The following is a 207,594-nucleotide window of genomic DNA, read 5'->3' on the forward strand; positions in this document are numbered from 1 at the left end:
TTCCATACACACTATGTATACAGTTTATAAAACAAACAGTTCTTGTCTTTTCTTTCCATACACACTATGTATACAGTTTATAAAACAAACAGTTCTTGTCTTTTCTTTCCATACACACTATGTATACAGTTTATAAAACAAACAGTTCTTGTCTTTTCTTTCCATACACACTATGTATACAGTTTATAAAACAAACAGTTCTTGTCTTTTCTTTCCATACACACTATGTATACAGTTTATAAAACAAACAGTTCTTGTCTTTTCTTTCCATACACACTATGTATACAGTTTATAAAACAAACAGTTCTTGTCTTTTCTTTCCATACACACTATGTATACAGTTTATAAAACAAACAGTTCTTGTCTTTTCTTTCCATACACACTATGTATACAGTTTATAAAACAAACAGTTCTTGTCTTTTCTTTCCATACACACTATGTATACAGTTTATAAAACAAACAGTTCTTGTCTTTTCTTTCCATACACACTATGTATACAGTTTATAAAACAAACAGTTCTTGTCTTTTCTTTCCATACACACTATGTATACAGTTTATAAAACAAACAGTTCTTGTCTTTTCTCTCCATACACACTATGTATACAGTTTATAAAACAAACAGTTCTTGTCTTTTCTTTCCATACACACTATGTATACAGTTTATAAAACAAACAGTTCTTGTCTTTTCTTTCCATACACACTATGTATACAGTTTATAAAACAAACAGTTCTTGTCTTTTCTTTCCATACACACTATGTATACAGTTTATAAAACAAACAGTTCTTGTCTTTTCTTTCCATACACACTATGTATACAGTTTATAAAACAAACAGTTCTTGTCTTTTCTTTCCATACACACTATGTATACAGTTTATAAAACAAACAGTTCTTGTCTTTTCTTTCCATACACACTATGTATACAGTTTATAAAACAAACAGTTCTTGTCTTTTCTTTCCATACACACTATGTATACAGTTTATAAAACAAACAGTTCTTGTCTTTTCTTTCCATACACACTATGTATACAGTTTATAAAACAAACAGTTCTTGTCTTTTCTCTCCATACACACTATGTATACAGTTTATAAAACAAACAGTTCTTGTCTTTTCTTTCCATACACACTATGTATACAGTTTATAAAACAAACAGTTCTTGTCTTTTCTTTCCATACACACTATGTATACAGTTTATAAAACAAACAGTTCTTGTCTTTTCTTTCCATACACACTATGTATACAGTTTATAAAACAAACAGTTCTTGTCTTTTCTTTCCATACACACTATGTATACAGTTTATAAAACAAACAGTTCTTGTCTTTTCTTTCCATACACACTATGTATACAGTTTATAAAACAAACAGTTCTTGTCTTTTCTTTCCATACACACTATGTATACAGTTTATAAAACAAACAGTTCTTGTCTTTTCTTTCCATACACACTATGTATACAGTTTATAAAACAAACAGATCTTGTCTTTTCTTTCCATACACACTATGTATACAGTTTATAAAACAAACAGTTCTTGTCTTTTCTTTCCATACACACTATGTATACAGTTTATAAAACAAACAGTTCTTGTCTTTTCTTTCCATACACACTATGTATACAGTTTATAAAACAAACAGTTCTTGTCTTTTCTTTCCATACACACTATGTATACAGTTTATAAAACAAACAGATCTTGTCTTTTCTTTCCATACACACTATGTATACAGTTTATAAAACAAACAGTTCTTGTCTTTTCTTTCCATACACACTATGTATACAGTTTATAAAACAAACAGTTCTTGTCTTTTCTTTCCATACACACTATGTATACAGTTTATAAAACAAACAGTTCTTGTCTTTTCTTTCCATACACACTATGTATACAGTTTATAAAACAAACAGTTCTTGTCTTTTCTTTCCATACACACTATGTATACAGTTTATAAAACAAACAGTTCTTGTCTTTTCTTTCCATACACACTATGTATACAGTTTATAAAACAAACAGTTCTTGTCTTTTCTTTCCATACACACTATGTATACAGTTTATAAAACAAACAGTTCTTGTCTTTTCTTTCCATACACACTATGTATACAGTTTATAAAACAAACAGTTCTTGTCTTTTCTTTCCATACACACTATGTATACAGTTTATAAAACAAACAGTTCTTGTCTTTTCTTTCCATACACACTATGTATACAGTTTATAAAACAAACAGATCTTGTCTTTTCTTTCCATACACACTATGTATACAGTTTATAAAACAAACAGATCTTGTCTTTTCTTTCCATACACACTATGTAAACAGTTTATAAAACATATCTTGTCTTTTCTTTACATGCACACTATGTATACAGTTTATAAAACAAACAGTTCTTGTCTTTTCTTTCCATACACACTATGTATACAGTTTATAAAACAAACAGTTCTTGTCTTTTCTTTCCATACACACTATGTATACAGTTTATAAAACAAACAGTTCTTGTCTTTTCTTTCCATACACACTATGTATACAGTTTATAAAACAAACAGTTCTTGTCTTTTCTTTCCATACACACTATGTATACAGTTTATAAAACAAACAGTTCTTGTCTTTTCTTTCCATACACACTATGTATACAGTTTATAAAACAAACAGTTCTTGTCTTTTCTTTCCATACACACTATGTATACAGTTTATAAAACAAACAGTTCTTGTCTTTTCTTTCCATACACACTATGTATACAGTTTATAAAACAAACAGTTCTTGTCTTTTCTCTCCATACACACTATGTATACAGTTTATAAAACAAACAGTTCTTGTCTTTTCTTTCCATACACACTATGTATACAGTTTATAAAACAAACAGTTCTTGTCTTTTCTTTCCATACACACTATGTATACAGTTTATAAAACAAACAGTTCTTGTCTTTTCTTTCCATACACACTATGTATACAGTTTATAAAACAAACAGTTCTTGTCTTTTCTTTCCATACACACTATGTATACAGTTTATAAAACAAACAGTTCTTGTCTTTTCTTTCCATACACACTATGTATACAGTTTATAAAACAAACAGTTCTTGTCTTTTCTTTCCATACACACTATGTATACAGTTTATAAAACAAACAGTTCTTGTCTTTTCTTTCCATACACACTATGTATACAGTTTATAAAACAAACAGTTCTTGTCTTTTCTTTCCATACACACTATGTATACAGTTTATAAAACAAACAGTTCTTGTCTTTTCTCTCCATACACACTATGTATACAGTTTATAAAACAAACAGTTCTTGTCTTTTCTTTCCATACACACTATGTATACAGTTTATAAAACAAACAGTTCTTGTCTTTTCTTTCCATACACACTATGTATACAGTTTATAAAACAAACAGTTCTTGTCTTTTCTTTCCATACACACTATGTATACAGTTTATAAAACAAACAGTTCTTGTCTTTTCTTCCATACACACTATGTATACAGTTTATAAAACAAACAGTTCTTGTCTTTTCTTTCCATACACACTATGTATACAGTTTATAAAACAAACAGTTCTTGTCTTTTCTTTCCATACACACTATGTATACAGTTTATAAAACAAACAGTTCTTGTCTTTTCTTTCCATACACACTATGTATACAGTTTATAAAACAAACAGTTCTTGTCTTTTCTTTCCATACACACTATGTATACAGTTTATAAAACAAACAGTTCTTGTCTTTTCTTTCCATACACACTATGTATACAGTTTATAAAACAAACAGTTCTTGTCTTTTCTTTCCATACACACTATGTATACAGTTTATAAAACAAACAGTTCTTGTCTTTTCTTTCCATACACACTATGTATACAGTTTATAAAACAAACAGTTCTTGTCTTTTCTTTCCATACACACTATGTATACAGTTTATAAAACAAACAGTTCTTGTCTTTTCTTTCCATACACACTATGTATACAGTTTATAAAACAAACAGTTCTTGTCTTTTCTTTCCATACACACTATGTATACAGTTTATAAAACAAACAGTTCTTGTCTTTTCTTTCCATACACACTATGTATACAGTTTATAAAACAAACAGTTCTTGTCTTTTCTTTCCATACACACTATGTATACAGTTTATAAAACAAACAGTTCTTGTCTTTTCTTTCCATACACACTATGTATACAGTTTATAAAACAAACAGTTCTTGTCTTTTCTTTCCATACACACTATGTATACAGTTTATAAAACAAACAGTTCTTGTCTTTTCTTTCCATACACACAGTTTATGTATACAGTTTATAAAACAAACAGTTCTTGTCTTTTCTTTCCATACACACTATGTATACAGTTTATAAAACAAACAGTTCTTGTCTTTTCTTTCCATACACACTATGTATACAGTTTATAAAACAAACAGTTCTTGTCTTTTCTTTCCATACACACTATGTATACAGTTTATAAAACAAACAGTTCTTGTCTTTTCTTTCCATACACACTATGTATACAGTTTATAAAACAAACAGTTCTTGTCTTTTCTTTCCATACACACTATGTATACAGTTTATAAAACAAACAGTTCTTGTCTTTTCTTTCCATACACACTATGTATACAGTTTATAAAACAAACAGTTCTTGTCTTTTCTTTCCATACACACTATGTATACAGTTTATAAAACAAACAGATCTTGTCTTTTCTTTCCATACACACTATGTATACAGTTTATAAAACAAACAGTTCTTGTCTTTTCTTTCCATACACACTATGTATACAGTTTATAAAACAAACAGTTCTTGTCTTTTCTTTCCATACACACTATGTATACAGTTTATAAAACAAACAGTTCTTGTCTTTTCTTTCCATACACACTATGTATACAGTTTATAAAACAAACAGTTCTTGTCTTTTCTTTCCATACACACTATGTATACAGTTTATAAAACAAACAGTTCTTGTCTTTTCTTTCCATACACACTATGTATACAGTTTATAAAACAAACAGTTCTTGTCTTTTCTTTCCATACACACTATGTATACAGTTTATAAAACAAACAGTTCTTGTCTTTTCTTTCTTTACATACACACTATGTATACAGTTTATAAAACAAACAGTTCTTGTCTTTTCTTTCCATACACACTATGTATACAGTTTATAAAACAAACAGTTCTTGTCTTTTCAGTTTATAAAACCATACACACACTATGTATACAGTTTATAAAACAAACAGTTCTTGTCTTTTCTTTCCATACACACTATGTATACAGTTTATAAAACAAACATATCTTGTCTTTTCTTTCCATACACACTATGTATACAGTTTATAAAACAAACAGTTCTTGTCTTTTCTTTCCATACACACTATGTATACAGTTTATAAAACAAACAGTTCTTGTCTTTTCTTTCCATACACACTATGTATACAGTTTATAAAACAAACAGTTCTTGTCTTTTCTTTCCATACACACTATGTATACAGTTTATAAAACAAACAGTTCTTGTCTTTTCTTTCCATACACACTATGTATACAGTTTATAAAACAAACAGTTCTTGTCTTTTCTTTCCATACACACTATGTATACAGTTTATAAAACAAACAGTTCTTGTCTTTTCTTTCCATACACACTATGTATACAGTTTATAAAACAAACAGTTCTTGTCTTTTCTTTCCATACACACTATGTATACAGTTTATAAAACAAACAGTTCTTGTCTTTTCTTTCCATACACACTATGTATACAGTTTATAAAACAAACAGTTCTTGTCTTTTCTTTCCATACACACTATGTATACAGTTTATAAAACAAACAGTTCTTGTCTTTTCTTTCCATACACACTATGTATACAGTTTATAAAACAAACAGTTCTTGTCTTTTCTTTCCATACACACTATGTATACAGTTTATAAAACAAACAGTTCTTGTCTTTTCTTTCCATACACACTATGTATACAGTTTATAAAACAAACAGTTCTTGTCTTTTCTTTCCATACACACTATGTATACAGTTTATAAAACAAACAGTTCTTGTCTTTTCTTTCCATACACACTATGTATACAGTTTATAAAACAAACAGTTCTTGTCTTTTCTTTCCATACACACTATGTATACAGTTTATAAAACAAACAGTTCTTGTCTTTTCTTTCCATACACACTATGTATACAGTTTATAAAACAAACAGTTCTTGTCTTTTCTTTCCATACACACTATGTATACAGTTTATAAAACAAACAGTTCTTGTCTTTTCTTTCCATACACACTATGTATACAGTTTATAAAACAAACAGTTCTTGTCTTTTCTTTCCATACACACTATGTATACAGTTTATAAAACAAACAGTTCTTGTCTTTTCTTTCCATACACACTATGTATACAGTTTATAAAACAAACAGTTCTTGTCTTTTCTTTCCATACACACTATGTATACAGTTTATAAAACAAACAGTTCTTGTCTTTTCTTTCCATACACACTATGTATACAGTTTATAAAACAAACAGTTCTTGTCTTTTCTTTCCATACACACTATGTATACAGTTTATAAAACAAACAGTTCTTGTCTTTTCTTTCCATACACACTATGTATACAGTTTATAAAACAAACAGTTCTTGTCTTTTCTTTCCATACACACTATGTATACAGTTTATAAAACAAACAGTTCTTGTCTTTTCTTTCCATACACACTATGTATACAGTTTATAAAACAAACAGTTCTTGTCTTTTCTTTCCATACACACTATGTATACAGTTTATAAAACAAACAGTTCTTGTCTTTTCTTTCCATACACACTATGTATACAGTTTATAAAACAAACAGTTCTTGTCTTTTCTTTCCATACACACTATGTATACAGTTTATAAAACAAACAGTTCTTGTCTTTTCTTTCCATACACACTATGTATACAGTTTATAAAACAAACAGTTCTTGTCTTTTCTTTCCATACACACTATGTATACAGTTTATAAAACAAACAGTTCTTGTCTTTTCTTTCCATACACACTATGTATACAGTTTATAAAACAAACAGTTCTTGTCTTTTCTTTCCATACACACTATGTATACAGTTTATAAAACAAACAGTTCTTGTCTTTTCTTTCCATACACACTATGTATACAGTTTATAAAACAAACAGTTCTTGTCTTTTCTTTCCATACACACTATGTATACAGTTTATAAAACAAACAGTTCTTGTCTTTTCTTTCCATACACACTATGTATACAGTTTATAAAACAAACAGTTCTTGTCTTTTCTTTCCATACACACTATGTATACAGTTTATAAAACAAACAGTTCTTGTCTTTTCTTTCCATACACACTATGTATACAGTTTATAAAACAAACAGTTCTTGTCTTTTCTTTCCATACACACTATGTATACAGTTTATAAAACAAACAGTTCTTGTCTTTTCTTTCCATACACACTATGTATACAGTTTATAAAACAAACAGTTCTTGTCTTTTCTTTCCATACACACTATGTATACAGTTTATAAAACAAACAGTTCTTGTCTTTTCTTTCCATACACACTATGTATACAGTTTATAAAACAAACAGTTCTTGTCTTTTCTTTCCATACACACTATGTATACAGTTTATAAAACAAACAGTTCTTGTCTTTTCTTTCCATACACACTATGTATACAGTTTATAAAACAAACAGTTCTTGTCTTTTCTTTCCATACACACTATGTATACAGTTTATAAAACAAACAGTTCTTGTCTTTTCTTTCCATACACACTATGTATACAGTTTATAAAACAAACAGTTCTTGTCTTTTCTTTCCATACACACTATGTATACAGTTTATAAAACAAACAGTTCTTGTCTTTTCTTTCCATACACACTATGTATACAGTTTATAAAACAAACAGTTCTTGTCTTTTCTTTCCATACACACTATGTATACAGTTTATAAAACAAACAGTTCTTGTCTTTTCTTTCCATACACACTATGTATACAGTTTATAAAACAAACAGTTCTTGTCTTTTCTTTCCATACACACTATGTATACAGTTTATAAAACAAACAGTTCTTGTCTTTTCTTTCCATACACACTATGTATACAGTTTATAAAACAAACAGTTCTTGTCTTTTCTTTCCATACACACTATGTATACAGTTTATAAAACAAACAGTTCTTGTCTTTTCTTTCCATACACACTATGTATACAGTTTATAAAACAAACAGTTCTTGTCTTTTCTTTCCATACACACTATGTATACAGTTTATAAAACAAACAGTTCTTGTCTTTTCTTTCCATACACACTATGTATACAGTTTATAAAACAAACAGTTCTTGTCTTTTCTTTCCATACACACTATGTATACAGTTTATAAAACAAACAGTTCTTGTCTTTTCTTTCCATACACACTATGTATACAGTTTATAAAACAAACAGTTCTTGTCTTTTCTTTCCATACACACTATGTATACAGTTTATAAAACAAACAGTTCTTGTCTTTTCTTTCCATACACACTATGTATACAGTTTATAAAACAAACAGTTCTTGTCTTTTCTTTCCATACACACTATGTATACAGTTTATAAAACAAACAGTTCTTGTCTTTTCTTTCCATACACACTATGTATACAGTTTATAAAACAAACAGTTCTTGTCTTTTCTTTCCATACACACTATGTATACAGTTTATAAAACAAACAGTTCTTGTCTTTTCTTTCCATACACACTATGTATACAGTTTATAAAACAAACAGTTCTTGTCTTTTCTTTCCATACACACTATGTATACAGTTTATAAAACAAACAGATCTTGTCTTTTCTTTCCATACACACTATGTATACAGTTTATAAAACAAACAGATCTTGTCTTTTCTTTCCATACACACTATGTATACAGTTTATAAAACAAACAGTTCTTGTCTTTTCTTTCCATACACACTATGTATACAGTTTATAAAACAAACAGTTCTTGTCTTTTCTTTCCATACACACTATGTATACAGTTTATAAAACAAACAGTTCTTGTCTTTTCTTTCCATACACACTATGTATACAGTTTATAAAACAAACAGTTCTTGTCTTTTCTTTCCATACACACTATGTATACAGTTTATAAAACAAACAGTTCTTGTCTTTTCTTTCCATACACACTATGTATACAGTTTATAAAACAAACAGTTCTTGTCTTTTCTTTCCATACACACTATGTATACAGTTTATAAAACAAACAGTTCTTGTCTTTTCTTTCCATACACACTATGTATACCATACACACTATGTATACAGTTTATAAAACAAACAGTTCTTGTCTTTTCTTTCCATACACACTATGTATACAGTTTATAAAACAAACAGTTCTTGTCTTTTCTTTCCATACACACTATGTATACAGTTTATAAAACAAACAGTTCTTGTCTTTTCTTTCCATACACACTATGTATACAGTTTATAAAACAAACAGTTCTTGTCTTTTCTTTCCATACACACTATGTATACAGTTTATAAAACAAACAGTTCTTGTCTTTTCTTTCCATACACACTATGTATACAGTTTATAAAACAAACAGTTCTTGTCTTTTCTTTCCATACACACTATGTATACAGTTTATAAAACAAACAGTTCTTGTCTTTTCTTTCCATACACACTATGTATACAGTTTATAAAACAAACAGTTCTTGTCTTTTCTCTCCATACACACTATGTATACAGTTTATAAAACAAACAGTTCTTGTCTTTTCTTTCCATACACACTATGTATACAGTTTATAAAACAAACAGTTCTTGTCTTTTCTTTCCATACACACTATGTATACAGTTTATAAAACAAACAGATCTTGTCTTTTCTTTCCATACACACTATGTATACAGTTTATAAAACAAACAGTTCTTGTCTTTTCTTTCCATACACACTATGTATACAGTTTATAAAACAAACAGTTCTTGTCTTTTCTTTCCATACACACTATGTATACAGTTTATAAAACAAACAGATCTTGTCTTTTCTTTCCATACACACTATGTATACAGTTTATAAAACAAACAGTTCTTGTCTTTTCTTTCCATACACACTATGTATACAGTTTATAAAACAAACAGTTCTTGTCTTTTCTTTCCATACACACTATGTATACAGTTTATAAAACAAACAGTTCTTGTCTTTTCTTTCCATACACACTATGTATACAGTTTATAAAACAAACAGTTCTTGTCTTTTCTTTCCATACACACTATGTATACAGTTTATAAAACAAACAGTTCTTGTCTTTTCTTTCCATACACACTATGTATACAGTTTATAAAACAAACAGTTCTTGTCTTTTCTTTCCATACACACTATGTATACAGTTTATAAAACAAACAGTTCTTGTCTTTTCTTTCCATACACACTATGTATACAGTTTATAAAACAAACAGTTCTTGTCTTTTCTTTCCATACACACTATGTATACAGTTTATAAAACAAACAGTTCTTGTCTTTTCTTTCCATACACACTATGTATACAGTTTATAAAACAAACAGTTCTTGTCTTTTCTTTCCATACACACTATGTATACAGTTTATAAAACAAACAGTTCTTGTCTTTTCTTTCCATACACACTATGTATACAGTTTATAAAACAAACAGTTCTTGTCTTTTCTTTCCATACACACTATGTATACAGTTTATAAAACAAACAGTTCTTGTCTTTTCTTTCCATACACACTATGTATACAGTTTATAAAACAAACAGTTCTTGTCTTTTCTTTCCATACACACTATGTATACAGTTTATAAAACAAACAGTTCTTGTCTTTTCTTTCCATACACACTATGTATACAGTTTATAAAACAAACAGTTCTTGTCTTTTCTTTCCATACACACTATGTATACAGTTTATAAAACAAACAGTTCTTGTCTTTTCTTTCCATACACACTATGTATACAGTTTATAAAACAAACAGTTCTTGTCTTTTCTTTCCATACACACTATGTATACAGTTTATAAAACAAACAGTTCTTGTCTTTTCTTGTCCATACACACTATGTATACAGTTTATAAAACAAACAGTTCTTGTCTTTTCTTTCCATACACACTATGTATACAGTTTATAAAACAAACAGTTCTTGTCTTTTCTTTCCATACACACTATGTATACAGTTTATAAAACAAACAGTTCTTGTCTTTTCTTTCCATACACACTATGTATACAGTTTATAAAACAAACAGTTCTTGTCTTTTCTTTCCATACACACTATGTATACAGTTTATAAAACAAACAGTTCTTGTCTTTTCTTTCCATACACACTATGTATACAGTTTATAAAACAAACAGTTCTTGTCTTTTCTTTCCATACACACTATGTATACAGTTTATAAAACAAACAGTTCTTGTCTTTTCTTTCCATACACACTATGTATACAGTTTATAAAACAAACAGTTCTTGTCTTTTCTTTCCATACACACTATGTATACAGTTTATAAAACAAACAGTTCTTGTCTTTTCTTTCCATACACACTATGTATACAGTTTATAAAACAAACAGTTCTTGTCTTTTCTTTCCATACACACTATGTATACAGTTTATAAAACAAACAGTTCTTGTCTTTTCTTTCCATACACACTATGTATACAGTTTATAAAACAAACAGTTCTTGTCTTTTCTTTCCATACACACTATGTATACAGTTTATAAAACAAACAGTTCTTGTCTTTTCTTTCCATACACACTATGTATACAGTTTATAAAACAAACAGTTCTTGTCTTTTCTTTCCATACACACTATGTATACAGTTTATAAAACAAACAGTTCTTGTCTTTTCTTTCCATACACACTATGTATACAGTTTATAAAACAAACAGTTCTTGTCTTTTCTTTCCATACACACTATGTATACAGTTTATAAAACAAACAGTTCTTGTCTTTTCTTTCCATACACACTATGTATACAGTTTATAAAACAAACAGTTCTTGTCTTTTCTTTCCATACACACTATGTATACAGTTTATAAAACAAACAGTTCTTGTCTTTTCTTTCCATACACACTATGTATACAGTTTATAAAACAAACAGTTCTTGTCTTTTCTTTCCATACACACTATGTATACAGTTTATAAAACAAACAGTTCTTGTCTTTTCTTTCCATACACACTATGTATACAGTTTATAAAACAAACAGTTCTTGTCTTTTCTTTCCATACACACTATGTATACAGTTTATAAAACAAACAGTTCTTGTCTTTTCTCTCCATACACACTATGTATACAGTTTATAAAACAAACAGTTCTTGTCTTTTCTTTCCATACACACTATGTATACAGTTTATAAAACAAACAGTTCTTGTCTTTTCTTTCCATACACACTATGTATACAGTTTATAAAACAAACAGTTCTTGTCTTTTCTTTCCATACACACTATGTATACAGTTTATAAAACAAACAGTTCTTGTCTTTTCTTTCCATACACACTATGTATACAGTTTATAAAACAAACAGTTCTTGTCTTTTCTTTCCATACACACTATGTATACAGTTTATAAAACAAACAGATCTTGTCTTTTCTTTCCATACACACTATGTATACAGTTTATAAAACAAACAGTTCTTGTCTTTTCTTTCCATACACACTATGTATACAGTTTATAAAACAAACAGTTCTTGTCTTTTCTTTCCATACACACTATGTATACAGTTTATAAAACAAACAGATCTTGTCTTTTCTTTCCATACACACTATGTATACAGTTTATAAAACAAACAGATCTTGTCTTTTCTTTCCATACACACTATGTATACAGTTTATAAAACAAACAGTTCTTGTCTTTTCTTTCCATACACACTATGTATACAGTTTATAAAACAAACAGATCTTGTCTTTTCTTTCCATACACACTATGTATACAGTTTATAAAACAAACAGTTCTTGTCTTTTCTTTCCATACACACTATGTATACAGTTTATAAAACAAACAGTTCTTGTCTTTTCTTTCCATACACACTATGTATACAGTTTATAAAACAAACAGTTCTTGTCTTTTCTTTCCATACACACTATGTATACAGTTTATAAAACAAACAGTTCTTGTCTTTTCTTTCCATACACACTATGTATACAGTTTATAAAACAAACAGTTCTTGTCTTTTCTTTCCATACACACTATGTATACAGTTTATAAAACAAACAGTTCTTGTCTTTTCTTTCCATACACACTATGTATACAGTTTATAAAACAAACAGTTCTTGTCTTTTCTTTCCATACACACTATGTATACAGTTTATAAAACAAACAGTTTGTCTTTTCTCTTACACACTTGTATACAGTTTATAAAACAAACAGTCCATACACACTATGTATACAGTTTATAAAACAAACATATCTTGTCTTTTCTTTCCATACACACTATGTATACAGTTTATAAAACAAACAGTTCTTGTCTTTTCTTTCCATACACACTATGTATACAGTTTATAAAACAAACAGTTCTTGTCTTTTCTTTCCATACACACTATGTATACAGTTTATAAAACAAACAGTTCTTGTCTTTTCTTTCCATACACACTATGTATACAGTTTATAAAACAAACAGTCTTGTCTTTTGTTCTTTCTTTTCTTTCCATACACACTATGTATACAGTTTATAAAACAAACAGTTCTTGTCTTTTCTTTCCATACACACTATGTATACAGTTTATAAAACAAACAGTTCTTGTCTTTTCTTTCCATACACACTATGTATACAGTTTATAAAACAAACAGTTCTTGTCTTTTCTTTCCATACACACTATGTATACAGTTTATAAAACAAACAGTTCTTGTCTTTTCTTTCCATACACACTATGTATACAGTTTATAAAACAAACAGTTCTTGTCTTTTCTTTCCATACACACTATGTATACAGTTTATAAAACAAACAGTTCTTGTCTTTTCTTTCCATACACACTATGTATACAGTTTATAAAACAAACAGTTCTTGTCTTTTCTTTCCATACACACTATGTATACAGTTTATAAAACAAACAGTTCTTGTCTTTTCTTTCCATACACACTATGTATACAGTTTATAAAACAAACAGTCTTGTCTTTTCTTTCCATACACACTATGTATACAGTTTATAAAACAAACAGTTCTTGTCTTTTCTCTCCATACACACTATGTATACAGTTTATAAAACAAACAGTTCTTGTCTTTTCTTTCCATACACACTATGTATACAGTTTATAAAACAAACAGTTCTTGTCTTTTCTTTCCATACACACTATGTATACAGTTTATAAAACAAACAGTTCTTGTCTTTTCTTTCCATACACACTATGTATACAGTTTATAAAACAAACAGTTCTTGTCTTTTCTCTCCATACACACTATGTATACAGTTTATAAAACAAACAGTTCTTGTCTTTTCTTTCCATACACACTATGTATACAGTTTATAAAACAAACAGTTCTTGTCTTTTCTTTCCATACACACTATGTATACAGTTTATAAAACAAACAGTTCTTGTCTTTTCTTTCCATACACACTATGTATACAGTTTATAAAACAAACAGTTCTTGTCTTTTCTTTCCATACACACTATGTATACAGTTTATAAAACAAACAGATCTTGTCTTTTCTTTCCATACACACTATGTATACAGTTTATAAAACAAACAGTTCTTGTCTTTTCTTTCCATACACACTATGTATACAGTTTATAAAACAAACAGTTCTTGTCTTTTCTTTCCATACACACTATGTATACAGTTTATAAAACAAACAGTTCTTGTCTTTTCTTTCCATACACACTATGTATACAGTTTATAAAACAAACAGTTCTTGTCTTTTCTTTCCATACACACTATGTATACAGTTTATAAAACAAACAGTTCTTGTCTTTTCTTTCCATACACACTATGTATACAGTTTATAAAACAAACAGTTCTTGTCTTTTCTTTCCATACACACTATGTATACAGTTTATAAAACAAACAGTTCTTGTCTTTTCTCTCCATACACACTATGTATACAGTTTATAAAACAAACAGTTCTTGTCTTTTCTTTCCATACACACTATGTATACAGTTTATAAAACAAACAGATCTTGTCTTTTCTTTCCATACACACTATGTATACAGTTTATAAAACAAACAGTTTTGTCTTTTCTTTCCATACACACATGTAACAGTTTATAAAACAAACAGATTGTCTTTTCTTTCCATACACACTATGTATACAGTTTATAAAACAAACAGTTCTTGTCTTTTCTTTCCATACACACTATGTATACAGTTTATAAAACAAACAGTTCTTGTCTTTTCTTTCCATACACACTATGTATACAGTTTATAAAACAAACAGTTCTTGTCTTTTCTTTCCATACACACTATGTATACAGTTTATAAAACAAACAGTTCTTGTCTTTTCTTTCCATACACACTATGTATACAGTTTATAAAACAAACAGTTCTTGTCTTTTCTTTCCATACACACTATGTATACAGTTTATAAAACAAACAGTTCTTGTCTTTTCTTTCCATACACACTATGTATACAGTTTATAAAACAAACAGTTCTTGTCTTTTCTTTCCATACACACTATGTATACAGTTTATAAAACAAACAGTTCTTGTCTTTTCTTTCCATACACACTATGTATACAGTTTATAAAACAAACAGTTCTTGTCTTTTCTTTCCATACACACTATGTATACAGTTTATAAAACAAACAGTTCTTGTCTTTTCTTTCCATACACACTATGTATACAGTTTATAAAACAAACAGTTCTTGTCTTTTCTTTCCATACACACTATGTATACAGTTTATAAAACAAACAGATCTTGTCTTTTCTCTCCATACACACTATGTATACAGTTTATAAAACAAACAGTTCAGTTCTTGTTTATAAAACAAACAGTTCTTGTCTTTTCTTACACACACTATGTATACAGTTTATAAAACAAACAGTTCTTGTCTTTTCTTTCCATACACACTATGTATACAGTTTATAAAACAAACAGTTCTTGTCTTTTCTTTCCATACACACTATGTATACAGTTTATAAAACAAACAGTTCTTGTCTTTTCTTTCCATACACACTATGTATACAGTTTATAAAACAAACAGTTCTTGTCTTTTCTTTCCATACACACTATGTATACAGTTTATAAAACAAACAGTTCTTGTCTTTTCTTTCCATACACACTATGTATACAGTTTATAAAACAAACAGTTCTTGTCTTTTCTTTCCATACACACTATGTATACAGTTTATAAAACAAACAGTTCTTGTCTTTTCTTTCCATACACACTATGTATACAGTTTATAAAACAAACAGTTCTTGTCTTTTCTTTCCATACACACGATGTATACAGTTTATAAAACAAACAGATCTTGTCTTTTCTTTCCATACACACTATGTATACAGTTTATAAAACAAACAGATCTTGTCTTTTCTTTCCATACACACTATGTATACAGTTTATAAAACAAACAGATCTTGTCTTTTCTTTCCATACACACTATGTATACAGTTTATAAAACAAACAGATCTTGTCTTTTCTTTCCATACACACTATGTATACAGTTTATAAAACAAACAGATCTTGTCTTTTCTTTCCATACACACTATGTATACAGTTTATAAAACAAACAGATCTTGTCTTTTCTTTCCATACACACTATGTATACAGTTTATAAAACAAACAGTTCTTGTCTTTTCTCTCCATACACACTATGTATACAGTTTATAAAACAAACAGTTCTTGTCTTTTCTTTCCATACACACTATGTATACAGTTTATAAAACAAACAGTTCTTGTCTTTTCTTTCCATACACACTATGTATACAGTTTATAAAACAAACAGTTCTTGTCTTTTCTTTCCATACACACTATGTATACAGTTTATAAAACAAACAGTTCTTGTCTTTTCTTTCCATACACACTATGTATACAGTTTATAAAACAAACAGTTCTTGTCTTTTCTTTCCATACACACTATGTATACAGTTTATAAAACAAACAGTTCTTGTCTTTTCTTTCCATACACACTATGTATACAGTTTATAAAACAAACAGTTCTTGTCTTTTCTTTCCATACACACTATGTATACAGTTTATAAAACAAACAGTTCTTGTCTTTTCTTTCCATACACACTATGTATACAGTTTATAAAACAAACAGTTCTTGTCTTTTCTTTCCATACACACTATGTATACAGTTTATAAAACAAACAGTTCTTGTCTTTTCTTTCCATACACACTATGTATACAGTTTATAAAACAAACAGTTCTTGTCTTTTCTTTCCATACACACTATGTATACAGTTTATAAAACAAACAGTTCTTGTCTTTTCTTTCCATACACACTATGTATACAGTTTATAAAACAAACAGTTCTTGTCTTTTCTTTCCATACACACTATGTATACAGTTTATAAAACAAACAGTTCTTGTCTTTTCTTTCCATACACACTATGTATACAGTTTATAAAACAAACAGTTCTTGTCTTTTCTTTCCATACACACTATGTATACAGTTTATAAAACAAACAGTTCTTGTCTTTTCTTTCCATACACACTATGTATACAGTTTATAAAACAAACAGTTCTTGTCTTTTCTTTCCATACACACTATGTATACAGTTTATAAAACAAACAGTTCTTGTCTTTTCTTTCCATACACACTATGTATACAGTTTATAAAACAAACAGTTCTTGTCTTTTCTTTCCATACACACTATGTATACAGTTTATAAAACAAACAGTTCTTGTCTTTTCTTTCCATACACACTATGTATACAGTTTATAAAACAAACAGTTCTTGTCTTTTCTTTCCATACACACTATGTATACAGTTTATAAAACAAACAGATCTTGTCTTTTCTTTCCATACACACTATGTATACAGTTTATAAAACAAACAGTTCTTGTCTTTTCTTTCCATACACACTATGTATACAGTTTATAAAACAAACAGATCTTGTCTTTTCTTTCCATACACACTATGTATACAGTTTATAAAACAAACAGTTCTTGTCTTTTCTTTCCATACACACTATGTATACAGTTTATAAAACAAACAGTTCTTGTCTTTTCTTTCCATACACACTATGTATACAGTTTATAAAACAAACAGTTCTTGTCTTTTCTTTCCATACACACTATGTATACAGTTTATAAAACAAACAGTTCTTGTCTTTTCTTTCCATACACACTATGTATACAGTTTATAAAACAAACAGTTCTTGTCTTTTCTTTCCATACACACTATGTATACAGTTTATAAAACAAACAGTTCTTGTCTTTTCTTTCCATACACACTATGTATACAGTTTATAAAACAAACAGTTCTTGTCTTTTCTTTCCATACACACTATGTATACAGTTTATAAAACAAACAGATATTGTCTTTCTCTTTCTCATACACACCATGTATACAGTTTATAAAACAAACAGTTCTTGTCTTTTCTCTCCATACACACTATGTATACAGTTTATAAAACAAACAGTTCTTGTCTTTTCTCTCCATACACACAGTTTATAAAACAAACAGTATGTATACAGTTTATAAAACAAACAGTTCTTGTCTTTTCTTTCCATACACACTATGTATACAGTTTATAAAACAAACAGTTCTTGTCTTTTCTTTCCATACACACTATGTATACAGTTTATAAAACAAACAGATCTTGTCTTTTCTTTCCATACACACTATGTATACAGTTTATAAAACAAACAGTTCTTGTCTTTTCTTTCCATACACACTATGTATACAGTTTATAAAACAAACAGTTCTTGTCTTTTCTTTCCATACACACTATGTATACAGTTTATAAAACAAACAGTTCTTGTCTTTTCTTTCCATACACACTATGTATACAGTTTATAAAACAAACAGTTCTTGTCTTTTCTTTCCATACACACTATGTATACAGTTTATAAAACAAACAGATCTTGTCTTTTCTTTCCATACACACTATGTATACAGTTTATAAAACAAACAGTTCTTGTCTTTTCTTTCCATACACACTATGTATACAGTTTATAAAACAAACAGATCTTGTCTTTTCTTTCCATACACACTATGTATACAGTTTATAAAACAAACAGTTCTTGTCTTTTCTTTCCATACACACTATGTATACAGTTTATAAAACAAACAGTTCTTGTCTTTTCTTTCCATACACACTATGTATACAGTTTATAAAACAAACAGTTCTTGTCTTTTCTTTCCATACACACTATGTATACAGTTTATAAAACAAACAGTTCTTGTCTTTTCTTTCCATACACACTATGTATACAGTTTATAAAACAAACAGTTCTTGTCTTTTCTTTCCATACACACTATGTATACAGTTTATAAAACAAACAGTTCTTGTCTTTTCTTTCCATACACACTATGTATACAGTTTATAAAACAAACAGTTCTTGTCTTTTCTTTCCATACACACTATGTATACAGTTTATAAAACAAACAGATCTTGTCTTTTCTTTCCATACACACTATGTATACAGTTTATAAAACAAACAGTTCTTGTCTTTTCTTTCCATACACACTATGTATACAGTTTATAAAACAAACAGTTCTTGTCTTTTCTTTCCATACACACTATGTATACAGTTTATAAAACAAACAGTTCTTGTCTTTTCTTTCCATACACACTATATACAGTTTATAAAACAAACAGTTCTTGTCTTTTCTTTCCATACACACTATGTATACAGTTTATAAAACAAACAGTTCTTGTCTTTTCTTTCCATACACACTATGTATACAGTTTATAAAACAAACAGTTCTTGTCTTTTCTTTCCATACACACTATGTATACAGTTTATAAAACAAACAGTTCTTGTCTTTTCTTTCCATACACACTATGTATACAGTTTATAAAACAAACAGTTCTTGTCTTTTCTTTCCATACACACTATGTATACAGTTTATAAAACAAACAGTTCTTGTCTTTTCTTTCCATACACACTATGTATACAGTTTATAAAACAAACAGTTCTTGTCTTTTCTTTCCATACACACTATGTATACAGTTTATAAAACAAACAGATCTTGTCTTTTCTTTCCATACACACTATGTATACAGTTTATAAAACAAACAGTTCTTGTCTTTTCTTTCCATACACACTATGTATACAGTTTATAAAACAAACAGTTCTTGTCTTTTCTTTCCATACACACTATGTATACAGTTTATAAAACAAACAGTTCTTGTCTTTTCTTTCCATACACACTATGTATACAGTTTATAAAACAAACAGTTCTTGTCTTTTCTTTCCATACACACTATGTATACAGTTTATAAAACAAACAGTTCTTGTCTTTTCTTTCCATACACACTATGTATACAGTTTATAAAACAAACAGTTCTTGTCTTTTCTTTCCATACACACTATGTATACAGTTTATAAAACAAACAGTTCTTGTCTTTTCTTTCCATACACACTATGTATACAGTTTATAAAACAAACAGTTCTTGTCTTTTCTCTCCATACACACTATGTATACAGTTTATAAAACAAACAGTTCTTGTCTTTTCTTTCCATACACACTATGTATACAGTTTATAAAACAAACAGTTCTTGTCTTTTCTTTCCATACACACTATGTATACAGTTTATAAAACAAACAGTTCTTGTCTTTTCTTTCCATACACACTATGTATACAGTTTATAAAACAAACAGTTCTTGTCTTTTCTTTCCATACACAGTTTATAAAACAAACAGATCTTGTCTTTTTTTTCCATACACTATGTATACAGTTTATAAAACAAACAGATCTTGTCTTTTCTTTCCATACACACTATGTATACAGTTTATAAAACAAACAGTTCTTGTCTTTTCTTTCCATACACACTATGTATACAGTTTATAAAACAAACAGTTCTTGTCTTTTCTTTCCATACACACTATGTATACAGTTTATAAAACAAACAGTTCTTGTCTTTTCTTTCCATACACACTATGTATACAGTTTATAAAACAAACAGTTCTTGTCTTTTCTTTCCATACACACTATGTATACAGTTTATAAAACAAACAGTTCTTGTCTTTTCTTTCCATACACACTATGTATACAGTTTATAAAACAAACAGTTCTTGTCTTTTCTTTCCATACACACTATGTATACAGTTTATAAAACAAACAGTTCTTGTCTTTTCTTTCCATACACACTATGTATACAGTTTATAAAACAAACAGATCTTGTCTTTTCTTTCCATACACACTATGTATACAGTTTATAAAACAAACAGATCTTGTCTTTTCTTTCCATACACACTATGTATACAGTTTATAAAACAAACAGATCTTGTCTTTTCTTTGTATACCATACACACTATGTATACAGTTTATAAAACAAACAGATCTTGTCTTTTCTTTCCATACACACTATGTATACAGTTTATAAAACAAACAGTTCTTGTCTTTTCTTTCCATACACACTATGTATACAGTTTATAAAACAAACAGTTCTTGTCTTTTCTTTCCATACACACTATGTATACAGTTTATAAAACAAACAGTTCTTGTCTTTTCTTTCCATACACACTATGTATACAGTTTATAAAACAAACAGTTCTTGTCTTTTCTTTCCATACACACTATGTATACAGTTTATAAAACAAACAGATCTTGTCTTTTCTTTCCATACACACTATGTATACAGTTTATAAAACAAACAGTTCTTGTCTTTTCTTTCCATACACACTATGTATACAGTTTATAAAACAAACAGATCTTGTCTTTTCTTTCCATACACACTATGTATACAGTTTATAAAACAAACAGTTCTTGTCTTTTCTTTCCATACACACTATGTATACAGTTTATAAAACAAACAGTTCTTGTCTTTTCTTTCCATACACACTATGTATACAGTTTATAAAACAAACAGTTCTTGTCTTTTCTTTCCATACACACTATGTATACAGTTTATAAAACAAACAGTTCTTGTCTTTTCTTTCCATACACACTATGTATACAGTTTATAAAACAAACAGTTCTTGTCTTTTCTTTCCATACACACTATGTATACAGTTTATAAAACAAACAGTTCTTGTCTTTTCTCTCCATACACACTATGTATACAGTTTATAAAACAAACAGTTCTTGTCTTTTCTTTCCATACACACTATGTATACAGTTTATAAAACAAACAGTTCTTGTCTTTTCTTTCCATACACACTATGTATACAGTTTATAAAACAAACAGTTCTTGTCTTTTCTTTCCATACACACTATGTATACAGTTTATAAAACAAACAGTCTTGTCTTTTCTTTCCATACACACTATGTATACTTTTAAAACAAACAGTTCCATACACACTATGTATACAGTTTATAAAACAAACAGTTCTTGTCTTTTCTTTCCATACACACTATGTATACAGTTTATAAAACAAACAGTTCTTGTCTTTTCTTTCCATACACACTATGTATACAGTTTATAAAACAAACAGATCTTGTCTTTTCTTTCCATACACACTATGTATACAGTTTATAAAACAAACAGTTCTTGTCTTTTCTTTCCATACACACTATGTATACAGTTTATAAAACAAACAGTTCTTGTCTTTTCTTTCCATACACACTATGTATACAGTTTATAAAACAAACAGTTCTTGTCTTTTCTTTCCATACACACTATGTATACAGTTTATAAAACAAACAGTTCTTGTCTTTTCTTTCCATACACACTATGTATACAGTTTATAAAACAAACAGTTCTTGTCTTTTCTTTCCATACACACTATGTATACAGTTTATAAAACAAACAGATCTTGTCTTTTCTCTCCATACACACTATGTATACAGTTTATAAAACAAACAGTTCTTGTCTTTTCTTTCCATACACACTATGTATACAGTTTATAAAACAAACAGATCTTGTCTTTTCTTTCCATACACACTATGTATACAGTTTATAAAACAAACAGTTCTTGTCTTTTCTTTCCATACACACTATGTATACAGTTTATAAAACAAACAGTTCTTGTCTTTTCTTTCCATACACACTATGTATACAGTTTATAAAACAAACAGTTCTTGTCTTTTCTTTCCATACACACTATGTATACAGTTTATAAAACAAACAGTTCTTGTCTTTTCTTTCCATACACACTATGTATACAGTTTATAAAACAAACAGTTCTTGTCTTTTCTTTCCATACACACTATGTATACAGTTTATAAAACAAACAGTTCTTGTCTTTTCTTTCCATACACACTATGTATACAGTTTATAAAACAAACAGTTCAGTTCTTGTCTTTTCTTTCCATACACACTATGTATACAGTTTATAAAACAAACAGTTCTTGTCTTTTCTTTCCATACACACTATGTATACAGTTTATAAAACAAACAGATCTTGTCTTTTCTTTCCATACACACTATGTATACAGTTTATAAAACAAACAGATCTTGTCTTTTCTTTCCATACACACTATGTATACAGTTTATAAAACAAACAGTTCTTGTCTTTTCTTTCCATACACACTATGTATACAGTTTATAAAACAAACAGATCTTGTCTTTTCTTTCCATACACACTATGTATACAGTTTATAAAACAAACAGATCTTGTCTTTTCTTTCCATACACACTATGTATACAGTTTATAAAACAAACAGTTCTTGTCTTTTCTTTCCATACACACTATGTATACAGTTTATAAAACAAACAGTTCTTGTCTTTTCTTTCCATACACACTATGTATACAGTTTATAAAACAAACAGTTCTTGTCTTTTCTTTCCATACACAACATGTATACAGTTTATAAAACAAACAGTTCTTGTCTTTTCTTTCCATACACACTATGTATACAGTTTATAAAACAAACAGTTCTTGTCTTTTCTTTCCATACACACTATGTATACAGTTTATAAAACAAACAGTTCTTGTCTTTTCTTTCCATACACACTATGTATACAGTTTATAAAACAAACAGTTCTTGTCTTTTCTTTCCATACACACTATGTATACAGTTTATAAAACAAACAGTTCTTGTCTTTTCTTTCCATACACACTATGTATACAGTTTATAAAACAAACAGTTTGTGTCTTTTCTTTCCATACACACTATGTATACAGTTTATAAAACAAACAGTTCTTGTCTTTTCTTTCCATACACACTATGTATACAGTTTATAAAACAAACAGATCTTGTCTTTTCTCTCCATACACACTATGTATACAGTTTATAAAACAAACAGATCTTGTCTTTTCTTTCCATACACACTGTGTAAACAGTTTATAAAACAAACAGATCTTGTCTTTTCTTTCCATACACACTATGTATACAGTTTATAAAACAAACAGATCTTGTCTTTTCTTTCCATACACACAAACAGATATGTAAACAGTTTATAAAACAAACACATCTTGTCTTTTCTTTCCATACACACTATGTATACAGTTTATAAAACAAACAGTTCTTGTCTTTTCTTTCCATACACACTATGTATACAGTTTATAAAACAAACAGTTCTTGTCTTTTCTTTCCATACACACTATGTATACAGTTTATAAAACAAACAGTTCTTGTCTTTTCTTTCCATACACACTATGTATACAGTTTATAAAACAAACAGTTCTTGTCTTTTCTTTCCATACACACTATGTATACAGTTTATAAAACAAACAGTTCTTGTCTTTTCTTTCCATACACACTATGTATACAGTTTATAAAACAAACAGTTCTTGTCTTTTCTCTCCATACACACTATGTATACAGTTTATAAAACAAACAGTTCTTGTCTTTTCTTTCCATACACACTATGTATACAGTTTATAAAACAAACAGTTCTTGTCTTTTCTTTCCATACACACTATGTATACAGTTTATAAAACAAACAGTTCTTGTCTTTTCTTTCCATACACACTATGTATACAGTTTATAAAACAAACAGTTCTTGTCTTTTCTCTCCATACACACTATGTATACAGTTTATAAAACAAACAGTTCTTGTCTTTTCTTTCCATACACACTATGTATACAGTTTATAAAACAAACAGTTCTTGTCTTTTCTCCATTCCATACACACTATGTATACAGTTTATAAAACAAACAGTTCTTGTCTTTTCTTTCCATACACACTATGTATACAGTTTATAAAACAAACAGTTCTTGTCTTTTCTTTCCATACACACTATGTATACAGTTTATAAAACAAACAGTTCTTGTCTTTTCTTTCCATACACACTATGTATACAGTTTATAAAACAAACAGTTCTTGTCTTTTCTTTCCATACACACTATGTATACAGTTTATAAAACAAACAGTTCTTGTCTTTTCTTTCCATACACACTATGTATACAGTTTATAAAACAAACAGTTCTTGTCTTTTCTTTCCATACACACTATGTATACAGTTTATAAAACAAACAGTTCTTGTCTTTTCTTTCCATACACACTATGTATACAGTTTATAAAACAAACAGTTCTTGTCTTTTCTTTCCATACACACTATGTATACAGTTTATAAAACAAACAGTTCTTGTCTTTTCTTTCCATACACACTATGTATACAGTTTATAAAACAAACAGTTCTTGTCTTTTCTTTCCATACACACTATGTATACAGTTTATAAAACAAACAGATCTTGTCTTTTCTTTCCATACACACTATGTATACAGTTTATAAAACAAACAGATCTTGTCTTTTCTTTCCATACACACTATGTATACAGTTTATAAAACAAACAGATCTTGTCTTTTCTTTCCATACACACTATGTATACAGTTTATAAAACAAACAGATCTTGTCTTTTCTTTCCATACACACTATGTATACAGTTTATAAAACAAACAGTTTCTTGTCTTTTCTTTCCATACACACTATGTATACAGTTTATAAAACAAACAGTTCTTGTCTTTTCTTTCCATACACACTATGTATACAGTTTATAAAACAAACAGTTCTTGTCTTTTCTTTCCATACACACTATGTATACAGTTTATAAAACAAACAGATCTTGTCTTTTCTTTCCATACACACTATGTATACAGTTTATAAAACAAACAGTTCTTGTCTTTTCTTTCCATACACACTATGTATACAGTTTATAAAACAAACAGATCTTGTCTTTTCTTTCCATACACACTATGTATACAGTTTATAAAACAAACAGTTCTTGTCTTTTCTTTCCATACACACTATGTATACAGTTTATAAAACAAACAGTTCTTGTCTTTTCTTTCCATACACACTATGTATACAGTTTATAAAACAAACAGTTCTTGTCTTTTCTCTCCATACACACTATGTATACAGTTTATAAAACAAACAGTTTGTCTTTTCTTTCCATACACACTATGTATACAGTTTATAAAACAAACAGTTCTTGTCTTTTCTTTCCATACACACTATGTATACAGTTTATAAAACAAACAGTTCTTGTCTTTTCTCTCCATACAGTTTATAAAACAAACAGTTCTTGTCTTTTCTTTCCATACACACTATGTATACAGTTTATAAAACAAACAGTTCTTGTCTTTTCTTTCCATACACACTATGTATACAGTTTATAAAACAAACAGTTCTTGTCTTTTCTTTCCATACACACTATGTATACAGTTTATAAAACAAACAGTTCTTGTCTTTTCTTTCCATACACACTATGTATACAGTTTATAAAACAAACAGTTCTTGTCTTTTCTTTCCATACACACTATGTATACAGTTTATAAAACAAACAGTTCTTGTCTTTTCTTTCCATACACACTATGTATACAGTTTATAAAACAAACAGTTCTTGTCTTTTCTTTCCATACACACTATGTATACAGTTTATAAAACAAACAGATCTTGTCTTTTCTTTCCATACACACTATGTATACAGTTTATAAAACAAACAGTTCTTGTCTTTTCTTTCCATACACACCATGTATACAGTTTATAAAACAAACAGATCTTGTCTTTTCTTTCCATACACACTATGTATACAGTTTATAAAACAAACAGATCTTGTCTTTTCTTTCCATACACACTATGTATACAGTTTATAAAACAAACAGATCTTGTCTTTTCTTTCCATACACACTATGTATACAGTTTATAAAACAAACAGTTCTTGTCTTTTCTTTCCATACACACTATGTATACAGTTTATAAAACAAACAGTTCTTGTCTTTTCTTTCCATACACACTATGTATACAGTTTATAAAACAAACAGTTCTTGTCTTTTCTTTCCATACACACTATGTATACACAAAACAAACAGTGTTGTCTTTTCTTTCCATACACACTATGTTTTTATAAAACAAACAGTTCTTGTCTTTTCTTTCCATACACACTATGTATACAGTTTATAAAACAAACAGTTCTTGTCTTTTCTTTCCATACACACTATGTATACAGTTTATAAAACAAACAGATCTTGTCTTTTTTCTTTCCATACACACTATGTATACAGTTTATAAAACAAACAGTTCTTGTCTTTTCTTTCCATACACACTATGTATACAGTTTATAAAACAAACAGATCTTGTCTTTTCTCTCCATACACACTATGTATACAGTTTATAAAACAAACAGTTCTTGTCTTTTCTTTCCATACACACTATGTATACAGTTTATAAAACAAACAGATCTTGTCTTTTCTTTCCATACACACTATGTATACAGTTTATAAAACAAACAGATCTTGTCTTTTCTTTCCATACACACTATGTATACAGTTTATAAAACAAACAGATCTTGTCTTTTCTTTCCATACACACTATGTATACAGTTTATAAAACAAACAGTTCTTGTCTTTTCTTTCCATACACACTATGTATACAGTTTATAAAACAAACAGTTCTTGTCTTTTCTTTCCATACACACTATGTATACAGTTTATAAAACAAACAGTTCTTGTCTTTTCTTTCCATACACACTATGTATACAGTTTATAAAACAAACAGTTCTTGTCTTTTCTTTCCATACACACTATGTATACAGTTTATAAAACAAACAGTTCTTGTCTTTTCTTTCCATACACACTATGTATACAGTTTATAAAACAAACAGTTCTTGTCTTTTCTTTCCATACACACTATGTATACAGTTTATAAAACAAACAGTTCTTGTCTTTTCTCTCCATACACACTATACAGTTTATAAAACAGTTTATAAAACAAACAGTTTATAAAACAAACATATCTTGTCTTTTCTTTCCATACACACTATGTATACAGTTTATAAAACAAACAGTTCTTGTCTTTTCTTTCCATACACACTATGTATACAGTTTATAAAACAAACAGTTCTTGTCTTTTCTTTCCATACACACTATGTATACAGTTTATAAAACAAACAGTTCTTGTCTTTTCTTTCCATACACACTATGTATACAGTTTATAAAACAAACAGTTCTTGTCTTTTCTTTCCATACACACTATGTATACAGTTTATAAAACAAACAGTTCTTGTCTTTTCTTTCCATACACACTATGTATACAGTTTATAAAACAAACAGTTCTTGTCTTTTCTTTCCATACACACTATGTATACAGTTTATAAAACAAACAGTTCTTGTCTTTTCTTTCCATACACACTATGTATACAGTTTATAAAACAAACAGTTCTTGTCTTTTCTTTCCATACACACTATGTATACAGTTTATAAAACAAACAGTTCTTGTCTTTTCTTTCCATACACACCATGTATACAGTTTATAAAACAAACAGATCTTGTCTTTTCTTTCCATACACACTATGTATACAGTTTATAAAACAAACAGTTCTTGTCTTTTCTTTCCATACACACTATGTATACAGTTTATAAAACAAACAGATCTTGTCTTTTCTCTCCATACACACTATGTATACAGTTTATAAAACAAACAGTTCTTGTCTTTTCTTTCCATACACACTATGTATACAGTTTATAAAACAAACAGTTCTTGTCTTTTCTTTCCATACACACTATGTATACAGTTTACATACAGTATGTATACACACTATGTATACAGTTTATAAAACAAACAGATCTTGTCTTTTCTTTCCATACACACTATGTATACAGTTTATAAAACAAACAGATCTTGTCTTTTCTTTCCATACACACTATGTATACAGTTTATAAAACAAACAGTTCTTGTCTTTTCTTTCCATAACACTACAAACAGTTCTTGTCTTTTCTTTCCATACACACTATGTATACAGTTTATAAAACAAACAGTTCTTGTCTTTTCTTTCCATACACACTATGTATACAGTTTATAAAACAAACAGTTCTTGTCTTTTCTTTCCATACACACTATGTATACAGTTTATAAAACAAACAGTTCTTGTCTTTTCTTTCCATACACACTATGTATACAGTTTATAAAACAAACAGTTCTTGTCTTTTCTTTCCATACACACTATGTATACAGTTTATAAAACAAACAGTTCTTGTCTTTTCTTTCCATACACACTATGTATACAGTTTATAAAACAAACAGATCTTGTCTTTTCTTTCCATACACACTATGTATACAGTTTATAAAACAAACAGATCTTGTCTTTTCTTTCCATACACACTATGTATACAGTTTATAAAACAAACAGTTCTTGTCTTTTCTTTCCATACACACTATGTATACAGTTTATAAAACAAACAGATCTTGTCTTTTCTTTCCATACACACTATGTATACAGTTTATAAAACAAACAGTTCTTGTCTTTTCTTTCCATACACACTATGTATACAGTTTATAAAACAAACAGATCTTGTCTTTTCTTTCCATACACACAAATGTATACAGTTTATAAAACAAACAGTTCTTGTCTTTTCTTTCCATACACACTATGTATACAGTTTATAAAACAAACAGTTCTTGTCTTTTCTTTCCATACACACTATGTATACAGTTTATAAAACAAACAGTTCTTGTCTTTTCTTTCCATACACACTATGTATACAGTTTATAAAACAAACAGTTCTTGTCTTTTCTTTCCATACACACTATGTATACAGTTTATAAAACAAACAGTTCTTGTCTTTTCTTTCCATACACACTATGTATACAGTTTATAAAACAAACAGTTCTTGTCTTTTCTTTCCATACACACTATGTATACAGTTTATAAAACAAACAGTTCTTGTCTTTTCTTTCCATACACACTATGTATACAGTTTATAAAACAAACAGTTCTTGTCTTTTCTTTCCATACACACTATGTATACAGTTTATAAAACAAACAGTTCTTGTCTTTTCTCTCCATACACACTATGTATACAGTTTATAAAACAAACAGTTCTTGTCTTTTCTTTCCATACACACTATGTATACAGTTTATAAAACAAACAGTTCTTGTCTTTTTTTCTTTCCATACACACTATGTATACAGTTTATAAAACAAACAGTTCTTGTCTTTTCTTTCCATACACACTATGTATACAGTTTATAAAACAAACAGTTCTTGTCTTTTCTTTCCATACACACTATGTATACAGTTTATAAAACAAACAGTTCTTGTCTTTTCTTTCCATACACACTATGTATACAGTTTATAAAACAAACATATCTTGTCTTTTCTCTCCATACACACTATGTATACAGTTTATAAAACAAACAGTTCTTGTCTTTTCTTTCCATACACACTATGTATACAGTTTATAAAACAAACAGTTCTTGTCTTTTCTTTCCATACACACTATGTATACAGTTTATAAAACAAACAGTTCTTGTCTTTTCTTTCCATACACACTATGTATACAGTTTATAAAACAAACAGATCTTGTCTTTTCTTTCCATACACACTATGTATACAGTTTATAAAACAAACAGATCTTGTCTTTTCTTTCCATACACACTATGTATACAGTTTATAAAACAAACAGATCTTGTCTTTTCTTTCCATACACACTATGTATACAGTTTATAAAACAAACAGTTCTTGTCTTTTCTTTCCATACACACTATGTATACAGTTTATAAAACAAACAGTTCTTGTCTTTTCTTTCCATACACACTATGTATACAGTTTATAAAACAAACAGTTCTTGTCTTTTCTTTCCATACACACTATGTATACAGTTTATAAAACAAACAGTTCTTGTCTTTTCTTTCCATACACACTATGTATACAGTTTATAAAACAAACAGTTCTTGTCTTTTCTTTCCATACACACTATGTATACAGTTTATAAAACAAACAGTTCTTGTCTTTTCTTTCCATACACACTATGTATACAGTTTATAAAACAAACAGTTCTTGTCTTTTCTTTCCATACACACTATGTATACAGTTTATAAAACAAACAGTTCTTGTCTTTTCTTTCCATACACACTATGTATACAGTTTATAAAACAAACAGATCTTGTCTTTTCTCTCCATACACACTATGTATACAGTTTATAAAACAAACAGTTCTTGTCTTTTCTTTCCATACACACTATGTATACAGTTTATAAAACAAACAGTTCTTGTCTTTTCTTTCCATACACACTATGTATACAGTTTATAAAACAAACAGTTCTTGTCTTTTCTTTCCATACACACTATGTATACAGTTTATAAAACAAACAGTTCTTGTCTTTTCTTTCCATACACACTATGTATACAGTTTATAAAACAAACAGTTCTTGTCTTTTCTTTCCATACACACTATGTATACAGTTTATAAAACAAACAGTTCTTGTCTTTTCTTTCCATACACACTATGTATACAGTTTATAAAACAAACAGTTCTTGTCTTTTCTTTCCATACACACTATGTATACAGTTTATAAAACAAACAGTTCTTGTCTTTTCTTTCCATACACACTATGTATACAGTTTATAAAACAAACAGTTCTTGTCTTTTCTTTCCATACACACTATGTATACAGTTTATAAAACAAACAGTTCTTGTCTTTTCTTTCCATACACACTATGTATACAGTTTATAAAACAAACAGTTCTTGTCTTTTCTTTCCATACACACTATGTATACAGTTTATAAAACAAACAGTTCTTGTCTTTTCTTTCCATACACACTATGTATACAGTTTATAAAACAAACAGTTCTTGTCTTTTCTTTCCATACACACTATGTATACAGTTTATAAAACAAACAGTTCTTGTCTTTTCTCCATACACACTATGTATACAGTTTATAAAACAAACAGTTCTTGTGTATACAGTTTATAAAACAAACAGTTCTTGTCTTTTCTTTCCATACACACTATGTATACAGTTTATAAAACAAACAGTTCTTGTCTTTTCTTTCCATACACACTATGTATACAGTTTATAAAACAAACAGATCTTGTCTTTTCTTTCCATACACACTATGTATACAGTTTATAAAACAAACAGTTCTTGTCTTTTCTCTCCATACACACTATGTATACAGTTTATAAAACAAACAGTTCTTGTCTTTTCTTTCCATACACACTATGTATACAGTTTATAAAACAAACAGTTCTTGTCTTTTCTTTCCATACACACTATGTATACAGTTTATAAAACAAACAGTTCTTGTCTTTTCTTTCCATACACACTATGTATACAGTTTATAAAACAAACAGATCTTGTCTTTTCTTTCCATACACACTATGTATACAGTTTATAAAACAAACAGTTCTTGTCTTTTCTTTCCATACACACTATGTATACAGTTTATAAAACAAACAGTCTTTCTTTTCTTTCCATACACACTATGTATACAGTTTATAAAACAAACAGTTCTTGTCTTTTCTTTCCATACACACTATGTATACAGTTTATAAAACAAACAGTTCTTGTCTTTTCTTTCCATACACACTATGTATACAGTTTATAAAACAAACAGATCTTGTCTTTTCTTTCCATACACACCATGTATACAGTTTATAAAACAAACAGATCTTGTCTTTTCTTTCCATACACACTATGTATACAGTTTATAAAACAAACAGTTCTTGTCTTTTCTTTCCATACACACTATGTATACAGTTTATAAAACAAACAGTTCTTGTCTTTTCTTTCCATACACACCATTTAAACAGTTTATAAAACATATCTTGTCTTTTCTTTACATGCACTTATAAAACAAACAGTTCTTGTCTTTTCTTTCCATACACACTATGTATACAGTTTATAAAACAAACAGTTCTTGTCTTTTCTTTCCATACACACTATGTATACAGTTTATAAAACAAACAGTTCTTGTCTTTTCTTTCCATACACACTATGTATACAGTTTATAAAACAAACAGTTCTTGTCTTTTCTCCATCCATACACACTATGTATACAGTTTATAAAACAAACAGTTCTTGTCTTTTCTTTCCATACACACTATGTATACAGTTTATAAAACAAACAGTTCTTGTCTTTTCTTTCCATACACACTATGTATACAGTTTATAAAACAAACAGTTCTTGTCTTTTCTTTCCATACACACTATGTATACAGTTTATAAAACAAACAGATCTTGTCTTTTCTTTCAATACACATACTCCTAACACTGAGGTGTCCCACTTGTAACATTAACCCAGTTTGACTGTATTACATCATCAAAAAGAGCACTAGTCCTAACACTGAGGTGCCCCACTTGTAACATTAGCCCAGTTTGACTGAATTACATTTATAACAACTTTCTGCTTTCTTCCATCGAGCTACTCTTCTCTCCAGTTACTTAACTTATCCCTCACAACTATAAAGATAAGTTTATTTACATCTTTTCTGTGCCAACTTTTCAAATAATTTCTAAAAATCCAGATACACCAAATCTACACCCTTACCGTCATCTACATAAACAATAACATTTTCAAAGTACACCAAATATTTGTAAGGTAAGATTTTCCTTCAGTGAAACCACGTTGACTCTCCAATAAAAATTCTAAACTTTGTTAAATGACCTTGCAAAATATCTTTTTTATCAGAGTTACCAAAACTTTTCCCACAACTGATGTATGATTAATAAGTCTATAATTATTGGGACAACTTTTATTACCTTGAAGTTAGGTTTGACATTAGCTACTTTCCAATCGATTGGTACTTGTCCACTATTTAAGGGTTTACACAAAATTGTGGCAAGTGGCTCACATATCCAGTTCTTGACCTCCTTTAAAACCCTTAGGGAAATATTATTGTGAGCCTTATCGTTCTTTAAACTTTTCATCCAGCAATTGTTTAAGATGATGAATACTGTTTAAGTCTTCATTAGTAAAAACTGAAGATAAAATAGAATTTTTACTAAACTAACCATTTCATAATCATCAGATACAAGTCTTCCTTCATCATCTGTAAAGGATCATATCTCCATCTTTACATTTTGTTTACCCTTAATGTTTTAAAAATTCCTTACTGTTAATTATTATGCTTTCAACCAAATTCTCCATACGTCCTTTTGGATGTCCTAATTTCCTGTTTCTTGATCTTCCAGTCTTCCATGATACCAATCAATTAAAATTTATTTTATATCATATACCCTTTGTGAACAAACCTGTTTTTTTAATTACAGCTACCCTCTACTCGCTATAAGGAATATATCTGTTTAGAATACTGAAAAAAATGTATTTAGAAATTTCCACATTTGCTCACTGTCTCCAAATAACTCAATTCACAACAGATAACTCTTGTTCCATCTCTTACAAATTTCCACATTTGCTCACAGTAACTCAATTCACAACAGATAACTCTTGTTCCATCTCTTCAATATTTGCTTTTTTGAAACTTGGATATAAATCTTTATTACATCAAACCTAATACAGAAATTGTACCAAGGTGGTTCCCAGTTTCCACCTTCTCAACCATTTTGATAGTAATAGTCAACAATAAATCTTAAATATTATTATTTCTAGTTGGTTCCTTGACCAGTTAGTGAGGAAAACTATCTTTACCAGTTTCTGGAAACATTTCTCCCCCATAATTTGACTCTAGAATTTCACAATCAATGTCTGAAATTAAAATCACCCATAATGATGACTTCATTAACAGTTGAAATATTAATTTCACACTCAAGTTTTTCACTAATTTCATCAGCTCAATCTAGAGATCTGTAACAAATTACTACCAAATTTTTTTCTCTAGATATTCACTAACAGAACCTCAAATGGATTCAGTCTCCTTGCTATTTTCCTTAATGTTCCCAACTTCAACACAATGTAACTCACACTTTAACTCTCTTTACTACCCTGCCTCTATTAAATAACCTACAACCATGTATTTCAAAGAAGTTTTTGTCATCAAAATCATTTATTTAAACTTGTTTCAGTTACTTCCATCATATCAAACCCTCCATTCCTATCAGTGCTCTAAAGTCATCTGTTTCTTATACCTCTAGCATTATAATACTATCATTTAAGCCTGTCCTTATATCTACTTTAATATTAATTTCCTATTATAAATTTTCCTCTACATCTTAATTGTTTCATTTAGTTTATCTTTGCCCTCACCCCTACCCTAGTCCTAGTTTAAATCTCCCCTTACAGCTGATTTAATTAATAGTTCTTGAAAACATGTCAGGCCTTTTCCTACCTAAGTGGAAACCATCCATTCCAAAAGTTCCCTTCTCTAAACTGATTCCACAAGGCGAACCAGCTAACCTATTTATTGTTACATATTAACTTCAGTCTCGTATTTAGACCTAGTGATCTACTCACAATTTCATCTCCACAATAACTTCTTGACACAATTAATTTATCTTTAAATGTTTTATTCAACCCCATACAATATTAATTAGTTCCTCTGATTTTCTCTACCCTGTATTGTTAGTCCCACATGTACAACAAAACCTACTTAGTTACCAGTTCCCTTCATTTTATCTCTTGCTCTGTTAGTTATGTCTTCCAGCTGTGACCTACAATAGCATACTTTTAATATTTTAACACTATTTAATCCACAGATTATTCTAACCACATGCCGTGTCAAGGAATCATCTATAACTATAATCTTCATTAAGTTCATAATCCATATTCAACCTTTTGCTTTCCCTCACTCCAATAGTTTCTTGTCTGCATAAGCCTAGGGCTGAAATCTGTTGTTCAATCAAATACGATGTTTACAATTATGTTCACTACAATTAACCCTAATACTACCCTAACATTCTGAATGTCATTGTTAAACTTGCCTGATTCCTACCTTACATGTAAAGACTTAAGCTCTTCTTAAAGTCCTGATGTCATCTCCCACAGTTTATAATTCTCTATAACTAGTTACTCAACTTCAGTTACGATAGTCTACAGGTTTTCCTCCAACCTGCAAACTACATATAAGTTGAACATCCTCACTACAAGTTCCTTAAAAGGACACAGTAGTCCAGAGTTCCCAAATAAAACACATTCATTGCGCCTAACGCACCCAACAAACTGCAAATGTTTAACCTCGAACTAGTTTTAACTATAGCATTATTTGTCGAATTAAAATAAACACTCGCTGCTATCATTAAATATCAATAGTCTGTTGTTAACACTGTTAAGCTTAGGGTTTTAAACTATATTTATTAAATAAAACAATGTATTTAATTTGTCTTACAATATCGCTACTAGTTGAATTATAACCAAGCCTAATGAACCGTTACACGTATCTAAGCCTAATCGAACGTTATACTACCCGTTACACTATTAAAATCTAAGTTTATACCTAGTATTTTAGTACAGCGGTATGTCTCCGGATTTACAACGCTAAAATCAGAGGTTCGATTCCCCTAGGTGGGCTGAGCAGATAGCTCTTTGTGGCTTTGCTATATGAAAAACACACACACACAGTATTTTAGCCCCCAATCTTACTAAATGTAGTTATTTTCTTGTGCAACTCTAATTTCTAAAGATAAAAAAGATATAACCAAATAACATTCAAAAGTTCGCAATATTATAAAAAACTTGGCTTTCTAACATCTCTTTACAAATAGATCGAGTTTTTTTTCTTTCCATACAGATTATGAATGCAGTTTAGATTTTTAAAAAATCAGTCTGACATACAGACCATGTACGAGCATACAGCTTAGAAAAACCAATAGAACTTATCTTTTCTTGTCATATAGACGATGCACACTGTTTGGAAAACAAAACAACAACAAATAGAACTTGTCTTTCCTTGCCATACAGACCATGTACACAGTTTAGAAAACAGTTTAATCCATTTAGTGTAAAATGTGTAGTTCAGTTTTAAAAAGTATCAAACACCTACGTATAACGTTCAGTACTAATAGGTGTGTAAATTAGGCTTATTTGTATTAACTACACAACTACAAATTTCACGTATAAGTACATGATTTCTACAAAAGACACCAATGTCTCAACAGCATTTTATTATTTGTTTTTATTCAACTTTCTATTTGTTTTGTATTTGAATATGTTACTTACTAAGTGTTTCGTTTCCTACTTAACGACATGGCACTTCTATCTCATAGTGTAAAAACAGTGCTTTGTAAAAAAAAAAAGAACTTCTTTCCGTGTTCTTATTTTAACGTTTATACAAGAAAGTCTCCGGTGTAGGTTTCTCTGCATTTCTTGTTGACACAGTGCTTTACTGGTCATTTCGAGGTATGAAGCACACCCCAACCACTCTGTACACTGAACAACGTATTAACGTACTTTAATATAAATGCTACAAGTTTAAACTTTCCGCTTTCAGCATACAACACATCACACGTTTCTGATTGAACGCGTTACTTTCATTATTCATAACTATGAAATATAGTATTTATTTGTCGTGAAACAGGACTGACTTCTGGTTTACTTTCTGTGGCTCGTTTATGACTGTCACGACCTTTAACACAACCGTAGATCTACTATTGTTATTTGGTATCTAGAAGGTATAGTTGTCAGACACTTGTGCTTCTGTCAACTGTTTACCCCCTATTGATCACTTCTTTGCAGTGTGGTTGGTCTGTTGGGCCTTAGTTATAATCGCATCATCAGCTTCGTGTGATCGACATTTTTTTAAAAACATATTTAAATAATAATGGAGAACAAATATCACTATGACAACATTACTTAAACTCTGCAAGTCTGTTAAAAACACAATAAACATTTTTCTTTTCAGTATACGTTCCAAGTTAAATACTAAAACAAAAGGTCGAAACGTCACATACCCGACAGTTAAATACTGAAACAAAAGGTGAAAGTCATATATAATGAGTGTTAAATACTGAAACAAAAGGTCACACGTATACTAACTTCTATATTAAGTGTTAAATACTGAAACAAAAGGTCACACACATACTAACTTCTATATTAAGTGTTAAATACTGGAACAAAAGGTCACACATATACTAACTTCTATATTAAGTGTTAAATACTGAAACAAAAGGTCACACATATACTAACTTCTATATTAAGTGTTAAATACTGGAACAAAAGGTCACACATATACTAACTTCTATATTAAGCGTTAAATACTGAAACAAAAGGTCACACATATACTAACTTCTATATTGAAAACAATAGTAACCAACATGTTTCATATGTAACATCAGCAGTAAACAAATTATCAAATAATTAACGAATCATGAAAACACAGATTAGAACAGATTTACAGCTACTTAACATAAAGAAGAAATTAGCAAACAGATCAAAACGTATCGATATCTTCATATTTTCTTTGTCTACAGATCACTACTTTCGATAATATGATTAACTGGTTTGGGAACTGACCGTCAAAAATAACATTTTTATGTTTCCCATCCAAACACCAACAGTAAGTACCTCGTTATTCAAACACACAACAATAACCTGAGTACCCATTACAGACTTTAACAAAATCTACTAGAGGCTAACAATATGAAAATAAACCATGCTTTCCGTGCTTAAGATAGCTCCTCAGATACCATGATGATTTCATGGCAAATTTATGTATAATGTTGAAGATTTCATAAAAGGCTTCTGGTTTACAGTGACAGTTTTATAACAAATATATCTATTACAGTTACTGTTTTATAAGAAAGATTTGTATTACATGATGGTTTTATAAGAAATTTTTGAATTACAGTGATACTTTTAAAAGATATTTTTGTATTATATGGTGGTTTTCTAACAACTTTGTTGTATTACAGTAATGGTTTTACATTTTTGTATTACATGATGGTTTCATAAGAAATTTTGGTATAACGCAAATGGTTATTTTAGACATTTTTGTATTACATGATGGTTTTATCACAAATTTTGCTACTGCAGCGATGTTTTATCAGAAAATTTTCTTTTACAGTGACAGTTTTATAAAAACTTATTGTACTTATAATGTTTTATAAGGAATTCTTATATTATGGTAATGATTTTATAAGCAATTTTTGTATTACATGATGGTTTTATAAGAAACTTTAAAATTACGGTAATGGCTTTGTTCAAAATTTTGATATTACAGTGATGGTTTTATAACTTTTTTTTTTACAGTCCCCAGTTTTCAAAAAAAATATTTTGTATTACACCACGGTTTTAAAATAAATTTTTGTATTTATTGATAGTTTTATAAAAACATTTTGTATTACATGATGGTTATTTTAGACATTTTTGTATTGCAGTGATGGTATTATAAGACATTTTTATAATACAGTGATGATTTTATCAGAAATTTTAGTTTTACGATGACAGTTTTATAACAAAATATGGTTTTATAAGAAATTATTTAATTATAGTGATGGTTTTATCAAATTGTTTGCTTTTACAATGACAGTTTTAGAAGAAATTATTGTACTTGGGATAGTTTTATAAGAAATTTGTTTTTAGGGTGATGGTTTTATAAGAAATTCTTGTATTACATGATGGTTTTATAGGAAATTTTGGTATTATATGATGGTTTTTAACTAATTTTTGTGTTATATGATGGTTTCATAAGAAATGTTTGTATTCCATGATGGTTTTATAAGAAATTTTGGTATTATGATTATGGTTTTATAAAAAACATTGTCATACAGTGATGGTTTTGTAAGAAACTCTTGTATTGCATGATGGTTTTGTAAGAAACTCTTGTATCACATGATGGTTTTGTAAGAAACTCTTGTATCACATGATGGTTTTGTAAGAAACTCTTGTATTACCTTGATGGTTTATAAAAACATTTTGTATTACATGATGGTTTTATAAAAACATTTTGTATTACATGATGGTTTATAAAAACATTTTGTATTGCATGATGGTTTTATAAAAACATTTTGTATTACATGATGGTTTTATAAAAACATTTTGTATTACCTTGATGGTTTTATAAAAACATTTTGTATTACATGATGGTTTTATAAAAACATTTTTTATTGCATGATGGTTTATAAAAACATTTTGTATTACATGATGGCTTTATAAAAAAATTTGTATTACATGATGGTTTTATAAAAACATTTTGTATTGCATGATGGTTTTATAAAAACATTTTGTATTACCTTGATGGTTTTATAAAAACATTTTGTATTACATGATGGTTTTATAAAAACATTTTGTATTACAGTGATGATATTTTAAAAACAATGTTTATATTACATGATGGTTGTATGAGAAATATCTGTATTACATCATGGTTTTATAACAATTTTTTGTATTATAGTGATGGTTTTGTAAGAAGTTTTTGCATCACATTATAGTTTTATAAAATATTTGCTGCATTACAGTGAGTGTTTTGTAACAATTTTTCGTAAAATATGATGGTTTTCCTTGATATTTTTTGATTGCTTGTTTGTTTGCTTGTTTTGGAATTTCGCACAAAGCTACGAGGTCTATCTGCGCTAGCCGTCCCTAATTTAGCAGTGTAAGACTAGAGGGAAGGCAGCTAGTCATCACCACCTACCGCCAACTCTTGGGCTAGTCTTTTATCAATGAATAGTGGGATTGACCGTCACATTATAACGCCCTCACGGCTGAAAGAGCGAGCATGTTTAGCGCGACGGGGATGCGAACCCGCGACCCTCAGATTACGAGTCGCACGCCTTAAAACGCTTGGCCATGCCGGGCCATATTTTTTGATAACATGATAGTTTGATAACAATTTTTTGTAGAACATGACGATTTTATGAAAAAATTTTATCATACGTGATGCTCATATAAGAATTCTTGTATCACATCGTTGTTTCACATACATTTTTTGTATTACTCTGATAAATTTATAACAATTTTTATATTACATGACGATTTTATAAAACAATTTGTAATTAAATGATATTTTTATAAGAATTTTTTGTATGACATCATGGTTTTATAAGAATTTTTTGTATTAAATTATGTTTTTTTCATAATTTTTTCTATATTCATGTGATGGTTATATAAAATATGTTTATATTACATCATCCTTTTATATGAAATGTTTGTGCTACATGATGGTTTTATTCAATTTTCTGTATTACGGTGTGTGTGGGTTATATAAAAAAAAATTATATTGCATGATGGTTTTATAAGAAATTTTTGTATAACCTCATTGTTTTGCAACAATTTTTGTATTACCCTAATGCAGTGGTTCACAACCAGGGATGCGAGATAACATTTCAGTTTGTTTTGTTTATATTAAAGGTACTGTCCTATATAGTGTTTATGTTTATATTAAGGGTACTGTCCTATATAGTGTTTATATTTTTATTAAGGGTACTGTCCTATATAGTGTTTATATTTTTATTAAGGGTACTGTCCTATATTGTGTTTATGTTTATATTAAGGGTACTGTCCTATATAGTGTTTATGTTTATATTAAAGGTACTGTCCTATATAGTGTTTATGTTTATATTAAGGGTACTGTCCTATATAGTGTTTATGTTTATATTAAGGGTACTGTCCTATATAGTGTTTATGTTTATATTAAGGGTTCTGTCCTATATATTCAAAAATTATGTTCGATTTTTATTTCTTATTTTCTTGTTACAGACGTAGCTTTTCACCTTGTTACGATAAACTATCGTTTCTACCGTCACCGGCGCAGACCGAAATCTTAATGTACAACTGTAAACAAAGAACAGACGAAACGTAAACGTGACCTCAATACTCGGCACAACTAATTAGGTTACGTTCGTGAACGCCGTCTTAAAGTGTCTATTGTTTATTTATGTTGCGTATTCACGTGATCGTGACTCCAGAAACTTCCAGAATTAATCCATGACGTAATGTGACGTATATTCGTGAATGTTCTAGAAAGTTTCGCAGAGTATATAAATCCATGCGTGATGCTATGGTAGTCAGTGCATTGTTGATTCTGTTTTCGTGCAAAAAACTTCATCATGTCAAAGAAAAGGAAATGGAATGATGATTATGTGAAGTTTGGTTTCACTTGCATCGGAACAACTGAGGATCTGCAAAAACCCCAGTGCATGTTTCGTGACGCTGTCCTTTTAAACGTAAATTTGAAGCCATCTAAGCTGCAGGAACACTTCAACAACCAACATGGTGGAGCAGCTGTTGCAGACCATGATGTTGAATCGTTCAAAGGTAGAAGAGCACGCTTTGATTCTCGAGCAACCCTTCCAAAATTAGGTTTTATATTTGCTGACAAACCACTGCTGATGGCTTCATACCATGTGGCGTGTAAAGCAGCCAAATCAAAGAAGCCCCATACAATTGCAAAAGAGGTGATAAAACCGTGTGCATTAGAAATTACAACAATTGTTTTGGGAAAAAGAAGCCTCAAACAAGCTTAAATTAATGCCATTATCAAATAACGTTATTCAAAACCGAATTGGTGATTTGAGTTCGGACATTTTGGACAAAGTTATCGCAGATATCAGAGCTAGTCCCTTGAAAATCTCTCTGCAATTGGACGAAACAACTGATGTTGCAGTCAACTCGTCACACTAGTGAGGTATGTCCATGATGGTGCCATAATGGAAGATTTCCTGTTCTGTGAAGATCTGAAAACAAAGATGTCTTCCAGTGTGTGAAGGACGTCTTTGTGAAATATGGTTTAGATATCCAAATTATTGGTTCTGTGTGTACTGACGGTGCCCCTGCTGTGCTAGGAAATAAATCAGGATTTTTTTTTCACTGATGAAACAAGAGATTCCGCACATGCAAGGTACTCACTGTTTTCTTCATCGACATGCTTTGGCATCAAAAACGTTGCCTCCAAAGTTAAAATAGGTCCTTGACACTTCTGTGAAGACCATCAACTGGATTAGGGGCGCGCTCTGAACCACCGCTTCTTCAAGTCGCTTTGTGAAGCTTTTGAAAGTGAGCATTCAGTTTTGCTTTTCCGCACAGAAGTCTGCTGGCTGTCACGTGGAAGAGCTTTAACGCGCTTCTTTGAACTGCGAGAAGAAGTCAAAACTTTTCTTAAGGAACGTGATCTGCCCGAAGAAATAGAATCACAAGAATTCAACCAAATACAACCTATTTGAGTGATATTTTCACTCGTGTGAATGACCTGAGTGTATCTTTTCAAGAGTAAAACATAAACATATTGAAATGCTGCGAAAAGTTAAATACTTTCAAAGAAAAGTTACATATTTGCTGTCGACGAGTTAAAAGAGGGAATCTTTAAAACATTCCATCACTTAAAGAAATGGTAGGTGAGGATGAGTCGATGTGTGTGTGAAGAAACTGTGGATCATTTGGAATCAAAGTCATTTGAACTGGAAACTTCTGAAGAATGGATTATGAATCCATACTCCTTCAATTTGGATAATATGTCGGATGATGAAGAACTGAAGGAAGATCTTATTGAACTGTGCACAAATCGAATTCTTGAAATGCAGTTTAAAAGCAAAACTTTGAAACAATATTGGTGTTCGACAATGGACATGTTTCCAAGACTTTGTGAAAAATCACTAAATGTGCTCATACCATTCGTGACGACATACTTATGAGAGTTTGGATTTACTGCCCTTTTGTCAATCAAGACAAAATCTATAAATCACTTGGGTGCACAGGTAGACTTGCAGATAGCTATCAGCAACAAAGTGCCACGCTTTGAAAAAACTCGTAAGAAATAAACAGGAACAAAAAAGTCATTAAATTTAAATTGACTTATGAACATTTCAAATTGAAAGAAATTTCATTTCATGCATGGATGAAAATGTATTTTTTGTAGACCATGTAGGGTTTATGCAACTTTTTTTTGTTGTAATATTTTTTTTCTTCAAGTGTTTCGTTTTTGTTTATATATTATTAAAAACTAATTATAAAAATTTGTTTTGGCCACCTTCACCTTTATTCTTAAATAAATAATTACTGTGAGGGGTGCGAGAATATATTAAAATTTGTTTAGGAGTGCGGAGCATAAAAAAGGTTGGGAACCACTACCCTAATGGTTTTATAACAATTTTTCGTATTACAATGTTAGTTTTATAAGCAGTTTTTGCAAGATATTATGGTTTCATAAAATATTTTTTATATTACATAATGGTTTTATAACAATTTTTTGTATTACGTAACGGTTTTTTTTTTAAATTTGTATCACATTCGTGGTTTTATTAGAAATGTTTATATTACAGAAATGGTCTTATAAAAAATTTTATATTACATGATGTAAGAATTATCTGTATTACATCATTGTTTTTTAACAATTTTTCTGTATTATAGTGATGGCCAAGCACGTAAGGCGTGTGATTCGTAATTCGCGGGTTCGCGCCCGCGTCGCGCTAAACATGCTCGCCCTCCCAGCCGTGGGGGCGTATATTGTGACGGTCAATCCCACTATTCGTTGGTAAAAGAGTAGCCCAAGAGTTAACGGTGGGTGGTGATGACTAGCTGCTTTCCCTCTAGTCTTACACTGCTAAATTAGAGACGGCTAGCACAGATAGCCCTCGAGTAGCTTTGTGCAAAATTCCAAAACAAGCAAACTGTATTATAGCGAGGTTTTGTAACAATTTTTGTATAATATGATGGTTTTATTAGAAGTTTTTTATATTACATAACGATTTTACGAAACAATTTTTGTATTACAGGGTTGGTTTTATAAGAAATTTTTAGTTTTACAGTGATGTTTGATAACATTTTTGTGTTACATCACAGTTTTATAACAAAAAAAATTTATATTACATAACGGTTTTATGAAACAATTTTCGTATTACAGGGTTGGTTTTGTAAGAAATTTTTAGTTTTACAGTGATGTTTGATAACATTTTTGTGTTACATCACAGCTTTATAACAAAAAAATTTATATTACATTATGGTTTTATAAAACATTTTTTGCTTTACAAGTTTTTGCATTACAGTGACAGTTTTATAAGAAATGATTGTATTACATCATGGTTTTAGTTTTAAAAAATTATATTACATCATGGTTTTATAACAATTTTTTTCTATTATCCTGATGGCTCTATAACAATTTCTTTTATTACAGTGATGATTTTATCAGAAATGTTTGGATTTTTGTATTAACGTCTAGGTTTTATAACAATTTTATCTATACATAACGGTTTTACAAAAAAAAATGTGTATTATAGTGATGGTTTTATAACAATTTTTTTTATATTACATGATGGTTTTATAACAATTTTTTTTTATATTACATGATGGTTTTATACGAAATTTTTGTACTACCTTTATGGTTTTATAAGAAATTTGTGCATTACAATAATGGTTCTATAACAATTTTTTTATATTATATTTGTTTTTGAATTTCGCGCAAAGCTACTCAAGGGCTATCTTCGCTAGCCGTCTCTAAGTTAGCAGTGTAAGACTAGAGGGAAGGCAGCTAGTCATCACCACCCACCGCCAACTCTTGGGCTACTCTTTTACCAACGAATAGTGGGATTGACCGTCACATTACAATGCCCCCACGACTGGGAGGGCGAGCATGTTTGGTGCGACCGGGATTCGAACCCGCGACTCTCGGTTTAGAAGTCGAACGCATTAACACGGTTGGCCATGCCGGGCCTTATATTATATGACGATTATATAAATTCTTTTATTACGTGATGATCTTAGAAAAACATTTCGTATTAGCTGTTTTATAACAATTTTTTTACTACATGATAGATTTATAAGGAATTTTGCTGTTGCAGCGATGGTTTTATCATAAATTTTGGTGTCACAATGATTGTTTTGTAACAATTTTCTGTATTACATGACGGTTCTATAAAAAATTTGTAATACAGTAATGCTTTTATAACAATTTTTGTATTTCCCTGATGGTTTTTAAGAATTTTTTGTAATATATGATGGTTTTATAAAAAAAAAATGTATTACAGTAGTGGTTTTACATCAAACTTCGGTATTACAACGATGATGTTATAAATATTTTTTGTATTACATGACGGTTTTATAAAAAAAATATATTGTATGATAGTTTTATAGCAAAATTTTGTTATAAAACCATCACTGTAAAATAATTTTTATATTACATCATGGTTTTATGACAATTTTTTGTATTACACGACGGTTTTATAAAAAATGTTTGTAAAACAGTGATGGTTCTGATAAAAAATTTCTGTATTACACTATGGTTTTACAATTATTTTTCGTATTACCCTGATAGTTTTGTAACAATTCTTTGTATTAAATAGTGGTTTTATAAGAAATTTGAATATTGCGATGATGGTTTTATAAGAAATATTTGTGTTACATAATTGTTTTATAACAAGTTTTCGAATTAAAGTTATGGCTTTTTAATACGGTTCTATTTTACGGTAATAGTTGTGTAACAAATATCTCTATCATAGTGATCGTTTTCGTGAATATTTCCTAAGAATAATGAAAACTATTGAAATCGCTTGTGTTTTGACCACTGTTAGCAAATGCAACTGAAACTAAAACAGTTATTTTCCTAATAACTAATTAACTAGAAAGATCAGTGACATCTACTTATGTAAAGATTCTGTGTCATAAACACTATAATCATACGTAATATATATAGTTAACTCTTATAACCAGTGTCGCTTACTCTCACCTTAATGTATAATTACACATCATTTGTCTTCTCACAATGTTGAATACGTTTCACTAAAATTATTTTGAATAAGTCAGTCTTGTGACGATCACAGCTAATTTTAAGGCGCGATAAAACGGGATGTATCAAAACTAAATTTATGTATAGATTATGCGATGTTACCTAAAATTAATCCCTTTCGAGATGACTATAAATCGATTCTTTACAAGATGTAATATTGATACCATCATGTCATGAAAATGCATTTACGTCGGGGATTTAGATCTTTTGAGAACAGGATATCCCTCATTATTAATGGCGTTGTGAAAAAGGTAAATGAATATGAATCAACTTTGGAAGCCAGGACCACTGAGAAAGAGACCTTAAGAATGCATTGCCCCAGGTGGTAAGAATGTTGCATGTTGTAACAGACGCAAACTCACAAATATAAATACCAGTAACCAAAGCCACCTACGTGCCCAACTTAAAGGGTTTGTTTTGTTTTGAATTTCCCACAAAGCTGCATGAGGGTTATCTGTACTAGCTATCAAAATTTAACAGTGTAAGACTAGAATTAAGTCATCACCGCACACTGCTCATTCTTGAGCTACTCTTTTACCAACGAATAATGGGACTGGCAGTCACATTATAACGCCCCCACGACTGAAAGTGCGAGCATGTTTGTTGTGACGGCGAACTTCAAGAGAAAGCAACATAGTTCACGTTTAAACAAGTTGCTTGCACTGTATATCCACTTAACAATCACATACCTCAAGCAGCTTGAAATTGAAATTGATAGTCATGCTTGCAATTCAATATAAAGGTATACCAGTCAAGACACCTATGGATTTCTGCACAATTGGACTGTTGAAGTGGGTATTGAGAAAACTGTCATTCTCGCATACTTTGTGGATTTAAAATAACTTGCAAGGAGTGGTGGTATGGTTTGACCATGACATCCTTTATACAGACCCTTTTGCAATAGAAAGTATGCTGCTAGGTTATTGTCAAAATGCACATTTGTCAGACAGAACATGACCGGACGTGGCTACAGGGATTGTAATAACATGCTGCATCTCCAAACTCGTTTTAGCATAACGTACTCATGTTAAGCCTTACCAAGTGACGTATAAATTGTGTGCTTGTTAAAGTTTTGTAAACTCACAATTATATAGTCCTCAGTTGACATTTCCACAACAAAGAAGTGATCAAATAGAATTTTCAATGACTGATTGATCAATATGTTACTTGGTCGTGAATGTTTAGTACTTTCACACACATACACACACACACCACTGTCCTATTTACCATCCATATGCTCGTTATACAAAGAAAGGCCTTCTAATTCTGCCACTAGGGGTTAAAAAGATAGAAGAACTGTCCTGTCCAAAGGAAAACACCAATATCTTATCTCGGAACTGTCCCTTGAGGCTGACAAAAACCTCTGATGAAACACCTCTTGTGAGTACGACTCGAGCATTTTGAATAGTAGCTTAACGTCTGGCGCCGACTGGAGTCATTAAACGAGGCTGTCACAAACATACGATAAGCTGAAGCGAGGGCTGTGTTTACTCAAAAAAAGTGCTGTTAAGAAAAAACTAATTTCATCGTTGCACATTCCACCATATTCAACTCCCAATGTAAAGCGGGTTCAAATAATTACGAATTGAATCTCCTAAGTCTATGTTTCAAAATAGTTGATTTTCGTATAAACGCTTTTTAGATCCTAAAACCCTTAGTTGTTTCATCTTCCCATCTCTTTTTCGTTTTTAAATTAAAGAAAAAACCCATCAATAAATAATTTTTTGAAAAAAAATAAAGTCTAAAGGTAATTGATGTTCTAATTGTGATGTAAATATTTTCACCTCGAATTTCGTTGTTTTCCATACATCCATTTGACTAACGAATAACGAACGGTTTAGGCGTCGAAAGTTGACAATATAAACAAAAAGCCAGTAGGCATAAGGAACGTCATGAAATATATTGTTAATCTAGAAATCAGACAAGTGTAATAAGTAGCATTTCGGATTTTGTTTCCCACAAGTCACTGCTTTAATAAACATTTCATTCGACATCAATGTCGATGAGGCAAGATGTTCTATGAAACGCTATTGAAACGTGTAGCATAACACATTATATATATATTTTAAAACATCTATAATTTGTTGTTCTAACATTTCTTAAGCCTAGAGGTTCCTAATATTTCGCTGGCTTTCGGTGACTAAACCTATTAAGTATTATACTGCATGCATATAATAATGAATGTTCATAGTTTGTTTTTTTCTTATTGTCCATCCCAACTGATTAATTCTAGTATCGAATAAAACCCTTATTAAATCAGTGACTTATGGAAAGCAAAATATAAAATGTTCTTTATTAAAATTACTTTCATATCGAACTGCAATGTATAAATTACGAATAATGTATAAGGGGAATCCACAGTTAACTAGCCGTTATAAAATATAATAAATAGTTTTTATTGTCTAGTCACATTTATGTTATCAACATATTCTAATATTTTTTTCAACGTACATTTACATATTTCGCACTCTCTACAAAGAAAAGCGTATAAATATATCTTAGAGACTTAGATAAAGGCCAGATACGGTAACCATGATTATAGCATTATAAGTCTGTGAATCAACCGTTAACTCTCCGAGGAACAAACCAAACTAAATAAGATTTATAAAAAGTGAGTTGTAGAGAAAGTATGTAACATAACGCTAAAAACGAGCAAACTCATTTGGGCAAACATATGAGCAACGATTAACGTACTGTTAGTTGCAAGAAAAATCCTAAATTTTGTCAACTAATTCTGAAATTTAAATTTAGAACAAAAAAAAAGGATAAATTACATGCGAAACAACAGGTCTTAAAACTCAGAATACATTTTTTTAGTTAAAATACAGAGGAATGTTATTTACATACATTACAATCAGACCAAATTTGACGATTATAACAGCTATCTTAACATACTTACAAATTACGAGGCACTACGACTGTGTTCTTTCGTTTCATATATATTTTTACAATTTATGTAAACTTTAACTTCCAAAAGTTTTAGTTTTTATATTTTTATAACATTATCGAAACAGTCTTCATCAAACGGAAGTGACGTTTTCATGTTTACTTTTCGTTTTTTTCGGTCTTTCAAACTCAATCAACTGTTTCTCTTGATCCAAAATGAAATGATAACAAGGTGATGTCTGTTTTTTATTGCCAGTCCTAAACCGTCTCCAGGCCTTCTTCCATATGTGCTTGGGCATCTTGCTCGACCATATCCACAGTCCAGTTGTGATGCCTACTACAAGAGACATGAAAATCTTTAAAGTAAATATCTCCACGTTTGGTCGTGAAGTGAACTCTGAGGACATCCACCTATTTCGATAGGCGTATTCGTAAAAATTGGCCGCAAGAACGCATGTCGCTGGCACGGTAAAAAGAAGAGCGAATATCCCCACCCGGACAGTCAAAAGTTCCAGTTTTTCATTTTTGTTCGAAATATGCAATGATGATTCCTGATGACTCCTGAAGTAAAACATGGCGGCTAGACCAAGTACGAGAAAAAAAATTCCGAGCAATAGGTAAATTAAAGCCGGAATAATGACGAATCCTAGCAAAGTCTTTTCACTTTGGTTACCCACATAGCATGTGCCAGTTAATTCGTCGGCATCCACAACGCGCAGTATCAGGATGGCGATGGTCTGAAATGATGGTAAGGCCCAAGCTGCCATGTGAAAATATGTGCACCGTCTCATGATGGCGTCGTGAGTCCACTGTAGTCCCGCAGCTAGAAACCAAGTAAAGGTTAAAACAAGCCACCAGACGGCACTGGCCATGCTGGAAAAGTACAACAACGTGAAGACGATGGTACAATTAATGTTATCCAGCCCTTCTTGGATGAGAATAGAAACCTCATGTTGACTGTCCATGTAACAGGACACTTCTGTCCGGCCAGCAATAAGCCGTATAAAGTATGCGATGCTATAGACGTTGTAACTAGCACTCAAAAACAGTATGGCTCTCTCGGGGTAGCGGGATTTGTTGGTGTCGGCCAAGAAGGTTAAGACAGAGAACAGAGTAGAAGCAAAACACCCACTAGCCCATACAGTTACCCAATTTTCTGCAAACTTCTTGTTGTCTGTGCTGAAGAGAACATCAGAGGAGCATCTGTGGGCGCAGCGACGAGTTTGATTGATAAAGAAAAAGTGTTGGGAATGTTTATATCTCTCGCATAATCCAAAATGGTGGCTATTTTGAGGGAAGGGAGGTCTTGGTGGTAATGTTATCCTCGTAATTAGCTCGCTTCTCCGGTCGTATTTGTGATGGTAGCCACTTTGCTCGTATTCCTTAGGCTTAGGACCATCCATACACATGTGGTGTTGGTTATTTTGTGGAGGAAACTTGGAACAGTTGAGAGCGACCGGCCAATGGAACCCAAAGTTTTCTAAAACCTTAAGGCAACGTGATTTAACACTCTCACACAGAGGTTGACAGGGTCCGATGGGCTGAGGCACTTTGTCCGTGCACATTGGTACATATACGGAGCACAAGAAGAAAGTTAGCTGAGATGAGCAGTTGTATTGGATAAGAGGGAAGAAGGTCTGAAGTTGCATCTCTGCTTCCTGTTGGAGTTCGTTCCCTACTAGGTTCGGCATCCCTGTAACATTGTAACCCTGACCACGACAACGGTCAATGCGGATAGGTTCGCACGAGCGAAGAGGCTCAGACGATTTCACTAAATGAAACAAATCCAGATACACTGCAAGGTGAAAAAACCAAAATGACAGATGTAAGAACCAGAGGAGCATGGTGATAGGCCTCTACTGTCGAGTGCTCGCAAAACGATGTGAACACAAATAATGCTATCAATACGAGAATATTTTGTCACATTTACCCGTATTTTAAGACAATTGTGGTAATGTTGGAAAACAATCTTTTAAAACATAATTATTTAACTTAATCTTCTGGCTAATAAACTCACTTTCATTCACCATCAAACTTCTTAAACAAACTCGCTACGTCTGCAGAATTACTTATCTCCAGTTCACTCACCACGCGTATTCGCGTGACTCAGGCGTCTACTACGTGCCCTTCTACCTCGTGCAATAGACGTGATTGTCTTCAGCCAATCAGTGGAGTCAAAACATTTGTATTACTACGCCCTCTGACGTACAAAAACCAGTTCCATTGGTGAAGTTGAATAGGCTTTCATATTACAGATAGGAAGTGTTGCAGCTGAAGTACCTTATATATTTACACTGTGCCTACATTTCATTCAACTCATTTTCTTTCGCAGTTCATAGTTTGCGATAACTACTATACATTGAAAATAGTTAATATGCGATTTCAAACTATATAGAAATTAATTCACTGTTATTTCAGAAATACGACACACACACACACAAAACATGACATAAAACTAACATTGTGGAAATGCAAAAAGAAACCCTAAAATATTCGAATATTTTGTATAGGTGGATTCTTTATCGTATGAAAGGTGTGACTTACCAGAAAAAATAATCATTGAACTATTTCAGATTTCACAGATCTTGTTGTTTTGTTTTAATTTCGTACAAAGATACACGAGGGCTATCTGTGATAGCAATCCCTAATTTAGCAGTGTAAGACTAGAGGGAAGGCAGCTAGTCATCACCACCCACCGCCAACTCTTGGGATACTCTTTTACCAACGAATAGTGGGATTGACCGTTACATTATAACGCCCCCACGGCTGAAAGGGCGAGCATGTTTAGCGCGACGGGGATGCGAACCCGCGACCCTCATATTACGAGTCGCACGCTTGGCCATGCCGGACCATTTCCACAGATCTAAACACGTCGCTGAACACGCTTGGCCTTATTATTCAAGAAGCCATTATTCTTTCTCTTTTTTTATTGATAAAGAGATGGTGTTGACGATCTACCTTCACTCTAGTCTGTCATTTGTAGATCAGAGCCAACTATTATGAAATTCAATAAACAAACAAGTTAACCAACATTCTTTAATAAACACTGGGAGATAAACAGTGTGTGTGTGTGTTTTCTTTTATTAAGCCACTTCGGGGTATCTGCTGAGTCCACCGAGGGGAATCGAACCTCATGAGTTTAAAGTTGTAAATCAGTAGGCTTACCGCTGTACCAGCGAAAGTCGGAAGACAAACTAAAAATTAATATAGAAAATATTTGATTAAATATACTTATAGAAATCAAACTAAATCAGGAATTTGTTAACAGAAATTACTATACGGGCCCTGTCTCCAGTGTTTCTAATTACAACAAAACAACCGAAAACTTGAAATACTCTATCGGAGTTAAACTTCCGTTTTATTTATTCCAAAGTATGTGCACTCATGTTCCTGCCAGAATTACGTACTTTTAAAAAGGTACATTTTAATTTCACGCGAAATTCCTCGAGAACTATCGTCGACTTTAATTTTCGAGTCAACACAGTCAAATCTTTTCCTACTCTCGACCAACGAACAATGGGATTATATTCTGGAACAGGATTCGATCCCGAAAGTTAAATGCCGCAACCACCAGATTGTGTCCAACCTCCTAAGACAAGACCTGCTTCTTTGAATTTAAGCACAAACCTCCACAAAGCGCTATCTATGATTTTTCCACCACTAGTATCGAAACCCGATCTCTAGCGCTGTGCCACTAGGGGCGCTATGGTAATAGAAACAATTTTGCTTGTTTGTTTTTAAATTTCGCGTAAAGCTACACGAGGGTTATCTGCGCTAGCCGTCCCTAATTTAGCAGTGTAAGACTAGAGGGAAGGCAGCTAGTCATCACCACCCACCGCCAACTCTTGGGCTACTCTTTTACCAACGAATGGTAGGGTTGATCATCACATTATAACGCCTCCACGGCTAAACGAACGAGCATGTTTGGTGTGACCCTCAGATTACAAGTCAAGTGCCTTAACCACTTGGCCATGCCTGGCCAATAGAAATAAAGTAAAAACAGGTTCATTTTACTATTTGAGATGTTCATCAAAATTGTGGTCTTGAATGAGACAGTCAGTTTTGAGCTTAAAAGAAAGGATAATAAACTTTAGTTTTGCTTATAGTTTTATATGAACATTAGAGATGTTTATTGGTACTGATATCGTTAAATAGTGATTGGTTTTATCTTGTCTAACAGTTTATTATCAACTGACACATTACACGATGTAATACAATTTTTACTTTTTCTTGTTCCTGGTCAGAAAGTGTTATTTCTCAATTGTTTATGCCTAAAGTAAATGGAAAAGACCCATTTTTCTCTTCAAACTTTGCTTTTGTGACCAAAGAGCGTATAACGAAAACATGACGGGAGACTATATTTGGGGGTTTGATACGTGAAAGTGATTTACATTACAGTCGCAAATCTCGAAAAACTACTCACTTCTAAACATTTTTGTATAACTTTAGTACAAATAGATGTAGATCTTGATTCATATGTTGTTTTACTCAGACCTTATGTAAATGAAAATGTGCAAATTTGCTCGTTTTTACATAAAAAATATGTTAATTGCTAAATTTCATTATCCAGGTCACAAAAGCAGAGTTTGAAGGGAATAATGGTCATTTTCTGTACTTTTACAACATAAGCAATTAAGAAATAACACATACTATCCAGGAACAAAACTTGTGTTACTTAGTGTTATTATTAAAATATAGACTTTAGCACCGTACGTCTAACTTACAACGAGTTAAATTATTTGTGGATAAATGTTAAAAGTTTGAAATATTGTCGTTAACAGATAACGTGTAAATTATATAAACTTTATCAGTTGCTCACGTGTCATTTTATCACAGCCTTAAGACTTGTTTATTAGTGATGTAATATAGTGAGTTATAAGACAACAATTATGTTAAAATATAAGCTATAACACACACACACACACACACACTGTTCAATGCACGTGTGACAGGTTTTAACCACGGACATCTTTTGTTGCTGCCCATGGTAAGCAGACAGGTCAACAATGTTATTAAACATTTCTTTACTCTGTAATTACGCATCGCAGTCCATAATCATCAACTTTTCTCCAGCTAGGATCTTGTCATACAAGACACATACTTCCACGTTCCTTTCACTCTCGAGCTCCTAAAACCAGACCCGGTAGTTCACACGTACTGGGTACTTGTTTATCTGGCTGATCATCAATAGAAACTAGCTCTGAGCTGCCATCTATCGTCCAAATGTAAAACAAGACTATGAAATAATTTTCATCTGCTCAATTAGGGTACACCTGACGCTTTCAACGTGATATCTATGGATCAATAGCAACAAAGTTTCAAGACGTAGCATGGGCTGGTGGTTAGTACACTAGATTCGCAATCTCAAAGTCTCTAGTATCCTGGTGTCCTGGCGATATCGTTCTCTGTCGCTTAAGGGTAAATCTATCGTGGTGAATGCCTTGGTGGCGTCAGTTTTGTGGTATCAATGGATATTGCACATCCTCCCATTGCCACAGCAGTTTGAAGCTCGGTTTCGTCAATGTGTATTAGATTTCGTGTAACGGGGTGGTATTCACAAGGTTGCGTATTGGATCTTTACAAGAAGTTTGCGAGTGAGGGTATCAATTCGGTAGATATACACGTTCGTAAACTTGCTTTTCGCTTGAAATTGCTGCAGAGATGTTTGGATGGTTCTTGTCCGTCGTATTTGTGGCAACTTCTTTTTGGATTTTTCTCTTGTTATGGTGAACTCGCATTGGGATTTCGGGCTCTTCAACGCCGGATTTTGCCGAGGAATGTGAAGGTCTTACCAATGTTTATTCAGGATATGTTTCATGCATGGAAGGTACTACTTGGGGATAAAGGGTTTGTCCCTGTTCCTCTTTCATCACATGTTTCCGACGAACCATTGTTTCTAAATCTTGTTCTTGTTGATGCTCGGTCACACACGTTTTATTTTCCTGAATTTATTAAAGCAGGATTGGTTCTTGTGCGACACGTATTGTATGAAGTGCTCCCAGGATTTCTCCCTGTGGAGACAGTTGTTGAAATGTGTATTGATGTCGATATGTCGTAGAATGTCAATATCATTGTTTCACATCTCACTTCCTTGACGGTTGCATTGCCTGAAGATTGGCTGGCACTCATGTCTACTCACCCAGCTCCACTGTCCTCGACACAGCATGAAATAGACTTGTACTTTGTGGACTCTTCTGATCAACGGGTCTACTTTAGGGGATTAACTCTGAAGCAGTTGTTTTGTTATTTGAATTGTTCACTTGCTCATCATGTCTCTGCTCCATCTTTTTGGGGGAATATTGTTCCTCCACACGATTGGAAACTCATTCGCAAATCTACCTTTTCATCATTTGTGGGTTTTGATGTATGTACCGTGGAGTATTTGTTATGGTTGCGAGCGGTGACTACTAGTGTTAAGTTGGTACATATGGATAGGCATCCCACGTTTTGTGCACTAACGCGGGAAACCATTGACCATCTGTTTTTCATGTGTGCTTCTGTCCAGCCCTTGTGGTCCTATGTGATATGCTTTACTGGAATTTTAGTTTGGATGTCCTATCTCCAACTGGGTTTGGAGAAGATGCCAGTTAGTGGGATCTCATCCTCTCTTACCTGGTCGGTGTTTAAATATTTTTCGCTTATTAACTAGTTTTGCACGGCTTGTTATCCAATCTGCGAGGTCTGTTCAGTTAGCACGCAATCGCAAACTTCATTTAATTTCGTTCTATAAAGTGCGTTTACGCAAACATATACATTTACATTATCATAGATGTGTGTTACATGACTCATTAAGTGTCTTTTATTCATTGTATCACTATAACGGTAGGTTGGTTACAAAGGGAGTACACGGATACCTGTCATGTGCTTTGTTAAGATAAGATGTGTTCTTTTCTACAATTGAGTTTTATTTTTTTTATCACAGGGTTCCATTCTTTTCTTTGTTTTATTAATGTTTTTGGTGTATTAATACTTACTGGTAATTATCACTTCTTTTATATTTTTTAACACATTTTACACCTTTCGTTGTAATTTTTTAGCAAGGTATCTTGCAATGTTTTTTTTTCTTTTCCATATTCTAATTACTTAACTAGTGTTTCATTTATTGTATCACTATAATGGTAGTAACAAAGATACCTGTTATGTACTTTGTTAAGATGAAGTGTATTCTTTTCTACAGGTTTTCTTTTTTTATCACAAGTGTTAGCTTTGTTTTATTAATGTTTTTGGTGTATTTTGAAAGAGATACTTACCGCTAACTATTACTTCTTTTATATTTTCCAACACATTTTATACCTCTTGTTGTAATTTTTAACAAGGTGGTATCTTGTAATGTTTTCTTTCCATATGCTAATTATTTAACTAGTGTTTTATTTCATGTATTTTTGTTTATACCCCCTCTTTGAGGTGGGATGAATAGAGAAAAAAAAAACAACTAGATTCGCAATCTGTAATTTCAAGTTTGAATCCCGTTACTCAGTGTGCTTGCCATTTTAGCAGTTAAAATATTACGTGAGTACGAAATTCAACAAACAAACCCACATGTATGTTCACTACGGATCTTTATATCCGCACCATACAATTCAGTTGCTTTCATACTCTATATTTCTAACAATTCGAGAATTTTGCAGTGGAGAAAGAAGAACCTTTGGTTATTTTGTCTTATTAAGTAGCTTTATTTTTATCTATATATAAATTTTAGTGAAAATGAATACATTTTAATGAAGTTAAGTAAACAAAAATCGCAAAGAAGGGCTGCATTAAAAACAGTAAATCCAAACCTCTAATTATTATATTAGTTATAACTTAAAAAACAAACCGAAACAAGAATAAATTAAACAAAAAACGCTGCACTAATTGAATACAAATTATAATGTGGGATTATATAATGTACCCTAGGTTTTGGAGATGACTGTGGAGGTAAGATCCACATTACGGTGGGGATACACGTATATCAGTCCTAAGCTCCATTCGCCAATCTCACATATGAAATAAAAGAGTAGCAACAGATACAAAAATATAAATTAGGAGAGCGAGATTGGGTGCTCAGGCCCACAACGTCCCACATCTATATCACCCTTCACTGCCTGCAAACAGTTGTGAGAAGGTGACTGATTTCCCAAATAAAGAAGAACAAATTAATTGAAATAAAAATAAGAAAAAGAAAACAAGCAACCATTTGGGGGTACGTAAGTTGAAAACTTATCTACTGAAGTTAACATTCCAGCCCACAATATGGTATAAAAACACTAACTGATAACACAGAAAACTAACTACTCTCATAATTATTGCATTTTGAGCAAATATTAATAGATGCTGTAAATTTTTTTAAAAATTTGAAACAGTTTAGCAGTGTATAAGAGCAGAACTTTCAGGTTTTAATTTGTTTGTTTGTTTTTTAATTTCGCACAAAGCTACTCGAGGGCTATCTGTGCTAGCCGTCCCTAATTTAGCAGTGTAAGACTAGAGGGAAGGAAATTAGTCATCACCACCCACCGCCAACTCTTGGGCTACTCTTTTAGCAATGAATAGTGGGATTGATCGTCACATTATAACGCCTCCACGACTTAAAGGGCGAACATGTTTGGCGCGAAGGGGATGCGAACCACTCGACTCTCAGGTTACGAGTGGCACGCCTCAGCACGCTTGACCATGCCTGGCCTCAGGTTTTAATATAAGACAAAATAATGTTTCTTTTGGTCTAGTAATATCATTCTGAGTTGCCATAAACGGGGATTTAAGACGGAATCTGATAATTACCTTAAAAATAAAGAGTGGATTCAATTTTTTTTACTTTTCTCAAGGTTAATAGTGTGCAAGCTAGTGCAGTCTAGTATCATTTCACGATTCTCACTGTTAGCCAATCAACACTACCCAACTGCCAACTCTTGGACTGTATTTTACCAACGAATAATAGGATTGAAAGTCACATTATAATGCACCTACGGCTGAAAGGGCAAACATGTTTGGTAATGAAATTCGAATCACCTACCAGCAGGTTACGAGTGGAGCACTCAAACCGTTGGGTGATGTCAGGCTGTATCGGGTGATTATAATAAACGTACATAGTATACATTTGAAAGTAATCTTTCTTTCATCTTCATTACCAATCAAAAATATTTATAACACGCGTAGGAACATTTTGGGTTAAAATTTTCAATAAGTCCATATGGCCTATGGCAGCAGACAATAATAGTAGTAATCATCTAAGAAATATGAACATCTGTTGTGGTTAAAATTATGCATGATAACTATAATTATACATTATGTATGATAAATATAATTATACATTATGTATGATAACTATAATTACACATTATACATGTTAACTATAATTATACATTATACATGATAACTATAATTATACATTATGTATGATAAATATAATTATACATTATGTATGATAAATATAATTATACATTATGTATGATAAATATAATTATACATTATGTATGATAAATATAATTATACATTATACATGATAACTATAATTATACATTATACATGTTAACTATAATTATACATTATACATGATAACTATAATTATACATTATACATGTTAACTATAATTATACATTATACATGATAACTATAATTATACATTATACATGATAACTATAATTATACATTATACATGATAACTATAATTATACATGATAACTATAATTATACATTATACATGATAACTATAATTAGACATTATACATGATAATTATAATTATACATTATGTATGATAAATATAATTATACATTATACATGATAACTATAATTATACATTATACATGATAACTATAATTATACATTATACATGATAACTATAATTACACATTATACATGATAAATATAATTATACATTATACATGATAAATATAATTATACATTATACATGATAAGTATAATTATACATTATACATGATAACCATAATTATACATTATACATGATAACTATAATTATACATTATACATGATAAGTATAATTATACATTATGCATGATAACTATAATTATACATTATACACGATAATTATAATTATACATTATGTATGATAAATATAATTACACATTATACATGATAACTATAATTACACATTATACATGATAACTATAATTATACATTATGTATGATAACTATAATTACACATTATACATGATAACTATAATTACACATTATACATGATAACTATAATTATACATTATACATGATAACTATAATTACACATTATACATGATAACTATAATTATACATTATACATGATAACTATAATTACACATTATGCATGATAACTATAATTATACATTATGCATGATAACTATAATTACACATTATACATGATAACTATAATTACACATTATACATGATAAATATAATTATACATTATACATGATAAATATAATTATACATTACACATGATAACTATAATTATACATTATACATGATAAGTATAATTATACATTATACATGATAACCATAATTATACATTATGCATGATAAATATAATTATACATTATACATGATAAATATAATTATACATTATACATGATAACTATAATTATACATTATACATGATAACTATAATTATACATTATACACGATAACTATAATTATACATGATAAGTATAATTATACATTATGCATGATAACTATAATTATACATTATACACGATAATTATAATTATACATTATGTATGATAAATATAATTACACATTATACATGATAACTATAATTACACATTATACATGATAACTATAATTATACATTATGTATGATAACTATAATTATACATTATACATGATAACTATAATTACACATTATACATGATAACTATAATTATACATTATACATGATAACTATAATTACACATTATACACGATAATTATAATTATACATTATGTATGATAAATATAATTACACATTATACATGATAACTATAATTACACATTATACATGATAACTATAATTATACATTATGTATGATAAATATAATTACACATTATACATGATAACTATAATTACACATTATACATGATAACTATAATTATACATTATGCATGATAACTATAATTATACATTATACACGATAATTATAATTACACATTATACATAATAACTATAATTACACATTATACATGATAACTATAATTATACATTATGCATGATAACTATAATTATACATTATACATGATAACTATAATTACACATTATACATGGTAACTATAATTATACATTATACATGATAACTATAATTACACATTATACATGATAACTATAATTATACATTATACATGATAACTATAAATAATTATCGAGTAAACACTTTATTTCTTACATAGCTCAGTTTCGCACCATGGTTGAGCTTTGGAACTAGGAAGCCAGATTCAAGTCCGTTTACTACCATAAAATATTATCCGCATTTTAAACTGGGAGTGTATTATATCAGTGAGAGTCGGTTCTATAACATAAGAGTCCTCCGCTTGTACAGCGATAAGTCTACGGACTTACAACGCTAAAATCAGGGGCTCAATTCCCATCAGTGGACTCAGCAGATAGCCCAATGTGGCTTTGCTGTAAGTGATGAGTAGCAGAGTGTTGCTTACTAGCTCTTTTCCCTCTGGTCAGTAGTTCCAAGATAGATACAACGACAGATAGCATTAGTATCTTTGCCATAAATGTTATACAAAATACAGTTTGAAAACATGTTACTGAATATCTGAATAGAGTATCAATTGTGAAAAAAAGGTGTCAAAATTTCATATTTCCTGCTCAAAATTCGGCTCTTCAATCAGGTTTAACATCTTATAATTTGCTAAAGTGCTTTAAACAAAAAAGAATAAAAATCCATTGCCCAAGTTTAGCGCTATGGCATTTGTTTGGTAAGGCCCGGCATGACCAGGTGGGTTAAGGCGTTCGACTCGTAATCTAAAGATCGCGGGTTCGAATCCCCGTCGCACCAAACATGCTCGACTTTTCAGCCAATGTTGGCGGTGGGTGGTGATGACTAGCTGCCTTCCCTCTAGTCTTACACTGCTAAATTAGGGACGGCTAGCGCAGATAGCCCTCGAGTAGCTTTGCGCGAAATTCAAAAAAACAAACACGCTTTCGTTTGGTTAATTGATTTTAAAATGACCTGGTTAATAATAACATAATAATCTGTAAATTATAATCATATGATTTATGAAGATACTTCTATTGTCTTATGGATTAACTCATTTTTATCGCACTCCAGTTTTTATTCTTATTTTTCACAAGCGTTGTTTGTTTTAATTTTAAAGGAAGCTTTCGTAATGGAGTGTCTGTGCTGTGTCCACCAATGGGTCAAAGTCCTGTTGCTAAAGTTTAGGGAAATAAATAGCTACAGTTATGCAAAAGTTCCACATCTGAAATATTTTATTTAAACACAAACACTTTTTTTATTCTATAACTGGTTTAAATTTTTTTCTTCGTAAAATGACGTTTTGTATTTGTATAATTGTATTTTCAATGAATTTTTCCTTTTTACAAACATTATTTGATGTAGAACATTTCGGCCATATTGGTCTCTTTAATATTAAAAGTTTAAAGAACAAGTAAGTTATTAACGTATTATTAACCAATCATAAGGGTAAAAAATTGTACTGATAATTAAATAAAATTGGATATAAGTCACATTTTCTTTCTTTCTATATGTCAATAATTACCCACAAATCATTGAAGATTTGGCGCGAGATGCTTGCGCATGTTCCATGTTGAAATTCGCTTGGCTTTGTTACGATAAGCCGGTGAAGTAATATTGTTTAGTGTTAAGTTACATTGGTAATAACTAAGTTTTGAAAGTTAAACAAAACAAAATTATCAGTTTTAATCTTTTATTTAAAGGCTAGCCAGCATGACGGATAAAGATGCAGGTAAGAGAGAAACATTTACATTCATTATTCACAACTTAAAAAGATAAACTGTGAATCATTTTTAGGCCTACTTGTTTCTGTCTTCCGAGTTTTTAAGAAGCAGAGGGTTTGTAATAAGCGGGCTTGTAATATCAGTATTAGTAGCAACATTGCTAGGCCTAATAATGTATGTATGATGGATATACCAAATTTCAATCTGTGGACGTACTTGTATTTTACGGCCCTAGACGCTGTTAAGTTTCTTAGATTTATTCATGATGTAGTATTTATAATATAGTAATCTAATCTCATTAAAACTTTCGGTGATGTAGATCAAACCATGTAATTTTTAAGAGTATTTAGAAAATAAATTAATTTTGATTATTATTCTTACTGTTAGTGTTAAATTTGATAAAGTTGTATTGAATAATGAAGATGTATATTGGCTTATATTTTATAGTTTGTTTTAAATAGTTAAAATTCACACAACACTGGATTCCACATTTTAGTAGATTTACACTGAAATTTAAATTGTATATATAGTAATTAATGAGAAACAATAATTGTACCTGTACATTTATCATTCTTGTAATGCAACCATATTATTGGATCAATGCTAATAAATGTGAGTGTTATCACGTTATTGCTTTGCCTTCTAACCTGAGAGATATTGCATGAAACTTGTGGCAAGACAAGATAAAATGTAATCCTAATAAACATCATGTTAAAATTGTACATATATTGATAAATGTAATGAAACTGTCAACTATTGCATGCACTTCACATCTTTACCACTTAAAGAAAAGATTTCATATTAATGATTGACAGATGTTATGACAAAGCAAACTGTTGCCAAAGTGATTTATCATTTAGTATTTCCAGTTCATTTTTTGACATGATGTTTGGATTTGGACATACATATGTGTGTGTATATAGAAATTTATATATGTATTGATTGATGAAATATGGACCACACAGTTGATTGTATGGCTTTGTTTTTCAAATTTAATAAATAAAAATATTTATTGACAGTGTTCATGTTTTGTGTGTGATTACAAATGAAAAATGCTTCAGGATGGCCAAATAACCAAAACAACTTGGGCTAACATAGAACATGGAAAAAGCTATTGGTCAAACCTCAACTTGCCGACACCATGTTTTTGTTCTAATGTTTGGCTATTCCTTTCTGCAAAATGGCAAAGTTAAGTTTTAACTAATGGGGATTTGGTTTCCTTGAAATAAACTGATTGTAATAGTTCTACAGACACTTTATTTGTTGTTTTGTGTACGATAAATTTTGTAATAAGTGAATTATTTGGACTATCACCATATTTAGTGTTTTTAATGTGCAAGTATTGTGTTTATGAGTGATTTGAATATTCACAACTGCAATTTTGTGTTCACCGGGGACTACACTTTTCAAAGACATTTTACTATTTATACTTAATCGTACTTTGAATCTCAAATTGTTGGCTTTAAATGTTTTGTATGGATTTTACTAGCTTAGTATTATAAAGTATAATAACAGTTGTTTTAAATTTTTATTTAGATTTATTGGTCTTGCAGTCAGTAATTCATAGAGCAGTGTTGATACTAATTTTTAATATATGCTAAAGTTTAATCCTAACTAAACTGATGTGAAAAAAGAACAAAACTTATTGTTAATTTATCTATTGAATAGAAGCCATAATTAATAAAGGCTCAACTAATGTTATGCCTAAGACAAATAGACTCAAAGATTTTGGTATCTGTAATTGTAATTCTTGAGTATTGTTTTAGAAATCCTATATTTAAAATGCTGTTGAAAAAAGATACTGACTTTAATGCTGGTCTCTGATAGGGTAAATAAAATGCCAATACAGTTATAATTGCTGTACTTTATTTGCTCTTGGTTTTGACATAAGTTTAATAATTTTGATTAGTAATAATCTGTATACATATGTATAATGTGCCTGTATGTTACAAAATACTAGTCTACTAAAATACAACCAGGGCAAGGTCGCCTTGTAAAGACTGAAGGTCAATTTTATATTATTGAATATGTTAACATCAGCCCACATGTACTGCACCATTGTAACTTGTGTATTGTTTTCCAGGAATGACTGAATGGACAGTATAATAAAATAAATATTTGTATAACTATATTATTTTGAGATTTAAGTTATTTACTCTAAACATTTGTTTTTGTTTTATACTCTAGTCATTCTATAACAAAAAGTCATAATTTATATTTAATTTTATATGGTTGTAAGATTATTCAAATTAACTGAATTTATAACAGAAATTTGTCTGTGAAAATAATTTTCCTTAAATGTTGTTAAAATTATCTGGATATTATAAGGATTTTGTACGTGAAATTTGAAATTTTTCTGGTGCATAAAAGTATTTTTAATCTTAAAATGAAAATTACTTTGCATGTTGTGAATAGGCAATGTACAAAAAGAAAAAAATACATTGGGAAACATTGGTCAATAAACCATAAGACAGACAAAAGTAACTGTCATACTTTGTATTTACTTGAGTAAACTTTCAAATTGTAATTCAGGATGGCTGTTATGGATAGTAACACTAATAAAGCAGGGAAACGTTAACCTGAAGATGACCTGAGAAGGTTGAAACATTCTCTGCTTTATTAATAAATGTTAATATCCATACCATCTGTCTTCAGATACATTTTTACAACAAATTGTAATGTGTTTTTGTAAATAAACATACCATTCTTCATTAGTAAATAAATATGCTTTATTTGAAATATTCCTGTATGTTGATCTAAATATGTAGCAATTTTGTAAAATAATTTAAACAGATATAGAGAAGGTTTGATGTATCATGATGCAAATTATAGCTGGTGTATTACATCATAAACTTCATGTCACTTCTACTTGCATGCATGTAATATACTGTTGGGATGTGTATGTGGGAATTTCTGAGCCTGTTAGGAAAGCACACACACACTTATTTTATTAGGATACCTTATTGGAATGTATGAGAGCATATATATTTTCCTTTACACTTACAACATTCATTTGGTAAAAAATCAAACATTCCTATCTCAAGATACAGTATGTGATGTATTGACAGATATTATATTAGATACATGGTGTAGTTGTGTTGTTACAAATTAGTTTTTTCGTTGTTCTGACTAACTTTTAAAGTATTTGATTCATTAAATGTTTTTATTCTGAAATGCAAAATATCAGGTTTCAAGTTTTGACATTAATTTCCATCTTCAAAACTAATAATAAAAAAACAACAAAATCCTGAACATCAGATAATGTTTTTTTCCAAACCTGATTTGTAAGTGAGTGAAATAAAATAATTACAGTTCTGTTGTTTAATTGTGTTCATGCTGTATTGTTCATTGAAAGTTCGTGGTACATATAGGTTGAGACAGCTGCTGTGTCACATCAGTTATTTAGTTTTGTTCATGCTTTAATGTTCGTTGAAAGTTCATGGTACGTATAGACTGAGACAGCTGCTGTGTCACGTCACAGTTTAATTTTGTTTGTGCTTTAATGTTTGTGGTACATATAGGTTGAGACAGCTGCTGTGTCACGTCACAGTTTAATTTTCTTTGTGCTTTAATGTTTGTGGTACATATAGGCTGAAACAGCTGCTGTGTACATCACAGTTGGATATGATTGATCTAGTATGTATGAGATATGACATCATATTTTCCCTTTCTTTGAATTATTGGTTCATGTAATTATTAATTTAGTTTTTCTCACTGATTTGATTGCCTGACTTGCTCTGGGAACAAGATTAGCTTGCTGGTTTATCAGTTCTTGTAATTGACAGTAAAATTATTTTAAATAGATAACAAATAATCAGTTATGAAATACAAAGAAATAGGGTCATGTTGGTCCCTGTAAATGACTTACTGATATTTATACAGTGCCAAGACTACTATGTTGTATTCTAGCTGGTGTGATAAACCTTGGTACGGTGAGAATAATTCATAGGCACTGTATATGGCAGGTGCAGTGTGGTTGACAGATTATAATCTTTTGTTTCACTGTTAGGCTATTGAAATTAATACAATTTGAATGTTCAATAAATTTTATCTCATACTTTTGTTCAGCAATGACTCAAAATGACCTTACATTATAGCTGCTACAGTTTATAACACTTGATGAAGAGAAACCAACTTGAAATAAAGATATATCTCGGAACAGCTGAAGTGAGTATTAACTTTTACTGATAAAACAGAGAACAACGTTTTGACCTGAAGATGACCTAAGAAGGTCGAAACGTTATTTTCTGCTTTATTAGTAAAAATATTAATACCCATACCAGCTATTCTGAAACACACAGTTTGTAACACAGGGACTTGTAGGATGAATGTGTGTTGTATTACATCTAATCAGTGTTTATTGTTACGTGGGCTAAGGTGATATTCACATTTTAATTAGAAAAGACGAAAATATCATTCTAACAGGTCATGTAAGTGTACAAAGCTTTTGGTAAGTGCACCTCTTAACATAGCAGACAATTACCAAAACTGTGCAAGGATGTGTATAAAAACGAACATTGATGTATGTTTAGGGCTGTTTTGTCTTTAAGATTTTGTTACATTTGAACTGGTAATCTGGTTTGTTATTATTTTCTGTTTATGTTTCATTTCTCTCATGAATAGTAAGTATGCTTCTTAAGTGTATTGCCATATATTAGTGTTTTAGAATGAAGGTGGATCTGACAGATTTAGGTATATCTTTGTGTTTTGTGTTATTGCAGTGGTTAAAATTTGATTTCTTCCTTCACATTAAGACCATTGTGTGGTCACTTGTTAGATGTTTGGTTGGGCAGGGCTGTTTTGATCCATTTAGGTTAGTATTTTTTATATTTGTAATGCAGTATAACTAGTATTTTCTGATATGTCTTTGGTCTCCACTATACTACACAAGTCTAAACAATTTGTAATTTATGTTTCTCTATTTATTTATTTTTTGTGTGTTAAATATTTCTCTGTTTCTATATGTAAAGTTGCAATCTCAATACTTATGGTAATTTCAGCCAGTCTAGTATTCTCCATAAGCCATCTTGTGGTCAGTATAGGCCTACTTTTGTATACAAATATAAAACTTTAAAATTGTTATAAACCAAACTGAACTTCTTTTCTGAAACACATTTGTGGTTACAACATGGTTTATAGAATTAACAAAAGGAACTGGGTGATAAAATCTCAATGTTGTAGTTTCTTTAAACCTTCATATGAAATAATCTATTTCCATCTGACCCTAAAGAAGCTGGTCTAATAACATTAACCTTTTTATTGTATTAATCACTTTCTACGAAATTCTTCATTTCAGTTTATAGTTCTCTATAGATATGAAAGTGTGCATGAATACTATGTGCTTGTTTCTAAACTGTAAACTTGTGGCTTATGCATAAAACTAGTTTTATAGAATAACTTGCTAATACATTGTTGGGGTCATTAATAAACTACATTCAGCTGACCAATTATTCCTCTTAAATGTGTAGAAGAAACATTATTTTCATGTAATATAATTAATCATCCAATTCTTGTGTAAGATGATTTTTAGTAACTTAAGATAAATGTTTGAGATCTAGTATTATAAAAACATTTTAGCATAAGTGGTCTGAATGCCACTGTTCTTTTAAAATTAACAGAACAGAATCAGGTATTTATTACACGTATGATTTATTCAAAAGAAAATTATGATTTCATTGAAGTTAGAAAGTTCCTGTACAAATGTAATTACACATTTTCACTTATCATACAAGATCAGGACATGCATTGTTACGAATATCCAGAACTTTTTATGAAGTAGCTTGATATAGGCCTAATGCTATTTGATGGAGTAAAATCATGCATACTGCTGTATTTGTAAGAACATTCCACAGACAGTCTCACTAACTCTCTTTGAACTAGCAAACATTACTTGTTAACAAAAGTTTTCACCTTGAAAAATACTTTTCAACAAACTTACTTGCTTCTTTGAGTTTTCAAAGTTTGTATAAAACTGACAGGTGTGTTCAAAATGCAATACTCATCATACTAAATTCAACCATTGCTAAATACAAAGTATACTACACTACCAAATTTTCAGTAATATTGTGCAAAGCAAACTTTTGGTTAGTAGTGCAAATTTTTATCAACAACTATTATGCTACTGTTAATTTTCATGTTTGTTGGAATGGCACAATAAGCTGCTTTTTTCATTGTTATACTTAAGTAGCTGTCTAATACTGACGTGGAGATAGACAATCTGATTTATTATAGTGGTGTATACATGTACAACTGGTAATCTTCTTGTGGCTATTTAGATTTTCAGGCTACAAACTGTTAACTTTTAAATGGTGATTGTAGAATATGGAATCCAGGATAAAGAGGTATTTAACACATTTCTTGATAGTTTTGCTAGTGTATGTATTTTGAAAAAGGTATCAGGCTTCACTCTGGTTATTAGGTTTATATTCTACCAATTGTGTGAAATTTATAAGGAAAAATATTGATTCAATTTTACAATTAAACCATTTCTGAATAAAGCTATATTCTGTGATATCACCAATCCTTTTAATAAGAAAACAAACCTCTTTAGTCAACAGAAACTAAATTAAGAAATTGACAAATATTATTCCAATTTTGGTTTTTATACTTTCAATGCACAGACTAACAACAAATTAAGTTTACTATTGTTGCTAAGCAACATGATGTAAAAGTCATTGTTGGGATGCATTGTTACCAAATTGCCACAGCTTTTCTGTATGTTAGAAGTTGTTAATCTAACTGATACAGGGGTAGAAATATCCTACATTTTCAGCAGGACACATGTCCTGCTGGACAGTGAAACTTGCCAGACATTTGAAATTTTAGCAGGACACCTCAAAATTGTCACAGGACATTACCGAAAACAAGAAATCATGTAGAGACAATTATTATATAAAACAATCATTTTATTTATGGCACTGAAACATTATTTCAAAGCAAGTGGCAACAAGCCTTGTATCCATTAAAAATGACACATCAATCAACCTGGTAGATTTAGTCATCCAGCACTAAGACATCAGCTGATGTAGACTCAGTATCTCTATTGTCTCTACGTGTGCGAGTTCCATGTGGACTCACAAATCGTCTGGTTTTTTTTTTTACTGTCCTTTCACCAGTATTCTACAGGCTTGCAAGATCACAGGTCTCATTCGTAGCTAATTTTATTGTCATCAAGTCATTAAGAGAATCATTTATTAGTTTGGACTGCCAGTCATCTTTAATAACTGCCATCTGGGAAAATCCATGTTCTGGTTCAGCAGATGACTCAGAAATCACCTGCATGAGGCATACCAAGGCCAACACTGTTGATTTAGGGAAATGTTTATCATCCTCAACAGTAATTTGACTTAACATGTGGGCACATAATCCACTTGCACTACTAGCCAGGGACTCATCTGATTTGGTAAATCTTGTGGCTTTGAGCAGTGTCTCGTGTAAGTCAACTTGGCAAATGTCAGCTGCAATGTTGAAACCCTTAGCTTCTAGCAGAGCACCAAAGTGGTCCAATAGTGTCTGGAGTTCATTATGGCCATAAAATGACAATGCTTCCTTGCTTTTAGCTTGGTTCAAAAATTTGAAAGGCACCAATAAAATCCTTATCAGCTTCTTCAAATCTCTCATTCAGATATGTGACAATTTTATCTATGAAGATGGTAGTTTCTTCAGCCACGGATTGAGCAGCTGTCTCTTTTGTGGCACGTTTGAGCCTCTGGCCCTTGTCTGACCACTAATAGCAATCACGTTTCCTCTTAAGTAACCACTTGCCAGTTTGTTCATATGTTGTGAGCTCTTTTTAACAATTTTCTGGGATCTCTCAACATGATTCAAATTGCCCAGCTTCTCTTTGCAAACAGCAAGTTTGTTGGAAAAATGTTCACAATAGCAGAATTGTCTTGCATTTTGAGACAAAGAGATGTCAAAACAGGCAGAACTACCAAGAGTATGTCCATGTACAGGATGAATTTAAGGCTTGTCAAAGTACTCTATAATCCTGCAGCTTTCTCTCCATGTTCCCCTTTGTTATGCAGCTTTACTTGATACAAATGCTTCACTAAAGCTGGCCAGTTATGAGAAACTGACTCCAGTGTGCTCTTTGTAGGCCACTCAATGGGTTCCTGTCCCTTTTGTTGGCTTTCTAACAACAATGTTGTTGGCTTTATCAGCTTCTTTGAGGCCAGCCCAATTCTGTGGCAAATTGTCATAGAACTTCTATAGGTTTTCTAAAAAGGTTTGAATACTATCAAGGTAAGGAATGTCCTCAATGCTCTTCTAATTCCAAGTTCCAATCTGTGACTTACACAGTGGATCCCTATCAAATAAGGTTTATGTGCCTTCAATCCATTGACAAGTCCTTCATTTGTGCCAAAATTGACAGCTGCCCCATCAGCTGTCAGACACAGTTGATTCAAGCCAGTCGGGAAACTTGCCATATATGGACAATGCTGCAAGTACAAAAAATTAGTACCCAATATTAGTTACTTTCTATATTAAAAAAAAAAAAATGTAAATTTGTACTTTGGAAAATTCAGTTGCTCAGTTATCTATTACTCTAGTTGTGCTTGGTTAAGCTTCAATTCTGTCAGTGGTAAATACATGGTTCTTCTTGGTTTAAATCAATTGAAAAATCCTCGAGTTTTCACTGATATATATATTAATAATGGAATGACTATGTAAACCTGAATTAAAAGACAAATGTACATGAAATATTGGCCATTTTAATTTTTCTTAATTAGGAATTCGGGATAAATCCAGAAAATTCTCATCCCAGGTAATTAAGAAACCTTTACCTGAACTAAGTGCCTGTAGCAAGTGTTCAGAATCAGCCTTCTCAACTGACTGCAGATACAGGAAGTGGGTTACTGGTTAACAGTCACTGTCTAAGTATCTTACATAGACTATCTCCTGCTCAATGTTGGCAGTGTCTGTTGAGCCATCAGTCATAATGCCAAAGAATAATGAGGTGTGCAGACGAGATCTGACATTAATTTTAATTGTTTCTGCAATATACTTCGTAAAGATAACTGCTTGTTTGTCATTGGCATAATGTTCTGTTAAGTTCATACCAAAGTTGTGCTCCTGCAGCAACAGAAGCTCTTGAAAATCGCTGAATGGTTGGGCATTCAAAGCCATATAAAGGGCAGTCCTGAACAGCACAAGCAAACGATCTTTCTCAGTCTGGTTAAGTTTGCTCAATTCTTTCATTATGGGAGTTAAATCAGGTGTTTCTTTTGCTGTCTTAGCTTGACAACTTAGACTGTGGGCACAACTGTTTTCATGCTCCTTAACAGCACTTGTTCTCAGGTTGGAAGATCCTATTATGAAGGCGTTCTTCTGCCTTCCACTACTTTGGTCATATTCCTGACAAATTGAGGAAAACATCAGTCTGGTAGCGTTATTATGCTTAGCCATGGTCAGCCTCTATTCCATTCATCCTGGAAACAACGAGTAGGCTTAGTGCCAGTACTAGCAGTAAGTTTTTGCTTTAACATTTGGGCTTGGGTCAACAAGCTCAGGTTTTTTCACTTGGGGTTCCATAGTGTTGTCTTCTGATTCATTAGTCTTACTCGTGAAGCCAAACTGAAATAGATCATGAGACTTTCTCATTTTTTTACTATCAGATGCCATGGTCAGATCGTCATGAATGTTTGGCAGTCACGTGACTATCCTGGATGGCATAGATAAGATGACCTAAAATGTGCATTTTGTCAGCGTTCACAACTGTTTTTTTTAATTTGCTTTTTTTTTGTCTCAAATTAAATCTTAAAATTTGCAAGTTATTTTCCACTCATTATAGAATGTACTTTTAAGCAAAATCTTTAGGCTTTGCATACACAGCTTTTGCCTCACTTATTTTTGAGGTGACAATGTATTTGTGTCCAATATGTTAGGAATATGACCACTGGTCACGATGTCTGGTGATAGATGGGAAAGTGCCAGTCAAACTTGATTTTTAACAGACATGTCCAGCTTTAAATAGAAAATTTCTAACCCTGCTGATAAACTACAGGGTATATTATGGGGTGGTCGTACTTGCGTCATCATTTTTGACAGGTTATACATTATTAACAATAAATGTATGTCTGTTTGATTTCTATATGTAATACAAGGAACTACTTTCTATGTGACATTTTGCTTGTTTGCCTTAGATATATATGCATGTATGTGGGTAAGTAATAATACCCATGTGCACACCCTCAGGGTTCACTTATTATAGGTGCAAAATTTCAAGTTTGTGAGTTCTTTTCTATTGGAACTATGTTGGTCATACACATGCAGACGCATCCTTTTATTGTTGCAGATTATCAGTTTTATGCAGAGTGCTTTGTGTCTTTATCATCCATCTTCATACTACATTCCTGTTAAACAGGATTACTGGCAGAAATAGCAAAAGCATTTTAATTGTTTTATCAAGTTGCTAAATTAAACCCAGTATATCATTTCTTTCTATACCTCTCTTTGTTCGTGTTGTTTAGTAAATAAAAGCTGTAGTTTAACCTGGCTTACGTTTTTAATGAGAGATGGTTTTAAATTTCAAACAAACTTATTCTATCAATTATTTATGGTTTTTGCCTATACTCTCAGAATTACCAGTAATATTTTACATTCCTGAGAGAGAAGCTCATTTATGTAGAAATTTAACAATCCAGAAACTCTGTTTTTATTCCAAAAAAGTTTCTTAATGGGGAGTTCCATACCAGGGTGACATGACACCTTAAAAATAAATTTCATGACAGCTTAAAACAAATGGGTGATCTTGACAGAGAAGATTCTGAAGGCTATTCAAATGAAAGTTATAACACTAAACAACAAAGTATTTGCTTCTGGAGAAAACTCAAGGGATATGTGGTTATTTGGTGGTGTTGATTAAAAACATATTTAACATTTCTCACTTCTAGATTCTGAGATATTGTAATATCTGTGTTTTATCAGCACTATGTGAAATACTATGCAGTCAATATGGTAGATTTATGTTTTGAAGTTAGGGTTACTTAGTTTAATGGATGAAAGGCATGTACTTCAGTAAATTTAAACATTCATTGAATTATGTTGGAATCGGTCACAATGAGAACAAAATATTGTCTTCCTTTGTCATACCCTCACTAACAGTGAGAACAAAATATTGTCTTCCTTTAGTCATACCCTCACTAACAGTGAGAACAAAATATTGTCTTCCTTTAGTCATACCCTCACTAACAGTGAGAACAAAATATTGTCTTCCTTTAGTCATACCCTCACTAACAGTGAGAACAAAATATTGTCTTCCTTTAGTCATACCCTCACTAACAGTGAGAACAAAATATTGTCTTCCTTTAGTCATACCCTCACTAACAGTGAGAACAAAATATTGTCTTCCTTTAGTCATACCCTCACTAACAGTGAGAACAAAATATTGTCTTCCTTTAGTCATACCCTCACTAACAGTGAGAACAAAATATTGTCTTCCTTTAGTCATACCCTCACTAACAGTGAGAACAAAATATTGTCTTCCTTTAGTCATACCCTCACTAACAGTGAGAACAAAATATTGTCTTCCTTTAGTCATACCCTCACTAACAGTGAGAACAAAATATTGTCTTCCTTTAGTCATACCCTCACTAACAGTGAGAACAAAATATTGTCTTCCTTTAGTCATACCCTCACTAACAGTGAGAACAAAATATTGTCTTCCTTTAGTCATACCCTCACTAACAGTGAGAACAAAATATTGTCTTCCTTTAGTCATACCCTCACTAACAGTGAGAACAAAATATTGTCTTCCTTTAGTCATACCCTCACTAACAGTGAGAACAAAATATTGTCTTCCTTTAGTCATACCCTCACTAACAGTGAGAACAAAATATTGTCTTCCTTTAGTCATACCCTCACTAACAGTGAGAACAAAATATTGTCTTCCTTTAGTCATACCCTCACTAACAGTGAGAACAAAATATTGTCTTCCTTTAGTCATACCCTCACTAACAGTGAGAACAAAATATTGTCTTCCTTTAGTCATACCCTCACTAACAGTGAGAACAAAATATTGTCTTCCTTTAGTCATACCCTCACTAACAGTGAGAACAAAATATTGTCTTCCTTTAGTCATACCCTCACTAACAGTGAGAACAAAATATTGTCTTCCTTTAGTCATACCCTCACTAACAGTGAGAACAAAATATTGTCTTCCTTTAGTCATACCCTCACTAACAGTGAGAACAAAATATTGTCTTCCTTTAGTCATACCCTCACTAACAGTGAGAACAAAAGTCTTCCTTTAGTCATACCCTCACTAACAGTGAGAACAAGTCTTCCTTTAGTCATACCCTCACTAACAGTGAGAACAAAATATTGTCTTCCTTTAGTCATACCCTCACTAACAGTGAGAACAAAATATTGTCTTCCTTTAGTCATACCCTCACTAACAGTGAGAACAAAAGTCTTCCTTTAGTCATACCCTCACTAACAGGTGAGAACAAAAGTCTTCCTTTAGTCATACCCTCACTAACGGTGAGAACAAAAGTCTTCCTTTAGTCATACCCTCACTAACAGTGAGAACAAAAGTCTTCCTTTAGTCATACCCTCACTAACAGTGAGAACAAAAGTCTTCCTTTAGTCATACCCTCACTAACAGTGAGAACAAAAGTCTTCCTTTAGTCATACCCTCACTAACAGTGAGAACAAAAGTCTTCCTTTAGTCATACCCTCACTAACAGTGAGAACAAAAGTCTTCCTTCTGTCATACCCTCACTAACAGTGAGAACAAGTCTTCCTTTTGTCATACCCTCACTAACAGTGAGAACAAGTCTTCCTTTAGTCATACCCTCACTAACAGTGAGAACAAAATATTGTCTTCCTTTAGTCATACCCTCACTAACAGTGAGAACAAAATATTGTCTTCCTTTAGTCATACCCTCACTAACAGTGAGAACAAAAGTCTTCCTTTAGTCATACCCTCACTAACAGTGAGAACAAAATATTGTCTTCCTTTTGTCATACCCTCACTTTAATTAAATTGCACAAAAACATTTTATTTTATGTAAACCTTTTCAACTTTAGTTCTGTAAACAAGCATCCTTTTATTTCCAGGAAATTATTTAATGCTGGCTGTTTCCAGCTCAATGAAGTCCAAAAATGTAAAAATTGGACAGTTTTCACTACATTTTTGTCAAATAAGTACAATTTCAAAAGGAAAAGTGTTTCACGTGTGTGTTATACAGTTCTCACATCTGACTTGACACTGGCTTGGTAATAAGAGAGCAAGTATGCCATTTACAGTTGCCATAATAACTAACTTATTTTGGAACTCATAGAAGTCAAACAGATATTTTGTAACACAAGATAATACCATGATGAAAGATTTGAACATAGTCTGAATGTATTTCCAGTGTCCAGTCTTGTAATATTCTGTGCTTTCTTAAACTGATATCGCTATATGTTGTTCTTGAACATTCTCAAGTGGAATTTTTGATAAACAGTTTATTGAAGAACAAGTAATTTTCACACTGTACAAGAATATAGTGAATAAGTCTATCATAACTAGAGGTAATCGCGAACGTTTATAGAACCAACGTTGTCAAAACACTGAAACAGTAGCAGGGAAAACATGTTTTCTTATTGCCTGATATAATCAGCCACTAGATATCTTCAAGTATTAAAGTGCATTCTTGGTGATAATACTTTACATTAAATGGAAACTATAAATTTGTTTCTCACTTCAGTGGAGGACAAAACACTTTAACATTTTGTTCTCTAATTGATTATAGAATGGAAAACTTGCTGTTTTTGTTTTTAATGAACTCAACTGTTGTATTCCATACATGGCTTGCTGTAGATGCACAATGAATTGATAATTGTGTGTGTTCTTATAGCAAAGCCATATTTGGGTTATTTGCTGAGTCCACTAAGAATTGAGTTAGCTTTGTTTGAAATGATTTTATTCAACGTTAGTGACTGCTTAGTGTAAACTTAAGTTACTATTAATTCATTTTTCTAGTAAATATTGTTTGTTAATATAGGAGCATCATTATTTATAAATCTGAGAATAACATATTTATGGTTGCTACAGATCTTTTTGTATGTGTAACATGTTATCAAGCTTTGTTCGTTTATTAGTTTTGTGCGACATATCAACACGCTGAAACCAATTTCAAGATCAAAACATAATAATTTATTTTATAATATAGTACAGTGGTTTTTTAACTGTTTGATGGATTCATCAGGAACTTTTGTTTCTTATTAGTGGAGGAAAGAGTTATTAATGAAGAATATAAAATCTGGAAGAAGAATACACCATTTCTTTATGATCTAGTAATGACCCATGCTTTAGAATGGCCAAGTCTGACTGCCCAGTGGCTTCCAGATGTTACCAGGTAATTTGATAAAATCGCTAAATATTCATTGTGGTCTTAGAATATTGTTAAGTTTTGTATTTGTATGTATGGTAAAGTTCAGTCATTCAGTGTGTGGAATGAAAACATTGTTCATATTGGCCTACTTTCAGAAGCATATTAACTGAATTTGTAATAGGCAATTAATATGTATTTTTAATGTTTTTACTTTACCTTTATGAATGATACAAAACGAATAAATAAAAGGTAAGGAAGAAATCGTATGTATTAAATATTTTTATGTTGTAGTGGTTCCATTATAAATGTCTTTTGTAGAAAGGTATTATTTAAATACTTGAAATGACCTGTTTTAAAACTGTTCAGATGTGTAAGTTCTCCTTTCACTTGTTAATTTGATAATTCTTTATAACTAGGCCAGAAGGAAAAGATTACTCAATTCATAGGCTTATCCTTGGAACACATACGTAAGTGTGAAGTGTTTAAGTTAAAATTTGATTTCATAAATATTTTAAAATAACTAACATTGAGATTTTAAGTAAACAAATCAAGTAAAAAAACAGTTAATTATTACACAAGTGACTTTCTTTTTTTTGCAAAATAAATCTTGCCTTTTTCTGAGATTTTTACTGTGTGTTTAATTACATTATTTAAAAATATCTATCAGATTATAAGTAAAATAAAACATTATAAATGGAAAAACTTAGTTTTACATTTTTTATATCACATTTTATAATAGAAATTTATTAATAACTTTTTCTTGAGTCTGTTTAGTAATTGGTGTCAAAATAGTATGTTTTTAACATGTAATTAAAATGTGTAAATACACAGCTCTATTTTAGCTCTTATGCATGTTATTATTAGTCAGCAATGTTAAGTCTCACCATTAGTCTGTTACTAAATATCACCATGTTAAAATGAACAGTATATTTATTTTGTGATTTATTTTTGGAGTATTGTATAAAACAAAATTCGTCCCAGACATTTTTTAAATGATTGTTACTACTGAAGGTATTTCAGTCAAATTTTGAGAGTTCTTTCTTTTTTTTAATTTGATTATACTAATTAAATTAACATTTGAGTTACCATGGTGTTTGTTTTATGTACATAGCTCTCAAAGGAAATATTACAGTTGTTTCAAAAGACCAGTTGCTGTCTGTAAATATCATCCTGTAATAAATAAAGGTGCTTTTAATCATTTTAATGATGTGTATTTGATGTTCTATTAACAGATCAGATGAACAAAACCACCTGCTGATAGCTAGTGTACAACTACCAAGCGAAGATGCTCAATTTGATGCTTCCCACTATGACAGTGAAAAGGGAGGTATGTTAGTGTAATTGACAAAGATGGAAAAAATGGATATGGGGAGCAAGGTATTTGTCAAACCTGGTTTTCAGAGCTTGTGGCTCTGTGAATATGATGGAAAGAAATTTCTATTATAATATTGTACATAGACATTGGTTCAAGTAAAATAGATTTTATATACAGACAATCTGAATTACTTTGACCCATATTGAATGAAGAAAAGCATGTTAACTCAAAAGAAATATTTCTTGAAAATGTTGTAGTATTGTAAGTGAAACCAGTCTCATCCACAAATTCCAGTGGATTGATAAAATTTAGGGAAAGGAACCACTCAGTGACAGAACATACTAAACAAAATCTAAAACAATGCAGTTTACTCTCTAGTGATTATCTTCCTCTTATACAGATATCTCCAGTACAGATAAAGAATGTCTTAAACTTTTACATCACTACAGCATTTCTTAAATACTTGTTTTTACTTTATCACAGAATAAGCATGTTTAAAAAAAAAATTTTTTTGGAAGTGTGGGCCAGTTGTCAATTACAGATTTGGGTTTTTCATTATCACATTTGTCTTGCATTTAAAAAAAAATGTGCAGATATTTAGTTTTGATTAGATTTGCTTATAAATTGAAAAAATCTTTCAAAACTATTTAATGTGAGTGTTATAATTTTAAGTTCAAAATAAATTTTTGATATTAAACTATATTGATGGTTCAGTCCAACCTTACTGCAAATTCAAAGTTATAGTAGGGTTGGTTAGATCAGTATTTTAAGTTCAAACTGAACACTAATTTGTTGATGTTATATTTTACTAATATTCACTCTTAACCATTTAATGTAACCAGCTAATACAAGAACCATTTAACCCTATCCACCCAGGTAATTTTTACTGTGCCTGACAGTTTTAGTATCTCACATTCAAAATGTAATTAAACTACTGTTTTGTTAAGTTGTACCAATTAGAATAGTATAATATCTCAGCTAATAATTCACATTTTAATTGTATATAATTTTTGAGCTATTAATTCTGCAAGGCAGTGTTTTCTAAATTTTCCAGAGTGAGACCACAACATGTTCTCCTAGTGTGTCATCATCTGTATTTTAATCCGTATTTTATCCACCACCCATTGGAAAAGTTAAACTAAATTATTTTCTATAAAATCATCATTGTTCAGATAAATCACATTTATCATAGTATTCAACTGTGTTTGGTTACACAGAAAATCACCTCCCCACACAGACTCATCTGTCACATCCTATCTTTTATAATTTCTTGATAGTTCTCTATATATTACCTATAACCAGTAGAAACTCAAGATATTCATCTGTCAAATGACATGTTATGTTATGAACAGTTAAATATGTTTCACTGATTTCCAACATATTTCCTGTGAGAATGTTAACGATTAGCTTGTAACAGACCTTGTCACAGAGTCAGAAAGCCAGAAAAGTTTTGAGAAGTAAGAGAGTTTATCTGCTTTTTGCATGTTATTAGTCTGTATTGTTTAGAGCATTATTTAAATAACAATTGATCTCAATACTATGAGCAGTGTTAAAAAAAAAAAATTAGGGTTAATTATCCTTAACAACTGAGAGGAAGAAAAATATTTTGTATGTATTTTATTTCATGTTATTAATACTTTAAATGTAAAAATAAGGACATTTAGGTTAAGATTAGATTATATTAAATAAATAATAAAAATACTTCACATTAACTGCTTGTACCGGTTGTAGTTGCTCTTGGGTAATGTACTTTTGTTGCATATTGTGAGTTGCATGCTTCTCCAAGTGATTTACAATAGTTAATCATGGTTCAGATGGATGAAACAATAGAATTTAATAATAAATAAATGTATACTCTCATGACCTTATAGCTAATTAGGGTAAACTAATGTGGTTTCATATTAGGATATGAAGTCATTATATAAATTTAAAAGGTAATATTTTTGTGGTTATGGGGTGGGTTAGATTAACTGATCTCAAGTTAGGTTAAAACAAACTATTTTTACTGGATAAACATTTGAAATGTATTTTAGAGGTCCTATGGATAACACAAAGAAAGTTTGAGATAAGGCAACATTTTTATTTTTAACAAAAATTACTTTGCACATGGACTATTTGAAATAAATAATACATTGATGGACAAATCTTTATTTTATTTGATTAGAAACACTTCACTAAGATTATGATTTTTTGTATGTTAATGACTTGTAATATTAAGTGAAATGCAAAACTTTGTGAAGACACTATATTGAAAGTATGAAATCTAAAATGTTTGAGTACAAAGAGGTTACGTGGTCAGTCATATTGACCAATCTCATATTGAGAGTTAAAAACAGTATTATATAAAAAAATGCCAACATACAACCAATTTTAGGTGGAAACTATTATTAATCCTCTCCTAACAAGCATCCTTTTGAGTGCTTGTTAAAATATTTTAGTGAGTTGCATTCAAAATTTGATGTAACTAATTATGATGGTCTATAAATAAATATTTCTTAATGTATCTTATGAGTTAGGTAATTCAAGAGGACAAAATGAGCTCTACATTTGTCAAATGATTTACAGTTTCTGTTGTGAGAATATTAGACAGTAAAATATAAGTAGAAACAGAGGCATACTGTTGCAAGTTTAAAACTATTTAGGATAAACAAATGTAGTTTTATATTACAATTTAAAGTCATTCCAGAAGGACAAAACAGTAATTTAGATTTATCTCATATTTTTATGGTGGTTATGAGGTTGGTCAATTTGACTTCATATAGAGTTAGAGCAGAGAAGATAACAGGGTAGTTTTACTGGGGAAAAAAATATTTGACATTTATTTAGGAGGTTCTAGAAATTATGGAAAAGGAAATTTGAATATACAGATAAAGAAAAATATTTTTAATCTGAACAAGACAGTTTTGCACTGTAAGCAAAAAATATTGTGATTCCATTTGTGGGGAAATATTTAGTGAACATACTTCATTAAATGTATTTTTTGTCTACAACTTTTAGTAATTACTAAAAGTTTGCAAAATTTTATGAAGATATGCAAAATGTATTAGACGTTATGGAAACTAAAGTTCAATTTTTAATTGAATTTACCAAGCTTATAGCAAGAGAATCAATGTTTTACAGTTCACCAAAGCTCTGTCATATACAAAAGCCTCATTCATTTTTAAAATTTAGTATGTATGTATACTAGCAGATTACTTGTTTGAAGGCCTCTGTAGATAATTTGAACTTTATCAGCAGTGAAGTAAAAAAAAACAGCTATCTCTTAGTTGTAACCACATCTTTGTTATTTTTAGAGTCAATGTTTTTCTGAAATGAACTTGTAGACATTTTTCTTTCATCAGTAACTTTTAGACTTAACTGATTTTTAAAAAGACAAAACCTTGTTGACAAAAATACATTTATACATTTCAACATAACTGGATTGAAACGGTTGAATGCAACAAATGAATGAAAACTTTTAAGTGTCTTCATGGCTGGTGTATTTGATCATGGTAAAAAGTTCACAGATCAAATAAAAGATGATTTAGATATAACTTAAACACCCATTGTATGATTAATGTGATTGAAAATATTCCTGTTTTACACATTGATATCCTAGAAACTACAATGATTACTGAGTTTCTTGTTCGTTGAAGGAAGCTCAAATATGTTCAACTAAACATTTCATAGGTTATTTTTTGCAGTTTTACACAGTTTAGTTTCTTTTTTAAATTCAAAATCTTAATAAATTTTATGTATAATTTGTTTGTTTGTTTTTAGAGTTTGGAGGTTTTGGCTCTGTGAGTGGAAAAATTGAGATCGAAATTAAAATAAATCATGAAGGTGAAGTCAATAGAGCACGTTTCATGCCCCAAAACCCCTGCATCATTGCCACTAAAACGCCATCTAGTGATGTTCTGGTATTTGATTATACAAAACATCCTTCAAAACCAGGTAATTTTACATAATTCAAGCATGTGTTTTGTAAAAACTAAATATTCTTATTCAAAACCAGGTAATTTTACATAATTCAAGCATGTGTTTTGTAAAAACTAAATATTCTTATTCAAAACCAGGTAATTTTACATAATTCAAGCATGTGTTTTGTAAAAACTAAATATTCTTATTCAAAACCAGGTAATTTTACATAATTCAAGCATGTGTTTTGTAGAAACCTAAATATTCTTACACATATGGATGTACACGTAGAACCCAGAAAGTGTGGATAAAACTTGGCTCTTGTAATTTTGTACTTTAAGTTTTTACTATAGAATGTTTAAAAAGTAAAATAGTTTCAACAATTTATTGTGAGCTTGTAAATTTGGTCTCTTGAACTTTTATAAGTTAGCACTTGTTGTTAACAGTAAAATAGTTCAAAAACTGTCCTTAACTGTATGTAAGTAAACATATATTGATTCAATTTACGTACTGAATCCAAAAAGAGGTAAGTAAAAGGTTTATTATATCTTTGTTTCTTACCAGAGTAATACAAAACCTACACCCTACTTGTAGGTTGAATAATCCTTTGACCTATAAACAGACATGTTTAGTTTTTACAGATTATGTACTTGATGTATATTGTTTATGCTTGTAAGACTTTAGTTAAAATGAGTGTTTGTTGTTTTTGCAGATCCAAATGGTAAATGTAATCCAGACCTACGTCTCAGAGGTCATCAGAAAGAAGGGTAATATATGTATAATAGTGAACTTGAAATATTGTTTGTGTTTTACGCAAACCTCTCAATTTTTCAAAATAAATGCCACATTCTTCTCTGACAGATGGTGTTATAACATAACTAAATAATTGTAAAGGGAATCTAAACTTAGAAAGGAATTTAGTTTAACAGAAAAAATAGTTAAATTCAAGCAACCAGAACTTTCATTAAATGAAACAAATAGTCTGACTAATAATCAAATAGTCTGACAAATTACAAAGAATAAAATGTATGATTTTCTTCAGTTGATCTCAAACAAGACATCCTATATGTCAGCAGTTGGCAAATTTTAAATCACTAGTCAACTTTCTTTTTGAGAAAGTTAGTATTGTGTTTGGTCAGTGATATTCCTATAATCCTTAATACTAGAACATGTATTAAAATGTTTGCTTACATACAACAAACAAAATGAACAGTTTGACCAGCTTCAATATTTTTCACTAGAAATTTGTCTTAAAATTCTCTCTATCCACAATTCCCTCCTTCGTTATCCTTCTCTTTTTGGACAGCCAAGAAGTTTCAAATGAATAATGATTGTGCTGTTGGAATGGTGAAGTCAAGTTTTGGGGGGTTAACCAAGTCATTACCATGAGTCACTTGCTGACCTGTGGGTCAGAGGTTGCCAGCCACTGTTGTATGCAAAACTAAATAGTAATTGTTATATGAAGTAATTAGAAATGAAACAAAGCTGTAAGTGATGTTACTTTGTTGTATAGAACATGTTTGAAATAAGGTGAACCACATTTAAAAATTTGATACTGTTATATTAATATTAGCAAATTAAATATTACAAAAAACAATTTGTCATAAATCTTAGTATTCTTAGTTGTAAATTTTAATATTTCCAAAGTAGGTTTACCGATGTGATTTCTAAATCTTGCAATAAACTGAAACTGATAATTCCAGAGCTGGTACAATTTTGGTAATGGTAGGATTTCAGGTGTTCATCTCATTTTTAAAATTATTCATCATAATATTTTCTGTACTATAACAAAACTCCTTTTATTTAATGGTTGACATTTTTAAGGTGCAGAGTTTTTATGATGAATAAATATTTTCTCGTACAAAAATTGTGTTCAGTTGGTTGTACTTTCCAATGGTATGTTAAAGGATATCTAGCAATATTTTAGAGATTGCTAAATAATTCATAACTTGAATGTTTAAGGTATTGTTACTTCTAATTTAAGGTGGACCTTTTTTCACATTTTTCTGAACTGAAAATTAGTGATTGTCTTTAAATTCAAGGCTTTATTTTGTTACCTTTCACTCTTTGAAAGTCTTTGAAACATTATTTTCCTTGTACAAAAAAGGTTTTAAAATATCCTGCATTAACAAACAGATTGGACTACATTTTAAAATGAACTTAGCTTTGAAAGACTTAAACTTGTACAAAACTTCAAATTTGACAATGTCAGCAACTTTAGTGGTGTAGTTGGATACCACTGTAGTCAGTCTGTTGTTCACATGCTATTTGTTGGATATCACTGTACTCAGTCTTTGTCTGTTGTTCACATGCTATTTGTTGGATATCACTGTACTCAGTCTTTGTCTGTTGTTCACGTGTTATTTGTTGGATATCACTGTACTCAGTCTTTGTCTGTTGTTCACGTGCTATTTGTTGGATATCACTGTACTCAGTCTTTGTCTGTTGTTCACGTGCTATTTGTTGGATATCACTGTACTCAGTCTTTGTCTGTTGTTCACGTTGGATATCACTGTACTCATTTTGTTGGATATCACTGTACTCAGTCTTTGTCTGTTGTTCTGTTGTACTCAGTCTTTGTCTGTTGTTCACGTGCTATTTGTTGGATATCACTGTACTCAGTCTTTGTCTGTTGTTCACGTGCTATTTGTTGGATATCACTGTACTCAGTCTTTGTCTGTTGTTCACGCGTGCTATTTGTTGGATATCACTGTACTCAGTCTTTGTCTGTTGTTCACGCGTGCTATTTGTTGGATATCACTGTACTCAGTCTTTGTCTGTTGTTCACGTGCTATTTGTTGGATATCACTGTACTCAGTCTTTGTCTGTTGTTCACGTGCTATTTGTTGGATATCACTGTACTCAGTCTTTGTCTGTTGTTCACGTGCTATTTGTTGGATATCACTGTACTCAGTCTTTGTCTGTTGTTCACGTGCTATTTGTTGGATATCACTGTACTCAGTCTTTGTTACATACAATGCTGACTTTAAAAGAAAAGTTCTTTTGTGCATCAAACAGACTGGAAATCATGTAAAAATTATACAGTGAGTGAAGCAAATGTATGTTGTTAGTGTTGTATGAAAACCAAGTTGTTTTCTAGTAAGAAAACTAGTCATTTTCTGGCCCAATAAAAGGAAGACATCTTGAAAGTGATGCTGCTGTTTTAACGTATTACTGAATAAAGGACTGTCTGTAACAAGAGAAGTCTTAATGTTCATGAAATAGTGGTGTTCCCTCAAGCCTAGTCGTGGCTGGTATTTAAGAAAAGAGAAGGTTTATCATTATGGCAAAGGACAACAATTAGTCAAAAATTGTCATCACATTTTGAAGGTGTCATTCTTTGGTACAATAGTGAAACAAGTGATAATGTTTCAACTTCAAAATGTGAGAGTGAGTCAGAAGAAACATTGGAATAACGTTCTGATTAAATAAAGTAACATTACTGTAATGAAACTCTTTAGTTTCCTATATATTTTGTATATATTTATTACACTTTATTTTAAATACATTAACATTTTCTGATTCATTAATAAACTCTTAAAACATATTTACTCCTTTCTAATTATCAGAATTTTCTGAAAATCCCTTTCTAAACGTGGGGTGTCTTAAACTGAAAGTAATACGGTATTTAGGAAATTTTAAAAATAGAGAAAATTGTTTGAGTCATTTGAAATTAATTACTTTGATTCATGTATTTTTTAACCAAAATTATTTATACTTGAAGTATTTATCATAACATTAACCTGTTGAACATACATTATTTTAGAGTTTGTAGGTTATTCACAACAATCTACATCTAAGTGTATGTTGTAGAAGTAAAGATAAAGCTTTGGTTTTTACACCATACGTATCTTTATGCAATTAATAAAAGAGAAGCTATTATCACAGTTAGATATCTTAATAGCCCTTACTTTAATGTTTTTTTTAAAAATGTTCTGCTAAATTAGTTGTCTTTTTAAACCAAAATTACGTTGTAGTTAGCAATGAATCTCATTAACTACACAAGTTTTACAAGTAAATCTATTTACATAGCTATGGACTTTCGTGGAATGCTAATCTGAATGGTCATCTACTTAGTGCATCAGATGATCATGTAAGTATTTAGTGTTTTTATACAGGTTATTTCAGTTTTGTACCTGCTTCTATGAGTTACAGAAACATATCTGTTTGTCCACACTTTCATGATTTACTTTTGAAAGTTGTTTAACTTTTGTTAAATGACATTAGAACTTGACCTAAGACATTGTTTTTTATGAAATGAAAATAAAGAAATGTTATTGACAGATGTTAATATGTGGCAATGAAACAAATATTCAGGAATAAGAAAAGCTATCTTTGTAATAAACTATTTGATTTTGAAATTTGAAACAGTTTTGTGACATCATTGGCAAAATAAGTGGTTATTTTAACTTCTAAATATTAACTAAAAATCTCTATGTTCTATGAGAATCATTTGTACAACACTGAAAGAAAAATATACCTTTTGAAGGACAATATCAGTCTTGATAATGAATTCTTTGTTAACCTGACTACCTATTTTGTTACTATTAAATGTTTAATACAGTATTTCTCTGTTAACCTGACCACCTGTTTTGTTACTATTAAATGTTTAATACAGTATTTCTCTGTTAACCTGACCACCTGTTTTGTTACTATTAAATGTTTAATACAGTATTTCTCTGATACCACCTCATTAAATGTTTAATACAAACCTGACTACCTGTTTTGTTACTAAAATGTTTAATACAGTATTTCTCTTCTTTACTTGTTTATTTGAAGACTATCTGTTTGTGGGATATCAATTCAACTCCAAAAGAAAACATAGTTGATGCAAAAACTATATTCACGGGACACACGGCTGTCGTTGAGGTGAGTTAACACTTTCCTTTTCAGAATTTGTGAAGCTTCCCCTCCCCTTCATTTTTATTTTGTCATATTGGTCATTATTTTCAATCATAAAGTATTTTGTGTAAAGTCACAACTTGCTTTTTATTTTTATCATATTTCTGTTGCTATGCAAACTTGCCTATACAAGAAGAATACTGTGTGTTTGGTTGGTTAATTATCTTTGAGTCTGTATGTCGCTTTAAGTGTAAATCCAGTTGACAATATTGCATTGTGTGTGAAAACAAATATTTAAATAAAATCATGTCCTCTCACCTATGTTTTCCATTAACTCTTTTGCATCAGGTAAGTCATAGTTCATGTCACAACCTTTTTACATAATTGCATTCTAAGTTAAATTACTTTCTTATCAATGTATATGAATAAACTTGGCTTTAAAGCATATATAATAAATTGTATTTTTATATTAAGTTTCATTCTAACAAAGAACTGTTTAAGAAATAATACCTTCGTCTCCCTAATATAACAACCATGATATTTGCTATCATCATATTTGTTCTGTAATTTATTTACTGCCTCTCTGAGAAATTTATATTTTAATATACATTACTCATTATAATATTATCATTGCTTAGGAAAGCATAATTTTTACAGCCTTCAATATTATTTGGTTTCAGAGCCATAAATTATAAAAAAATTATAAAATTGGACCCCACCTGCTACGTCCTTTTTTTTCACAAACTATCAGTATTTATCTAATGTTTAATACCATAGTATTGATAAAAAGCCAAAGTTTACTTTATCATGGATGGCAGAGCACATATAGCCCATTGTGTAGCTTTGCACTTAACTGTAAACAGTTTTTGTACAGAGAATTGTCTATTTTACTTCCAAGCTTTATTTCTATGGAAGGCATATGAGTGAGTTTAGCTGAATTTTTAATGGCTCTTAGTGCGTAGTTAGAAAGCCTGAAAAATTAACGTAGTAATAAGACAGTGTTTGGTTGTTGTATGTTATTCTAAGGTATATTGTTCAACTAAATTAAAAAATATATTGATTGTAGTGGTACCATTAAGTATTAAAGTAAACAGGGTTATGTTTCATCAAAAGTAAAAACAAACCTAGGAACATATTTCATGTGTGTGTATTCTGTATTTGTTGGTATAAAAGTAACTTGTATAAATTAGAAACTTGTTTAGCTAGAAAAGATTTAATTACATAAAATATATTTAAACAATTGTAGAACCTTTTCACGAGTTATATTTGCAAGTAGCATGTGCATTTTATGTAATTCAATATGATAATGTGAGCCTCACATTTGACAAGTGATTTATGATGTTTGGTGGGATTATTAGTTAAAAACAGTCAAGGTACAATAAAATTTACATACAAATAGATTTATACTGTTACTAACTTTAAGCTGTGTATAAGTGTGGTTTTCTGTTACAACTTGGAGTCATTATGGAACAAAGTTATGGAAATTTTGTTTATGGTTGGTACAAGAGTGGTAAAAAATGATATAAAATATGAATCTTTTGTGAAAAAAAATTTAATATTAGGAGATTTTAGGAATTATACAGATGAAAGTTTTGAGGTTAAATAATTATAACACGAAACTACATTTGTTTGTCCTCAGTAGCTGTAAGTTCATAACATTATACACCTATTTGTAATTATATTATATTGTTTGATTGCCCTCTGAACTGTGACTAACTACTGTCTTTTCCATTATTAGTTGCGAGTCACTTGGGGAACACGTATCTCATTATGTTATCAAACTACATTACCCCAAGCTGCTTGTGGAACATTCTGATTATATTATTATTAATTTTACCTAGACTAATCATAACTAACCTAGAAAAATCCATACTTATACACTGTGGTTGCTTTTATAATTATAAAACAAACTACCTCATTCTTTTCTCTTGCTGTCTGTGACACTTAGTGTAACATTTTCTAAGCTAATGATCATAATGAAATAAATTTTAAATAAAGAACAGAATGATAGTATGCAGAATTACACAAATTCCCCAAGTTCAATTTTTCTAGATTCCTAATTATGCAACAAGAACTGTTCCAAACCAGTCATTATCTTTCCTTTGGGAATGAAACTTGAACTCTGAGTGAAATTGACAATTATGTACTCTGAACACAATGGTCATTTGATAGGTGAAAATGTTGACTTTCTATTGGTTATAGGTAATATATAATTAAATGCAAGAGAGAACTGTTGAATCCAGAAAGAGAGACAGAAGGGCATGGCATGAGAGGTCTGATTTTCTATTTGATAGATTTGTGACCAAACAAAATTGAAGGCTATAAAAATTATAGTTTGTCTGACCAATGATGATATTTTTTAGCAAGTAATGTTTAATTTCATACTTTTTGGAGGGGTGGTGAATGTCATATAGGTAATGTTACACTTAGGGACATTTGGGTTTTCTTTTTAAATATTACACAATAAAAAATACATTTTGTATACTATTAATATATGGATTATTCGCTAACCTTTTATATTATAGTAATTGGTACAACATAAGTGGTTTAATAAATTTTTGAATGTAAAACACTAAAGCCTTATTTCACAGTAAAGAGTACCTGTGGCAAGAGGGTTGATAAGTGGTTGTTGGCACATTGTATTGTTCAACTTATTCTTGTTACCACATAATTCTTTAACTCAAAATACAAGTTATGTTTATTTTCTGTCTTCTAGGATGTTGCTTGGCACTTACTACATGAAAGTTTATTTGGTTCTGTAGCTGATGACCAGAAATTAATGATGTAAGTACTATAGTATATTTATAGAATAGTTGTTTTGTGAAAAGCTTTCACTTCAGATGGAAAACCTTTAATTAATACTAACTAAAAGAAAGGTGATAACTGTTTTATTCAGTGATGTGAGTGAAGGAAATTGTAAAATAGAAAATGAAATTGTGTTAGTTGACAGTTCCTAAAAAAGAGATTTCATGTATCCTAGTACATTTCTAAGTGTATTTGTTTATTTAGACAGTACAAATCGTGTATAAACAATACTGTGTGGTTGATATGTTAAAAATTTGGATCAGACTGACAACATTATTAAACCTTACCTTTGTTTGTAGCATTATAACTTATGACGACTTTCTGTAGGAGGCCAGGTATGGCCAGGTGGTTAAGGCCCCTTTCAGCTGTGGGGGCATCATAATGTGATTGTCAATCCCACTATTTGTTAGTAAAAGAGTAGCCCAAGAATTTGCAGTGGGTGGTGATGACTAGCTACCTTCCCTGTAGTCTTACACTGCTAAAGTAGAGACTGGTAGTGCAGATAGCCCTTGTGCAAAATTCAAAACCAAACCAAACTTTCTATTGGGGTTGTTGTTGAAGCTTGTAAGAAGGTCTTCTCTTCCTTTAATGAAAACTTTGTCTCCCAGTGTAACACAAACATGCTTTAGTCAGTTATCACATTTCTAAATAGTATTTTGCCTGCCTCGCTTCTCCAGTCAGTTCCTCTGCCTTAGATTTTTAATACTTTAAACATTTTGTTGTAACATTGTCCATAATAACCTCTGTTGTATCCAACAGTTTGAGTGGATAACCCAGTTGATGATAGTAACTTATTCATCTTATTCCAACTGAAATAGGTTAATTTGTGGGACAATAAAGAAATTATTTTATATTGGAAATTTTAAGAAAAAAAATATATAGTAGGCTCAAATTCATAAATGTAAAATGCTTTTTCCATGGTTTTACAAATGTTTCATGTCCTGCTTTGTATTGAAATTTATATTCAGCAGTAAGTACTAATGTGATAACATTCACTTGTTTTCAATAACTTCTTAAGAATGTATCTCGGAACAGCTCATATGGGTATTAACAGGTTAACAAAGATGTTAATCCAGTTAACAAACGTTAACCTGAAGATGACAGATGAAGGTCGAAATGTTGTTTTCTGCTTATCAGTAGTGTTAATACCCATACAAACTGTGCTTATCAGTAGTGTTAATACCTATACAAACTGTTCCGAGATACAGTTTTATTTCAAATGAGTTTCTCATCATCAAGAACTTAAGAAATTTATTTTATCTTTCATTATTCAGTTTATGATTTTGAGAGGCTAGGGGTATATGAAATACTTTATAAGTATGTTAATATCACATACTCTAATGTTAATTATAGTTTACTAGTTAACAGAAATATGATATTATTGGATAGGCTAAATAAACATTCACCTACCTTGAGTGGCAAAATGGAGGAAGGTGTAATAGAAAGTAGTTTGAAGATATTCTGATTGGATTAGTTCAACTGCTGCTAAAACAAGTGAAAAAACAGTGCTACGGTTTCCTTGTACACTTTCACCTTAACTGAGGAAGTCGTGTCTTCTTGTGACAAAGACGCGAAAGTACAAATACCCATGTATTTATGTGATCCAGCTAGATGGTCAATAATATCGCGTTTGTTATGGGCACAATACAGCAAGATAATTACATTTCTATAATTGATGAGGAAGTAAAGGTCACATGGTTTATGAAAAGATAGAATAAAGATAGTGGTTCATATTCACATAAACATGATTCAGTTTTTTTGTAAATACTGTTGGATATTTTTAACACAGCTTGCTCTTCATTGTTGAACAGAACAGAGAAATGGAAGTAGTTACAAGTTAGCGTGAAAAGTTTTTACAGATTTACATTTTATTGGTAGTGAACCTAATCGCTATTGTAATTTTGAAACAAAACATTGCTGAGAGACTTGTATCCTATGAAAGTGTTTTGAAGATTTGATAATGTAAAACATATTTTACATTAATATTGCTGTATTTGTTTCAAACAGACTAAGTAATGTTGTTTGCATAACTATTCTATAGTTGGGACACTCGTTCGAATACCACTAATAAACCCAGCCACACTGTCGATGCCCACACAGCTGAAGTAAACTGTTTGTCTTTCAACCCCTACAGTGAATTTATATTAGCCACAGGTTCTGCAGACAAGGTAAGATGTTTGAGAAGTGATGTCACACAAAGGTTTCACCATACAATTATGTACAATGTTTCTAAGTGGTTCCTAGTGTGCTTTATTCAGCATTGTAAACAAAATTGATATTCTTATTATGACAAACTGTTCTGTCTGTTGTAGTTACTTTTATTAAAATCATTTTCTCTACACATGGTTTTCATTATTTGCTTTTCTTTATATTTATCATAAACTACAAGTGTCCTTAAAGTCTGGTCACTTAGGGTAGTTTTTGTCAGTGCCATATTTACCCCTTTAGATTTCTATCTGTAATAAATATACAAATTTTGGTAATTTCCTACATCTCTAAGCTTTATGTATTTAAACTACAAGTGATAGACATGATATAGAAACAGACATGATAGAGTACTTTTTTAACCCAAAAAATGTTTAGGGAAATTGGTATGTGTACATAGTCATTGTTTTTGTCAGTAAGTTGTGTTGTTATGTGTGGGAAATTTAGTAAGAATTTGGTTTATCAACTGATCTAAATCTCTCAACTAATATTCATTTAACATGATTGTTTTTGTATCTTTAAATATTTGTTCATTTTTAAATTATTTTAAGTCGTTGATATAACAAGTTGTCATGTCATTCTTAATTTACTTGAACAATATTTCCAGTTACAAAATGGGTACAGAACTTGTTTTACTAGCCAGTACATTTTTTGAACTAATTATATAAATTTCTTCAAGTTTTGCAATCCCAAACTTAATATTTAAAAAATATTCAGTTATTTTTAATTGTTATAAAACTGACAGATTACTTTTTTTGAGAGAGGTGTATGTAGTTCAGTATTTTACAAATACTGTATAACAGCAGTAAGTTTGTCATTTACCAGACTGTAGCACTGTGGGATTTGCGAAACCTCAAACTAAAGTTACATTCTTTCGAGTCTCACAAGGATGAGATCTTTCAAGTTCAGTGGTCTCCACATAATGAGACTATCTTAGCGTCCAGTGGCACTGACCGAAGACTACATGTTTGGGATCTCAGTAAGATCGGAGAAGAGCAGTCTGCCGAGGATGCTGAGGATGGTCCTCCAGAACTTCTGGTTAGAACTCATAATTGTTGTTGTCTTACATTTTGTCACAACTGATAAACTTGCTCCAGAATTTATATTTTTAGACATTAGTATTCCATATATATTTAGTGCATCATAAATGTAACATATATTTCTGTTAAAATAATCTTGGGTTATAACAGCATATAGTTCAGGTATAGTTTTGTTTACAAAAACAACCCATTGAGGTTTACACAATAAGAGAATAACCCTGCCTTGTCCAGTAAGCACTTTTTAGATTTTGAGTGAATTGAAGAATTTTTTAAGGTTCTGTGCAGCTTAAGGTTTATGCTTATGAACAACAATTACATATTTTAAAAATTTCTGACCTTCCCAAAGTGTAAGAGAAACTGTCTTTCCTTAATAATTCAGTTATCCAGATTTCTGTACATTTTATTGTTACAACCTCTGGCTTGCAACATTTGTTACTGATAAAGGTAAGTTTTTATACCTCAGTTGGGAATGAATAAAACAGCTTGAGTAGTAATTTATTGTGTTATGGAAAACTCAAGTCTAGCTCCTGTAGAGATGAACAGTTTAATTTGAAACCAAATTTAGAAGACTTTAGGAACAAACAAAAGACATAGAAACTTAATTGTTTCATTAGATATTTTCTTTCCTGAAAATGTCTGAATATTAAACCATATTTATTTGAAAGATACAGAAATTTTCTCCAATAAGAAGACATCAGGTTAGGTTCAGAGAATATAGTGAGAGCCAGTGAAATATTTAATTCCATATTTATTGAGCATTTTTAAGTTTATTGTATTCAAACAGTGCACACAAATGAAATGAATTATTACTCATGGATAGGAAACTATAAGATATAAATTAATCTCAACCAAGAATATTCTCAGCAAAATCAGTATCTAATCTAACTTGATGCTGTTTTGAAAAGTCAGGGCACTTGACATGTATGTGATGTCTTGTTTCATATAACTGGCAATGTGGATTGGCAGAATAAAGTACCAAAATAAATGTTAATGAAAGGATATTCAAATTGAAAGAAATCCTTACATGAAATATTTTTGTTTAAAAAAACATTTTGGAAATTTCTTGTCACACAAATCAAATGTGCATGTGTAGCTTGCGGTATGTCTTTGCTCTTAACAGCAAACAAACAAAAGCTTTGATTTTTCAAAACCAATATTTCTAATAGGTTTATTGTTCATAAAAAAAGTGTAATGAAGATTACAAAAATAAAACTTGATACTTTTACCACTTGTATGTAGCACAGATTCCAAAGGGTTGAGTCCTTCAAGAGAATGACCTTTACTTGGAGATAATTAACCTTTGGAAAAGAAAAGTCTCGGACATATTCTGTTGAAATGTGTGATTCTTGAACCTTTTCAGTTATTTCTGAGATGACAGACTTGAGTTTCTCCATCAATTCATCCAGTACCAGTTTAACTATAGTTATAGGCCTCCCAACCAAGTTTTAAAGCCTATTATGTATAGTTGTTTAAAACTTATATAACAGTCTATTTTTCAATACTTCCATTTATGAAAAGTATGTATTTATAGGAATATATTTTTCTCTTTGAATTAAGAACAAAATTTTACCCAAGGTCTTCCTCCACATTGCAAGTGTCACTAGCTGCAGTTGGCTAAAATTTTATTTTAAGATAAGTGCATTATAAGAAATACGTATATGTATATATGGCCATATCACAGTTTTCCATAGGAGCTCAAAGAGTGAAGTCTGAAACATATTCTCCATGACAAGATATTGGTTATTGGTATGAAGAAACACAAAGTCTTTGCCTTGTAATATACACCTGTGTTCGATTCTATAATGTTAATTGTTTATAAAGTAACACACAACAGAAATGTCATTCAAAATATTGTACATATTTTGTCAGTTTCAGGCTGTAATTTGTCAAATTTAGTCTTAACTTTCAGTAGAAGTTCTCAGTTATTGGAATGCAAATAAAAGATTGAAGATATTAAAGCAAATTAGAACATTTTATTCATGATTTTACAGTTAGAAATGTTAGTATATTTTAAAGTGTGCAGGCTTTGTTATGTATTACAATAAATTTGATTTGTGTATGAACATAATTTTTTATTTTTAAAGCTAAGATAACAGAAATTCAGACATTCATGAGATTGAGAACCCATAATTATATTGACACGAATAAATTTCATTTTTTTTCTTTCCAATCTAAGTTCATTCACGGAGGTCACACAGCAAAAATATCTGACTTCTCTTGGAATCCCAATGAACCATGGGTGATCTGCTCAGTATCTGAAGATAACATCATGCAGGTTTGGCAAATGGTAAGTTAGAAAACTAAAATAATTAGTAGTAGACTAAGATAATAACATGAAGTTTTGTACATGATAAGTTAATAATTCAGTGGAACTTCAGGGAGAGTAGACATATAAATCTTGAGATTTTTAATGCAATCACCTGTTGAATGAAAATCAGATTAAAAAAACTATTCTTCAACCCAAAACTCTCAAATATTATTTGTGTAGTGTCTAAAACCTCCTAAATACATTTCAAATGTATGGTTTTAGTAAAACTATATTATCTCTACTGTAATTGTAACGGGTCTGTTGATTTGACCAACCTTGTAACCACCATAAAAGTTAGAAAATATAAATTATGCTTTTTTTCCTTCTAGAATGACTACAAAATACAACACAGATATTTAATCTAAATATCTTAAGTCTCATAACAATATACATTTATTTTTTTATTTTACTTGCCTTTTATTATGCTTGGCTAACATGACAGAAGTTGCATTAATATGGTGCATGTGCAATCATGTTACTGTACCCATCAATATAAAACTGACCTTTATGAAGCAGTCCTGTCTTGTTTTAGTGGAAAATAGTCACATTTAATTTATTACACATTACATGTATACATACATTATTACTGTTTACAACTAAGTTCTTAAAGGTATTTTTTAAAACATAGAACAGTAAATAAAAAAATAAAGCAAACAGTTCTAGTTATGAACTATATACTTGTTTGCTGCTTGCTAAGCCTAGCAAACTTCATGTGTAAATGATGTGAAATATTTTGTTGTTGTTGTTTTATATATACATTTGTAATAACCAAAACCAAATTACCACACCAGTATTACTGAATATCATACTTAGTAGCTAAGCTGTATTTGGGTGTACTAAAGAAAAAAAAAACCATAAAGTATGATTTCATGTTGACTGAATGTTTAACATACTAGTTCAAAAACTCGAAATAATGTTCCAAAAATGGCTGAGCAAGACACCAGAGGGACACTGAGCTTTCAATTATTCACCTGACATGGGCAGAGGTACATGTACGTAAGGTGTTTCCAAACATGGAAATAAGTGGGTGGGGCCACTGTATACATTTCAGAATAGTGATGTGTCAGCATGTAGAATAGATACAAGGTTCTTGTTTTATATACTATTATGCCAGTATTGGTTATTTAAGTTCCCAACTCATGCAGAACTATAGACTCAGTATTTGGACATCATAAACATTGAATTTGAACCAAAGCTACATTGAACATACTATGTGAAACACAAAAATTAATATTTACCTTTAAATATTAAAATTTGAGTTATTTCATAATTTGATACCAAACTTGTTTACATTATTTCATTAAATAATAGTTCAATAACATATTAAATGTAAGTGAACAAATGTGATGACATGACCTTTGATCTGTGACTTAAGACAGGATTGAGGTGACTGTTATGAACCAGCTATGATTGTTGATGTGGTTTGTGCAATTTCTTACCAAATTTATAATTTTACTTGCATTTTCGCCCTCAACAATAGTTTTTTCTTTTTCACGTTTTTTAATCATTTATGAAAAATAATTTCAGACTTAAAAGTACTGATATGTGATGCTACATTTGTACAGTACTATATTTGGGATCCTGTTAAAATATGACAAAATAAGTGTAATATAGAAACTTGAAAAAAATTCATGTCTAAAGTAACTAGTATTAGCAGACTGAACCAAAGGTTGTTTATGTTCACACCTGTGCTAAGCTAGAATTGATATGATTTCAGCTGGCCAGTTGATGGATAACTGACCAATAACAAAATGTCTTAAACCTAGAAGTATCTGAATACCTTAAAAATACAAGTTCCTTACAATAATTAAATGTTTGACAAGGGTTAGTACAGAAGTGGGTTTTAGATCTTTCTACATTTGCCATAATGGTGTATGCTGTTCCACGATTTGTTTGGAATTACCTGGTGTAGAAATTTTTCTTTTATTGAAGATTATTTTTGCATGTGAAATCAGGTAGAGTGATTCAGAAGTGGACAAAGAAAATATTGATCCAATAAAGCCTAGATCATGCAACTAAGGACAGTCTTTGGAATTGTTTTCTTTAGTATGCTAGGGGCTTTTCATCAGAGGTGAAATATATTAAATTTTAAGTTGTGCATGGGAGGCCAGAATATGAAAACAGGGAACTGCCAATGTTCTAAATCAGTTGAAAGCCCATGTAGGTTTATCTGCATGTTATTTTTAGGAAAGCTAACGAAGTATCTATAGGATCATTTTATACTTAACTGGTCTAATCATTACAGTTATCATTTGAAAACAGCGTATGTCCAAGTACTTGGTGAAATGATTGTTAGGTGGTATATAGTTTTGATAACTATAGTTCTTGAAATTAAATTTCAACACATTTGTAGTCAGTAACATTCAACTTATAGATTATTCTTGTGAGAATTGAATTATGAGAAACACTAATTTCAAATAGATGATTAGTGACAATGTTTGATGTAGTTTTTCATTTACGAATCTCTTGTATGACACAAACCAATGTTACCAATTCTAATTAGAACATTAGTTGAATGGGTAAAAGTTTAGTATTTACTGATCATTGTAGCAGTAAATAATGTTTTATATTTCGTGCCTCAGAATTGCCTAGAATGTGCCAGGAAGATTATAATCTAATCATTTTCAGGAACTATTATGGCTGTCATTCTTGATTATTTGGAAATATATTCTTTAAAACATCAGTGAACTGTACAGTTTGTTTTGTTCTTGAAGTGTAGACATTGAGCATGAGTGATGAACTGTCATGCTACATTTATCTTATCTACTATACAGGTAGACCATGTGTAGCAGTGATAAACTACGGTATCATGTTTATCTTATGTAGTGTACAGGTAGATCATGTGTAGCAGTAATAAAGTACAGTATCATGTTTATCCTATCTACTATACAGATAGACCATGTGTAGCAGTAATAAAGTACAGTATCATGTTTATCCTATCTACTATACAGATAGACCATGTGTAGCAGTAATAAAGTACAGTATCATGTTTATCCTATCTACTATACAGATAGACCATGTGTAGCAGTAGTAAACTACAGTATCATGTTTATCCTATCTACTATACAGATAGACCATGTGTAGCAGTAGTAAACTACAGTATCATGTTTATCCTATCTACTATACAGATAGACCATGTGTAGCAGTAGTAAACTACAGTATCATGTTTATCCTATCTACTATACAGATAGACCATGTGTAGCAGTAGTAAACTACAGTATCATGTTTATCCTATCTACTATACAGATAGACCATGTGTAGCAGTAGTAAACTACAGTATCATGTTTATCTTATGTAGTGTACAGGTAGACCATGTGTAGCAGTGATAAACTACAGTATCATGTTTATCTTATGTAGTGTACAGGTAGACCATGTGTAGCAGTAATAAACTATAGTATCATGTTTATCTTATGTAGTGTACAGGTAGACCATGTGTAGCAGTAATAAACTATAGTATCATGTTTAAAAGTGAAAATTGCTTTTCATTCATCCTTGTCAACAGAATTTTAATGGTTACTAGTGAATCTGAAATGTTTGTTGGTTCCTGGGTATAACCAAAAGTTAAGATGCATTGTGAATAGTAGAAGCTAAGGTTCTTAACTCTAAACATTGATAATGGAAGGTTGAATATCACGTTTTGTAGAATGAGGTCTTGAAAATTCACTGTTGAGTGTTGAATATAATTATCTTAAATATACAACTTTGAACTTTGATTCTCATGAATTTCATTTTGTTGCTTGCGTATTTTGAAAGCTAAAGATATATTTCTTTTGTCTAAGATCTTCAAAAGCATAGTGGTGTCAAGTGTTTCACATAATGGAGACCAACATTCTTATTCTTGATATGGGAACATAACTGTTACAATGGTAACAAAAATCAGAAACATAAATTTGTTAATGAACAAAAAATAAGTTAACAGTGGTTGAATATGTAAAACTTCTAGTTTTACTTTTCTTTTACAGATAACAGTAAAATTAATATATAAATTTTAAAATATTTTCATAAATATTGACTTGTGTGAGACGAAATGTTACAAAGAGAACAGTTACTTACTGAATTCCATATGTAGAGTGAAATACTTTTTTCGGCCTCTGTCTTGTTCTATACAGTATAGGTACAGTGACATATAGTAAAAAATATTAAGTTTTCTTTTAAAGTACCAGTTGAGATAGTTTTTAAAAGACAAATCTTTGTAGTTACTGATGAATAGTTTTATAGTTTCAACTGTATGGTTACCCACGAACATGTTTCTGTAGTTACGGTTGTGTAGTTACTTGAACGGTCTTATAGTTTCAAGTCTGTGTGATGACACATGAACAGTTTTATGGTTTCAATGTTAATTTCATTTTTGAACTTGTTCTGTGTAAAGTACATTTGTCAATAGTCCTGTGACAGCAGGTAAAGATGGACTACTCATTGTTTCTGATAATTTATATCTTTACTCTTTTTACATATTACACTTTATTTCAGTTTTAAGAAGGTACCTTGCAGGAAGATACGGTAACTAATTTTTATGAGTGTTTTTTTAAAACCTCTTTTCACTTAGGCCGAGAACATATACAATGACGAAGAGCCGGAAACCCCAGCATCCGAGCTAGAAGCATCCACTTCTTGAATACCTGATGTTCAACTGAGAGGGTTCTATAACTGACATATCCAAAGGTTTTGGTTAAAGATGTCTTTCCTCTCAATCAACTAGGCAAGATATCACCAGTAACTTACACTTTCAGCTGTCATTTGATCTGTTCAAACAATATTTGGAAATTATGTTCACCTTATGTATTTTATTTGATTATCAAATATATTAATGTTTCTCAAATTTTGTTTTGTTAATGTTCTGATGATCTGATTTTAAAGATGCTTAAGTGAAGTGGTAAAGTTATTTATTTTCTGTTTCAAAAGAAAAAATCCCAAGTGTTTAAGGTAGGTATAAGCATAGCTTCTGTTCTTGAAGTCTCAGCTAAGACCATGTTCCATTATTTTAAAACTATTATAAGGAAGTATACAAATTGTTAGATGTAAGAAAAAAATTTTTTATTAAAATATCAATTAATGTGAAACAAGATGTCAGACTTACAAGATAAAACTGTACCTTTAACAAATAACACTAAGAAAGTTCAAAACTGTTCACAGTACTGTGTAGGAATGGTTTGCAAAGTTACTAACAGAAGAGAGCTCTGAACAGTTTCCAAAATGGACAACAGTATATAGCACTGAAGAAACGTGTTAAAGTTAACAACAGTACACAATTCTGAAATAACACTATCAGATTTGTAATCTGAAGAGTTTCACTTAACCATATCGATTGTTTAGGTTCTTGTAAAATTGTAACATGTTTTAGGTTTTCAAATCAGTGTTATTTCAAGTTACAGGTTTGTTTTATTTTTCCTGTTTGAAGAAATATTAATAAATTGCTTCAGATTTTTACGTCAGGTTTAAAATAGTAATATTTTTTAAACAAAACGTCAAGTAACAACAAGTTTTGGCTCTATTCACAACTTTTAATGTTGATTTTATCTTCATTAGAACCAATGAGGTAGTTAGCGTTTGCCACTTACAAGATACGATGTAATGTTTTATTGAATGAAATGGTAGAAGGTACAGTGACAATAGAATTAAGAGATGGACTGAAAGAAATTTTTACAGTTGTCTCTAAGATTTAAAATATGAAATTAAAACTACTGTACTATTTAAATTACATGTAAGTGTTTTGACTCTTTCAATTTATTTTAATTTTTTTAAAACAAAAACTCGGAACTTGGCTGCATGTGACACTACAACATAATTCAGTTATTCTGTGAAACAGTGCATAGTTTCCATGAATGAATCTTGTTACAGAAAATACCATCTAATCCTGAATTTTGCACATGTCTGCAAACTTGCTTCTTGAATTTTGTGGTAAAACTATTTGAAAATTGTCTATTAACCCATTCTTAATATTCAAGTGAAAGACTACAAGGAAAGCAGCTAATTGACACTACTGTGTTGTCAGTTCATAGGCTACTGTTTATCAAGAAATAATGGGATTGACTATTACATAATAATGCCCCTTATAGTGCAAAATACAAGCATGTTTGGTGACAGGGATTTGATCCTCAAAGTTATGAATTATATGGGAAACATGACAAAGTTTCTCACCTCCCCTTTTTTGTGTGATGAAAGGTTTATCTAAAGCATACATTACTCATAAAAAGACATGATGAATTTGTACAGTTTATTTAGTCCAGAATATGCAAATGAAGCAACAACCATAACCGATATAAAGTTGTAGTGGAACACAATGTATCAGAACTACATAATTTGGTATTATGTATGTAGTTTGATGCCAACAGTTATGGAATGTATATGTAATAGCCTTTCTTAATACAAATATTCACATGCTGAGATCCTAAAGATGTCTTTAGATTCTGGATTTATAGTTTCTAATACAGGGATATCCATTCATTGTATGTAACATTGGAAAATGGAGGAATAGTTATCAACTTGGTACAGTCTGATATGGACCCACTAGGATAAGACAATAACTTCATCTCAAGCAAGAGAATAAAATAGCCACATGAAGAAACTGGTTAAGTCACTAGATGGAGATTTGTGTAATCACTGTTTTCAAGTGGATCCTGTGGAATTGTCATCATTGTACAGAAAATCGATCATAGAAAACTTGCAAAATTCAATGTGTTGTGAACATGGCAAGCTTTAGAATTTTTTTAAACAAAAACTACTCTACATACCACTTTATATTAATATACATCATGATCACCAAGGAAGATTAACAACAAACTGTACCAGTTTACAACAGTACACATCGTGATCACCAAGGAAGATTAACAACAAACTGTACCACTTTACAACAGTACACATCATGATCACCAAGGAAGATTAACAACAAACCACCAGTTTACAACAGTACACATCGTGATCACCAAGGAAGATTAACAACAAACTGTACCACTTTACAACAGTACACATCATGATCACCAAGGAGGATTAATTTAGCATTGTAAGACTAGAAGGAAGGCAGCTAGACATCACCACTCACCGCCAACTCTTGGGCTACTCTTTTTACCAACGAATAGAGGGATTGACCGCACGTTATAACGCCTCCACGGCTGAGAGCGCGAACATGTTTGGTCTGACCGGGATTCATTTATAAGTATTTGTAATCATTGTTTTCTAGTTTACCTATGACCAGTATTACATTGTTCTAAATAACTTACTATTATTATATTCCTATAGAAATATTTTATTCGTTTCGTATATGTGTTTATATTATACATTCACAGTTTACAAGACTCATCTCTCACAGTCTAAATATTAAACTTTTGTTCGTAACATTCTTTCCCATGGGAATAAAAACATATCGTGATTTCTATGGATAGTTGTATACAAAGAAACCTGACAGAGTTCAGTAGTAACATTATTACATAAATGCAACCCCAAAACATTCGACATTAACACGTGAAAATTACATACCTAAATGTTACTTATATCTGACGGACTTCACACTCGCCTGAAGCGACATCTTTAGTGCAAGTGATAATTTAAAAACGTGCAAACCTTTTTTTAAAAATCGCACGAGGATTCTTTAACCTGTAGCTTAAGTTTTTGGTGGGAATTTTATCTGTCAGAGCCATGTTCATACCAGTAGGTCTTTTATGGCTACTCGCCTGTAGGTCTTCGGTGGCCAGCGTTCAGACTTAGAGATAGTATATTAGTTGCTTTGAGAAAGCATGCAATGTGCAGGGTTAAAACACACTACTATTAGAAGGCATTCAACGTGAATGGTTTAGGTAAGATAAAATACACTGCCTTGAGAAGTACGGTGCTGAAATAGAGTACTTTGAAAACACAACACAATGTGCAGTGTTGGAAAGTCTAAAATATAGTTAATGATGAAACAATAATGTAAGACGTAAAGTATAAGACTATAGTAAACTTCATGTCTTGATTCGTCAAGTTAATTATATATTTCGACTTCCTTATTGTCGTTTAAAGAACAAACAGGTGCAGACAGCAAGTTCATGGGCTCCAAAACCCTGAAATATTGGGTTCTATACCCCGCAGTGTAGATAACTCAGGTTGCCCATAGCATGGCTTTGAACTAAACAATAAACAGATCTTTGAAATCATGCAACAGCTTTCAAAGTTTGTGTTTTTTTTCAGTAATCTGGGAAAATTCAACTAATCGTCCTATGTCAGTTTCTATTTACTCGGTACAGTACCTAAATTTGAACCAACTGAACCCGTTTTAAAGTTTCTAAACTCTTAAAGTAACCGATTGTCACAAGAAAACCGAGCTTGGTTTCTTATTAAGGAAGTCTAAACTTGAAACATTGACAACAGAGAAGTCTGGCATGCCATGGTTGTCGATGTCTGCCGCAGATTTGACACATGAAGAAGAAGAAGAAACTTGAAACCTAAGGGTCACTTGGCTATTTAGCTACAATATGTCATCCAAGCCAAATATTCCAATTATTTTGAACAGCTATATAATTTAAAGTTCATTAACAATGTTAAACCTAATATTAAACTGAACCTTAAGTTTTCCTTTTTTAGAAGGCTAAAAGACTGGAGTTTTTGTCTGCCATATTTGAATAATAAAATTTTGATTTAAACTATTTTCTGATATTACTTAGTGACTTACATTCTGATATTACTTAGTGACTTACATTCTGATATTACTTAGTGACTTACATTCTGATATTACTTAGTGACTTACATTCTGATATTACTCAGTGACTTACATTCTGATATTACTTAGTGACTTACATTCTGATATTACTTAGTGACTTACATTCTGATATTACTTAGTGACTTACATTCTGATATTACTTAGTGACTTACATTCCCATATAAACGTTTTTGTTTTTTGGAGCCAAATCACACTGGGCTATCTGCAGCGTTTTGCAGGTAATCAAACACTAGATTTTAGGGTGTGTTATCACGATTCCAACAGGAGTTTGTTTGTTTGTTTTTGGAATTTCGCACAAAGCTACTCGAGGGTTATCTGTGCTAGCCGTCCCTAATTTAGCAGTGTAAGACTAGAGGGAAGACAGCTAGTCATCACCACCCACCGCCAACTCTTGGGCTACTCTTTTACCAACGAATAGTGGGATTGACCGTCACATTATACACCCCCACGGCTGAGAGGGCGAGCATATTTAGCGCGACGCGGGCGCGAACCCGCGACCTTCGGATTACGAGTCACACGCCTGGCCATGCCAGGCCTCCAACAGGAGACCCCACATATAAGAATAAATTACACAAGAATGAAACAAGAGGAGTTACTTGTGTCATTCAAGACAAACTAATGACATTGGCTATACCAGGAACTGTCATCGTAAATGTGAGCCAAAAAATGTCGAAGGAAAAATATAATTACATCTATATTAATGTCGTTAGAAAGTATGGAAATAGCTTTGATGTGTTACTTGTAATTCGTCTCGGACGAGTCTCCGATTTATTATGTGATGTATTACGATTTCAAACGGTGTGAAACATGAAGTTGAATATTGATATGTAATCAAATTTAAGATATTTTGCCAACAAGACTGATACACGCAATTTTCTTTCTTAACACAAATATATTTTGATATACAAACAATACGATTTATAATAACAGTTATTACAAATGATGGTTTACATACAAATGTTTTACAAATATAAAAAAAAATAAATACTGATGCTCTAGCTGATCTGGAATTGAATATTTTATCAATGGTTTACGATGTGAAAGTTTCCAGCTGATATCAGTACAATTTACTTAACAGGTAGCTAGCCAGCTCTATTCTTCGCTGGCTTCACGCAATTTACAAGCTGACTTTTCACCACCAGAAATAACTAATGTCCTCGTAAAAATAATAACATCTAAAGATAACTCTCTGAAGATAAACAGAATATGATGTTCAAAATCTATAAACGTTTCTGGTCAAATAACCACAATTTTCCAATTAATAAGTCTTTATCACAGTTATAGTTCCCGAGGTTTGTAATGTACTGAATAAATGTAGCAAACCAACAATATATACTGTGTCCTAGCACGTCGATTTATAAACGTTTAGGGTGAACGAAGTTCTCGAAAGTTCATTTGGCAATAACATTCGAAGATATGCTTGTGCTTTTTTAAAACATATTGTTGATTCATACAATAGAAAATAGGCGGGACGTTTGCAATAGACATTTAAAAATGTAAGTTACATGTATTTCTAAATATATATTAAAACGAAACAAACATAGGTATTAAAATAAATATATAATAGTAAATCTGTTACACCACCCTCCATAGAGAATTGTTCCCCACTGGTACAACGGTAAGTCTATGGATTTACAACACCAAAATTAAGACTTCGATTTCTCTCGGTGGACTCAGCAAATAGCCTGATGTGGCTCTGCTATAAGGAAACATACACACACACCACAGAGAATTAAAAATTAGCGTAATTCAATTTTTAACTCAGAATTATATATATATGTGTGTGTGTGTGTATACCTAGGGGACATTTTATATCTTGTACCTTGGAAATCCCTTCAGTTAGTGCACCATTTTATATTTTTGTTTGGGCTTGCTTTTGTTTATAACAAATTATTATTAGTCAGAGATTTTGATTTGCTGTTTTTAACACAGTTCTAGCCAAATCATTTCTCAACAATAACGATATGACAGTAATTGGTAGAGTAGGTCTCACTCCAACCACAACTGGTCCAGTAACTAAATTTGGTGTTAAATGTTGTAAAAAGGAACATTAACAAAGTTATCCTGTATACCTTAAGCAATAACAGAGTCACCAGTGGCAGAACTTGAATCTAAAGCTAATACACCTTCTAAAAACAGTTATTGAGTCGCCCCAGTATCACGTAAAATACGTATGGGTATTGGATTAGCAGTGTCAGTTGACAAAGACATATAATCAACAGACAGATAAGGTCTAAATTGCTTCCTAACTACATCATCCATTTATTAGTGGTCAAATAAACAACATTCGGTAATATTGTGAAACTATGTCCATATGCAGACACGAAAGAACTGGGTGTTGCCTTTCTTTCTTTTCAAACACCAATAATCGGACGTAACATAGCCAGGTTATTTATAAAAACGCAGACAGGTTTTGATTATTTTAAAGATTTATCCTAACTCAAAACATTTCAAACTAGAGAAGCTGGATTTTTTAGAGAACCTCTCATCTTTAATGGATTGAACAAGTACACTACATGGCCAAAAGTATGTGGACACCCCTTCTAATTAGTGGGTTCAGATATTTCAGCCACACCCATTGTTAACAGGTGCATGAAATCAAGCATACAGCCATGCAATCTCCATAGACAAACACTGGCAGTAGAATGGGTCGTACTGAAGAGCTCAGTGACTTTCAACGTGGTGCTGTCACAAGATGCCACCTTTTCAACAAGTAAGTTCGTTAAATTTCTGCCCTGCTAGAGCTGCCTCGGTCAACTGTAAGCTGTTATTGTGAAGTGGAAACGTCTAGGAGCAACAACAGCTTAGCCACGAAGCGGTAGGCCACACAAGCTCACAGAACGAAACCGTCGAGTGCTGAAGAGCGTTAAAATCTTCTGTCTACAGTTGCAACACTCACTCCGAGTTCCAAACTGCCTCTGGAAGCAACGTCAGCACAAGAACTGTTCGTCGGAAAATTCATGAAATAAGTTTCCATGGCCGAGCAGCCGCAAACAAGCCTAAGATCACCATGCACAATGCCAAGCGTTGGCTAGAGTGGTGTAAAACACACAGCCATTGGACTCTGAAGCATTGAAAATGCGTACACTGGAGTGATGAATCACGCTTAACTATCTGAAAGTCTGACGGACAAATCTGGGTTTGACGGATCCCAGAAGAACTTTATCTGTCTGAATGCACAGTGTCAACTGTAAAGTTTTACGGAGGAGAAATAATGGTTTGGGGCTGTTTCTCATGGTTTGGGTTAGACTCTTTAGTTTCAGTGAACTTAATACTACAACATATTACAACGCTAAACACCGGGTTTCGATATCCCTGGTGGGCAGAGCACAGATAGCCCATTGTGTAACTTAGTACTTAATTCAAAACAACAAAAACAAAAATGCTGCAACATAAATGACATTCTAAATAATTGTGTGCTTCTAGGTTTGTGGCAACAATTTGGGGAAGGCCCTTTTTTATTTCAGCATGACAATGCCCCCGTGCACGAAGCGAGGTCCAGAAAGACATGGTTTGCCGAGGTTGGTGTGGAAGAACCTGACTGACCTGCACAAAGCCCTGACCTCAACCCCATCGAACACCTTTGAGATGAATTGGAACGCCGAGTGCGAACCTAGCCTTCCCGCCCAACATCAGTGCCAGATCTCACTAATGCTCTTGTGGCTGAATAGGAGCGAATCTCCGCACCCATGTTCCAAAATCTGGTAAAAAACCTTCCCAGAAGAATGAAGGCTGTTATAGCAGTAAAGGGTGGACCAACTCCATATTAATGCCCATGGTTTTGGAATGAGATGTTCATGAAGCACATATGGGTGTGATGGTCAGATGTCCACTACTTTTGGCCATGTGATGTAGATGTTTTTCCTGATGTGTCAGGAATTTATTTCTTGGAAAATAGTTTTAAGTGTTAAAGTGTCATCATTGGAAAGAGCACGTGCTTCCTGTGGGATTTCAACTTTCTTTTCATCCAAGAAAGTTTTGATGCATGTTGTCACTTGCACAAATTCATCAGTCAGACATAATTGTCTAAGTTTGTTAAAACTCTTGTCGACATGAAATAGAATTACATCGTCAGTCAAAATAAATATCTTTATTCGTGGACATCTTGCTTGTGATAACCTCGAAACTTTGGGCGTCTTTTATGGAAAAACGTGGTTGGAGTGCCGAGACGGGTTACGTAGTTTAAACAGTTTTGGATTGTTACTTTTGGAAAATTATTTTAAAACCTTCTAGGATATTCTTGTCTGAATGATTCATCGATTCTATGGCTGTGTTTTATTAGCCTCTGGTACTAACTCGTATGCTTTGAGAATAGCTGCTTTTAACTTATCATAATATGTACAATCTTCTACAGAGAGAGCGGCATAAGCTTCTTATGTTTTACTAATTCAAACACCCTGTAAACAGGGTTCCACTCAGATGTCATAATATAACTTAACCCACTTCAAATATTATAATATAACTTGACTCATTGCAAGTATTATAATATAGCTTGACCCACTTCAGATAGCATAACTTGATCCACTTCAGATATTATAACTTGACCCACTTCATACATTATCATATAAATTGACCCACTTCTGCTATTATAGTATAACTTGACCCACTTCATACATTATAATACAACTTGACCCACTTCAGACACTATAACTTGACCCGCTTCATACATTGTAATACAACTTGACCCACTTCAGACACTATAACTTGACCCACTTCATACATTATAATACAACTTGACCAGCTTCTGCTATTATAGTATAACTTGACCCACTTCAGACACTATAACTTGACCCACTTCATACATTATAATACAACTTGACCCACTTCATACATTATAATACAACTTGACCCACTTCAGATACTATAACTTGACCCGCTTCATACATTATAATACAACTTGACCCACTTCAGACACTATAACTTGACCCACTTCATACATTATAATACAACTTGACCAGCTTCTGCTACTATACTATAACTTGACCCACTTCATACATTATAATACAACTTGACCCGCTTCTGCTATTATAGTATAACTTGACCCGCTTCATACATTGTAATACAATTTGACCCGCTTCAGGTACTATAACTTGACCCGCTTCATACATTATAATACAACTTGACCCACTTCAGATACTATAACTTGACCCACTTCAGACACTATAACTTGACCCACTTCATACATTATGATACAACTTGACCTGTTTCAGATACTATAACTTGACCCGCTTCAGATAGCATAACTTGATCGACTTCAGATACTATAACTTGACCCACTTCTGCTATTATAGTATAACTTTACCCACTTCAGATATCATATCTTATGAGTATAGAATCGATGGTGTTGTTCAGTGTCAATAGAACCACTTGGTAAACCATCAGTTACTATTAAATCACTCAACACCTTCCACGAACATATTCGGATTTATGTAAATTTGTTGCAAAATAAATTCACAATTATTAACAAATACATTAACAATAAACTTGTGCAGATTAACTCTTTGTCCGTGGTTAAAATTCATAACAAAACACAGCAGTTTCCTGGTTAAGAACTCTAAAAAGGTTTCATTGTTAAATAAATCATACAGTGTGAAACAGTTCAACCCCTTAACATGTTTCTTGACTTTGTTACTCAGAGCTAAATAAATGTTCTGTATAAATGTCCGATCTACAACTTGCGATTTATTTGACCAAATCACGCACGTTCAAAAAATAGAAATCACTCCCAAAACTAAGTTTCCATAGTTTATTGAAACAGGTTATAGAAACATTATTTGTTTTATTTTCACCTTATGTGTGACCAATTTTTAATATTATGAGAGTGAGTAATAGAAACGCTTTCTTTAGTACTAAAAATGTGTTGGCTTTAAGTCCAATCAAACGATCACGTGAACACAAACGGAACCAGTTAATTGGATAAGATCACTACGTCTAGCGGCCAAGAGAAGCAGCGAATACTGTAGCCGCTATATTAACGGATGTCTGGCGCTCGTGCCACGTGAAACATGTATTTTATTACGGCTCGTACAACAAGATAATCATCCGGCAACGATGGTGGGTTTTTATGGAAAGACGTGGTTGGAGTGCCGAGACGGGTTACGTAGTTTAAACAGTTTCGGATTGTTACTTTTGGAAAATTATTTTAAAACCGTCTAGGATATTCCCGTCTGAATGATTCATCTATTCTATGGCTTTATCGTTTCAGTGCGAGCTTTGGGGATACCTTGACAACGGTGTTTTAGTGTGGATATCTTTCGAATTAAAATATTAGACGGTAAGATATTTCTTTAGCGTATCTAACAGTATTTTCATATGTTTAAATCAGTAAGGGTTAAAAGAGAGGTATTTTACAGAAACCTAAAATATATTTGTATTTTTAGCGTGAGAAATAACAATCATCATTACTTGGTTTATTAAATTTTAAGATATGACCAATTCCTCAAGTGAAAATTGAAACAATGATTTTATTTGCCAAGAGGTGATTCCTCATTTTACAGATGAATTATTTAACACGTTTTAATTCTGTATATACCAACATGTAACAGTTGGCACGTTTTACCGCATACGATCATAAGTATACTTTACACGTTACTGTTGAAGGTAATGTAGTACTGTTCAAGCAGTGAAACAAGACATGACAATGATGAACATGGGAAGAGGGTTCATGCTATGTAACATCGGCTGTCTATAAGCCTTTTACCACCAACTTACTCCGTTTGACCTGTTCTGGGAGTGGGAGAATATTACTGGTCTCTTGTCGCCCCTGAAAAGAAGGACAGTAAGAAGTGTACAGTTTTATTGTCCCACTGATCGTGGAATATTTTAAAAATAAGAGCAGGTGTCATATTTACTAATTAAGGATTAGGCCTATGATGAAATAACTGCAACTTGATGTTAAATATTTGTCCAAGTGATGGTACATCGTATGTTTTACAGTCTATGATTAGCTAATTCTGTTTCTCAAGTTTCTGTGTACACTAAACGTAGTTCCAAGAGTTCAGGTGTTTCGTCATTACGTTCTTCCATAATGACAGGTTTTCCAGTCACAAACGAAAAGTAATAAACGTCACGAAGACGGTTTGTACGTTACAACAAAGTATAACAACCAGCTGTCTACGATGTGTCTACCACGGTATCGAAACCAGATTTTAGCGTCACAAGTCCACAAAATTACTGTTGAGTCACAAGGAAAGTTATTACTTGGACGTTATTTTAACACAATAAAACAATGTAGCTCGTTGAAACTTCAGTACGTGCTGTTACTATGGCCACTGTAGCTTGTAAAAACTTCAGCACGTGCTGTTACTGTGGCCACTGTAGCTCGTTGAAACTTCAGTACGTGCTGTTACTATGGCCACTGTAGCTCGTTGAAACTTCAGTACGTGCTGTTACTATGACCACTGTAGCTCGTTAAAACTTCAGTACGTGCTGTTACTGTGGCCACTGTAGCTCGTTGAAACTTCAGTACGTGCTGTTACTATGGCCACTGTAGCTTGTAAAAACTTCAGCACGTGCTGTTACTGTGGCCACTGTAGCTCGTTGAAACTTCAGTACGTGCTGTTACTATGGCCACTGTAGCTCGTTGAAACTTCAGTACGTGCTGTTACTATGACCACTGTAGCTCGTTAAAACTTCAGTACGTGCTGTTACTGTGGCCACTGTAGCTCGTTGAAACTTCAGTACGTGCTGTTACTATGGCCACTGTAGCTCGTTGAAACTTCAGCACGTGCTGTTACTGTGGCCACTGTAGCTCGTTGAAACTTCAGTACGTGCTGTTACTATGGCCACTGTAGCTCGTTGAAACTTCAGTACGTGCTGTTACTATGGCCACTGTAGCTCGTTGAAACTTCAGTATGTGCTGTCACTATGACCACTGTAGCTCGTTTAAACTTCAGTATGTGCTGTCACTATGACCACTGTAGCTCGTTGAAACTTCAGCACGTGCTGTTACTGTGGCCACTGTAGCTCGTTTAAACTTCGGTATGTGCTGTTACTGTGGCCACTGTAGCTCGTTGAAACTTCAGTACGTGCTGTTACTATGACCACTGTAGCTCGTTGAAACTTCAGTATGTGCTGTCACTATGACCACTGTAGCTCGTTTAAACTTCAGTATGTGCTGTTACTATGACCACTGTAGCTCGTTGAAACTTCAGTATGTGCTGTCACTATGACCACTGTAGCTCGTTTAAACTTCAGTATGTGCTGTTACTATGGCCACTGTAGCTCGTTAAAACGTTTGAATCATACAAGGACGACAAATTTTGAAAACTATGTTCAGTGAGGTGTGTTCCACATAAACTGTTAAAACGTTCTTATTTAGTTTCTGTGTGGTTTATTTTGGGTTAGAGCTCACTTCGCTAAGTACCATGCCCTAGTTTTCTAGTCAAACTGGTTATTTAAAAACGAAGAAAAACAGTTTGTAATTCTGAGAATAGATAGTTGTGTATCCTGTTGTAAAGAATTTAGCTCGATTTGCGTTCGAACTGTGGTGCTTCGTGGTAGCTCGCACGAGCTATTTTCGGGCTCACATAAACTACTGATTTATCCCCCCCCCACACACACACACTACTCCTTGATGACTCAATGGTAAGCTTGAGAGCGTATATTACTAATAATATGGTTTCGATATCTGCGACTGGCAAAGTGCAGATAGCCCACTGTGTAGTTCTGGGCCTTAAAATAAGCAAACTATTCATTGGTTAATTTTACTCTAAAACCACTGAAGTGAAAAAAAACCTTTCGATAAATGTGAATCATGTCATAAATCTTCAATACTTAATTTCAGAGTTACCACAAAAACCAGGTCAAGTAGCAACGCGACACATGGTGTGTTTGTTTCTCTGTTCGCAGTTAAACACAGATGTAATTGACTATTCGTCTTTTGCCAACTCCAACTCCGAATTTTGGCTTAATAAGTCCTCGTGCTTACTCATGAGGGGGGAGGTTATTTACCCCTATATTTGAAAGTAAGTTATAAGTCGTTAAATAATTAGGACTTGCATATGAGACACTGAGCGAGAAATAGGATTTTTAAAAAATATCTTAATTACAGCAGTTAGAAATGTGTTAAAAGAACAGTAGTAACAACCATTAGAAAGAAGGTAGCAAAAAGCTAGTATATTGTACTATATAGAAAGAAGGTAGCAAGAAGCTAGTATATTGTACTATATAGAAAGAAGGTAGCGAGGAGCTAGTATATCGTACTATATAGAAAGAGGGTAGCGAGGAGCTAGTATATTGTACTATATAGAAAGAAGGTAGCGAGGAGCTAGTATATTGTACTATATAGAAAGAAGGTAGCGAGGAGCTAGTATATTGTACTATATAGAAAGAAGGTAGCGAGGAGCTAGTATATTGTACTATATAGAAAGAAGGTAGCGAGGAGCTAGTATATTGTACTATATAGAAAGAAGGTAGCGAGGAGCTAGTATATTGTACTATACAGGAAGAAGGTAGCGAGGAGCTAGTATATTGTACTATACAGGAAGAAGATAGCAAGGAGCTAGTATATTGTACTATATAGAAAGAAGATAGAAGGAGCTAGTATATTGAGAAGAGCCAGTATATTGTATTATACAGGAAGAAGGTAGCGAGGAGCTAGTATATTGTACTATACAGGAAGAAGGTAGCAAGGAGCTAGTATATTGTACTATACAGGAAGAAGGTAGCGAGGAGCTAGTATATTGTACTATATAGAAAGAAGGTATCAAGGAACTAGTATATTGTACTATACAGGAAGAAGGTAGCGAGGAGCTAGTATATTGTACTATACAGGAAGAAGATAGCAAGGAGCTAGTATATTGTACTATATAGAAAGAAGGTAGCGAGGAGCTAGTATATTGTACTATACAGGAAGAAGGTAGCGAGGAGCTAGTATATTGTACTATATAGAAAGAAGAAGGTATCAAGGAACTAGTATATTGTACTATACAGGAAGAAGGTAGCGAGGAGCTAGTATATTGTACTATACAGGAAGAAGATAGCAAGCTAGATATTGTATTATATATAGAAGAAGTTGGCAAGGAGCTAGTATATTGTACTATATAGAAAGAAGGTAGCGAGGAGCTAGTATATTGTACTATATAGGAAGAAGATAGCAAAGGAGCTAGTATATTGTATATATAGAAAGAAGTTGGCAAGGAGCTAGTATATTGTACTATACAGGAAGAGAAGGTAGCGAGGAGCTAGTATATTGTACTATATAGAAAAGAAGATAGCAAGGAGCTAGTATATTGTACTATATAGAAAGAAAGAAGTTAGCAAGGAGCTAGTATATTGTACTATATAGAAATAAGGTAGCAGGAGGAGCTAGTATATTGTACTATATAGAAAGAAGGTAGCGAGGAGCTAGTATATTATAACTATATAGAAAGAAGGAAGCAGCAAGGAGCTCGTATATCATAACTATATAGAAAGAAGGTAGCAAAGGAGCTAGTATATTGTACTATATAGAAAGAAGGTAGCAAGGAGCTAGTATATTGTACTATATAGAAAGAAGATAGCAAAGAGCTCGTATATTGTACTATATAGAAAGAAGGCAGCAAGGAGCTAGCAGAATGTACTATACAGGAAGAAGATAGCAAAGAGCTAGTATATTGTACTATATAGAAAGAAGGTAGCAAGGAGCTAGTATATTGTACTATATAGAAAGAAGGTAGCGAGGAGCTAGTATATTGTACTATACAGAAAGAAGGTAGCAAGGAGCTAGTATATTGTACTATATAGAAAGAAGGTAGCGAGGAGCTAGTATATTGTACTATACAGAAAGAAGGTAGCAAGGAGCTAGTATATTGTACTATACAGGAAGGAGGTAGCAAGGAGCTAGTATATTGTACTATACAGGAAGAAGGTAGCGAGGAGCTAGTATATTGTACTATATAGAAAGAAGGTATCAAGGAACTAGTATATTGTACTATACAGGAAGAAGGTAGCGAGGAGCTAGTATATTGTAAATCATACAGGAAGAAGATAGCAAGGAGTTAGTATATTGTACTATATAGAAAGAAGGTAGCGAGGAGCTAGTATATTGTACTATACAGGAAGAAGGTAGCGAGGAGCTAGTATATTGTACTATATAGAAAGAAGGTATCAAGGAACTAGTATATTGTACTATACAGGAAGAAGGTAGCGAGGAGCTAGTATATTGTACTATACAGGAAGAAGATAGCAAGGAGCTAGTATATTGTACTATATAGAAAGAAGGTAGCGAGGAGCTAGTATATTGTACTATACAGGAAGAAGGTAGCGAGGAGCTAGTATATTGTACTATACAGGAAGAAGATAGCAAAGAGCTAGTATATTGTACTATATAGAAAGAAGGTATCAAGGAACTAGTATATTGTACTATATAGAAAGAAGGTAGCGAGGAGCTAGTATATTGTACTATATAGAAAGAAGGTATCAAGGAACTAGTATATTGTACTATATAGAAAGAAGGTAGCGAGGAGCTAGTATATTGTACTATATAGGAAGAAGATAGCAAGGAGCTAGTATATTGTACTATATAGAAAGAAGTTGGCAAGGAGCTAGTGTATTGTACTATACAGGAAAAAGGTAGCGAGGAGCTAGTATATTGTACTATATAGAAAGAAGGTAGCGAGGAGCTAGTATATTGTACTATATAGAAAGAAGGTAGCAAGGAGCTAGTATATTGTACTATATAGAAAGAAGGTAGCAAGGAGCTAGTATATTGTACTATATAGAAAGAAGGTAGCGAGGAGCTAGTATATTGTACTATATAGAAAGAAGGTAGCAAGGAGCTAGTATATTGTACTATATAGAAAGAAGATAGCAAAGAGCTCGTATATTGTACTATATAGAAAGAAGGTAGCAAGGAGCTAGCAGAATGTACTATACAGGAAGAAGATAGCAAAGAGCTAGTATATTGTACTATATAGAAAGAAGGTAGCAGAGCTAGTATATTATATATATGGGAAGAAGATGTAAGGAGCTAGTATATTGTACTATATAGGAAGAAGGTAGCAAGGAGCTAGCAGAATGTACTATACAGGAAGAAGATAGCAAAGAGCTAGTATATTGTACTATATAGAAAGAAGGTAGCAAGGAGCTAGTATATTGTACTATATAGAAAGAAGGTAGCGAGGAGCTAGTATATTATAAACTATACAGAAAGAAGGTAGCAAGGAGCTAGTATATTGTACTATATAGAAAGAAGGTAGCGAGGAGCTAGTATATTGTTCTATATAGAAAGAAGTTGGCAAGGAGCTAGTATATTGCTATACAGAAAGAAGGTATTGGAGCTAGTATATTGTACTATATAGAAAGAAGGCAGCAATATTGTACTATACAGGAGCTAGCATATCATATATTGTACTTTATAGAAAGAAGGTAGCGAGGAGCTCAGTATATTGTACCATACAGAAAGAAAGGAGACTAGCAGAATGTACTAACAGAAGAAGATAGCAAAAGAGCTATATATTGTACTATATAGAAAGAAGGTAGCAAGGAGCTAGTATATTGTACTATATGAAAAGATAGAAATATTAACTAATATAGAAAGAAGGCAAGGAGCTAGCAGAACGTACCATACAGGAAGAAGATAGCAAAGAGCTAGTATATTGTACTATATAGAAAAGAAGGCAGCTAAGGATATTGTATATATAGAAAGAAGATAATAAAGAGCTCGTATATTGCTATATAGAAGAAGGTAGCAAGGAGCTAGTATATTGTACTATATAGAAAGAAGATAGCAAGGAGCTCAGTATATTGTACTATATAGAAAGAAGAAGCAAGGAGCTAAGTATATTGTACTATATAGAAAGAAGGTGGCGAGGAGCTAGTATATTGTACTATATAGAAAGAAGGTAGCGAGGAGCTAGTATATTATTACTATATAGAAGAAGAAGGTAAGCAAGGAGCTAGTATATTGTACTATATAGAAAGAAGGTAGCAAGGAGCTAGTATATTGTACTATATAGAAAGAAGGTAGCAAGGAGCTAGTATATTGTACTATATAGAAATAAGGTAGCGAGGAGCTAGTATATTGTACTATACAGGAAGAAGGTAGCGAGGAGCTAGTATATTGTATTATATAGAAAGAAGTTGGCAAGGAGCTAGTATATTGTACTATACAGAAAGAAGGTAGCGAGGAGCTAGTATATTGTACTATATAGAAAGAAGATAGCAAGGAGCTAGTATATTGTACTATAGAGAAAGAAGTTGGCAAGGAGCTAGTATATTGTACTATACAGGAAGAAGGTAGCGAGGAGCTAGTATATTGTACTATACAGGAAGAAGGTAGCGAGGAGCTAGTATATTGTACTATATAGAAAGAAGGTTGCGAGGAGCTAGTATATTGTACTATACAGAAAGAAGGTAGCGAGGAGCTAGTATATTGTACTATATAGAAAGAAGGTAGCGAGGAGCTAGTATATTGTACTATATAGAAAGAAGGTAGCAAGGAGCTAGTATATTGTACTATATAGAAAGAAGGTAGCGAGGAGCTAGTATATTGTACTATATAGAAAGAAGGTAGCAAGGAGCTAGTATATTGTACTATACAGGAAGAAGGTATCAAGGAACTAGTATATTGTACTATATAGAAAGAAGGTAGCGAGGAGCTAGTATATTGTATTATATAGAAAGAAGGTAGCGAGGAGCTAGTATATTGTACTATATAGGAAGAAGGTAGCGAGGAGCTAGTATATTGTACTATATAGAAAGAAGGTATCGAGGAGCTAGTATATTGTACTATACAGGAAGAAGGTAGCGAGGAGCTAGTATATTGTTGTGGTATATGTCAGATAAAATCAGTTTAATAGCACTTCACAAATAAATCTCTATGAAAAGTGTTGAACACTATATATTTTTTTGTCATTAAATGACCCAATAAGCTTAGAGAATTTAAGTATGGCAGAGAGTTTGAATAAAAGCTTTACATGATTCTGGTTGGACTCTAAGATAAATAGCTACATACTTGAAATGTTCCCTAAACACTGTCAAGTAAACCCTAGATCGTGAGACCGAGACAGGTAACTTTTAAACTCAGAAAGGAAGAGACAGAGAACATGAACTCAGACAGATGGAAGACTGCTACTGATCTCAAGCATGAGATAAACAACCATGTACCAAATGATAGAAAAGTGTCCACATCTACAGTATTAAGAAGACTTAATGATAATGGAATATTTGGTTGTGTGTCAGTTAGGAAAACCTTGACTTAGATCTACAAATATTGTTAATAGAATAAAATATGTTAAAAAGTACATAAACTGGACTGTTAATGATATGAAAAGTGTGTTACGGATGGATGAGTCGTAGTTTGAAATATTTGATTTAAAACTTAAGAAAGGTGAAAGCTACTTACCTGAGTACATAGCACCTACCATGAAGCATGGGGGAGACAATATGATGGTTTGGGGTGCTTTTCTGCTGAGTCGACAAGAGATATTTGGAAAATAGATGAAATAATGGCCCAGCACAAGTACCATCAGATAATGTTCCTTCATGATATACCAATGTTTTGTGTATTATCAGTAAATGATTCTATTATCAAGAAAATAATGACCCTAAACACTTATCCAATCTATGTAAAAATTACTTAGCCAAGAAAGAAGCTACTGGAGATGTTCAAATGATGTAATGGCCCCACAGAGCCCCAATCTCAATTCAATTGAGCAAATCTGGGTTTTGATAGATAAAAAAATTGACAAATCAAAAGCTACGTTAAAAGAAACATGATGGGAGTGTATTACAGAAATTTGGAGTAAAATCCCAAAGGATATTTTGATTAAATATCTTACATGACTGCGTGAAAGACTGCCTACAGTTGTTAAAACAAAAAGGGAGACACAAATATATTAACTGTTTGATGAACTCAATAACTTCCACCGAGTTTCTGTTGTACTAAGTATAAAGATTAATAATAACTTGTTATTTCACCTGTGATTTACATCCCATAGTTCTTTGAAAGTAGCCTGGGATTTAATGTTTGATTTTGTTCTAACACTTTTAAACAGTATTGTATATTAAAAGTAAAATAGGATGAAATATTAGATGGGAGTATTCAGTGGTAAATAATGGAATTAAAACAGTAAACTGTGAGGATGTACAGGGACATGTGTTAAACCAATATGAACTGTTGGATGAGAGTGTACAGAGACATGTGTTAAAATAATATGAACTGTTGGATGTGAGGATGTACAGGGACATGTGTTAAAATAATATGAACTGTTGGATGTGAGGATGTACAGGGACATATATTAAAACAGTATGAACTGTTAGATATATAAGATAAGATAAGATAATATAACATAACATAACACTTATACAGGGATCTATATGTCCCCTAGTAACACTTGAGTGCTGGACAAGGGTTACATGTGTTAATCGTCCCCTAGTAACACTTGAGTGCTGGACAAGGGTTACATGTGTTAACCGTCCCCTAGTAACACTTGAGTGCTGGACAAGGGTTGCATGTGTTAACCGTCCCCTAGTAACACTTGAGTGCTGGACAAGGGTTACATGTGTTAACCGTCCCCTAGTAACACTTGAGTGCTGGACAAGGGTTACATGTGTTAACCGTCCCCTAGTAACACTTGAATGCTATACAAGAGCTACATGTATTAACTGTCTGTTGGCAACACTTGGATACTGTACAAAGGTTTTCTGATGCACCTACGGCCACCACGTGCAAGGTTTTAGGCCATTTCCAGCCCTAGAATAAAATGTGGCATGATCACTGGTTCGAGTTTAACACTGAAATTGCAGAATAGATACGCATGTTCCAAACTTTACTAAACGAGGGGAACTATTCCCTCAAACTATCAGCAGATGTCTCACAAGTGGCCCGTGCTTCGAACCTCCAGTTGGTGTCTTGGAAAATCAGAAGAGATAACCAGACTGAAAAGGCGAATATTCCAATACTTTTGGCCCGGAGCTGCGAGTGCTGATGTCGCCACTGACATCCAGCCGTATCTGACATATCGATCATTAGTAAATAAGACAACTTAAGTTAATTTAAGTTATACGTAGCTTTCCATTAATCTCGGAATCCCTGTTGCAACGTTGTTTTTTAAATTAGGTGTACAACTTGGATGTACCTTACAGAAACAGGTCTGTTTCATAATGACCCGGCAAAACCAGGTGGTTTAGACACTCAACTCCCTGTCACATTAAACATGCTCACCCTTTCAGCCGTGGGGGCGTTATAATGAGATGGTCGATCCCATTATTCATTGATAAAAGAATGGTGATGATTAGCTGCTTTCCCTCTAGTCTTACACTGCTAAATTAGGGACGGCCAGCGCAGATAGCTCACGTGTAGCTTGGCGCGAAATAAAAAACAAACAAACCAACCTGTAGAAACGTTATGGAAGAAATAAACTAACTGGTTATCGTTACGTGAACTGATGTTGTCAACAATACAAGACATTACAACATTGTTTCTGTTAAAATCTGGTTTTGTTTCTTAGTCAGTTAAAGGTTTGCAGTTAAAGGTAGAAAAACAATCCCGCAATTGTGAAAAAAGAAACAAAAATGGGCAGAATTGTTAACACTCATATACTGTACTTGTCATTGTATGATATAATTAACACTTGTTACTCTTAGAATAATGTCTAATTTTACCTCTTGTCTTAAACACAGGTTCAGGTATAATCTATGTAAGAACTCTCCAGTTAATAATAAACCTGACCACAACTACGATGTTCACTTAAACACAGGTTCAGGTATAATCTATGTAAGAACTCTCCAGTTAATAATAAACCTGACCACAACTACGATGTTCACTCTACTTTAGTTTGCTTTTGTGTCACAGGTTCAGGTATAATCTATGTAAGAACTCTCTAGTTAATAATAAACCTGACCACAACTACGATGTTCACTCTACTTTAGTTTGCTTTTGTGTCACAGGTTCAGGTATAATCTATGTAAGAACTCTCCAGTTAATAATAAACCTGACCACAACTACGATGTTCACTTAAACACAGGTTCAGGTATAATCTATGTAAGAACTCTCCAGTTAATAATAAACCTGACCACAACTACGATGTTCACTCTACTTTAGTTTGCTTTTGTGTCACAGGTTCAGGTATAATCTATGTAAGAACTCTCCAGTTAATAATAAACCTGACCACAACTACGATGTTCACTCTACTTTATAAACCTGACCACAACTACGATGTTCACTCTACTTTATAAACCTGACCACAACTACGATGCTCACTCTACTTTATAAACCTGACCACAACTACGATGTTCACTCTACTTTAGTTTGCTTTTGTGTTTTCATCGCGCCACCTGCTGAGTTACAATAAAGTATTTATAATTGTATCACTCGTCTCGATTCTTCGTAACTATAAGTTATTTATCTGACGTCATAATTACAGTTAATGAAGAAACGTTTTATTTGAAATGTACTGATTTCGTCCGTCTCACAACAATATTTCTAACATTATATCAATATAAGTTAGTTTCTGTAACTTACCCTAATTTTACAAACATTTTTATTGTAGATTAATATATCTTAAGGTTCAGTATTTTTTGTACTGTGATGAAAACTTTGTAAAGTTGTTTTATTTTGTAACTTAAGTTACGCCGCATCCAGCTCTCTGTAACATTTGAAGAACAATCACTCTTATGGTTGTATTGATTATCTCAGAGCTCAGGTAAGCAGAGTTTAAAAATAATTTCTATGGATTTCTTTACGAAAGCAATATCCAAGACTCCTTAACAACAGAGGTCGTTCCATATACTGAACCTCAAACAAATACACTTTATTTACTCAAAAAATCCAGGGTCGTCTTATACACGAGATTGTCTTATACGCCGGTAAATATGGTAATATATCAAATGATAACAATAATCAACACCTTTAATGTTTGTAAACAGTAATCTTTAAATAATACTATGTGTGGATCGGAAGAGAAGTCCCTCGGTGGGACAGCGGTAAGTCTGCGGATTTACAACGCTAAAATAAGTGGTTCGATTTCCCTCGGTGGACACAGCACAGTGTGGCCTTGCTATAAGAAAAACAACAGAGACAATAATCATAAGAGTATATAAATTAGCGCCTCTCAGTGGCACAGCAGCATGTTTATGGACTCTGCTAAAAACCGGGTTTCGATTCCCGTGCTGGGCAGAGCACAGATAGTCCACTGTGTAGCTTTGTGCTTAATTCATACATATATCATATAAATTAGGCTTAACGTTATCTCTGGAATACTGGTCTTGAAACCTTTAATAAAAGGGTGGTAGTTAAAATCAGTGCCCTTGGATATATACTTTAAAATAAACTTTATTTTTATTCTTGGAAGGGCGTGAGAATCTTATTTGATGCATACAAATACACTGTTTAAATCTCTCTTATTACAATCAGATTTGTGCTTAGCTATAACATGTCTCAAGGAACATAGTTAATTTATAGACTCATCAATCGAACAGCGAGATAATGTGATAACTTCAAGTGTAAAACTTTCACATGTCCTTAAAAGTTAGTTAATATTCTGTTCAACGTCCCACCACAAATAACATATATTCGATATTTTCCATGACAATCTATTCACGATAGCAGCGCATGATACAAGTCATGTTTGTCACGTCACCTAAAAGACATTTTCTAAAACTCTGAAGTTTCTAAATATTCTGTTATTTATCTAACTATCCATATATATATATATAACAACCAAATGCTTATCTGTCTGTTACGATATCTCGTGAACCATTAATCATACAGAGATATATCTCAAAATGCTTATTTTCAAGAATTTATTACAGGAAAAATATTCATTTTTTGATACCGTGTTTCTCCGATAAAAAGACCTACCCATAAAATAAGACCTAGTGTGATTTTTGGGGATAGTTTTAATATAAGCCCTAGTTAAGAGTGGCAGGAAGAGGAAATAAATAAGAAAAATTATTAATTAGTTTAATAGTTAGTTAATTAGTTTGTTTAAGTATTAATCAGTTAGTTTAATAGTTTAATAGTTTTACTTCATTTTTTTAATATATCAAAATAAGACATCCCCCGAAAATAAGCCCTAGTGTCATATTTTGGAGTGAAAATTAATATAAGCCCTGTCTTATTTTCGGAGAAACACGGTATTTCTAAAATTCCATATCGATAATCGTATACACTGAACGGTCAAGTTGAGAAAAGAAAACTTATTAAGAATAAAAAAGGTTTGTTTTTTATGAGATAATTTTATGTCGACTGATTGAAATAAATAGTTCGAAGATAAGGAAGTTGTTGGAGCATGTATTTGTTGTTCTGTTTATGATACATTTATTTATTTATTTCATGTCGATATATATGGATGATTTTATTGTACCATACCGAATAAATTAATTTGAGTTAAAATTAATATTTCCTCTTTGACACCTTCTTATAGAAATTAGAACTGTCAAAAAGCGACCACTTTTGTAACAGTTTCTTCTTGCGCTCAGTAAAACGAAAAGGAACGTAGGCATCCCAGTGGCTACTGAGAGAAGCTATTGTATTGGATGCACCAGTTGCATCGAAAAACAATTTTTTTTTTGCCAACAGTGCATTGCAGTCAATCTCTTTTGCTTAAGAAAATCACGGTGTTATTTTTGTTATCGAATAACATCTGAAATGAAAAAGACGGTTGTAAACAGCCCACTAGCCAATCATATTACGTACACCCTTTGATCCAAGGTTGAGTGTACATTTCGTATTTTTTATCACGAGAATTACTGTTGTATTATTTCAGTGAGCTTCTGTCAATGTTTTTTTTTTTATTTTCGTTTGCAAATCATAGACGTTCGATATTTCTCTGGTTCATCTTTTCACGCGAGTTTCTCTTAATACAAATCTAACATTCAAAAAAGCGCTTCTCGCGTCACGCGACCGATATTGTTTAAGCCATTGTTGGGCTTACATATTTTCAAGAATTTAACTTCAGAAGTGATAGGGTGATACTAAAACAGGCTAGTTATTAAAAATTAAACTTAAAAACAACATTTTATAATATTATGACTTATGACACTGCCATTTTTATGTGCTTAGGCCTTTCACACAAAGAGCACGCATCCAAAGCCCTTTGTAATTATAATACTAATAATAATTAAGTCACTTGACCACAACGTGCAAGTTTGATTTTGGACGTGAATTTTTTATGTTCTGAACACAGTAATTTTCAGAACTCCATTTACAAACGTTTTGGAAAGTATCTTTAAAAGGTGGTTACATTTTAACTAATACATATGTGTAGGATGTATGTTGATTCCAGTGCTCTTACTATAGGTCTCTCATAATAAAATATTGAATAGGCCTAAACTTTGTAAATATCACTGTCATCAAACGTGACCATGTACACTGCGCATCACTACGTTATTAAAATTCAAAATAAATGAGCTACCTACTTATATTAAGCGTAACCAGTTCTAGCTGTGAATCGAAATCAAACTCTGTTAAGTTAGGCCTACTTCCTTCCCGTCTGTATTATGCAACACGTAATATTAGTAACAAGCTTTGTAAAGCCGCTTAACTAACTGACTGACAAGTTATTGATGTCTCATTCTCGGCTTGAGAGGGTGGGTGGGAAGGTAAGAAGAACAGTAAATTAATTTGATATATTTTGTAACAGAGCTTAGAAATGACTGAGTTGGTTTGTTTGTGTAGACCAATGGTTCTCAGGCTTGTGTATCTCTTTATGTTTAAATTTTTCTTCTTCGTTTAAGTACAAATCGGACCTAATTAAAACAAACCCAAAGATTCGGTAATAATAATTTATACTTTTAGCACTTGTTAAAGGGAATATATATGTGGCTGTTTTTTTCTGAAAATACCTGGTGTGATTTTCATCGAATTGAAGGGAGGAACACACAGGCAAGTCTACACGTGCGAGGGGTGAATGCAGATGTAAAGAGAATACTGTTTGTATCTACTAGAAAACTCAAATCGAGCTTATTACACATTCTGTAATTTTTTTTGGAAAATACTGACGATATTAGCTCCACCTACCACCAAAGGGAAGCGTAATACACTTTGAGAATCCATAGTTTAGACGTTTCATACAAAGTTACATAAGGGCCATCTGCGCCTAGCCGTCTGTAATTTTCAACTGATGAACTAGAGAGAGGGCAGCTAGTCAACAGCGCCCGCCGTCAACTCTGGGGCTACGCTTGTTTCAGCGAATAATATAATTTGACTGCCACTTTTATTGCGCAGGTACCTAAGTGCGGGTCTCGAACTATTAACATTTCATATTCAGTCTAACTTAATAAATATGGGGAGACGTTCGACTCGTTAACGAAACCTAGGATCACATTACTAAGTAATCGGTTGAAACAAGACTGAGGCTACATCAACAATATGAACATCTTCACCACAGCTTACAAGAGGTCAGAACGTAATTCTGCTTGCTGGTACACATTCTTGAAAGTTGTGTTATACTGTGAAAACGTAAACACTATACTATCTGCGACGCTCTGTCCACCACAAGGAATAAAGCGTTGTAGATCCGTAAACTATCGTTACAACTAGCGAGTTGTTGCTGTTGTTTTACTTGTTTTACATTTTATTTGTTTACATATAAACCCACACAATATACTGCCTGAGCTCTGCCCACCTTGGAGAATCAAACCCCAGATTGTAAGACCCCAAAGTTTCCGTTACAGACTCTGAAAATTTTAGCCGCGGCATAATGGCTCATAGAATGGCTCTGAGTTGTTTTTCAAGTTGAAACTTTTATTCAACATCTCCGTAACCTTGACCGATTTGAAATATTCTTACCGTTTTGGAGATCAAACCCTTTTGATTGATATGGTTGACCACGCCCAAGGGCTCACGGATTTACTGACTCCAATCATTTCCAAGAGATTTACATTTGAGGGAGGGTGACAAAGAGATCGAAGAGCAATAAATTCGAATACATGCGCTCCATACTCGGTATTGCTGGTGCACAAAAGTACAACTAATAAAATAAAGTTTCCTGGTTTGATTAACGTTACTTACACTAATCAAAGAATTTCAACAGCTGCTGAAGATTCCCTCTTGTTTCTTAATATTTTTACAAACTTACGTACATCACTTTACAGAAACTCATTTCAGACTCTGTAAAACTTTCTTTACAGAAACTCATTTCAAACTCTGTAAAACTTCCTTTACAGAAACTCATTTCAGACTCTGTAAAACTTCCTTTACAGAAACTCATTTCAGACTCTGTAAAACTTTCTTTACAGAAACTCATTTCAGACCCTGTAAAACTTTTTTTTTTACAGAAACTCATTTCAGACTTTGTAAAACTTTCTTTATAGAAACTCATTTCAGACCCTGTAAAACTTTGTAAGAAACTTTCGCATTGCTGTTTCAGATGTATTTTGTTCAGTCGTTATAGATGTCGCTTTTTACACTGTGAAGGTTATTTATTGATGTTTTGAATAAAGAAAAGATCTTAACGCTTCTCAATATATTATCAACATTAACGGTATTGGTTAGAACGTCTAATATACCTGGTTTTACTACTTTTGTATTCTGAAGACGGCTGTTATGGGCTTATCAAACTTAAGATGACCAAAGATGGTCGAAACTTTTAGGCTTTTACTAAGCCTATTTCCTTTAAGTTTTCATCATTATAAAATTACCATAGAGATTGGTTTGAATTCAAATTGAGTGTCCTGATTGTGAGTCAAAATCAAATCCTGGTCAGTTAAGCCTATTTCCTTTCTACCTGTATTATGTCGCACGTGAGAGTGCTTATTTGTATATTTAGAAATTTTGTACCAACTACACAAGAGCTATCTGCTGATAGCTATCCCTAGTTTTAGTTGATACACTAGAGGGAAGGTATTCACCGTGAGATAAGCCTATACTTCGGATATGTGAAGTGAAAAGTATCATTGGCCAGTATTCAGTTATTCCACTATATAGCCACACAATAGCAGGTATAGTAAAGACACTTACTATTTCGTTGATCAAAGTGTAGATGGAATTGAACCTCTTTTGAACTTAGACTTCGTGATTAAACAATTTTCGGAATACTAAGTTTATTTACTACATGGAACGTAGTTAGTCAACAGCGCCCTCTGCCAACCCTGGATTTATACTTCCGATACCCTTGAGCGTAAACATTAATTAAGAATACGTACTTAGGACTAAAGTAAATATCCCAATCTGACCGAAACTCGTGAGATGTTATTGGGTTTATGGCCGAAAATGTACCTCTAAGAGCAAGGTTACCCGAAGGTGGAAACTGCCTTTCAGTCTTATAAAATAATAACCTGAGAAGAGTATATTTAATTAGATATTCTTATTAACACATTAATTGTTGGGTAGCTTGTTCTGATCTTAAACTAATATATATATAATACTACTAACTATTTTAAAATAAATATAAAACCATTCAAAATTCAATAACAGACACGATTAAACAGAAGTTACTGCTGATTTGTATTAATATAAATATAAAAAACGTCCATCATATTTATATAAACAAAATGTTTATATATTTATGATTATTGTGTTTCAGTCAAAGGTTTTTAACTTTAGACATTTATATATTATTTAGTTACTGCGATAATATTTAATTAATAGCGTATTGATTATTGATTTTATTGGTCGGGCACGACCACGTGATTAAGGCACTCGACTCGTAATCCGAGGGTCGTGGGTTCGAATCCCCATCACACCAAACATGCTCGCTCTTTCAGCCATGGGGGCGTTATTATGTGACACTCATTCCCACTATTCATTGGTAAAAGAGTAGCCCAAGAGTTGGCGGTGTGTGGTGATGACTGGCTGCCTTTCCTTCAGTCTTACATTGCTAAGTTAAGGACTGCTAGCGAATATATTCAAAAAAACCAAACAAAGAAACAAAACTACTGATTTTAATGCAAGCGTTTATATTTTTATCAGATGGCCCAGTTCAACCAGTAGACTTACATTTACACATGTGGTTTGTCACTGAACGTTACGTTAATAACACGTTTTATATATGTTAGAGACCTCAGTTTGGCCGTCGTTGAAGAAAACCTACTCGAATTATTTAAATGGTTCAAACTTGACCGACTGCTCAATCCGCTTCGTAACAGCTGACGTCAGCATTGCTCATATTAGCATCAGTGAATCTAGAAAAAAATGTAGTTACCCCGGATACGTTAAAAAGAGATTCGTCTAATGTGTCGACAGCTTTTGATCGGCTTCTTTCCGGTTGGAAAGCGGTAAGTCTACGGATATACAATTCCAAACTAGAGGGCTCATCGTTGGACAGTCCGATGTGGTTTTGCTATAAAAGACACAAATATCGTTACACGTTTATCTATAAATCTCTTCAGTAACGCGCCCGGCATGGCCTAGCGCGTTAAGGCGTGCGCTTCGTAATCTGAGGGTGGCGGGTTCGCGCCCGAGTCGCGCCAAACATGCTCGCCTTCCCAGCCGTGGGGGCGTTATAATGTGACGGTCAATCCCACTATTCGTTGGTAAAAGAGTAGCCCAAGAGTTGGCGGTGGGTGGTGATTACAAGCTGCCTTCCCTCTAGTCTCACACTGCTAAATTAGGAACAGCTATCACAGATAGCCCTCGAGTAGCTTTGTGCGAAATTCCAAAACAAACAAACTCTTCAGGAATTATAACTACCAACAACATGTTTTTAATTACACATTGATCCGGAGAAATAGGGCGCGGTTTAAAATAGTCCGTTTGAAAAACTTACGTAAATCATTGGTGATGATAAAATAATAATTACTAATGTTACTACCTCAGTGTAAAGTTATTCAGTTAACACCTGTTCTTTAAAACATAACTTCAGAAAGTGCTAGCGGGTTTTATCGTTGTAAGCATTAAGACTTACTGATGAACCACGTTGGAGCTAGTGTTAACATCTGTATTACTTTACACTAAGTTTAATTAATTAGTGAGTACCCATTAGGCCTAAAATACCACGTTGTTGAATCACAAGGACACAATATGATAACGAGATTATATTGTAAGTAAAAAACGAACCGTTTTGCAGATTTTAACACCTCTCTATCAGAATCAGATTGTAATACCTCTCTATCAGAATCAAATTTTAATACCTCTCTATCAGAATCAAATTTTAATGCCTCTCTATCACAATCAGATTTTAATACCTCTCTATCACAATCAGATTTTAATACCTCTCTATCACAATCAGATCTTAATACCTCTCTATCAGAATCAGATTGTAATACCTCTCTATCAGAATCAGATTGTAATACCTCTCTATCAGAATCAGATTTTAATACCTCTCTATCAGAATCAGATTTTAATATCTCTCTGTCAGAATCAGATTGTAATACCTCTCTATCAGAATCAGATTTTAATACCTCTCTATCACAATCAGATTTTGATACCTCTCTATCAGAATCAGATTTTGATACCTCTATCAGAATCAGATTTTAATACCTCTCTATCAGAATCAGATTTTAATACCTCTTTATCAGAATCAGATTTTAATATCTCTCTGTCAGAATCAGATTGTAATACCTCTCTATCAGAATCAGATTTTAATACCTCTCTATCAGAATCAGATTGTAATACCTCTCTATCAGAATCAGATTGTAATACCTCTCTATCAGAATCAGATTTTAATACCTCTCTATCAGAATCAGATTTTAATACCTCTCTATCAGAATCAGATTTTAATATCTCTCTGTCAGAATCAGATTGTAATACCTCTCTATCAGAATCAGATTTTAATACCTCTCTATCAGAATCAGATTTTAATACCTCTCTATCTCAATCAGATTTTATTACCTCTCTATCAGAATCAGATTGTAATACCTCTCTATCAAAATCAGATTGTAATACCTCTCTATCACAATCAGATTGTAATACCTCTCTATCACAATCAGATTGTAATACCTCTCTATCACAATCAGGTTTTGATACCCCTCTATCACAATCAGATTTTAATACCACTCTATTTCAATCAGATTTTATTACCTCTCTATCTCAATCAGATTTTAATACCTCTCTATCACAATCAGATTGTAATACCTCTCTATCAGAATCAGATTGTAATGCCTCTCTATCAAAATCAGATTGTAATACCTCTCTATCACAATCAGATTGTAATACCTCTCTATCACAATCAGATTGTAATACCTCTCTATCACAATCAGATTGTAATACCTCTCTATCACAATCAGATTTTGATACCTCTCTATCAGAATCAGATTGTAATACCTCTATCAGAATCAGATTTTAATACCTCTCTATCAGAATCAGATTTTAATACCTCTCTATCAGAATCAGATTTTAATACCTCTCTATCAGAATCAGATTTTAATATCTCTCTGTCAGAATCAGATTGTAATACCTCTCTATCAGAATCAGATTTTAATACCTCTCTATCAGAATCAGATTGTAATACCTCTCTATCAGAATCAGATTGTAATACCTCTCTATCAGAATCAGATTTTAATACCTCTCTATCACAATCAGATTTTAATACCTCTCTATCAGAATCAGATTGTAATACCTTTCTATCAGAATCAGATTTTAATACCTCTCTATCAGAATCAGATTTTAATACCTCTCTATCAGAATCAGATTTTAATATCTCTCTGTCAGAATCAGATTTTAATACCTCTCTATCAGAATCAGATTTTATTACCTCTCTATCTCAATCAGATTGTAATACCTCTCTATCACAATCAGATTTTGATACCTCTCTATCAGAATCAGATTGTAATACCTCTTTCAGAATCAGATTTTAATACTTCTCTATCAGAATCAGATTTTAATACCTCTCTATCAGAATCAGATTTTAATACCTCTCTATCAGAATCAGATTTTAATATCTCTCTGTCAGAATCAGATTGTAATACCTCTCTATCAGAATCAGATTTTAATACCTCTCTATCAGAATCAGATTGTAATACCTCTCTATCAGAATCAGGTTGTAATACCTCTCTATCAGAATCAGATTTTAATACCTCTCTATCAGAATCAGATTTTAATACCTCTCTATCTCAATCAGATTTTATTACCTCTCTATCAGAATCAGATTGTAATACCTCTCTATCAAAATCAGATTGTAATACCTCTCTATCACAATCAGATTGTAATACCTCTCTATCACAATCAGATTGTAATACCTCTCTATCACAATCAGATTTTGATACCTCTCTATCACAATCAGATTTTATTACCTCTCTATCTCAATCAGATTTTAATACCTCTCTATCTCAATCAGATTTTAATACCTCTCTATCACAATCAGATTGTAATACCTCTCTATCAGAATCAGATTGTAATGCCTCTCTATCAGAATCAGATTGTAATGCCTCTCTATCAGAATCAGATTTTAATGCCTCTCTATCAGAATCAGATTTTAATGCCTCTCTATCAGAATCAGATTGTAATACCTCTCTGTCAGAATCAGATTGTAATACCTCTCTATCAGAATCAGATTTTAATACCTCTCTATCACAATCAGATTTTAATACCTCTCTATCAGAATCAGATTTTAATACCTCTCCATCAGAATATTTAGTTTTATTAACGGATACCTCTGAGAAGTTAAGAATAGCTTTGACTTCGTCTAATTTTGTTAAAGTACTAATACTACAACGTAGCAGATATTAATAGAAAATCAAATGTAAACGTGCTGGAGTCATTTAACAAATCTGCAGTTGTGTTAATATGTGATGTTATAGGTGTCGCGCACGTCGTGGTTAAGGGTTAATCTTGTAGCTGTGTTTATTTACCGACCGGTGCATCAAAATGATAAGAGTTATACATGTTTGAAGTAAAGCACAAAGCTGCACAATGGGCTGTTTGTGCTCTGCTCACCACAAGTATTGAAACCCGGTTTCTAGCGTAGTAAGTACAGACATACCGCTATGACACTTGAGAGCGTGAATAAAACCTATATATATAAGTATGTGGGGGGTATCTTAATATGTCTAGAATTCAGGACTCGATCACTGTTTTGAACACAGCTCAAACAGCCCATGGTATGGCTTTGCGCTGACAAACAAGTTGTCCTAGTGGTCAGTACAATTTGAAACGGAGTTACATGTACCGCGTTTTTCCATTCAATGTTAGTAATTTTCTTTTCCGAAACTACCACTCCAACATCATGAAGTATAGATTTAAGAATTTTTTCAGATGTTAAAACCGTGTCCTTAAACTTTAAATAAACTATATGATGAGAGTACAGGGAAAACACACTAAGAATAAATTTCCTGTTTATTCGTAATTAACTTCACATTTTTGTACATGTTGTGTTAGCTAAAATTCAATTTCAGCCTATTCATTTTGGCTTGGTTTGTTTGTTTTGTATTTCGGCAAAGCTACACGAGGGTTATCTGCGCTAGCTATCCCTAATTTAGCAGTGTGAGACTAGAGGGAAGGCAGCTTGTAATCACCACTTTCCGCCATCTATTGGGCTACTCTTTTACCAACGAATAATGGGATTGACCGTCAAATAATAACACTCTCAGTGCTGAAAGGGTGATCATGTTTGGTTTGACGGGTATTCGAACCCGCGCTTCTCAGATTACGAGTCGAACGCCCTAACCACCTGGCCATGCCGGGTCAATGGTGTGGTGAAAAATTTGTCAGAGCATTATGGAAATGTACGAGACGTGTGACGTCATCATTAGCGTAAGAATCTCGTATTAAAACCCTAATTTTCATTTCTGTGAATCCATTTCTAATATAGAAAATATTTGCAGCGCTAATTACTTGAGATATTTCAGAGTTGAATAATATACACATATATTACTAAGATAAAACACAAACTCAACATCCTTTAATTTTATGATAGGAAAAATAATTGGGTACTACGTAAGTTACTACTGACATTAAATAAAGTATTGGAAACATATGTTTTATTAATTTGCCACATTTCTAACTGTACTTCAGTATTAACGATTTGCTCTACCCGAATAAATAAAGAAAAGAAACCTTCATCGTGTATTACATGATTGTAACTGTATTGTATTAAGTATTTTAATATTATATTTATGTGTATTAATAACCATATGAAATATTATGAAAACGTTTCCCCGTTTTAACGCTCTGGTGCATACGGTGCCTGACGCCAGCTCTTGAGGGAGAGTGACAGAGTGTTTTCTGAGTGATCTCAGAAAACTCTATTATTATACACGGGTTATTAAAAACAAACAGAGCGTTCTTTGACAGTTTTGAAGTTGGTTATGAAAGACACTTAAGCGCAGGCTTAAACCAATAACCTATTTGTATTTACATTTTTATTTTTGAATTGCCGGAAATTAGCACCAATTTTAGGTGCCCGAGAAACGCTGCTTTGGCACTACACACCGAGTAAGACAATCTCTGAAACTTGTACTCTTTTTTTAATAAAGTCAAAATGTCATGTTGTTCATAATTGTCATAATAAATTATGCTTATTTCAATTTATGTGCAACTGAAAACAAAGATTGGCCAAACTTTACTGCCCTTCCTACAAAAATTGGAAAAACAACATTCTCGTTATCAGTAGGTTTTGAGGAACTAGACCTGAATTAGTTTGAGATCTATAATAAGCGAAGCCAACCTGACTAGTATATCTGTAAGTGACTGCTGCTTCGTAAAACTGCGCGTGTGTTGCTCTGCCTGTAGGTGCAAGTAGGTGATAGGGAAATATAATTTATTACGTAAGTGTGGAACTGAGCATGCCCAGTTAGCTACTAAGACAAGCAAATTAATGAAGCCATAAAATTACTTCAAAACAACAACAATTGACCCTTTAATTTCTTCTGTTCGACTTGTAATATTGTAGATTACACAGCGGCTCTTTAAAATAAATATTTCTATTGTAGATTACACAGCGTCTGTTTAAAATAAATATTTCTATTGTAGATTACACAGCGATTCTTTAAAATAAATATTTCTATTGTAGATTACACAGCGACTCTTTAAAATAAATATTTCTATTGTAGATTCCACAGCGACTCTTTAAAATAAATATTTCTATTGTAGATTACACAGCGACTCTTTAAAATAAATATTTCTATTGTAGATTACACAGCGACTCTTTAAAATAAATATTTCTATTGTAGATTACGCAGCGTTTGTTTAAAATAAATATTTCTATTGTAGATTACACAGCGTCTGTTTAAAATAAATATTTCTATTGTAGATTACAAGCGACTCTTTAAAATAAATATTTCTATTGTAGATTACACAGCGACTCTTTAAAATAAATATTTCTATTGTAGATTACACAGCGTCTGTTTAAAATAAATATTTCTATTGTAGATTACACAGCGATTCTTTAAAATAAATATTTCTATTGTAGATTACACAGCGACTCTTTAAAATAAATATTTCTATTGTAGATTCCACAGCGACTCTTTAAAATAAATATTTCTATTGTAGATTACACAGCGACTCTTTAAAATAAATATTTCTATTGTAGATTACACAGCGACTCTTTAAAATAAATATTTCTATTGTAGATTACGCAGCGTTTGTTTAAAATAAATATTTCTATTGTAGATTACACAGCGTCTGTTTAAAATAAATATTTCTATTGTAGATTACAAGCGACTCTTTAAAATAAATATTTCTATTGTAGATTACACAGCGACTCTTTAAAATAAATATTTCTATTGTAGATTACACAGCGTTTGTTTAAAATAAATATTTCTATTGTAGATTAAACAGCGTCTGTTTAAAATAAATATTTCTATTGTAGATTAAACAGCGTCTGTTTAAAATAAATATTTCTATTGTAGATTACACAGCGTTTGTTTAAAATAAATATTTCTATTGTAGATTAAACAGCGTCTGTTTAAAATAAATATTTCTATTGTAGATTACACAGCGTCTGTTTAAAATAAATATTTCCATTTTCACCAGTATGTCAGTTGCAAAAACGTAACTGAAAACGGTTAAATAACTAATAATGACTGATTGATGTCAGTGTCAGTTTAAAATGGATGAAACTGTAGTTAAGATAATTCATTGATTTATTGAGAAACTTGTAATTTTTTTCCCCACGAGGTATGTGTGTGTTTTACAAAATGGGACTGTCTGCCGAGCCGCTAGGTACATTTTTATAATAATTGTAAACAAACAACTCTGTACAAATTCTAGCATAAAAAAAACTCTCAACTGATGTATATGTCTAGGGTCTATAGTGACTAGCCAGTGTTGTTTTTATTTAGAAAGATAAAAATATTATATTCCAAAGTGACACAATGGTATGTCTGCCAACTTATACTGCTGGATTGTTTGTTTGTTTGAAATAAACCATGAAGCTACACAATGGACTAACTGTGCTTTGTCCACCACGGGTATCGAAACCCGGTTTCTAGAGGTGTGAATCCACACATATACTGCTATACCACTGGAGGATTGACCGCTAAAAACTGGGTTTCGACAGCTGTAAAAAAGCGTGTGTGTGTTTTTTTCATATAGCAAAGCCACAAAGGGCTATCTGCTCAGCCCACCGAGGGGAATCGAACCCCTGATTTTAGCGTTGTAAATCCGGAGACATACCGCTGTACTAAAGGGGGGCTGTGAAAAGCAAATGAGTCATTTTACCAAATCAATCATTAAACATTCGTAAGGTTTTAAGAAATTTGATATTTTTTTATTGTCATTAAACCTGCTCATTGCATCACAAGTACGTTTATCAAACATGTACCCACGACTCCAGTACGTCTTTCATGAAACTGACACTGGAAGTTTGAATCATCATGTTCACCGTAATACTTTCATGAGTTTCTCACTGGGTTTCAGAGGGAATTACAGAAGTAAATACAGAGATAATTACAAAGTCAAAGACAGAGGTAGTTACAATTACAGAGGTAATGCTATTAAAAATCTCTTACAGCAATTCGTTTCTCTCCAGAATATATTAATCCCCTGTTAGCTCGACTGTAACTTGTCCCCAGAATATATTGATACCCTGTTAGCTCGACTGTAACTTGTCCCCAGAATATATTGATCCCCTGTTAGCTCGACTGTAACTTGTCCCCAGAATATATAGATCCTCTGTTAGCTCGACTGTAACTTGTCCCTAGAATATATTGATCCCCTGTTAGCTCGACTGTAACTTGTCTTCAGAATATATTGATCCCCTGTTAGCTCGACTGTAACTTGTCCCCAGAATATATTGATCCCCTGTTAGCTCGACTGTAACTTGTCCCCAGAATATATTGATCCCCTGTTAGCTCGACTGTAACTTGTCCCCAGAATATATTGATCCCCTGTTAGCTCGACTGTAACTTGTCCCCAGAATATATTGATCCCCTGTTAGCTCGACTCTAACTTGTCCCCAGAATATATCGACTCTATGATTTTGTGTGTGTATCACACGCTCACTCCCCAGTGTCTCAGTGGTAAGTCGGGTGCCGTATAATGCCAAAAACCCGGTTTTCGATCCCCGTTGTTTGCACAGCACAGATACCCCTTTACGTAGCTTTTCGCTTAGCATCAAAACAAATAAACAAACAAAGCAAAATCCCGTAAGAGTTGATTAGTGTTTATTTAACGTTATGACATGGGCTAAACACTTTTCACCTGATTAAAACTACAAACTGTCGTATTGACCATACCAAACTTATTGCATTCGATAACGAAGAAATTTAACCAGTTTGACCCTGGAATATCTTGGTGGTTATGGTACTCGAGTTGTATTGTAATACCAGAGTTGGGAAGTCAGTATTGTTTTAAAGTAAACGAACGATACTGTGTGGAGTTTTGACGAAAGGAGACAATTATTGAAAGTTCTGGATACAACTGTGGTAACCAACAATGTAACATGAGTGAAATTATCACATACTGTATTGTATCATGTTTGTATCATCCAGTATTACACACATTCTTACATGTTTATATGGTTCAATGTTACACAAAAATACATTGTTTATATGTGTTTATTTATTCCAGTATTACACAAACTACATTGTTATGGTGTTATATGTGTGTACCAATGTGAATTATAATTGCCGTAATAGAATAAACTGTATAGTTTTTCGAATTTTAATCATAATTCCAAAATTATCATAAATTATAGAAATTATAAGTTTGTTCGCACACACTGATACATATCTGTAGGAGTAACAAAAGTCTGAAATCAAACCCTGGATTCTACATGTGTTTTTTTTATACATTCTATTTCATTTCAATTTTTAAAGATAGAGGGAGCGCGTTTGTAAAGTCGAACTTGTTTCTGAACATCACGTTATCTCTTACTTTTGTAATAATAACGTGAATCTTTTATCTTGCCAATCAAACCATGTCTAACTTTTGACCATTAGATCGTGTCTGACTGCTTTTAATCTTACAATCATATCACGTTTTTCGTTATGTTTCATCCCCATTAACAGTATTATTTTGTTTATATTAAATATACCGTATGTTGATCTCGTAAATTAAAAGTTGTGTTGTAGCGTAAGGGTTATTTATATACTATACAGACCAATGCGGAGTGGTGTTGGAACGTAAATAATAAATATTAGTTTTTATATGTTTAGCACTTTGTAAAACTTGAACGGTGAAAGTTGTTTTAAACCAATTCTTCCTATGAGAGAAATTCAATACTGATCCTTATCGTTTAGACAACCACTTCTCCTAAGAGTCCAACAGTCCTCTCTATCACACCCCTTCTCCTAAGAGTCCAACAATCCTCTCTATCAGAGTTAATCAAATCTTCCTATCACAAGAGCACACCGCCCCTTCTCCTAAGAGTCCAACAATCCTCTCTATCACAGAGTTAATCAAATCTTCCTATCACAAGAGCACACCGCCCCTTCTCCTAAGAGTCCAACAGTCCTCTCTATCACAGAGTTAATCAAATCTTCCTATCACAAGAGCACACCGCCCCTTCTCCTAAGAGTCCAACAGTCCTCTATATCACAGAGTTAATCAAATCTTCCTATCACAAGAGCACACCGCCCCTTCTCCTAAGAGTCCAACAGTCCTCTCTATCACAGAGTTAATCAAATCTTCCTATCATAAGAGCACACCGCCCCTTCTCCTAAGAGTCCAACAGTCCTCTCTTATCACAGAGTTAATCAAATCTTCCTATCACAAGAGTACACCATCCCACCCTATTACAGGGATTCACCAGGACTTCAGAAATTCATCACACCTCCCTTTCACTAGAACCCACCACCCCTTCTTATCAAGAGTTCAACAGTTCTCCGTATCACAGAAATTGTTGAAATAAAAGGAGAATAACCGACATGAATATCTTTGTAACTGTGATGACATCAGAACAAGGTTTCTATTGATTCCTTTTGCACTTTTGTGGCCTGAATTTGAACCCATTAACCATTTTCCTCATGTGGCATTTTCCCAAAGAAATGGGGCTGTAAAAGTTGTGGATTTTCAACATATGTAGGAAACTCCCCGTTTTCCATAGAAGTAAATCAGGGTGATTCGGGGGTAAAAGATAATGTACATTAATCTTTGTAGAATGGACAGCAACTGCTTGTTGTGGAGACACGAGTGTAGAGGACGACATTTAGAAAGTCTTTCGTCTTCTGGTCAGTGTGTGTGTGTAAGGTGTTTTCGATTTTTTATAGTGTTCTAGTGGACAGCGTGTTATGATTGTTTGGATTACCGCTGGTTGGTCCACATTTTTATCGTAACATCTATGATAAAAGGAATGAGTGCGGATTCGGATCTACAACCAGCATAACAAAATAAGCTGGCTTTCACCTGCGAACACAGCTGGCATATTTCCAAAATGGGTGGGAATTACCCAATAAATATTTAATGGTGAAACTTTCCGAACTTGTGGCTCGATTTTGTTGTTTTTTTTCTCACGAGAACAACACGTGAGGTAAAACTGTTTTTCTGTTTTCGATTCAACACATAAAAATATGCCTGTGAAATGTATGGGTATTAAAATTTTTAAGATAAAGTACAGAACAACGTTTCGACTTCCTTAGGTCATCTTCAGGTTAACGAAGAGACTTTGCGAAGCCTTATTCCAGACATCTTTGGGTATGATAATTGATGAAGTGCACGTGCACTGCTTTCAAACATGGCGTCTCAGCCCAGATTCGGTTTAAACTCGATTTTACAAATTACTTTGGCCCAGCATGTCAAGCAGGTTAGGGCACTCGACTCGTAATCTGAGAATCGCGAGTTCGAACCCTCGTCACACCAAACATGTTCGCTCTTTCAGCCGTGACTGCGTTATAATGTCATGGTCAATCCTACTATTCGTTTGTAAAGAATCGCCCAAGAGATGGTGATGGGTTGTGACGACTAGCTGCCTTCCCTTTGGTCTTACACCTAAATTAAGGACAGCTAGCGCAGATAGTCCTCGTGTAGCTTTGTGCGAAATTCGAAACCAAACCAGAAATTACGCGTTACTCAAAGTAATATTAAAGAGCAGTTTCAAACTGACGCAGTGAAAACACAACAGTTTAATAAAGTGATCTGAATTGAACTGGACGATCCAGAAACGTGTGTGAAAGCCATTAAACTGAAAACTTATGTGTAAACGCATATCAAGAAACACTCAATGAGAGTTTGTGGTTGAGATGTTTTGTCAAAGTGTATTCAGTGTGTCTCATGTAGTAAGGTGCGTTGTTAAGGTGCTAGTCACGTCTTCTTATTGAAAGAAGTTGTGCTGTCTGCAGAAATGACTGATTTCCCCCGTGTAATAGTTACGTCACATCACGAGATTCCCCCGTGTAATAGTTACGTCACATCACTTGGCTGTACAACTAGGTTATAACTACTGTTCAAGGTCCTTCTTGTGCTTCTTAAAAATGGAAGTTTAGTGGAACTGTTTGATGAGAAGTGGCTTGAAAGTCACGAAACCGGTCTTTGTATTTGAAACCAGTTTTTGACTTGTAGATAATAAATGATTTATTTACAACTAAAGAATAAAGAATTTTCCCGGTGCACTTAGCTCCTGGTTATTACAGCACTTTTGTTGATAGAAGGAAGGCAACTAGTTAGAAATACCATCGCCTTTTGCTTATAGTTATTTTATATGAAAATGTTTAAACAATGTTTCAAATTCCGATATTTATCAACTGCTAACCAGAAGAAAGGCAACCAGTCAGAAGCACCCTCCGCCTTCATGGTTGCAGAGCTGAAAGATTTAATTAGAGGTCATAACGCGAAGTACTAACTTTTTGCAACCACGTAGCGCGGGATCGAACCTTAAACCTTCCCACTTGGAAACATGACTAAATGTGCTTTGGGTTCTATCAGAAATGCACTATTATAAACAAAACAACAAAAAAACTATTACGATTACGGAAGGAGTTTTGGTTTGTTTGGAATTTTGCGCAAAGCTACCCGAGGGCTATCTGCACTAGCCGTCCCTAATTTAGCAATGTAAGACTAGAGGTAAAGCAGCTAGTCATCACTACCCACCGCCAACTCTTGGGCTACTCTTTTACCAACGAATAGTGGGATCGACCGTTACATTATAACGCCCCCACGACTGAAAGGGGCGAGCATGTTTGGCGTGACGGGGATTCGAACCCGCGACCCTCGGATTACGGGTCGAGTGCCTTATCCACCTGACCATGCCGCGCCGATTACGTAATGAACCCACATTGACATACTGTGTAATAATGTTACAAATGTAGGTTTGGTAATATTTTATTTAAATTATTGATACTTTGAATAAAACGTAATATTACACATTTCTGTTGTTGTCTGATCACTCTTCCTCATATCTGTGTGTAAATAGAGGTTACTATTCAAGACTAAGTTCGACTCCTTTGATTTCGTTGATCGACGACTGACTTATCCGTAAGAACCATCCAGCTCATGAAGTGAGAAGAGGTTATGTTATTTATACACTATATTTGTGTGTGTAACCTAACTTTCAATGTTGAAGCGACACTTCGAACTGTGGATGATGACGACTGTCTTTCTCGTGTCTCCAATTGTGCACGGCTGACGACGACACGGCTGTCTTTCTCGTGTCTCCAACTGTGCACGACTGACGACGACACGGCTGTCTTTCTCGTGTCTCCAACTGTGCACGACTGACGACGACACGGCTGTCTTTCTCGTGTCTCCAATTGTGCACGGCTGTCGACGACACAGCTGTCTTTCTCGTGTCTCCAACTGTGCACGGCTGACGACGACACGACTGTCTTTCTCGTGTCTCCAACTGTGCACGGCTGACGACGACACGGCTGTCTTTCTCGTGTCTCACAATTGTAAGGCCTTTCATGGTCAAGTTGTTAGGACGTTCAAATCGCAAGCTGGGTGTTCAAATCCCGTCACATCAAACATATTTGTTTTAGCTGGAGGTGACGGGGTGGGTTACAATGTATCATTGAATCCCGTTATTCGCTGGTAAGAGTAGCCCGGAGTTGGCGATGGGTGGTGCTGTCTTCCCTCTAGTCTTGCATTGATAACTCATGGACTGTCGTGGATGGTGCTCTTGTAGCTTTGCGAGAAATTCAAATAAAAATAAACCGAAGTGTAAATAACTGATTGTAACATAACTAGCTTTCTACGTTCCAAGTGTTGTTTTCACTGCCGTACAATATTCAACACTGGTTTCCTGCTTTTCTCCCGTACTAGCACAATATTTGGTCAATCACTAATTAACAGCTACATACCCTACAGACACATTTTAAGTGTTATGTAATCACCTGCACGTGTACCTTCTTGGCCAAAATGTTCGTGTATTTTGTAACAAATAAAAACGTTATGAAAATGGAATACAAATACACTTAGTGCTGTCAGACTGAAAGGTGTTATATTAAACAGATACATGTATAACTTGTATAATAATACAGGTTCTAAGGATATCATGAACGATTTATTAGGACAGCAATTTTATCAGACGGCTGTGGGAAGATGTGAAATTAAGTATTTCACCTATCCCAATCTTACTAAAACACATGTAATTATAACAAAATTATTATAATTAGTGTCTGTAACTTTTATATAAATTCATATTAAACATTAAGTACTTGGTTAGTTCTCCCCGTACTTTAACTTCCACGAGGTAACTTGTTATGTTGTCAATAAGGTTATTGATGTAATCCATAGTGAGTTAATCCCAAGTTATCACTAAAAGACGCTGCAACTCGGTTACAGTAGCTGGTTTAGGGTCGTGGTTAGCAATTGTCTGGCTCAATTCTGTTCAACAGATCTCTGTGAGGTTACTGTCTGCAAAACATTGTTGGCCATGACAATCTTGTAATATTAAACTGGTCGAGATAATCCTGTTGGATACGTGTACTGTGAGCAGTAACATTTTCATCCTGGAACACAAAGTTATTGCCGAACCTTCCTATAGTATATGTAAAAAATATTGACTCTATGTAATGCCTGTGGGAGACACTATTGACGATTTCCTGGATAATATTAAGAACAGTTTTTCCACGATGATGAAAAGCTGCCCAGTGAAGTACTGCACAACCTCCCTGTGTTCCGTGTGGGAAAGAAAGTTTTCCTCATCTCTTCTCCAGGCAAACAATGAACATGCATCCTACCATTAACTATAACAAACAGAAATAGAGCTCTTCTGAGAAAATTACATGTTATCAGTGTCCTGATTGTAAGTTGAGATCCTGTTTAGTCTAAGTAACACCGTGACGGCGGTGTATGCTGTTTAATATGGGTTTGCAGATAGACTTTGCAAGATAACCTCGTTTGGTCAGTCTTATATTCATTGCTTTTCTGGATACCGTGGTACGAATGTGTTCATGTCATTCATCTTATAAGGTGTTTCAAGACTTCTTTTAACCTTGATGTTAACCTGATCGAAACGCGGTCACCTTGGACAGTAGTTTATCTGCGTCTACCAATAGACTTTCATGAAACAATGTTTTCTGTAGTTTTGGGACATTTCCGAATTGTGGATACAATGAGTCACACTACTGTTCTGGCAATGTGTGTTTGCTTCGTACCATCGATAAACAGTCGCAAAACATGACGCCCTCTATCTTCTAGTACGTGACAAATTTAAACAAAACGTTGTTATGTTTCTATAAATATTACATCAAAATCACACACTTTTATACAGAACACGTGTGTGTGTGTGTTTTAACGAACCATTAATTAATAGAACTGATACAGACCATTATAACAACTGGTGACGTGTGTCCGGCCATACACTGCCTAATTATTTACTGAATAATTACTCCATATAGAGAATTACAGAACGGTATTCAAACATTTTGATGAAGAGTGCAAGTCAGAGTGAAGTGTTCAAAAAGGCATTCACGTTACTGTAACATTTCACTACACTAGATACTTTATCTCTAGCTAGGCGCTAGTTACTGTATATCAATTAGAAATTAAGGCTGTAATGACCAAAGAATAATCTTGGAGAGATTATTGGTAACCACCCTGGTGAGTCTGTCTCAGTTCTAAAGAGAAGTTTGTTAGAAGACATGATGAATTTATCACTTTGCTCTTCATTGAATCTATTTAAAATTACCGTGAATAGTGTAGAATTAAAGTATTCGTCGTGTCTGTTTCAACAATACCGTGAATAGTGTAGAATTAAAGTATTCGTGGTGTCTATTTCAACAATACCGTGAATAGTGTAGAAATAAAGTATTCGTCGAGCCTATTTCAACAATACCGTGAATAGTGTAGAATTAAAGTATTCGTGGTGTCTATTTCAACAATACCGTGAATAGTGTAGAAATAAAGTATTCGTCGAGTCTGTTTGAACAATACCGTGAATAGTGTAGAATTAAAGTATTCGTCGTGTCTGTTTCAACAATACCGTGAATAGTGTAGAATTAAAGTATTCGTCGTGTCTATTTAAACAATACCTTGAATAGTGTAGAATTAAAGTATTCGTCGTGTCTATTTCAACAATATCGTGAATAGTGTAGAATTAAAGTATTCGTCGTGTCTGTTTGAACAATACCGTCAATAGTATAGAATTAAAGTATTCGTCGTTTCTATTTCAACATTACCGTGAATAGTGTAGAATTAAAGTATTCGTCGTGTTTATTTCAACAATACCGTGAATAGTGTAGAAATAAAGTATTCGTCGAGTCTGTTTGAACCATACCGTGAATAGTGTAGAATTAAAGTATTCGTCGTGTCTATTTGAACAATACCGTCAATAGTATAGAATTAAAGTATTCGTCGTGTCTATTTAAACAATACCTTGAATAGTGTAGAATTAAAGTATTCGTCGTGTCTATTTAAACAATACCGTGAATAGTGTAGAATTAAATTATTCGTCGCGTCCATTGCAACAATGCTGTGAATAATGTAGAATTAAAGTATTCGTCGTGTTTATTTCAACAATACCGTGAATAGTGTAGAAATAAAGTATTCGTCGTGTCTATTTCAACAATACCGTGAATAGTGTAGAATTAAAGTATTCGTCGTGTCTATTTCAACGATACCGTGAATAGTGTAGAATTAAAGTATTCGTCGAGTCTGTTTGAACCATACCGTGAACAGTGTAGAATTAAAGTATTCGTCGTTTCTATTTCAACAATACCGTGGATAGTGTAGAATTAAAGTATTCGTCGTGTCTATTTAAACAATACCGTGAATAGTGTAGAATTAAAGTATTCGTCGTGTCTATTTAAACAATACCGTGAACAGTGTAGAATTAATTTATTCGTCGTGTCCATTGCAACAATGCCGTGAATAATGTAGAATTAAAATATTCGTCGTGTCTATTTAAACAATACCGTGAACAGTGTAGAATTAATTTATTCGTCGTGTCCATTGCAACAATACCTTGAATAGTGTAGAATTAAAGTATTCGTCGTTTCTATTTCAACAATACCGTGGATAGTGTAGAATTAAAGTATTCGTCGTGTCTATTTAAACAATACCGTGAATAGTGTAGAATTAATTTATTCGTCGTGTCCATTGCAACAATACCTTGAATAGTGTAGAATTAAAGTATTCGTCGTTTCTATTTCAACAATACCGTGAATAGTGTAGAATTAAAGTATTCGTGGTGTCTATTTCAACAATACCGTGAATAGTGTAGAAATAAAGTATTCGTCGAGTCTGTTTGAACCATACCGTGAATAGTGTAGAATTAAATTATTCGTCGTGTCCATTGCAACAATACCGTGAATAGTGTAGAATTAAAGTATTCGTCGTGTCTATTTAAACAATGCCGTGAATAATGTAGAATTAAAGTATTCGTCGTGTCTATTTAAACAATACCGTGAATAGTGTAGAATTAAATTATTCGTCGCGTCCATTGCAACAATACCGTGAATAGTGTAGAATTAAAGTATTCGTCGTGTCTATTTCAACAATACCGTGAATAGTGTAGAATTAAAGTATTCGTCGTGTCTATTTCAACAATACCGTGAATAGTGTAGAATTAAAGTATTCGTCGTGTCTATTTCAACAATACCGTGAATAGTGTAGAATTAAAGTATTCGTCGAGTCTGTTTGAACCATACCGTGAACAGTGTAGAATTAAAGTATTCGTCGTTTCTATTTCAACAATACCGTGAATAGTGTAGAATTAAAGTATTCGTCGTTTCTATTTCAACAATACCGTGAATAGTGTAGAATTAAAGTATTCGTCGTGTCTATTTAAACAATACCGTGAACAGTGTAGAATTAATTTATTCGTCGTGTCCATTGCAACAATGCCGTGAATAATGTAGAATTAAAATATTCGTCGTGTCTATTTAAAACAATACCGTGAACAGTGTAGAATTAATTTATTCGTCGTGTCCATTGCAACAATACCTTGAATAGTGTAGAATTAAAGTATTCGTCGTTTCTATTTCAACAATACCGTGGATAGTGTAGAATTAAAGTATTCGTCGTGTCTATTTAAAACAATACCGTGAATAGTGTAGAATTAATTTATTCGTCGTGTCCATTGCAACAATACCTTGAATAGTGTAGAATTAAAGTATTCGTCGTTTCTATTTCAACAATACCGTGAATAGTGTAGAATTAAAGTATTCGTGGTGTCTATTTCAAAAATACCGTGAATAGTGTAGAAATAAAGTATTCGTCGAGTCTGTTTGAACCATACCGTGAATAGTGTAGAATTAAATTATTCGTCGTGTCCATTGCAACAATACCGTGAATAGTGTAGAATTAAAGTATTCGTCGTGTCTATTTAAACAATGCCGTGAATAATGTAGAATTAAAGTATTCGTCGTGTCTATTTAAACAATACCGTGAATAGTGTAGAATTAAATTATTCGTCGCGTCCATTGCAACAATACCGTGAATAGTGTAGAATTAAAGTATTCGTCGTGTCTATTTCAACAATACCGTGAATAGTGTAGAATTAAAGTATTCGTCGTGTCTATTTAAACAATACCGTGAACAGTGTAGAATTAATTTATTCGTCGTGTCCATTGCAACAATGCCGTGAATAATGTAGAATTAAAGTATTCGTCGTTTCTATTTCAACAATACCGTGAATAGTGTAGAATTAAAGTATTCGTCGTGTCTATTTAAACAATACCTTGAATAGTGTAGAATTAAAGTATTCGTCGTGTCTATTTCAACAATATCGTGAATAGTGTAGAATTAAAGTATTCGTCGTGTCTGTTTGAACAATACCGTCAATAGTATAGAATTAAAGTATTCGTCGTTTCTATTTCAACATTACCGTGAATAGTGTAGAATTAAAGTATTCGTCGTGTTTATTTCAACAATACCGTGAATAGTGTAGAAATAAAGTATTCGTCGAGTCTGTTTGAACCATACCGTGAATAGTGTAGAATTAAAGTATTCGTCGTGTCTATTTGAACAATACCGTCAATAGTATAGAATTAAAGTATTCGTCGTGTCTATTTAAACAATACCTTGAATAGTGTAGAATTAAAGTATTCGTCGTGTCTATTTAAACAATACCGTGAATAGTGTAGAATTAAATTATTCGTCGCGTCCATTGCAACAATGCCGTGAATAATGTAGAATTAAAGTATTCGTCGTGTTTATTTCAACAATACCGTGAATAGTGTAGAAATAAAGTATTCGTCGTGTCTATTTCAACAATACCGTGAATAGTGTAGAATTAAAGTATTCGTCGTGTCTATTTCAACGATACCGTGAATAGTGTAGAATTAAAGTATTCGTCGAGTCTGTTTTGAACCATACCGTGAACAGTGTAGAATTAAAGTATTCGTCGTTTCTATTTCAACAATACCGTGGATAGTGTAGAATTAAAGTATTCGTCGTGTCTATTTAAACAATACCGTGAATAGTGTAGAATTAAAGTATTCGTCGTTTCTATTTCAACAATACCGTGAATAGTGTAGAATTAAAGTATTCGTCGTGTCTATTTAAACAATACCGTGAACAGTGTAGAATTAATTTATTCGTCGTGTCCATTGCAACAATGCCGTGAATAATGTAGAATTAAAATATTCGTCGTGTCTATTTAAACAATACCGTGAACAGTGTAGAATTAATTTATTCGTCGTGTCCATTGCAACAATACCTTGAATAGTGTAGAATTAAAGTATTCGTCGTTTCTATTTCAACAATACCGTGAATAGTGTAGAATTAAAGTATTCGTCGTGTCTATTTAAACAATACCTTGAATAGTGTAGAATTAAAGTATTCGTCGTGTCTATTTCAACAATATCGTGAATAGTGTAGAATTAAAGTATTCGTCGTGTCTGTTTGAACAATACCGTCAATAGTATAGAATTAAAGTATTCGTCGTTTCTATTTCAACATTACCGTGAATAGTGTAGAATTAAAGTATTCGTCGTGTTTATTTCAACAATACCATGAATAGTGTAGAAATAAAGTATTCGTCGAGTCTGTTTGAACCATACCGTGAATAGTGTAGAATTAAAGTATTCGTCGTGTCTATTTGAACAATACCGTCAATAGTATAGAATTAAAGTATTCGTCGTGTCTATTTAAACAATACCTTGAATAGTGTAGAATTAAAGTATTCGTCGTGTCTATTTAAACAATACCGTGAATAGTGTAGAATTAAATTATTCGTCGCGTCCATTGCAACAATGCCGTGAATAATGTAGAATTAAAGTATTCGTCGTGTTTATTTCAACAATACCGTGAATAGTGTAGAAATAAAGTATTCGTCGTGTCTATTTCAACAATACCGTGAATAGTGTAGAATTAAAGTATTCGTCGTGTCTATTTCAACGATACCGTGAATAGTGTAGAATTAAAGTATTCGTCGAGTCTGTTTGAACCATACCGTGAACAGTGTAGAATTAAAGTATTCGTCGTTTCTATTTCAACAATACCGTGGATAGTGTAGAATTAAAGTATTCGTCGTGTCTATTTAAACAATACCGTGAATAGTGTAGAATTAAAGTATTCGTCGTTTCTATTTCAACAATACCGTGAATAGTGTAGAATTAAAGTATTCGTCGTGTCTATTTAAACAATACCGTGAACAGTGTAGAATTAATTTATTCGTCGTGTCCATTGCAACAATGCCGTGAATAATGTAGAATTAAAATATTCGTCGTGTCTATTTAAACAATACCGTGAACAGTGTAGAATTAATTTATTCGTCGTGTCCATTGCAACAATACCTTGAATAGTGTAGAATTAAAGTATTCGTCGTTTCTATTTCAACAATACCGTGGATAGTGTAGAATTAAAGTATTCGTCGTGTCTATTTAAACAATACCGTGAATAGTGTAGAATTAATTTATTCGTCGTGTCCATTGCAACAATACCTTGAATAGTGTAGAATTAAAGTATTCGTCGTTTCTATTTCAACAATACCGTGAATAGTGTAGAATTAAAGTATTCGTGGTGTCTATTTCAACAATACCGTGAATAGTGTAGAAATAAAGTATTCGTCGAGTCTGTTTGAACCATACCGTGAATAGTGTAGAATTAAATTATTCGTCGTGTCTATTTCAACAATACCGTGAATAGTGTAGAATTAAAGTATTCGTCGTGTCTATTTCAACAATACCGTGAATAGTGTAGAATTAAAGTATTCGTCGTGTCTATTTCAACAATACCGTGAATAGTGTAGAATTAAAGTATTCGTCGAGTCTGTTTGAACCATACCGTGAACAGTGTAGAATTAAAGTATTCGTCGTTTCTATTTCAACAATACCGTGAATAGTGTAGAATTAAAGTATTCGTCGTTTCTATTTCAACAATACCGTGAATAGTGTAGAATTAAAGTATTCGTCGTGTCTATTTAAACAATACCGTGAACAGTGTAGAATTAATTTATTCGTCGTGTCCATTGCAACAATGCCGTGAATAATGTAGAATTAAAATATTCGTCGTGTCTATTTAAACAATACCGTGAACAGTGTAGAATTAATTTATTCGTCGTGTCCATTGCAACAATACCTTGAATAGTGTAGAATTAAAGTATTCGTCGTTTCTATTTCAACAATACCGTGAATGAGTGTAGAATTAAAGTATTCGTGGTGTCTATTTCAACAATACCGTGAATAGTGTAGAAATAAAGTATTCGTCGAGTCTGTTTGAACCATACCGTGAATAGTGTAGAATTAAATTATTCGTCGTGTCCATTGCAACAATACCGTGAATAGTGTAGAATTAAAGTATTCGTCGTGTCTATTTAAACAATGCCGTGAATAATGTAGAATTAAAGTATTCGTCGTGTCTATTTGAACAATACCGTCAATAGTATAGAATTAAAGTATTCGTCGTGTCTATTTAAACAATACCTTGAATAGTGTAGAATTAAAGTATTCGTCGTGTCTATTTAAACAATACCTTGAATAGTGTAGAATTAAAGTATTCGTCGTGTCTATTTAAACAATACCGTGAATAGTGTAGAAATAAAGTATTCGTCGTGTCTATTTAAATAATACCGTGAATAGTGTAGAATTAAATTATTCGTCGTGTCCATTGCAACAATGCCGTGAATAATGTAGAATTAAAGTATTCGTCGTGTCTATTTGAACAATACCGTCAATAGTATAGAATTAAAGTATTCGTCGTGTCTATTTAAACAATACCGTGAATAGTGTAGAATTAAATTATTCGTCGTGCCCATTGCAACAATACCGTGAATAATGTAGAATTAAAGTATTCGTCGTGTCTGTTTGAACCATACCGTGAATAGTGTAGAATTAAAGTATTCGTCGTGTCTATTTAAACAATATCTTGAATAGTGTAGAATTAAAGTATTCGTCGAGTCTGTTTGAACCATACCGTGAATAGTGTAGAATTAAAGTATTCGTCGTGTCTATTTCAACAATACCGTGAATAGTGTAGAATTAAAGTATTCGTCGAGTCTGTTTGAACCATACCGTGAATAGTGTAGAATTAAAGTATTCGTCGAGTCTGTTTCAACAATTCAATTCTTTTAAAATGTTAATTAACTCAAAGAAATAATTATTTTATCTTTATTTTTTGTTTTGTTTTTTCAATATTGAAGACAAGAATCAGATGGTTTAAGTGTGCGTTTGTTAAAACTGTTAATTTTTTCACATCTGAGACAACAGAAAGTAAAAGGAATAACGTTTGCCTTTGTTATAACACGAATTTGAATATAAACCTGGTTTATCTGGAGATTGGTTTGTTTTGAGTGTGTGTTTTCTTATAGCAAAGCCACATCGTGCTATCTCCTAAGTGCAATGAAGGGAATCGAACCCCTTATTTTAGCGTTGTAAATCCGTATATTTACCGCTGTAGTAGCGGGGAACGGTTTGTTTTGAACTTCGCGCAAAGCTACACGATGGCTATCTGTGCTAGCCGTCCCTAATTAAGTAGTGTTAGACTAGAGGGTAGGCAGCTAGTCATCACCACCCACCGCCAACTCTTGGGCTACTCTTTTACCAACGAATAGTGGGATTGTCCGTCACATTCTAACGTCACCACGGCTGAAAGGGCGAGCATGTTTGATGTGACGGGAATTCGAATTCGCGACCCTCAGATTACGAGTTGAATGCCTTAATCACTTGGCCATGCCGGGCCTTATCTGGGAATTTTAGTGGAAATTAATATAAAAAATTTTGTAATTGAGTTGGATGTGACTGCTTGCATTGGTGTTTGAGATACTGGGCTCAACTTAAATGTAATTAACCATATAATGTAATGATGAAACCATACAAGAAACCTCAGATGTACCGATTGAGCTTATAAGATATTAAGCATGCTACAAAATCTGTTATATCTATAAAGATGAAACTTCTCTTGTACCGAAATGACTCGTAAGATCCGGTGTTGAACTCCGGATTCTTTTAAACAACAGATGAGAACAATGATACCTTCCACCTCTAAACGGGATATTAGTTCATTTCAGGTCCCCAGGTAACAACAGGTGGTAGCCATCAGACAGCTGGGTATACTGGAACTATTGGGGTAAAGTGTCTTGTTCAAGGACGCAACCACAGCACGATTCATGACAGCCTTGAGAGCAGACGGCCAGTTAAATACAACTTTCTGTGTGAAGATAGACGTGTCCACAGTCATAACAACTACCACAAAGTTAAAATCTCTTTTTATATCCATTCCCTGACGTTGTGACTTGTTAAGTGACTCTTTTACTTTGACGTGTATGCCCGATACATTGTTGGCTACACAATTCCGAAATATGAACAAAATTTGGTCAACATTCTCGAAACCTCTCTAGTTTTTAAATGTACTGGACCTCTGAACTCACAAGTTCGAGTGTTAAGCACTTCATGTTTCTTGAATGTCTGGCGTGGGGAAATAAATGATTTATACACTAAATCGTCACTTGATTTTAATTGTTTAATTTTTTTTGAATTTCCATTGAGTTTACTTAAAATGTTTAACATTCATGACCTATGGCCCCGCCCTGGGTAGGTGGGTTAAGATCCGGTGTTTTAATGTGACGGTCAATCCCACTATTCGTTGGCAAAATAGTAGCCCAAGAGTTGGCAGTGGGTGGTGATGACTAGCTGCCTTCCCTCTAGTCTTACACTGCTAAATTAGGGACGACTAGCGCAGATAGCCCTAGGGTAGCTTTGCGCGAAATTTAAAAAAAACAAAAACAAAATCATTCATTACCTAATCATACCATTAAGTTTTAGTGTTTTATAAAAACTCCTGGTGCAAAATTTCTGAACTAATGTCCATAAACTTTATTTCAGTCCTTATATTTCTGTAGAATCAAATCATGTTGAAGTTAACTTATGATTACCATGATATTGACCTAAATCAAACTATGTGATGGTTTTAGTGGAATACATAATTCTAAGTCAAGTGTGTTCTGAGCTTAAATTATATTAAAAAACTGCTCTGAAGATTAATCTAATGATCGTACGAGGGCTGTTCAAAAAATACGCGGACTGTTTAAATTGCGCGGCTCCAGTTGGTTCCAGGGGAATCCGCTTGGTGTCGCTAGGTTCGCGCATATCAGCTGATTACGACGCCATTTTCCGATTGCAGATATCTTCATTTGTGTATTAGCTACGCGGTTTTAAGTGAAATGCGATTTTTTCGTTTGGCGGATTTTAGAATGAATCACCTGAAGGAGCAACGACTTGCTGTGAAATTTTGTGTTAAACTTGGAAAATCTGCGACTGAAACTTTTGCTATGCTTAACACGGCTTACGGTGATGCTGCTATGAAGCGTACGGCATGTTTCAAGTGGCATGAACGTTTTAAGGATGGTTGACAGTCCATTGAAGATGATGAGCGTCCTGGACGTCCTTCCACGTCAACTGACGACCCACACGTCGGCAAAATCAACACCCTGGTGCGGGCAAATCGACGTCTGACTGTCAGGGAGCTTGCTGAAGAGTGTGGGATATCAGTTGGATCTTGTTACGAGATTTTGACCGAAAAATTGAAGATGCACTGCGTTGCTGCGAAATTCAGCCCTCAGAACTCGTGAGTATTTGGCCAAACACTCGATCACTGTTTTTCCCCACCCCTACTCACCCGACCTTGCTCCTTGCGATTTTTTCTTGTTCCCCAAACTCAAAAGACCCTTGAAAGGAAGAAGATTTGAGACAATTCCCGAGATTAAGGCAAATGCGACGAAGGAGCTGGAGGACATAACAAATAAGCGTACCAGGACTGTTTCAACAAGTGGAAACACTGTTGGGATAAGTGTGTGCGTTGGGGAGGAGAGTACTTTGAAGGGGTCCCAGACCTGTAACTTCTAAATAAAGTACATTTTGTTTTATGACGTCAGTCCGCGTATTTTTTGAACAGACCCCGTATGTGATGATGTGTGTCGCAAGTTAGTAAATCGAAGAAGATACATAAGCTGCTTCATCTTTTCTGGACGATTTTGGTTATATAGTTTCATTAATTAAAAATAAAACATTGGTCCCCGTGACTACGTGATTTGTATGGTTAAAATTTGCTTTAGCTAATCAGTTTATAAATAAATACAAATCCCCTCCACCGCGTTCCGGCACTCCCTATTTATAAGCGACTTGAAGCAGCCCGTGATATGTTTCCTTCCGGGCAGGTCACGCTTGAAATTACTGTTTCTCAGTGTCGGTAAAACTAAAATCAATTTTAGGCTTGTCTGAATGTTGTAAGAACAGCGGGGCATTGAGTTATAACATAGAATTATAATAAATTAGATACCTTGTTAGGGTTCACTTGTCTTCATGATCGTGTTAGGTTGGAAACCCGCTCGAGTATATGTACAGTTGTGACATGAACTTGTAGCATCTCACACTACGAAACATAAATCCTGTCCTCCTCTGGATCAGCTTTTGTTCACTTTGGCTGGCACTGTCGTAACTGTTTCTGGTTTTGATTATTTGTATAAACATCAGACGAGTATCTTAAGACATGTAAACCGTGACTCGTAATATGAGGATCGCAGGTTCGAATCCCTGGGTTGATAAATAAACCTGGTATGTTTCGAGTATAATTTATAAATAAATTTTGAAAATAACAACTGGGTTGATAAATAAACCTGGTATGTTTTGGGTTTAATTTGAAATAAATATCGAAAATTACTACTAGGTTTATAAATAAACCTGGTATGCTTCGGGTTTAATTTCAAGTAAATTTTGAAAATATCAACTGGGTTGATAAATATACCTGGTATGTTTTGGGTTTAATTTGAAATAAATATCGAAAATAACAACTGGGTTGACAAATAAACCTCGTATGTTCTGTGTTTATTTTGAAATTAGCATTCAAAATAACAGCTGGTTTGATACGTAAACCTGGTATTTTTCGGATTTAATTTGAAATTAATCTTGAAAGTTCGTTTGTGTGTCGTTAAGAAAAGGCTGTGCCACAGTGATCGAACCCTAAGTTTTTTATGTTATAAACCACCAGAGGGAGAGATCGTTTTAAAGGAAGCAACCGATTAGTTAAAAACGCCAGCCTTGGTTGGTTATTGTTTTATTTTATAGTTCTGACGGTGTTCAGTTCCTGACATTTAAAGGAACGTCTGTTTTGTCTGTTTATTCAGAAAACAAGATAACTAACTTTTTTATACAGTTTTAATAATGTTTAATGTATCAAGTAATAATAACAAGTCTCGTTGTGTAGTAATGTTTGGGTGTTTAGTGCATCAAGTAATGATGACAAGTCCCGTTGTGTAGTAATGTTTGGATGTTTAGTGCATCAAGTAATGATGACAAGTTTCGTTGTGTAGTAATGTTTGGGTGTTTAGTGCATCAAGTAATGATGACAAGTTTCGTTGTGTAGTAATGTTTGGGTGTTTAGTGCATCAAGTAATGATGACAAGTTTCGTTGTGTAGTAATGTTTGGATGTTTAGTGCATCAAGTAATGATGACAAGTTTTGTTGTGTAGTAATGTTTGGGTGTTTAGTGCATCAAGTAATGATGACAAGTTTCGTTGTGTAGTAATGTTTGGGTGTTTAGTGCATCAAGTAATGATGACAAGTTTCGTTGTGTAGTAATGTTTGGATGTTTAGTGCATCAAGTAATGATGACAAGTTTTGTTGTGTAGTAATGTTTGGGTGTTTAGTGCATCAAGTAATGATGACAAGTTTCGTTGTGTAGTAATGTTTGGGTGTTTAGTGCATCAAGTAATGATGACAAGTTTCGTTGTGTAGTAATGTTTGGATGTTTAGTGCATCAAGTAATGATGACAAGTTTCGTTGTGTAGTAATGTTTGGGTGTTTAGTGCATCAAGTAATGATGACAAGTTTCGTTGTGTAGTAATGTTTGGGTGTTTAGTGCATCAAGTAATGATGACAAGTTTCGTTGTGTAGTAATGTTTGGATGTTTAGTGCATCAAGTAATGATGACAAGTTTTGTTGTGTAGTAATGTTTGGGTGTTTAGTGCATCAAGTAATGATGACAAGTTTCGTTGTGTAGTAATGTTTGGGTGTTTAGTGCATCAAGTAATGATGACAAGTTTCGTTGTGTAGTAATGTTTGGGTGTTTAGTGCATCAAGTAATGATGACAAGTTTCGTTGTGTAGTAATGTTTGGGTGTTTAGTGCATCAAGTAATGATGACAAGTTTCGTTGTGTAGTAATGTTTGGATGTTTAGTGCATCAAGTAATGATTAATGATGACAAGTCTCGTTGTGTAGTAATGTTTGGATGTTTAGTGCATCAAGTAATGATGACAAGTTTCGTTGTGTAGTAATGTTTGGATGTTTAATGCATCAAGTAATGATGACAAGTTTCGTTGTGTAGTAATGTTTGGGTGTTTAGTGCATCAAGTAATGATGACAAGTTTCGTTGTGTAGTAATGTTTGGATGTTTAGTGCATCAAGTAATGATGACAAGTTTCGTTGTGTAGTAATGTTTTGGGTGTTTAATGTATCAAGTAATGATGACAAGTTTCGTTGTGTAGTAATGTTTGGGTGTTTAGTGCATCAAGTAATGATGACAAGTTTCGTTGTGTAGTAATGTTTGGATGTTTAGTGCATCAAGTAATGATGACAAGTTTCGTTGTGTAGTAATGTTTGGGTGTTTAGTGCATCAAGTAATGATGACAAGTTTCGTTGTGTAGTAATGTTTGGGTGTTTAGTGCATCAAGTAATGATGACAAGTTTCGTTGTGTAGTAATGTCTGGGTGTTTAGTGCATCAAGTAATGATGACAAGTTTCGTTGTGTAGTAATATTTGGATGTTTAGTGCATCAAGTAATGATTAATGATGACAAGTCTCGTTGTGTAGTAATGTCTGGATGTTTAGTGCATCAAGTAATGATTAATGATGACAAGTTTCGTTGTGTAGTAATGTTTGGATCTTTAGTGCATCAAGTAATGATGACAAGTTTCGTTGTGTAGTAATGTTTGGGTGTTTAGTGCATCAAGTAATGATGACAAGTTTCGTTGTGTAGTAATGTTTGGATGTTTAGTGCATCAAGTAATGATGACAAGTTTCGTTGTGTAGTAATGTTTGGATGTTTAGTGCATCAAGTAATGATGACAAGTTTCGTTGTGTAGTAATGTTTGGATTTTAGTGCATCAAGTAATGATGACAAGTTTCGTCATGTAGTAATGTTTGGATGTTTAGTGCATCAAGTAATGATGTCAAGTTTCGTTGTGTAGTAATGTCTGGGTGTTTAGTGCATCAAGTAATAATAACAAGTCTCGTTGTGTAGTAATGTCTGGGTGTTTAGTGCATCAAGTAATAATAACAAGTCTCGTTGTGTAGTAATGTCTGGGTGTTTAGTGCATCAAGTAATAATAACAAGTCTCGTTGTGTAGTAATGTCTGGGTGTTTAGTGCATCAAGTAATAATAACAAGTCTCGTTGTGTAGTAATGTCTGGGTGTTTAGTGCATCAAGTAATAATAACAAGTCTCGTTGTGTAGTAATGTTTGGGTGTTTAGTGCATCAAGTAATAATAACAAGTCTCGTTGTGTAGTAATGTCTGGGTGTTTAGTGCATCAAGTAATGATGTCAAGTTTCATTGTGTAGTAATGTCTGGGTGTTTAGTGCATCAAGTAATAATAACAAGTCTCGTTGTGTAGTAATGTCTGGGTGTTTAGTGCATCAAGTAATAATAACAAGTCTCGTTGTGTAGTAATGTCTGGGTGTTTAGTGCATCAAGTAATAATAACAAGTCTCGTTGTGTAGTAATGTCTGGGTGTTTAGTGCATCAAGTAATAATAACAAGTCTCGTTGTGTAGTAATGTTTGGGTGTTTAGTGCATCAAGTAATAATAACAAGTCTCGTTGTGTAGTAATGTCTGGGTGTTTAGTGCATCAAGTAATAATAACAAGTCTCGTTGTGTAGTAATGTTTGGGTGTTTAGTGCATCAAGTAATGATGACAAGTTTCGTTGTGTAGTAATGTTTGGTGGATGTTTAGTGCATCAAGTAATGATGCCAAGTTTCGTTGTGTAGTAATGTTTGGGTGTTTAGTGCATCAAGTAATGATGACAAGTTTTGTTGTGTAGTAATGTTTGGATGTTTAGTGCATCAAGTAATGATGTCAAGTTTCTTTGTGTAGTAATGTATTGGGTATTTAGTGCATCAAGTAATGATGACAAGTTTTGTTGTGTAGTAATGTTTTGGGTGTTTAATGTATCAAGTAATGATGTCAAGTTTCGTTGTGTAGTAATGTATTGGGTATTTAGTGCATCAAGTAATGATGACAAGTTTTGTTGTGTAGTAATGTTTGGGTGTTTAGTGCATCAAGTAATGATGACAAGTTTCGTTGTGTAGTAATGTTTGGGTGTTTAGTGCATCAAGTAATGATGACAAGTTTCGTTGTGTAGTAATGTTTTGGGTGTTTAATGTATCAAGCAATGATGACAAGTTTTGTTGTGTAGTAATATTTTGGGTGTTTAATGTATCAAGTAATAATTAGCCGTTTCGTCGGTTTTTCCCCAGTGGACGAAACCAACGATATGATACCAACGGATACCGTGATTAAGTTATTTCAAAATATCCGATATGATACCAACGGATACCCTGGTTAAGTTATTTCAAAATATTCGGCGTGCTGCACGAGTTGGCCACGTGGAAAGAGATCGAGACTTGATGTTAAGAGCCAAAACAGACACGGATACGGTGAGTAATGTATAGTAGTCGAATGAATAGTTTACACTGCCTATAAAGAACAGTTTGTGGTTTGACCCCCTGTTTACCATTAACTGTTTAACATGTGACTTCGCTTCACTTTTTTTACAATTATTTTATTCTTATAACGATAACAGACCCATGTTTTACAGCTATCAATACAAGACTTCGACTTCTAGATCTAACACGTGGACCTAACTAATTTGTAAGTCAAGTGTTAACTTGAACGTTGAGTTAGTAATATTTCACAGTTAGGACAGAAGACGTTTTGCTAGTTAGTTGTGTTAATGTTTTAACCAATTAAAATAACTCGATACAAATTTGGTTTCAGAACTTATTAGATATGTTTAGGTTGAAGCTCCTGATGGTTCACTCTTTACGGTATTTTAAAATAATGTTTTTAACCAGTGAGCTGACATGAAAAACAAAGTATTTGGATGTTTCATATCGACATCTTGGGGTCTTTTAGTTATCATGATTGTGGATAAAGTAGTCCAGAAAGCATTACTCGTATTACGTTCTCTCACACGTACCCCAGTGTGATATATAATACGTATATAATTTTCTATTGCGCTAATAATTAACAAACGCAAATTAAACGATTTTTGTTCGTTAAAACAGTTCTATAACTGCGCAAGCGTAATACGTTGTTTTCGCACACTTATTAGATTCGTCTAACTTAAGCCAGCTATATGTATATATACTGAACTATTACTGTAGATACGTTCACAGACTGAGCAAAACGTATGGTCAGCAATAAATATAGCGAACATAGTGTTATAATACCAATATTCGTCTTTCTAAATCCTCTTGAAAAACCCCTAAGTGGTGAATAAAGAATGTGGTTTTACAAAATAGAGTGAATACTTTTGTTTTATGTATTTGTTGTGCCCAACCTAGTCTGATGAGTTCTGTATTATCAACAATACGTCATCAGCAATGGCTTCGTCAAGCATGAGTCCTTAAAATACTGATATACAGTGGTCCGGCATGGCCAGGTGGTTAAGGCACTTAACTCGTAATCCGAGAGTCGTAGGTTCGAATCCCCGTCGCACTAAATATGCTTGTTCTTTCAGACATGGGGGGCGTTATAAACTGATGATCAGTTCCAGTATTCGTTGGTAAAAGAGTAGCCCAAGAGTTTGCGGTGGGTGGTGATGACTCCCTTCTAGTCTTACACTGCTACATTAGGGACGACTAGCGCAAATAGTCCGTGTGTAGTTTTGCCTGAAATTCAAACCAAACTAATATACACTTGTTTGAAAAAATCATATCCTGTGAATAAAAATGTTAAATACTCATGCCTGTAAACAAATATAATAATTTGTTGTTTATGAGTTGTAATTATATTGTAAATAAACAAGTGTGTGTGTATATTGTAATTACAGGAAGGGCGAACGGTTCTCCATCTAGCGGCTGCCAATGGATGTACGAGTACGGTGAAAACGTTATTACAATACGGAGCCAAAGTGAACGCTGTTGATCAGGTATTATCAACTTGTCAGTAGACAGTTGTAAAAATCTATATTGTGTGATTACCACAACGACGTGTAATAACCAGTATCTAATTACCACAACGACGCGTAATAACCAGTATCTAATTACCACAACGACGTGTAATAAACAGTATCTTGATTTGTGGCTTTCATTTCTTACATAGGGACCTGGCATGGCCAGATGGTTAGCGCGCTGGACTCAAAATCTGAGGGTTGCGAGTTCGAATGTACCTCTTACCAAATATGCTCGCCCTTTACAGCCGTACGAGCGATACAACCTGACGGTCAATCCCACTATTCGTTAGTAAAATAGTAGCCCAAGAGTTGGCGGTGAATGATGAGGATTAGCTGCTCCTTCTCCCACTGTTAAATTAGGGATGGCCACCGCAGATAGCCCTCGTATAGGTTTATGAGAATTTAGAAACAACAAACATAACAATAATTTACAAAGACATAGATACACAATACTCCATTAAACTCACACTTTATTATCACTTATTTATTCAGTATTAACCATTCACACAAACAAAACCCGAAACCGTATATGGTGGTTAAGCTAAGTTATGTCTTTTTCTCAGTACGCTCATGTTATATTGTTGTGATGTGTCTCAATACGTACACGTATTGTTGTTGTTACATGTCAGTATATTTTTGTTGGTATGTAACATTGCGTTTAGTATCTGTTGTTACACCTGTAAGTGTTTAGTATCTGTTGTTACACCTACAACAGGTTGTTTAGTAGCTGTTATTACCTCTGTAACACTTTAATATCTACTCTTATACCTGTAACAACTTGTTTAGTGTCTGTTGTTGCCCCTGTAATAGCTTGTTTAATATCTGTTGTTATACTTGCAGTGTAAACTTGTTTGGTCCTGTTTGGAAAGGTTTGACGGAAAGTTTAATATTGTAAGATTAAAAGGATAACTAACTCTTAAGTTGTGATGTTAATAAGTTGTTATTAACGTTGTTTACGAATTATTTCATAAAGATAGATATTACAGAACGTATTTTAACAATGAAGTGAAGGAACACGTTCCGAACGTTTCACAAGAACAAGTGTGGGATCGGTCCTGAAGTAGTTACTGAGAAATGGAAGGAAACTCTTAGTGTGGGATCGGTCCTCAAGTAGTTACTGAGAAATGGAAGGAAACTCTAAGTGTGGGATCGGTCCTGAAGTAGTTACTGAGAAATGCAAGGAAACTCTAAGTGTGGGATCGGTCCTGAAGTAGTTACTGAGAAATGGAAGGAAACTCTAAGTGTGGGATCGGTATTCCAGCTGTTACTGAGAAATGGAAGGAAACTAAGTGTGGGATCGGTCCTGAAGTAGTTACTGAGAAATGGAAGGAATCTCTAAGTGTGGGATCGGTCCTCAAGGAGTTACTGAGAAATGGAAGGAAACTCTAAGTGTGGGATCGGTTTTGAAGTAGTTACTGAGAAATGGAAGGAAACTCTAAGTGTGGGATCGGTCCTAAAGCAGTTACTGAGAAATGGGAGAAACTCTAAGTGTAGGATCGGTCCTCAAGTAGCTACTGAGAAATGGAAGGAAACTCTAAGTGTGGGATCGGTCCTGAAGTAGTTACTGAGAAATGGAAGGAAACTCTAAGTGTGGGATCGGTCCTGAAGGAGTTACTGAGAAATGGAAGGAAACTCTAAGTGTGGGATCGGTCCTGAAGGAGTTACTGAGAAATGGAAGGAAACTCTAAGTGTGGGATCGATCCTGAAGCAGTTACTGAGAAATGGAAGGAAACTCTAAGTGTGGGATCGGTCCTCAAGTAGTTACTGAGAAATGGAAAGAAACTCTTAAATGTGGGATCGGTCCTGAAGTAGTTACTGAGAAATGGAAGGAAACTCTAAGTGTGGGATCGGTCCTGAAGTAGTTACTGAGAAATGGAAGGAAACTCTAAGTGTGGGATCGGTCCTCAAGTAGTTACTGAGAAATGGAAGGAAACTCTAAGTGTGGGATCGGTCCTGAAGGAGTTACTGAGAAATGGAAGGAAACTCTAAGTGTGGGATCCGTCCTGAAGGAGTTACTGAGAAATGGAAGGAAACTCTAAGTGTGGGATCGGTCCTGAAGCAGTTACTGAGAAATGGAAGGAAACTCTAAGTGTGGGATCGGTCCTAAAGCAGTTACTGAGAAATGGAAGGAAACTCTAAGTGTGGGATCGGTCCTCAAGTAGTTACTGAGAAATGGAAGGAAACTCTAACTGTGGGATCGGTCCTGAAGTAGTTACTGAAATGGAAGGAAACTAAGTGTGGGATCGGTCCTGAAGTAGTTACTGAGAAATGGAAGGAATCTCTAAGTGTGGGATCGGTCCTCAAGGAGTTACTGAGAAATGGAAGGAAACTCTAAGTGTGGGATCGGTCCTGAAGTAGTTACTGAGAAATGGAAGGAAACTCTAAGTGTGGGATCGGTCCTGAAGGAGTTACTGAGAAATGGAAGGAAACTCTAAGTGTGGGATCGGTCCTGAAGGAGTTACTGAGAAATGGAAGGAAACTCTAAGTGTGGGATCGGTCCTGAAGCAGTTACTGAGAAATGGAAGGAAACTCTAAGTGTGGGATCGGTCCTCACGTAGTTACTGAGAAATGGATGGAAACTCTTAAGTGTGGAATCGGTCTTGAAGTAGTGTCTGAGATACGGAAGGAAACTCTAAGTGTGTGATCGGTCCTGAAGCAGTTATTGAGAAATGGAAGGAAACTCTAAGTGTGGGATCGGTCCTGAAGCAGTTACTGAGAAATGGAAAGAAACTAAGTGTGGGATCGGTCCTGAAGTAGTTACTGAGAAATGGAAGGAATCTCTAAGTGTGGGATCGGTCCTCAAGGAGTTACTGAGAAATGCAAGGAAACTCTAAGTGTGGGATCGGTCCTGAAGTAGTTACTGAGAAATGGAAGGAAACTAAATGTGGGATCGGTCCTGAAGTAGTTACTGAGAAATGGAAGGAAACTCTAAGTGTGGGATCGGTCCTGAAGTAGTTACTGAGAAATGGAAGGAAACTCTAAGTGTGGGATCGGTCCTCAAGTAGTTACTGAGAAATGGAAGGAAACTCTAAGTGTGGGATCGGTCCTGAAGTAGTTACTGAGAAATGGAAGGAAACTCTAAGTGTGGGATCGATCCTGAAGCAGTTACTGAGAAATGGAAGGAAACTCTAAGTGTGGGATCGGTCCTCAAGTAGTTACTGAGAAATGGAAAGAAACTCTTAAATGTGGGATCGGTCCCAAGTAGTTACTGAGAAATGGAAGGAAACTCTAAGTGTGGGATCGGTCTGAAGTAGTTACTGAGAAATGGAAGGAAACTCTAAGTGTGGGATCGGTCCTCAAGTAGTTACTGAGAAATGGAAGGAAACTCTAAGTGTGGGATCGGTCCTGAAGTAGTTACTGAGAAATGGAAGGAAACTCAAAGTGTGGGATCGGTCCTGAAGGAGTTACTGAGAAATGGAAGGAAACTCTAAGTGTGGGATCCGTCCTGAAGGAGTTACTGAGAAATGGAAGGAAACTCTAAGTGTGGGATCGGTCCCAAGCAGTTACTGAGAAATGGAAGGAAACTCTAAGTGTGGGATCGGTCCTAAAGCAGTTACTGAGAAATGGAAGGAAACTCTAAGTGTGGGATCGGTCCTCAAGTAGTTACTGAGAAATGGAAGGAAACTCTAAGTGTGGGATCGGTCCTGAAGTAGTTACTGAGAAATGGAAGGAAACTCTAACTGTGGGATCGGTCCTGAAGTAGTTACTGAGAAATGAAAGGAAACTAAGTGTGGGATCGGTCCTGAAGTAGTTACTGAGAAATGGAAGGAATCTCTAAGTGTGGGATCGGTCCTCAAGGAGTTACTGAGAAATGGAAGGAAACTCTAAGTGTGGGATCGGTCCTGAAGTAGTTACTGAGAAATGGAAGGAAACTCTAAGTGTGGGATCGGTCCTGAAGGAGTTACTGAGAAATGGAAGGAAACTCTAAGTGTGGGATCGGTCCTGAAGGAGTTACTGAGAAATGGAAGGAAACTCTAAGTGTGGGATCGGTCCTGAAGCAGTTACTGAGAAATGGAAGGAAACTCTAAGTGTGGGATCGGTCCTCACGTAGTTACTGAGAAATGGATGGAAACTCTTAAGTGTGGAATCGGTCTTGAAGTAGTGTCTGAGATACGGAAGGAAACTCTAAGTGTGTGATCGGTCCTGAAGCAGTTATTGAGAAATGGAAGGAAACTCTAAGTGTGGGATCGGTCCTGAAGCAGTTACTGAGAAATGGAAAGAAACTAAGTGTGGGATCGGTCCTCAAGGAGCGACTGAGAAATGCAAGGAAACTCTAAGTGTGGGATCGGTCCTGAAGTAGTTACTGAAATGGAAGGAAACTAAGTGTGGGATCGGTCCTGAAGTAGTTACTGAGAAATGGAAGGAAACTCCGACTGTGGGATCGGTCTTGCAGCTGTTACTGAGAAATGGAAGGAATCTCTTAGTGTGGGATCGGTCCTCAAGGAGTTACTGAGAAATGGAAGGAAACTCTAAATGTGGGATCGGTTTTGAAGTAGTTACTGAGAAATGGAAGGAAACTCTAAGTGTGGGATCGGTCCTAAAGCAGTTACTGAGAAATGGAAAGAAACTCTAAGTGTGGGATCGGTCCTAAAGCAGTTACTGAGAAATGGAAAGAAACTCTAAGTGTGGGATCGGTCCTCAAGTAGTTACTGAGAAATGGAAGGAAACTCTAAGTGTGGGATCGGTCCTGAAGTAGTTACTGAGAAATGGAAGGAAACTCTAAGTGTGGGATCGGTCCTGAAGGAGTTACTGAGAAATGGAAGGAAACTCTAAGTGTGGGATGGTCCTGAAGCAGTTTCTGAGAAATGGAAGGAAACTCTAAGTGTGGGATCGATCCTGAAGGAGTTACTGAGAAATGGAAGGAAACTCTAAGTGTGGGATCGGTCCTGAAGCAGTTACTGAGAAATGGAAGGAAACTCTAAGTGTGGGATCGGTCCTCAAGTAGTTACTGAGAAATAAAAGGAAACTCTAAGTGTGGAATCGGTCTTGAAGTAGTTTCTGAGAAATGGGAGGAAACTCTAACTGTGGGATCGGTCCTCAAGTAGTTACTGAGAAATGGAAGGAAACTCTAAGTGTGGGATCGGTCCTCAAGTAGTTACTGAGAAATGCAAGGAAACTCTAAGTGTGGGATCGGTCCTGAAGGAGTTACTGAGAAATGGAAGGAAACTCTAAGTGTGGGATCGATCCTGAAGCAGTTACTGAGAAATGGAAGGAAACTCTAAGTGTGGGATCGGTCCTCAAGTAGTTACTGAGAAATGGAAAGAAACTCTAAGTGTGGGATCGGTCCTGAAGTAGTTACTGAGAAATGGAAGGAAACTCTAAGTGTGGGATCGGTCCTGAAGTAGTTACTGAGAAATGGAAGGAAACTCTAAGTGTGGGATCGGTCCCAAGTAGTTACTGAGAAATGGAAGGAAACTCTAAGTGTGGGATCGGTCCTGAAGTAGTTACTGATAAATGGAAGGAAACTCTAAGTGTGGGATCGGTCCTGAAGGAGTTACTGAGAAATGGAAGGAAACTCTAAGTGTGGGATCGATCCTGAAGTAGTTATCGAGAAATGGAAGGATAGTCTAAGTGTGGGATCGGTCCTGAAGTAGTTACTGAGAAATGGAAGGAAACTCTAAGTGTGGGATCGGTCCTGAAGTAGTTACTGAGAAATGCAAGGAAACTCTAAGTGTGGGATCGGTCCTGAAGTAGTTACTGAGAAATGGAAGGAAACTAAGTTTGGGATTGGTCCTGAAGTAGTTACTGAGAAATGGAAGGAAACTCTAAGTGTGGGATCGGTCTTGCAGCTGTTACTGAGAAATGGAAGGAAACTAAGTGTGGGATCGGTCCTCAAGGAGTTACTGAGAAATGGACGGAAACTCTAAGTGTGGGATCGGTTTTGAAGTAGTTACTGAGAAATGGAAGGAAACTCTAAGTGTGGGATCGGTCCTCAAGTAGTTACTGAGAAATGCAAGGAAACTCTAAGTGTGGGATTGGTCCTGAAGTAGTTACTGACAAATGGAAGGAAACTCTAAGTGTGGGATCGGTCTTGCAGCTGTTACTGAGAAATGGAAGGAATCTCTAAGTGTGGGATCGGTCCTCAAGGAGTTACTGAGAAATGGAAGGAAACTCTAAGTGTGGGATCGGTTTTGAAGTAGTTACTGAGAAATGGAAGGAAACTCTAAGTGTGGGATCGGTCCTAAAGCAGTTACTGAGAAATGGAAGGAAACTCTAAGTGTGGGATCGGTCCTAAAGCAGTTACTGAGAAATGGAAAGAAACTCTAAGTGTAGGATCGGTCCTCAAGTAGTTACTGAGAAATGTAAAGAAACTCTAAGTGTGGGATCGGTCCTGAAGTAGTTACTGAGAAATGGAAGGAAACTCTAAGTGTAGGATCGGTCCTGAAGTAGTTACTGAGAAGTGGAAGGAAACTCTAAGTGTGGGATCGGTCCTGAAGTAGTTACTGAGAAATGGAAGGAAACTCTAAGTGTGGGATCGGTCCTGAAGTAGTTACTGAGAAATGGAAGGAAACTCTAAGTGTGGGATCGGTCCTGAAGTAGTTACTGAGAAATGGAAGGAAACTCTAAGTGTGGGATCGGTCCTGAAGCAGTTTCTGAGAAATGGAAGGAAACTCTAAGTGTGGGATCGGTCCTCAAGTAGTTAGTGAGAAATGGAAGGAAACTCTAAGTGTGGGATCGGTCTTGAAGTAGTTACTGAGAAATGCAAGGAAACTGTAAGTGTGGGGTCGGTCTTGCAGCTGTTACTGAGAAATGGAAGGAAACTCTTAGTGTGGGATCGGTCCGGAAGGAGTTACTGAGAAATGGAATGAAACTCTAAGGGTGGCATCGGTATTGAAGGAGTTACTGAGAAATGGAAGGAAACTCTAAGTGTGGGATCGGTCCGGAAGGAGTTACTGAGAAATGGAAGGAAACTCTAAGGGTGGCATCGGTCCTGAAGGAGTTACTGAGAAATGAAATAGCGACATTCTTAACACGTGTAATAACTGTTATCTGAAACAGCGGGCTGAACGAGCTGTTTCTAGTTTGTAGATGGAATAAACTGTTGAAATGTTTAATAACAACCTTGTGGGAAACATGTGTTTGTTTTATTGTAATTAGTTTTAACAGGTTGTGCTACTGTTTAAACTTACATATTTCTTTTTTATTCTGGTTTTCACATATTTGTTTATGATATACTTAAGATGAGGTTTTAATTTTTTTTTCAAAAACCTGTTGAACTTTTAATTCGTGGGATTAATTCTATGCAAGTTGTTTGAAATGGTTTATCTTAAAAACTTTTAAAAAATGCGTTTTGCTTGTTTTCCTGTTACAAACAGGAATATGGCAGATTTAGAAATTTCAATTCACGAGGCTTACGTTAAAGTCGTATATAGATGGCGCTACATCCCACCCAAAAAAAAATATTTTTTTTATAAGCAGCTAACTCAAGCACAAAGCACCCCCACAGCCAATCATTTTCGCTACCAATACCTACCAAATTATCCTAAACATTCCACAGTGTATCCTATGTTTTAAGTATATATGTGATAAGTTCTTGAAACTTATGCAAGAGATTTAGTGAAGTAATAATGAATATTATAGTAATATGTTACGCTACAAATAAAGTGTGTGAAAGTTAATATTGTTTGTATTGTTTATTAACACTTGTTTTTTAGTTCGTATCTCGGACAAAGGACGAGCACCTCAGTTTGTCTAATAATAAGGGTAAAGCTACACAAAAGCTGCCTGTACTAGCGTCCCTAGCATTAAGCTGAAAGAGTTGATAATCTATAGTTAACAAACCGCTAACATTCAATTACTCTTATTAAGTACTGAAATATGATCCTCACTTTTATAACACACTCATATCAGAGTGAAATTTTGTGACAGTGATATATAAAACATAGACCCCAAGTTTCATATTCTTGCCATCTAAGGCCACTCCTGGTCTAAGAACAAAAGAAATCTGCAGATAAAATTATAACATTCTAGTACTTTAGGCCGGGCATGTCCAGGTGGGTTAAGGCGTTCGACTCGTAATCTGAGGGTCCCGGGTTTGAATTCCCGTCGCATCAAACATGCGCGCCCTTTTAGCCCTGGGAGCGTATAATGCGATGCTCAATCCCACTATTTGTTGGTAAAAGAGTAGTCCAAGAGTTGGCGGTGGGCGGTGTTGACTAGCTGCCGTGCCTTTAGTCTTACATTGCCAAATTAGGAACGGCTAGCGCAGATAGCCCATGAGTAGCATTGCGCGAAATTCAAAACAAAACATTTAGTACTTTACTGCTAACTTTTACCTCAGGCTTTACCACATTAACCACAATGTGTAACATAACCCTGAGAAGGAAGGTGGTATGTTCTGACAAATTGTCATTACGTTTTTTGTTGTTGTCGCTGTTACACATGTGCTGAACGTACTTGAAACTTTCATATGTTCGGAGCTCTCTATTTTTATCTGGCGTTTTTTACGTTTATAATCTCATTATTTGTTTAGGACATTTAAACACCTTATAAAATGTGAAACATAACATAGTTTATACCAAGCTGTTGTAATATACAAATCATATAAACATGTTACAAGACTCGGTTCAAATACTTTCTATTTTTTGCAGATTTAACACATCAAACGAACGATATCTCACAACCAGAATAAATCTAAATGGCCCACTGATATTAAGTATAACCATTACACCCTGGAACCTTTTGTAGACATAATCAACTACTTCATAACCATTACACCCTGGAACCTTTTGTAGACATAATCAACTACTTCATAACCATTACACCCTGGAACCTTTTGTAGACATAATCAACTACATCATAACCATTACACCCTGGAACCTTTTGTAGACATAATCAACTACATCATAACCATTACACCCTGGAACCTTTTGTAGACGTAATCAACTACTTCATAACCATTACACTCTGGAACCTTTTGTAGACATAATCAACTACATCATAACCATTACACCCTGGAACCTTTTGTAGACATAATCAACTAGTTCAGAACCATTACACCCTGGAACCTTTTGTAGACAAAATCAACTACTTCATAACCATAACACCCTGGAACCTTTTGTAGACATAATCAACTACTTCATAATCATTACACCCTGGAACCTTTTGTAGACATAATCAACTACATCATAGCCATTACACCCTGGAACCTTTTGTAGACATAATCAACTAGCTCATAACCATTACACCCTGGAACCTTTTGTAGACATGATCAACTACTTCATAACCATTACACCCTGGAACCTTTTGTAGACATGATCAACTACTTCATAACCATTACACCCTGGAACCTTTTGTAGACATGATCAACTACTTCATAACCATTACAACCCTGGAACCTTTTGTAGATATAATCAACTACATCATAACCATTACACCCTGGAACCTTTTGTAGACATAATCAACTACTTCATAACCATAACACCCTGGAACCTTTTGTAGACATAATCAACTACTTCATAATCATTACACCCTGGAACCTTTTGTAGACATAATCAACTACTTCATAACCATTACACCCTGGAACCTTTTGTAGACATAATCAACTACATCATAGCCATTACACCCTGGAACCTTTTGTAGACGTAATCAACTACTTCATAACCATTACACCCTGGAACCTTTTGTAGACATAATCAACTACTTCATAACCATTACACCCTGGAACCTTTTGTAGACATAATCAACTACTTCATAACCATTACACCCTGGAACCTTTTGTAGACATAATCAACTACTTCATAACCATTACACCTGGAACCTTTTGTAGACATAATCAACTACTTCATAACCATTACAACCCTGGAACCTTTTGTAGATATAATCAACTACATCATAACCATTACACCCTGGAACCTTTTGTAGACACAATCAACTACTTCATAACCATTACACCCTAGACCCTTTTGTAGACATAATCAACTACTTCATAACCATTACACCCTGGAAACTTTTGTAGACATAATTAACTACTTCATAACCACTACACCCTGGAACCTTTTGTAGACATAATCAACTACTTCATAACCATTACACCCTGGAACCTTTTGTAGACATAATCAACTACTTCATAACCATTACACCCTGGAACCTTTTGTAGATATAATCAACTACTTCATAACCATTACAACCCTGGAACCTTTTGTAGATATAATCAACTACATCATAACCATTACACCCTGGAACCTTTTGTAGACACAATCAACTACTTCATAACCATTACACCCTGGAACCTTTTGTAGACATAATCAACTACTTCATAACCATTACAACCCTGGAACCTTTTGTAGATATAATCAACTACATCATAACCATTACACCCTGGAACCTTTTGTAGACACAATCAACTACTTCATAACCATTACACCCTAGACCCTTTTGTAGACATAATCAACTACTTCATAACCATTACACCCTGGAAACTTTTGTAGACATAATCAACTACTTCATAACCATTACACCCTGGAAACTTTTGTAGACATAATCAACTACTTCATAACCATTACACCCTGGAACCTTTTGTAGACATAATTAACTACTTCATAACCATTACACCCTGGAACCTTTTGTAGACGTAATCAACTACTTCATAACCATTACACCCTGGAACCTTTTGTAGACATAATCAACTACTTCATAACCATTACACCCTGGAACCTTTTGTAGACATAATCAACTATTTCATAACCATTACACCCTGGATCCTTTTGTAGACATAATCAACTACCTCATAACCATAACACCCTGGAACCTTTTGTAGACGTAATCAACTACTTCATAACCATTACACCCTGGAACCTTTTGTAGACATAATCAACTACTTCATAACCATTACACCCTGGAACCTTTTGTAGACATAATCAACTACTTCATAACTATTACACCCTGGAACCTTTTGTAGATATAATCAACTACTTCACAACCATTACACCCTGGAACGTTTTGTAGACATAATCAACTACTTCATAACCATTACACCCTGGAATCTTTTGTAGACATAATCAACTACTTCATAACCATAACACCCTGGAACCTTTTGTAGACGTAATCAACTACTTCATAACCATTACACCCTGGAACCTTTTGTAGACATAATCAACTACTTCATAACCATTACACCCTGGAACCTTTTGTAGACATAATCAACTACTTCATAACTATTACAACCCTGGAACCTTTTGTCGACATAATCAACTAGTTTATTACATTTTTCTTATCCATACTTCTGATTATTCTGTACAGTTTAACGCTTAATACGAGATAGGCGTATAGTCATCGTGTATTCATAGGATCTTCTGTTACAAACGTCTAATGAGACTAAGAAAATTCGACATAATTTATGAAGTAAGCCTAGAAGCTCCAATGTCTGGAAGCTTTCATTAAAATATGAAAGTAAAGAATGTTACGCCTCTTTTGTTAGCTCATTTAAGTGAAACAATATTATTTTTATATCTTATTAACCTGTTCAGTGCCGTAGACGAGGTAATTTGTCCAAGCCGATCGGTAACACAGCGCCACGGACGAGTTAATTCCTTCTCAGTAATACCTAACTTTAACGCTAGATGTCAGCACCATTCATGCCTGTGACCTTTCTACAAATTGTTTCACTTTCCATCCAAAATGGCGTCACGAAAAAGTTACAAAATGAAGAAACATTAGAGTTTTATTGTAGCAGCTGAAATACTTGGCAGTCAACAGGTTAAGACAATAAAACTATTGTCGTATAAATTTCAATCCTTAATAAAGTGTTAGACTGGGAGAGCGAATTATTAAGACTCTTTGCATGACCAGATGGTTAGGACACTAGACTTGCAAACTGGGGGTCGCAGATTTGAATCCCCCATGTCCATCAACCATGTCCGCCGTTTCAAGCATGGTATTTTATAATGTGACGGTCAATCCCACTATTCATTTGTAACATAGTAGCCTAAGAGTTGGCGGCGTGTGGTGATGACTAGCTGCCTTCCCTCTTATCTTACACTGCTAAATTAGAGACGGCTAACGCAGATAGCCCTCGAGTAGCTTTGCGCGAAATTCAAAACAAACAAAAGTTTTTACTTAGCAGTGCTCAATACAAGTTTTTGTTTGGAGTCTGGTGTAACGTGGCTTTCGCGATAATTTTCTAGTAAATGTCTTTTGTGTTTTCTCTCATATTATTCATGCTCTCTCACATTTTTTCACAAATAAACCTTTGATTGTTGCACAAATTTGATGATTAATTTAATTATTAACAGGTAACTTCAAAACAAACGTTTAGCCTAACTGTCTTAACGTATAAAACTATAAACTACGTGTTTATATAATTATCATTTAAATTCATAGTAACTAAAGAAAAGCTATGTGTTTTTTGTGTATGCTTAGATACACACACATACAGTCATGTGCAAAACTTAGGACACCCTATGAAAGCCTGTGTATTTTTGTAACATTTTTGGATATATAGACACTTACTCTCAATTTTAACGATGCTGAGAGATTATAGGAATATAACTAAACAATTAAAACTGAAGAAAAGACTTTTCAAGATCTTCTGTAAATGTAATTCTACAAAAATGCATATTCTAACTGAGGAAAAAGTTAGGAGACCCCCACATTTATTCCCACTTAAAATGGCTCAACCCACACACAGGTGTATCACACCAGGTGCACATGATTAGAAGATTGTTATTCAGCATTGTGAATGAGGTTTGCCCTATTTAAACCTCAGACATTTAGTTTGGTGTGCTCCTAACTCTTGAATTGAGAGTGAGCACCATGGTGAGAGTAAAAGAGCTGTCTGAGGCCTTCAGAAAGAAAATTGTAGCAGCTTATGAGTCTGGTAAGGGATTTAAAAAGATCCCAAAAGATTTTGAAATCATCCATTCCACTGTCCGGAAAATAGTCAACAAGTGGAGGGCTTTCAAAACAACTACCAACATGCCCAGGTTTGGTTATCCAAGCAAGTTCACTTCGAGAGCAGATCGCAAGATACTAAAAGAGGTCTCCAAGCATCCTAATATGTCATCACGGGACCTACAGCAGGCTCTGGCTACTGTTGATGTGAAAGTGCATGCCTCTACAATCAGAAAGAGACTGCACAAGTTTAACTTGCATTGGAGGTATGCAAAGAGGAAACCTTTGCTCTCTAAGAGAAACATCAAGGCCAGACTGAAGTTTGCCAGAGAGAATGTAGACAAAGACCAGGACTTCTGGAATAATGTTCTTCAGACAGGTGAGTCCAAAATTGAATTATTTGGACACCAGAACAGAGGACATGTTTGGCGTAAACCAAACACAGCATTCCAGGAAAAGAACCTCATACCAACTGTTAAGCATGAAGGTGGAAGTGTCATGGTTTGGGGCTGCTTTGCTGCAGCAGGACCTGGACAGCTCACAATCATAGAATCCACCATGAATTCTACTGTGTATCAGAGGGTGCTTGAGGAACATGTGAGACCATCTGTAAGAAAATTAAAACTGAAGCGGAACTGAACCCTGCAACACGACAATGACCCAAAATATACCAGTAAATCCACCAAGAACTGTCTGAAAACTAAGAAATGGAGAGTCCTGGAATGGTCGAGTCAAAGCCCAGATCTTAATCCCATTGAGATGCTGTGGGTGACTTGAAACGGGCTGTACATGCAAGAAACCCCTCAAACATCTCACAGCTGAAAGAATTCTGCATTGAGGAGTGGGGCAAACTTTCTTCAGACCGATGTCAGATACTGGTAGATGGCTACAAGAAGCGTCTCACTGCAGTTATTTCAGCCAAAGGGGTTAACAATAACTATTAGGGGGTAGGGTGTCCGAACTTTTTCCTCAGTCAGAATATGCATTTTTGTAGAATTGCATTTACAGATCTTAAAATATTTTCTTCAGTTTTAATTGTTTAGTTATATTCCTATAATCTCTCAGTATTTTTGAAATTGAGATTAAATATCTATATATATCCAAAAATGTTACAAAAATACACAAGCTTTCATATGGTGTTCTAACTTTTTCACATGACTGTACATACATAAGTATGTTTAATATACATATATTTCTAAGGCTTTCTTTTTGCAGTCGGGTTATTCTCCTCTTCACCAGGCGGCGAAAGAAGGACATTTGGAAATAGTGAATTTGTTACTGAAAAACGGAAGTCACGTGGATACTCAGGAAAAGGCGGTGAGTTTAGAAACTATATTCCAACCAGAAAGACATTGAACGATTGACGTGTATATTTGATGCTACCTGTAAGTGTCCATACAGCCAAGATTACTATATCTAATTTCTTATCAGTTATATTTCACGCTCAAGCGAATGAAATCTCAAACAACCAATAAATAAACATTAGTTCCACACATTAATTCTAATAACTTTACCTTCCTGGCATAGTTACCCGAAACTACAATTGTGGCGCTGCTTAAAATTGAAACTTCTATTGTTGAAACACTTAACTCTAAAATAACCATTAGAGTTGATTGTTCCCATTGTTTTTTTTAATATAAACACCGGAGATATGTGGGGGAGCACTTTAAAAACAAACAAACAGTGGCTTAACTCTTTTAACAACAAGTTAACGAAACTTTTAAACAATGCTTGAAGATAATTGTAACTGTGCGAATTTTCGTCTTTGTATCGTCTGTTAACAAGACGTTTCTTTGCTAACGGGAAATTTATTTATTTTCATAATATGAATAACAATTCCGACAGGGGGCTAAAAATAAACTATTACCGTATTCGACTATTTTGTTATTTCATCCGGAACAAATGCTATAAACCCATATCAGTGGAAAAACTGAAATTGTCGACATTTGTAACTTTATTTTCGAAAAAACTTCGCGGGAAAGCATCACACAATTTTATTTTAAAAAACTGATGTCATGATATCGCATACCTGAGAAATTTGTTATGTGTAGTATCTACAGATCTCTCTACTTAATATTCCATACCTGAGAAATTTGTTATGTGTAGTATCTACAGATCTCTCTACTTAATATTCCATACCTGAGAAATTTGTTATGTGTAGTATCTACAGATCTCTCTACTTAATATTCCATACCTGAGAAATTTGTTATGTGTAGTATCTACAGATCTCTCTACTTAATATTCCATACCTGAGAAATTTGTTATGTGTAGTATCTACAGATCTCTCTACTTAATATTCCATTTATACTAAAATATGTTGATGAATATATATATATATATCGCAGAGAAAACTTATACGTAATGTGTATCTAAAACTCAAATAGGTTGTTCTATTTCACTTATTCACCGTGACAAGCCATATAGAACATGAGTTCTTTGTGGTACACACAACAGGTACATTCTGGTACACACAACAGATATATTCTACTGCACACAACGGATACATTCTGGGGCACTTAGGGGATGTGCTGTGGCACACATGTAGGACATATCTGGTAAATCCAACAGATATGTTCTTTCACACCTAATAGATGTGTTTTAGTACATCCAACAGATATTTCTTGTACAAAATAATGTCTTCTGATACACCCAGTGAATATTTCTGGAACACTTATTGGATGTGTTCTGATGTATAAATAATAATGTAATAGGTTAGAAATTTCAGACTTGTGTTATTCCGAAATAAGAAAGTTTATTAACATTAACATTTGAAGGAAAATTAAAAATTCCACGTAACCTTAGACAATATGGATTCAGGTATTTCAAAGACTACAAACAAAGAAAATGTTAAATATTCTAGAAAAATTAATAGAACGTTCCCTGATGTATATTTTTCTTATTATAGGAGTTCATCTTTACTTGTTCTAGTTTTTAAATATTTTGTTTTTCAATTATTTTTAAAGCATGGAAACACTTCGCTGCATGAAGCTTCATGGAAAGGATACAGTCAGACAGTTGAAGCAATTTGTAATCACAAGGCTAAAACTCACATTAAGAACAAGGTTAGTATGTGTTTTAATTTGTCGTGCTGTATCAGTGTTAGCTAGTTGGTTCATTATCGCTACGTCTAATGAGAATGCTGACCAACAGCGTCGACACTGTATAAAAAAAACTTACTCAAAACTCTTTATTAACTGAGATATATTGATATTAAAATATTTAGTAGTCACACGTCACGAGATACTCAATACACCTATTTATATGTAGAAAAACGACTTTTATATTTACATATTTGAGCAATAGATGGCACTCAAAATGAAAATACAGAAACAGGAATTTGATCTTTCTTATACGATCAGTAGTCGGTTATACTTGTAACACCAAGACTGGTATTATAGCACAGCTTTTAATTTCTTTTTATTAAAATTCGTACATTTCTTTATCGGTGAGTTTAAGTGTACGGTTCTCATTAGATGTAATATTGATGTACAAGATAACATGTTTTTTTTTTTGCAAGAGGGCAGCACTGTGCATGTCGATAAGAGTTTTTCTTCTTTGTTGGAATTTGCATTCTCTTCTTTGTTTAGAAACAGGTTTAAAAGCAGGTGAAAGTAGCGACTGGGAAAGAACTGCTTTGTGGACTGATCAAGAGAAACAACTGCTCTGATAACACCGCATAAACAGACAACATACGTACATGTTACGAATTTAGTTATTACCAAATACTCTATCTTCCATCCGTATATTACTTACTTTGTGTACGTCATTTAAACAAAATGGTTTCTATCCACAGATCCTTACCAGCTTCTTACATCATCTGTTGAACTATTCCTTTCCAAAAATTTTACATCCTACTAAAATGTAGCAGGATAGTCTTTCTACATCCAACTAAATTACAGCAGGATGGTGTGATGTTTTCCCACATTCTACTAAATTATAGCAGGATGGTGTGATGTTTTCCCACATCATACTAAATTATAGCAGGATAGCGTGATGTTTTTCCACATTCTATTAAATTATAGCAGGATGGTGTGATGTTTCCCCACATTATATTAAATTATATCAGGATAGTGTGATGTTTTCCCACATTCTATTAAATTATAGCAGGATAGTGTGATGTTTTCCCACATTATATTAAATTATATCAGGATGGTGTGATGTTTTACCACATCCTACTAAATTATATCAGGATAGTGTGATGTTTTCCCACATTCTATTAAATTATAGCAGGATAGTGTGATGTTTTTCCACATTCTACTAAATTGTAGCAGGATGGTGTGATGTTTTACCACATCCTACTAAATTATATCAGGATAGTGTGATGTTTTCCCACATTATATTAAATTATAGCAGGATAGTGTGATGTTTTACCACATCCTACTAAATTATATCAGGATAGTGTGATGTTTTCCCACATTCTATTAAATTATAGCAGGATAGTGTGATGTTTTTCCACATTCTACTAAATTGTAGCAGGATGGTGTGATGTTTTACCACATCCTACTAAATTATATCAGGATAGTGTGATGTTTTCCCACATTATATTAAATTATAGCAGGATGGTGTGATGCTTTCCCACATCCTACTAAATTATAGCAGAATGGTGTGATGTTTTTCCACGTTCTACTAAATTATATCAGGATAGTGTGATGTTTTCCCACATTCTATTAAATTATAGCAGGATGGTGTGATGCTTTCCCACATCCTACTAAATTATAGCAGGAGAGTGTGATGTTTTCCCACATTATATTAAATTATAGCAGGATAGTGTGATGTTTTCCCACATTCTATTAAATTATAGCAGGATGGTGTGATGCTTTCCCACATCCTACTAAATTATAGCAGGATAGTGTGATGTTTTTCCACATTCTACTAAATTATAGCAGGATGGTGTGATGTTTTCCCACATTCTATTAAATTATAGCAGGATGGTGTGATGCTTTCCCACATTATATTAAATTATAGCAGGATAGTGTGATGTTTTCCCACATCCTACTAAATTATAGCAGGAGAGTGTGATGTTTTCCCACATTATATTAAATTATAGCAGGATAGTGTGATGTTTTCCCACATTCTATTAAATTATAGCAGGATGGCGTGATGTTTTCCCACATTCTATTAAATTATAGCAGGATAGTGTGATGTTTTCCCACATTATATTAAATTATAGCAGGATGGCGTGATGTTTTCCCACATCCTACTAAATTATAGCAGGAGAGTGTGATGTTTTCCCACATTATATTAAATTATAGCAGGATAGTGTGATGTTTTCCCACATTCTACTAAATTATAGCAGGATGGTGTGATGTTTTCCCACATTCTATTAAATTATAGCAGGATAGTGTGATGTTTTCCCACATCCTACTAAATTATAGCAGGAGAGTGTGATGTTTTCCCACATTATATTAAATTATAGCAGGATAGTGTGATGTTTTCCCACATTCTATTAAATTATAGCAGGATGGCGTGATGTTTTCCCACATTCTATTAAATTATAGCAGGATAGTGTGATGTTTTCCCACATTATATTAAATTACAGCAGGATAGTGTGATGTTTTCCCACATTATATTAAATTACAGCAGGATAGTGTAATGTTTTCCCACATTCTACTAAATTATAGCAGGATAGTGTGATGTTTTCCCACATTATATTAAATTATAGCAGGATAGTGTGATGTTTTCCCACATTATATTAAATTATAGCAGGATAGTGTGATGTTTTCCCACATTCTATTAAATTATAGCAGGATAGTGTGATGTTTTCCCACATTATATTAAATTATAGCAGGATAGTGTGATGTTTTCCCACATTCTATTAAATTATAGCAGGATAGTGTGATGTTTTTCCACATTATACTAAATTATAGCAGGATAGTGTGATGTTTTTCCACATTCTACTAAATTATAGCAGGATAGTGTGATGTTTTACCACATTCTACTAAATTATAGCAGGATGGTGTGATGTTTTCCCACATCCTACTAAATTATAGCAGGATGGTGTGATGTTTTACCACATTATATTAAATTATAGCAGGATGGTGTAATGCCTTCCTACATTCTACGTAAAGGTAGCAGGATGGTGTGATGTTTTCCCATATTCTACCAAATTATAGCAGGATGGTGTAATGCCTTCCTACATTCTACGTAAAGGTAGCAGGATAGTGTGATGTTTTCCCACATCCTACTAAATTATAAAAGGATGGTGTGATGTTTTCCCACATTCTACTAAATTATAGCAGGATAGTGTGATGTTTTTCCACATTCTACTAAATTATAGCAGGATAGTGTGATGTTTTCCCACATTCTACTAAATTATAGCAGGATAGTGTGATGTTTTTCCACATTCTACTAAATTATAGCAGGATGGTGTGATGTTTTACCACATTCTACTAAATTATAGCAGGATGGTGTAATGCCTTCCTACATTCTACGTAAAGGTAGCAGGATGGTGTGATGTTTTCCCATATTCTACCAAATTATAGCAGGATGGTGTAATGCCTTCCTACATTCTACGTAAAGGTAGCAGGATAGTGTGATGTTTTCCCACATCCTACTAAATTATAAAAGGATGGTGTGATGTTTCCCACATTCTATTAAATTATAACAGAATGGTGTGATGTTTTCCCACATTCTATTAAATTATAGCAGGATGGTGTGATGTTTTCCCACATTCTATTAAATTATAGCAGGATAGTGTGATGTTTTCCCACATCCTACTAAATTATAAAAGGATGGTGTGATGTTTTCCCACATTCTATTAAATTATAGCAGAATGGTGTGATGTTTTCCCACATTCTATTAAATTATAGCAGGATGGTGTGATGTTTTCCCACATTCTATTAAATTATAGCAGGATGGTGTGATGTTTTCCCACATTTTACTAAATTATAGCAGGATGGTGTGATGTTTTTCCACATTCTACTAAATTATAGCAGGATGGTGTGATGTTTTCCCACATTCTATTAAATTATAGCAGGATGGTGTGATGTTTTCCCACATTATATTAAATTATAGCAGGATAGTGTGATGTTTTCCACATCCTACTAAATTATAAAAGGATGGTGTGATGTTTTCCCACATTCTATTAAATTATAGCAGAATGGTGTGATGTTTTCCCACATTCTATTAAATTATAGCAGAATGGTGTGATGTTTTCCCACATTCTATTAAATTATAGCAGGATGGTGTGATGTTTTCCCACATTATATTAAATTATAGCAGGATAGTGTGATGTTTTCCCACATCCTACTAAATTATAAAAGGATGGTGTGATGTTTTCCCACATTCTATTAAATTATAGCAGAATGGTGTGATGTTTTCCCACATTCTATTAAATTATAGCAGGATGGTGTGATGTTTTCCCACATTCTATTAAATTATAGCAGGATGGTGTGATGTTTTCCCACATTTTACTAAATTATAGCAGGATGGTGTGATGTTTTCCACATTCTACTAAATTATAGCAGGATGGTGTGATGTTTTTCCACATTCTACTAAATTATAGCAAGATCATGTGATGTTTTACCACATTATATTAAATTATAGCAGGATAGTGTGATGTTTTCCCACATTATATTAAATTATAGCAGGATAGTGTGATGTTTTCCCACATTATATTAAATTATAGCAGGATGGTGTGATGTTTTCCCACATTCTATTAAATTATAGCAGGATGGTGTGATGTTTCCCCACATTCTATTAAATTATAGCAGGATGGTGTGATGTTTTTCCACATTCTACTAAATTATAGCAGGATAGTGTGATGTTTTCCCACATTATATTAAATTATAGCAGGATGGTGTGATGTTTTCCCACATTCTATTAAATTATAGCAGGATAGTGTGATGTTTTCCCACATCCTACTAAATTATAGCAGGATGGTGTGATGTTTTTCCACATTCTACTAAATTATAGCAGGATGGTGTGATGTTTTTCCACATTCTACTAAATTATAGCAAGATCATGTGATGTTTTACCACATTATATTAAATTATAGCAGGATAGTGTGATGTTTTCCCACATTATATTAAATTATAGCAGGATAGTGTGATGTTTTCCCACATTATATTAAATTATAGCAGGATGGTGTGATGTTTTCCCACATTCTATTAAATTATAGCAGGATGGTGTGATGTTTTCCCACATTCTATTAAATTATAGCAGGATGGTGTGATGTTTTTCCACATTCTACTAAATTATAGCAGGATAGTGTGATGTTTTCCCACATTATATTAAATTATAGCAGGATGGTGTGATGTTTTCCCACATTCTATTAAATTATAGCAGGATAGTGTGATGTTTTCCCACATCCTACTAAATTATAGCAGGATGGTGTGATGTTTTTCCACATTCTACTAAATTATAGCAGGATAGTGTGATGTTTTCCCACATTATATTAAATTATAGCAGGATGGTGTGATGTTTTCCCACATTATATTAAATTATAGCAGGATGGTGTGATGTTTTCCCACATTCTATTAAATTATAGCAGGATGGTGTGATGTTTTTCCACATTCTACTAAATTATAGCAGGATAGTGTGATGTTTTCCCACATTATATTAAATTATAGCAGGATGGTGTGATGTTTTCCCACATTCTATTAAATTATAGCAGGATGGTGTGATGTTTTCCCACATTCTATTAAATTATAGCAGGATGGTGTGATGTTTTTCCAATTCTACTAAATTATAGCAGGATAGTGTGATGTTTTCCCACATTATATTAAATTATAGCAGGATGGTGTGATGTTTTCCCACATTATATTAAATTATAGCAGGATGGTGTGATGTTTTCCCACATTCTATTAAATTATAGCAGGATGGTGTGATGTTTTCCCACATTCTATTAAATTATAGCAGGATAGTGTGATGTTTTTTCACATTCTACTAAATTATAGCAGGATAGTGTGATGTTTTTCCACATTCTACTAAATTATAGCAGGATAGTGTGATGTTTTCCGACATTCTATTAAATTATAGCAGGATGGTGTGATGTTTTCCCACATCCTACTAAATTATATCAGGATAGTGTGATGTTTTCCCACATTTTACTAAATTATAGCAGGATAGTGTGATGTTTTCCCACATCCTACTAAATTATATCAGGATAGTGTGATGTTTTCCCACATTCTACTAAATTATAGCAGGATGGTGTGATGTTTTCCCACATTCTACTAAATTATAGCAGGATAGTGTGATGTTTTCCACATTCTACTGAATTATAACAGGATGGTGTGATGTTTTCCCACATTCTACTAAATTATAGCAGGATAGTGTGATGTTTTTCCACATTCTACTAAATTATAGCAGGATAGTGTGATGCTTTCCGACATTCTATTAAATTATAGCAGGATGGTGTGATGTTTTCCCACATCCTACTAAATTATATCAGGATAGTGTGATGTTTTCCCACATTCTACTAAATTATAGCAGGATGGTGTGATGTTTTTCCACATTCTACTAAATTATAGCAGGATAGTGTGATGTTTTCCGACATTCTATTAAATTATAGCAGGATGGTGTGATGTTTTCCCACATCCTACTAAATTATATCAGGATAGTGTGATGTTTTCCCACATTCTACTAAATTATAGCAGGATGGTGTGATGTTTTCCCACATTCTACTAAATTATAGCAGGATAGTGTGATGTTTTCCGACATTCTATTAAATTATAGCAGGATAGTGTGATGTTTTTCCACATTCTACTAAATTATAGCAGGATAGTGTGATGTTTTCCGACATTCTATTAAATTATAGCAGGATGGTGTGATGTTTTCCCACATCCTACTAAATTATATCAGGATAGTGTGATGTTTTCCGACATTCTACTAAATTATAGCAGGATGGTGTGATGTTTTCCCACATTCTACTAAATTATAGCAGGATGGTGTGATGTTTTCCCACATTCTACTAAATTATAGCAGGATAGTGTGATGTTTTTCCACATTCTACTGAATTATAACAGGATGGTGTGATGTTTTCCCACATTCTACTAAATTATAGCAGGATAGTGTGATGTTTTCCCACATTCTACTAAATTATATCAGGATAGTGTGATGTTTTCCCACATTCTACTAAATTATAGCAGGATGGTGTGATGTTTTCCCACATTCTACTAAATTATAGCAGGATAGTGTGATGTTTTCCCACATTCTACTAAATTATATCAGGATAGTGTGATGTTTTCCCACATTCTACTAAATTATAGCAGGATGGTGTGATGGTTTAGCACATTCTACTAAATTATAACAGGATGGTGTGATGTTTTACCACATTCTACATAAAGGTAGCAGGATGGTGTGATGTCTTCCTCGAAAGAGGTGGGATACCAGCATCTCGCTGAACCTCAGGTACTAGTTGTACTTGTAAATAAATTATATATAAGATAATGTAAGTAAATGGTACAAGCTGTAAAGACGCTGCATGAACTTACCATGAACTCGTTCATCTTCTACAAATAGTCTTTGAGCCAAGAAGTAAAGAGCTGTAAAGAGCTTTGAAATATATGTTCGAAACCAAAACAAGTTCTTCAAGTGTAGTGTTTAACAAGGTAGTGTACATTTCGTGGATAGTGTACATTTAATGGATACGTTGGAAATATTTTGTAAATATTGAGAGTGAATTAAGAAGTGTTGACTTGCATCACTGGTTGGTCTGGGAGGTCACAGTGACTCAAGGAGTGTTGACTTGTATCACTGGTTGGTCTGGAAGGTCACAGTGGCTCGAGAAGTGTTGACTTGTATCACTGGTTAGTATGGAAGGTCACAGTGGCTCAAGGAGTGTTGACTTGTATCACTGGTTGGTCTGGAAGGTCACAGTGGCTCAAGGAATGTTGAATTGTATCACTGGTTGGTCTGGAAGGTGACAGTGGATCAAAGAGTGTTGACTTGTATCACTGGTTGGTCTGGGAGGTCACAGTGGCTCAAGGAGTGTTGACTTGTATCACTGGTTGGTCTGGAAGGTGACAGTGGCTCAAAGAGTGTTGACTTGTATTACTGGTTGGTCTGAGAGGTCACAGTGGCTCAAGGAGTGTTGACTTGTATCACTGGTTGGTCTGGAAGGTCACAGTGGCTCAAGGAGTGTTGACTTGTATCACTGGTTGGTCTGGAAGGTCACAGTGGCTCAAGGAGTGTTGACTTGTATCACTGGTTGGTCTGGAAGGTCACAGTGGCTCAAGGAGTGTTGACTTGTATCACTGGTTGGTCTGGAAGGTCACAGTGGCTCAAGGAGTGTTGACTTGTATCACTGGTTGGTCTGGAAGGTCACAGTGGCTCAAGGAATGTTGAATTGTATCACTGGTTGGTCTGGAAGGTGACAGTGGATCAAAGAGTGTTGACTTGTATCACTGGTTGGTCTGGGAGGTCACAGTGGCTCAAGGAGTGTTGACTTGTATCACTGGTTGGTCTGGAAGGTGACAGTGGCTCAAAGAGTGTTGACTTGTATTACTGGTTGGTCTGAGAGGTCACAGTGGCTCAAGGAGTGTTGACTTGTATCACTGGTTGGTCTGGAAGGTCACAGTGGCTCAAGGAGTGTTGACTTGTATCACTGGTTGGTCTGGAAGGTCACAGTGGCTCAAGGAGTGTTGACTTGTATCACTGGTTGGTCTGGAAGGTCACAGTGGCTCAAGGAGTGTTGACTTGTATCACTGGTTGGTCTGGAAGGTCACAGTGGCTCAAGGAGTGTTGACTTGTATCACTGGTTGGTCTGGGAGGTCACAGTGACTTAAGGAGTGTTCTCACATATCACTGGTTACTTGGCTGTTATTTTATACGACAAAGTCACCGTTGAAGTTGAATTACGGATCAGAGAGAGACCATAGTCACCACTATCCACTGAAACAAATAATGGTTATTCACTGTCAGGGTGTTACCAGTGGCTCAGCGGTAAGCTTTAAAGTACAAAAGGCTAAAGTTCGGGGTTTAGTCTGTGTGGCGGGCACAAAACAGTTTGCCTATTGTACAGATTTTTAGTAACAAATGAACTGGCACAACAGCGTCATCCAGTGGCAGGTCGCAAGACAATATTTGCACCTGCAGGCACGCATCTCTGCACGCACACCAACCACGATATCACGTAGAAGCCTGACGTTGTTTGGAATGAATCTGAAATCGTCACAAAACACTACTAACACACCTGGAAAAATCAACCAATGATCACTCTTTTACACCAGAACTTCGGAAAATTATATATATAAATAAGAATATATTTAGGTAGTAATATTTAAATACAATGAGATTACAGTATTTTCGAATGTTTATTATTTTTATTTTTTTACAGGAAGGGTCCACTGCTCTACATATGGCATGTCAAAATGGCCACAACCAAACTTGCAGAGTGCTACTGACGGTTGGCTGTAACCCGGATGTTAAAAACAACGTAAGTTAGATGGAAACAGACATTCTAGAATACAGACCAACAGGTGTTGTCCACCAAATGTGTAGGTCTTAACTTACATATTTTATAATCCTGTCACAATAGAAACTTACTTTAAAACCAGTGTTTCTCAAATAATGGTTCGCGAGCAGGTTTCCGCTAAGTCAACTTTTTACTCCTCGAGACGTATGTGAGGTGCACATGTTACCTTCATTATGAACTGCACCATGAAACATCAATAATTTCTAATATTTGTAGAGATAATGGGATCGTGACGACCACAACCCAGACGCGAGGGTCGTTTGATAAATCTGCAGGAGAAACACTGCTTTAAACGAACAGGAATACTTGAAATGTTCAGGGATTCGAACCCGCGATCCTCATGTTACGAATCCTCGTCACACCAAACATGCTCGCCATTTTAACCATGAGGGCGTTATAATGTTACGGTCAATCTCACTAGTCGTTGGTAAAAGAGTAGCCCAACAGTTGGCGGTGGGTGGTGAGGACTAGCTGCCTTCCCTCTAGTCTTACACTGTCAAATTAGGGCCGGCTAGCGCAGATAGCCCTCGTGTAGCTTTGCGCGAAATTCAAAATAAACCAATAAAAAAGTCATATTGTTCCTTCTTGAAAAAATGTATCATTCTATCGAAGAATAAAATACAGTTTTGTATTACACATTGTCTGTGTTATATAACATTGTACTATGCATTGTTGTATTGTACGTTGTTGTGTAAATGTCGAGGCAAAAGTCGTTATTTTTTAATAATTAATTAACTTTTAACACGAGGATAACCAAACGTTAAAAACAATACAGGACACGAAACGTGGACATCAAAGATTATGTTTGTACTAAACATAATAATATTTTGTAACTAGCTGTTATTGTAATACGTTAAGAACAATACAGTGTGTTCACTTACTTTCAATATCTAATGTAACTTTGTAACTAGCTTTTATTGTAATACATTAAGAACAATACAGTGTGTTCACTTACTTTCAGTATCTAACGTAACTTTGTAACTAGCTTTTATTGTAATACATTAAGAACAATACAGTGTGTTCACTTACTTTCAGTATCTAATGTAACTTTGTAAACAGTTTTTATTGTAATACGTTAAGAACATTACAGTGTGTTCACTTACTTTCAATATCTAATATAACTTTGTAACTAGCTTTTATTGTAATACGTTTAGAACAATACAGTGTGTTCACTTACTTTCAATATCTAATGTAACTTTGTAACCATCTTTTATTGTAATACATTAAGAACAATACAGTGTGTTCACTTACTTTCAGTATCTAATGTAACTTTGTAACTAGCTTTTATTGTAATACGTTAGGAACAATACAGTATGTTCACTTACTTTCAATATCTAATATAACTTTGTAACTAGCTTTTATTGTAATACGTTAAGAAGAATACAGTGTGTTCACTTACTTTCAATATTTAATGTAACCTTGTAACTAGCTTTTATTGTAATACATTAAGAACAATACAGTGTGTTCACTTACTTTCAATATCTAATGTAACTTTGTAAACAGTTTTTATTGTAATACATTAAGAACATTACAGTGTGTTCACTTACTTTCAGTATCTAATGTAACTTTGTAACTAGCTTTTATTGTAATACATTAAGAAGAATACAGTGTGTTCACTTACTTTCAATATCTATTGTAACCTTGTAACTAGCTTTTATTGTAATACATTAAGAACAATACAGTGTGTTCACTTACTTTCAATATCTAATGTAATTTTGTAACCAGCTTTTATTGTAATACGTTAAGAAGAATACAGTGTGTTCACTTACTTTCAGTATCTAATGTAACTTTGTAACTAGCTTTTATTGTAATACGTTAAGAACAATACAATGTGTTCACTTACTTTCAGTATCTAATGTAACTAGCTTTTATTGTAATACGTTAAGAAGAATACAGTGTGTTCACTTACTTTCAGTATCTAATGTAACTTTGTAACTAGCTTTTATTGTAATACGTTTAGAACAATACAGTGTGTTCACTTACTTTCAGTATCTAATGTAACTTTGTAACCAGCTTTTATTGTAATACGTTAAGAAGAATACAGTGTGTTCACTTACTTTCAGTATGTAATGTAACTTTGTAACCAGCTTTTATTGTAATACGTTAAGAAGAATACAGTGTGTTCACTTACTTTCAGTATCTAATGTAACTTTGTAACCAGCTTTTATTGTAATACATTAAGAACAATACAGTGTGTTCACTTACTTTCAATATCTAATGTAATTTTGTAACCAGCTTTTATTGTAATACGTTAAAAACAATACAGTGTGTTCACTTACTTTCAGTATCTAATGTAACTTTGTAACCAGCTTTTATTGTAATACATTAAGAAGAATACAGTGTGTTCACTTACTTTCAATTTCTATGATTACACGATACATCATAACTGTAGCCTACATATCTGATTTTAACACGTATTGTGACTGCGTGTGCATTGAGTTACACTGTATAGCTCCAGTCCTAATAGTCGTAATCTGGAACCTTAAATCTCAAGGAAAAATTACATCAGTTTCATAGGTACTTTCGTTCTCAACTGCTCATTTTATAAATAGTATTGTAATTCTAAAACGGTTATATTCTATTCGTTCGACAGTTCACTACAGAGCACAGAATCATTCATCTTTTGAATATCTGTTTGTGTTTTTAGTGACATTGTAATTAAATCTACACCTTTATATGTAGACATAGAGTCTCCAAAGCGTCTCTTATATAAGGGTTGTTTTTTTTTTTCATTGTAGAACGGAGATACTCCCCTTCACACATCAGCCCGGAGTGGACACGCTGGCGTCATCAGAATTCTAATCAGTGCTTATTGTGACGTCAATCAAGTCAATACGGTAAGAAGTCATTTGAACACTGAAGAACATTCATGCTATTTGTAATTCCCCTGGAGATATCCCCACCCTGTAGGTATCCCCAACCTGGAGGTATCCCCACCCTGTAGGTATCCCCACCCCCTTTCACTTGGACTGTGAATTTTGACAAGTTTCGGTTGTGAGACCGCGTTTGATAAGTCGAAAAGGTCAGTTTGACGGACATTATACCACACCAGGTTACACCTTTCGTTATCAGAAAACACAGAGCGTTTCATACTGATATCTCATGTGTTGTTGTGTTTAGTTTTACTTTTCTTAGCAACATACAGGTGTTTGTGTTGTGAATGTGTTTTTGAAACTTCTGTTTCACTGTTATTTGTGTGATAAGATGAACATAATGGTATAAATAATATGGTGTAAATGATGGTGTACATAATATAGTGTACATAATGGTATACATAATATGGTGTACATAATATAGTGTACATAATGGTATACATAATATGGTGTACATAATGGTATACATAATATGGTTATACATAATGGTATACATAATATGGTGTACATAATGATATACATAATATGGTGTACATGATGGTTGTACATAATATGGCGTGTACATGATGGTATACATAATATGGTAAACATAATGGTATACATAATATGGTGTACATAATATGGTGTACATGATGGTGTACATAATGGTATACATAATATAGTTACTTTTACGATGGCGTACACATAATGGTATATATAATATGGTTGCACATGATGATATACATAATATGGTTGCACATGATGGTTAATACATAATGGTATATATAATATGGTGCACATGATGATATACATAATATGGTGCACATGATGGTGTACATAATGGTATATATAATATGGTGTACATAATGATATACATAATATGGTGCACATGATGGTGTACATAATGGTATATATAATATGGCGCACATAATGATATACATATAATATACATTTATGACATGATTTGGTTGTACATAATGGCATATATAATAATACGGTGTACATAATGATATACATAATATAGTTGTACATGATGGGTATACATAATATAATTTGGCGCAATATGATGGTTTATACGCATGATATAGCGTACATACATGATGGCAACACATAATATGGCGTATTACATGATGGTATACATAATATGGCGTGTACATTATGGTATACATAATATGGCGTACATAACGGTATACATAATATGGTGTACATAATGGTATACATAATATGGTGTACATAGTGGTATATATAATGGTATACATAATATGGTGTACATAATGGTATACATAATATGGTGTACATAATTGTATACATAATATGGTGTACATGATGGTGTACATAATGGTATACATAATATGGTGTACATAATGGTATACATAATATGGTGTACATAGTGGTATACATAATATGGTGTACATAATGGTATGCATAATATGGTGTAGATAATATGGTGTACATGATGGTATACATAATGGTGTACATAATATGGTGTACATAATGGTATACATAATATTGTGTACATAATGGTATACATAATATGGTAAACATAATGGTATACATAATATGGTGTTAAAATAATTATGAAAAATCATGTTATCTTACTAGTAAGTAGTAGTTATAACATATCTATGAATCAGTTTGTCTTGATTTGAAATTAAAGATAATTCGTGATTATATCTGTTTTATCTTGTGACTTATTTTCTAAAGTTCTGTAGTTTCTATTTTCAAATGTATGAAGCCATAAAGAAAGTTATGACTGTGAAATCAGGTGTCCACTTTTTGTAGATAGTTTTCTCACTAGATTCGGGTAATACAGTTTTGAATCTGTGCCTAAAATGTTCTTTATTTTGTGTTATCAGGTTTTGTGAGTAGTTTGTTTGATAAATAGAGTTCCGAAAACATTCGAGGTTTGATACTTCCCTCCATTCAGAAAATAAGAAAAAGTTAAGCTGAGAAAGTTAATTGGTTTAATAGTTTGGTGTGAACATCAGACAGGTGGGCCCCGGCATGGCCAGGTGGTTAAAGAACTCGACTCGTAATCCGAGAGTCGCGAGTTTGAACCCCCGTAACATCAAACATGCTCTCCCTTTCAGTCGTGGGGGCATTATAAAGTGACGGTTACTCCCACTATCCGTTGGTAAAAGAGTAGCCCAAGAGTTTGCGATGGGTGGTGATGTCTAGCTGCCTTCCCTCTAGTCTTACACTGCTAAATTAGGGACGACTAGCTCAGATAGCCCTCGTGTAGCTTTGTGCAAAATTCGAAGCAAACAAACAAACAAACAGATTTGCTGGATTAGTGACGTAAATGTATTTCTCCTAACACCCTACAGTTGTGGTGTTATATTTATATAAATACGATAGTACTGTCTCTTATCTGTTGTTTGTCAATGTAACCATTTTGCTGTTCATATGGAGGCTAAGTCCATGCGGAGTTGTATGCGAATTTTTTAGTTTCGTAGTTTTGTGGACGTTTTCTTATCAGTACTTCGCTCCCTGTTGATGGATCTTCACAGAATTTGGTAAGAAGGTTTCTTGGGTCTGTCCGAAGACACGTGTGAACTTGCAGTTCTACAGTGTGTGTTTTGCAGTTTCTGTGGGCGTTTTTACATTTGTTTACAATTACATAGTAGGGAGATAACTTTTCATATCGTAAGATAATCTTACATTGATCATGGATTCACATAACCTCTGACCAGTTAGTGACCAATATGTTTCTGTCTCTTTCAACAGAATGGGGACACTGCTTTACACGTAGCTGTAGCCATGGGCAAAAGAAAGTTAACAAAGATCCTGCTGGAAGCCGGTGTTGACCAGTCTATTCAGAACAAGGTTAGGCTTAGCAAGATACTTTGTTGAACAGTGAACTAACTAGAAATGGTAAATGGTAAAGGAAAACAGCACATCTTACCGTTTCCTTCTTTCAGAAACAACTTAAATTATAGGTTTAATTCCACAAATGTTGTTTCAATGTTCTTTGCCCATTATGAAAATAACATGTTTTCCGTTTTCAATTTAAGGTCAGCCGAGGTAATTTTCTAAATAAAATATATGACTTTTACCCTCTTGAGGGTAAAACAATATTAAACTATTGTATTTTGTAAGTGCATAATATATACGTCTTTATAAACAGTCGTTACAACTAAGTACAATAAATAAAAGTTATTGTAATAATTAGGATATGATGTTCATAATGCTGTAACAGAATTTTTAACTTTTTCTTGTTCCTGGGCAGAAAGTGTTATTTCCCAATAGCTTATGCCTAAAGTAAATGGAAAAGAAAGTTTTTACATAGAAAATAGGTTAATTTCTAAATTTTATTATCCAGGTCACAAAAGTAAAGTTTGAAGGAAATAATGGCCATTTTCTGTACTTTTACAACATAAGCAATTAAGAAATAACACATACTATCCAGGATCAAAATTTGTGTTACATAGTGTTATGAGAAGAGAAAATAATGTCTTGTTTCTCTGATAGAGAACGGAACTCAAGGAAAACTCGAAAAGATTACCAACTTCCTTTGTACCAATAATATATTTGATAAAAGTCGTTAAAATAACTTATTAAAATATCTTCTAATATTGTACATGTGTTTTGCTCTACATAGTGACAGATTGTAAAGATGATATACTTCTGTTTGTAGCAAGGGGACATCTCTTTAGATAGTACATGTGTTTTGTTCTACATAGTGACAGATTGTAAACATGACATACTTCTGTTTGTAGCAAGGGGACATCTCTTTAGATAGTACATGTGTTTTGTTCTACATAGTGACAGATTGTAAACATGACATACTTCTGTTTGTAGCAAGGGGACATCTCTTTAGATAGTACATGTGTTTTGCTCTACATAGTGACAGATTGTAAACATGACATACTTCTGTTTGTAGCAAGGGGACATCTCTTTAGATAGTACATGTGTTTTGCTCTACATAGTGACAGATTGTAAAGATGATATACTTCTGTTTGTAGCAAGGGGACATCTCTTTAGATAGTACATGTGTTTTGTTCTACATTGTGACAGATTGTAAACATGACATACTTCTGTTTGTAGCAAGGGGACATCTCTTTAGATAGTACATGTGTTTTGTTCTACATAGTGACAGATTGTAAACATGACATACTTCTGTTTGTAGCAAGGGGACATCTCTTTAGATAGTACATGTGTTTTGCTCTACATAGTGACAGATTGTAAACATGATATACTTCTGTTTGTAGCAAGGGGACATCTCTTTAGAGTGTACATGTGTTTTGTTCTACATAGTGACAGATTGTAAACATGATATACTTCTGTTTGTAGCAAGGGGACATCTCTTTAGATAGTACATGTGTTTTGTTCTACATAGTGACAGATTGTAAACATGGTATACTTCTGTTTGTAGCAAGGGGACATCTCTTTAGATAGTACATGTGTTTTGCTCTACATAGTGACAGATTGTAAAGATGACATGCTTCTGTTTGTAGCAAGGGGACATCTCTTTAGATAGTACATGTGTTTTGTTCTACATAGTGACAGATTGTAAACATGACATACTTCTGTTTGTAGCAAGGGGGCATCTCTTTAGATAGTACAAGTGTTTTGCTCTACATAGTGACAGATTGTAAACATGACATGCTTCTGTTTGTAGCAAGGGGACATCTCTTTAGATAGTACATGTGTTTTGCTCTACATAGTGACAGATTGTAAACATGACATACTTCTGTTTGTAGCAAGGGGACATCTCTTTAGATCTTGCCAACAGAAAGGAGTTTTCAGATATTGCAGAATTTCTCTCCAATCCACCTCCAAGAAACGGGAAAAAAAGAGAGAATAAGTCCATGAAGAGGCGTGGTAAAGGAAGCGAAACGTCTCAAGGCAGTAAAGACAGCGGTTGTAGGCAGAAGAAGGAAAAGAAAAAAGTAGGTACCTTATGTTGCTCTAAGTTCGTATCTTGGATTCTTAGGTCCGGCATGGCGGTACCTTATGTTGCTCTAAGTTCGTATCTTGGATTCTTAGGTCCGGCATGGCGGTACCTTATGTTGCTCTAAGTTCGTATCTTGGATTCTTAGGTCCGGCATGGTGGTACCTTATGTTGCTCTAAGTTCGTATCTTGGATTCTTAGGTCCGGCATGGCCAGGTAGTTGTGGCATTTCACTCGTCATCTGAGGGTCACGGGTTCATATCCCCGCCTCACCAAACATGCTCGCCCTTTTTGCCGTGGGGGCATTATAATGTGACGATCAATGCCAATATTCGTTGGTTAAAAGAGTATCCCAAGAGTTGGCGGTGGGGTTGTGATGGCTAGCTGTCTTCCCTCTAGTTTTACACTGCTAAATTAAGGCCGGCTAGCTCTCGTATAGCTTTTTGTGAAAAACAAACGGATAAGACGTTCTTTGTCAGGAATACACGCTGCTTAACTTGGTGGTCCGCATTTGTATTCTGTTACCATTAAAAAGGTTTTAGTTTGAATTGTTTTACATTTTGTGCAAATATACTCGAGGGCTGTCTGCGCTAGCCCTACCTAATTTAGCAGTAATAGGCTAGAGAGAAGGTAGCTAGACAGCAACACCCACCGCTAATTCTTATGCTACCCTTTTATCAACAAATATTGAGATTGATTGTCGCGTTATAACGTTCCCACGGCTGAAAGAGCGGGCACGTTTGGTGACGGAGATTCGAACTCGTGACCCGCAGATTACGAGTTGAACGCTTTAACCACCAGCCCATGTCAAACCTCAGAAAATAAAAACAAAATGCGCTCCGCCCCTTGGGGCAATGATGTTCTTTACATATAACGGTTGAGTGTTGCTATTTGGTCAAATCAGAGTAGCCCAAGAGTTGACGATGGGCGCTGCTGTCTTTGTTCTTTCTAAGGACGGCTATCGCAGATAGTTCGAGTAGCTTTGATCAAGTGTTTGAAAACAAATAAAATATAACCTTACATGCGTGTTTAACTACGTTTTTCCAGTGTGTTTTTGATACATTTTAAAACATATGACACCCTAAATGTATATTCGACTACACTTTTACCAAGATGTATGTGCCTGTAATTTGTTTGCTACAGAAAGGTTTTAAATTATTTTATATAACTATTTAACCATAAATAATCTTTGTAAAAATTGGAGCTGGGATCGCAAAACGACTTGTTTGTAAATGAGTCGGATGTTTAATAAACACCAGAACAATTAATTATGCGACTGTTTAAACTATGCGTTAACGGTTCCAATTAGTTTAATTGCAAAACAAGTCGCTAAGCGACTACTTATTAAGGGTAACAGTTTATCTCAAGACACAAAAGTAACTCTTCGGGTTTAAAAAACTACCATCTTAACAAGAAAGTTTGAAGACGGTTTCATTAGGCATTAATAAAATGTTTATTAGCAGTTGAACAGAGTAACAAAATTAAAACATCGACAAGGGTACCCAATGATGACAAAACCTCACCTTCAAACCTTATTGTCTTAAAGTGACTTCTTCACCATCAAACGTCATTTAACTACTGTTTGTTTGTTTGTTTTGAATTAAGCATAAGGTTACACAGTCTGTGCTTTGTCCACCACGGGTATCGAAACCCAGTTCTTAGCGGTATAATTCCACAGACGTGTGCCACTGAGGGTTTTTCACTTCTCTTGTTACATGATGAAATAGGCTTACAGCTTAGGTTAGTAAATTTAAATACTCGAGAAAAATAGTCATTCATGTTTAGGCTTGAGAACATTTCGTTTAATTAAACAAGTCAAAATTCTGTCTTATATGCAGAGCAAACGAGGTCATAATGTCCGTTTCCATGATGAGAAGGGTCAGAGTACAAGTGGCCTCTGGTGTCCATACGGATTTCATACATTTTCTAGTCTCTCGTCCTTTCCTATTCTGAAGATGAGATCAGAACCGACACAGAAGGAAAAACAGTATTTTGTCAACTTGTCTGGGAACAATAACAAGGTAAGAACATGAACCTCGTTAGTGGATAGTTTTGTTTCCTAATGTAATGCAATATTTTCGTAAGAACATGAACCTCGTTAGTGGACACGATAGTTTTGTTTCCTAATGTAATACAATGTTTTCGTAAGAACATGAACCTCGTTAGTGGACACGATAGTTTTGTTTCCTAATGTAATACAATGTTTTAGTAAGAACATGAACCTCGTTAGTGGACACGATAGTTTTGTTTCCTAATGTAATACAATGTTTTAGTAAGAACATGAACCTCGTTAGTGGATAGTTTTGTTTCCTAATGTAATACAATGTTTTAGTGAGAACATGAACCTCGTTAGTGGACACGATAGTTTTGTTTCCTAATGTAATACAATGTTTTCGTAAGAACATGAACCTCGTTAGTGGACACGATAGTTTTGTTTCCTAATGTAATACAATGTTTTAGTAAGAACATGAACCTCGTTAGTGGACACGATAGTTTTGTTTCCTAATGTAATACAATGTTTTAGTGAGAACATGAACCTCGTTAGTGGACACGATAGTTTTGTTTCCTAATGTAATACAATGTTTTAGTGAGAACATGAACCTCGTTAGTGGACACGATAGTTTTGTTTCCTAATGTAATACAATGTTTTAGTAAGAACATGAACCTCGTTAGTGGACACGATAGTTTTGTTTCCTAATGTAATACAATGTTTTAGTGAGAACATGAACCTCGTTAGTGGACACGATAGTTTTGTTTCCTAATGTAATACAATGTTTTAGTAAGAACATGAACCTCGTTAGTGGATACGATAGTTTTGTTTCCTAATGTAATACAATGTTTTCGTTAGAACATGAACCTCGTTAGTGGATAGTTTTGTTTCCTAATGTAATACAATGCTTTAGTAAGAACATGAACCTCGTTAGTGGATACGATAGTTTTGTTTCCTAATGTAAAATGATTTCCCTTTAAAAATGGGTAAAATTACTTTCAATAAATTTACTTTTCAAAAAGCAACAACAAAACGTGTGTATAAAAGTTAATAAGTGACGTCAGAATTACGTTCACCGATGTCTAATGCACATGCTATAAACTCGTGCAATAATGACACCATGTACTTATTCCTAATGCAATATCCCAACCTACGGAGTTTCTCTTAAATGTTACTTTACAACCGGACTTCATAAAAGGTGAGCTATATGATTAAATATTAAATTTTGACATATTTTATTTTGTAAAATGAGTTCTGCATCGTTCTTCAGTTATGTATTTTCCGAATTTGACCAAATTATTCAAGCTACAAAAAGAGAATCAAAATCTATTAAAGTAATTATAACTGGTACTAGTTAAAAGTAATTATAACTGAATTAAACGCAGTACATTTTAGTGGGATTTTACCTTTTGTGTAAGGACAAGATGGTTAGGGCATTTGTCTCGCAATCTGAGATTCGCAGGTTTGAATTCCCCACTCCATACGACCGACATGGCCAGGTGGGTTAAGGCTGCAATTCGTTATCTGAGGGTCGCGAGTTCGCATCCCCGTCGCGCCAAACATGCTCGCCCTTTCAGCTGTGGGAGCGTTATAATGTGACGGTTAATCCCATTATTCGTTGGTAAAGGAGTAGCCCAAGAGTTGGTGGTGGGTGGTGATGACTAGCTGCCTTTTCTCTAGTCTTACCGTGCTAAATTAGAGACGGTCAGCGCAAATAGCCCTCGTGTAGCTTTGTGCGAAATTACAAAAAACAAACAAACCACAAAACATGCCCCTCTTTTCAACCATGGGGGTCGTTATAATGTGTCGTTCAATTTCACTGTTCGTTGGTAAAAGAGTAGTCCAAGAGGTTGGCGGTGGGTGGTGATGACTAGCTGCCTTCCCTTTCACTTCTAAATTGGAGACGAACATCTTTGGGCGAAATTCAAACCAAATGGTTTATCCTGCTTTTCACAATAACTTAATAACGACACCTAATTTTATATCTAGCGTCGCCTAGTAATTAGAGCTTTCGACTCCCAATGTGTGGGTCGTGGGTTCGAATCCCACAACGGAACATGCTTAACCTTCTATCCGTGGGAACATTATAATACTACACTCAACTCCACTATTCGTTAGACAACGTGCAGCTCAAGACCTGGCGGGAAATGTTGTTTTACTAGCTTCCTTCACTTCAAAATTAAGGACAACTAACATAGACAGGCCTCGAGTAGCTTTGTGCGAAATTCAATAAGTCAACATAACTGAACCCATTGGACTTTTCAGAGTGATTATCTAAAGTTTTTTTTTTTTTAATTTCGCTGCAACTATAAATTTGACAACATCGTGAAACGTTCTACAGATTTGTGAATTCACCAAACTATATGAAACGTTTTAACGTAATTTTGTAAATCTAACAACGTATACCAACTTCTTATTGTTACTGTAAACTTATCAACTTTTGTTTCCTTATGGCTGTAAACTTACTATTCTTATGATACTGTAACTGTCAATATATATTTCTTTGTGACTGTGTAAAATTATTAAACCTTTTTCTCTGAACTTGTTGTAAGTTTACAAACATATTTCTGTGGTGTTGTAAATTTATAGCTTACACTGACTTTGTTGTGAGGTTAACAACCTATATTTCAGTGGTTTTGTAAATCTGTAGTTTTCACCGTGACGTTAAAATGACCAACCTGTGTAAAATGTGACTGAACGTGATCCACCACAATATGAGTTTACTTTACTTTAATAATATTTTATTTAATACATTTCTCCTGTTATTGTATAATTTTTTCATATGTTTTAAGTTGCAAGATTTTTTTAGGTAAATCGAATAAAATTATTAAAAACTCGTAGTTTTTTTTTATCCCATTTTTGAAAACGGAAACACAGTGAATCATCAGTATTCTGGAGGACCTGATATATCTGGGTTTGATCCTTGCACTGGGATAACACAGACAGTTTATGGAGTAATTTTGTGTTTAACGGCAATGAAAACGGACTTTTAAATATTCAACATATTACCGAACCTATTACATCGTGTTTTTCTTCGCCAGAAATAACAATGCTGAGTTTCGAAAGCAGCGACATCACTAAAAGTATACGTTTTATTAATGTGTATTTTACAAAACAAAAGTTACTATAAAATGGTTTACTTTGCAGGTTCCTGTTGGAGCTGGTTATACATGTTACTGTGCCCCATTCTTTTACCATGTTGAGAAAAAGTTAGAATCTGACAAACAGGAACTTATTGAACACATCGAAACCGCACACGATAATTTGAACAGTAAGATAATTCATTTGGAGCAGAGTACTCAGAAGTCACCTTTTAAATTCAGCCAGTCAATTAAGGAAAAGGTTGCCAATGAAAGAATAGAGTGTATGGAAAGGATGGAGAGGAGGACGTTTGCAGACAGGCTCGAACTTAAGAAACAACGGTTGGGGCAGTTAAGTAACATAAGAGCAGATCTTCAGAGTTGGGTTGAATCAAAAAAGAACGAATTTAAAGATAAATCAGGGTTTTCCACGGACCAAAGTTCGGTAACAAACACGTGCATCAGGCAGCCCGCCATACAACATTGGTCACAGTCTGTAACCAAAAGAAAGAACATAATAAACATTACTGGCTTGATGCGGTCAAAGTCAGAAGAATTAGTACTAGGGGGAGATGGAAAGACAGATCTGAGTGAGGCTACTAATGTATATTCACCAGAATGGCACAATACCGCATTTCGTAAGACGTGTCCTACACGTTACCCTGTTCCTGTGAAGGACAGAGACCTCTCTAACCATTATCCCATGAGGATGAAGGCCAGGAGTTACCAAGCGCCCGGCGTAGTTCAAAGACTTCAAACAGACTTTGAAAAACTTGGTGCTAGACCTAAAAGTGATTACATTCCTCAGTCCATACAACAACGAGACCTGGCCGCGTTTGGGAATGAACGTAAATATCCTAGAGATAGTAGTTATATAAACGTTTCAAATACAAAAGGACAAACTGACCAGTTGGCTTATATTGAAAGCTCTTGTAATTATCGCTACTCGTCTGTTAGTAACTTAGGCCCTCAACACAAGGAGCTAACAAATATAAGTGAACACTCGGGTGGACAGTCTGGTGCTCCATATCTTCCTAGTTCAAGTTATCGCCACCTCGACCCCACTTCTCAAGTAGAATATAACAAACCTGTTACTCGACGTGCAGACATTCATAATTTTCAGACTTTAAATAATTATGACAATTACAAGTATATTCCTGACTATTATTCTCGTTACGTCTCAAGTGTCAGACCTGTTAATTATGCACGTCGTGGAATTGAAATGAAAAACCAAATTATGAGAGAGTCTTTAAACGGTTCTAGTGTAGTGTAAACAATGCTGTAGCTTTGTTTTTATACATATATATATAGTTTTTTTGTTTATCTTTCGTTTTATTCTGGATTAATGCAAATTACACTGGAGATTTTCATGACTGGAGCATACTCAGAAAACATCTTGAAAGATCTTTGTAACTCGATATCAACCATCTTACTAAACTAACTAAACGAGGACACCATAAGAACATTTAGTGCAAGTTGGGCGTTTCTAATGAAATAGGTTATTAACAAATACGTGGTATTCGTATTGACAATCAAATGGTACATTCAACACACCCAAACATTATCAAAACAAAGACGAAAGGGTTATCATACCAAAGTCTACAAGCATCAAATAAAGTCAAACTATACAAGTAACTTGGCGACATCTGACGGTATTCTTTCAGTACGTAGAAACTTACGTCAAGAGTAGTGCGGTAAATATAACATTATTTACTCCGAGTGAAAATATAAAAAGTAAATTAGCGCCATCTGTTGGCTTTATTTAAAGCGTATAAAAAGTGTTTAAGAATACGACAGCTAATAATGAGAAATAATGAGTAACTTATTTGATCTTTGAATTTACATTATTCGTTTAAATCAACACAGACATGAAGATATGCGTGATGGATAGCTAGTTATTAATCCATTTTATTTTGCTAGAAATATTAACTGAAAACTCTTACATATTATCAAGATATTAAAAATAAATTTTATATAGTTCACTATATTTTGTGTTGGTGTGTGCGTCGTGTGATTTTCTTTGCGAATAAATGTTACTCATAATTTATTTACTAAGTAAGTAACATGGAACACAATTCACACAATATATAGAACACAAATGTCTCCATTTATGTTTCGCGAATACCCATAACCAGAGTATTTTTCGCATCTGTTCGGGTCTGTTTAAATAAATATATCATAATACTATAGTAAATTATTATTATATATATTGTGTCCTTGATAGTTTAAGGAAATATATATTTCAGTTATTGAATACACTTCTAAAATTACTAAAAAGGAAATGTTGAAAAGTGAATGGTGTTCTTCCAATGCATGCGAGTTTGAAAATTACTAAAACATCTTTGAAGACTAAAACTAATTCTTCTTTTGTCAGAAGTGGGGTTCGAACCCACGCCCTCTTACGAGGACCAGAACTTAAGTCTGGCGCCTTAGACCACTCGGCCATTCTGACGGTAATCAGCATTATTTTAAAGTTACAAATAGAATAAAACTTATTTTCATTGTTTACTGTTATTTAACTTTTTTATCTTTTAAATTATTGGAACTTGTATAATAGACTGTGAATACAGTACTTCCATAGAATAACATATATTCCATCAGTTGCAATACAATTTTTATAATTTTGAATTATTAAGCAGAGAAAAGGTAGTCAACTGCCTGGAAAGGTATGTCCGGCTATCAGTGGTTTCATATAAGTTTTAAATTGGGGATATTTGTAACTTGCAAATAATCTAACCATATTTCACATAAACTATATATGCTCCAAAACGTAGCGTACATTTTATAACACAACTATAAGTCGTAGAATCATACTCTAATCTTGTATAAATCCTTTTATATACGTTAGTATTATCTCGGTCGTAAACAAGGAGACTAAAATATAACTGTGAACGTATATTTCCGAAGTAAGCCTTACCAGTGTTTATTGTAGATACCTCATGTGACTTGTAATTATTATGCCAAAAGTTAAAAGTCTATTAGTTTTACTCTTAGCAATAGAGCATATTTTCTTGATAACGAGAAACCCACTTCAAATAAAAATGTATCTCAGAACGACTGGTATGGGTATTAACACTTTTATTGATCAGGAGAGAACAGCGTTTTGACCTAGGAACTGAAGTTTTAGAATGGCTAGTACATGGCTGTAAGAAATAACAAAAATTTAACACTTTTATTGATCAGGAGAGAACAGCGTTTTGACCTAGGAACTGAAGTTTTAGAATGGCTAGTACATGGCTGTAAGAAATAACAAAAATTTGACACCCAAATTTCAAAAAAAAATTTAAAGGAATATTTAAAGAATTATCAGTTGTGATATAAGCATTTACATTAACTGGAGACACTGATCGAATGTGAAAAATTCTTTAAACACATTTTTAAGTATTTTAGGTAGAAATTTTTTGTATCTGGACATTTGAGAAGGTCACTTATGAAAGATTTATTAAATAATTATTTCTATAGATGTGGAGGATAACATGGATACAAATGTGGTTAGATGGAAGGAAAAGCTTTTGTAACTGGAGTTCATTCACACTGGATTAATGTCACAAGTGGGGTACTTTGTCATGACTCTGTGTTTAGGACCTTTACTGTTTCTGATTTACAACACTGACCTAGGTGAAGAAATGGTCAATAAGTTTGATATTAAGCTGTCACGAGGATACTTATAAAACCATGTATACATGGCTGAAAGATTGGATAATAATGCATTTAGGAAGCAAGGATGGGCTTGGGTTTAGGTCAAACAACCAGTTCCAAGCAGATAAATCAAACAGATTGGATCACAAAGGATGACAATGTAAAGAACAGGGAAGTTACAGCTTCAGTGACTCTAGTTATACATGTAGATATAGTGGTATGTGTAGTAAAAAGTAGTTACAGATTACACTTATGATGTCCAGGAGCAGGGATATGATACAGGGTATAATTGATAGAACCAGAGGTACTACCAGCAGTTCACTTTTTGTGGAACATGTTTGGGTTAATGATATAAAGAAAGTTGGATCTGGCCAGGTAGTTAAGGCACTCGACTCGTAATCTGAGGGTCGCAGGTTCAAATCTCCATCACACCAAACATGCTCGCTCTTTCAGCAGTGGGGATGTTATAATGTGGTCAATCCCACTATTCGTTGGTAAAAGAGTAGCCCAAGAGTTGGCGGTGGGTGGTGATGACTAGCTGCCTTACCTCTAGTCTTACACTGCTAAATTAGGAATGGCTAGCACAGATAGCCCTCGTGTAGCTTTGCGTGAAATTCAAAACAAACCAAATCAAAAGATGGACCTGATGAATATAGTGTTAAGTACAAAACACTGATGAGAACACATTTAAAAACTAAGTAGGTCACTATGATTGAATGCCAGGGTCAGGTCAGTATGTAGGGATGAAGAAATAGGATTTGTGGGCAATTTTAACAAAAAGTTTGGTATGGATGACACACACTTAAACAAGGCAGGTCTAGTAATTGTAGTGGTAGATTTAAATTAGGGCTAGACAGAGGATTAGGCTATGATATTAGTAAAATAGAAAATATAATTGACAGGAAAACATATACAACCAACATAAAACATGGATGTATTTTAAAATATATGATTAATTGTTACTGTTATAATGTTAGGAGAATTAGAAATAAAACTGATGAGTTCAAAACAGTTGTGGAAACTGAGGAGTTTGATGTTACTGTTATCACTACAACTTGGTTGGATTTGAACAGTTTGATGTTACTGTTATCACTACAACTTGGTTGGATTTGAACAGTTTGATGTTACTGTTATCACTACAACTTGGTTGGATTTGAACAGTTTGATGTTACTGTTATCACTACAACTTGGTTGGATTTGAACAGTTTGATGTTACTGTTATCACTACAACTTGGTTGGATTTGAACAGTTTGATATTACTGGTATCACTACAACTTAGTTGTATTTGAACAGTTTTTTTTTGAAATATCAGAGTACAGATTATTTACTTAAGATAGAGCACTGGACAAAGCAGCAGCTTTAAATTGTATCCCATTGAACTACAGCATATAACAGCACTGAGGTTGAGTCAGTTTGAGTTGATGGATAAAAAGGAAAAAGTCTTGTTATTGGTATTTATTATAGACCACCAGGTCAGAATGTCAAAGTTAATGAGAAATTGTACAATGAGATCACAATGGTAGTTCAAAAAATATGTTGTTATTATGGGATATTTTAATTTCAGGGGTATTGATTGGAAAAATTGAGTCTGACAGTGAAGGAGTGGTTAGGTTTATGGAAATTGTTCAGGATAATTTTACACACCAACTGGTGATAGAACCTACAAGAAAGAAAGATAGGTTTAATATTATTATCAGATGTAAATAGGTTAGACAGAGCTATGGTTTTGAGGATGTTAGCTCAAATAACCATTGAACTGTTAGGTGAGGATGTTACTAGATGTAGAACTGAGGAAGAATGGTACCGTGATAACAAACATTAGGAAAGTCAATTTTGATGGAGTGAGACATGATGTAGCATCTAAAGAGTTGGGATCTTGAACAGATGTGGGAAGCACTTAGGGAAAAATAGATGCACCTACAGAAAATAAAGAATCAACAGATCAGAATAAGCCAGTATGGTTTAATAGATCATAATAGGGATAAACAATAAATTATGACATGGAGGACTGTAGGAAATCACGAGAGTTGGTTGATAAGGAATTCTTTATGTATACGATAAGTAAGCAAAACGGGGATTGGACCTCTTAAAAGTGGTAATTGGGAGCTGGTCTCAGAATGTTCAGATGATAAAATAATAAATCATATGTTCTCTTCAGTTTTTTTATGAAGGAAGATACAAGTATTGTGCCTCAAATAAAACATTTAATGTATGGAAAAAACAGTAATATGAAGTATATGATTCTAAGTTGTAAGAGAAAAACTTGGAAACCTAAAAATTTATAAATCTCCTGAACAAGAGAATTTCCATTGTAGAGTTTTAAAGGAACTTAAAGATTATATTTGTGAATCTCTAGCTAATATATTTTATAGGTTATTGATTAGTAGAAGGGTATTAGAAGACTGGAGGTTGGCTAATGTTAGTTCAGTATTTAAAGGATGTAATAAACATTGTTCATTCATATAGGGTTTCACAATCCATGTTATTGTTACAGTTAAATTGAAATACATCAACTACTGTGGTTGAAGAAAAAATATTGTCATTGAAAAGTCACTTAAGTCGTCTAAACAGAGTATTGTAGCTAGTTATAGGACAAACAGGTTTTTGGGTAGATTTATTGAACATAAGACAGGGGATATTATTATTTTAGATCACTTATAAGGTCTCATTTAGAGTACTGTATACAGTTTTGGGATCTCTTCCTCAAGGATAACATTGAATTGTTGGAGAAGAGCTACAAGTTAAAATTGTAGAAATTGTTTTACCTGAAAACAGAAAGGTTAACAACCTGATTGAGGTGTGTAAGATTAAAGATTGCTCAGGGGATTCATTATGTTGATGCATTATTGTTTTTCCATGAGTAACATTTTTAATAATTCTTATAAACAAAATGAAACATTTCTTTGTGGCTTACAACTGGTTTATTGATAATTTTAAAGTAGTGAACTTATTAATATTCTAGTTTTTATAGAAATATTTTCACCGAAAGTTCTACACCTTATGTGATCTTCAGTACTAAACAATCTATAATCTCACAGTTACAAATTATATATTAATCACTTCAATAAATGTGGCTATTTGAAATTTTAGTTTGTTTGAAAATTCTCACACATTCCTCATACATTACATATTTAACACTTAGTGTGATTATTAGATATTTTTATAAGAAAAACATCTCACTACATGTTTCATAAATTATTTATTGAATATTTGAAATACTATTATTATTAAACATTCTTGTAAATGTTGACTTTTAGAATTAAAATATGTTTGTACCAGAAGTACTAACTTTCATCAGTAACAAAACATTTTTTATCAGATGCACTCTATAGAATAAAGAGTAACATGAGATTCTGTGGTTTGGATAAAGATTCTACAAACATCAGATGCACTCTATAGAATAAAGAGTAACATGAGATTCTGTGGTTTGGATAAAGATTCTACAAACAAATACTTTATACTGAAACCTTCTAGTGTAAAAATATGCAGTTTCTTTTAGTCACCCCTCCCTCTTGTGACAGTTAGAACAACTTTAATGAATTGTTGAAACATGTCTACCAGATTACTTAAATGACTTGATGTAACACGTGTTACAATAGTTACAAGACTAAAAACCTTCAAATTTATTTTCACTAACAAAATAACTAATTTATCATCTATAGTCTGCAAGTTAAATGTGACATTCAGTAGTTTATATTTCACATTTAATAACAAATATTTTAATTTTGCTAGTGAAAAAAAACTAGCCTTAACATTTTTATTTCTTGAAACACAAAATACCATTTGGTCTGATACGTTCTGTGTTTGTTAAAAAATTTTCAAAAGTACCTAACATATCTTTATATCTCACATGAACAAGCAGCTTGGAAAAACCATTGTATTAAAATTATAACTTTAAATCTTTCTTTTTTGTGCTGACAGAAGTGCATATTGGTTTTATTGATATACCATTAAGACACAGACTTTGTCTTCACAATATCTTAACTGTGAGGTTTATAAAAATTATTAAGTGCTACATACTGTAAGTGTGTGTGTGTGTTTTTCTTATAGCAAAGCCACATCAGGCTATCTGCTGAATCTACCGAGGGGAAATGAATCCCTGATTTTAGCGTTGTAAATCTGCAGACTTGCCACTGTATTAGCGGGGGGACCTTCTGCTAGTGAATGTTTAATAAAAGAAGCCATAAGATTACAGCTAGTTCTAGGGAATTTTAAGACGTTTTTTCACGAAGAAACTAGGAATATTAATAAGTCAAGAACAAGTGATGAACATCTCATTATTCTGTTTCTAAATCAGTGAGGTATTTAAGTTTGTCTTAAAAGTTTGAATATGTCATAGTTAAACTCTTTCGCATCCACTTGAATAGCGAAACAGTTCTCCCAGTGTCAGGCTTATTTTTAGATGACAATACTTAACAAAAAGACATATTTTAATATGCCATTACTTACCTGAAATTCGAAATTGATAAATTGGAAGTATTGTTTGTTTGAAGTTAAGCATAAGGTTACAAAAGATGTTATCTGTGCTCTGCCCACGTCGGGTATCGAAACTCGGTTTCCAGTGTTGTAAGTCCGCAGACGTATCTCTGTGCCACTGGGGTGATAAATTTGAGAAATACCTTTTTTCATGGTGGTACAAAATTCATAAGGCGGTGCCCTAGAGATATACATGAACCCATGGAAATGAAAAAAAAATAAACATGAAAAAATCAGTGTTAACAAAACCCACTTTTTTGTCTGACTGAAAATACGCGTCCACTTCATTTCAACGAAGGGAAGTAAAAAGCTCGTGTTTATATACTTTGGTACACATTTTGTACAATAACGTACGAAAAGTTTTAAAAACTATAACTTTAGGCCGTAGAAAAAACAACAACATTATAAAGTTATTTTCTGATAGTATTCAGTACGATAAAGGTTAAACCTAACTAAATTCAAGCAAAAACTTACACAAATTACAGTTACCATTTTATCGAACATAGGTCGTAATTAATAAAGGCTTAACGAATATTAGGCCTAAAACAATATTTCGATGTCGGCGATTTCAGTTTGTATTATTCTAGAAATCCTGTTTGTAAAGTAATCTGTTAGAATTAAAATACTAATTTGACCGCAAATATTTTGCGAGTCTCTGCTGGTGAATTATAATACACACAAGCTTTATTTGTGGTTTACAATTACTTTGAGAATACACGGACCCAAAATTAAAACTGTAATGGGTCTATATACAGCTTTAATAATGTAAGTCGCCTCTTTATCCACAAATTCTCATATCATTTTATGTTTTTACTGACATTTTAGCCCAGAAGGTAGGTTATCATAATAAAGGCAAAAAAACATAAACCACTGACATCATATCCACAAGACCCCCGAGCGCACATACATTTTCACCACAATAGTACCAGGAATAACTACTACTTTGGTTAGCCTAACTGGAAAAATGTTATTTTGTGGCAAATTAGTTTAAATTTATATGCATGTTATTTTGCAGCAATACATGTAAACTTTTGTGGAAATAAAAACAAGTAAGCATGAAAACAAGCAAGGAATAAACAAAAAATACTCAAATATTCGAAGTATAATTGTTTCATTCTTGTTGCTTCTTTAGAAATTCTTGTTTATGGTTTTCGAGTATTAATTTTAAGTTTATTAATTTCTGATTAAAATAATTATGGTTATTTTCTTAAATTTCGTTTAATTTTGAAGCTTGACTACCAATGACAGGACTGTTTGTCTTGAAAGAATGACGTCATAAAATTAATATGTATATTAGGTGTAGGTGAGTATACCGATAAAACGGGTGGATATCTCAAGAGGTGTCGTTATTTAAGAAATATGATACAATATATGATTATCTATATTATGTACAATAGTTTCACACTCATATGAATCAACACTAGATGGCTCAAAAGGTCTTCGAAACTTAGATGTCTGTATAAGGCCCAATTTTCAATGAAAGATTGTCCACTGAGTAATTACCGTCAGTAAATTTATATAATGTTCAGCTCAGTTATTAATACAAATAGAACGTTTGTTACAAACAAAATGTCCTTAGTAATGGTTTTGTGAGCACTTTAATGTTATTGCTTGGAAGTGTTTTATATAAAACAAAAAAAACGTCTAATATTAACCTTTCATAGCGGGTCTGACATGGTCAAAAGTTTAAGAGTGCATAGACAGTGAATAAAAGAATTTCTAGCTTGTTTACCATTTCTCAAGCCTCCAGTGTCACGGTGGTATGTTTGTGGACTTACAATGCTAGAAACCGGACTTCGATACCTGTAGTGGCTTTGTGCTTAACTTCAAGCAAACAAATCATTTCTCAAAAACGCGTTTCGCACTTTGGGATTGTTTCAAAAGATACCATCACTTCAAAAACATTAATAAATCAATTATGAAAAGAATTAACCATTTGAAACTCATAACAGGGAACAAGGAAAGATTCAAATCTAATACTATCGTAAAAATCTATAAAACGTATATACACCCCAAGTAGAATACGGCTGTCAAATCACCTACAATATGCCCAAAAATTATCGCTAAATTATTACAACTCCATCAAAACAGAGTTCCAAGATTAGCCAAAATGTGCCCCGAACAAAACTAAAAACATATCATCACTCAAAGATGGACTAAGAACACTGATATTACCAGTCACGAGACACAAGAAACACCTTAACTGTCAAGATATACATCATGACAAACGCTTCTTACAAAACAATAACCCAGTGCAATGTATACCCGGCCTCCAAAACACCATAGACAAGTACAACAATCGTTGAGAAAGAGTTAGTTCTACATTCTCTAAATAAACT

At 33.2% G+C, this 207,594-nt stretch overlaps 2 protein-coding genes, 1 long non-coding RNA gene, 1 other non-coding gene and 1 pseudogene across 9 annotated transcripts in view; 2 read left to right on the plus strand and 3 right to left on the minus strand.

Moving 5' to 3' along the window:
• LOC143250219 (uncharacterized) overlaps positions 1-36,085 on the minus strand; it is a 224,063-nt gene extending 187,978 nt beyond the window's left edge. Inside the window, exon 1 of the long non-coding RNA XR_013028087.1 lies at positions 35,951-36,085. This is a non-coding gene — a long non-coding RNA (uncharacterized LOC143250219). The remainder of the gene's footprint in view (positions 1-35,950) is intronic.
• A 12,953-nt stretch (positions 36,086-49,038) lies between these two features.
• LOC143250412 (frizzled-4 pseudogene) lies at positions 49,039-51,691 on the minus strand (annotated as a pseudogene). Its single transcript, XR_013028175.1, has one exon. The product of XR_013028175.1 is annotated as a frizzled-4 pseudogene (transcript).
• A 10,543-nt stretch (positions 51,692-62,234) lies between these two features.
• Caf1-55 (chromatin assembly factor 1 p55 subunit) lies at positions 62,235-99,976 on the plus strand. The gene is made up of 13 exons (XM_076500870.1): positions 62,235-62,432; positions 76,640-76,769; positions 77,162-77,212; positions 77,978-78,072; positions 81,820-81,993; positions 82,670-82,724; positions 85,990-86,050; positions 86,737-86,826; positions 89,516-89,583; positions 91,646-91,772; positions 92,635-92,847; positions 95,026-95,136; positions 99,704-99,976. The coding sequence occupies exons 1-13, from the start codon at positions 62,414-62,416 to the stop codon at positions 99,770-99,772; spliced, it is 1,263 nt and encodes a 420-aa protein (XP_076356985.1). The 5' UTR covers positions 62,235-62,413; the 3' UTR covers positions 99,773-99,976.
• Positions 99,977-109,814: 9,838 nt separating this feature from the next.
• LOC143250414 (uncharacterized) lies at positions 109,815-198,462 on the plus strand. Of its 5 annotated transcripts, none has more exons than XM_076500871.1 (11): positions 109,815-110,123; positions 157,379-157,558; positions 158,956-159,054; positions 173,110-173,226; positions 174,873-174,971; positions 184,187-184,285; positions 187,063-187,161; positions 189,904-190,002; positions 191,880-192,068; positions 193,909-194,091; positions 197,208-198,462. In XM_076500871.1, exons 2-11 carry the CDS (start codon positions 157,442-157,444, stop codon positions 198,411-198,413), a joined length of 2,307 nt encoding a protein of 768 aa, XP_076356986.1. In that variant the 5' UTR covers positions 109,815-110,123; positions 157,379-157,441; the 3' UTR covers positions 198,414-198,462. The 5 variants fall into 5 exon arrangements, with proteins under 5 accessions (XP_076356986.1, XP_076356987.1, XP_076356988.1 ...); XM_076500872.1 differs by having other exon boundaries at positions 173,125-173,226; XM_076500873.1 differs by lacking the exon at positions 174,873-174,971.
• Positions 198,463-199,508: 1,046 nt separating this feature from the next.
• Positions 199,509-199,592, minus strand: TRNAL-UAA (transfer RNA leucine (anticodon UAA)). The gene has a single exon. It is a non-coding gene; the product is annotated as a tRNA-Leu (tRNA).
• Positions 199,593-207,594: the final 8,002 nt, after the last annotated feature.

The sequence above is a fragment of the Tachypleus tridentatus genome, chromosome 5, assembly GCF_004210375.1.
Source record: "Tachypleus tridentatus isolate NWPU-2018 chromosome 5, ASM421037v1, whole genome shotgun sequence".
NCBI classification, from domain to species: domain Eukaryota; kingdom Metazoa; phylum Arthropoda; class Merostomata; order Xiphosura; family Limulidae; genus Tachypleus; species Tachypleus tridentatus.

What these genes read in the sequence shown, in the direction of transcription:
- Caf1-55 (XM_076500870.1), top strand. An exon ending in CTATGACAGTGAAAAGGGAG is followed by an intron (nt 78,073 to 81,819) that starts GTATGTTAGTGT and finishes GTTTGTTTTTAG; the next exon opens with AGTTTGGAGGTTTTGGCTCT. An exon ending in ATGGTCCTCCAGAACTTCTG is followed by an intron (nt 92,848 to 95,025) that starts GTTAGAACTCAT and finishes TTCCAATCTAAG; the next exon opens with TTCATTCACGGAGGTCACAC.
- LOC143250414 (XM_076500871.1), top strand. Translation starts at nt 157,442, where the DNA reads ATGATACCAACGGATACCCTGGTTAAGTTATTTCAAAATATTCGGCGT. An exon ending in TGGATACTCAGGAAAAGGCG is followed by an intron (nt 173,227 to 174,872) that starts GTGAGTTTAGAA and finishes TTATTTTTAAAG; the next exon opens with CATGGAAACACTTCGCTGCA. An exon ending in ACGTCAATCAAGTCAATACG is followed by an intron (nt 187,162 to 189,903) that starts GTAAGAAGTCAT and finishes CTCTTTCAACAG; the next exon opens with AATGGGGACACTGCTTTACA.